This window comes from Diabrotica virgifera, chromosome 9 (genome assembly GCF_917563875.1).
Source record: "Diabrotica virgifera virgifera chromosome 9, PGI_DIABVI_V3a".
In the NCBI taxonomy this organism is placed as follows: Eukaryota; Metazoa; Arthropoda; class Insecta; order Coleoptera; family Chrysomelidae; genus Diabrotica; species Diabrotica virgifera.
The window spans coordinates 213,782,558-214,070,915 of NC_065451.1; the positions used below are offsets into that span (position 1 = coordinate 213,782,558).

Sequence of the window (288,358 nt, forward strand, 5' to 3'; positions counted from 1 at the left end):
GACAGAAAAAAGTGAAATAAAAGAAGGTCAGTACATACTTATCTCGTATCGTATAGGTATCAGACAGTCCAAATAAACATTCAGATTATGTTTATTCTCTTCGCAACATTTTAAGACGCATAAGCCTTATGACCTTTTTATGATATCGAAACACCAGTTCTAAAGTGTAATAAGTCAGAAATCAAAAGTTACGAGAAAACAGTGTAACAACTCGAATTGTTACACTTTGGAGCTAAAATAATTACTCTTTTATGACAAAATATATGTGTGACATCTTCACAGACAGTTATTATAGTTTTTACTCTTTGGAATATTGGTGAAGCCTTATAGACTGGGCAAAAAAATGTTACAAGCCTATTAGTTTCTAATGTGTGGAAATCAACCATTTTTAGAACACTCTTTTAAAAAGGAAGATCTGAACAAATATGGTATCAATATAAATGGAGAGAAGCTCAGTCATTTTAGATTCGTCATGACATTTAGATGACATCGTCCTTATAGCCGATCGTATGGATGATGCAATAATAATGTTTAACAAATTATATCACGCTTCCTTAGAGGTCGAACTAAAGTAACATCAACAAAACGCAAATACATAATGACTAATCTGGTGCTAAATCGTAATATTGTTGTTGATAAAATGAATATTGAGTAGACTGCATCTTATAAGTACTTGGGACATGAAATTCGGTTGGGAAGAGATAACCAGACCTGCTAGCTCCCATGTCGCATACGATTAGCCTGGGCAGCGTTTGGTAAACTGAACTATGTATTTAAATCGGACTTAGCCATATGCCTGAAAAGGAAAATCTTTGACCAGTGTGTATTGCCTGTACTCACTTATGTAGCGGAAACATTAAAACTCACAAAAAAAGTAGTGAACAAGATGTTGGGCGTTGGGTGTCTCCCTGAGAGACCGAATCCATGGGCGTCCACAGGGAGGGGTAGAGGGGGGCAGCTGCCCCCTCTAGAGAGGAAGAGGCGAGTGTAAAATTGGTGAATAAGCAATATAGAAAAATACAAATTTGTAACTTAATCTTGATTTTGAATGCAACCACTCTGTTTCTATATTCTAGCTGGGATGAAAAAACCACATAAACTTAACAAAACTTTAATGAAAATTTGAAATCTGCTATTATTTTATTTACCCAATATTTTTTTAAATCTGCAAGCAACGGCAACCACCCCTGAATTCGTATTTTCTTTCTATTCGAATCTTTTTTTTTCCACTGTGCGTCACACAGCTTAAATTTAGTTGTGAACGATTTAAATAGCTTAAATGAAGTTCGAAATACTATTGCAACTATTAATTATACAACTAATTTCTTCCGTGAATCAGTATTAAGAAGGAATATGATAGCAAATTTTATGGTTTATTATTATGGTGAATAATCTGCGAAACGCGGTGGTTCGAGAAATACAAGGTAATTAGGGGTTTTCGAAAAAATTTCATTGAAATTGTACAGGCCTTGCAATCCCTATCCGTTGAAGGAAATTTGGTCACTAGAAAAACATCTTATCAGTTGCATTCTGTGGCATGCAAGTCAGGATTTATCGTCGCTGTCATTGTGATTGCAAAATATTCTGAATACCTAAAGCCTATAGTCAACCGCGTACAATATGCGCAAAGTAATGTTTTAAAGGTAGCGGAACATATGCGTCAAATCATGGATATTTAAAAAAAACACAGACAGAACGCAGAGAACGTAACAAACACTTTATTGCATGAAGCCAATAAGATAGCCGAAGAATGCGGTTTTGAATTATCTACCCCTAGAACTGTAGGCAAGCAACAGCATAGAAGCAATCAACCAGCTGATACACCTAGTAAATACTGGAGGCGATCCATGATTCTTTCATATCTTCTCTAGAGACACGGTTTTCCGAAGAAAATACGCCAGCCTTCGCTCTGACTCTTCTGCATCCCAAGCATTTATCAAAAATTGATTTAAACGGCCTTAAATTAGAACAACTGAGACAATCCACTATGAAAGAAATGGAATAGATGCAGAGCTAGAAGTACGGGTAGAGCATTGGAATAAAAAACGCAATGAGTTAGACATCTTCAACACCCTTGAAATTTTGGAACTGGTTCGAGCGTCCACTACTTTTTATCCGTTAACAAAAAAATTGCTGGAAATTCTCGTAACATTTCCTTGCACTACGTGTACAGTTGAGAGGTCGTTCAGCAGTCTTCAAAGTATAAAAACATGGCTGCGGAGTACAATGGTCGAAGATCGCCTTTAATGGGTTAGCTCTAATGAGCATTCATCGAAAACAAATATTACCAAAAAAGAAAGAGTTTGTAGAGAAAGTTTTACAAGAATTTACAATTGATCCGCGTAAATTGTTGTTTAAATAATAGTGTTTAGGAACAGACAATTTATCTTGCTTCACAAATCGAAGACTTATCCAGAAGGAAATAAATTTGTTAAATTTGCATCACGTTTTTGTAAAAATCATTAAAAAATTTTTAAATATTTAAATTATATTTAGTTTGCTTCATTTTTGTATGAAGTCATTGAGTTATAATTTTTGCTCCAAAAACGTTATTTTCAAAACTTTTCTTAGGAAACCGCTTCACCCTCTCCCCTCTCTGAAGACTCTCAATTTAGGTCTATATTTATTATTGCTTATCTAACCAATTTTTTTATTTCTCAAATCTGCCCTCCCCTAGTTTTGATCCTGCGGACGCCCATGACCGAATCTCAAACGAATAAATACGTCGTAGAACAAAAACAACAGACGCTGTCGAAAAAATCGCGTCGCTAAAGTATAATTGGACATGACACGTCGCCGGATTGTCAGACAACCTATGGACAAAACGTATTGTCGAGTGGAGGCCACGAGAAGAAACACTACGGAGCAGAGAACGTCCAACCAGATGGACTGACGATCTGAAGCATGTTATCGGTAACTGGATGCAAGCCGCACAAAACAGAAACAGATTGAGAGTGCTGAGGGAGACCTATGTCCAGTAGTGAACGCGTATAGGTTGATGATGATGATGTGGAAATCAAATAAAACGAACATTAAACTTTGTAGGTATTTATTATATCTTTACATCAATCTTAAATATATTTAATATTAGACATATATGTCATCTAAACATCTTAATAGTTTCTCATTCATTATTTACAACAATAAATGCGTTTTTTATTTCGAATGATAAAACCCATTACAATTACCACAGACTTGATTAAACTAGGGACGTCTTTACATTATTAGTAGTAGTTTGCAGTAGTACTTTGTATCCAAAAATGATTTTTCACCATATGAAAAGTAAAACGGGAAACTGGTCTTCTTTAATTTATCATAAAACTTCATAACAATTGTTTCGGCGACAAGGTAGTATGCATAAATGTTATTTTTTCTAAACTGGACATTGGCCACGTAACATGCCTGAACTAAGCCTACTTGAAAATTAATTCAGCCATCGTGAACGAGACATTCGGGTTCATAAAGCTCTAAATATCAATCAAAATCAAGTGAAGGATGCAGTAATTAAAGACTGAGAGAATATTCTTCAGAATATCACTGAAAACTTCCCCAGCTTAAGGATTTTCTTGATTTTATAGGTACCTTACAAATAAGTTAAACAATGCCGTGATGTCACAAAATGAACGTTTGAAATCCTGGATTTTAGTTTTCATTCATTTACTTAGTATTTTTACTAAAACTACTAATTTTTTGTGAAGTGAAGAGTGAAGACGTCCCTTGATATAATAAAAAAACGTTAGTGCCAAATGGTCTACGATATGCCACCTCAAAATCATAAATTTCTTTAACAGTCTCATATATTCAGACAAACTTTCATTTTTTTAATGAAAATATTTAATTTTTGGCGCTTTTGGTTCGAATGAAAAGACCGACAGCAGAAAATAGGATAATTTGGAAACTTCCAAAATTGTCCTATAAAGGATGAACCACTACTTCAGAAATTAAATTTGTTTCAAAAAACTATTTTTTTAACTACTACCTAGTTAACTTTTCGTCTGGCCACGGTACATATACATAATATCAAATTCAAAACTTACAGTAAGAGGTTTGGATCTTTACTAGAGCATCATTAATACCTGAGAGAAGTGTTTTATTGACTATAATAAAGCATTCGATAAAGTGCGATATGAACAATTAATAAATGTACTGAAATTAAAGAAGAGAGACTACAATGACCTTAGAATCATATCGAATTTATACTATAAGCAGTGAGCAAAAGTATGTGTTAACGAAGGGGGTGTGGGGTGAACAGGGATGCTTAATGTCGACAATTCTTTTTAATGTCTACTCGGAAGAGATCTTGAAAAAAGCTCTTCACTGTCAAACAGCTGGAATAAAGGTGAACGGAGTTCCCATTAACAATATTAGATATGCGGATGACACAGTTATCTTAGCCGAAAATATTAAGGATCTTCAGAGACTGGTGACCAGAATAGCGGAGTTTGGACAAGAATACGGTCTAGCAACGAACGTCAAGAATAGAAAATTTATGAGAATATCGAAATCTCAAAAAAATAACGAAAATCTCTTCATAAACGGAACCAATGTCGAACGAGTAGACCAATATGCATATCTTGGAACAATGATTAACTCCACAGGTTATTATTTCCTAGAAATCAAAATCAGGACCCTGATTCTAATTCATTTCGAGGTCGCTATTTAATTTCGACGCCGCCATGATGGTCGCAATTTATAGCGATTCTTATTCATTTTGATATTAGTTACAACTGGGGATATTAACGTTATCATTTTGACACTGCTCAGAATTTGGGTTGGTCCTCCTGTTTATTGGATTTATTGGCTATGCAACCACCGCAACATTTGTTGATAATTTTGGGAAAAGTTATTTACCAGCTATTTTATTGCTAAAATCGAATCTTAAGATTGCATATATTAGTAATATGGGGTATGACAAGTCTGCAGAAAGTGTGTTATTTTATTTATAAACAAATTAGCACTCCTAAATCTTTTTTTTAATTAGTGCTCTGTAACTCCTAAGAATTTTCCTTGAAACCAAAAACACTCAAATAAAAATTCACCGTAATTTAGTTCTGCACAAAGTTTTTTTTTCCGATTTCCTTCAACAAAAATTATACTCGGAAAATCAGAGCTTTCCTAAAAAAATCTACAATTCTCAATTAAAATTTTAGGAAAGCAATTATTTGTCAATAATTAAATAAATTGATGAGATGAAAGATTTTTTATAGTAGATTATATTATATCAGGAGGCCGGCGACAATCTAACCAATAGTTTAGCAATAATTAAAATCTTAATTAAAAAATTTCGGTCGAAATAATAACCAGAAAGATTATTCTACACCAGAATAACTATGATTTTCGTAGAAAAAATCACTATACCTATTCAACGTACTTTACAAAATTGAAATTGGACTATTTGAGCGGTCTCAGGAATGTTACAAAGAAACAATTTTTTGGCTTATAAACAAATAGAACCCCTCAGAAAATATTAGATTAAATTAAATTAAGTTAACGCTGTTTAAAAGGGCACGGCTTCTGTGCCCTTTTCGAAGAAAAAAAAATTGAATTGTGAAGAGTGGTTCCAGGTATAACCGGTCAAATTTGACCGGCATTTGCGACAGAGTTATAAACAACAGGATTTCAATCTTTGGACCATTACCTTTTTATTCCGGTCCTCTTTGTACATACAAATTTTCATATCTTCAAGACACTCATACCAAAAAAGATTTATGTCACCAAGTTATTTAATTATTGATAAATAATTACTTCCCTAAAATTTGAGTTGAAAATTAAAGATTTTGTTTGAAAAAAATATCTATGTGCAGAATTAAATTACAGTGAATTTTTATGTGAGTGTTTTTGGTTTAACGTTAAAATCTTCCGAGTCAGAGCAATAACTGAAAAAAAGATTTCGGAGCGCTAATTTGTTTATAAACCAAATAGCACACTTTCTGAGGACTTTCTAGCTATATTGTATATAGCTGTTTTATGGAATGGAAGCTTGGATCGTGAATGGCCCTTCGCTGAAAAAATTTGAATCATTCAATCTGTGGGTATATAGGTAGAAGTATTCTGAAAATATCGTGAACAGGACAGGTAACCAACAAAGAGTTGTATTCGAGAAATCTCGAATACAATCAAAGAAATTGGATCTCGGGAATCTTACACGTGGAGAGAGATATAACTTGCTACAACTGATTATGCAGGGAGATCCAAGTAAAGAGAAGCATATGGAGACGTAGAATATTTCTGTGCAACCTGAGAGAATGGTACGAATGTACATCAAATGAACTTTTCAAAGCAACCGTCTCTAAATAGCTAAGATGATTGCTGACCCCCGTCGGTTAGATGGCACTTGAAAAAGAAGATAAATGCAAAAATGCATCATCCTAATCGCCCGTCGGGTCAGTAGCCACATATTTTATAATTTCGATTACAAGGCACGTAGCTACTGCTAAAACAGACGTTATGTTATATACTGTATGATGAGTGCACTGATAAAGATCCACGACAAAAACTGTAAACTTTTCTTCCACTACATCGTAGGTCGATTAGCAAACTGACATAAAATATGTCTGTTGACTCACTGTATGACTAGAAGTATCCCATATGGCACTATTACTACCTAGATTATCAGCCACCCTAGGAGTTTTCTCGTGAAAACATCCACCTAAAGTAGAAGCCACAGTTAGAATACAGTGTTGGTCTTACTATGCGCCGCGATGCCGCTCATGTCGGCACAGTGGTAGGTGCGTAGTAGTTTGGCGATAGAATGAGAAATCACCGGTCCTAATGAAAAACCGGCAACGTGGTTGGCCGTTCTCCCGTAAGAAATACATTGCTCTATGCTGCCTACACTGCATTCTAACTGTGGCTTTTAGTATAGTATTTTTAACCAATAGTTACTGATGACTGATAATCTGTGTACAAAATTTACGTGTTAAGACGAGGAATGCGTAACAAAAACTTACCGGTGCTACTACAGTATGCGGTCTACCCGTGCATATCTGTTATAGTGTGCAGAATAAGCCAATCATGTGGCTTATGCCCAACTAAAATAGTAAATTGATATGACAAAGTATTAATGTGTACAATTAAAATATTAATTCTTCAATTTATGCGTTTTGTTCACTTTGTAGAGATTTTTTTGCCGGCACTGTAATATAATACAGAGTTACACTCTCGGTAATCTCGAGAATCACTCGGTAGACCGCAAGCTATAGCAGAAACTTAAGTAGCACCACAAAAACTTACCAAACACTCAAGTATTGCTTCGTAAATGGATATAAAGGTGAAACTTATCAAAAGTCTTACGATATAATTAGTCCATGATAAGCAATTGATTGACAATTTGGAAGACAAAACTCAAAACAAAACAAAACATGTAAAGTAAGTAATAAATAAAGGAAAAAAATATATTTTTTATTTGAAAGAGGTAATTTAAGTAGGAAATTAAATAATACTCCAAATATAAGTATATCACAACGTCGTTACAACAGAGAAACATCTGGAGAATATTTTTTTGTGAATATCTAGTAAAAGTTGTAAGGATAGCGCCTCTGGCTCGCACATCCGAGTCGCCAGTGTTGCGTATATACGCGCTCCCACTAACTACCACTTCCATTCGACGCGCGCTGGTAATAAATTACCGGAACGATATAAAAGGAGCTTCGCCACAACAGAAGGAGAGTTCAGCTAAAGTGGATTGTGGCTAAGCTGTTTTTATATCATTGCCGGTGAACCATCCCTTAACACTTGTCGATGGTAGTGGGAAGTAAGGTGGGAGTGCGTGCGTACGAATCGGTGACACGTAAGATGCGTGATCCAGCAGCACTACTGTTACAACGTTAAGAAGTAAAGACTTGACACTACAAATGTATTGAAATAATACATCGTTTCCAGAAATTTTTAAAGCTTTTCTTCTTTCTTTTTATATTATAATCTACACCATCCTATCCTCTCAATATCATTACACCACTTTTGAGTACCAATTTATTGTTGATTATATTTTTATGGCCCTGTGTAGATGTTACTGTTTGATGCCATTTTATAATTTCAATACGTAGAGAAAAAAATATCCCCAGGTGTTTCTGAATATAATCTAGTATACACCCTATCCCCTCAACCAACTTTAGATTGCACATCCACCTAAAATATACATGGAAGTCTTGAATCCAACCTCAAACGCTTTTTTCAAAACATTGTTAAGACATATAAACAATAATTTGACTGGTCAACCAACACGGAGACTCATATTTATTGCACAATACGAGTATTTGTTATTGTGCAATATAGTGAATATAATACTGCACAATAAAAGTTACTGGGCAACATAGTGATAAAGATTTCGCACACAATAAATTACTATGTTATACAGTGCTTAATTTCATTACTAATATACTAAGAATAATATAGATCAATATATTAATAAGATTAACCATCTATCGACGTTAGGACAATGTATATACCTTTAATGATCCTTTCAAACACAAAAAACATATTAATGTTACATAATAACAACTATTATGTGATATATTGGTGATATACTGCAAAACATCAGTTACTGTATAATATAGTGAAGATAATATTGCACAATGTCCAAAATTGTGCAATAATTTTTTAAGATAAATAGCCTATCATTAATACAATTTATGTGTGATACACTGATGCTAATATTGCAAAATTTCAATTTTTCTGCAATAAAATGATAATTATAACGCCCAGTATCAATTAATAGGTAATTTAGTAATAATAATATTGACAAATGTCAATATTATACATTACAATTGATATCATGCTGCATTATGTGGCACATTGTGCCATATATTGATTAAATTTACAGTCTAAGCGCAGCAGAACATTATCTATGTCCTTTACAGACCTTTCAAACACAGAAATATGTTAAAATTGCATGTTAACAATTTTTTATGTGGTATATTGAGTCCAATATTACAAAACATCCATTGCTCTGCAATGAATGTTAGTTATAATACACAATATGAATTAATATGCAAAGTAGTGATGATAATATTGCAAATTCCAAATATTAAACAATAAATTGAGACAGTATTGCACAAAATCAAAAATTGTGCAAAATATTCATTACATTTACTCTCTAACATCAGAAATTTGTCGTCTATATCCTTTCTGAACATTCCAAACACAAAACTATGTTAAAATTGAACATTAAGGCCATCGGTACATAATTCGCAAATATTTTACGGCTATCCCCACTTTTTCTGTCTTTACCCGGCAAATTACGTGTAGTAAAATTCTCACTGGTATGGATATGTAAACTTTACTTGACAATGTCATCATTAACTTTAAAGATGGCTTTTGAATGTTCTTGGATAACTGTTACTTGTATAATTAATTGCCTTAATTATTAATTCAGTTAATTAATATGATAATTTTTTTCACTAACTATGTATTCAGTGATTGTAATAATTTATCTACTGTGTACAACAAAAACTAATAATCAATCGAGAAAAGAGGAAAAGTGATAAAGTGATTTTTTAATAATATATTGTTACTATGAAACGCTTACAATTTTGATCATCTTTAACAACAAAATACTTGGATCACTGAATATATCCTGGTGTATTCACTGCTTTGGATCTTCCATAAATAATAAACAATAAATAACTTTTTATTAGGTTCACGTCTTAAATCAATTTATCAAACACACTATCAATATTACTTAATCAACAACTCAAAATATTCCCGATGCCATGTCAAATATTTAAAATTGTCACTGATTGTCACTGTCTGACTGACAACATGCTGACAATATTCTATTCGACTGAGTGCGTTGTATGACAAAGATAGATTTGGAAAATATTACCACGGACATTGTGTTCATTTTTTTCGAATCCTGAAAAAAACATTAAATATTTTTGAAAAATTTAAACGCAGAATGAAAGACTAAATTATTATTACCGAGGGCCGAAGAAAGCCCCTTAAAATAAATAAAAAGTTTATATTGAATGAGATATTTGATATTAAAAATCACACTAAAGTTTCTCTTAGTTTTTCATCCCTGTAACTTATTAAAATAAACATTATAGAAGTTCTCAGGGACTTTCAGCCCTCGCTAATAACGTAATCTTTCATTCTGCGTTTAAATTTTTCAAAAATACTTATTAGTTTTCTCAGGATTCGAAAAAAATGAATCCCATTTGAATAGCATTGGAGCAGAAACTACGTGCCCATCCCCTTAACAAAATTATTGTTTGTGTAGTATATTTATTCTAATATTGCAAAATATCGATTAATGTCCAACAAAGTTAGTTATTTTGCACAATATCAATTACTATGCAATATTGTGAGAAGATTATTGCCCAATTTCAGCTCAATCTCGATTATTAGTCAATATTTCATCAATACATTGCATAGTATCAAAAACTATGCAACATCATAATAAAAGTGACCTCCTATGGATAGTAGAACAATGTCTATATCATAATATGCTTTCCAAAAGCAAAAAAAAACATTAATATTGCGTAAATTTAAAGTACCATTCTGCAAATATTTTTTTCGTAAAAAAAGCGTTTCAAGATTGGATCCAAGACTTCAAAATAAAAATAATATCTTATTACCTTTAAACAAATACCGTAAACAGTACTTTCCCGTAAAAAAATGCAAGCAAAGTTACAGAACACACGTTTCTAGTTAACTCTACAGTATAAACAAAACATTTTGACCTAAACTAAAATAATGAGCAACATTAGTGAACATCAACAATGAAGATATACTTAAAATTATAGGCCTGTATCCCGCGTACCAAAAAAAAGTTTGTTAATAGCAAGCTGCTTCCAAAATTTGAAGTCTCCCCAACAATTAAAACTTCCCCTGTTCCAGTGTTCCCATACATCCAAGTTTGTCCGACTAGACATCGTTAAACTATTAACAAATTTTCAGTTTGCTATTAATCAACTTTTTTTTGGTACACGGAATCCGGGCCTATTACTAATCTATAGTCTGTACATTCGAATAGATAGACAGAGGAACTATGTTTTGGAAAATAAAAGCGTAAAATTCAACCTGACAAAATAAAGTACCCTGATTTTTTGTATTCTACGTCTTCTTTTACATTTATTAGAGCATTTTTCTGAAGCTCTTTCTTAATTCCCCCGCAAATATGGGCAGGGAAAGATTCTCAGTCTTTACTGTCCGATAAAGCAAAGTCTTCACCAGATGGCGTAACTCTGTTTTCAGTACGTGTAAGTGTTGAAGAAAATCCATTCGAAATATGGAAGCTAGCATGTTGTAGCATGAACGAATTATTGAATCACATAGGGAACTCTGACTGAGAAAGGTAAAAAATATTTTAGGCGCTGGATCCAATAAATGCCGTAGGTTGCATACAGAGTCACGCTGTAGGTCGCGTCTGTATGCTTAATACAATAAATAATAGTTTCGGTCTGTTATCGTACTGATATCGTACCTCGCTGCAAAAAATAGGAACACATGCAATGTAGATGACAAATGGATGTAGATAGAAAAGGCCCTTATGACAGCTGGTGAAGGCTCCTTAGCTCCAAGCAAAATTAAGAAAAAGGAATGGAGGACAAACGAAATTTTGTACCTCGTGGAGGAAAGGCGAAGAAATAAAACCAACAAGACAAAATACAAAGAAGTGAACCGTGAGATTAAGAGAAAAATTAGAGAAGCCAAAGAGAAGTGGGTTCTGGAAAACTGCAAGGAAATATAAGAATATGAAAGAAAGTACGATAGCTTTAACATGCATAAAAAAATCAAGGAAATAACAGGTAAAAAGTGAAACAAGCATCCATCGTGTAAAAGACAAAAAAGGTAAAATAATTAAAGATTTAAATGAAAAACTGGCAAGATGGATAGAATACATTGGAGAACTTTTTGCAGACGAAAGACCAGAAATAGCAGTGCTATAGCAGATAGAATATGCTATAAGGAACACTAAAGGGGGTAAAGCTGCAGGACCAGATGAAATTCCTGTAGAATTGTTGAAACTTATAGACGACGACACACTTGAAATAGTGGTGAACCTCTTTAACACCATTTATAGGACAGGCATCATACCAAAGAAATGGCTCTCCTCTACTTTTGCCAGAATCCCGAAGACGAATAACGCCAGAGAGTGTTCAGACCACAGAACTATAGCATTGATGAGCCACACACTAAAAATATTTTTAAAAATAATTCACAAAAGACTATTTAATAAATTAGAAGAGGACATAAGCGCCACACAGTTTGGATTCAGAAGTGGACTGGGAACACGGGAAGCTTTATTTGGTCTGAGTGTGTTAATGCAAAGATGTTTGGATGTAAACCAACACCTCTACGTAGGTTTCATAGATTTTGAGAAGGCCTTCGATAAAGTCAGACACCAAAAGCTGTATGAAATCCTAAGAAGCAAAAACATCGACAGTCGCGACATTAACATCATATCCAGGTTGTACTGGGGGCAAACAGCAAAAATCAAGGTTGATAATGAGTTAACCGAAGAAATTGAGATTCGTCGAGGTGTGCGTCAGGGTTGTGTGCTTTCTCCAGTACTATTCAATATATATATATAGCGAAACAATATGTCAGGAAGCGCTCCTAGAGCAAAACATTGGTATAAACATTAACGGAGAGTTAATTAACAATATACGATACGCTGATGACACGCTAATAGTAACAGATAACCTAGCAAATTTACAGTATTTGATGGAAAACATAAACACTGATACCAATAAGTATGGTCTAAAACTGAACATCAAAAAGACTAAATTCATGATTGCAACAAAGAAGCTATACACCAATGTGAATTTAACCATACATACTTAGCCAGTTGAAAGAGTTACGTCCTACAAATATTTAGAGGTTTGCTTCACTGATACTAATGACCAGACAAGAGAAATTAAGAGGCGAATAGAGATAGCGAGACAATCGTTTGTCAAAATGAAAAAGTTCCTATGCAACCGGGAAATAAATATAAACTTAAGAACGAGAATGTTAAGGTGCTATGTTTTCTCCGTTCTGCTGTACGGCATGGAAACTTGGACACTGAAAAATATAAACATCAAAAACATTGAGGCATTCGAGATGTGGTGTTACAGGAGAATGTGGAAAATACCATGGACAGAAAGAGTAACAAATCAAGATGTTTTGCTGAAGATGGGGAAGGAATGCGAAGTCATAAAAACCATACAAACGAAAAAACTGGAATATCTAGGCCACATAATGAGGAGAAAAGTACTCTCTGCTAAGACTCATAATCCAAGGAAAAATCTCGGGAAAGAGAAATGTGGGACGTAGGAGGATTTCCTGGTTGCGAAATTTAAGGGAGTGGTATGGGTGCAGTTCAATACAGTTGTTCAGAGCTGCAGCCAACAAAGTTACGATTGCTGTGATGGTAGCCAACCTCCGATAGGAGACGGTACTGCAAGAAGATCGTACTGCGAACGTAGCATCAAACTGCTGTACACGGCTTCACACGCGGTGATCACCTATAAACGCCGCACGTTGCCTACACTGTCACGCAGTAGATGCGTATGTATGCTTTATACAATAAATAATGGATACGGTCTCTATTGGATATAGAACGCAGTCTCTATCTGCTATGAGGGACTTCAAATGTTGGAAGCAGCGTCTTTAGTTATTTTCGAGCAATGCAACGTACGGCTGGTACAGGTTTATACCTAGCGAAACGAGTAAAACAAGTAGTAAAAAAGAACAAAACGAGTTGCTTATTAACAACTTGAAATATCTCACTTCACTGATAACGAAAACGATCAGAATGTTGTTGTCGGCGATCGACAAACGCTGTACCCAACCTACGGCATTTATTGGTGACCACAGCTGACTCTGGACGCGAACTACGGTGTTTATTAATAATCATGGCCTATGCTTTGTATTGACTACGTGAAGCTGCCGGTGACTGACAAGGGCTGTATACAACGTCTGACTTGACGCTGTACGTAACCTACAGCATTTATTAGAGCCTTAAGAATTTTCATATCCAGTATTTTGAATTCGTCCTTTAACGCCTTAAAAAAAGTAATATTAAACAAGACTTTAGGTATTTCTTCAAGTAAGTGAGTTAAACCTAAACAGAGCTTTCTGCTTCTTTCAAAAATCGCAAGATCACTGGTATTAAGTCTACATATATAAATCGAGACGGGATTTGTACGAAGGTTATTCGTATAAAAAGGTGCCCTATTCCGCCGAGCTAGAAGAAATCTGGTATTGTCCTTTTCATGATCATTTTTCAGTGCGTAACAAATGATAGGAAAAAGGGTAAGTCCGTGATAATACACATTTATGACATTTATTCTAACATGACATTTTAGTTAAATCTGACAGTTGTCACATTTTATTTTTAATTTGGAATAAAAACAAATCAAATGCGTTTCTTGCATTTATAAAATGGTATTTTCTTTGATTTGTATAGTCTTATAAATTATACAGATTATATTTGTAATATTATCATCTAATTTAAAAAAAAATATTTTTTTATTATGGCGCCATCTATCGACAACTAGAATAATCACCGAACTAGAATAATTACCAAAGTAATCAACGACGTGCCTTTTTTTCTGTCATATACAATTTAATACGTTAGAAAGAAATCGAAAAACTGTGACGCACTGAAAGATGATCATGAGAAATAGAATAACACTGCCTTACACATCAACTCTCCCTCTCTCTTACCAACCAGTTTCGCCTCGCCGCCTTGGTCAGTGTCGGCCTAGCAGCCTTGGAAGATGCAGGTGCCGGTCACTGTTAACGCCAATGTGAAATTTCATGCTGTGATACGTTTTTTAAATACAAAATGGATTTCACCTATTGGCATTATTTAATCGAAGTTTATGGGTAAAAGTGCATACCTGTTCAACTTGTTCGCAAATGGTGAAAAAATCAGTGAAGGCCGAACGAAAATTCACAATGATGATAGGCCTTCAGGTCTTCAAATTCATCGTGAATTTCCGTTCGGCCTTTACTTAATTATCCACCCAATTTGCTAACATTTTGATCAGATATGCACTATTAGCTATTAACTGAGATGAATGTCAATAGGTAAAATTTATTTTGTATTTAAAAAACGTACCACAGCATGAATTTCACATTGGCGTTAACAGTGACCGGCACCTCCATCTTCCAAGGCTGCTAGGCCGACACTGAGCAATACAGCGAGGCGAAAGTGGTGGGGTAAGAGAGAGGGAGAGTTGATGTGTAAGGCAGTGTTGCCAGATTTCTCTTTCTCAGCGACATAAGGAACTTTTTTAAGAATGACTCTCGTAATTGTAAGCATTTTTGTAAAGTTGTGAAGGGGAACATGTTTATAACACAGCGAAGTAAAAGGCAACATCTATAAAAACATTAATCTAAGGTCCCTCTGGATTTTGTATCTACAGTTACAGGTGTAGCGATATAATAGTCATATATATCTAACTAATTCGTGTTTTGATCCAGTTCTTTACTTACAAAATGCAACAACTATCTTTAGTGCAGCTGCGGACATCAATTGTTCTTTAAGAAGTTTCTGTATCTACGGTACGGTTACAAAATTCTTTTCGGAGTAAATGTGGCCATCAAAAGGATCAACAGTTTCCAAGATGGAAGATGCCAATGAAATTGAAACGCCGTCCACAAACAAGCACCCTCAGCAAAAGTGGAACAATATTTTACTGTAAAGAGGGTAATTTTAAGACTTACAGTACCTCCAGTATAATAAAATACAATAACTAAGGAGAGAAGAAAACTTGAGTGTAAAGCAAAAATTGGTTAGTTTGAAAGTAAACCGTTGCTCAAGTGTGTTTGAAACCAAAAATGCATTGGATTGACAGTAAACATCCTACAGAATGATCATTCTCTTCGATGAGTACCTCACATATACTGAGATACAAAAGAACAGCTCAGGAGATGAGAAAACTTTGATGTTAAAAGTAAACTTTTGGTCACAGTGTGTCTGGAACCGAAAACACATTGGATTATCTTTGACCATCCTCCCGTTGCGTTGGTCCTAAGTCTTCCATGAGTATTCCCCATATAACTTAATACAAAAGAACAACTAAGGAGAGAAGCAATGAGGAACAACTAGAATGGTAATGTAAAACTCATAAGCTTGGAAGAAACTTTTGGCTACAGTGTCTTTGGATTGTAAAGTCGCTGTTTGCGTCAATTATCGGTTCAAAGGACGGAGTAATCCCCTAAAGAGCTGCCAGCAAACTAAGAGATCTACCTGCTTTATGGAATGATCTTTTGTTTATTTAAATACACATTTCCATCAATAGTACCCCACTGAGCTGAATATTAATGTCTCTCTTAGTTTGTTGGCAGCAATATACAACAAGTGTTGCTACTGCATTACAATATCGACCAATACCGAAAAGACACTGGATTACCGTTGAACATCCTCCATATAGTCCAGACTTTTCACTAGTTGATTATAATATTTTGATGAATTTTAATTTAATTCACATAGAACAGCAATTATTTGTGTGCAGTTTAAGGTGCATATGTTTCTACAAATGCATTGAGCTTTTTAGAATTTTCCGCAACAATAGATTTATTTATATTGTTATTTGGATAATTTAAACAATTTGGCAACACTGCACTACCGCGCCATGAAATTAAACAGCTGATCGATGACATACACTCATTTTTTGTAGTAAAACTCGTATAGCTATCGATATACGGCGAGCTTTTTGTTAAAGTAAAGAACTGAATCTAGATCTTCGAGATCAATAAATAAAATTAGAAATATTCCAACAAAAAATAAATAATGTAGAAATTCATAAACTAATTCATATAAACTAACACATTAAATGGCACAAATAAATAAATACATATTTAAAATTTAATAAAATTACAATCTCTGTCATTTACGTTTCTAAAATCGGTCCAGGCGTTCAATCTAAACCGCTTTTAGTTGACGTCAGAGCACACATCACTAATTCAAAGGTCCTGTACTAATATATTCCGCGATTCTAGACTTTCCTTCAGCATGTGGAAGAGCTGGAGCTGCTGTTCCGGCTTCAGGTACAACACCTGCGTGAGCAACTTCTGCGGACTGTCTCTTTGAATGAAACTGCTGATGTACACGTTGACGAACGTGGCCATTAGGAACTGACAATCGAACCGGTCCATTATACCACCGTGACCAGGTATGACGTCACCGAAGTCCTGAAGAAAAAATCAATTAGGTTTTAATCCACCCTATTTGCCAGATTTAGCTCTATGTGACTTCGTTACCAAATCTTAATATATATCAACAGGGAAGTAAATAAAACCGCTAGCAACGTTCCAGTCAGGTTTAAACTTCTCCGGAGGGCTTTGAAGCACTCTATAAAAGTCCTGAAACGTTACATGATGTTCAAAGGTCGACAAAATCTTCCAAGCCACTGAAAAGTTCTTTAGAATCATTTCAATCATTCCAGAAATGCTTCAGAGTAGCATGTACCCACTCACGCTGAGACACATCTGCATTCGATAGAGCCCAACATCAACTTAACGAAATCGTGAGGTGGTGCAATAAATGGAGAGTTACTCTCAACACTACCAAAACTCAATTCATTTGTTTCAGACGTCCTAACAGCATCCGACATGAAGATGCAAGGAACCAGATAGTACTACTCGGAGAAAGGCTCGAATTCGGATCCTTGGTGTCTTTTCGGGAGTTCATTTTATAGCCCAATAAATGACCGTTTTGGAGTGTAATTTTCAGGGGCAACTCCGAATTGCATGAAAATTTGGATTTAGGTTCTACTTACCCTCCACTTCAAAGTTGAATTTGTCCCATTGGTTGCTTTTACTTGGAAGGTTACAGTCACCCCTTCTCAGGGGATGAAAACGCGTGTTTAAAATAAGCCCGGAAATGGATAAATTGACAGATTATAAGCAACTTTAGTTTTATAAAGTTTTTTACGTAAGTCAATACTTTTCGCGTTATTCGCATTTGAAAATGTTGATTTTTCGACAAAAAAACTACGTTTTCAGACCGTTTTTCGCAAATAACTCAAAAAGTAAATATTTTATCGAAAAAAATATTCTAAGTAAAAGTGTAGCTTATAAAAAAAAAACAAAAAAAATGGTGTATCAGTAAAGTATATAAATTGAGAAAAAGCAAAGTTGTAGCTCATGAAAAATACGTTCTTATTCATCTAATTCCACATCGAATAAGTCAACGCGAAATCACCGAAAAATTAAGCACTTTTTGGGAAAAGCTTATTAACATTTTTAAAGTACCTAAAAAAAGATTTATATTTGTTTTTTACAAAAGTTTCTAGCACCAAAAATAAACGAGTTACACTGAAAAAAAAAGTTGGCCCCTTTTTTTGGTAAAAAAAAGTGTGAAAACCTCCCTCTATTTAGCACCCTAAATAAAATTAATCGTTACCGCTTTACCATTTATTTTAACTGTATGTATATAGGGTGAGGCAGATAACTGGCCTATTAGAAATATCTCGAGAACTAAAGGCAACAGAATCATGAAAATTGGAATAAAGGGGTTTTGAGGGATGATCTACTAAATGAAAATATTTTCATCTCTTTGCAACTTCCGGTTATACCGGAAGTTGCTTATAACTTGGTTTTTTAAATGGGACATCCTGTATATTTTTACATTTTTGGATTCTCCTCAATATCTTCTTTCTTAAAATATGAGATTTTGTAAAATTATACAGGGTATTTTAAAAGATATTTACGTTTTTTTATTAATTTCGTAGCAACATTCACACCCTGTAGAATTGTAATAGTTTGACATTAAAAACTCTGCTTACGTTCATGTGATTTTTAATATAGTCTATTATTGTTAAGAATCATTAGTATAGCTAATTTTGAAATATTAGTATACAGGGTTGGTCGAAACTCGGAATGAATATTTCTTAAATAGTTTTCTTAAATAGAACACCCTGTATTTTAGTATTGTAATGAAATGATATTTCATAGTACTATTTTATTTTATAAGTATTCCCTATACCTAACTGCTTTAATTTGTGAGTTATTGGTGATTCAAGCTAAACATTAATTGCAACAAAAAATACGTAAAATTTTATTAGGTTGGCCATGAAAATATTCAATCACAAACAATTTTTCAGAAATAAATACATATTAATCCAGACCGATCCTTAAAATTACCAATAATGGTTTAGCTATCAAAATAGCTACGTAGTTAAGATTGTTTTTGAGACTAACAATTAAGCACAAATTAAAGCAGTTAGGTATAGGGAATGCTTAAGAAATAAAAAAGTACCATAAAATATCATTTCATTACAATACTAAAATACAGGGTGTTCCATTTAAGAAAACTCAGAAAATACTCATTCCGAGTTTCGACCAACCCTGTATACTAAAATTAAAAATTTAGCTATACTAATGATTCTTAACAATAGTAGACTATATTAAAAATCATTTGAACGTAAGTAGAGTTTTAGTTGTCAAACTACTACAATTCTACAGGGTGTGAATATTGCTACGAAATTAATAAACAAACGTAATTATCTTTTAAAATACCCTGTATAACATTACAAATCCTCATATTTTAAGAAAGAAGACATCGAAGAGAATCCAAAAATGTAAAAATATACAGGGTGTCCCATTTAAAAAACGAAGTTATAAGCAACTTCCGGTATAACCGGAAGTTGCAAAGAGATGAAAATATTTTCATTTAATAGATCATCCTTCAAAACCCCTGTATTCTAATTTTCGTGATTCTGTTGCTTTTAGTTCTCGAGATATTTCTAATAGGTCAGTTATCTGCCTCACCCTGTATTGTTTATATGATCTGTAAGTTTGATTGGCTTGAAGTGCTTATTTTTGAAAAAAATTGATTTTATAATAAAACAAAATTTTCTAAAATTTTTTGAAAAATATCCTTTTTTCAAAATAACCTAAAAAGTGTTAGTGATAAGAAAAATCCTAAAGAGTAAAAAAATATAGGTTTTGTTATTTTATTATAAATATGCTAGTTTCATTTTGTTTTTCCGCAAGACAAAAATTGGTTAAGATATGGCTGTTCAAAATTTGCATACACTCCTGATTAGTGACCCGTTCAAGCATTTTTAACTATAACCCTTTCAAAAATAAGCACTTTAAACCGGTGAGACTGACAGATCATATCAAAAATAGATAAGTAAGTAAATTGTTTGTAAAGCGGTAGCGATTAATTTCATTTGAGGAGCTAAACACGGGGAGACTTGCATGATTTTTTTACAAAAAAAAAGAGGGCTAACTTTATTTTGAGCGTAAGTCGCTTATTTTTAATGCTAGAAACTTTTATGAACAATTCTAATAAAGCTTTTTATAAACACTTTAAAACAGTTTAAATAGGTTTTTCCCGAAAAGTGCTTAATTTTTCGGTGATTTCACCTTGAAATATTCGATTTGGAATTAGACGCACAAGAACGTATTTTTCATGAGCTACAACTTTGTTTTTACCCGATTGATAGACTTTACTGATGCACATTTTTTTTTTCAGTTTTTTATAAGCTACACTTTTGCTAAGGATATTTTTTTTGATCAAGTATTTACTTTTTGAGTTATTTGCGAAAAACCGTCCGAAAACATAGTTTTTTTGTCGAAAAATAAACATTTTCAATCGAAAATAACTCGAAAAGTATTGACTTACATAAAAAACTCTATAGAGCAAAAGTTGCTGAAAATCAGTCACTTTGTCCATTTCCGGTCTTATCTTGAATATATGTTTTTTCACCCCCGAGAAGTGGTGACTGTCACCCCCCAAGTAAAAGCAACCAATGGGACAAATTCAACTTTGAAGTGGAGGGTAAGTAGAACCTATATCCAAATTTTCATGCAATTCGGAGTTGCCCCTGAAAATTACACGGTATCGCCGTATTTCCCGTTCATTTACTGGGCTCTTAGTAGAACCCTCAACTTGTACATCGACATCAAAAACACACCCCTAGACTGGGTAAGAAAACGAGCAAATCTCCTGGGCGTATTATCTGGAAAATTTGAAACACTTCTACTAAAACTATCTTGCACACCTACAAAGCATTCATCAGGTCACTTGTCGAATACAAGGTGTGTCTCTACGCGTCACTAAACGTCAAAATCATTACATCTTCGCCTCTTAAATAGAATCCTGAGGAAATGCATGACATAATTCATTCTCTCGGCAAAAGATACGTCTTACGCACGCTTAGACAGCTCCAAAGAGGACCTGAAAATTCCTTGCCACCATCTAGCACACATACTTACCAGGCTTCATAAAAAAAAGTTCCATTCCCTCCAGCCAAACTTCTACACCTGGCTGGTAATGAACTTCCTGATGAGAATTACGATGTTCTGGAAGAAACTCCACTAAGATATCTCAGATAACGTAACACAAAAGATAACATAACACATAAGCCAAAATGATGATTGGGTATGTCCACACTGGTACGCTTCCACTTTCAACATGCGTTTCAACGTTCCATTAAACATTCAATTCAACATGCGTCAACGCATGCCTTCGCATGTGCGCTTAGAAGCATGCCTTTTCCCTGTCCACGTATAGTGCCTTTCAGTCTATTCAAGATGGATGAAAGCGACGTTATTTTACTAGGAGGACTTAGAATGCATATTTTTTGTTTAAAAACCTTAAGATTGAACCGAAAAACTTGGATAAAGAGTTATTTTAAAACTAGTAATTTTGTATTCTAAAGGATTTGGAAGGCAACGACAATGTGTGGTTTTATAAGGATGTCCAAAAACAACTTTGAGAATCTTCAAAGATTTCCGATAACTTTGCGGTTCCTGGCAACTGGAGAGCTATTCGTCGTTAATGTACAGCTGGTACGCTAATGTACAACAGAAGCAAACAAGACATATTTGCTTTAAACCATTAGCTACAAAATAAAGATTTTTGGGGCATGGCAATATTTACAGATAAAAATTTTCAATCTTCTAAAAAGTGCAAAATTAGGGTGTATAGACCAGATAATAATAGATTTAAACCTCTATATGTTGATAGATATCGAGCAGCTGGTCATTTTAGCGCCAATGTATGGGGATGGATTTCATCTAGAGGAATGGGAGTGGTATGGCGTATTGGTGGCAGGTTTGTTGGGCAGACTTATCTAAATATTCTGGGAAACATAATTTTTTCCAGTGTAGAACAGTTGTATCCAGAAAATAATGTTATCCATCCTCCAACAAGATAATTGTCCTGTTCACACTGCAAGTATAATAAACCACTGGCTCCAGAATAGCAACATCGAAACCTTACCATGGCCCAGCTACAGTCCACATTTAAACCCAATCGAGAATGTGTGGGGGCTCTTATAAAACGGTTGTATCGGCGTAATTTTTTACCTAAAAATTCTGAAGAGCTGTGGCACGGTATACAACAGGTTTGGGAAGAGCTCTTTGAAGAAGACAATTTCACGTTCCTTTCACGCAGATGGACCGAAGACTACAAGCTGTTATCAATGCTGATAGAGATATTACAAAATATTATATGATCATACAAAATATACACTCACCGGCAGAGAAAACGGGCACCCCAAAAAATGGGTCATTTTTAATGTCTTGTATTTCCTAAACCTGATGTCCGATTTAAGTAATTTTTTTAATATGTTATAGTCTTATTCTTTATCAATATCGCTGTAATAATATTGTTGCTAGACAGGTACATTGTCATTGTATACAGGGTGTACGAATCAAACTGTGTTTTTTTCTCAAACTTTGGAACACCCTGTGGAATGTTTTAGCTTTTATAAAATACTAAAATTAAAACCCAACTATAGCCAAAGATTTTCTTAACATTCTGTTTTTTTATTCATTCGCTTATGTTGGATAATAAAAAAGTTAGGCACTTTAACAACTACCCCTGTTTTTCAATAAGTACGGCAAGCTTTAAGGGGTAATTCTGCATGATAAAATAATGACAGTTTGCTTTATAAACTTATGCCCGCAAATACTTCGTTTCTGAGATAGGGGGTGTTGAAATTGTTCTTACAAACTGACGATTTATTTATTGCTCTAAAACGGTTTGTGATATGCAAATGAAATATGGTAGATTTATTTTAAGAGCTAGTTATTGCGCATTTTTTGGCATACAATTGAGAATTTTATATTCACCATTGGCGTGCATACGGGATATATCTAAAATATTTATACCCGTATGCACGCCAATGGTGAATATAAAATTCTTAATTGTATGCCAAAAAATGCGCAATAACTACCTCTTAAAATCTACCAAATTTCATTTCCATATCACAAACCGTTTTAGAGAAATAAATAAATCGTCAGTTTGTAAGAACAATTTCAACACCCCCTATCTCGGAAACGAAGCATTTGCGGGCATACGTTTATAAAGCAAACTGTCATTGTTTTATCATGCAGAATTACCCCTTAAAGTTTGCCGTACTTATTTAAAAACACCCTGTATTAACGAAAAACAGGGGTAGTTGTTAAAGTGCTTAACTATTTTATTATCCAACATAAGCGAATGAATCAAAAAACAGAATGTTAAGAAAATCTGTGGCTATAGTTGGGTTTTAATTTTAGTATTTTATAAAAGCTAGAACATTCCACAGGGTGTTCCAAAGTTTGAGAAAAAAACACAGTTTTATTCGTACACCCTGTATACAATGACAATGTACCTGTCTAGCAACAATATTATTACAGCGATATTGATGAAGAATAAGGCTATAACATATTAAAAAAATTACTTAAATCGGACATTAGGTTTAGGAAATACAAGACATTAAAAATGACCCATTTTTTGGGGTGCCCGTTTTCTCTGCCGGTGAGTGTATATTGTTGAGTTAAGTCGTTTATTTTATTCCTTAATAATAATAAAAATAATAACAACAACCCTATTTTATGTAAAAACTATCATTTATACTCTTTATAAAATGCAGGAATTCAAAATAATATCAAAATTCAGACCTTAATAATTATTACCATTTATGAATTAACATAAATATGTAATCAATTGTTTCAGCCGACCCCGCATAGGGATAAGGCAAAGAGAATGATAATGATGATGATGATGTAATCAATTGCTTGTTGTTTGTTTGTTTATTTTATTATTTGTCTGTCATAATAAATATAATATAATGTCAGACCAATCAAATACACTGCTCAAAATGATCAAATCTTACTAAGAGTCGTATCAGTTTTTCCACTGTGGTGAAACACCGGGCGCTGCGCTGTGCGCTATGAAAAACAGTGGCCAGGACTGTAATCAGGCATGCCTTAGCGCATGCGTTTCGGTGACAAGGTATGCGCTAAGCGCACGCAAAAAGGCACGCAGTGTGTACATAGCTATTAAGAGCCGTTCCAATGGACGACGGTTCTTTCTTCTCGCGGTTTGGTAGGCTTCTAATACTTCTACAAAATCACAACACTCTTAGCTACTGCATACCACCTTCAACTTTCCCGTTGCACTAGCAGTCCTGCCACTCCACTATAGGGCTTTTCATTCACAGTCATTTGTTTCGAGCTTCTGTCATATGTCGTATAATCCGTATATATTAATATTATACACAGATTACACAACATATGACAGAAGCTCGAAACAAATGACAATCGATGAAAAGCCCTATTAGCAAATAACGTCACTTGTCCCCGTTCTAATTTCCCTGTACAAAAAAAGGGAGTAGACCTATCTTGCAGAGGCGAAAAGCTAAGGTTTCAGAGCGTTCCGGATTCGATTCGAGCAGCTTGTAAAATGTATACAGACTGGTTAGTTTTCAATTAGATATACGCCCTCTAAATTACACTGCTTCTCCGCTGCCCACCTAACGCACCTGATTCGCGCTGATTCATTCAGTCATTCGTCATTCTAGTGTCACTGCAACTCATTCTCAACAGTCTGTATCTACTTATCTAATTTTCCTTACCTTAATCTTAAACGCCCTTTTAAATCCAGATGCGAAGAATCCTCCAAATGGCCCTATCACACTACTGAAGACAGATAGCGACAAGGAATGTAGCATAAATGGATACAAAGATACGGTATCCCATAAACCAAACTGTAAAAAGAAAAAATATATTGAAATTTTAAGAAAAAATGAGATTTCAACTAAATGTCTTTAATTTTGACAACAGAATAGGTGAAAAAATGTTTTGTTTCGATATCCGCCCATTGACGTCATTGTCAAGATGACAACTATCCACTGACAGATGACATTTGACGCGTATATATCGATAAATGTTTAAAAAGAACGTTGGGCACTTACCGCTGTCAAAAAGTCAGGCAATTTGTAGTTGGTCGGTCTAAACAAACTGCTGGGTTCACAGTCCATGGTCATTCTTCCCAATGATTCACTGTACTCAATCGGGCAAACGAAATATGGGTACTGGCACATTACCCAGGAAATCTAGAAACGATTATTTATGTTATATTAAACAAAAAAAATTATTGTTTATAACTTACCATCACGCCAAAAGCAACAGTCGATATTCCACCACCAATGAACCCTTCCCAAGTCTTCTTAGGCGACAACTTGATGAGTGGCGTCTTTCCGAAGAAGAATCCGAAGACGTAAGCCATGATGTCGTTGCAGATGATCATAGAGACCGGCACTATGAACCATATCAAACCTTCGAAGATATTCTGGATGATCAAATAGGACTGTGTCACCACGATCAAGAGGGCTACGTGTGTCCAAGCGAAGAGAGAGAATTGTTTCATGTAGTATTTTTTGACGAGGCTCAGAACGAAGAGGACGAATCCACCGCAGTAGAGGCAGAAGGAGATGAAGCGGTGGTAGGTCACTAGTACCCGCAGGAAATCCTGAAAGGAAGCATTAAAATATAGAGGGTAAGTCACTAAAAATGTCCAATCTCTCAAGTTGTAGATTCTAGACCTCAAAATATGCTGATTCTGCCCAACATCTTCTTTTTCATGTACGATGTTCTTTCAGAACGTTGGTTACCATCATAGCTATCTTAATTTTATTCACTGCCACCCTAAATAGCATGCTTGCATCAGTACCATACCTACCTCGCAAGTTCTTCAACCATGAAGGCCTTCTTCGTCTTTTACTGCCTTTGCCTGCTATTTTCCCTTGCATAATATTTGTCCAAGGTACTCCAGCTTTCTCTTTTTGGTGCTTTTTATAATCTCAGTAGTCTTGCTGAGACGTTCTAGTATTATGGAGTTTCAAATCTTATCATCCCAAGAAACTTTTAAAATTCTGCTACAGCACCACATTTCGAAAGCCTCAAGGCGATTTAGATCACTTTGATTCACAGTCCAAGACTCGACACCATAAAGTAAGACAGAACATGTAGCAGCGAAGTAAACGGGTCCGCAATGCCAATTTTAGGTATCTGCTACATAATATGGACCTCCTTCTAAAAGCGGCTCTAGCCAGCTCAATTCTGGATCTACCTGAAGGTTGTTACTATTTACATATATAGATAGTTTTATATTCTGCTGTTTTCCGTAGATTCAGACCTGCTTCCTTTAAAGCTCTCAACGACACTGTCAAGTACTGTCTGCAGATCTTCTTGAGTGGACATGTTGTATAAGACATGTTGGACCAAATCATCATATTTTGAGGTCTAGAATCTACAACTCAGAGATTGAACATCTTATGCCTGGTTGCACCAACAGATCTTAAGCTCCAGCTTAGCCCAGCTCAGCTTATACTTTAAGAATTTACATTTATATTTAAGCTTAAGATCTGTTGGTGTAACCAGGCATTAATAAATTACTCTGTACAGAGCTAAATAAAGCAACCAGGACAGAAGAATATTCTGCTTCTGAGATGTTATAAACTATTCATTTTATACATGAAATTTTGAAATGTGTAAATGTCACGAAAAATCAGTTATTCTAATAATTATAATATTTAACTTATTGGCAAAAATAGCATAATATATTTTCATAAATAAATAAAGGCAGAGTATTTCAGTATATAGTATTTGAGTATTGAGTATATAATTTGTATGTATAAAGTTTGTCAATTTGTATTACGTTAAAATAGTTCATTTTTAAAATATTTATTTTTTTTCATTCACCATGTAAAATAGGTACCGATTGAAATTACCCAGTAATTTTATTATTAGTTATAAGTTTTTCTTTTAATAATGGTAAAATAATTCTATGATCTTTGGACAAATGTTTACAATCTTATCAGTGCGAGTAGATTTGATAGAAAGTACTTCTAAGACAATTAGCAGGCGAAAGCGGATATACGAAAGACACTTTTGTTTTCGGAGTTACGAGAAATATTTGGAAAAAGTCTGGATTTTCGATTTCCGAGAAAGTGGTAAGTACCGACGACTGGAAAATTTGGAAGCGTTGATATATGACGTAGAAGGGATATTTGTTTGGACCAATGGAACTGAGGCACTGAGGGGATGTCATTGATGGAAGGGGAAGTTGAGCGAAGACACTTTTGTGGCAAAGAGATAAAAGGCAGTGTATTCCAGATAGCAGAAAGGAGCAGTTTGTGTTGTGAAAAAAGTAAAAAGTCGTTAATCAAAGCCTTATAGGCACCCGTAAACAAAAAGTAAATGTTTTTAAAGTCAAAATTAAATTCAGTGAAAGTGGAAGCAGTTGTAACAAGGAATTCAGATCTGTATATTTCTCTCTATCAATATTTTCCGTTGCGACGATTTCGGTTTCTTTGGCTTCATCGACGTCTACATAAAGACTAGTGTAATTTGACATAAACTTTTACATAAACTATTTCGTAAAGTTTTTAAATTGACTTTTGTTTACCAGTTATAATTCATTTTTGTATCTATACTGGGTAACTTTCAATTTTAAAATAATTTGCGGCATTTTTCATATTCTTTTACAATTATTTACATTCTCGTTTCAGATTGTTTATTTTACAGTCTATTCTACTATTAAAATTTGTTTTAATATACGGTTATATTTTACTTTTGACTTTTCTATTTCCATGAGTTTCATCTGAGTATTGGTTGTGCGTTTCTGTGATTGGATGACGTAAAACCCTGAGATAATTTATTAATTTGAGCTAGCCCAATAAAAGTTTTGTTACATTAATAACTGAAAATAAATATTACATAAAGAAAATAAGTAGAATCAAAACAATATATACATACCGTTCTGTTAATAACTACTCCAAAATACTCCACCAAGCTCTCTCCGTAGAAGAAGTAATTGGAAGTGACCAGAAAATACCATGACAAGGTTCTGAACCATGGAAGACCGTGGATGCGGTACACCGTGTACCCGATATTGATGATTTCTTGAAAGCATTTCACTTGCACAACCAAAGTCTGAAAAATAGATAAAAACTAATTACCAAAACTTTCTCGAATTTACTGTTTGAATAAAGAAATATATTTTTCTATTCTTGTCACTCGAATATATCCCCAAATATCCCCAAGAAGACTATTAGCGAAACGTAAATATCCCCTTCTTTAGGCCTTATATTCCTAAATAAATGTTTGCCCCTCTTACTTAGAGTTCTTTGATTCTCTTATTGAAGTGAATCACTCAACAAAGTTTGTTGTATGGCTTGGCTTACAATTTTCTTCCACTTATTTCGATCTATGCATAGGTCCCACCAGTTTGTCACTTTCAGAATTTTGATATCTCTCATGATCTGCTCCTCCCACCTCTCTTACCCCAGGCTGTGGGTGAAAAAACGTGATATAATTCAGGAATTTTGGAAACCTATCAGGTGTTGTAAAAGACGATGCCACGAATAACTTCTACTAAAATGAGACCAAAAATATTGTGAGCTTTTTTTTATTGCGATTTTCATTTGTTAAATTTGCAATTTTTAAAGATTTTTAATTTTGCAGCTTAGGATATTGATTCTAGAGAAAACCTTTTTAATAGAAAGTTGTAGCAAATTAAAAAACCTACAATTTGAGCTATGGTAAGTTTAATTTCGTTTATTGGTTATTGCGAAACAGTCTGCAAAAGGTCCAAAATGGCCGTTTTTTACAATTGCGGTATTTATTGTACAAATATTTTTTTTTATTTTTAAAGTTTTAAAATGAAGACCTTTTAATTCAAAACATAAAAAAAAATTGTAAGGCCGGATTAACGAATTTGTTGCTTAGATATTATAAATTGTTTATCCCAAGAGGTCAAATGTCGAAGGCTATAACTTTTTGAAAAAAAATCGTAGAGAATTGGTGAAACATCCAATCTCCTTCTAAAGAGTTATATTTTCATATTCTGATGAATATAAATGCGTAAAACATTTTTAAACCTCTAATTTTTGGGTTTGAAAATAAGGGGGCAAATTTCGTTATAAACATTTAGAGCTGAAGCGGCCCTGTACATCCTATGAGTTTTTAAGTTACAGATTATTGTTGCTGAAGACGAAACGAAGATTTATAAAAAAATTAAAAAATTCTACGACCAACTGAAGCCGAGCTAAATGTTGGGTTTGAAAATAAGGGCGCAAATTTCGTTATAAACATTTAGAGCGGAAGCGGCCCTGTACATCCTATGAGTTTCTAACTTACAGATTATTGTTGCTGAAGACGAAACGAAGATTTATAAAAAATTAAAAATTTTCTACAACCAACTTAAGCCGAGATAATTGTTTTCTTTTTTCTTAAATCGTAGTGCTTTTATTTATAAAAATTAAGAAATTATTTTACAGTCATTGACTAAAGAAAGACTTATATTATCTTAAAATAAAAATTATTATAAAATATAGTTACATTTAATTATTAAAAATTATTTTTAAAATAGGTGCTTTTGCGAGCGGCCGAATTTTGAAAATCGCCCGGCTCGCTTCTAATCCGCGCGCTCGGAAAATTTTTACATAACTTGTATTAAATTTTGACCGAAAACAATTTAATAATATTACCATTATAATATACAGTCTATTTACCACTGTATTTGTTTTTCTTGATAAACTTTTATATGTGAAATCTCATTTCTGAAGAAATAATATTACAAAAATGATACATATATATGAAATATATAGCTATATTTTTAATTTTTTAATTGTTATATAAATATAATAATAATAATGTTACTTCTTATTATACAATATAAAACTTTTTCTTCTTGTAATGACTATCCGTTTTGGATGTTGGCGACCATCATGGCAATTTGGCAAACCCCATTTGGAAACTGAGAACCAGGAAGGCGAAGGATTACCTTGCTAAAAAATTTACGTACGTCGTTCAACACAACAACTACAAATCTTTTTAGAGCAGCAGTACCGATTTAGTGTGCAAGTACAGATTGCCATGATAGTCGCCAACATCCAAAACGGACAGTCACTACAAGAAGAAAAAGTTTTATATTGTATAATAATAAGTAACATTATTATTATTATATTTATATAACAATGAAAAAATTAAAAATATAGTTATACATTTCATATATATAAAAGTTTCACATATAAAAGTTTATCAAGAAAAACAAATACAGTGGTAAATAGACTGTATAACCTATTCCACGAACATACGCCTGTTTTGGATTACTTCGACAACGCATATTTTACTGTGCAAAATAAGAAGAACGAAAGTAAATTGCAAATTACATTGTTGTTTATTGGAATAATTATTAGCGCCATTTACTTTCGTACTTCTTATGTTGCACAGTAAAATATTCGTTATCGAAGTAATCCAAAACAGGCGTATGTTCGTGGAATGGCCCATATATCATAATGGTAATATTATTAAAATTAAGTAAAAATTTTCCGAGCGCGCGGATTTGAAGCGAGCCGGGCGATTTGCAAAATTCGGCCGCTCGCAAAAGCACCGATTTTAAAAATAATTTTTAATAATTAAATGTAACTATATTTTATATTAATTTTTATTTTAAGATAATATAAGTATTTCTTTAGTCAATGACTGTAAAATAATTTCTTAATTTTTATAAATAAAGGCACTACGATTTAAGAAAAAAGAAACAATTATCTCGGCTTCAGTTAGTTGTAGAAAATTTTTATTTTTTTACAAATCTTTGTTTCGTATTCAGCAACAATAATCTGTAAGTTAGAAACTCATAGGATGTACAGGGCCGCTTCAGCTCTAAATGTTTATAACGAAATTTGCCCCCTTATTTTCAAACCCAACATTTAGCTCGGCTTCAGTTGGTCGTAGAATTTTTTTATTTTTTTATAAATCTTCGTTTCATCTTCAGCAACAATAATCTGTAAGTTAAAAACTCATAGGATGTACAGGGCCGCTTCAGCTCTAAACGTTTATAACGAAATTTGCCCCCTTATTTTCAAACCCAAAAATTAGAGGTTTAAAAATGTTTTACGCATTAATTTACATCAGAATATGAAAATATAACTCTTTAGAAGGAGATTGGATGTTTCACCAACTCTCTACGATTTTTTTTTCAAAAAGTTATAGCCTTCGACATTTGACCTCTTGGGATAAACAATTTATAATATCTAAGCAACAAATTCGTTAATCCGGCCTTACAATTTTTTTTATGTTTTGAATTAAAAGGTCTTCATTTTAAAAATTTAAAAAATAAAAAAAAATATTTGTACAATAAATACCGCAATTGTAAAAAACGGCCATTTTGGACCTTTCGCAGACTGTTTCGCAATAACCAATAAACGAAATTAAACTTACCATAGCTCAAATTGTAGGTTTTTTAATTTGCTACAACTTTCTATTAAAAAGGTTTTCTCTAGAATCAATATCCTAAGCTGCAAAATTAAAAATCTTTAAAAATTGCAAATTTAACAAATGAAAATCGCAATAATAAAAAAAGCTCACAATATTTTTGGTCACATTTTAGTATAAGTTATTCCTGGCATCGTCTATTACAACACCTGATAGGTTTCAAAAATTCCTGAATTATATCCTGAAATCGACCTATTTTTCACCCACAGCCTGGAGTATCTCTAGGTCTTCCCCTTGGTCGTTCAGTTTCTGGATTCCACCTAGTGACCTATCAGTGGTTCTTAATCAGTTTGGTTCTTAATCAGTACATGGTTCATTCTTGTTCTCATTTCTCCGTTTCCCATTCTTATGAGGCCTATAGTTCTTTTGATCATTTTCCTTTCGAATGTTTTTAATCTTCCTTTATCTTTATCTGTGATGCACATTCTCTCTTGTCTCAGCTGCGTATGTAACTACTGGTCTGATTGCAACTCTGTGTATTTTCAGTTTTGTAAGTTCTTGTCCTTCATTAGCCTGTGGTATCTCCAGTATGTTTTAAATTAAATTGGCCTTTAAATTGTTGTGTATCTTTTATTTGTGATTTTGCAGAAGTCTGCATTTTTATCCCTTCATTATGTAGTCCCTTCAATGAGTAGTTGATTAAGAATATTGCTGGAAGCTTATACAGGGTGATTGATTAGTAGGGTAAAGCTCAATAGCTCCGCTATAGTAATAGATAGCAATAAAAGTTAATAACAAAAATTTTAGCCACCTTTGAGCTTCACATTACAAAATTAGTTAGAATGTTACAGGGTGTTCGATAACACAGTGGCAGACCTAACTTATGTTTTTTTAAATAGAACACCCTATATTTTATTTTATATTCGAAATCCTGTTAACTTCTCCGTCACAAAAATATAAAGGTTTGTAATGTTATACACGGTATTTACAAAGTTATAACCAATTTTGTATGAAAATCTTAACAAGTTCAACTCCCTGTATAAATAAAAATAAGCACAACAGCAATGATTTATTAATGCCATATTTTTTTATTTATTGTCAAAATTTTTAAGAATTATTGATATTGCTAATTTTCTTCATATCAAATACAGGGTGAGTCAAAACGCAAGTACATTATTTTCTCAGTAATGTTAAATGGAACACCCTGTATTTTATATCATTATTGAAAAGTAACATTAACGTACTTTAATTTTTATATAATATTCCCTATGCCCAAATTTATTAGTTTTCGAGATATTTTCATTTTTCAGAGCCAATTATTTTAGGTGTTTAAATTTATCTAAATTTTAAGTAAGCCATGACTGAATTGACAATTGAAGATTACCAATTATCAATCCGGTAATCAGTGTAACACTGTAGCAAATAAATAAATAAAAATAATTTATTAGTAATACATTTTACAAACAAAAACACAACCACTACATGCAACATTTTTGAAACAATTAATAACTATCTTTTTATGTAAATGCAACAAATAAACAAAGAAAATTAGTAATAAATTTTACAAAAAAACACACTAACACAAAATACAATATTTTGTGAAGACAATTAAACACTACTTTTGTATGTAAATGTAACAATGTAACAAATAAAGAACGAAACAATTTATCAGTAATACATTTTGCAAAAAAACAAGTTTGAAAAAATTAGAAGCTACTTTTAATAAAATATTTTTAATATTTAATTACATAAGGTGTTCAAAATTATCTCCTAACACATTTATGTACGCCTAAAAACAATCATTGAATGAGCTACTTACTCTACGGAGCATTTGTAAATTAACACACCGAAATACACTTTGTATTCTATTTTTCATCTCATCCCTTGTTGTTGGAGGTATTTTATAAACTTCATTATTAACGTAACCCCAAAAAAATCAGTCCAGTTTATTAAATTCTGGTGATTTGGGTGACCACGCTACTGGTCCATTGAAAAATGAAAATACATATCTCGAAAACTAATAAATTTAGATATAGGGAATGTTATCTAAAAATTAAAGTACGGTAATGGTACTTTTCAATAGTGTTATAAAATACAGGGTGTTCCATTTAAAATTACTGAGAAAATAATGTACTTGCGTTTTGACTCACCCTGTATTTGATATAAAGAAAATTAGCAATATCGACCATTCTTGAAAATTTTGACAATACGTTAAAAAATATGGCATTAATAAACCATTGTTGTTTTGCTTATTTTTATTTATACAGGGAGTTGAACTTGTTACGATTTTCATATAAAATTGGTTATAACTTTGTAAATACCCTGTATAACATAACAAACCTTTATATTTTTGTGATGGAGAAGTTAACAGGATTTCGAATTTAAAAAAAATATAGGGTGTTCCATTTAAAAAAAAAGTTAGGTCTGCCACTGTGTTATCGAACACCCTGTAACATTCTAACTAATTTTGTAATGTGAAGCTCAAAGGTGGCTAAAATTTTTGTTATTAACTTTTATTGCTATCTATTACTATAGCGGAGCTATTGAGGCTTTACCCTACTAATCAATCACCCTGTATATTTCTTTACTTTTTGTCAAAATGTTCAGTTTGATATTACCATAAGACAAGGATATTCAAATAAAATCTATACTTTGCATAAAACTTTGTAATGTGTTAAAATTTGAATTGTAAAAATGTCACTTAGAAGTCACGCAATCAACTAACAATTACACAATTATTTGGTCTGCTAGGTCATTAAATAATACCCAGCGGGGAGTCGTCATAAAAATGAGAGTTATGGAAAAAATTGTTTGCAAAGAAACGACAAAATTACATGAGCATTATAAGAAAAATATGTGTATAGAGGGTTCACAAGTTAATATAGTGCCTTCATTATCCTTCTTCCTTCTCTATCTTTTCTCCTTCCTAAGGATATAGTCATACCAGAAGGGGTGTTCGACAGGGATGTGTGCTTTCCCCTCTTTTCTTTAACATTTATTCGGAAGCCATATTTCAGGAGTCTTTGGAAGATGCAGAGATGGGAATCAAAGTGAATGGAGTATTGATCAACAACATACGATATTATGCTGATGATTGTGTCTTAATTTGTGATATGTTACAATTAATGTAACATACAGGGTGGGGCATTAGTGTGACAAAGACCAATTACTTGTTTGTCGTAAGAGATACAAAAGAAAGTTATTTAGGTAAAAGTTGGAGCACAGAGAGGATCATAATCTAATAATATTTTCAGATATACAGGGTCACCCGTATTGACAGGGTGACACAAACTTATGTTTTTTTAAATGGAACACCCTGTATCTTTTTACATTTTTGGATTCTCCTCGATGTCTTCTTTCTCAAAATATAGGGTTTTGTAATATTAAATGAGGTAGATTAAAAGATAATTAAGGTTTATTGTTAATTTCGTAGCAATATTCACACCCTGTAGAATTGTGGTAATCTGACATCAAAGTTTCTGTTTATGTTCAAACGATTTTTAATATAGTCTACTATTGTTAAACATTAATAATATAGCGAAATGTTTAATATTTATATAAAGGGTTGGTCAAAACTCGGAATGAATATTTTCTGAGTTTTCTTAAATGGAACACCCTGTATTTTAATATTCTAATGAAATTATATTTTATGGTACTTTTTTATTTCTTAAGCATTCCCTATACCTAACTGCTTTAATTTTTGAGTTATTCGAGATTCTTTAATCCAAACATTAATTGCAACAAAAATTACGTGAAATTTTATTAGGTGGCTGTGCAAATATTCAATCAAAAATCATTTTTCAATAAAAAAAAAGTAGATATTAATCTAGACTGATCCTTAATTTATTAATATTGGATGAGATATCCAAATACCTACGTAGTTAAAATTGTTGGTGCGTAAAATTTGAATAAAAACATACACGATTCTACCTAGTTGGCTATGACAATAAATCTGCTAAGATATTTGACGTTATACTATTTTTAGAGTTCCAGTTGCTTTGTTACCATCACTAAAATTAATTTTTTTAATAAGTAAGTGATGAGTAATTTATTAAAATGGTTTTTGTGCTAGGAGAGTATAACAAAAATGTGCTACTAGCAATAAGAATTTTTCATCAGCAATTCCCTGATAAACGAAAACCAAGAAGAGAAACTTTTGAAAGTATACTAAAACGGTTTCATTGGACTGGATACTTAAATTACGAGAAACCTGATCGAATAAAACTATTGTAAATGAATAAAATGAATTAAATGAAATCCTTAGTGCAACTGAGGATCTGCATATTAGGAAGAACGTTCTTATAATCTAACTATATAGACCTAAACTGTTGAAATCGTTTTAGTTTCCTTTCAAAAGTTTCTCTTCTTGGTTTTCGTCTAACAGGGAATTGGTGATGAAAAATTCTTATTGCTAGTAGCACATTTTTGTTATACTCTCCTAGCACAAAAACCATTTTGATCAGTTACTCGTTAAAAAAATTAATATTAGTAAGGGTAAAAAAGCAACTGGAACTATAAAAATAGTATAATGTCAAATGTTTTAGCAAATTTATTGTCATAGCCGACTAGGTAGAATCTTGTATGTTTGTATTCATATTTTACGTACCAACAATCTTAACTACGTAGATATTTGGATATATCATCCAAAATTAATAAATTAAGGATCAGTCTAGAATAATATCTACTTTTTTCTCGAAATAAATAAATAAATAAAATTTCACGTAATTTTTGTTGCAATTAATGTTTGGATTAGAAAATCACGAATAACTCAAAAATTAAAGCAGTTAGGTATAGGGAATGCTTAAGAAATAAAAAAGTACCGTAAAATATCATTTCATTACAATACTAAAATACAGGGTGTTCCATTTAAGAAAACTCAGAAAATACTCATTCCGACTTTTGACCAACCCTGTATATTAATATTAAACTTTTCGCTATATTAATAATGTTTAACAATAGTAGACTATATTAGAAATCGTTTGACCATAAATAGAAACTTTGATGTCAAATCACTACAATTCTACAAGGTGTGAATGTTGCTACTACATTAACAATAAAACGTAATGTAATTATCTTTTAAACTATCCCGTATAATATCACAAAACCCTATATTTTGAGAAAGAAGACATCGAGGAGAATCCAAAAATGTAAATATATACAGGGTGTTCTATTTAAAAAAACATAAGTTTGTGTAACCCTGTCAATACGGGTGACCCTGTATATCTGAAAATATTATTAGATTATGGTCCTATCCATGCCCCAACTTTTATTTAAATAACTTTTTTTCGTATCTCTTACGACAAACGAGTAATTGGACTTTGTCACACTAATGCCCCACCCTGTATTTAATTTTTGTTTAAATTTAGTTTTAAATTTCTTAAAAATATTTCCAATACTTCGAATTAATTGCTATCCGTTGTATTTAATCGTAGACAGTACCACTTTCTGTAAAGTCGTTCCGATTATGGCTTTTTAAATGCGTGTCGCTTCTGCAAAGAATTTAGTTGTGTTCTATCAATTCCTGGTGTCTGTAAGTATGCTAAATTTAGATTTGTTTCTTTGCTTTAATGAGTTTTGTTTTTTCCCGTAGAAAAAACACCAATCAGGTTGGGCCTTTATTATAAGGTTTTTAAATTGCCTAATACAATTTTTGGGGATGTTTTGAGGAATGATACATATTACTGGTAATTAAATTATGGATTTAGCGACGAATGCATTTAATTCGCGCATTTGAGTTTTTTGTATGGTTTCCGTTTTCTACCTGGTATCTACCTAACAAGGTACTTGTGTTCACAAGGTACTTGTGTTCTAGTGAGAGGTTAACGACCAACTCTTTAGTTGGTCGTTAATCTCTCACTAGAACACAAGTACCTTGTGCAATTTTCGAGCAAGAATGAAATACATTCACATGTGATCTTTAAAATCTTAAGACATCGATTTAATGTCGACTACTTGTTAATATAGAATGTACCAATAATGCAATTTACGAGGTTTTTACACATGTTGAATGGCTAGTTACAATTACTTGTACACTGGACGTTTACACTGATGATGGTCAGTTTGACCGAAAACGTTTTGCACTTTCACTCCCTTGTGGATAAATTTTAAGAATTTTAATAAATTCATATGCCTACATACAACAGAAGTGTTTACTTCATTACACGTTGAATTATAAATATATACTCACCGTGATCATCAAAGCTAAAGGTCCTCCGTATATGACAACGAAGAAGAAGGAGAGCATCAAGAAACTGAAAACACCTCTGACTACCCAATTACGCCATTTGTCTGGTAAATCTTGTACCAGCATCTCTAACAGAAACGGAGCTTTATCAGTGCCTGTGGGTATGTTTCCTGATAGGTCGATGCTGGCCTTGCGGCCATTTTTGTCGTCCTCGCTGTCAATCTGAAAGGAAAGAGTTAAGAGAAAACGTAAAATAGTTCAAACACAAAATATTCTATTATAAAAAATATCTATTTCTTTTGTTTTGTACTCACTTCACTGTCTCTTAAATTTGCCATAAGATTCTCGGTACTGCTATTTGATTCTGCCCGAACCAGTTTCGATTCAGCCTAGAAAAAAATGATCAAATTAATTCATACTAAAAGTTGTTTCTTGGATTTGGCTTAAATAATTAACAAGATAAACAATTTCACCATTCTATCTGGTGCACTAAAATCGGCATTACCTCCGAAAAAAAAGGACAAGACGGATCTTAATAATTATTTTTGCATTCGATTCGTGAATGCGCCAGGAACTTTGTGAACCAAGCCATAATATAATATTGAAAAATGGCATACAAAAATGCATTCTTAAATTGCATCTCAAACAGACAACAAAAAAATTCAGAACTCGTCAATTATCGGCGGAAATGAGTTCAATTTTGTTTTTGGTGGTCGCTGAAAACGAATATGATGTCAAAAGTGGTCTCCGGAGTACCTGGTGCCCAGGGTACCTACTGTGTACCTCGTCTTGTACAGTTTTCGGCAAATTCATTAAAAATTAGTCAAAAATCATTACTCGGGGGGGTTCTTGGGGTCGCTAACGACGGATATGACATCGGAAGTAATTTCTGGAGTACCTGGTGCACAGGGTACCTACTGTTTAACTCGTCTTGTGGAGTTTTCGGCAAAAAATTTATTAAAAAATTAGTCAAAAATAATTACTCCTGGATTTTGGGGTCGCTAACGACGAATATGACATCGGAAGCGATCTCCGGAATACCTTGTGCCAAGGGTACCTACTTCTTATGGAGTTTTCGGCAAATTCATTAAAAAATTAGAAACAAACTCATTACTCGGGGGTTTTTGGGTCGCTGACGACGAATATGACATCGGAAGTGATCTACGGGGTACCTGGTACCCAGGGTACCTACTGTTTACCTCGTTTTCTGGAGTTTTCGACAAATTCATTTAAAAATTAGTACCGTGGGCACCAGGTACTCCGGAGATCACTCGAATATAATAAACGTCCGCACCATAAGAGGGGCAAATGCGGATTCTGATCACTACCTGGTCGAAAGTAGAGTAAGGGCTAGAATTTCAAACATCAAAAAGGAAAGAGGCTCTAAACATGAACGATACAAGGTAGAAGGACTCAAAGAAACAAACAAAAATAAAGAGTATAAAGAAAAGATAAGCATCAAACTAGAAAACAGACCAAAACATGAAAACCCAAATAAGGAGTGGGAAGAGTGCAGAGAAATCATAAAAGAGACAGCTAAAGAAGTGTTAGGCATAGAAGGTAAAGAAAGAAGAACAAGAACGAATGACTGGTTTGACGAAGAATGTCAGATTATAACAGACAGAAAAAACAGAGCATATTTACTGATGCCACAGGGGCACAGAACCCGACAAGCAGAGGAAGAATATAAACAACTACGCAGAGAAGAAAAGAAAACTCACCGAAGAAAAACGAGAGAATATATGAACAAAGAACTTCAGGAACTGCAAGAACTAAGTAGATCGACAGAGACAAGAAAATTTATCAGAAACTGAACAAAAGCAGAAAAGACTTCAAACCGAGAACGACGATGTGTAGAGATAAGGAAGGTAATATATTGACAGAACAGCAAGAGATACTAAGAAGATGGACAGAACATTTTACGGAAAAGCTTGAAGGAGATGGGAGTGAGACGAACCCTGATATACCATTAGACCAAGCAGACAACAGAGAAAAGAGTCCACCAACAATAGACGAGATTAGAACAGCAGTAGACAAATTAAAGAACAATAAATCACCGGGATCGGATCAAGTAGCATCGGAATTACTGAAGGAAGGAGGAGACGCACTACAAAAAACAATACATGTATTGATAACAAAGATATGGTCAAATAAACAGCTACCAGCGGAGTGGAATAGTGGTATTATTGTACCATTACATAAAAAAGGGAATCAGTTAGAATGTGGAAACTACCGTGGAATCACGCTGCTGAATGCAGCATACAAAATAATGTCCAACGTCATTTATGAAAGACTTAGACCACACGCTGAAAAAATAGTTGGTAGGTACCAAAGTGGCTTCTGTAGACAGAAGTCAACAATAGACCAGATATTTGTTCTGCGACAGATCCTTGAAAAAACAAGTGAACATAACATCAACACACATCATTTCTTCATAGACTTCGAAAGCGCATATGACAATATAAACCGAGAATTCTTAATAAAAGCAATGAAAGAATTTAATATACCAACACAACTAATAGAACTGATAAAAGAATCTCTAAAAGTAGAAAGTAAAATCCGGATACAAAACGAACTAACGGAAACAATAGATGTGAAAAAGGGACTACGCCAGGGAGACGCTCTATCATGCATCTTGTTCAACATTGTACTCGAGAAAATAATGAGGGACACAACAGTCAATACTCGAGGAACAATAATTAATAAAAGCGTGCAAATACTAGCATTTGCAGATGATGTTGACATAATCGCAAGATCAAGAAGAGAAATGATAGAGGCATTCAATCAAATAGAACGAGCTGCACAAAATAGTGGCCTGAAAATCAACCAGAACAAAACAAAATATATGCAGGTAAGTAAAAACACAGAAATAAGGCAGCCACAAAATATAACAATAGGAGAATACAACATTGAGGGGGTAAAAAACTTTACATACTTGGGATCCCTAGTCACATCTGATAATAACGTAGCAGAGGAAGTGAAGAGGCGAATATTTATTGCCAATAAAAGTTATCATGGCTTAATTCGGCAACTAAGATCAGACAACGTCGCAAGGAAAACAAAATGCCAAATATACAAAACCTTAATAAGACCGGTACTCACATACGGCTCAGAAACCTGGACACTCACTAAAAGAGAGGAAACATTGCTAGCCACCTTTGAAAGAAAAATCTTGCGACACATATATAAGGGCACAAAAGAAAATGGAATTTGGCGAAGAAGGTACAACTTTGAACTATACGAAATATACCAGGAGCCAGATATCATAACATTCATTAAAATAGGACGGCTACGTTGGATGGGACATGTAGAAAGAATGGAAGAAGGCGAAATACCAAACAAAATATTCAAACAGATGCCAGTAGGAAAAAGAACAAGAGGAAGACCGAAGTTGAGATATTTAGAACAAATAGAAAATAATATAAAAACCTTAAAAATAAAAAACTGGAGAAAAAAAGCACGAAACAGATCAGAGTGGAGAAGAATCCTGGAACAGACCAAGACCCAGAAAGGGCTGTCGAGCCAATGATGATGATGATGATTCGATTCGTGAATGCGCCAGGAACTTTGTGAACCAAGCCATAATATAATATTGAAAAACTGCCTACAAAAAATGCATTCTAAAAGTGCATCTCAAACAGACAATAAAAAAATTTCAGAACTTCATTCAATTATCGGCGGAAATGAGTTCAATTTTGTTTTTGGTGGTCGCTGAAAACGAATATGATGTCAAAAGTGATCTCCGGAGTACCTGGTGCCCAGGGTACCTACTGTGTACCTCGTCTTGTACAGTTTTCGGCAAATTCATTAAAAATTAGTCAAAAATCATTACTCGGGGGGTTCTTGGGGTCGCTAACGACGGATATGACATCGGAAGTAATTTCTGGAGTACCTGGTGCACAGGGTACCTACTGTTTACCTCGTCTTGTGGAGTTTTCGGCAAAAAATTTATTAAAAAATTAGTCAAAAATAATTACTCCTGGATTTTGGGGTCGCTAACGACGAATATGACATCGGAAGCGATCTCCGGAATACCTTGTGCCAAGGGTACCTACTTCTTATGGAGCTTTCGGCAAATTCATTAAAAAATTAGAAACAAAATCATTACTCGGGGGTTTTTGGGTCGCTGACGACGAATATGACATCGGAAGTGATCTACGGGGTACCTGGTACCCAGGGTACCTACTGTTTACCTCGTTTTCTGGAGTTTTCGATAAATTCATTTAAAAATTAGTACCGTGGGCACCAGGTACTCCGGAGATCACTTTTGACGTCATATTCGTTTTCAGCGACCCCAAAAACCCCCGAGTAACAAAATTGAACTCATTTCCGCCGATAATTGACGAGTTCTGAATTTTTTTTTGTCTGTTTGAGATGCACTTTAAGAATGCATTTTTTGTATGCAGTTTTTCAATATTATATCATGGCTCCGGTTCACAAAGTTTCCTGGCGCATTCACGAATCAAATGCAAAAAGAATTATTAAGATCCGTCTTGTCCTTTTTTTCAGAGGTTCAGTGTTTTATTGCTTCGACTAATGAGAGATAGATGATGAAAAATCCGTGAAGTCGTACATACAGCTGATTTTGTTTTGCTTTTTAACAATCTCTAAGCTAAAAAAAATATTTTTTCCTACATATAATCTTATACATTTTCGAGAAAAATTATTCAAATAAAACTTGTAGATCATAAAAGTTCTGTATATTGAGTCGCAAAATTAAAATCCATAAACAATTGACCGAGATAATTGCAAAAAACCCTTATAGGTCTTTATCCCGCGTATGAAAAAAAAGTTGATTAATAGCAAGCTGAAAATTTGTTAATAGCTTAAGGGTGTCTAATCGGATAAACTTTGATATATGGGAACACTGGAACAGGGGAAGTTTTAATTGTGGAACAGGTTAAAAATTTGGAACGGTCAGACCACGAAAACGGCACATGTATTTTGTCCGACAGAACAGACTTAAACTCTCCGAACAGAGATTAAACTCTCATGCAAAAATCAGACTGCTATTTATCAGACTGCTATTTATCACCAAATGGGCGTTTTAATGAGTGGAACATGTAGAATATGTCAAATGACAGGAATTATGACAGGTGATAAATAGCAGTCTGATTTTTGCATGAGAGTTTAATCTCTGTTCGGAGAGTTTAAGTCTGTTCTGTCGGACAAAATAAATGTGCCGTTTTCGTGGTCTGACCGTTCCAAATTTTTAACCTGTTCCACAATTAAAACTGCCCCTGTTCCAGTGTTCCCATATATCAAAGTTTATCCGACTAGACACCCTTAAGCTATTAACAAATTTTCAGCTTGCTATTAATCAACTTTTTTTTCATACGCGGGATCCAGACCTATTACGTTTGCAGTAATTTATAAATGTCAATAAACTAAAAGTAGAGTTGAGATTCAGATTTAATTACAGAATAGGGGGTCTACTATGTGCTTATATGTATTTCGAATTCAACTTATTCTCATCAGAGCAACTGTGTAGAAGCACTGAACTGGAATCAAATATTTTCATACTTTCGGTGTAATTATTAAAATAATTCCAAAGGATATTTTAGTTCCTGCCTCATTTTGACTTATAAAATGTCAATAACTTTGTTTTTTGCATAATGACATATAATATAACTACTCAAGATTGTAGCAGTTAATGAGTTATTCTTCTTCTTCTTCAGATGCAAATCAACTACTGGATGTGCAATCACATTTTCCATTACCTCTATGTTTCTTGCAATGTGTATCAGAGATTGTATGTCGTTAATCCCTGTCCATTGCCTTATGTTTCGGAGCCAGGACAGTTTCTTGCGTCCTATTCCTCTCTTGCCTTCAATTTTACCCTGGTTATAAGTTGAAGGAACTGGTATTTTTCGTTTCGCATGATGTGATCCAAATACGCCGTTTTCCTTTTCTTGATGTTTTCGAAAAGTTGGCGCTCTTGGTTGATTCTTTTAAGGGCATCTACAAATGTGACTTTCGCCGTCCATGGTATCTTTAAGATACGGCGATAAAGCCACATTTCGAAGGCTTCTAATCTGTTTATATCCCTCGTTTTGAGTGTCCAGCCCTCTATGTCATATAGCAGCACCGACCACACGTAGCATTTAGTAAACCTTAGTCTCAGTGTAAGATCGAACTCTGAACAGGTAAGTACCTTCCTGAATTTTACGAAAGCTTGTCGAGCTTGCTCAATGCGACATTTTACTTCCCTGTCCGATGCCCAGTCTTCAAAAAGCCACGTTCCCAGGTATTTAAATTTGCTCACTCTTTCAATGGACTTAGTATTCAATAGTGGAGTTTTTAAATGCATCCAAGTTTCTGGAGATGATCATGAATTTGGTCTTTTTGGCACTAATTTCTAATACCATTACCGCTTACTGTATTCTCAAATTATAGTGACAAGTTGTTAAAGATCTGCTATGTTGTGACAAATTAAGACAGCATCATCAGCATATCGTATGTTGTTGATCAATACCCCATTCACTTTGATTCCCATCTCTGCATTTTCCAAAGACTCTTGAAATATGGCTTCCGAATAAATGTTAAATAAAAGAGGAGAAAGCACACATCCCTGCCGAACACCCCTTTTTATATGTATGGGTTTGTATATAGAATTGTCTATTTTTAATTGTGCTGTCTGATACCAGTACAAGTTTTCAATGCATCTTATGTCTTTTTGGTCTATATCAAGCTTCTTGAGGATCTGCATTAACTTGTGATGTTGGACACGATCAAACGCTTTCTCGTAATCTAAAAAGTACAGGAATACGTCCTTCCTCTGATCGTAACAATTTTGGACCAACACCTGTGTTGCTACTATTGCTTCTCTTGTTCCTAAACCTTGCCTAAACCCAAACTGAGAATTACTGATGTTCCATTCATATTGTTTGTATAATCTTTGATGTAGTATTTTTAAGAATATTTTTAAATGTGACTCATCAGGCTAATGAGTCTGTGATCCTGACATATTTTTGCATTGACTTTTTTGGGTAGGGGAATAAATGTAGAGCAACCACTGTTGAGGATATCAACCACTTCATAAAATATTTTATGTAGTGCTGAAATTCCCCTTTCATCCAGTAGTTTGAGTATTTCTGAATGGATTTCATCTGGTTCAGGTGCCTTATTGTTTTTTGAATATAATATTGCCTTTTCTATCTCCTCTTTAGTGATTGAAGAGCCAGTCAGCTGGTCGTCTGTATAAACTTCACTCATGGGTCCTTCGTCATGAAAGAGCTCCTGGTTATAATTTTCCCATATATGAATTTTCTCATTTTCACCTAGCAATTTAATGAGTTATTAAAGTGTGCTAAATTTCAAACAGATCAACCACATAGTTTATAAGTTATTCAATGTTTTTTTATTCTGGAGAGAGATTATTTTAAACAACTGTACTAACTAGTACAACTAACTAACTACAACTAGTACTTGTCCAAACAGTCACCCAAGATTTAGCAAATACAATCGATTTTTAAGGCTTCAATTTTAAGATATTAAAAAAATTCAACATTTTATCAAAATTGTTATTAAAAAACCGTTTAAAAAAGGTTGACTGTTTAGCTTATAAATAATATAATAACCTTGACATTATTTATGTTACAAGCTTGTAAGTAAGCTTAATAAAAAGCTGGTAAATAAACACTTTCCAGAAAAAAATACAGAATATTTTGACCTTTTTCATAATTGACCTTTTTATTGAAAGTATTGAAATTGAAAATCACATAATAAAAAGGAAATAACTGAAGAAAGATTACTTTAATCTAAAACCACATTATCCGTACACGCTCAATGTAAAACGTTATCAACATTGGTGGTCTGTATTATTGTAACTCATAGTTCATGTTTATTTATTTTTTAATGATGTTTTTTATATAATATTTTTAAATAGAACTTTTTGCGACGTTATTATCATAAAGAAAGTATTTTTATAGAAACAGTAAACTACGTACTGCTCATAAAAACAACTATTAAGTACTTACATACAAAATATGTTGGATTTCAAAAACAACAAAAATTAAAGAGGTTTTAATAAAACAAGGCATTGCCTTATTCTCTTCTTCTTCTTCTTCTTCTTCTTTTTCTTGTAGGACATGGTCCCGTTGATTCTATCAGTCCAGCTCTTGTGATGTTGATGTCCAGCTGTAATACTACCTCTTCTACAGTTTTCCCAGTGCAGTGGTCTGTTTGTACTGGATTTATGTGTTTTAGCCCATTTCGCAAAACTTCCTGGGTTCATTGTGTTGACATGATCACTACACTTGCGCAGTCTTTATCGTGTCCATCTCACCACATCCTGGAATCCAGTTACTCTTAATGTGTCCGCATTCCTATTCTATCTCTGAAAGAGATTTCTCTTATGGATCCTAATATGTACTTCTTCATCTTTTTGTAAGTGACCGACATTTCAGCTCTTGTTTTTGCTGCGTTTGTTAGTACTGGTCTTATTTTTTTTTACACATGCTTTATATATCTGGATTTTGCTTCCTACGCTCATATATTCGTTCCTCGATATGATATCTCTCAAGTACAAGTACTCGCATCTCGAGTTACTTGTTTCTGCACTTCCTCTGCAAAACATATATCTATCATACGATACATTATATTCCCAGGCAGTTGAAATTCGCCGATTCCTCTGTAGTTCCCACAAATCTTTCTTTCATCTTTTTCGTACATCGGTCTTATATACCTATGGTACGAAATTCCTTTTACTTTTTTTATTTTATCGGATTATTTGTATTCCGTCAATACCTAATTATGATGCTACCAAAAATGATATTAGTCCAGAAAGCCACTGCGGATCCGCTAGGAAAAATATTCTAATTCGGATTTTTTGCACAATCTTACTCAAAAAGGACTCCTTTTAACAAATTTGCATGTTGCCAGGACCACAAGGTGGTCAAAAAATTTTTAAACGTTTTTTTTTTGTTTTTTTCCTAAAATTATTTTTTTTGCATGGAAAATAGTTTTTTTAGGTTTTTTGGATCATTCCAAACAGAAAAGGTCTTTAGTGACTTTTCTCTAAAAATGACAGTTTTTGACATATAAGCGATTAAAAATTGAAAAATTGCGAAATCGGCCATTTTTAACCCTCAAAAACTATGTGAAAAACTGAAAATTTGAATGTTGCCAAGGTAGGTAGGTCTTGAAGTAATACGAAGGATAGGAAGAGACCCAGAAATTTTATTAACGATAAAACGAAGAAAACTCGAGTATTTGGGTCACCTGATGAGAGGTCATAAATATGCATTACTTCAAAATATAATGCAAGGAAAAATAGAAGGAAAACGGAATCCAGGCCGTAGAAGAATGTCGTGGATGCGGAATTTGAGAGAGTGGTTTGGCTGCACCACTAATGAACTTTTTAGGTCAGCTGTAAACAAAGTCAGGGTAGCCTTGATGATTTCCAATCTCCGATAGGAGTGGCACAAGAAGAAGAAGAAGAAGGTAGGTAGATATTCTTTAAACATCGATTGATGAAATCCCGAAGAGGTTTTTGCAATACAATATTCAAATCTCCTTTGTTTTTTAATTGCTAATCAAGCGTGCGCGACACTATTTTCCACCGACAGTATGGTGTAATGAAAGGAATAAATTCGTTATCTCCTAAACCGGCGACTTTAAGGAAAAATCCCGAAACAGGTCGATTTTTATTTTTAAGTTATGATATTGTGGCATATATGGTATACTAGTGACGTCATCCATCTGGACGTGATGACGTAATCGATGATTTTTTTAAATGAGAATAGGGATCATGTGCTAACTCATTTGAAAGGTTCTTTAATTCTCTATTCAGTAATATAAATATTTACATAATTATTTATACAGGGTGTCCAAAAAATGTTTATTAAATTAAATTATTTGACAAAAAAAGAAGTAGAAGGACACGCTGTATAAATAATTATGTAAATGTTTACATTACTGAATAGAGAATTGAAGAACCTTTCAAATGAGCTACCACACGGCCCCTATTCTCATTTAAAAAAATCATCGATTACGTCATCACGCCCAGACGGATGACGTCACTAGTATACCATATATGCCACAATATCATAACTTAAAAATAAAAATCGACCTGTTTCGGGATTTTTCCTTAAAATTGCCGGTTTACGAAATAACGAATTTATTTCTTTCATTTGCACCATACTGTCGGTGGAAAATAGTGTCGCGCACGCTTGATTAGCAATTAAAAAACAAAGGAGTTTTGAATATTGTATTGCAAAAAACTCTTCGGGGTTTCATCAATCGATGTTTAAAGAATATCTACCTAATCAAACAGATGAAATAGAGAATGTGGAAAAATCCCCTTACGAACAATTCACACATCCACCATTTCGGGTTGGGAAAAATTTTTTGAATAGAATCAAAGATCCAAACACCAGTTCTTAGAAATGTGTTTCGTCTATAATATCTACCTACCTTGGTAACATTCAAATTTTTAGTTTTTCACATAGTTTTTGAGGGTTAAAAATGGCCGATTTCGCAATTTTTCAATTTTTTATCGCTTATATGTCAAAAACTATCATTTTTAGAGAAAAGTCACAAAAGACCTTTTCTGTTTGGAATGATCCAAAAAACCTAAAAAAAACTTTTTTCCATGCAAAAAAAAATAATTTTAGGAAAAAAACAAAAAAAAACGTTTAAAAAATTTTTGACCACCTTTTGGTCCTGGCAACATGCAAATTTGTTAAAAGGAGTCCTTTTTGAGTAAGATTGTGCAAAAAATCCGAATTAGAATATTTTTCCTAGCGGATGCGCAGTGGCTTTCTGGGCTATATATGATTACTAAGTGCAGAACATTCTAAATTGCGTCGCTTCGCAATGATTTTTTTTGTGGTTTCGTGTAATATATTTGGTGGCCGCTGTTTTATTATTGTTATGAAAGAGTTTCAAAATGATAAATATTTCGTAAATTCAGTTTGAAGTGAAATAATAATAAAATTAAAACAATAATTAAAAATCAAATCCAGAGATACAAGTTTAAATTTATAAACATCCAGGGATTTTAAGTAAATACTGTTCTTTCTATCTACTTTTATGATATACCACCGACTCGCTCCAACTTTACTTGTACTGATTTTACAGTATTTTAGGGTTTTCTTTGTTAGACAATACGATACCTTCTTCCTTTTTGACTTCTGAGAAACAACTCATCTCATAACGGTGAGTGATACATCACAAGGAAGACAGTTATCTATCAGACAGTTATCGAGACAGTTATTATGTCAGAGTTATCGTAACAACGCAAAAAATTAAAAATAACTTGAGTTAAAAATAAAATCGTATGGCTGATTAAATGTATTTTATATAAATAAATGTAAATAGCAATTGTAATGGAAAATAGACCTTCAAGGACTGTTGAGCTTTATAAATAAATACATAAATGGTATTGACCAGTCACCACTTACATCCGATGACGTATTAATAGATATACACCTTATTTGTTATCTAGTTGCATAAGACGAAGAACTACGTAAATTTAGTATTAACATACAAAATGTGTTAACGAGTAGGTACGTAATATACACATAATATACATAATATTATGTATATTATATACTATATAATAATAAGTGCACATTATGTTAATTTTTATCCAACATGCATGCGATTTTGACGTCAAAATTTAATGATTCAATTAAATATTTGCGGCACATAATATAATCTTAATGTTTTTTATCATCTTCGTTTCTAAATGTATTATTTATTTTATAATTAGCAATTAAACACTTTATTGATTTTTTTTTAACCATTCACATTAATTTTAATAACGAAAATGAGTCACTTTGATTAATTCGTGACTTTGAACCAAACTTACGATAGTAAACTAGAGTATTAGAGATAAGTAAATACAAAATCTTAGTCTGGTCAATTGGCTATGCCAAGGCCATTAAAATATGTAAAAAGACAACAAATATATGAGAAATAAACGTTTGGAAAAAGGACCCGTAGGTATAGATGATTCAATGAACAGAATTAAATTACTCCTCAAGTATCTACCATTAAAAATCTGCAAAAGGACCAGATGATATTCTTATAAGTTTTCTTCAAAATCTTCCTTCAAAACTTTCTAGTCAATTTCTATAACAAAATAACAGAGCAGATAATGACATAGGAAACTATCAATGAGGATTCAGAAGAGGACGCAGCACAGTAGATCTTCAAAGTGGTGTCCAGTTAGTTAAGTGTCCTTTTCAATATATTTCTGTATATGTGTGGGCGTCTCTGTATATATGCCCTATTCATTCTAAGCGAGGAAATGTATCGGACTATATCTGCCCCCTTTAGTTCTTCTTCAATTTCGGCATTTGTTCTTCTCCCTTTCTTGTTACATGTATCGTTGTCCAGTATCGTTCTCATTATTTTTCTTTCAAAGGACATCGCACACATCTTATGGAAAATATAATGTCACTCAAATTCAATAAAATTTATACGATTAAGATTTATACGATTTCGTTTTAATATAACGATCAATTCTTATTATTGCGCCAACTCTTAATTATGATTAATTACGGCGCAAATTGCAATTAAAGTTTATCGAAATCACATTTTTGGAGTCCATAAAATGTTAGTTTACAATCATTATTGCTCTGAGTGCTATTCATAACAGCTTAAATCCCGCTGGGCCTAAGCGGATTAGTGAAACTAATCCGCTGATTTATGGAGTACCGAAAATCTGGGTATTTTAAAATATTTTTTCTCTCTCTAACTTATGTACCTACCCATTCGATTTCAGATTTATTTATATCAATTTCTGCTCTTATTTTTGAAAATAGAGAGTTGGCGCAATGATAAGATTTGATCGTTAATTTAAAACGAATCTATTGGCATAAATTTTATTGAATTTGAGTGACATTATATTTTCCATAAGATGTGTGCGATGTCCTTTCAGAAGACTATCTTTTTCTTGTTAATCGTCATTTTTTCCATCCCATATGTAAGAACAGGTCTTATTAAGGTTTTATATAGCTTCATCTTTGTTCTCTTACTTAGATTCTTGCTTCTCAGCAAATTTCAATACATTCCATATGTTTTTTTGGCTTTCAGAATTATTTCCTCTGTTCTCTCCTTTCGGCTTTCGGTGGATGTTAACGCACATTTATAATGATATCTGACAATACGAACCAGTACGCCAATGCGGCTAATATTAATACATTACGTCGGCCTCATACGAAAAGTGCCTAAGTCCCAAAATAAGCAAAAATGAGATTTTTGCGCCATCTGATTAATATTTATGGTACGCAAGCATAGCAAGACAAAAAAGTTCAAAAAGTCAATAGATGTCGCTAGAACCACAAAAAAGAATTCTACCCAACTCCATGGCGTTGGGTGAATCAAATGAAACTTGCCAAAGTCCATCGTTATCATTGAGGTTAGATGTACTTTTGCTGCGCTGCTGTGTTATATCTTCAAGAAAAGTATTATAAGCTAACATACCTTCATGGAAATAGTGTAAACTTATTGAAGGTAAGTTCAATTTGATCATATTATTATAGTTTTTGTGTTAACTACATTTAAGTAGCATTATTATCCTTAAAACCCCACATTTGTTTTTCTTGTGGGACTTAAGCATTTTTCAGTTTATTTTTGGCGACTTTTTATGGAGTTACTCATATTTCTTCATGATTTTCGTTATTAAATGCGCCTAACTCCAAAATTTTTCCTTGTTTCAAAAATGAAAGTTGCCTAACTCCATTTTTAAAGTAATAATATTTTAAAAATAGATCTATCTTTATGAGAAGGCTGACGGACACTATTCTAAGTAACTGTGTCAAATAAGATAAAGTTTTAAGTCAAAATCATTCTTTAAATCAGTTTTTTTCGTCTCCTGTAAAATTTATTAATTTTGACTTAAGCACTTTTCATATGAGGCCGAAGATTTATGGTTCAGTTTTACTACTTGCGTTCCCGCTCTCAAGCAGACGGGATTGAAGGTCGCAGTCAGGGTTACCAGGTCTACTGATTTTTCAGTAATAGACCTACTGATTTTAACTCCAATTACTGACCTACCGAAAAACTACTGAAATCTATCAACATAATTGGCCATTATTAACAGGTAAATTTCTATGAAATGGGCTTTAAAAATACGAGATTATTTGGCCGCGTCCGTATTATAAAGATGGCCGTAAATACCAGGTCATAAAATTATGACCTGGTTCAGAAACGCGGCAAACAAAATTAAAATTGCTATGATGATATCCAACGTCCGCAACGGACAAGGCACATGAAGAAGAAGATTATTGGATTATTTAAATAAGGAAATCTTCATATAATTGGTTTGGAGAATTTTGAAACTGGCCGTTAGTACAGCTGGCCGATTTTGACAGGTGACCGATAACATAGGTTTTACTGTATTTACATAAAAGAATACTGATTTCTACTGATTTTTGAAAGCAAAACTACTGAAAAAGTAAAAACTGACCTGGCAACCCTGGTCGTAGTTCACCAAAGGCAGATTCCAGATTCCCATTCCCACTCGAGTCAAAACATTGAGAGAAGCAACACGCATATTAACCTTTTTATTTTCTGTTACATATATCTAGTTATACTCAATATATGTTTAAATTCAAAAATATTTAAAAGTGCGAAGTGATTTACTACAGCCCCCAGTCAACCTTATTTCAAACTTCGTATAAACAAACAGTGGATAGACTTTCAAATTTATGGTTCTGTTATTTGATATTTCTGTGTTGTTGTGTCGTCCTTTTGCCCTATTATCTTTGCTTCATAGTCTAATTTTTCAACTGCTTTTATAAGTGTCATTTTCATCTTTGCTATGAGAACTAGATCATCCGAGTATGCTATTACTTGAAGTTGGTCTGTAATCATGTTTTTGTTTACGAAGTTTGTCCTCCTTGCTTCAAATATCAGGTTAAACACTGTAGGGGAGATACAGACGCCTTGTATCACGCCTTTGTTACGTTTATCTAATTAGAAGTTGTTCCGTTGAAACTTTCTTGACTGGTGGTGTTCTTAAGACTCAATGTTATTTCTTAATTTTTCTGTGATTCTCTTCCATCATTTTCGTCTGATTAATTGTATCAAAAACGTTTTGAAATGTATGAATATTACGTGCAATTCTCTGTTTTCAAATACATATAGATATATTATATAAGTACATATGTTAAGATAAATTGCATAGTCATTTACATAATATATGTATGCAACTAGGTGGTTCGAGATAATTGAAAATTGAAACGATAAAACAATAGCTTCACCGAACAAAATAACGGCAATGAATATTATCAATAATATCGGGAAATGGGGAAATGGGAAAACGGCGCTCGATTGGAAAACATGTAAACGTGCATGTTATTTAGTTGCCCTATAAATATATATTTATGAGGCAACAACAGGATTTTGGTACTAATAGGTCTGGATCCCGCGTATGAAAAAAAAGTTGATTAACACATTCACGGACACGCTTCAGATGTAAACATATCTTCTTATGGAGTAAGTGACTTCATATGCAGTCATGTCCGTGAATGTGTTAATAGCAAGCTGAAAATTTGTTAATAACTTAAGGGTGTCTAGTTGGACAAACTTTGATATATGGGAACACTGGAACAGGGGAAGTTTTAATTGTGGAACAGGTTAAAAATTTGGAACGGTCAGACCACGAAAACGGCACATGTATTTTGTCCGACAGAACAGACTTAAACTCTCCGAACAGAGATTAAACTTTCATGCAAAAATCAGACTGCTATTTATCACCAAATGGGCGTTTTAATGAGTGGAACATGTAGAATATGTCAAATGACAGGAATTATGACAGGTGATAAATAGCAGTCTGATTTTTGCATGAGAGTTTAATCTCTGTTCGGAGAGTATAAGTCTATTCTGTCGGACAAAATAAATGTGCCGTTTTCGTGGTCTGACCGTTCCAAATTTTTAACCTGTTCCACAATTAAAACTGCCCCTGTTCCAGTGTTCCCATATATCAAAGTTTATCCGACTAGACACCCTTAAGCTATTAACAAATTTTCAGCTTGCTATTAATCAACTTTTTTTTCATACGCGGGATCCAGACCTATAAAGCCGGTGATATGTCTGCAAATATTTTAACATTTAAGGTCATTTTACATCTATAAAAAATGTATAGTATAATAAAAACCTGATTTTAATATACGCTCACCAGCACAAAATTGCGCCACTAAAAATTTTTGATTAAGTTTAACAACTTATAACTTTATTATTTTTGTACTCCGATTTTCAAGATTCTTGCATTAGTTTGTGGGTACATGTATTGATATTGTTTGCTATTATTCCGGTATTTTTTAATAAAAAACTTTGCTTAGATGGCATTATACGGGGCTGAATGGAAGCGTTGTATTTTCTGCCAACTTTAAAAAAGTCTGTGGAAAAATTGAAGAGCTAATTTTGTTTCATAGTCCTTTCGTATTATCCCAGAGGCATCACTAAGATTTTGTTTTTGGAATTATCCAAATATCTCTTGTCTTAAGAGCTGCGCAATTTTTTGTAAATAAAAACACTGATTGACTCTTAACTCGTTCACTGCCGAGTGTTTTGTATGTTTTTTTATGTTCGGGCCAATTGGTATATTGCAGAAGAGCAGAAAATTGCATTCTTTGGACCCAGTTGCGCAGAAGTAGATTTCCACGGATTATGAAGTCTTATGAAAGAAATTTGTCACCCATATTAAGAAATTCGTGGAAATGCGTCTCTGGCATGGAAATGAAAAAAAATTGCTCGGTTATATTAACCGAGACGGCAGCGAACGAGTTAAACATAAATATCTTAAATAGAGGTTGATTGATAAGATTAGAATGGCCCACATACAGCCCAGATCTAGATCCTATCGAACATTTATGGGATGAATTAAAAATAGCTATCCGCCATCATCCTAGGCCTCCAGAAAACTTGGTACAATTATGGCCCTGGTAGAGAAATATAGGGCTATTCCCCAGGCAAGGATAACACATTATAATTATTTATTATTTTATCGATTATTTATTCGATGTCAAACAGATTGCCAGCAGCCGTTGCTGCGTGAGGTGGACATACCCGCTATTGAATTGTTTTGTTGTTAATTTTGTTTTGTGTTGTGTTGTTAATTTTAGTGCGTTTGATAATTTTAATTTAATAAACCTTCCAATCAGCGTTTTTATTTACAGTTTTACAAGAAAAGAGATATTCGGATAATTCAAAAAACAAAATCTTACAAATGCCTGTGAGCTGGAACAAAATCAGCCCTTCAATCTTGCCACAGAATTTTTTAAAGCTAGGAGAAAATACAATGCTTTCCGTATAAAAAAATCCCTTAATGAAAAAAAAACTAATAAAACTCTAAAATCTTCTAGAAGAGAAAGAAGAGGAAGAGAGAGAGAGAGAGAGAGAGAGAGAGAGAGAGAGAGAGAAGAGGACGAGAATCATAGGTAAAAAAAGACAGAGGAGAAGGAGAAGCGTAGAAGTAAAAAATAGTAAATATTTTATCTCAAATTCATGAAAACAGTTACAAGTAAGTCAAATTACTTGTAGAATAGACAAATTAGAAGAACGGCACAACGATATAAAAGCCAATTTAGAAAATAAAATAGTAAAACAACAAAACGATTTAAAATCTAATTCATAAATGCAAATAGCTGAATTAGAAAAAGAAATTCGTACCGAAGCTTCTTTACCTAATATTGTTTCAGTAACTAACGTCGAATTTGAACAAGTAGCCTTATCATCTACTATACTATAGTTGAAGTGAGCAATTAGAACTGGCAAAAAAAATCACCCATAATCGATGTTCAAACAGCACAGGAAACTTATCGTTTTCAATTCGAAACTGCAGCTAGAGTAAAGGGCTTGACTGAGAAAGGAATAGCAGCTTCCTTGGCAGTGCTGCTTCAAGGATAGGAAGCAAGCGCACAAATTACCCACTCCCGACACAGGGAGATAGTGACGAAACTGGCAAGGCTTAGGATTAGCTCCATGGATCTTATTTACCATATTAGCTTTAGTTGGTCACTGGTAGACAAGTTATTCGAGGCGAATAACAATAAAGAAAGGAGCAGTGTTACGACAATTATGTAATATTTATTTCATATAGAAAAAGTTCCTTGACGAAAAAGAAGTAATAAAAATCAAAAAAGGTTTAGGTGTCATCGAAATATCTAGAAATGCCTCGTAAAGTCTGGAACGTCATAAAATGTTTGTAAACAATAAATTAACAGTTCAGGTAGTAGTAGTAATTGAAATTGCAGATGCACAAGTAAGCAAGCCAATAAAAAGAGACAGAAAAAGAAATAAATGTGTTTTAAAATAGTTCTGCCATTTAGTCAAAGCATTGATTCGTATATTCAATCAACAGTTTTTGAAGTTATACTTCTTTACGATTGAGGGTGAAATTTTATAATTGCCTGGCGCATGCGCAGACAGACAGAATGTAGTTCGTTGCTAATCTTTCAAATTATGTATCAGCGCAAATAAGCCATTAAAATAATATATTAGTGTTTTTTAGTAAATTATTATTATTAGTATTATTTATTATAATTTTTGTGTCTTTGGATTTGTCTTCCTTCTTGGGCGTAAAATAATAAAATATCTATTTTTATATTTCACTTCACCGTGATGTGTAATTATGTATATATCCGAAACGTCAATAACAGGCGCCTTGATAGCCTGGTTGGTAGAGCATTGGACCAGAGATCGAGAGATCGCGAGATTGCGGGTTCAAATCCCGGACGATTCATATTCTTTTTTTTTGTAATTTTTGGCATTGTTAAGTTTTGGTTAATTTTTGGTAATTATTGTTAATTTTTTGTATTGTAACTGTTAAGTACACACACCGGCAAAATTAGCCGAACACCTTAAAAATGGGACATGTTTGATGTCTTGAATTTCCTAAACCACTGGTCCGATTTGAGTGATTCTTTTAGTATGTTATAGCCTTATTATTTAAGAATATCGTTGTAATAATATTGTTGCTAGACAGGTAAATATCATTTTATACCGGGTGTACAAAGCATACTGTGTTTTTTTCTTAAAGTTTGGAACACCCTGTGGAATATTCTTGCATATGTAAAATATTAAAATCAATACTCTATTGTAGACTTAGGTTTTCTTAACATTTTCCTTTTTGATTCAGTTACTTATGTAAGATAATAAAAAAGTTATGTGCGTTAACAACTATCCATGTTTTTAATCGATAAATCCTCATAGTAGGGGAGGAAAGTATACTAAATTTGCAATTACTCGAACGTTATGGGGACCTATTGGACTGTGAAGAGTATGTGCTAAAATCAGAAAAAGGTTAAGTTAAGTTTTCCATAAAGTGGCGGACTTTTCATTTTTTAATTTAATTTTCCATTTGAAACAATCATTTTTCTCCGATTATAGCGCTATCTATCCATAATTCGAAAAAATGTGTCGAATAAAAGTTGCTTATTTTTACGTAAAGAATCCAGATCTGAAATAAAAATTGGGGGCTAATATTTAAGATTTTAAATTAAATCCCCCCACCCCACATCCGTGCGGTATCCTGCGATATTTCACGAAATGACCATCAGATCATAAAACTGCAAAATACACCTATTCAATATTTCTCAAAAATCTGGTGGGGTGGGGGGTTACTTGAAAATCTTAAATAGGAGCCCCCAATTTTTATTACAGATTTGGATCCTTGACGTAAAAATAAGCAACTTTTATTCGCAACATTTTTCCAATTATGGATAGATATAGATTATTTCCTATGATCGGAAAAAACGATTGGTGGAAATGGAAAATTAAATTAAAAAATGGAGAGTCTCCACTTTATGGAAAACTTAACTTACCTTTTTTTGGTATTAGCACCCACTCTTCACAATCCAAGAGGTCCCCATAACGCTCGAGTAACTGCAAATTTAGCATACTTTCCTCCCCTACTATGAGGATTTATTGATAAAAAGCATGGCTAGTTCTTAAAGCACATAACTTTTTTATTTTCCAACATAAGCAAATGAACCAAAAAAAAATATGTTAAGAAAGCCTAAGTCTACAATTAGGTTTTAATTTTAGTATTTTATATGTCCTAGAATATTCCACAGGGTTTTCCAAACTTTAAGAAAAAAACACAGTATGATTGTAACACCCGGTATAAAATGACATTTACATGTTTAGCAACAATATTATTACACCGATATTCTTAACTAATAAGGCTATAAGATACTAAAAGAATCACTCAAATCGGACAACAGGATTAGGAGATTCGAGACATCAAACATGTCCCATTTTTAAGGTGTTCGGCTAATTTTGCCGGTGTGTGTATATTTATTTCGTTGAAATTATATTATAATAGAAGTATAACTTCTTACGTGCGTACAAAGTAGACACACATTCTTTTTTTTTTCGTGGAATTTATGGCTTTGGTGAGAACCAATTAGCCAGACTATGTTAGATTGAATAAGTAATTTGTGTAAAATGTTTCAGAGTATCAAACTTGAGCATGATCTATTCTATTCATTTGTTTTGTTAGTAATATGTAGCATTAGTAAGGTGTTTAATTTTTTTTCACAGCGCTAGGGCATCAACCCCGTTCAAACATAAGAGGTTCATTTAAATAGATATTGACAGGAGATAAAGGAACTCGACAATGTATGACAAGTATAAAATGAAGGAGCGTAGGAGTGATAATATAATTGTTTATGGTTATGTTTTTCACCTTCCACGGGGTGAGTGTATTGCTTCGTTTGTAAATTGTTATCTAGTGTTCGTACACATTTTAGTCACAGAGGATTTTGTGATTGGAAACATGCAGATAGTAGGCTTATGGATCACGAAATGTCTAAAGCACACGAAAGAATTTGGCGTATTGATACTGAAATAGCAAAACAGGCCGAAACAATAAAGAATTATTGGAAAATGGTAACTCAAAGACTAATTTTAGTGTTATAAAGTTTATTTGTGAATGAGATTTATCATTTCGCAGCGAAAATGAGTTGTGGAGTTCATCACAAAATGAAAATTATTTGGGAATACTCCAGTTATTAGCTGAATATGATCAATTTTTGAAGCACCATATTTTAAAAAAATATTCAAATCCTGGAAGCGGGCATGTCAACTATCTTTCATCAACCATATGTGAGGAAATTGTACATCCGATGGATCAAAACGTATTAACTGAAATATAAGCCAAGAACTTCAAATGTACCAATTGCTAAAAGAAAAGAATATGAATGATGCTTTTCCAAATGTTGAGGTGACACTTTGTTTATATTTAATTCCGATGCGAGCTAACTGCAGTGGTTAGAGATCAGTAAGTTAATTAAAAATCGACTTCGGTCTATGATGAGCCAAGAGTGTCTGAATCATTTCTCTACAATGAGCATTGGTCACGATGTCTTAATGCAACTAGATATGTCCCACATAATCAAGAAATTTGCAATTAAAATATATCGAAAAATTCCCTGACTTTAACCATACTTACATCTTACTATTATTTTGAATATATTACTGTAACAAGTTACAGCTCGTGTACTTTTTATGATTTAAAATTATATTTATAAAAGTAGATCAACATTTTTTAATGGTAGGAGGTAGGGCCCCACACCAATTCTGCCCAGAGGCCACCACTGCCTTAAATCCGGCCCTGGGTTTCAGCCCTCTTTGTGTGTGTGTGTGTGTGTGTGTGTGTGTGTGTGTGTGTGTGTGTGTGTGTGTGTGTGTGTGTGTGTGTGTGTGTGTGTGTGTGTGTGTGTGTGTGTGTGTGTGTGTGTGTGTGTGTGTGTGTGTGTGTGTGTGTGTGTGTGTGTGTGTGTGTGTGTGTGTGTGTGTGTGTGTGTGTGTGTGTGTGTGTGTGTGTGTGTGTGTGTGTGTGTGTGTGTGTGTGTTTTTTTATTTCTCTTTTGTATTTATTTCTTTATTATTTTTTTTTTAATTGGTTTATTAATTTTTTTGTTTGTTTTTTTTTTGTAATCACCTTTTTTTCATATAATGCTGTACATTTAGTTTCTTTCACAGAATTGCTTACAAAATTGGTTAGTAATTTTACAATTTTAGTTTACAGTTTATGATGTGTTGATGAAGTACATAAACGATATCATTATTTCCTGAAAATATAATACAATTTAGGTCTATTGGAAGGTTTATCTTGTAGTGAATTAAGTATTTATATAGTTTATTAATGTTTACATTATTTATTGGACATTCAATTCAAACATGTACCAATGTACCCATTTTACCACATCTAACAATAAAACACTGAAAACGTTTGTTTTCTATACTTCCACAAAATTTATTACAACTAAGTGATGATCACTTGAGAAAGGCACTCTGCCGAAACAGCTGTAGTCACTTAGTTGTAATAAATTTTGTGGAAGTATAGAAATCAAACGTTTTCAGTGTTTTATTGTTAGATAAAATGAACTTCCATCAAGTAACGGTCGAATCCATCAATCATTTTACCACAAATACAAAATGGAAATCAACAGTTAAAGTTATTAACAAGTATTGTAATTAATATGGTTTGATGTTTTCAATAAAAGTGATTTTAAAGAAGTATAACAATATTCTGGCTAATTTTTCAGGTTTGCAATTAAAAATAAATTGTTCTCATTCTTTCTGAGAAGCAGCAACAGCTGTAAAATATCTAAATTATAGCAATCTTAATTTGGATAATGTTTATTTTTATAAATATTTGAAGTTAATAATTCTCTTTCAATAATGCAAGAAAGACCATGTTAAATTGACCTCAAGAAGTTCTTAATCAATTTAATGTATGTGGTGGCCTAATAAAGGGAATATCCCTAATGGATTAGCATCAGCACAATATCATTTATGAAATATTACTATATCAATAAAGCAAGGATCTATTTAATAAAAAAAAAATGATAAAATGACGAAATGGTTACTCAAAAAGAATATCACTGTAAAAATGCAATGTGTTCTCATTTTTTCTGTTAAAGGTGTAATAATTATATAAAGTATGCTCCAGAAAAAAGAATGTATGCATCATAGAGTTATCTATGTTTATAGGCCTTAGACTGGAATTATTTGTTAATGGAGTTTCGTATAGAGCAATAACAGACATACAATTGTGATAATTGCTACAGTGTTCTACAAACTGAACTTCTTCACCTCTTCTTCATCTTAAAGTGTCATCTCCGTTAAGATGGTTAGCAATCATCATGATTACTCTAACTTTACTGAATCTACTCTAAAGAGTAGTGTTGGACTGAGTCCATGAGGTTTTTCATCCAAGCTTAATGATATTCCTCTCATAACCCTTTTGCCTCTATTTTGCCATGGAATTTTTAATGTTAAGGGAGAGTTCATACCTTTCACATCAGGAAGAAATGATACAAGATAACATAATATAAGCCAGGAAAACTGTGTATCATTACATAAACATCCAATGTGAAAATGTTGTTATATTCTTTAAATTATATGTTACATTATTCATAAAACTAGGAAAAACTATCGAGGACGTATTTAACACCTTAAGAGCTTTGTGTATAAAATATATACACAGCAGTTGGTTCCAGGAGTCCGTGTGTGTATAGATATTATTCACGGGCATAGCTGTAATACTTACTGTTTTTTTACCGCACCACAGGCTGTTTTTTTGGCGCTTAATGTGTTAAAAATGTTGTATGGTTTATTCTAATATTCTTCGTTTAAAAGATTGTCTTATCTAAGAAAATCTGACTCCAGACAGATATAAAAAGAAACAGATGACAGGGGAAATTTTAGATTTAATGGAAGAAGTTAACATAAAAACGAAGATGTACAAAAAAGTGGATAAATAAATAAAATACAAAAAGCAAATAATCAAGAGAAACAAGAATGGATAACAGAACAATGAGCAGAAATAGAAGAATGCCAGAAAAGACATACAAACCCTTTCTGTCCCAACGCCACATATTGTATATGTTTTTTAAAAAGTGGGTATGTAACCCCAGACACCGTATATACACGTTTAAGGTGTTATGGTCTCAATTTACCAAAGCCGAAAATATGCGTTGCTTATAAAATTTTAGACCGCTTGGTGTCCCAATGTCATAGAAATATGTCCGAAAATGTTAGATTATTGTTCCCAAAGTCGCAAAATGTTGGCACCTAAGACAGGTCATGCAGACCCATTGCCATATATATTTGTTTACATATGAAGGGTACAGGATAAGAAGGTGCTACGTCAAAATAATAGTTTTCGAAAAAAATGGTTTTAAAGGTTAAGGATCTCTGGTGTTTGTTTATTATTTATGCACTGCCAAAAACTCGTGTATTTACTAAATTTGCTGGAATTACAGCTATCACCTCTGCATTTTTTGGTCATTTACTTGTTTATTTATATGCGACGTATATATAAGGCAATGGGACTCTAAGCATGAACAAACCTTTGGGATTAAGGAACCAACATGCAAATTAAGGCCCGGGATAGAAAGGGTTAAGAAGTCAAAAAAAAGATACAACTCTATTTTTATGGCAGTATTTGTACACTGAAGTCTATATTTAAATGTATTTTAAGTAAACAAGTATCATATGCAGTTTCCACCTTATATTCTACTCAAAATTACTATTTTTAACTTATAAATTGGTAGGGTCCTCATATTTATCATCCCTGGTCAAGTTTTAGCAAGTGAAACTGTTATTTTTGTGTGAGAAGACACCACTAATCAAATAATTAGCTGTTTTCAACATAAATAATCACCATAACGTTGTAATTTAATTAATAGGTACAAACTCTAATCACTTAACTATTTTATGAATTAATAAAATAATACTTACAGAATCTTCACCTCCAATGTTCCGTTTTCTTAGTTCTTCCGCCATGGTTTTGGTAAATTAATGAGTTACCTTTGCAAATAAAATGCTTATTTCATTCAGGTAATAATATTTACGGACAAACAATGGTCAATTTGTAAATCTAATTTAGTAAATTGTGTTTATATACAAAATCAATAACAGTTCAGGCTGGAATCTTTACGCCATCTATGAAGTTTCACAATCACAGAGTTTATAGTTTTTAAACTGGAATTTTAAATTAGTTATTGATCGGTATTTAGACGGAGCTTTGTAAATTCTGGTAAATATATTCACTGAAAGTATAACTTTACAAGAGAAAAACTTTTGCAAGTTATTTTTTAAAACGACCGGACTGACACTGACACTGCCTTCTGTCATAATGACATTGACGTCTGGGTTGGGGTTTCTTCTTTCTTCAATCAAGGGAGGATATATTTTGTATTTACTGTTATATAATATAAATCAACTGCTTAAATTTAGTATTAATAATAAAATAAAATGTCTTACATGAAAGTAAAACTTGTACAATTACAAAACTAGAATAAATTAACACACTTTTTCCTAGTGTTAGGCAACCAGTATTGCCTTTCTTTGACTTACAATATCTTCATGCTTCTTATAACACATCAAAAAGGATAATATCCTTTAGATTAACGTACAAAAATGGAAGAAGATATGAAAATTTCTCTATTTTTATAGTTATATATTTCTTTAATAGCTACCGAAATAAAAGGTACAATTATAACATCGACGTCGCAACTTGTGGCGTACGGTGATGACATAGCATGGATTAACAGAAACCTAAATAGTTTAAACCTAAATAGGTTATAGTTCGAAGTTGTATAAGGAAGAATCCAATAGGTGTTTGGCAATAAATGAAACACAATACCTAATATGGTCAAGAATCATCATCATTCTCTTTGCCTTATCCCTATTTGGCAATAAATGAAACACAATACCTAATATGGTCAAGAATCATCATCATTCTCTTTGCCTTATCCCTATTTGGGGTCGGCTTCCCTATTTGCATTTCTCCACACAATTCTATCCTGGGTCATATCAATATTAATCCCCTTTACCAATTTAATATGGTCAAGAATAAATATAGTTAATGTGACAAGTTTCAATACTGGCGAATAAGAGTTTGAAAAAACAGAACACTTTTAATATCTTAGTATCTCAGTTAATGGAAGTAATATAGGAACCAGGAACTAATATAATAAGGATAGTAATCAATGAAAGAATCCTGGCAGGAAACAAAACCTACTGGGAATACAACAAACTTCCTCAAAGACAAGAAGCCTAGGTACTCAGAATAGTAAACTGAAAATTTACAAAGCAGTAATTAGATCAGTAATCACATATATATGGTGTTAAAGTAATGTGCTGACTGCTGACACAGAAAGATGAATGAAGACTGATGATCGTAGAGAGAAATTTCATTCTGCTCACTAAACGTAGGTAACAATGAATTTAGAAAACTGATGAACTATGAAGTAAGAGAACTCTTGAAAGGGGAAGACATCGTCCGATTTATTAAAGTACAGACTCAGAAGGATGTGACATATAGAAAGAAGTAAACCAGAACGAGCTACGAGCTACCAAGAAAATCACCAAATGGGGACCAGCATCAGGCCATGCAGAGTACAAGGAAGACCGAAAACAAGATGGAACTGATATGGGAGAACCAGATGATTGGGCACCTTAAGAAGATGGGAGTTGGAGGATGGATAAGCATAAACGAAAACAGGAACAAATGTAGAAATATTTTAAAAGACACCAAGTCACACAATCAATTTTATTGTAAAATCAAAATGTTAATGCGGACTTATTCTCTGCGACAAATGAATCGGAAGAGCCCAAAGAGGGCGGCAATCACTCCGTTATAGGAGTGTATATGTTACAGTTAAAGTTGATTCTTAGTTAGAGTTGACTATTCCTAGTTCGAGTCAACTCAAACTAAAACGAGCAGTAAGAGTTGATTTGAAAAATTTAACTCAACTTTTACTAGTTGAAGTAGACTCTTCCTAACTCTTGTTAGTAAAAGTAGATCGCGGAAAAGAGAGAATCCACTCTTACTAGTTTGAATTGACTATTCCTGGATCTATTGAGTAAATGTAGAATCTCACGTGCTTTTTCGATGAGTTCGCATCTCTTTGTATTGACTGTTTATCACGATTTCATTCCAACTACTTATCACGATTTGAACATAGCCAATAACATGTTATTTCTAGAATCGGTTGTTTGTGTTTATGTTGTGAAAGAATCAATTCTTACTAAATGGCATTGGGAAGAGTATACACGTTTTCTAGTTGGAGTCTACTTTTACTAGGAAATGTTGAATAAAAATCTTCATTTTATATTTATAATCAACTTTTACTGAAACCATCCGTTTGAGATGACTCGAACTAGGAATAGTCAACTTAAACTGTAACATATTATACTATTATACAGTGTTAGTCAAAAGTCCGTACCCCCCCTCGTATCTTTCGAACGGTTATACCTATAATAGGGAAATTTGGAGGGAGGAAATAAACGGACGTGAGCTTCTTAACTAGTCATGACAGGTGACGTAATAGTGACAGATGACGTTACAGAGCCACTGTGACCGATAATTTTAAATGGGACCTTATGGCAAGTGATACCTCGTTTGAAAGGTATTCAAAATACCTATTCAGTCATACTAATTTTTTTGGATTTTAGTTGATTTTGATTTTGGTGAATATATTAAATTAATATAATATTTTAGTTTCGCATTTAATTAATAAAAATTCAAATGTCCGCCTATGGTTTTTTGTCAAAAAGGTTGACGTTTTCCAATTCTCTAGTGGTTTTTACGTTAACGTCAAGCTTTTTGACAAGTAATTATATGCGGAATTTTGAATTTTTGTTAATTAAATGCGAAGCTAGAATTTTATATTTATTTTATTTATTCATCAAAATTAGCTTAAACTCAATCAAAATTAGTATGACTGAATAGATATTTTGAATACCTTTCAAACGAGGTATCACTTGCCATAAGGTCCCATTTAAAATTATCGGTCACAGTGGCTCTGTAACGTCATCTGTCACTATTACGTCACCTGTCATAACTGGTTAAGAAGCTTACGTCCGTTTATTTCCTCCCTCCAAATTTCACTATTATAGGTATAATCGTTCAAAAGATACGAGGGGGGGTACGGACTTTTGACTAGCACTGTATATAATAAATATGTATTATAATATTATTATATATCCCTTTAATCATTATAATTTGCTCTATTTTTATGGTTTTTTATGGCTTTCCATTTTTATGGCTCAGCATCAAACTCTGTACTTCAAAAAATTGAGAGGGTCAAAAATAAAGCACTTAGGTTATGCACTGGTTATCTTCGCAGCACACCTATATTGGTCATGGAATGTGAGCTTAATGAACCTCCACTTTCATTACGCAGGGAATACCTTTGTGAGAAATTTATAGTTAAAGTAGCGGTTAACGATACACTGCTATTAAATAAAATTGTTCATCTAACCACCTCATACCTAACTCATTATTACTGGGAAAAAAAGAAACTGCTTTTAGTTGTGGAAAGCTTTCTCAACGTTTCCAATTCCATTGGCGACATACACCAAATAGAACAAAGCTCGTCTCTAAAACTAAATTATGAAGATTCTTTATTTCCAGTTAACTGTCATTTAAGTAGTATTCGTGCGACAGACTTCCTTACTAAAATAGACCACCTTCAGTGTGTACAAAATAACTGGAGGATTTATCAGAAATTATATACGGATGGTTCAAAAATGGAAGGAAAAGTTGGATATGCTGTATATTACGCACAAAAAAGTATAAAAATAAACAACAGACTACCTGATAAAATGACAATTTTCACAGCTGAACTCATTGTAATCAAAGAAGCATACAAAATATGTATTAATCAAGAAGAACTCAATTATGTTATATTTACAGACTGCCAAAGCATTGTAAAGAAATTGAAATATAATGTACATAATTTTGCAGAAAATTATATCATCAGTGACATCATAGCAATGAACAGTGAAGCTTTGAAATCGGGCAAAAATATAATATTGTGCTGGATAAAAGCACACATTGGTATAAAAAAACAACGAAATAGTAGATGATCTGGCTAAAAAAGCAACAACGAAGGAATCCGCTTTGCAAAATTATCAACTTCCTATGGGAGACATAATCTCTATTATCAGATCTATCAAACGGGCGAAATGGCAGGAACAATACAATAATTCAGACAAAAGAAATTATTACAAAATAATCCAGCCTACACTTCCCATCAAGACATGGTTTAATCAAGTTTACAACAGAGGCTTTATCAAAACTATTTGTCGAATAAGAAGTAATCACTGTCTGACCCCAGTCTACAAAAGAGAAATAGGACTTGTAGATAATGATGAATGTTTATGTGGAGAGCTAACTGATCTACAACATATGCTGTTAGAATGTCCTTTACCTTTTATTGAAATATCAAATTTCTATACCAATCTAATTCAAGTTAATGTACAATTTCCTTTTAATCTTATATACCTTTTACAATCAAACAATCTAAATGTTTATAAAATATTATACAACATTTGTTAATTGTTTAAAATTAAAGCTCTGAAAAAAAAAACAATAAAAAAAATTATAAAAAAAAATAATAATTAAAAAAATAAAAAGTTACTAGGAAGATCTAAACCTCCGCGAGGTTGAATCGGGTTTAGGTCTTAGCGTAGTAAAAAAAATATACACAAAATACAAAAAAAAAATAAAAGAAAAAAAAAACTAAATAAAAAAAATAAAAAACTAAGAAAAATAAAAAATATAATAAAAAATACAATAAAAAAAATTGTTAAAAAATATACTAAAAAAAATTTAAAAAAAAACAGTAAAAAATCTTAGTAGTACTAATAGTTTTAAATTTAGATACTAAGCATATATTTTGTAAAAGAGAGAATTCAAAACACATTGACTGGCCAGTTGGTTGCTTAAACCAGTGCCAATAAAACATAAACACACACAATTTTTAAATACTTTTAAATAGTATTATTATCAGGTTAAAAATAAATTTAAAAAAAGTAGGCAAAACAAAATTTGAATTTTTACCAGACGTGTTATATTGGTTGCATAACGTAAGGAGAAAATAGCAGAAATTACAATAGTTTGATTTGTTCATGTGTTTTTAAATAAACAAACATTTTCTCCATAATAAAAAAAATCGGGTGAATGAAATGTCTTGAATTATGTATGTAGCATGTAGAATTGATTAACAATAAATTAAATTGATTTTAAATTCGCTGTCCAACCAAATTCCAGTTTAACCGTTGTCACCTGTCAATCTTAATGTCAACAAATGTGGGGGTATTTGTCAGACTCGAGTCTAGATCCCGAGCCGAGGATTAGCGGCGTGTAATTTGTGTTGCCTATATAAACTTGAATCGCGAATGTTTATTATTCAAAAAATTACAACTGTACAAATCAATGACATTTGTGTGCATTTTTTTGGCATGAAAGTTTAAACTTGGCTTATGTCTAAATTTATAGACGTTGCCTTTAAGCACTTTTAAAGGGGCAATTGCATCCAATTTGTCGGGATGCGAACTTTTTACATGTCTTTTTAAATCATGTTTACGTTTATACACGTTTCCGCATTCCAAGCACTTATTAATTATTTCCACACCGAACATTTTCGTTGTCAAGAAAATGAAATACCTACTCAAAAGCAAACACAAACACAGAACTGTGAACAGTAGAAATGATTGAATCGGAAAATTGATCTAACAGCTTCACTGTTCAATTGATAATTTGGTCCAAGAGCTGTGAGACATTTTTGAGTAGGTATTTTAGGCAACCTGAAAATTTTTCAGGTGACTCTTCCATGATAGCCTAATACAAAAATGCTGGTCTGGCTGGAGGGTAGCGGTTATTTTCCCCAAAAATCCCCCCCAAAGTTAAAAAAGGGTAAAAATTGTTATTACAAAAAATGTTAGTGACGTGACTTTAAAGTAAATTTAAATATTCAAATATAAAGAAAATAAACAAGCCAGGCGATTTGAGGGCGATTCTAACTGTGCAAGATACTTGCACGGGCGTCCCAGGATTATTTTCAGGGGATGCATCTGAACTTCAGAAGATTTCATCTGAATCTGTACATACTATTAACGAATATAAAATATACAACTGTACATACATAGCTATATATATGTATATTTCTTCCGGACAGGGAGGTGCAATTGTTATTTTGACAGGGTATTTTTTAGTATTAAAAATAAATATTCTAAAAAGACAGGTTTTTTTGGTGAAATTTTCCAACTGCCATGTCGTCAAACAAATTACGCGTGCATATAAATGAAAAGCGCTATAGGTAAGCAGCACTGTGAGAAAGGACGTATACCGATAGCTGTTTGCGTCCTCTGTTCTAGCGAAGCGAGTCCGTTTGCTCGAGAAAAATCACGTGACCTGGCGATACCCATGTTGTGCCTTGAAACGTTAGAGTAATTATTATATATTATAGTTTTTTAAGTAACTTTTCCTTAATTAAAGGAAAATAATACGTACTATACAATAGATTTTGCAAATATGATAGAAAAAGACAAATTTATTATTATAAATATATAGGTAGAAAAGTATAAAACTATAAGCTAAATAAATTCGGTGTCCGAATCTTGTACTTCTTCTTCAAACTCCTCATCAGAGCTTAAATATTCATTCTCTTCTTCTTCCTCAGACTCGTCAGTCGAAGCCTGCACAATCACGGGCGCATCTGAAGAAAGACTTGCCATTGTTGAGATGTGGTGTTATCGAATAATGTAAAAAATATCATGGACACAACACGTAGCAAACACGGAAACATTAAGAAAGATGAAAAAGGAAAAAGAAATACTCAACGCTATGAAGGAAAAAAATGAGCTACTTTGGTCATATCATCATCATCATCATCAACCCGTACGCGTCCACTGCTGGACATAGGTCTCCCTCAGCTCTTTCCATTCATCTCTATTTTGTGCGGCTTGCATCCAGTTACCGACAACATGTTTCAAATCATCGGCCCATCTGGTTAGTGGGCGTCCTCTGCTCCGTAGTGCTTCTTCTCGCGGCCTCCACTCGACAATACGTTTTGTCCATATACTAAGAAATAAAAAACCTGATGTGATTGGTTATATAAGGAAAGGTATAAAGTATTGGTTATATAAGTAATAATACGTAGCAACTCAATTAATTAATCACTAATTAATTTTTAATTAACTCTAAATACATATTACAACTATTTACAGATCAGGTAGAAGAGGAATCTGAGTCTCGAGGGGAGTCTGACGAAGAAAAAGGGAATGAATATTTAAGCTCAGATGAGGAGTTTGAAGAAGTACAAGATTCGAACACAGAATTAATTTAGTTTATAGTTTTATACTTTTTTACCTATATATTTATAATTAATTTAAAAAAAGTTACTTACAACAACATAGGTATCGCCAGGTCACGTGATTTTTCTCGAGCGAACGGACTCGCTCAGTTACAACAGAGGACGCAAACAGCTATCGGTATACGCTCCTTCTCACACTGGTGCTTACCTATAGCGCTTTTCATTTATAATGCACGCGTAATTTGTTTAATCACATGGTAGTTGGAAAATTTCACCAAAAAAACCTGTCTTTTTTAGAATATTTATTTTTAATATTAAAAAATACCCTGTCAAAATAACAATTGCACCTCTCTGTCCGGAAGGAATGTACATAGCTATGTATGTATAGTTGTATATTTTATATTCGTTAATAGTATGTACAGATTCAGATGAAATCTTCTGAAGTTCAGATGCATCCCCTGAAAATAATCCTGGGACGCCCGTGCAAGTATCTTGCACAGTTAAAATCTCCCTCAAATCGCCTGGCCTGTTTATTTTTTTATATTTGAATATTTAAATTTACTTTAAAGTCACGTCAATGATATTTTTTGTAATAACAATTTTTACCCTTTTTTTAACTTTGGGGGGGATTTTTGGGGAAAATAACCGCTACCCTCCAGCCAGACCGGCATTTTTGTATTAGGCTATCATGGAAAAGTCACCTGAAAAATTTTCAGGTTGCCTAAAATACCTACTCAAAAATGTCTCACAGCTCTTATACTAATTATACAAAGAGTCTACATTCTACCACATCCAATACTATTTTAATATTAAATATCATGCAACCGCAGTAAATATCGGTTTTTGCCTGAAAGGAGGAAGACCTAACCCTTCGGTCCAAACCTAACTTACGGGTATTAGAGTGAGAGAACCGCAGGGCAGGAGGTATTTGACCGCTGCGCGCAATCACAACCCACCCTTTTTATTATCACTAAACGGTCTTTTCAGCGTTTTAAATAACACTCAAGGCCCATTTCGTTGATTCAAGTTTACATAGGCAACCCAAATTACACGCCGCTAATCCTCGGCTCGGGATTTAGACAGAATAATTTGTCAGATTGTCACAAAAGACAAAAGACAGTACTCAAAAACAAATGTTGTAGTCGCGAATTGCTTCATTACTTTAATTGTTTAGTACTTATCGTGATATAAAAATGTATTTTGTACTTAAAATAGCCGCGTACCGGGTGACACTTTGAAATTATTTCCTTCATCTGTATCAAAAGTGAATAACTGGCCGTACAAAATTTGATCATTTTTATCTTAACGAAAATGCCTCAGCAGTTCATCAAAGTGAAGGAAAACCCTGGAACGATACCAAAAGCGGAGTTTAACAATCCTGTAAAGAGTCAAGACTGGGATTCGAACTCGAATCTGTCCAATTCTGTAGGGGATATCTGCAGAATATGCCATTGTGAGGCTGATGGGGACAATCCTCTGTTGTCCCCCTGTTACTGTTCTGGAAGTTTGAAATACGTGCATCAAACCTGTCTCAGACAATGGTTGGCTGCTTCGGATACACGGTCTTGTGAGTTGTGCAAGTTTAACTTTATTCTACATACCAAAATCAAACCTTTTTCTGAGGTAAGTTTCATTTTTGCAACATTTGTTTTCTCCTCTTTGTTTGGTTTTTATTCAGCGTATTCCTTAATGTATAAAGTTGTTTGATTGTTATATCAGTACAATCATAAGGAACAATATACACTAAGCACCTACTTGTTGATTCTTAATCTTGTCATTGTTTTCTTAATGGCTTTGATACATGTTTCTTATCTAGAACTAGAAATACTTTTTAATGTTGTTAAACACCTGTTAAAAACTACATTGGTGTTGTGCTATATACATACCTACAGCTAATTTTAGTCGAGCCCAGTTTTTATCCTCTTTTGAACATGAAATTTGCCATAGGAGTCTATTTTTTGCTTGAATCACTTCAGGATGCATCCTATAGGTATCAATAAGTACTATATGTGCCAGTCGCAAATGTTGTACTTAATTTTTTTATAAGGTGAGTCGGGGTAAGATCGAATCTGGGGGAAGACCGTCCACAGTCGCTGTAACTCGGATTACTTTGTAAAATCACGTCACCGGTAGTGCTTTCGCTTGCTTTACGAATTAGTTGGATGGTACCAAAGTTGGAGCGTGCTTACTTACACTTATTTTAGGAAGTGAATATTCTTAGATTTAGTGTGTTTTTTTAACTAAATTTAGCTATTCGGTCTTGCCCCACAGAAAATAAATCCTTATTCGAGGTGAACACATTGAATGATGAATACCTGGTAAAATGCTTAAAACATAAGCATAACAGTGCCCAGTTTTTTTGGCCCGAGCAACCTGACGATGATACTGTAACGAAAGATACAATTGTAACGATTTTACCAGAACCTGAGAAAGATCGTCGAGGCTCATATATGACTTTCAATATTGAATTTTCTGGCATGAACTTGTGCTAAAATTATTAATGTTGTATTTTTTAAGTTTCACCAGAAATTACTTTTTATTTTGTAGTTACTTAAGCACACATTTAGTTATAATGGGACTTTCCTTTATGTCCAGTTTTGTTCATAAGCATTACATTATTTCTTGTTATATACTGACTTAAATAAAATACTAAATTACTGCCATCGTTTGCACAGACAATTTATTTTCTCATTGGGGAAGACAGGAATTCGAACTTCCACCTTATTAGGACAAATGAATGTTCTGTACAATTTGGACCTCTTGTTCGGTCTTGCCCCATAAGTAGGTATAAGATCGGACACTGACTATATATTATTATTTTTAATATTTCAGTAATACGGTTTTGTTAACTATAAATCTAATCTTGTGTGTGTGTGTGTTTATGTTTTATTGGCACTGGTTTAAGCAACCAACTGGCCAGTCAATGTGTTTTGAATTCTCTCTTTTACAAAATATATGCTTAGTATCTAAATTTAAAACTATTAGTACTACTGTTTTTTTTTACTCTGTTTTTTTTTATTATTTTTTTTATTATATTTTTTAACATTTTTTTTATTACATTTTTTATTTTAGTTTTTTTTTTTTTTTTTTTTTTTTTTTTTTATATTTTTTTTGTCGCGCTAAGACCTAAACCCGATTCAACCTCGCGGAGGTTTAGATCTTAGTAACTTTTTATTTTATTTAATTATTTTTTTTTTTTTATTTTTTTTTATTTTTTTTTCTTTTTTTCTCAGAGCTTTAATTTTAAACAATTAACATGGTTGTACAAAATTTTATAAACATCTAGATTGTTTGATTGTAAAAGGTATATAAGATTAAAAGGAAATTGTACATTAACTTGAACTAGATTGGCAAAAAAGTTTGATATTTCAATAAAATGTAAAGGACATTCTAATAGCATATGTTGTAGATCAGCTAGCTCTCCACATAAACATTCATCATTATCTACAAGTCCTATTTCTCTTTTGTAGGCTGGAGTCAGACAGTGATTACTTCTTATTCGACAAATAGTTTTGATAAAGCCTTTGTTGGAAACTTGATTAAACCATGTCTTGATGGGAAGTGTAGGCTGGATTTTTTTGTAATAATTTCCTTTGTCTGAATTATTGTATTGTTCCTGCCATTTCGTCCGTTTGATAGATCTCATAATAGAAATTATGTCTCCCATAGGAAGTTGATAAGTATGCAGAGTGGATTCCTTCGTTGTTGCTTTTTTAGCCAGATCATCTACTATTTCGTTGTTTTTTATACCAATGTGTGCTTTTATCCAACACAATATTATATTTTTGCCCGATTTCAAAGCTTCACTGTTCATTGCTATGATGTCACTGATGATATAATTTTCTGCAAAATTATGTACATTATATTTCAATGTCTTTACAATGCTTTGGCAGTCTGTAAATATAACATAATTGAGTTCTTTTTGATTAATACATATTTTGTATGCTTCTTTGATTGCAACCTGACGAAGATACTGTAACGAAAGATACAATTGTAACGATTTTACCATTTTTTGATTGCACCACGATTTTGATTGCAATGAGTTCAGCTGTGAAAATTGTCATTTTATCAGGTAATCTGTTGTTTATTTTTATACTTTTTTGTGGGTAATATATAGCATATCCAACTTTTCCTTCCATTTTTGAACCATCCGTATATAATTTCTGATAACTCCCCCAGTTTTTTTGTACACACTGAAGGTGGTCTATTTTAGTAAGGAAGTCTGTCGCACGAATATTACTTAAATGACAGTTAACTGGAGATAAATAATCTTCATAATTTAGCTTTCGAGACGAGCTTTGTTCAATTTGGTGTATGTCGCCAATGGAATTAGAAACGTTGAGGAAGCTTTCCACAACTAAAAGCAGTTTCTTTTTTTCCCAGTAATAATGAGTTAGGTATGAGGTGGTTAAATGAACAATTTTATTTAATAGCAGTTTATCGTTAACCGCTGTTTTAGCTATAAATTTCTCACTTAGGTATTCCCTGCGTAATGAAAGTGGAGGTTCATTAAGCTCACATTCCATGACCAATATAGGTGTGCTACGAAGATAACCAGTGCATAACCTAAGTGCCTTATTTTTGATCCTCTCGATTTTTTGGAGTACAGAGTTTGATGCTGAGCCATAAAAAATAGATCCATAGTCTAAGATTGATCTTATCAAATTTCTGTATAGTAATATTGATATGTTTGGATCAGCTCTCCAGTTACTGACACTTACAGTCTTCATGATATTCATTGCATTTTCCATTCTTCGTAATATGTAATTTGTGTGTTCTTTCCAATTTAATTTGGAGTCTAAAAATACGCCAAGAAATTTTATTGAAGTTTTATAAGGAATACTAGTATTATCAAATTGTAGATGGCTTTGAGGATATTATATATTATCAAATACTAGTATTATCAAATCTAATCTTGTAGATGAATAGAGTATGTCTTGAAAGTAGAGTATGCATAGTATTATAATTCTATGCCTAATTTTCATTTTACAATTGTCAGACAAATTTCATGTTTACATTTTTTGGTGCGATCTTACCCCGACTCACCTTAACAAAATCTGAACATAATTGAACATTTTTTCTTTTGCATCCATATTTCTGATTATAACTCGAGAAATAGTGCTCACAAACAAAAAAAAAGAACATATAAGTTTTGTTTTTCAATTTTACATAATATTTAACTGCAGTAGAACCTCGATTATCCATCAGGGCACAGGACACAGGTATGAAGGATAATTAAAAAGACTAACAACCCTTAACTTTTATTTGTTTGCTATGTTTGACAATACAGTGAAACTTGGATATTACAGCCTCGGTAGTTACGTCATCTCGGTTGTAACATCAATTTTTAATAGGTCCGGCCAAACACTATTCGATAACATTATTAAAAATCCAGTTTTATCTGCTAAAAATGAAGTAACCCTCGTCTATAGCGTCATAAAATTGTACAGTAGGTTGTCCTTTTTTTATTTTATGAAGAATAAAGTGCAATGCGTTTCTGACTTTGCGGCATTGTTCCTTCTAAGAATGTGCGAAAGGCCAATAAAATGATCCCTTCTGTGTACAGTTACGCAACCTTTACAACTGTGTACAGTTCTTTGATTTCTCATTTTACCAGTGCCATCCTAACAGTCAAATTTTCTGTTTCAGAACAGATTGTTTAAGAAATTTTTGCTACCGTAAAATTGTGTTTGGCTCGTTTTTTTTTTAGATTTTAATTTAGTAATTAGCTTTTTATTTTTTAATGTCGCAAGTTGTAGTTGTAGTACTAAAAGGAAGTACAGTAGAACCCCGCAAATCCGAACCCCACAAATCCGAACTTTCGGCAAATCCGAACCAACGGAAAGTGAAAAAAAATTTTAAAAATTCAAAATAAAAATTTAAAAACATGTTTATTATGTGAGAAAATAATTACGTAAGATGCTAGCTACAGTATTAAACACTGGAACACTAATGGGTGAATAAAAGCGTTGAGTTAGACTAAACACAATCAATAAAGGAATGTGCATAATATACATTTTCCATGGTATACTATGAACGAAAACATTGAAAAAGATAAGAAACATGAGAAACATAGTGTAATCAATATCCAGATTACAAATTAAATGAATCATTGTAATCTTATTGGGCAGTGTCCCGTTGAAAATAAATAAATAAATAAATAAATTTACATGGCCGAATTCCCATGTCCCGTGACGAAACAAAACTACTGGCGTCAGCGATTTAATATTTGAGTGATCTAAATATTTTTCAGCTTTAGAATATTGGAGGCGTAAACGTGCGGATAGAGTTTAAAAATCATCTTCGTTAGCTTCTTAGGCTAACTTTCGGATAATCCGAACTTTTCGGAATCCGAACAGGCTGTCCCCCCAATTAGTTCGGATTTGCGGGGTTCTACTGTACTACATACTTTCATTTTTCTCTACCTCCTTTATAACGTCACTCTGATATAGCGTCATTTTTTTACTGAACCCTTCAATGATGCTATAAGCAAGTTCCACTGTATAAGAGGGATTTGTGCTCCTTTTTTTCCTTAAGGCCCATTTATACATACCCGGGCCGTGTCCATTCCGGGTCAGTGCCGAGTCCGGGTATTTTTAATGCAATATTTACATACAACCGGGTTGTGGTAGTGTGCGTACCGGGCCGAATAAGAAAGGAAAACGTTATTACATATCTCTGTGTAAAAGATAGTTGAAAATATTTCGGCTTGGATAGAAGATCTCACCTCACAATATCTATTGTTTGTCTGTTTTCCAGCAGTCACGTTCACAAAACAATAAAATGGTGTTTATACAAGTCCCTGCGATGCATGTCATTTTCGTGCATCGCCAGTGCCGACAGCAAAAATATCTGCTGGGATTAATTTCAGACTGGGCCCTTACGGGCCCTGTACGGGAAACGCCAATGTATAAATATGCTCATAAGAGTACATAATTGTTTTTTTTTTGGACCGGGCCCTGCCTTAACACTGAACGGACACGGCCCTGATATGTATAAATGGGCCTTTATCCTTTTCATCGCCACCATCAAATTCCAAGTCTTGTCAGATTCTGAATCAGTTTCGTCCGCCTCTATTGCCCTCTGAATAAAAACAAAAATTGTTTACATAAACAAATGCGAAATTCCCTGTACATTTCGCGGTTTTTTTTTGGCTTATTGCAATACTCGAACAAAATGAATTGGTGACTCAATTTCTGCGTATGTAGTCAATACAACTTACGTATGGACCCTGATGATTAACAGAGGTAACGGTTAATGGAGAGATGGATAATTGAGGTTCCACTGTAATTAGAAATTGAAAATTTAATGTTTATTGTTCAAAAAATAGCAATAATTGGTAAAGAAGTGCAAAAAATGGAGTTCTCCTTCAAATTTTTTTAACCCCTTAGACATAAGCTACAGCCTTCATACTCTGCTTAGAAAAATCTTGTAATACGTCTGAAACGTCTGCGAAATCTCGTTAGGATGAGTTTAATGTTTTGTGCCTAATAATATTGCAATTCAACAACAAAAAAATCGTTTTTCTATAAAAAGTTGCTTGAAGTTCATGGCAAGTATAGTGGGGGAAGCACCTCGGAGCCCTGAACAAAAAGTGAATCAGCAAATTCAAAATGACAAAACTCTCAAAAAATTGCATTTTGTTGGCTTCCTACCATCCAGCTTTGATCTGTTTTGTTCTTCATGAATGTCTTGGGCAACAAGGATCTCAAATATGATATTTTCAAACTCCTATTTTAGTTGCAAAACAGGAAATTTGTAGTAAAGTAAATGTAGGTACTAGTAGTTAACATAAAATTAAAATAATATTCTTTAGCTTCAAACCAACAGTCTTGAACTTTACATAAAAAATATATGTATATTCATGTAACCTAATCGTTTCTGAATATTCATCAAACAAAAATTATCAGAAAATTGCATTTTAAAATATTATTTTTTATTAAATTTATTTATTCATTTATTTATTTATTCATGGAATCCATTTACAAAAGTTTTAACAACAATACTTAAATGTTTAAAATATCGAACATATTAGAATACTAAAACAAACTTTAATAGAGCTACCATGGATATACTTATAGACTAGGATTGAATTTTGGAGTCAAAAATATTTATTTGTTTTGCCAGGCTATTAGCACTCCAGATATGGCACTGAAATTTACAAAAAGTAGGTACCTATCGCAAAAGCGTCAGTAGTTAACACAGCAAAGAGTGCCAACAGAAAAAAGATAGTAGTTGACACATCCAGGGGTTAGTAATCAGCATTCAAATAGGTACTGAGAACTTTATTAATACAGTGGAACCCGGATAAGTCGGCCTCCGATAACCTACTGTACATAATTTAGATCTACTGTGCATATGTATTTCATGTTTTTGCAATTATAATGGAGTTTATCTGTAAAGATAACGTATTTTATTAATTTTTACTATATTCTCCGGATCAGCTATGGTCTCAATTAATCAGATTTATCGAGGTTCCACTGTAATATGTAATGATAGTATAATGAAATGTTAAATTTAACCATCTGCATCCACTGAGTATGTAAACTGATATTTTATTCCACAATTTAAGGTTGTGGCATCCTTTTTATAATCCTTTTATGGACACATAAGCTGTTATGTGGAAACAATATTACTTTCAGTCTGAAAATTAGATTAGTGAGATGCTATGTGTTTTCCATTCTTTTGTATGGTGTCGAAGGATGGACACACTTCTCAAGAATCTGGAAGCCTGTACTTCAGTATGGCTTAATATTTTGGGGTTGCTCATCTCATTTTGAATGGGCATTTATAGCTCAAAAGAAAGTTTTAAGAAGTATGTATGGCGTTCCATTTTCGGATAGTTGCAAGCCACTATTTAAGAAGTCTAATATTTTAACACTACCTAGCCTTCTAATTTTCCAATTAATTTACACATTGAGGAAAACAAGCTTAAGTTTGACAGAAATGAGGACATTCACTCACATGATACTAGAGGTAAATCAAATTTTCGACAACCTTTCTCTAGATTAGGTGTATCCCAACATGCACCAGAATATATTGGAATAAAATGTTACAATAAAATAGTCAATATATTAACTCTCAGTAATTCTTCACATAAAGGTTTTCGCCAAACTGCGTATTCATTTTTAATGGACAACACATTCTACAATATTGATAGATTTTTAAATTTTTAACATATTTGCAACAACAGTTCTAAATTTTTATTTGTAACTTTTATTTCTTATTTATTTTATTGTAATCACTGTTTTATTTTAATAATATATGTACTTTTACTATATATTATACTCTGTTGTACTAAAACTTTGACTAGTCCGATAAGATTGATACATTTTTTTTGTAAGAATTGTGTAAACTTTGTGGATGAATAAATTCTATATAGCCTTTGAAAGCTAGGTGTATCAGAGAATTCTACTAATAAGTTGGGTGGATAGAGTTTGTAACGGAGTTGTTTTGCATCAGGTGGGAAAAGTTACAGAGAAATATAATATACTCCATTCAATGATATAAAGCAAAGTAGATGTAGGAAGAGGGCCTGGTCCAAGACAAATGTCATGGCTTACAAACCTGTGAGAATGGTTTAACAGATCCTCTGCATCCCTTTTCTGAGTTACTGTCAACAAAATTGACTCGATAACTCGGATTAATCAGGACCGTGGCCGATCCGGGTTATCGAAAATCCGGGTTAGCCGGAGAATATGGTAAAAATTAATAAAATACGGTATACTTACAGATAAACTCCGTTATAATTGAAATGCACAATACCTACACATCTAAATTATTAGAAACACGCAAACACAAACCTAAGCAAACGGAAGCAAACAATACAAGACTGTACTACACACAATACAGTCACAATCGGAACGATGTTATGAACAGTTAAAACTAAGACCATTGTTTAAAAAATAATTTTTTAAATAGTCTTTTAGTCTTTTTTAAACAATGCTAAGACAGTTTGAAATAAATAAAGGAATAACAGGTGTCTGTTGTTTCCGATAAATCCGAGACAATGACCGTCGCTCTGCCGCCGCCGCCGTGTGCCATGAGTCATTTTTACTATCGTATACATAGTTCAAATTACACAAATACACATTATCAGTAGTAATTTCACAAGAGCTCTGAAATTATTGAATTTTTCCCGAGTGACACTTTGACAGTTTTAATTTCACGAGCCGAAGGCGAGTGAAATTATGTCAAAGTGTCACGAGAGCAAAAATTCTATATTAATTGCAGAGGTCGAGTGCAATTTGTTGCGATTATTTCATGAATAAAACTGTTCAAAACCAAAATTGTATTGTAATTTATTTATGTAAGTACCATTAAACACACAGTTTTTATAAATATTTGACGATTGAAAGTCATCACTTTTATAATTTTTAAAACATTAATTGTCATTAATGTCACTGAATGTATTTTTTCGTAGCAACGAAGGGCATCTGACGTAAAAGACGGGAGATTATCAAAAATTATCGATTTAATTCAGATTTCTGTAGCTTTCTATTGGTCAGAATCTCCTATGAATGAAATAATCTCTCAAATATTATATTACATACTATCCCTTGCAAGATAATTCGGATAGAATTCCCCAGATTAAGAGACTGGGCCGATATCAAGCACAAAATAATCTGGGGAAAAATTACTATAGCCAATTTGATAGCCAACACCCGATAATCAAGCATGACACATGAAGAAGAGTCATTTTATTGTATGTAATAGGTATAACCAGAAAAAAAGTTATAGGAACAAAAAGAAACTTTGTTCATAAGTTTATAACTTTTATATACCTTGTAAACTAGTTTACCAGGTATAGCAAGAAAACCCTGTGCACCCTTTTTCTAAGATGACAGCCGGGGAACAAGGGTGGGGCACCCACAAACTTGAACTTAAGCTTATATTAACCCTCCTTCATTTATATCAAAAGAATAAAATTCCTCGAGAATTCGAGAAAAATTACAAATGTAGAAAATTATTCAAATTGTAATTAAGTACTAAAATTTAAAATGTGTCTGGCATTCATGACACTCATAACATAATTATCTTTATAGGCAATTCCCTGATTATTTATTTAACATTTATTGCAGTTATACGACTTGTTGACTGGTTTTATTGTCTAATTCCGAATAACATTTGTTTTTGTTTATGACCATGGACTATGTTTATTTTCGTTGTGTTTGTTTTGATAATTTTGGTTGACAAAGGTTACTCTCTTCTATTAATCATTGTCTACTAATGTACCTATGACTTTCTATTTCTTTCCTAGTTTATAAGAAAGAGTGTTTAAATGATTTTAATTACTAAACCTATATCATTTATTATATTTAATGGAAATAACCACATTAGCTAAATTTGTGGTTTATTTCTCATTAAAGATAATAAATAGCATTAAAATACCACAAGAAAATAGCTTCCCAACAATATTAAAGGTATATCTACATATAAATATTTATTAACACTGCTTAACAGCAATTTCAAAACATCCACAAAAACTATACTGGAAGAAATCGCCAAAACTATAACCATACGGGAAGAACAACAAGGTTTGCGGAAAAATAGATCTAATGTTGGTTCGCTAAACTCAGACACAACTGGCTAGTGATTTTAGTTGGTAATTTTTTTGTTTTTGGCAAATTGTCAACATTACTAACTATTTAGTAATTATTAACTATTTAGTAAGTATTTTTTTGCCAATTTTATCAAATTGGCAAAATTACTTACTATAATCACTAGCTAGTTGTGTCTGAGTTTAGCGAACCGACATTACCATTGATGCAATATTTGTTATCAGACAGATAGCTGAAAAATCCATAGAATTTAATAAACGTGTATATAATAATAAATTTGTACAAATGTTTTTGACCGTACTGTGTTATAGTGGTTTGAAGTTTCAGCAATTCGGTCATGTGAAATAAGTCTATTTGTTATTTCTCAATATTTAGTCACACTTTTGTGACTTCTTCAGGAGAAAACTGTAAATTTATTAAGATTAGAAATGAACAAAAGCCAAATATTTAATTACTTACATACAACTATAAGAGTATTAATTTAGATTTTTTGAACATATCGTAAGGGACATTGACTTAATTTTTATTTCGGAGTTATGGTAACTGCAATAAATTTTATTTTCATAGAATGTTGTCTGATATTTAAAATTTCTAGTGAATAGGTCAAAGTAAACCAAAGAAAGTATTAACGGAATTTTAAGGGGGAAAGGTATGATTAACAGTAGAAAAATTTAGAAAGGGACTAGAGTATATATATATTAAATTGATCTATAAAATGTAAGTGATTGTACATAGTGAGTTAGTGTAAGACTGATATTTTTAGAAATTAAATAAAAATTAAGATGGATTAATTATTAGATGAATAATTGAGTAATTTGTTTGAATTATTACACTTTTTGAAAATATTTTAAATGTTATTTATTATTTAGAAGGCAATAGTATTATTTTATACAGTAGATATTACTCAAATGGTTAGTATCAGTCTTATAATTAATAGATTCTGGAGTTTTGTTTATGTCTACCATCTCAAGGAAGAGTCGTTTTTTATAATTGTCAACTTGTTCCAAGATTTTTACATTGTTAAAGTCAAATTTATGTTCCGTCTTTAAATGGTGTTCTACTAAGGCACAACAGTTTTTTCTGATATTACAGTCACTTTTATGTTGAGTGACACGTTGCTTAAGTTACTGTTTACTTTGACCTATATAACAACCTTGACATTCAATGCAATTTATTTTGTAAATTATGTTGCTCATTAATCCATTTGGAGTATTAGCTTTAGTTTTCGAGAACAACTTTGAATTTAGAAGTGGATTTATGTATTTGACTATTTTGACTTTGATTTTAGTTTACTTTGACCTATTCACTAGAAATTTTAAATATCAGACAACATTCTATGAAAATAAAATTTATTGCAGTTACCATAACTCCGAAATAATAAATGTCAAAATAAAAATTAAGTCAATGCCCCTTACGATATGTTAAAAAAATTTAAATTAATACTCTTACAGTTGTAAGTAATTAAATATTTAGCTTTTGTTAATTTCTAATCTTAACAAATTTACAGTTTTCTCCGGAAGAAGTCACAAAAGTGTGACGAAATATTGAGAAATAACAAATATACTTTTATTTCACATGACCGAATTGCTGAAACTTCAAACCACTATAATAATAAACTTGTATTTCATAGATATGACCAAGGCTTTTGACAGAGTGCGATTAAAGGATGTGGTAGAAATAATGGGGGGAAAGGGCTAAACCACATGCTAATTAACCTAGTACACGATATTAACAAACAATGTAGGTAAAACAAAAGTAAGAGTAGGACATTTGACAACAGAAGACATAGGTATAAACACAGTCAAGGATTTTTCATGCCGTATATTAATTTTTTACGAGCTTTCCATGAACAAAACAATTTAATTCACCCTAACATTTAATAACAACTAGTTACTATTTTTGGCAATGGACTAAATATAACAAACAAAACCCAGATAAGCTTATTTTAGTATTTGATAAGAGGTGGCTTTATATTGTTTAGAAACAATATACTTGGTATAAACTTGGTATATTTTGGCCCGTGTGATAAACAAACTCTTAATAGGTTTCCTGTTAATTATCTTGCGCAATTTAGTTTTGTTTTAATCGAGTTTTAATGATGAATACCACATTTTCCTGTCACGTTTAATTATTTTCAAAACATTCAGACAGTCACGTATCCTGGACAATTATTGCACAGTAATTTTGTTATTTTATCACAATCTAAAGATCTAAAACTATAAATAATGATATCTTCGCTTTATAGAATACGGACAAGCCTTTGAACAAGTAAACTGCAACTCACATCTATTTATCTAATCAGCCCTAAACATCCATCCTTGGACATTGGCCTCCTCTTTCTTCTTCAATGCCTCTCTATCTAGGACATTTTGTATATATTTTAACCATATGTGTTTTTTCAGGTCATCTGACCATCGCATTTGTGACATCTCACTTTTTCGTTTGGTTGCTCGGTCTGCAATGTAGGTATAATCATCGTAGTCTATCTTTCATCCTTCTGCCTTATAGCATGTCCGGCGAACTCCTATTTAAACTTTGCTAAGTACTTGGTTTGTGTTCGTTTCTTTTCCTGTCTGTTGGTTTAATGTTCAATATTTGTCTTTCCATGGATCTTTCTGTCTTTGCTAATTTTTCCATATTTTCCCTTGTAAACGTCCAGGTTTGAGAGCCATGTATCAGGACAGGGAGTATAACTTGATTGAATACTCTTGTTTTTAGCTATTGGGGGTATTTTCTGTTCTTTAGAATATAAGACAGTTTTCCGAATGATGCCCACGCCTATACCTTATGCTTCTCTTTATTTCTTTGGTCTGATTTTCTTTATTTAATTTAGTAATTTGTCCTAGGTATACATACTCTTTTACTTGTTCTATTCTTGTTTGTTGTTGTTGATTGGTTGTTGTGGTTGATTGTTTGTTGGCTTGTTCTATTCTTGTTGAGTGGTCATGATTTTTGTTTTACTCTAATTCATCTTCAGTCCCATCTTTGTCCATTCTCTATCTAGTTCTTTCTTAATTTTTTGTAATTCTTCACTTATTTCTATAATACAATTTCATCAGCAAGTGATTCAGATATTGCTCGTTTTTGTTAATACTCCAGTTATCCCAGTGTAGTTGTTTGAACACATCTTCTATCGCTTGGTTGAATAGCTTGGGTGAGATGGTATCTCCCTGCCTTACTGCTCGGTTTCTTTTAATAGTTTAATAGTTATTGTTGCCTTGTTATATAATATTTGTGATTAAGTCGGTATATCTGTAGTCGTAGTCTATTCTGTTGTTAGGTAGGTCTTTTACCGGACTATTTCGAATAGCAACAAGCAAACTTAGGATAGCCATGCCGATCACCAACATTCCGAACGGATAGGCATCGTAAGAAGAAGAACACTGTTTGAATCAAAACTTTATTGATTTTCATCATTTTATTTTATGCTTGCAATAACAATACAACTGATAAACCCACAAAATCAAGTAATAAAAAATAAAACCTTGTCAACGTTTTAAAATAAATATATAACTATGACTTACAGCGTGGGTGTTATTATATTATATTATTCTACTGATAACGTGAATAAATAAATAACATGAAAGGCAACAAGTGAAATAATTCAAGATCCCGAGGTTATTGTTCTTGCGAAAACATTAAGCTCGTTCGTAAAAAGTAAAAAATATGTGAATAATATACCAGGACTGTTCTGTAAATTGATTTTTTCTATTCTCATACTATAATACAGTGTGTCCACGAATGGGGTGCCCAAGAGGAAAAATTTTTTTATTTTCAATTTTAGCGAAAAACGTCATTCATGATAAAAAGTTTTGCTTGTTCTAGAACCTCATAAAACGAAATAAAATTCAAGTTTTTCAAAACCTGCTTAATTTTGTAGCCAATTTTTTGTAAATCCATATAAATTTTTGCACTAAATTCGAAATCAATACAATACAATACAATAATTTATTGTTGCTAAACTACAATGTAGCTTAGCTTATATCTTTTTCCCAAACTTTTCTTATATTCTACATACCCTTTTTTTTAGTGGAATGCTTAAGGGGGCTAAAAGTTGAGCTTACATTAATTTCACAATTAGTTTTGAGTTTTTGAGTTTGACACATACTGTAGTTGTTTGTATGTTCTGTTTCATATTTTAGCTCCTCTTAATGTTGAATGTTATCTTTTATTATTATTGCGCTGCCTTCTTTTGCACTATTGCCAGGATGTATAGTTTGGTAAAGCCATTAGTCCGATTGTTTTAGTGAAATGTGTCCGTTAACCTGATGTGTATTATACTCAGGATGAAAGGATTCATTCTCAGTTCCCCTAGGGGAGTCGTGCTTTCTATATTTGGTTGTATTCTGTGACTGCTACCGCCAGTTATCTAAATTCCTTTGAAATCGTGATTAAATGATTTTTGATCACACCTCGTATGTTAAAAAATTGTTGTTAATAAAATAAATTGTAAATTCGCGAAGATCGCGGTGCGCTTGACAGTTTAATGACCCACAATAACAGTTTTATCGCTCGGTGTTTATAGTCCAATAAGAAAAAATACTCGCAAATTGCGAATTTATCTGATAAAATATGGTATCTGATGTGAATACGACTACGAATGCAATAGAAACTATAAATTTACCAAATTAGAGGTAGAACAGATAACAGTTGTATACAATACAACTATCTACGGGGTGATTTATATTGAAACCATAGAGAAACAAATAAGTTAAAGATATTTTGAGAGATATACGAAAGATCCTGGATATATTACTCACGAATAAGAATGTTGCCCCATTTGAAGCTGGCAATTGGATAACACTAAGATTGGATTATCTGAGTCCTCTATTGTTCATTGTTCAACCTAATCATGGATGAAGTAATAAAAAAAGTGAGAACTAAAAAAAGAGTGTGTGTACTTTGTCCGCAAGTAAGAAGTTATACTTCTATTATGTGATTTCAACGAAATCAATATACTTTAAACAGTTTATTTATAAAAAATGTATAAACATTCTCAATTTCTTTGCAAAACGAAAATGCAGCAGCTGCATAATACTCTGGTTAAAGCGGAGAGTGCAGGAAGAGTCCATACCGGTTTCGGAGATCTTTTTCCCCTCATCAGTAAACCCATATCCTCTTCTCTCCGCTTTAACCATTTACCATAGCTTGGGCCTTCCCGAATTACAAAGAAAGAAATGTCACGGATGAACTAGGGCCATCTACCGAAAAACAAACTAAGTTATCAATCGAAGTAGCGCAGAAAACGATAATAAATATCGCCTCCGTACCACCAGATTGACAACAGGTGGAATACTTTCTTTGGTTACACCTCCTGAGATTTTCAAAATTTATAAATCATACAGGGTGCCGAGGAAATTAAGATGAGAGAATTTTAAATAATTCACAACTCATCTACTCAGCGTGGTAAAGCTCCAACAAGAAAGATTCCTTAATACTCAAACAAAAGAGTAAACGAATTAAAAATGTATAAACATTCTCAATTTCTTTGCAAAACGAAAATGCAGCAGCTGCATAATACTCTGGTTAAAACGGAGAGTGCAGGAAGAGTCCATACCGGTTTCGGAGATCTTTTTCCCCTCATCAGTAAACCCATATCCTCTTCTCTCCGCTTTAACCATTTACCATAGCTTGGCCCTTCCCGAATTTGTACGGAGGCGATACGGAGATGTACGGAGGCGATATTTATTATCGTTTTCTGCGCTACTTCGATTGATAACTTAGTTTGTTTTTCGGTAGATGGCCCTAGTTCATCCGTGACATTTCTTTCTTTGCAATTCGGGAAGGCCCAAGCTATGGTAAATGGTTAAAGCGGAGAGAAGAGGATATGGGTTTACTGATGAGGGGAAAAAGATCTCCGAAACCGGTATGGACTCTTCCTGCACTCTCCGCTTTAACCAGATTATTATGCAGCTGCTGCATTTTCGTTTTGCAAAGAAATTGAGAATGTTTATACATTTTTAATTCGTTTACTCTTTTGTTTGAGTATTAAGGAATCTTTCTTGTTGGAGCTTTACCACGCTGAGTAGATGAGTTGTGAATTATTTAAAATTCTCTCATCTTAATTTCCTCGGCACCCTGTATGATTTATAAATTTTGAAAATCTCAGGAGGTGTAACCAAAGAAAGTATTCCACCTGTTGTCAATCTGGTGGTACGGAGGCGATATTTATTATCGTTTTCTGCGCTACTTCGATTGATAACTTAGTTTGTTAGTTAGTTAGTTTATTTATATTTTATTTAAATATTAAACCAATTTCAATACTTACTACTTTTCAAAAATTTTTATTAAAACAATACCGAAAATTAAAAAAAGAAAAGAATAAAACACACAAACATATTGAAAAATGAAACAAAGAAATTATTTCTAAACAATAATTGTTCACAAAATTTTGAACTTAATACGTATTTTCTGAAAAAAAATATAATAATAAATATACTTACAATCATAAAATGTATAAAAAAATAAAAATTGGCATTGGAGATTGAACTTGCGTCTATCAGGTTGTTAGATTTTGAACTCACCGCACGCAGAATTTAGCTACCGAGACATATGAATGATGTGGGAAGATATAGCAACTAAACGTTTTAAACATTTTTGACAGTTGCCTATTCTCTTAGTTTAATCAAATAAGTTTGATTCTTGTGGAATTAAAATATTAAAATACAACAAAATATAGACTAAAAAAGCAATATATTAGATGAAGATTGGTAGAAATTTTGTTGATAATCAAATTATGTAAATCAAAGCATTACCTACTACCTAGGTAGGTACATTTTCCAAATAGGTATCTAATTGTTTATTGCAATACTGAAACATTTACAATACGTACAATACATTTGAATCACGTACCTGTTGTTTTTAAAAACTATTTTAAAGGTCACTAAAATTATAAACTTGCTTTTTGTCTCTGTCCTCACAACAATAAAAACTAATATACACACAATTTGTTTATCCATAACCATTGACGTATTAATAAAATAACCGACATATTGAACAATTGTTGACAGCTCATTGTAAAGACCTAAAGAAGTATAACTCTAAAAAGGATACTAAATGGTAGAAATACAACTTAATATACTCGGCTATGCAGACGATGCACTACTAATCTCGCAAAGTGAAGATATTTACAACGTATGCGACACCAATTTAATATAACCCCCAGAAAATTTAACATCTTAATTTTCCCAAAAAAGATAAAATGCATGGTTATAACAGCAAATCTAATAAGATGTAAATTCGAGCTGGAGGGTCAGATAATAGAACAAGTCATGGAGTTTAAATATCTAGGCATCACACTATGCAGCTACGGAAAGCTCGAAACAGAAGTGGAAGATCAAGTGATTTAGGCAAACAGAGTCGAAGGTTGCCGAATGAAACAATAGTATGGTATAGTTAGACCCAAACCCAGACATCCAAAGTGAAAGTTATCCTCCAACACCAAATTGTTCTATATGGTCCACATAATGTTCAGAAAAAAGTGACACCATTTTGAGCGTCGGGTTTGGGAGGGAGAGGGGGGAGAACACTGCAAATTCGTAGTTTTTTACGTTTTTCGTCAATATTTCTAAAACTAAGCGGTTTAGCATGAACAACCCTTTACACAAAATTGTTCTACATTAAATTTGAAATAAAAAAGGCCCTATACATAACCCTTCTAAAATGAACGGTTCCAAAGTTACGGAGGTAGTATAGGATAATTGGTCCAAAAAAAAAAGGCCTAACCCAGACATCCAAAGTAAAAGTTTTCCTTCAACACCAAATTGTTCTATATGGTCCACATATTGTTCAGTAAAAAGCTACACCATTTTGATCGTCCGGTTTGGGGGGGGGGGAGATGGGAGAGAAGTCGGTAAATTAGTAGTTTTTTTACGTTTTTCGTCAATATTTCTAAAACTATGCTTTAGCGTAAGGAATGTTCTATAGAAAAATTTTCTACATAAAATTTAAAACAAAAAAGGTTCTATACATAATTGTTATAAAATCAACTGTTCCAGAGTCACGGAGGGTGAAAAGTGGAGGTTTTCGATACTTTTTATATTTACCGATTTCTCCCTCCCTGTCCCCCCTAAACCCGACGCTCAAAATGGTGTGACTTTTTTCTGAACATTATGTGGACCATATAGAACAATTTGGTGTTGGAGGATAACTTTCACTTTGGATGTCTGGGTTTTTGGTACAGTTATATCATAAATATTGCCCGAAAAATATAAAAAGTATCGAAAACCTTGACTTTTCACCCTCCGTAACTCTGGAACCGTTGATTTTATAACAATTATGTATAGAACATTTTTTGTTTTAAATTTCATGTAGAATAATCTTGTATATAACGTTGTTTACGCTAAGGCATAGTTTTAGAAATATTGACGAAAAACTTAAAAAAACTACTAATTTACCGGTTTCTCTCCGATCTCCCTCCCAAACTGGACGCTCAAAATGGTGTAACTTTTTACTGAACAATATGTGGACCATATAGAACATTTTTGTGTTGGAGGAAAACTTTTATTTTGGATGTTTGGGTTAGGCCTTTTTTTGGACCAGTTATACTATACTACCTCCGTAACTTTTGAACCATTCATTTTAGAAAGATTATGCATAGGACCTTTTTTATTTCAAATTTAATGTAGAACAATTTTGTATAGAGGGTTGTTCATGCTAAACCGCATAGTTTTAGAAATATTGGCGAAAAACTTAAAAAACTACGAATTTACCAATTTCTCCCCCCTCTCCCCCCCCAAACCCGACGCTCAAAATGGTGTGACTTTTTTCTGTACATTGAGTGGACCATATAGAACAATTTGGTTTTGAAGGATAACTTTCACTTTGGATGTCTGGGTTATGCCATCTTTTGGATCAACTATACTATACTACAAGGAATGAAATATGGAGAAATAAAAATATCGGAAAAGAAATGAAAGACAAAATTTACAAAACAGACATCAGACCAATAATGACATATGCGGCAGAAACACGACCCGACACAGAGAGGACAAAAATAATGCTACAAACAGCAGATACGAAAAGTCGGTGATGAGAGACTATGGGACAGAGCTAAAAATGTAGATTTACGACGGAGATGCAAGGTGTACAATATTAATAACTTGGTAAAAAACAGAAGAGTGGAATGTAACTACCACAGAAGCCGAATGACAACAAATAGAGTAGTAAGGACGGCGAGAGACGGTTCTCCAATAGGAATAATATCAGTGGGAAGACCACGAAAACGATGGAATGACAGCTTACCGGAGACACAATGAAAAAAAACATGAGTCATATCTACACAAAAAGAAGAAGTAGAATTAGAATATAAATCAGAGATGATTGAAAAAGAGGGACATCCTTATTTTAGTCTTATTCAAAACTACAAGGAATAAGATCTGCAGTTGGGTTGGGTTGAAGAGGTAATTTATAAATGCTGAAATGGCAAGAAAGCTCATCCTAAGATGGCGGCAATATTCTGTTATGTTAGATCCAAAAGGATATGTCTGGAGGACTTTACGGGAACCTTGAATCTCTTTGAACAGTATAGAAACCTATAGTTTTTCAAGAATGTCGAGTAATAAGTTGAAAGGTCTTTCTGAAGATTTTAACACGTTTGCAGACGTGTCCTTGATTTTTTGATGTTACTCTGGAAGGCAATAATGCGGACTTATATATTTCGGGGCTACCATACAATGTTTTAAATGCCTAGAAAGTACTTCAGGCCATCCTGAAATTCAGTAGGACTATCGCGGAATATTATCAACTTTCGAGGAACTCAGAGAAATCATGAAGGCGCTCTCAGAGGCTTTTAGTGTCCTCCTAATGATTTTAGGAGAAATTGGAATGTTACACGGCTAATTTAGGATGTACCAAAGCCTTCTGGATGACGTTAGAACAGTCTGGAGTACCTCAGAACTATGTTTAAATATTTTATGTTAATCTGGAAGGCAATAGGACGCATCAAAATGTTTTACAACTTACTTACTTAAGTGTTTCATAGGCTCAGAAAGTACTTTAGAGGATGCTGGAATGTTTCAAGACTAGTAGTCTGGGCTGATTATCGGAGAATAGGCGATTTTTGGGAAAAGTTATTTACCAGCAATTTTATTGCTGGAATCGAATTATAAGATCCTATATTTATATTAATAATATAGGTATGCACAGTCCTCAGATAGTGTGCTACTTTTTTATAAACAAAATGGCGCACGAAAATCGTGTTTTTTTCAATTATTGCTCTATAACTCCGAAAATTTTAACTTTACAACAAAAACACCCAAATAAAAATTCACCGTGATTAAATTCTGCATAGAGACGTGTTTTTACCGATCTGCTCCGACGAAAATGCGGAAAATGCGGGTTTTCCCAACAAAATTTTTAATTTTCAAATAAAGTTTTAGATAAGTAATTATCTACCAATAATTAAATAATTTGGTGACTTAAAAGCCTTCTTGGTTTAGATTATAGTTCCAGAAGCTGGTGAAAATTGAACGAATATTTTAGCAACAAATCAATTGTTAATTAATAATTTACGGTCGCAATAATAACCAAAATAATTATGATACACTGATCAAACTTTGAAATCTTATAAAGATGAGATGCCTATTTAACATTTTCTCAACAAAATATAAATTTTTAATTTTTTTGCATAATCTTTAAATGTTTTAAAAAAATAGTTATAAACAAATTAACGTTTCTCAGAAAGTTTTTATTATATTATAATTTTAAAAAATAGCTAAAATGCGCATTTCAAATATCTTGAAAATGAATGCTTTAAAACTTTTTTGCAACCATTTGCAAAAAAGTTATGAAACAGAAAAGTAAACATACGATTACTACGGTGTTTATAATTTTTTTAAATTCTTTCAAAGCGTAGAAGTGAGTTTAAAGTACAAGCTAATTATTTACAAAAAATATCGATTATAAGTTTAATCATCATCATCATCATCATCCAACCAATTCACGTCCACTGCTGGACATAGGTCTCCCTCAATTGTTTCCACACTTCACGGTTTTGTGCTGATTTTTGCCAGTTTTTACTAATCCGCCTGATATCATCTGCCCATCGTGTAGGCGGTCTTCCTCTACTTCGTTTATCTTCTCTTGGTCTCCACTCCATCAGCTTTCGTGCCCATCTTGAATCTTTCAGCCTGGCGACGTGTCCTGCCCAGTTCCATTTGAGCCTGGTGATACGTTCTACAACATCTGCGATACCGGTTGTTTGTCTGAGATCTTCATTTCTTATTTTATCCCGTAGAGTTACGCCCAGCATGGATCTTTCCATGCGCCTTTGAGCAACCCGCATTTTCGACGCTGTTGCCTTGGTTAGAGTCAGTGTCTCTGCTCCATATGTCATTACCGGTAGCACACATTGGTCAAACACTTGTCTTTTTAAACCGATCGGTATACTGCTCCTAAATATGTCTCTCAGAGCTCCGTAGGCTGCCCAAGCAAGAGTTAATCTTCTTTTTATTTCGCATGTTTGGTTATCTCTGCCAATTCTAATTTCATGACCCAAGTAAATGTACTTTTCCACTAGTTCTACTTCTTGTTCGCGTATAATCAGCTGCCCGCTAGGAATCAGATTAGTCATCTAGTCATAAGTTTAATGGTTATATTTTAATTAAAGATTATAAATATATTTTTTTGTAATTTACACGCGCGAAAGTAGAATAATACAGTACTGTAGCTAAAGTTTTCACTCGGAGCGACGACCGGCGGCCGCGCGACGTGCACTTTTAATAAATGTATGCTGCGTGTCAGTCGCTTCGAGTGAACATTTTAGCTCCGACTCTGTATCAGGCCTACTTTTGCGCTAAAAATTACAAAAAAAGTATTTTTAATCTTTGATTAAAATATAACCATTGCACTAATTTTTAACATTCTTTGTGAGTAATTAGATTGTACCATAGACTCACTTCTAAGCTTTGAAACAGTTAAAACAAATTATAAACAACGGAGTTATCGTATATGTACTTTGCTGTTTCATAACTTTTTTGCAAATGGTTGGAAAATTTTTTTAAAGCATTCATTTTCAAGACCTATGAAATACGCATTTTAAGTATTTTTTAAAATTAGAATATAATAAACAATTTGTGAGAAATGTTAATTTGTTTATAACAATTTTTTTTAAACATTTAAAGATTATGCAAAAAAAATAAAAATTTATATTTTGTCGACAAAATATTAAATAGGCTTTCTAAGTTTGATCAATGTCTCATGATTATTTTGGTTGTTATTGCGACTGTAAATTGTTAATTAACAATTGAATTGTTGCTAAAATATTCGTTTCATTTTCACCGGCTTCTGAATTTATAATCTATACCAAGAAAGCTTTTATTTCACTAAGCTATATAATTATTAATAAATAATTACTGGCCCAAAAAAATTATTTGAAAATTCGAGATTTTGTTGGGAAAACCCACATTTTTCGAGGAAAATTTTCGTCGGAGCAAATCGGGAAAAACATGCCCCTATGCAGAATTAAATTGGAGTGAATTTTTATTTGAGTGTTTTTGGTGTAAAGTTAAAATCTTCGGAGTTATAGAGCAATAATTGAAAAAAATACGATTTGTCTGCGCCATTTTGTTTATAAAAAAAGTAGCACACTATCTGCGGACTTTGCATACCTATATTAATAATATATAGGATCTTATAATTCGATTCCAGCAATAAAATTGCTGGTAAATAACCTTTCTTTGTACTTTACTAATTAGACAAGCATATTATAACATTTTTTTTTCAAAATTTAAAGATTATGCAAAAAAAAAAGAAAAATTTATATTTCTTCGATAAAATATTAAATAAGCATCTCATCTTTATAATCTTTATAAGTTTGATCAATGTATCATGATTATTTTGGTTTTTATTGCGATCATAAATTGTTAATTAACAATTGAATTGTTGCTAAAATATTCGTTTAATTTTCACCGGCTTCTGGAATTACAATCTATACCAAGAAAGCTTTGATGTCACTAAGTTATTTAATTATTGATTAATAATTACTTACCTAAAACTTTATTTGAAAATTAGAGTTTTTGTTAGGAAAACCCGGATTTTCCGAGGAAAATTTTCGTCGGAGCAAATCGTGAAAAACATATCTCTATGCAGAATTTAATTGCGGTGAATTTTTATTTGGGTGTTTTTGTTGTAAAGTTAAAATCTTCGGAGTTATAGAGCAATAATTGAAAACAAGAATGTGTGTGTACTTTGTACGCACGTAAGAAGTTATACTTCTACTACATATTATGTGATTTTTAAGACTATACCAAAAATTTAAAAAAATAAAAGAATAAAACGCACACAAACACATTGAAAAATGCCACAAAGAAAAAATGATTTCTGGACGATAATAATTGTTGGCAAAAATTTTAAATACGCATTTGCTGAAAAAAAAAATATATAAAAAATATACTTACAACCATAATATGCATAAAAAAATAAAAAAAATAAAACTTGCATCGGGAATTGAACCCTTGAATTTCGTGCCGCTTTGACTCATAATCGAAGAGTAGACTCACTCGTCCAATCGCACATTATTTATCACGTGGAAAAATACGGTAACTGAACGTTTTACTGTTTGACAATTGTTTTGAAAATTATGTAGTTTAAATTTTGTGGAAGAAAATATAAAAATATAACAAAACAGTAAGAAAACAATATATTAGATGAAGATTGGTAGAACTTTTGTTGGTAATCAAATTAAGTATGTAAATCAAAGCATTACATACCTACTAGATAAATAAATCTACGCCAAAAAATCATAATTTAAAAATAAAAATCGAACCTAATTTGGGATTTCTCTCTAAAATCCGCATTCTTGAGAAAATAAATGTATGTATTTCAACCTAATCCAAATGTATAATTACAATATGATTATAATAAAAACTAGGTACTTACCAAATTAGAATGAGTTTTCCTTGTCCAAAATAGTCCAAAAATATAGGTATATGAAAACTATTTAAAAAGGCAGTATAACTATTAACTAACTTTTGTTTGTTGTTTCTTTTCACACAAATTTTAAAACGCAACAACCATAAATAATCTAACTACAGCTGTGCCACAGCCACCATATTGAATAATTTTTGACATGTCATTTGAACATCCAATCAGAACAAAGTTATAATGCGCATGCGCCCGGTCGCTAGGTTTTCCCATATAAAAATTTACCCTCTATCGCCGGTAAAGAAGTATAACTTCAAAAATACGATTTGTCGGCGCCATTTTGTTTATAAAAAAAGTAGCACACTATCTGCGGACTTTGCATACCTATATTATTAATATGGAGGATCTTATAATTCGATTCCAGCAATAAAATTGCTGGTAAATAACTTTTCCGTGAATTTTGCTAATTAGCCCAGAGTATAGTGGATTGATTAATGGGTCTTTTGAAGACTTCAGAAAATTTTTATAAAGCTCTAGACGGCTGTTGAACAAATTGGATATTGCAGTAGCACCCAGAAAACTTAAAGAACCATGGAAGGCTTCAGGACTATTGCGGAATATTTCAACGACGTCTGAAAGATTTCAGCACAGTCTGGAGTGCTTTAAAACCATCCTGATATATTTTAAGTTACTCTGGAAGTCAATATAAGACAGATAAATGTTTCAGAACTAACCTCTAATGTTTAGAAGACACCGAAAATTCTTAAAAGGAGCCTAAAATGTTCAAAAGCCCCCTTGGATTGCTTAATAAGTCTTAAGGGGACAGCGGAAAAATCTAAAAACTGTCTATGGTCTCAGAGAAAACTTGCTGAAGCTCTATATGGTTTTAGTGCAATCTAGAATATCTCAGTGTCCCTCGAATGGCTTTAGGTAAACTTGTAATGTTACACAACTATTTTAGAATGTGCCAAGGTCTTTCTGCACACCGTTAGGACTGTCTGGAGTATTTCAGAGCTATCTTGAAATGTTTTATGTTCATATGGAAGACAGTAGGACAGATGGAAATATTTTAGAACTTCGTTAAATGTTTCATAAGCTTAGGAAGTACTTCAGGGAGTTGGAATGTTCCAGGTTTATTGTGGATTGTTTAATGGATCTTTTGAACTTGACGAAGTTCTAGACGACTTTTGTACAACTCGGATATTTCAGGAGCAATAAAAGAATCTTACAGAAACCAGATTGTTGTGGAATGTTTAAAGCTCTTCGATAACACTGAATCAACGAGAAAAAACAAAATCATTTATATTAATGAGCAGAACACAAGCCTTTTTGTGTGTGCTATCATAAAATGATATTCATTCTTCTTGAATAACCCTATATGTATTTATATAGCATAGTTAAAAAAGTCTAGGCCACGGGGCCTTTGGCCTTGTATACTAAAATGGTACCGTTATGCGATCCTCACGTATTTATTTTTGGTGAATTCCTTTTTTTATTATGTCAAGCGGTGGTTCTAAAGATGGTCTAATGGTCTCTCTATACACTTATACCAAATTTGCAAATATGAGATTAATATGGATATAATAATTTATAGGTATCAAGGTGATTAGTAAAAACATTACGCAGGACACAAAAGATATATTATTTGTTTTTAATTATACATACAGTGGAACCTCGATAAGTCGGCCCCCGATAACCCGGAAGTCCGGCTAACCCGGACCGATTTTCATCAGATAAACATTTCAACAATAAATATGTATGTATTATGTTAAAACATTTTATCTGTAGCCGCTTCTGGAATGTCTTAAAAATATCGAGTTTCATTGATAAAACTTGGCTTTGACCATAATATAATGTAAAAATGACTCATGGCACACGGCGGCAGAACGTTCATTATCCATTATCGGGCTATCGCAAACAACAGGCACCTTTTATTCCTTTATTTATTTTCAACTGTCTTTTAAAAAATTATTTTTAGAACAATGGTCTTTTAAACTTTAAACAATGAAAGAGCCACTGTTCTTAAATAACATAACATCGCATGGCAGACGAAATTGACACAACCGAAACTGACTGAGTTTTTTTACCTAGAAATGAACAATACTCTATCTATACTGTCTATACTACAACTATAATAGGTAAGTTAGATGTGTAATATGCATATATATTTCATGTTGTTTTAATTATAACGGACTTTATCTATAAGTATACCGTATTTTATTAATTTTTACAATGCTCTCCGGCTAACCCGGATTTTCGATAACCCGGATCGGCCGCGGTCCCGATTAATCCGAGTTATCGAGGTTCCACTGTACTATTATTTATATCGAATATTACATAGTTTTTGTTATTTTTTATACAAATTGTTTTCTACAATCGATGAAAGAATTGTAATGTGGTAATGTTAGAGAGTGTCGAATTTTGGATAAACGCGAGAAGTTCAATACATATTATGAAGGGAAGAAAAAAACATTATACAGTCATAACTTTGCTGAAAAGTATTTTTTTGCTGAAAATGACTTTAAGGTCTTCTAGGTTGTCCGCAATACTATGGTATCATCTGCATATCTTATGTTATTTAGCTGGCACCCGTTTAGTAGAATGCCTATTTCAGTTTCGTGCAAAGCTTCGATAAATATTCTTTCAGAGTAGAGATTGAAGGTTAGAACAGTCACAATACAGTCTTATAGCTTATAAATTCTATTATGAATTATCTTTAGGGGATCACCAGGAACACCAGGACACGACACATGCCCCAGTGTGTTTTCGGACTGTTTGCTTTTGCGGCCACTTTTTCGTTGTTCAACTCAATACATTCACTACAAACCCTGAAGAGGACAAAATCCTAAACGGGGACTCTCATTGCTAGCATTTCCACATAGCATTCAATCTATACACGCAAATCAAACAATGAGATGATGATCTTTAGGGGCAGTTTTAGGAGATGATTCATGAGGCTTACGTACGGCAGTCAGTGGGCAGTCTTCGCATTTTTTGGGTTCTGTTTTTTTGTAAGTATTGCACCCTCGGAGATCGCTGGGAAAATTTACACTCAAAATAACAAAATTCACTTTGGCAACACTGTGTGATTTTTGATAGTAACATATCCCTTTTAAGATAAACAGAACTGTAATTCAGTGCAGACAAATTAATATATTTTTTCTACGAGCGTGCAAAAATGTCTACTTTCGCGCACGCATTTTAGTTTAGAAAGTTTTATTTTTCCGCACGCGTGTTACTTTTCCGCACGCGTGTTACTTTTCCGCACGCGTGTTACTTTTCCGCACGCGTGTTACTTTTCCGCACGCGGTATTTACTTTCCCGCACGCGTGTTAATTTAGATATGTTAATATGGCCTTAAAGTAATTATAATACATGCAATAAACTAATATTTAGATATTATTTACTAATTTATTTCAAATATATCTTATTCTGTTCCTGTTTTAATGAAATTAACGCGACAATTCGATGAAATAAAATTATTTTGACATAATATTCGAAAGTCAAATCGGTAGACAATAACAATCGTTTTGAATCATCGTCATGGAAACCAAGATCGTCGTCATGCTAACTAATTATATTGAAAGTTTGGTTTTGACAACCTTGTCTAAGAATTAATTTGTGTATGTATTTTCATATTAATTAAATTAATTGATTAAGATTTGGTAATTTTTTAAAGACTCTTAGAAAAAATATTGTTCCTAACTCTTGCAGAAAGTCTCTTTTCCGCACTCGACTGCTTGCCGAACTCCCGCCTCGCGTCCTTCGGCAAACTGCAGTCGCGTGCGGAAAAGAATGACTTTCTGCACTTGTTAGGAAAATAACTATTTTGCCAACAAAAATGAGATTTTTCAACCAATGTTTTAAATATGATGTGCAAATAGACCGGGCAGTATTGTCGCCCCCGCTAGCGAAATTATTCCGATTCGATTTTTTTGCACAAACTTACTCAAAAAGAGGTCCTTATAACATATCCACAGTGTGCCGGGCGGTGCCGTGGTCGAAAAATTGTTTAAACAATTTTTTTTAAACAAATTCAGAAAAATAATTTTTTCATTGCGAACGATTTTTTTTAGATAATTTGGGTCATTCTGAGCAAAAAAGTCTCTTGTCATTTTTCTCTAAAATTGATTGTTGTCGAGTTATATGCGATTAAAAATTTGAAAAATGCGAAAATGGCATTTTAAAGGCTTAATAACTCGATTAAAAATTATTATTTTACAATTCAAAATGTGACTCAAACCCGTTCTTCAAGGTCCTGAAGAGATTTTTGTCATTATTTTATTACAAAGCTGTTATTTTTAATTATTAACAATTAGCGCTATAGTCCAGGATGTATCGTCGTCCCCGTTAGTGAAATTATTCCTATTCGATTTTTTTGCACAAACTTACTCAAAAAGAGGTACTTATAACATATCCACAGAGTGCTGGGCGGTGCCGTGGTCGAAAAATTGTTTAAACAATTTTTTTTAAAACAAATTCACACAAATAAATTTTTCGTTGCGAACGATTTTTTTAGATAATTTGGGTTATTCTTAGCAAAAAAGGTCTCTTGGGATTTTTCTCTAAAATTGATTGTTGTCGAGTTATATGGCCATTTTCGCATTTTTCAAATTTTAAATCGCGTATAACTCGACAGCAATCAATTTTAGAGAAAAATGACAAGATACCTTTATTGCTCAAAATGTCCCAAACTATCTAAAAAATATTTCTCGAAGTGAAAAAATTATTTTTGTGAATTTGTTTTAAAAAAAATTGTTTAAACAATTTTTCGACCACGGCACCGCCCAGCACTCTGTGGATATGTTATAAGTACCTCTTTTTGAGTAAGTTTGTGCAAAAAAATCGAATAGGAATAATTTCACTAACGGGGACGACGATACATCCTGGACTATAGCGCTAATTGTTAATAATTAAAAATAACAGCTTTGTAATAAAATAATGACAAAAATCTCTTCAGGACCTTGAAGAAGGGATTTGAAAATTGATTTGGTGACTTTTTGAATTTCATAATAATAATTTTTAATCGAGTTATTAAGCCTTGAAAATGGCTATTTTCGCATTTTTCAAATTTTTAATTGCATATAACTCGACAACAGTCAGTTTTAGAGAAAAATGACAAGAGACGCATTTTGCTTAGAATGACCCAAATTATCTAAAAAAATGATTGTTCGAGATGAAAAATTATTTTTGTGAATTTGTTTAAAAAAAAAATTGTTTAGACAATTTTTCGACCACGGCACCGACCGGCACCCTGTGGATATGTTATAAGGACCTCTTTTTGAGTAAGTTTGTGCAAAAAAAATCGAATCGGAATAATTTCGCTAGCGGGGGCGACGATACTGCCCGGTCTAAAAATAATTTTTAATTGGGTTCTGTTAATTAGCTTGCTTTTTTTGTCATTAAAGTAGAAAAAACTTTAAATTTCACTCATTAAATCATTATCGTCTTATTATTTTAACTGTAGGTACTAATATCCGTTGACTAATTCTGAATGAATTAATTAATATCCCACCGATCTTCGCTTCGATCATACAATAAACTCAGACTTTAAATAGCCATTTTGTTTTGTATTTCTCCAGAGTTGTATATGTTCGACGTCTCGGATTTTTATAATTTCTTCAATGAATACTGATCAGTATCAAAGATATAATATAAACAGAAAATAGAAATAAAGTAAAAATAAATTTTACATGAATTTTGATATCGAAAAGAATTCTAAAGAAGTTTACTCATCAAAGAAAATGTGCTGGCTATGTTTAATGAAGTGAGTCGGTGCAAAACAAATTCTTTATAATTACCTACCAACCAAATCCAGCCAGTTTTTGTACAAACAGTATCGTCAATAGTTCTAAAAAAAATCAACTACGCTTTATTATTGAACAACTTTGTTGAAAAATTAGAATTATGGTAATATAACATTTGCAAGGAATATATTATACCAAAATGATAACACCGTTTATCTTAATTAACATGCTTACTAGACATATTATGTTGTATTCGCTTAGTTATTTTTGTCATGGTATAGAAATAAAATTAGTATAAAACTATAATAAACTGTAAAATATAAAAATAAAGAAAGAAAATTTTTATAATCGACATACTTTTAAGGGGATGGGTATGTATTTTCGGCTGCAATGCTATTCAAATGGGGATTCATTTTTTTCGAATCCTGAGAAAACTAATAAGTATTCTTGAAAAATTTAAACGCAGAATGAAAGATTACGTTCTTACCGAGGGCCGAAAGTCACTGAAAACTTCTATAATGTTTATTTTAATAAGTTACGGGGGTGAAAAACTAAGAGAAAATGTAGTGTGATTTTTAATTTTAAATTTCTCATTCAAAAGAAACTTTTTATTTATTCTAAGGGACTTTCGGCCCTCGATAATAATTTAGTCTTTCATTCTGCGTTTAAATTTTTTTAAAATATTTATTAGTTTTTTCAGGATTTGAAAAAATGGACACCATGTCCATGGTGATATTTTCCAAATCGAACATTCGCTATTAGTCCAGAAAGCCACTGCGCATCCGCTAGGAAAAATATTCTAATTCGGATTTTTTGCACAATCTTACTCAAAAAGGACTCCTTTTAACAAATTTGCATGTTGCCAGGACCAAAAGGTGGTCAAAAATTTTTTAAACGTTTTTTTTGTTTTTTCCTAAAATTATTTTTTTTTTGCTTGGAACAAAGTTTTTTTAGGTTTTTTGGATCATTCCAAACAGAAAAGGTCTTTAGTGGTTTTTCTCTAAAAATGATAGTTTTTGACATATAAGCGATTAAAAATTGAAAAATTGCGAAATCGGCCATTTTTAACGCTCAAAAACTATGTGAAAAACTGAAAATTTGAATGTTGCCAAGGTAGGTAGATATTCTTTAAACATCGATTGATGAAATCCCGAAGAGTTTTTTGCAATATATTATTCAAAACTCCTTTGTTTTTAATTTCTAATCACGCGTGCGCGACACTATTTTCCACCGTTGCATGTGTATACAGTATGGTGCAAATGAAAGGAATAAATTCGTTATTTCGTAAACCGGCTACTTTAAGAAAAAAACCCGAAACAGGTCGATTTTTATTTTTAAGTTATGATATTGTGTCATGTATGGTATACTAGTGACGTCATGCGTCTGGGCGTGATGACGTAATCGATTATTTTTTTAAATCAGAATAGGGGTCGTGTGGTAGCTCATTTGAAAGGTTCTTCAATTCTCTATTCAGTAATGTAAACATTTACATAATTATTTATACAGGGTGTCCAAAATTTTTTTATTAAATTAAATTATTTGACAAAAAAGAATTATAAGGACACCCTGTATAAATAATTATATAAATGTTTATATTACTAAATAGAGAATTGAAGAATCGTTCAAATGAGCTAGCACACGACCCCTATTCTCATTTAAAAAAATCATCGATTACGTCATCACGGCCAGATGGATGACGTCACTAGTATATCATATATGCCATAATATCGTAACTTAAAAATACAAATCGACCTGTTTCGGGATTTTTCCTTAAAGTCGCCGGTTTACGAAATAACGAATTTATTCCTTTTATTTGTACCATACTGTCGGTGGAAAATAGTGTCGCGCACGCTTGATTATCAATTAAAAAACAAAGGAGTTTTGAATATTGTATTGCAAAAAACTCTTTTGGATTTCATGAATCGATGTTTAAAGAATATCTACTTACTTTGGCAACATTCAAATTTTAACTTTTTCACATAGTTTTTGAGGGTTAAAAATGGCCAATTTCGCAATTTTTCAATTTTTAATCACTTATATGTCAAAAACTATCATTTTTAGAGAAAAGTCACTAAAGACCTTTTCTGTTTGGAATGATCCAAAAAATCTAAAAAAACTTTGTTCCATGCAAAAAAAAAATAATTTTAGGAAAAAAACAAAAAAAAACGTTTAAAAAATTTTTGACCACCTTTTGGCCCTGGCAACATGCAAATTTGTTAAAAGGAGTCCTTTTTGAGTAAGATTGTGCAAAAAATCCGAATTAGAATATTTTTCCTAGCGGATGCGCAGTGGCTTTCTGGACTATATCTTTCTCATATAAGGCACTGAGTCAAATAGAATATGATGACAAGACAGTGACAGTTTTAAATATTTGACATGGCATGGGGAATATTTTGAGTTGTTGATTAAATAATATTGATAATGTATTTGATAAGTAATTGATTTAAGACGTGAACTTAATAAAAAGTTATTTATTATTTATGGAAGATCCAAGCAGAGAATACATCAGGATATATTCTGTGAAGCAAGTATTTTTTGTTAAAGATGTTCCAAATTGTAAGCGTTCCATAGTAACAATATATTATTAAGAAATCACTATAACACTTTTCCTCTTTTCTCGATTGAGTATTAGTTTTTGTTGTACATATAAATTATTACAATCACTGAATACATAGTTAGTGAAAAAATTATCGGTAGTAATTGCACAAGAGCTCTAAAATTATCGAATTTTTCCCGAGTGACACTTTGACCGCTTTAATTTCACGACCCGATGGGGAGTGAAATTATGTCGGAAAGTGTCACGAGGGCAAAAATTCGATAATAATTTTAGAGATCGAGTGCAATTTTTTGCGATTATTTCATGAATAAAACCAAAATTTTATTGTAAATTTATTTATGTAAGTACACATTAGTACAATTAAACACACGGTTGTTATAAATATTTGACGGTTGAAAGTAATCACTTTTATAATTTTTAAAACATTAATTGTCATTAATGTCACTGAATGTATTTTTTCGTAGTGATCGTATGATCCACTTTGTGGATCCGACAGTGCAAAGTGTCTTGCCAGATCCGCAAAGTTCATGCTTAGAAGATGGAACTTGAAGTAGAGGAACCGCAAGAGATGTACTGACATTCTTCCATAGAGGCAACAGCCCTTTATATAAGCAACATTGTCTATATTAAGGGAGAAGGAGAATATTAATTTAGAGAAAACAATTTTTACAATTTTACTTAATATTTCCTTCAATCTTGAGTGATAAGCGGTTTTGTCCATAACCACATTGTCAAACTGAGTCTATGGATAAAAACAAACATTTTCGCTGTTTGCGATAACCTACACACTATAAATAAAAAATCGTCACGTACGATAATTTGTTCGAATTGCGGTGTAGCAGGACAACAATGACTTCGCTGTGTCTCTATTATACATAATTAGTCATGCACATGAATAAATTTAATTAATCATTATCAAACGGCAATTACTGCGGACTTGCGTGAAATTTTATTGATCGACAGGTACAATGTTCCAAGTAAATCCAAGCTATATTTACTTTATGTATCAGGTTCGTGATTTTCGATCGTAATAGAGGATAATGGCAATGGACAGTTGGACATACATTTATGTATATGTAATCATACCATTGGAGAGTACACTCGTAGACCAAAATATTTAACACACGAAAGGACATCGCACACATCTTATGGAAAATATAATGTCACTCAAATTCAATAAAATTTATACGAATAGATTCGTTTTAAATTAACGGTCAAATCTTATCATTGCGCCAACTCCATATTTTCAATAATAATAGCAGAAATTGATATAAATAAATCTGAAATCAAATGGATACGTACATAAGTTAGAGAGAGAAAAAATATTTTATAATACCCAAATTGTCGGTACTCCATAAATCAGCGGATTAGTTTTGCTAATCCGCTTAGGCCCAGCGGGGTTTAAGCTCTTTTGAATAGCACCCAGAGCAATAGTGATTGTAACTGACACTTTTACTGACTAAAAAATTTGATTTCGATAAACTTTAATTGCAATTTGCGCCGTAATTAATCATAATTAAGAGTTGGCGCAATGATAAGATTTGACCGTTAATTTAAAACGAATATATTCGTATAAATTTTATTGAATTTGAGTGACATTATATTTTCCATAAGATGTGTGCGATGTCCTTTAAAGAAAGAAAGGACCCCGCAGAAACCTTATGAAAATGGCTCTCTATCAAATGCTCTCTGAAACTTTTTGTTCTGGTAGTCCTTGATGTGTAGAACAAAGGACTCAATGGGCGCGTAGCTCCAAAAAATCATGGTTTTAAGATATAGGCCTCTGAAGTTATAGGTACAGTGAGGACGTTTGAGTTGGAATAAATTCATTTTCTCGAGAATGGGCGACTCTGGAGATAAATTACGAATCAGGTCGATTTTTATTTTTAAATTATAATTTTTTCGCATATATATCATTGTAGTGACGTCATCCATCTGGGCGTGATGACGCAATCGATGATTTTTTTAAATAAGAATAGGGGTCGTGGGATAGCTCATTTGAAAGGTTATTCAATTCTTTATTTACTAATATGAACATTAACATAATTATATATACAGGGTGCACAAAAATTTTTTTGAATTAAATTAATTGAAACAAAAAGAAGAATGTATATATGTAATTCATTTAATTCGAAATACATTTTACTGCTGTCAGAAAACAGAAAAAATGTTACTTTGAAAAATATACATAGCTTTTCGCCTAAATTAATTGTTCAAACTGCTAAGAGGCAGGTGGGTGGCAGCTTTAATATTGAATTTAAGCGAAAAACTATTTATTTAACAAATAAACATTTTTTCCTGTTTTCGGACAACAGTAAAATGTATTTTGAATTAAATAAATTATATACATTCTTCTTTTTGTCTGACTTAATTTAATTAAAAAAATTTTTTTGGTCACCCTGTATAAATAATTATGTTAATGTTTATATTATTGAATAGAAAATTTTTTTCAACCTTACAACCTTTCAAATGAGCTATCACACGACCCCTATTCTTATTTAAAAAAAATCATCCGTTGTTACCTTCAGTTTTTGTTATTTTGTTATTTGGTAGTAAGATACTTAAATTCTGTTTGCAAATTAAAAGAGTTTTTAATTTGAAACAACTTTTAGTAATAACAATTTTTGATATTGTGAAATATAAAGGTACTTTACTCTTGAGCGGAATTAATATTTTTTGACATACCTCGTATAAAATTGATAAAATTTGATACCTGATGGTTTCATCTTAGGCTCTAGACCTTGCATAGCTTTTTATGAAGAATCACTTTTTTTGTAAAATTATTAAGTTTTGCATATGGTTCCAACTTACGCAGACACACTGTATAAAGAAACAGAAACATTTGTGAGGGGAATGCAAAGAAATCGCATCCTTCACTTCTATAACTCTACTTTAAATGAAGAAATAATACTCAAGGTTAAAATATAAAGATTGACGTACTTCTAAAGGATCAAGTGGTAGTAAGTGTGCCAAACTGTTAGAAAACTTTAGTGTAATATGTAAAAACTACTTAAAATAGCTTATCTTTGTTAAATTTTGGCACTATGTAAATTTATACGTTATTTTCGGACCAACCTCTGCCAATTTAAATAACACACTCAGATAACCGTTTTCAGATTTTCGGATGGCATTGAGAAAAAATATATAATCGCTTGACATTTTTGTAAGTACAATAAAATATGTAATTATAATTACAATGTATCTACAGTACCTGGCCAAATTATTAGGCCAAGCAAGGAAAAATTTACTATATGAAGTTATTTCTCTCATGATTATGAATATATTTGAAAAAATATTGTTTTATTCCTTTTTTGTGGATATTAACTCTTGAGGTGCGTATCCATTAGGTTCGCTGCTCCGCGCTCCCTGTAACTTTAAGGTGCGTTGTTCCTTTTTTGTGCATATTAACTTTAAGGTGCGTATCCATTAGGTTTGCTGCTCCGCGCTTCCTGCAACTGCTCCAATCGATACGACATGCGTTCCTTTACAGATAAAGGTGCGCATCCATTAGGTTCGCGCTCCGCTCGGCGCTCCAATCGGTGGCAATTTATATGTAGAGGAGCGCATGCCGTATCGATTGGAGTATGTAGTTGCAAGAAGCGCGGAGCAGCAAACCTAATGGATACGCACCTTAAAGTTAATATCCACAAAAAAAGGAACACAACAGTATTTTTTTCAAATATGTTCATAATCATGAGAAAAATAACTTCATAATATAGTAAATTTTTCCTTACTTGGCCTAATAATTTGGCCAGGTCCAGGTACTGTAAATATACGACTATTTCTTTATAGCCTAATAAAATAAAAAAAAGTCAAAATGTAAATTCGTACAGGTTAAAACAAATTTTATATCAAAGTTTAGGTGGGTACAAAAGATATTTTCAAGAAAGTATCCAAATCATACAAGGGGATCATTGTTTAAATAATTAAAAAGGGGTCATTTTTGCAAAAAAAAAACTTTTTTAACTGCTGAGGTAATTCACTTATCAATGAAGGTCTATGGGATTTTTTTCTACAAAGCTGAAGGGTAAATCTTTCAGATAAGACTTACTAAATTAAATTTGACCCCCTATTTATTTAAATAATTGTATATAAAACTTAAAAAAACAAATTCGCAAATAATTATTTTTAGCGTTTTAAATAAGCACTATAAAATATCTTATTTTCCAGACTAAGTTGCGCTATGTTACCAGTATTAAGCAAAAAAAATTGGTCAAAAAATATTTAATATTTTTTGAGATATTGAAGTTGTTTAGTAAATGTTACTATATTTTCAATTGCAAAAACGCGGTTGTTGCCAAAGAAATATTCACCTGCTTAAGATCTCATTATTTTGATTTTTATGTATATTGTCGATAATTTTATGGATACATTCAAATTTCAATTAAACTCCCCCCTAAAATGGCATTTGAAAATCATACAAATTTGTTTATAATTTGTTTTTTTAATAACGTCGCGGGGATTAAGTATTTTAAAATGCCGTTTCGATAATTGGGTTCCTGGGAATTTTTTACTAATTAACACAATTGTTTTGTCGTTTTTTCTTCTTCTTTTTTTCCTTGGAGTTATATTACTACGGGCCCTTTTAGGGTTAAATTTTATTAAGAATGTCGAGTCTATGAGATCTAGATTGAAGACCTAAAAATATTAAGATTTAACTAAAATCTCTTAAATAAAATGTGGCTACTTACTGAGTTACGGGGTGTTTTATTTAAAAATTTAAAAATTAATGTTACCAAGTACTTTAAAACTATTTAACGTATCCTTATCATACTTGGCAGAAAGTGTGGCTATTATACACCCTACTAAATTGTGATTACTAAACGTTTCTAGCTAGTGCCAGAGGCGTACGACAGGGGATAGTGAATGATTGATCCTTCCCAAATTCTACGCCACTGAGTGAATTACTATTTTAACGAAATTTTTCGATTATCCAATACTTTGTATGTAGAAAGGTGAAAACAGGTGAAAAAACAATACTAAGAGGGCGAAACACATTTCTAAGAACAGGTGTTTGGATCTTTGATTCTATTCAAGAAATTTTTCCCAACCTGAAATGGTGGATATGTGAATTGTTCGTAAGGGGATTTTTCCACATTCTCTATTTCATTTGTTTGACTTTGTATGTAAATAACTTTATTGGTATCGATAAAGTCATCAGTTTGAGAGATATTGGAAGTTTAAAATGAATGAATGAATGAATCAAAATAACTATGCCGTTTCATTTTTAACGTCCAATATCTCGAAAACTAATGACTTAATCGTTACCAGTAAAGAGTATATTATTTACATATAAAGTATTGGAGAATCGAAAAATTTCGCTAAAATAGTAATTCCCTCAGTGGCGTAGAATTTGGAAATGGTTAACCATTAACTATCCCCTGTCGTACGCCTCTGGTAGTAGCTAGAAACTTTTATTTGTCACAATTTAGTAGACTGTATAGTATCCACACTTTCTGACAAGTGTGATAAGGATGCGTCAAATAGTTTGAAAGTACATACTTGGTAAAAATAATTTTTAATTTTTAAATTAAACACCCTGTAACTCAGTAACCAGCCACATTTTATTTTAGTGATTTTAGACCAATCTTAATATTTTTAGGTCTAGAATCTATAACTTAGAGATTCGACATTCTTAATGAAACTTAACCCTAAAAGGGCCCGTAGTAATATAACTCAAAGAAAAAAAAAGAAGAGGAAAAAAAGACAAAAAAATTTGTTAATTAGTGAAAAATTCCCAGAAACCCAATTATCGAAACGGCATTTCAAAATATTTAATCCCCGCGACGTTATTAAAAAAACAAATTATAAACAAATTTGAATAATTTTCAAATGTCATTTTAGGGGGAAGTTTAATTGAAATTTGAATTTATCAATACATTTATCGAAAATATACATAAAAATAAAACTAATAAGATTTAATACAGGTCAATATTTCTTTGGCAACAACCGCGTTTTTGCAATTGAAAATAGAGTAACATTTAATAAACAAATTCAATATCTCAAAAAATATTAAATATTTTCGGACTAATTTTTTTTTATTAATAGTGATAACATAGTGCAACTTCTTCTGTAAAATAAGATATTTTATAGTGCTTATTTAAAACGCTAAAAATAATTTTTTTGCAAATTTGTTTTTAAAGTTTCATGTATAATTATTTAAATAAATAGGGGGTCAAATTTAATTTAGTAAGTTATATGTGAAAGATTAACCCTTCAACTTTGCAGAAAATAATCCTATAGACCTTCATTAGTAATTGAATGACCTCAGCAGTTAAAAAAGTAAATTTTTTGCAAAAATGACCCCTTTTTAATTATTTAAAGAATGATCCCCTTGTGTGATTTGGATACTTTCTTGAAAATATCTTTTGTACCCACCTAAACTTTGATATAAAATTTGTTTCAACCTGTACGAATTTACATTTTGTTTTACATGTAGTGAAATTTTATTTTACTAGACTATTAGGAATATACATAGTTGTGGACTCTCTTCCTTTCGGTTTGTGAAAAAATTCTGGATACTTTGTTGTCATTCAAAGGTATACGAAACAAATCAGAAACGTTCTGAACCATTCGAGAGTATTCTGAAGTCTTCTAAATAATCTTGAGGCACTCCGTGAGTTTAAAACATTAGGAATTTCACTGAAGTTCTGTAGACTCTAGAGTTTTCTGAAAGTACGTACCCATCCGCGGGTGCTCCGTGCTCTGTGTAGCAGCTCCACATAGTGGATACGTTGGTACTAGAGTTGCACAAATTTGACTTGAATGTTTGAACTTGACTTGAGTTTGACTTAATTTCAAGTCAAACTCAAGTCAATCCTTCTGAAAAATATTTCAAGTCAAGTCAAACTGGTCAATCGTACAGGTTTGAAAATTCAAACTGTTTGTCAAACTAGTTTGAAAGAGTTTGAAAAGAATGTGTGTGTACTTTGTACGCACGTAAGAAGTTATACTTCTATTATATGATTATATGATTATAAACGAAATTAATATACTTTTTATTTATATTTTATTTAAATATAAAACTAATTTATACATACTACTTCTCAAACATTTTTATTAAAACAGTGCCAAAAATTAAAATAATAAAAGAATAAAACACACACAAACACATTAAAAATGCCACAAATGATTTCTGAACATTAATTGTCGGAAATTTTTTTAACTAAATACGTATTTTCTGAAAATAAAATTATATAATAAATATACTTACAATCATAAAATGTATAAAAAAAAAATAAAAAAAAGAATGTGTGTGTACTTTGTACGCACGTAAGAAGTTATACTTCTACTACATATTATGTGATTTTTAAGACTATACCAAAAATTTAAAAAAATAAAAGAATAAAACGCACACAAACACATTGAAAAATGCCACAAAGAAAAAATGATTTCTGGACGATAATAATTGTTGGCAAAAATTTTAAATACGCATTTGCTAAAAAAAAATTATATAACAAATATACTTACAATCATAATATGCATAAAAAAATAAAACTTGCATCGAGAATTGAACCCTTGAATTTCGTGCCGCTTTGACTCGTAATCGAAGCGTAGACTCACTCGTCCAATCGCACATTATTTATCATGTGGAAAAATACGGTAACTGAACGTTTTACTGTTTGACAATTGTTTTGAAAATTATGTAGTTTAAATTTTGTGGAAGAAAATATAAAAATATAACAAAACAGTAAGAAAACAATATATTAGATGAAGATTGGTAGAACTTTTGTTGGTAATCAAATTAAGTATGTAAATCAAAGCATTACATACCTACTAGATAAATAAATCTACGCCAAAAAATCATAATTTAAAAATAAAAATCGAACCTAATTTGGGATTTCTCTCTAAAATCCGCATTCTTGAGAAAATAAATGTATGTATTTCAACCTAATCCAAATGTATAATTACAATATGATTATAATAAAAACTAGGTACTTACCAAATTAGAATGAGTTTTCCTTGTCCAAAATAGTCCAAAAGTCCAAAAATATAGGTATATGAAAACTATTTAAAAAGGCAGTATAACTATTAACTAACTTTTGTTTGTTGTTTCTTTTCACACAAATTTTAAAACGCAACAACCATAAATAATCTAACTACAGCTGTGCCACAGCCACCATATTGAATAATTTTTGACATGTCATTTGAACATCCAATCAGAACAAAGTTATAATGCGCATGCGCCCGGTCGCTAGGTTTTCCCATATAAAAATTTACTCTCTATCGCCGGTAAAGAAGTATAACTTCAAAAATAAAAGTTTCTATTGGGATTCGAACCAACTTACCAGCGCGGCTGGTATTGGCGTTGTATTGGGGTTCACTCGCATTAAACGCTTCGCCAAGGAGACAGTGTGTCATTATGTGCGAAGATCGACTAACTAAACGGATTAAACTTTTGACATTTTTGAATTATGTAAATCAAATTATTTTGATTTTTAATTGAAATGATTTAGAATTGAAAAAATACAACAAAACATAGAGTAAGAAAACAATATATTAGGTGAATATTGATAGAAATTTTGATGGTAATCAAATTATGTAAATAAAAGTATTACATACTATGTATTTTGGTAGGTTCAAATAGGTAGATACCTATGATACATTTACAATTATTACGTACCTGTTGCTTTAAAAACTATTTAAAAATCACTACAATTATAAACTTTTGTTTCTGTCCTCACAACAATAAAACTAATATATTATACATTTGTTTACCTTCATATTGAACAATTATTTATTATTGACAGATCATTTCAACACCCAATCAGAGCCCTTATAACGACTAATAAATTTCGCAGTGCAAAGTGGCTATGTTCAAATATCATAACAAAATTTGATCAACTATTTTTAAAACACTTACCAGTGTAAGATTCTTTAGCTTTGAATAAGCGAGATCGTAGATCGTCCCGGTTGATTGTTGTTATCCACAATTCTCTACGCCTTCGAGCTAATAGGTTTTTTATTAGTAATTTTGCGGCACTCATACTAGTCACAGTTTGATGGGCTTTCACATTGGCATGCAACAATCATCTCTTCTATGTAAATAAGTCCAAAAATATAATATGAAAACTATTTAAAAAGGCAGTATAACCATTAACTAACTTTTTGTTTGTTGTTTCTCTTCCTACAAATTTTAAAACGCAACAACCATACATAACCAAACCACAGTCCCACAGCTGTGCCACAGCTGCCATATTGGATAATTTTTGTCATGTCATTTGAACATCCAATCAGAACAAAGTTGTAATGCGACTGCGCCGGGATCAATGGTTTTAATCCTATTAAAATTCACCCTCATATCGCGCGTAAAGAAGTATAACTTCAAAAATAATTTATTTAGTAGATATACTTTTTTGTCGAGATAGACATGTTAGTTGCCAATTAAGATAAGAAAATTAATAATACAATGAGTGCCACATAAAAGTCAAAATTTTCAATGTGTTTTAATTTAAAACTTTTAAATGTAGATATTTATTTTTTTCGAATCCTAAGAAAACTAATAAGTCTTTTTGAAAAATTTAAACGCAGAATGAAAGATTACTTTATTACCGAGGGCCGAATGAAAAGTCTCTTATAATAAATAAAAAGTTTCTCTTGAATGAAATATTTGCAATTAATAATAACACTAAATTTTCCTTTTTATGTTCACCCCTGTAACTTATTAAAATAAACATTATAGAAGTTTTCAGGGATGTTCGTCCCTCAGAAATAATGTAATCTTTCATGCTGCGTTTATTTTTTTTAAATTCTTATTAGTTTTCTCAGGATTTGAAAAAAATTAATACATTTAAAACACATTGCACATTTTGATAAGCGACATGTTACACCTATGTCCTTAAGGGTTACAATAAAATAACACTATTTGGTTTTTCAATGGACAGCTCAAAATAAAATGATTCGGAATTTTTATGACTTTCTTTTATTAAAAAAGGCATTTATTTATCTTAGGGCCAGTTCGAAAAACATCTGGTACCAAGCTGCTAGTTCACTCGAAAAATATGTACCACAATACAAAAGTTAGTATTGTTGTATATTCGTTGGTATTTCTTTAAAATTCAAAACTAACCATAGGGTATTAGACCTGGATCCCGCGTACCAAAAAAAGTTGATTAATAGCAAGCTGAAAATTTGTTAATAGCTTAACGGTGTCTAGTCGGACAAATTTTGATTGATGTACGGGAACACTGGAACAGGGGAAGTTTTAATTGTGGAACGGTTTAAAAATTTGGAACGTCAGATTACGAAAACGTCCCATGTATTTTGTCGGTCAGAACATCCAATTGATTTGTTACCCTTTCATTAAACTCTCATGCAAAAATCAGACTGCTATTACTAACCAACATGATTCCTGTCATTTGACATGTTCTTCGTGTTCCAATCATTAAAATGTCCAGTTGGTGATAAACACCAGTCTGATTTTTGCATAAGAGTTTAATGAAATGGTAACAAATCAATTGGAAGTTCTGTCCGGCAAAATACATGGAACTTTTACGTAGTCTGACGTTCCCAATTTTTAAACTTTTCCACAATTAAAACTTCTTCTGTTCCAGTGTTCCCATACATCAAAGTTTGTCTGACTAGACACCGTTAAGCTATTAACTTTTCAGTTTGCTATTAATCAACTTTTTTTTTCGGGATTCAGGTCTATATGGTTTTATATCTACAATTTAAATTTTTTTCGGATACAGGCTACAAATGTTGGGTTTAAATTTTAAAAAAATTAATGTATAAAAAATATGCATTAAACTTTCTTAATAATTATTATCCTAACTGGCGCGTTTATTGGGTTTTATTTGTCTGTCTGCGGTTTAAATATCGTATCAGCCAATACATTTCTATGTTTATTGAAATTTTTCAAAAAATTTTTGGAACTTGTGGGGGGGGGGGAATTTCCCCTGCCCCTCCCCCACCCCCTGTTGATCCGCCACTGAACAAATAAAGGCGTAGGCGGTCTCATTTAAAATTGAAAATAAATACGTTGCGTAATATTCAAATGTTTGAAGATGTTTGAATTCAAGTCAAACCTAAAGATATCGAAATCAAGTCAAGTCAAACTTTTTTATACAAAAAGTTTGATTTTCAAGTCAAGTTTGTTGAGTACAATCAAACTAGTTTGACTTGATGCATCTCTAGTTGGTACTCGCCGCTCAGCGCTCACCCTCTTCGATTCAACCGGTTTGCGGTTTATATGCAGGTAGGTCATATGTAGGTCTTCCAGAATATTACAGGTCACCTAAAACATTACATTTTGGCGATTATATTTCTCTGTATCTCACGGGTTCAACGACAAATCTCTATGTTTTAAACAAACCTATTATTTTACTTTGTAGTACCTTAATGTGGACCTTGTACAATTTTTTTTTATAAATTAAAACGTCTACGAGGATGGCGTATTTCGTGACCTCGTCAGTTCAATATCAATCAATTTTGTAGTAACATTAATGCGTTTAGATAGTTGTCATAATACACATCTTTTTTAATTGTATAGAGTATATTAGTATATTCAGTAAGTGGCGAATCATTTAGCTGTAAGAGTTATCCATTTTCCATTAAAATGACCTCTGCGTTACATAATCTTTCAATTTATATAAAAGATGACTTTGTAGATCACAAAATGTTGGTCAATGTAACTGTAAAAGATATGGTTTAATGCTTTTGCGTTTACAAGTGCAGAAAAAAATTTAAATCAATTTCTTAGCGATTGAGGATGATTTTCTATAATAGTTTTCGCACCAATCTACTGTAATTAATTATAATTTAAGACGAAAGGTGCAAAATTGAAGGTTAAACTATATAAAGTTCAATTTTTGCCAATCCCATTGAAGTAGTCCGTAGTCAGTCCGTGTATGGAGAAGAGGTAGTATTATGACCGATCATATTACCCGTATGCACGCCAATGGTGAATATAAAATTCTTAATTGTATGTCAAAAAATGTGCATAACTACGTCTTAAAACAGTTAAAACCCACCAAATTTGATTTACATATCTTAACTGGTTTTAAAGCAATAAATAAATCGTCAGTTTGTAAAAAAAAAATTGAACATCCCGTATCTCAAAAACGAAGCGTTTGTGGACATATGATTATAAAGCAAACTGTCATTATTTTCTCATGTAAAATTACCCCTTAAAGTTTGTCGTACTTATTTAGAAACACCCTGTACTGATGAAGAACATGGCTAGTTGTTAAAGTACCTAACTTTTTTATTATCCAACATAAGCGAATGAATCTAAAAACAGAATGTTAAGAAAACCTGAGGCTACAGTTGATTTTTAATTTCAGTATTTTATAAACGCTAGAATAGTCCACAGGGTGATGCGAACTTTGAGAAAAAAACACAGTTTGATTCCCCGGTATACAATGACAGTTTACCTGTCTAGCAACAATATTATTACAGCGATATTGTTAATGAATCAGGCTATAACATGGTAAAAAATCACTTAAATCGGACAACAGGTTTAGGAAATTCGAGACATCAAAAATGACCAAATTTTCAGTGGATCGATTTTTTTGCACCCGAGTGGATAATAGAATATTTCAAGAAGCCCTGTAAGAGTTTCTAACCATTTTGAATGTAACTGTTCTGACATGTTGTAAAAGGAAGCGTAGCAGAGTCAAAGTTGAATGATTCAAGCAGGGCCCCCGCAAGGCTGATTGGCGCCCGCGTGCGGGACATATTTTAGTGCCCTTTAAATCTACTACATATTGTATAAAACTAATAAATATTTTTGAAAAATAACCCCGGAATGAAAGACTACATTATTACTGAGGCCGAAAGTCCCTGAAAACTTCTAAAATATTTAATTTTAATAAGTTACAGGGGTGAAAAAAAGAGTAAATTTAGTCTGATTTTTAATTTCAAATATATGATTCAAAAGAAACTTTGTATTTATTTTAAGGGACTGTCGCCCTTCGACAATAACGTTATCTTTCATTCTGCGTTTAAATGTTTTAAAAATACTTATGTACATTTTACAAAAAAATTAATATGTACATTTAAAACACATTGAAAATTTTGACAGGCGACATTTTGCGTCTTTCCCCTTAAATTTTTTGCAACATTAATGAAGCACAAAAAAGATTGTCCAATATTTTTTACACGAAAACAAAAGTTTAAAATCAGGGCAGAACAAACCCAACGGATATTGCAATAATAGTCGTAGGTAATTATTAACACCAATATGAAATAAAATTTTAAACCTTTCACTGCAGGAAACCACCCGTTCACCAGTAAATACTGTTTGTGCCTAATGAACGCATAGACGAGAAGGGAAAAGATATGCAAGTCAAATACATAATCATAATTCATAGAGTATTTGTTCACTTAAGGGAAATTATCATAAATTCGGGTAAGATTCACTTTGTACGAGTGAAACTGCTTGATCCACTGATCCAGCAAGTTGTGTTTTTGTTGGAGTAAAACTACTAAGTTACGTTTTATAGGTGTTAATTTATGTTTCTGCTGGTCAAGGAGTGTGATTTGTTGTTTATTTCACTATTTTGAGTGTGGCTTTAGTTTACAACATAAAATCGATTGGATGGTATGCCAAGCGTAATTTAATATACTTCAAAGAAAAAAATTAGGAAGGAACAACAAAGTGTAATATATTTTTGACGGAGTAAGTTCAACATTTCGGGACGGGAATAATTATTTTTTCAGTAATAACACAATATTTGATTTTTGAGATTTCTTAGCTGTTCATGAAATAATTAAAATTGTATATAAAAAATTATTATCTCATTTAAAAAAAATATTTCTTATTTACCAAACCTTCGGTTTGGCGCCCCTGTGGGGTTACGCCAGTGTGCGCCGCACGCGTTGCACGCCCGGTTACGGGGGCCCTGGATTCAGGGGTGTGAAATGTTTTAAAATTGTTGTAAAATGTTTCATAGGACTCTGACCGACTCTGAGGTCAGTAGATGGTGTGATCGACTATGACTTTAGGTCAGTCTGGGATATTTCAGGAATTTCTGGAGGACACTGGATTATGTCAAGACTATTCTTACATGTTTCAGGTCTTTAAACGACCTAAGGAGGGTCTAGCTAAACGACCTAGCATTGAAGGACTACCGCAGGTTGTTTGCTGGACCTATGGATATCACATGTTCATTCATACGAACTTTCTGATGCTTTGGATGCCATTAGGCTAACATGGGATGTTTCAGCTACCTGGATGATTTCATGAAATCAAACATATCTGTCGTAGAGTCCAGTAAGAATGTATAACCATTTTGAATATAAGTGTTCTAAAATGTTGTAAAAGGCAGTGAATCAGAGTGAAAATGAATGATTCAGTATTGTGGAATTCATAGTATGTAATCTGAAAGACAATTGGACTATTTATAGAGTAGTTTTGCATCTGACTAATGTTGGTGTTGGCGCCAAAGTAAGAAATAAGATAACAATGGAACTATGACGTGCATCCTCTTTTCATTTGCATTTTGTTTACATTAACACGTCATAATTATCAACACTCGACAATTATCAACATTAATCTTCTATCAGAAAAGAGCCTTGTCATTCTATCCTTATCGTTGTTTTTATTAGTTTTTATTTTGATGCGTGCATTGCATTTTTTAACACCTAATGGTAATAATTTGTCTCTTCGTTGTAGTATCTATATAAGGTTGATATTATTTATTCTATTTTGTTAACATTAACCTTGATTTAAAAGGTGAAGGGACGCCCAGTGTTATTTATACATCCATTTAAATTTTAAATGAAGTTTCTTCCGTGCTTGCGTAAATATTTTGCGACGTCAAGATCATATTTTTTATGTCACCGATTTTGATGCAATATGAGCTCATTGATTGCTTTCAATTTTTATTAAAATAAGTAACAACTATGAAAATAAATTGAGAAAGAAGAAGAGTAACACAATACCTTCGTTTTATTTTTTTTATTCCTTTTCTTTCCTTTTAGAAAAAGGGGAAAAGAAGGAAAAGAGGAAGGCCGGCAAGAAGCTGGATGGAGGGAATTGAAAAAGAACTAGAGGAAGGAGAAATCCCTCCAGGTCTATGGCTAAACAGAGAATAATGGTGATTACGAGTCGGAACGCGTCGAAGAACGCTGTAAATCGATAGTAGTAGTAGTTCTTACTTTTCTTTTTGAATATTTCTTTAAACACTTTGTCGACATTTTTAACTATTGGACCCTGGTATAGAAAAAAGTTACGGGTTGTCACTTTGTGGTGACGGCCTGTCTTTGATGTGTGTTGAATCTGCTGATCGGATGGATTATTGGACTATGATTAATACTGCTGCTGAGGAAGTTTTGTCGGGGATGGACAAAACTTTGTGTACTGTTTCTGAGGATTTTTGACTTCTGTCAGGGATATCTTCTTCTGTGGTTAAACATCTTTTTCTTTTTTGATTTTTCGTAGCTTGAGAAAACCAAAAATAAAAAGGGTTACGACCACGATATATGTATATCTGTGATGCTCATATATGATCTGTGATGTGGTCAGTTGTTGTTGGGAGAATAGACTGGAATCTTTGTTCTTCTTGTGTTTGAATATTAGGTGTTTCTTTGGAAGAATAGTAATCTTGACTTTTCGTAATGCTAGTAATTTTTCTGTAAGTAATTGTTTTCTTGAAATTGGTGAAAACTTCATTATTTGTTCGTAGTTCACGCCCTGGCGGTAATACTTTTGTAGCTTTTGAGAAAACGGCTATTACTCTGTGCTAATTAGCAAAATCCAAGGGAAAGTTATTTACCAGCAATTTTATTGCTGGAATCGAATTATAAGATCCTCCATATTAATAATATAGGTATGCAAAGTCCGCAGATAGTGTGCTACTTTTTTTATAAACAAAATGGCGCCCGAAAATCATGTTTTTTTCAATTTTTGCTCTATAACTCCAAAGATTTTAACTTTACACCAAAAACACCCGAATAAAAACTCACTGTAATTAAATTCTGCATAGAGACGTGTTTTTGCCGATTTACTTCGACGAAAATTTTCCCCGGAAAATGCGGGTTTTTCCAACAAAATCTTTAATTTTGAACTAAAATTTTAAATAAGTAATTGTTTATCAATAATTAAATAACTTGGTAATATAAAAGCTCTTTTCGTATAGATTATAATTATTCCAGAAGCCGATGGAAATTGAATGAACAGTTTAGCATCAATTGAATTGTTAAATAAAAATTTACGGTCGCTATAATAACCACAATAATTATACAGGGTGGCCCGAAAAGATTGGTCATAAATTATACCACACATTCTGGGGTCAAAAATAGTTCGATTGAACCTAACTTACCTTAGTACAAATGTGTTCATAAAAAAGTTACAGCCCTTTGAAGTTACAAAATAAAAATCGATTTTTTCCAATATATCGAAAACTATTAGAGATTTTTATTGAAAATGGACACATATCATTCTTATGACAGGAACATCTTAAAACAATTATAGTGAAATTTGTCCACCCCATAAAAATTCTATGGGGATTTTGTTCCCTTAAACCCCCCTAAACTTTTGTGTACGTTCCAAGTAATTTATTATTGTAGTACCGTCAGTTAAACACAACGTTTTTAAAACTTTTTTGCCCCTCAGTATATTTTCGATAAGCCAGTTTTTATCGAGATGCAGCTAATTTTTTAATATATTGACATAAAAATTTTATGGGGGTTTTGTTCCTTTAAACCCCCCAAATGTTTGTGTACGTTCCAATTAAACTATTATTGTGGTAAAACCATTAGTTAAACACAGTGTTTATAAAGCTTTTTTGCCTCATGCCTCGTTAGTCTTTTTTTGATAAGTCACCTTTTATGGAGATGTGGCTTCTTTTTTAAAATATACCTGAAAATGTAAATTACAAATAAATTTTCAGATTATTAACAGGTCTCTATAATCGTACTTAACCATATACAAATATGTGGTGAATTCGACAAATATTCAAAATATCTCGATAAAAACTGGCTTATCGAAAAAGTACTAAGAGGCAAAAAAGTTTTAAAAGCAGTGTATTTAACTAATGGTGCCACAATAATTTAATTGGAACGTACACAAAAGTTTGGGGGGGTTTAAGTGAACAAAACCCCCATAAAATTTTTATGGGGTGCACAAATTTCACTTTAATTTTTTTTTAAGATGCTGTTGCCATGAGAATGCCACGTGTCCATTTTCAATAAAAAATCTCTAAGAGTTCTCGATATATGAAAAAAAATCGATTTTCGTTTTGTAACTTCAAAGGGCTGGAACTTTTTTTGTGTGCATTATTGTATATAGGTAAGTGAGGTTCAATCAACCTATTTTTTGCCACAGAATCTGTGGTATAATTTATGACCATTCTTTTCGGGACACCCTGTATAAGAATAACTATGATTTTTGTATAAAAAGACACTGTACCTATCTAATGTACTTTACAGAATTGAAATTGGACTATTTAAGCGGCCTTAGGAATATTTTTAAATTATAAACAATTTTTTGGCTTATAAACAAATAGAATATCTCAGGGAATATTAAATTAAATTAAATCATGAAAACGGTATTGGAAAAAAAGCGGCAGGTCGCTTCTTTTAAAAGAAAAAACGTTGAATTGTGATGAGTGGTTCCTGAGATACAACCGGTCAAAGTTGACCGGCATTTACGGCAAAGATATAAACAGTAGGATCATAATTTTCGAACCATCACCTTTTTATTTTTGTCCTCTTTCTCCACACCAATTTTCATATCTTTAAAATACTCATAACATATTATATTATTATAATAAAAACTATCGACATTACGAGTGAAAATTGCCAAAAATAGCAAAATTCCAATCAAAAATTAGGTTGCTATCAAAATATGGTTGACTGAGTCTATTTTCTATTGCTTTGTTGATGGTATTGTACTGAGATTCCATGGATTTAATTTCTTCTGCGATGAGGTCTAGATGGAAATAGTGGACAAAGTCGTGAGTGCTGGTCTGTATTCTCGCTTGTCTAAATTTATCTGGGAGGATTCCTGTATCAGGTTTTGGATTTGAACTTGTTGTGCTGCTGCTAAAGCACATAGGTAAAGGATGAAGCATTCCTTTTTGGTACGGGTTTATTTTCTTCTTTAAGTTTCTTTGTTGCTTTCTTCACAAATATGTTTCTGCCCCAACTTCTATGGAATCCCTGGATTAAACAGCTGTAGTCTTCCCTGAATCTTGGTTCGGTAGCTGGTAAACGTGTGAAAACGACAATGATCTTCAGAAGACTCTCTAATCCTAGTGACTGCGCCGCTTGATGGTGCAATCAGTAGGACGTTTTAAGTATTTTAAAGTCATTTTAAGGGGGGGGGGTATGGTTTGAAATATTTAATTTTTTTTATTATTTCTAATAAAAGTGCATACTTTCAAGAATACTCTCTGAAAATTTCAAAATAATCGGAGTAAAATTACCAGAGATACAGCGTGTTGAATATCCCTACCTTCGACTCGCTTTGCCGCGACTTCGCGCCAGCACGCTTGAGCGTAGTGAGAAACGTTAAACAACTGTTCGCCTTCTCTTTTGTAGATTACTCCTCGATTCAAAAAACATATTCCAATGTGCACCACTTTACGATTTGGCAGACAAATAAGAAGATGAAGATGCAGTTGTCAAAACTTTAAACTCATTTTTCTCAAAACTGCTTTTTCAAATGCGGTGGACATTGTAACTGAAAAACTACTCTGCCGATCTACCTGATATTTTGCACAGATTTTCTTGAGACATTTCGTGAGGTAACAACGTCGAGATATTTTTCTTTTTTTGCTTATTTTTTGTTCAACAATAATAAATCTGTTGATTTTCACAAAATTTTTACTAAAAATTTCATTTTTTTGATTTCTGAGTGATACCAAAAATTCAAAAATCATTAAAAATAAAAAAAACTCGACGTTGTGACCTCGTGAAACTCATAAGCTAATTAAATCTTTTTGAATTTTTTGTTTCGTATGATCTAGTGACGAGTTCTGATGTCCACCCCAAAATCCATTTTTTTGTGAACTGCCTGTCAAAATTTGTCACCAATGGCTTACTTTTCAATATTTTGGATTAAATTTTTTTCTAAATATTCCTTGAATTGTACTTAATATGTTTATTTAATTTAAAAATAAAATAATTGTACCATAGCTTCGAAAAAAATTCACAAAAATGTACTTGATATGTTGATTTCAAACCATACCCCCCCTTAAAGACACAATTAACAGAATGACATCAAAGAATAGAAAAGCAACACAAAAATTTTTACGCCTTTCTAACTTTTCAAATAAGACATGCCCAGAAGCTCAGTTCGTACTGGCAATGAAAGTGATAATGTGCATGTGTCACGGATCCGTGTCATACGCACTGTCTGAAGACTCGTCCTGACACGTATCCGTGCCATACGCAGCGAAAGGGTTAACACAGTTTTTAGATATCATTTTCTTAATAACTGAATGGTGCAAAATTATAAAAGATATTCAATTTTTCTCTTTTGTTGCAGTGGCGAATATTAGAAATGACAAGCGTCGAGAGACGAAGACTTCTGTGTGCCATTCTCTTCCACTTCGTAGCGGCTGTCTGTGTTATTTGGTCCTTATTTGTTTTAATAGATAGAGCGGCTGAAGAAGTAAGGAAAGGACTGATTGGTAAGTCGTTGTAATTGAACTCTCAATTTTATACAAAAAACTATAATTTTCATTACGTTTTTTGACCGTGAAAGGACCGCACTCCTTATGGAAAAGTGGTCCCGGTCAAATTTGATGAAAGTTTGGTCAATGATACTTCTTTATGTGTAGATTAAAAAAGTCCAGGGCACCTGGGTATGAATAACTACTATTCTCGAGTTACAGCCTTCTGAAATTATTGGATTCGAGTGCTCGGTTTACGTTAAGTGCACTAATTTACGGTCAACTGAACGAAAATATTTATTATTAGAAGAAGAGAAACTCATGTTCTTTATACATACTTGCGTGTTGTATATGAATTCGTGGTCAAAAATAGCTGGATCGTATTTTAGTCTTCAGAAAACCTCCGAAAAGTCTTCAGAAAACTAAAGAAGTGCGGTATAAAACGTGCTTCTAGATCGAAATAAGCATTATCATGTTTTCATAAATGCTTCTCAATTATGAAATACCAGCAAAACTACAGTTCCGCCTTATCTTTAGAAAACTACTAAACAGTGGAGGATCTAGGGGGGATGGCGGTAATTCCACTCGTAACATGTTCCAGAATAATTAAAGAAAAAATTGTTGAAACATAAAAAAATACATTAGTTGACATGAAACTTGTGCCGCATATCAGATATAAGACAGGTAGAGAACATGAACTTGATTTCAATACAAAAAAAAATAAAGTAAATGGTAGTTTGTAAATGCTAAATATTAATTACAATTGTCTATGGAAAATCGGGTTTAAATCATCTTCGACTATTCGTATGTTAACATTTTGCTGATTTCGGTTAGATGCATCATATGTCGTGTTAACTAACAACCCATCAGGATACTTAACATTGGGTTGATGTCTTGCGAAGCCTAAAAACCATAACACACTGGTGATATGAGCACAAGTACCTACAGTTCTCGCACCAGATTGACAGGTACAGTAGTACCCGTTAATCGGTTCTTCTACAGGCTCGTCTTCATCATTATCTTCATCAACCGTATAGGAAATGAATACTTGGTGTTTTGTAGCTTGAAGAAAACCTTGAAAATATTCGAACTCTTATGAATCCCGGTTCATCCATATTCTCATCAATTTGAAACTCTTCGTCATTTTCTCTTATTATTTTATCTTGTATGTAAGATGGTGCCAGTTTAATTTGATATATGCCAATCGTAAGGTCTTTTAGGTAGTCTAAGTCGAAAACAGGAAAGTTAGCAAAATCATGATTATGAAGCCTTCTCCATTGACCATTTCTTCTATATGATTATACCTAATTATGAATACTATAGTTGTTATAAAAATAACCGTACAAAATTATTCTCCATAATATTTTGTATTAAAAAGCTCATTATCATTGGCTGTAGAACCCCTGGTGGACCTCGGTCTGTTCGAGAATAAGCTTCCATTCCATTCTATCCTCCGCCTTGGTTTTCCAATTTCGTACTCTTAACACCCGTAACTCATCTTCTCTGGTCCTTAAATCGTACTCTGGGCCATGGGCGCCCATACCCATGGGCAGGGGGGACCGTGACCCCCTGGCTTTTCGGGTGCTTTGAATTATATATGGTTATTCAAAGTACACAAAATATAATGTGCAACATCTTCACGTTTGTCACCCCCCTAAAAATGTTTATATGGGCGCCCGTGCTCTGGGCTTACGTCTTTTCGTCACACTATCCGCTCTTTGGTTATAAATGTGTTGTGATGGCTCCATCTCGTTCATTTTCGTTAAATAAAGTTATTTCATTAATTCTGGAACATGTTACCGGTGGAATTACCCATATCCCCCCCTAGATCCGCCACTGTTCAGTAGTTTTCTAAAGATAAAGCCGAACTGCAGTTTTGCTGGTATTGCATAACTGAGAAGCATTCATGAAAACATGATAATGCTTATATCGATCTAGCAGCAAATTTTATACCGCACTTCCTTAGTTTTCTGAAGACTTTTCGGAGGTTTTCTGAAGACTAAAATACGATCTAACTATTTTTGACCACAAATTCATATACAACACGGAAGTATGTATGAAGAACATGAGTTTCTCTTCTTCTAATAATAAATAGTTTCGTTCACTTGACCGTAAATTAGTGCACTTAACGTAAACCGAGCACCCGAATCCAATAATTTCAGAAGGCTGTAACTCGAGAATACTAGTTATTCAGACCCAGGTGCCATGGGCTTTTTTAATCTACACATCAAGAAGTATCATTGACCAAACTTTCATCAAATTTGACCGGGACCATTTTTCCATAAGGAGTGTTGCCTGGTCCTTTACTAGGTATGTCCGATCAGTACTTGTCTACAAAAGAATAACGAAGATTCTGGAAAACCGGTGATTTATTTTTAAACATAGTCTCCTTTTAGTTCGATTCACTTGACCCAGCGATGTTCCAACTTCTTTAAACGTTTGAAAAATATGTTTTCTCGAAGTCTGCAGAGGCGAGTGACTTTTCAAGTTTGTAAACAAAAAGCGTATAAACTATGTTTATAAGTCGTATAGGGCCAAACCAGTAGAATGTGGTGGATAGGACAGCAATTCGTAGCCTGATTCAACCAATTTGGCCATGGCGACGGCGGAAGTGTTAGCTGGTGCGTTGTCATGGTGAAATGGTACTCTTTTCTTCACTAAGTGTCATTTTGACTTCTTATGGTGTTATTTCTGGCATTATTTCTGATTTCTGGGAATATTCAGTGGCATCCTGGTGGATATCCTAAGAGGAATATTCGGTGGCATCTTGTGAAAATGGTGTTTGGAGGAGGAGGTACAAGGGTACAGGGTTTTGGGACCGCCGGAGACTGAGGGCCGTTTAGTAGTTTCGTCTTTTAGTTCAGGGTAATAAGGTTTTTTCCATGACACTCGAGCAGCCAGGGTACTGAAGCGTTTTTTCGACAGGTAATACCTATAAGAGCAAATTGTAACTATTTCCTGCGTAGGATCTGGCGGCCATTTTTATTTATAAACATTTAAGTGTCAAAAAATGGCATTTTCCCTTTTTTTTTCAAATCAATGGAAAACAGTGAAACATGGTGTTTTTAGTACAAATATCTTTGAGATTATAGAAAAAGCTTTAAAATGACGTATTACAAAGTTTTATATGCTCATTTATTGTTAATATAATTGCGAAAAAAGGTCGGAAATGCAAAAAAAATTAATTTCGCAATATCTATTGTAAAAAATAGTGTACAGCTTTGAAATTTTTGTCATATAAGAGTTCTTTGGTGCTTAATATGTGATAAAAATTTCAAAGCGATTTATTCAATTGTTTACATTTTATTCAAATTGTTTATCCCAGAGAGCATTTCTTTTGCAATAACATAAGTCAGAAAAAAATGACGTTAGAACCATTCCACAGGTGTCAAATGAACGAGCATGAGCTATATTTTCAACTTGGTTTAAAAAAAGCGAATAAAAAATGAATTTATTAGTAATAAATAATTATGCAAAAGTATCGTAAATCTTTCCTTATAAACTTTTTATTTTGTTATATAAGAAATTATATATATTTATTACAATTTTTTATCAATTATGATATAAATAACATTACTTGGTAGTTGTGCACTTAAAACAGGGTAAAAAAGTTAATTTTTTTGGAAAAAGTTATTCAAAAACTTTATAAGGAAAGATTTACGATACTTTTGCATAATTATTTATTACTAATAAATGCACTTTTTATTTGCTTTCTTTAAACCAAGTTGAAAATATAGCTCATGCTCTTTCATTTGACACCTGTGGAATGGTTCTAACGTCATTTTTTTCTGACTTATGTTATTGCAAAAAAAAAATGCTCTCTGGGATAAACAATTTGAATAAAATTTAAACAATTGAATGAATCGCTTTGAAATTTTTATCACATATTAAGCACCAAAGAACCCTCCCTCATTTGACAAAAATTTCAAACCTGTACACTAATTTTTACAGCAGTTATTGCGAAAATATTTTTTCCACCTACCTCTACCGAAAGTATACTTTTCCGGACCTGATTGTAGGGAGCAAAGTTGTACTTTTCCTCCCTAGGGAGGAAAAGTAAAAGTGACGTCATAATATTTCATTCATGAAATATAACTTACTGACGCCCTGTATAATATCTATTTTCTATTACGGAGTATCTATACATTTTAACGTTTATTTATAAAACATCCTATATTTTGCAGAATGGTAAAAAACAGTAAATTGTTATTTTGATTTAACAATGTTTACATTAATAATTTGACTTATATTTGACAGCTGACAGTTATATTGTACCTACTTGTTGTTTTAGTTCTAATAAATTTTGTTGGTTAGTTACATAAATAAATTAAGTAAAAATGACAAAATTACTTGTTATTTGAGGAAGGTGGAAAAACCATATGTATAACATGGGAGTAAAGTGCCTTTTCCTCCCTTGAATGATTACTGCCCTCCGCTACGCGTCGGGCAGTAAACTTCATTCTCGGGAGGAAAAGTTACACTTTCCTCCCTTGTTATACAAATAGCTATTTTTTGCAATTCCGACCTTTTTTCGCAATTATATTAACAATAAATAAGTATATCAATCTTTGTAATATGTCATATTAAAGCTTTTTCCATAATCTCAAAGATATTTGTACTAAAAAAGTCATAAGTTTCACTGTTTTCCATTGATTTGAAAAAAAGGGAAAAATGCCATTTTTTGACAGTTAATTGTTTATATATAAAAATGGTCGCCAGATCCTACGCAGGAAATAGTTACAATTTGCTCTTATAGGTATTACCTGTCGAAAAAACGCTTCAGTACCCTGGCTGCTCGAGTGTCACGAACAGGGTATATTTTTGTCTTATTACCCTGGCCTATTTCATGGAAATTTGCCTTTGAGATTTTAAGCCATTAAAAAGCCACGGCTAGTGCGTGTTGTCTAGTTGGTTTGGATGGGGGGGAAAGAAAAGTTGGAGATGGGATTGCTTTGGGTTTGGACTTGGTTTTCTCCGGATTGGGAGGATTTAATACTTTACTGTTACATTTATGTTTTAGTTAATGTTACTGTTAATAATACTAATAATATTGTTACAGCTTGGCCTTTTTGGACTAAACTTGTGGTAGTATCTGTAGGATCGACTGGAGGTGTTGTATTTATGTATATACAATGTAGGCAGTATTTACATCTGTTTTCTAGATGGAAAGCGCACAATCGGTAAGTCATTTAAATTTATTAAACGTTTTATATTAAAATGCCCTTTTTTTTCTTTTTCTGTTTTTTTAAATTATAAATTGTCTTTTTTTATTGAGCTCTCAATAGGGATAGAGGATAGACATTTAAGTGGTTTTTTAACATGTTATAGCCTTATTCTTTAACAATATCGCACAAATAATATTGTTGCTAAACAGGTAAATCAAACTCTGATTTTTTTCTCAAAGTTCGCGTCGCCCTATGGAATATGTATGTATGGACCCATGTTTTCTTAACATTCTGTTTTTTTATTCATTCGCTTATGTTGGATAATAAAGAATTAGGTACTTTAACAACTAGCCTTGTTTTTCATCAATACAGGGTGTTTTTAAATAAGTATGGTAAACTTTAAGGCGGTTTTCTGCATTAAACATAATGACAGTTTGCTTTATAAATGTATATCCGCAAATGCTTCGTTCCGAGATAGGGGATGTTGAAATGGTTCTTACAACCTGACGATTTATGTATTGCTCTAAAACCGGTTGAGTTGCGCAAATTAAATTTGGTGGGTTTTAAGTGGTAGTTATTGTTCATTTTTTGCCATACAATTAAGAATTTTATGTTCACCATTAGCGCACCTAAGGATCATATTACCCGTATGCGCGCCAATGATGAATATTAAATTCCTAATTGTATATCAAAAAATGCGCAATAACTACCTCCTAAAACCCACCAAATTTCATTTGCATATCTTAACCGGTTTTGGAGCAATAAATAAATCGTTAGTTTGTCAGAAAAAATTCAACACCCCCTATGTCGGAAACGAAGCATTTGCGGACATACGTTTATAAAGCAAACGGTAATTATTTTTTTATTAACCCGACACCTGCCACGTGGCTTTGCAAGGCGCCAACTGCCACGTGGGGTGCTCACAGCACCCCTTAAAAATTTTCTGTGATCTAATTGTTTAAAAAACAAAATAATGCGTTGAGTAACACAAGAATATAAAAAAACATGTTTTATTAAACCATACAGAAGTAAAAACTTCTTTTGTATATTGGTATAAAAAGTTTTATTAAAAAACATAAAAGTCCTCCAAAAGGATTTGCAAAACGTTTTCAATCTGAATCAGATCATCCTCAGTGCGTTCTGCTTCGTAAAAGAAACTAGCAACTTTTTTAAAAAGGTTACATCGATATTAATGGTTTACATAACGTCGTCGTGGATGTCAAGAGAGCTAACCCACATTTGCATACAAATAAGCTAACTGCAGTATCGCAATCAGAAAGAAATATTTCATATTGTAGTGAAGAGATTTAAGTGAATATCATATTCTCTTAGAGCTCTTCACTACAATATGAAATATTTCTTTCTGATTGAGATACTGCAGTTAGCTTATTTGTATGTAAATGTGGGTTAGCTCTCTTGACATCCACGACGACGATAATAATTAAGTGATATTTGTAGCGACTCCAAGTCGATGTTACAAGATGAAATGAGCAGGGAACCATGTTGCCCTTTGAGCACTCCTAGCACATTTCATCTTGTAACATCGACTTGGAGTCGCTACAAATATCACTTAATTATTATGTAAACCATTAATATCGATGTAACCTTTTTCAAAAAGTTGCTAGTTTCTTTTACGAAGCAGAACGTAAGTATTATCCACATTTGTTCTTTAACTAGTCATAATTTTAACCTTTTGCATTCATTTTAACGTGGAAATACTTCGTTCTAGGCACTGAGGATGATCTGATTCAGATTGAAAACGTTTTGCAAATCCTTTTGGAGGACTTTTATGTTTTTTAATAAAACTTTTTATACCAATATACAAAAGAAGTTTTTACTTCTGTATGGTTTTTTAACTAGGGTATACAGCCAGCTACGGGGACTTTCCCATTGATTATGTTTTATTAACTTATTAGCCACTTATATGTTATAAAAGTTAAAAAATAAAATGAAAAAGATATAAGCAAATTAGCAAGTACCAAGCCTCCAAGCCATAATAAATGACCTCAAGTAAAATATCTAAAAAATTAAGATTTGGTGAGTATAGAGTCTATATTAATAACTCAAATCATTTATTTCAATAAAAAATGTAAATTTGACCTGTTTATCAAAAATAAAAAAACAATTTAATACTTAAAGTGCCAGATGATGACACCCAATTCGACTTTAGAGCTATAAGTTCAAAATGACACTAAATAACCACTTCAAACACTAACACATCTATGCTATATCTAGAAAGCTACTATGACGCACAGCTCGGTTACCAAACTTGAAATACCAACTATTTGATAAAAATGTGTTATGGGGTGCTGGTAGCACCCCACGTGGCAGGTGCCTGGTTAAGAATTACCCCTAAAAGTTTGCCATACTTATATAAAAACACCCTGTATTGACGAAAAACAAGGCTAGTTGTTAAAGCACCTAACTTTTTATTATCCAACATAAGCGAATGAATAAAGAAACAGAATGTTAACAAAACATGAGGCTATAGTTGGGTTTTAATTTCAGTATTTTTTAAATGCTAGAATATTCCACAGGGTCACGCGAATTTTGAGGAACAATCACAGTTTGATTGGTTTACCCGGTATACAATGACAATTTACCTGTGTAGCAACAATATTATTACAGCGATATTATTAAAGAATAAGGCTATAACATATTAAAAAAATCACTTAAATCGAACAACAGGCTTAGGAAATTCGAGAACATCAAAAATGGCCCATTTGTAAGGTGGTGCTTTAATTCCTTGGAGAAGGGTATAATAGTGAAAAGAAAAGAAAACACGGAAGGCACTGTGAAATTAATAAATATTTAGTTTGTAATAAAATCGGTTGGACCATCCTGTCCCCTAACCCTAGAGTATTAAGGTGCACCACCAGTGTTGGCGGTAGAAATTTTAGTAGGTTTATTAATTCACACAATGATAAAAATTCCAACACAACATCGTTAGACCATAAAATTACCCCGTCACTGACCGTACCGAGTTGGAAGAGTCTGTTTCAGCTTCTGATTTTCTTTGAGCTGTGCTCATTTACCGACAAACGACCGGAGAGTTCACGCCACTCCTAAATAGGCGGTTTGGCCTTTGTCCAAGGATCGTAAATCACAAATTCTGAGCGAAATATCGCTATTTAACATTTAGGTCTGGATCCCGCGTATGAAAAAAAAGTTGATTAATAGCAAGCTGAAAATTTGTTAATAGCTTAAGGGTGTCTAGTCGGACAAACTTTGATATATGGAAACACTGGAACAGGGGAAGTTTTAATTGTGGAACAGGTTAAAAGTTTGGAACGGTCAGACCACGAAAACGGCACATGTATTTTGTCCGACAGAACAGACTTAAACTCTCCGAACAGAGATTAAACTCTCATGCAAAAATCAGACTGCTATTTTTCACCAAATGGGCGTTTTAATGAGTGGAACATTTAGAATATGTCGAATGACAGGAATTATGATAGGTGATAAATAGCAGTCTAATTTTTTGCATGTGAGTTTAATCTCTGTTCGGAGAGTTTAAGTCTATTCTGTCGGACAAAATAAATTGCCGTTTTCGTGGTCTGACCGTTCCAAATTTTTAACCTGTTCCACAATTAAAACTGCCCCTGTTCCAGTGTTCCCATATATCAAAGTTTATCCGACTAGACACCCTTAAGCTATTAACAAATTTTCAGCTTGCTATTAATCAACTTTTTTTTCATACGCGGGATCCAGACCTAATCGCGTTGATTCCCGTATTCAGTTTTAATCTTTTTCTATTACATATTTTGTCAGCTTTATCTCGACGTTTTTGTACCAGATAAAATCTGCGCAATACGGATATGGCGAAACAAAGAACAGGAAACAAAAAGTGAGCTCGTGACATTGTTCCATGAAAATAAATTAATATATCACATTTTAATGTTGAATGAAATATGAATATTAACGTCACATATAAACAATAAAATGGCTATTACCATACTGCATACTGTTATCTATATATTAAATTAAAATAAATAAATATTAAAATCCACGCCAAACACGGTTTGCTCTCTATTTCCTCTTGCGTCACAATAAATTGTTAACAATAATTAATCCACTCGAGTAGAAATTTAGACATTCTATAAAAATTTATTGTCGCCATTGGAACACGATTTAGGAAATTAGTTGACAAGTCGTTGATTTTTATTAGTATTTGTTATTAGAAAAACGTCAACCTCTGGACAAAATAATCACCATAATGCTTAATGACGGAAAAGCATTTTTAAGTTTAACTTGACTATCTGTTGGACGGCTTTTTGCAGAAAGGAACCATTCCACAAAAATGAAATTTTCTATTATACCATTCGTTTTTTAATGTTGTTCTGAAGCTATTTCCTTGTGGACTTTTTATAATCAACTATTTTTCAATGGGAAATAAGCCACAATTAAAAAAAATGATTTTATTAACGTTTCGACGCCCAAGTCGGTTGTCGTTGTCAAAATACAAACCATTCGTTTTGTAGTACGGGTCATATACTTTACTCAAGAATACGATTTTGGGGTTGGTTCTTTTATACAAAAAGCCGTCCTATTGATCTTCAATATTTGCAATCCTTAATGTTTCAGTTAGCTGGTTCATAAAGAAATTAAATATATAATATATTGTAAACTTATTAATATATTTTTATTTATATGGCTATTTATTTTTCGGCCATTTATTAATTTTACTGATCATCGGTCTTATTTAATACTCGAGTATATTAGGTTCTTCCATTTCTTCAGGCGTTTGGTGAACAAATTCCTGGCGTTGATGTTGGTCATGAACGGTCCAAATTCTGGCTTTAAAGTCTCTTGTTATCAGAGGCGGATTTGAAGATTTGCCACCCCTGGGCTTTCCACAATTTGCCGCCCTTCCTCCCTTCGCCATTTTTTTCTTTTTTACCAAAATTTGCCGCCCCCTGAATTCTGCCGCCCTGGGCTGTAGCCCATTCAGCCCATATGTAAATCCAGCCCTGTTTGTTATGTAGCGTATTTTTTCTAAATAGATTTCTTGGCTGATTGTTTTGATCAAGGCTTATAAATTTCTTCGTCTTATTTCTTTTTTGAAGCTTCCCAAACTATCTTTTTCCCGTTCACTATGTCCACAACTTTGACAAAGATTTCTTCTATTCTGAATTATTTTAATTATTTCATCTCTTATCCAGTGCTTCTATTTCTAAAACTACAAAAATTCCACATTTGAAAGGTAAGTTACAAATACTCCGCGCCATACCTTGAGTATCTAATAGTGATAGTGCATACCATAAAACTAATCTTTTAGTGATTAAAATAAACGACCTGGCAATAAAACAGTGAGTAATAGTGTAAAAACAAAACAATAGTTCTTATCAACGTCTAAATATAGTCGTACGATAAAGAACAATAATTTCTAAAGAAAAACTAGATTGCCATGATGTCAGATTGTGCCAAAAGTCTTAAAAGAACAAAAAAAAGTTGCCAGTATAGAAAAATTCATAAAAATCACAATATGGTATTTTAGGAATGTATTTAGGGAATTAGAGATTTAGGTTTATTTTCAATTAATATATCTGTCACCGTGATTGTAATTATGTCCGAGAAATGATCGTCTGCATACAGAACGGTGGTAGCTCATCGGTAGCGCATTCGCCTACGGATCGAGAGGTCCCCTGTTCAACTACGGGCAAAATCATATTCTTCTTTTTTTAATTTTTGGTATTCTTTTAGTTCTTTCTAAAATTAGTTTAATATTTAAATACAATACAAAAATCTGTTTAAAGTAGATATCTCACAATAAAACACTGAAAACTTTTGTTTTCATGGTCGAATCCGTCAATTATTTAAAGTAGATATATTGATTTCGTTGAAATCATAATATGAAGTTAGATTATATTATAATAGAAGTATAACTTCTTACGTGCGTACAAATAGGGCAGTCAATGAGGGTATTTGGCTCCGAATTCCATCCTACATCGATTTACTTGATATTTTCACAGTAAGTAGGGAATAGCTCAAGAAACAAAGTCTACCCTATGCCAATGTGCGCTTTTATCTTGGGGGTGGTTGCCACCCCTTCTCGGGGGTAAAAAATGTTTTGGTTAAAATGGCCACGGAAGAGACTAGAGAACCTAATTTTAAGCAAAAACTGTTTTATAATTATTATTTGAAAACTCAATACTTTTTGAGTTATTCGTGGTTGAAAATTGGCCATTTTCATTGAAAAAATGACACCTTTTCGGGCGGATTTTTGCGAATACCGTAAAAACTATGCATCTAACAAAAAAAAACTATATAAAATATTTCTGTAGGTTATAAAAAAATAAAGAGATTCGTTCCTTCATAAATCTTCTAGTTAAAATACAAAGAGGGATATGGTAGGTAAGAAGAGTTTTTTTGCGGCACTCAAATCGGTGTACTCAACTTGAAATAACAAAGAAACTGTCGATTTTAGGTGTATAATGATACTAATACCTTTTGTAGTGCTTTAAAAGACCTTTAAAATGAGCAATACTAAATGTCGATGACATTCAAACTAAGCGAGTTATTCTGTAAAAAAGTTGATGACTAATGTATTTTAAGAAGAAATGAGAAGTATATTTAACCCCTCATCCATCATAATTTAAATACATCGTTTTCCTTCTACAATACTTTTTGTTATTTCTATGTTCAAAAAGTTGGACTGGATTAAAATGAAAGGTTTTTGAAAAAATAAGATCAAATTATAGAGCGCATTTTTAAATTTTCTTAAAAATCTTCCTTTTCCTCCATGTTACTCGAAAAAGATAAGAGATACGAAAAAAAGATACCACACAAAAATGTAGGGCTTTTTCAGATAAACATTTTCTTTTTATTTTTGAAGTTATACTTCTTTACGCGCGATATGAGGGTGAATTTTAATAGGATTAAAACCTTTGATCCCGGCGCAGTCGCATTACAACTTTGTTCTGATTGGATGTTCAAATGACATGACAAAAATTATCCAATATGGCAGCTGTGGGACTGTGGTTTGGTTATGTATGGTTGTTGCGTTTTAAAATTTGTAGGAAGAGAAACAACAAACAAAAAGTTAGTTAATGGTTATACTGCCTTTTTAAATAGTTTTCATATTATATTTTTGGACTTATTAACATAGAAGAGATGATTGTTGCATGCCAATGTGAAAGCCCATCAAACTGTGACTAGTATGAGTGCCGCAAAATTACTGATAAAAAACCTATTAGCTCGAAGGCGTAGACAACTGTGGATAAAGAATCTTACACTGGTAAGTGTTTTAAAAATAGTTAATCAAATTTTGTTATGATATTTGAACATAGCCACTTTGCACGATGCAAGTGATTGCGAAATTTATTAGTCGTTATACGGGCTCTGATTGGGTGTTGAAATGATCTGTCAATAATAAATAATTGTTCAATATGAAGGTAAACAAATGTATAATATATTAGTTTTATTGTTGTGAGGACAGAAGTGTAATATATTAGTTTTTAAAGCAACAGGTACGTAATAATTGTAAATGTATCATAGGTACAGCTGGTTCCAAAAAAAACTGATACGACTCTTAAAGCGTATTTTGTAGAAAATTGAGCAGTGTACTTTCTTCTTCTTCTTCTTTTTGGTTTTGGTCTCGCTGCAAGGCAATTACCAGCACGATTTATAGGCGATCTTGATGTAGTCTGGCTCTATGCCATATCAAAATCTCTGACTATGTTCTTGTAAAAAGCTTTTGATGAGGTGTGATATAATGAATATGACTTTAATTATATTTAATTTATTATATGTTGAAGGATAAATACTTATTATTTACATACTGTTACTGTCACTGCCAAATCTTAAAATTTGTCAGATAACTTCAACCTCAAAAAAATGGCTGTTTGTTTGTTTATTTTATTATTTGTCTGTCATAATAAATATAACAATCATACACTGCTCAAAATGATCAAATCTTACTAAGAAACGTATCAGTTTTTTTAGGAACCAGCTGTACCTATTTGAACCTACCAAAATACATAGTATGTAATACTTTTATTTACATAATTTGATTACCATCAAAATTTCGATCAATATTCACCTAATATATTGTTTTCTTACTCTATGTTTTGTTGTATTTTTTCAATTCTAAATCATTTCAATTCAAAATCAAAATACTTTGATTTACATAATTCAAAAATGTCAAAAGTTTAATCCGTTTAGTTAGTCGATCTTCGCACATAATGACACACCTTCTCCGTGGCGAAGCGTTTAATGCGAGTGAACCCCAATACAACGCCAATACCAGCCGCGCTGGTAAGTTGGTTCGAATCCCAATAGAAACTTTTATTTTTTTATACATTTTATGATTGTAAGTATATTTATTATATCATTTTATTTTCAGAAAATACGTATTTAGTTAAAAAAAATTCCGACAATTAATGTTCAAAAATCATTTGTGGCAATTTTAATGTGTTTGTGTGTGTTTTATTCTTTTATTATTTTAATTTTTGGCACTGTTTTAATAAAAATGTTTGAGAAGTAGTAAGTATAAATTAGTTTAATATTTAAATAAAATATAAATAAAAAGTATATTAATTTCGTTTATAATCATATAATAGAAGTATAACTTCTTACGTGCGTACAAAGTACACACACATTCTTTTTTATTACTGTATCTCTTATCATTTTCAAGTTACATGGAAAAAAAGGAAGATTTTTAAGTGAATTTAAAAATGCACTCTATAATTTGATTTTTTTTCTCAAAAACCATTCATTTTAAACCCGTCCAACTTTTTGAACATAGAAATAACACTATAATAAAAGGTATTGTGAAAGGAAAACGAAGCATTTACATTTTGGTGGATGGGGGTTAAAATTACTTCTCATTTTTTCTTAAAATACATTAGTTATCAATTTTGTTTGCAGCATATCTCGCTTAGTTTTAATGTAATGGACCTTTAATTTAGCTCATTTTAAAGGTCTTTTTAAGCACTACATAAGGTATTAGTAGCATTATACACCTAAAATCTACCGTTTCTCGGTTATTTGAAGTTGAATACACCAATTTGAGAATGTACAAAAAAACAAACTATTTTCACCTACCATATCTCGTTTTGTATTATAACTAGAAGATTTATGAAGGCAAGTGTCTCTTTGTTTTTTATAACCTACAAAAATGTTTAATATAGCTTTTTTAGTTAGATGCATAGTTTTTAAGGTATTCGCAAAAAGCCGTTCGAAAATGGCCAATGTTTCAATGAAAATGGCCAATTTTCAACCACGAATATCTCAAAGAGTATTGAGTTTTAAAAAAAAAATTATAGAACAGTTTTTGCTTAGAATTAGGTTCTCTAGCGAATTCCGTGGTAATTTTAAACAAAAATTTTTCCACCCCTAAGAAGGAGTGGGAACCACCCCCAAGATAAAAGCACACATCGGCATAGGGTAGACTTTGAATTAGGAGATAAGTAGAGGCTAGGCCCAAAATTTAATTAAAATCCATGCAGTAGGATAGAATTCGGAGGTAATGTCCTATTCTTGCTCCCATTGACTGGCGTAAAAGTACACACACATTATTTTTTTGAAAGTGCAATAAACTCAGACTTCAGCCAATTTGTTGGTATTTCTCATGGCAATACACCCAAGTCTATGCCATAAAACAAAAAAAAAGTCATGGCAATGCTCAATAAATAGTAGGTACATACGCGTCGCTAATAAACATTACATAGGTTCATGTGACCTTATTTTTAAATAAAAAAAGTCCTGTGTTGTGTTTTTTAATCTATTGTTTATTTTGATTATATTTAAAATGCTATCTTAACCCTAGGAATACAACATCGTTGAAAGCTACTAAGAATCTTATCATTGTTTTATAATAATTATTACACCTCATTTATACTTAAGGGCATTTAACTAAGGTTTTTAATGAGGCTAATATCATATTTTTTCTGTTACAAGAAAATTACTTTATTTTTTCAATTTCAGTAAATACAATAATATGGACTTTGATCCCGTTGTATAAAAACGGAAATTTTGTCACGACAATAATTTCTAATTACTTGTTTGTTTTGAGACAATTAGGAAATGTTTTTATCAACAAATGCGATGAAAATAGGAAAAATGCCGGTAGAATAAAATTCCGATGGTCTGTTTTATCTTTGTGGAAATGTTTATATGGATAAGAAAATAATTCGAGAATAGAAAACGATAACATAGAGGAAGGCTGGGAAAACTCAAAAATAGGATAATTAACGCAGCAAAAGGACCACTTGAAGAAAAAAAGAAACATAGCTTAGAGAGCAAGTGAAGACAAAATGTGCAGAAAAGAAAAAAGCCATTTTACAACACAGAACATAACAGACATACAACCTCTATAAACGAATCACAATTTTTTTTTTGTAAATGTTTTTTTACAATCTGTCCTTAACTGAGAAAAATAGGTAAATTATTTGACAAAAATAAAAAATTTGTCCTGTAGAGGGAGATCCAGTGATCACCCTCTTTACATATTATACTATAATTAAAACAAGTTAAAATAAGTTTAATTATCACAGATTATTCGAATCTTCTTGCTAGGTCCACTACTTTGAATCTCTTCAGGCGTCGTACATCATTATGGTCATCAGTGAGGTTGCTGGCTAACTCGTTTGGATGAGATTCTAGTCTCTTGGTATATTTTTTGTAATATTCTGTTATTACTGTTTTTATGGATGGTACATTGAGGTGTTGCTCTATCACATAGTTTGGCACGTTCCAAGGGGCATTCAGCATTGTTCTAAGAACTTTGTTCCGGAATCTCTGCAGTATTTCTATGTTTGTTTGACTTGCTGTCCCCCAAAGTTTGATACCATAGATCCATCCTTGTTTTTAATTTAGCTTTATATATCAGCAGTTTGTTTTCAAGTGATAGTTGAGCTTTACGACCGATGATCCAGTACATTTCTCGTATTTTATTTCTAGTTGTTTTCTTTTTGTGGAAATGTGCTTTTGCCAAGTTAATCTCCTATCAAAGTGGATTCCTAGGTACTCGACAGTAACGGTTTGTGGGAGTTGTGTTTCATTCAGAGTTACAGATGGGCATGGGCATGTTTGTTTTTTCATGGTAAATGTTACATGGGTGGATTTACTCTCATTCGCCTTTATCTTCCATTTTTTAAGCCATTCTGGGATGTTATTAAGGTCTTTTTGAAGGGTTCTGGATGCTCTGATTGTATCATGGTGAGAGGCTAGTACAGCAAAAGTTGCACACGTTGTTCTGTTACTTGTTGGTAGGTCAGCAGTGTATAGCAAGTACAATATTGGTCCCAAAACACTTCCTTGTGGTACACTGGCTTTTATTGGTCTTAGGCTTGTTTTTCTTTAGTTTAAAGAACATACCAGCATGCCATACCTTGTCGAAGGCCTGACCAATGTCCAGGAATCCAGCAGAACAATATCTTTTATATTCTAGATCGTTTCTGATGTGTTTTACCAGTCTATGTACCTTTTCTGTCGTTCCGTGTTGTGTTCTGAACCTAGATTGGTGATGGGGAATTAGTTTCTTTTCTTCTATAATTGGGGATAATTGTTTAAGGAAAAGTTTTTCTAAGATTTTTGATAGAACAAGTAGCGGGCTTATTGGTCTGTATGAAGGAAACTAATCACAAATGCAAAGAATACTTTAGTCAGACAAATAAAAAGGAAACATTGACAGGGCTTCTCAAAACAGATGGAACATTACTTCTACGGAACACAAAGAAATATGGAGAATGATCAGAGAACAAAGTAAAGAGATGACTGAACCAATAGAAACGAAACACATACAGAAGGAAACATGGACAGGCTAGTTTCGATTACTATTTGCTGAAGGTGACGACAATGAAACACCAACACCTGAAGTGACGACAGACGAAGAAACAAAAATTGAGGAGAGAGAGGTAAAATAGAAAAATTACCAGGATAGGACAGAATACTAAAGCAACTCTTAAAGTCAGAGGATCAGATAAGATCAAACAATTAATTAAGCTAATCCACAAAATAATAAAACGAAACATAATACCACAAGAATGGAGATCAAGCATCTTAATAATGCCCTTCAAAAACCAGCATATTTATGTTTCGTGGAACTTAAGAAGGCATTTGACAGTGTAAAATTAAAGGACGTTATACACTTATTGTACGCAAGAGAGATATTTCTAAAAATAATCTAAAATATCTATCAGAACAACACAATAAAAATAAATCTTTTCGCAAATTGTTTGAAGATAGTTAAAAGTAAGAACAAGGGTAGTATACCAAAGTCGATAAAACGCTTATTCTGAATTTGATTCCTTATTTTAAAAAATATACAGAATGCTGTTATGATTATGTGATCTTTACTATAAAAAATAAGTATTTAAGGCAATCGTTACATAATTCGCAAATATTTTACGGCTATCCCTACTTTTTCTGTTTTTACACGGCAAATTACGTGTAGTAAAATTCTCATTGGTATGGATATGTAAACTTTACTTGACAATGTTACCATTAACTTTAAAGATGGCTTTTGAATGTTCTTGGATAACTGTTACTTGTATAATTAATTGCCTTAATTATTAATTCAGTTAATTAATATGATTATTTCATTCATAGGAGATTCTGACCAATAGAAAGCTACAGAAATAAAAATTTAACTGATTATTTTTTGATGATTTTAACTTCCAATCGTATAGTAAGATATTTGATCAGGTGTTTAATTCTGTCCAATCAGATTAAAATTATACTGATAATTATCTACTGTAGAAAATTACCGATATAATTTTTTTAAGTAGATTGTTTCTGTTTAATGGCAACTAGTTTCCTAGTTTTGACAACTGTCACATTTAAGAAAATATCCATAATATACGTATTAATCTTACGAATATCACACGACAGTAAGAATAAATAAGAAAATAATGCTTCATTTTTACTCAAATTTGTTGTCATTGGGCAAATTACCACGAGAGCCCTGCGGGCTCTCGTGTCTATTGCCAGACAACAAATTTTCGAAAAACTGTCACATTATTTTCAATTTATTCTCACTCTCTTGTGATATTATACCCGATAATTTTTGATAATATCCCGTCGTCAAGTATTTTACGTCAGATGCCCTTCGTTGCTACGAAAAAATACATTCAGTGACATTAATGACTATTAATGTTTTAAAAATTATAAAAGTGATGACTTTCAACCGTCAAATATTTATAACAACTGTTTGTTTAATTGTACTAATTTGTACTTACATAAATAAATTACAATAAAATTTTGGTTTTGAACAGTTTTATTCATGAAATAATCGCAACAAATTGCACTCGATCTCTAAAATTATTATCGAATTTTTGCCCTCGTGACACTTTGACATAATTTCACTCCCCTTCGGGTCGTGAAATTAAAACTGTCAAAGTGTCACTCGGGAAAAATTCGATAATTTTTGAGCTCTTGTGCGATTACTACTGATTATTTCATTCATAGGAGATTCTGACCAATAGAAAGCTACAGAAATCTAAATTAAATCGATAATTTTTGATAATTTCCCGTCGTCAAGTATATTACGTCAGATGCCCTTCGTTGCTACGAAAAAATACATTCAGTGACATTATTGACAATTAATGTTTTAAAAATTATAAAAGTGATGACTTTCAACCGTCAAATTAATATTTATAACACCTTTTTGTTTAATTGTATTAATTTGTACTTACATAAATAAATTACAATAAAATTTTGGTTTTGAACAGTTTTATTCATGAAATAATCGCAACAAATTGCACTCGATCTCTAAAATTAATATAGAATTTTAGAGCTCTTGTGCAATTACTACTGATAATTTTTTCACTACGTATTCAGTGATTGTAATAATAATTTATCTATTGTACAATAAAAACTAATAATCAATCGAGAAAAGAGGAAAAGTGATAAAGTGATTTTTAAATAATATATTGTTACTATGAAACGTTGACAATTTTGAACATCTTTAAAAACAAAATACTTGGATCACTGAATATATCCTGGTGTATTCTCTGCTTTGGATCTTCCATAAATAATAAACAATAAATAACTTTTTATTAAGTTCACGTCTTAAATCAATTATTTATCAAATACACTATCAATACTAATACTTATTATTTAATCAACAACTCAAAATATTCCCGATGCCATGTCAAATATTTAAAATTGTCACTGATTGTCACTGTCTGACTGACAATATGCTGACAATACCTATTCTATTCGACTGAGTGCATTGTAAGACAAAGATAGATTTGGGAAATATTACCACGGACATTGTGTTCATTTTTTTCGAATCCTGAAAAAACCAATAAATATTTTTAAAAAAATTTAAACGCAGAATGAAAGACTAAATTATTATCGAGAGCCGAAAGTCCCTTTACTACTATAACTTGATAACTCGAAATTAGTAGTTCTGAGATAAACGGGTTTAAAGATTTTAAAGATATTTGTGTTGCTACCATGATGTTGGTAAATACGGAATTCACTGTGCAGCTCTAAAATACTGTTCTTTAACTTTTTGGCTACTGATCTATTTAGTAATACGATGCAAATTTGTTTTCCAATATGGAAAATGACATGAAAAAGTATAGTTATCAACTTTTAGCACTACCATAATGTTAACATTTGGTAATGTCGCATGTCGTGCCAAGTTGCATCTAAGTGAATTTTTTAACAAAACTAATATTTTAAGCATTATTTTGGTGAAAATTAGCCCTCCGCCATTGAGGTTGCCAGAATTGCTAACAATTCTCGAATTTTTGCATTATTTCGATTAAGCAATACCTTGATAACTCATCTTGTCAAGTTTAGCACTATTAGGGGCATTTGGGTTTTATCAACTTTCGTCAATCATAAATAAATACGTAACCCGTTTGGAGCCAGTTATCAAGTTTTTACACAATATGGAGGCAAATGAAATACATCTTGTGAACTAGTTATCTCAAAAACGTCAATTTTGGAGTTATCAAGTTATAGTACTAAGGCGACGAAATAAAAAGTTTATTTTGAATGAAATATTTGAAATTAAAAATCACACTAAATTTTCTCTTTTATTTTCACCCCTGTAACTTATTAAAATAAATATTATAGAAGTTCTCAGGGACTTTCGGCCCTCGCTAATAACGTAATCTTCCATTCTGCGTTTAAATTTTTCAAAAATACTTATTAGTTTTCTCAGGATTCGAAAAAAATGAATCACATTTAAATAGCATTAGAGCAGGAACTAAGTACCCATCCCCTTAAGAGCTCATTAACAGCACTGCTAGAGAAACCCTTGATTTGAAAAATACTGGAGCTTTTAGACATTTTCGATAATAAAATTTCCTGATTCTACTGTACCATAAATACCTGCTGGAGTGTAGTAGTTTTCTAAATAAATAAACAAAATAAAATATTACTGATTTTGCGGTGAATTAAAATAAAAACGTAATTGTGCAGGAAAACCTGTTATTCACATCAAATCGTTTTCTGCACGTACACTGTACTAAAATTGTGGTTTTTCCTCCACTAATTTTTGTGCGCATATCTGTTATTTTCCGTATACAATCCAGTTTCCCAAAGGTGATATTTAAACGATTAGGTATTTCCGGATAATCAGTCTCGCTGGTTATTTTCTGGAATGTTCTGAGAATGTCTATTAAAAAAGGAATATTTCTTTCTAAATATGTTTTAAATGTTGCATAAATATACTAATTTAATGTGAACGTTATCACGTACCACTCTTTCTATGACACTGTGACTGTAGAATGGGAAATTTTATTTTAGAAAGTGTCTAAAAGCTCCATAATTTTTTAAATCAAAGGTGTCTATAGTACTGCTGTTAATGAGCTTTTCGATAATAATTTTTTTGTCACTGACTTCTTCTTTTAGTACACTGTGTCACTATCGAACTTTGGCACACATTGGCAATAATAACTTAGTGACAGCTCGAAACAGATGGAGCCAAAGATATACAGATGGATCCAAAGTACAGAATAAAGTAGGATGTGCAATAATCAATATTCAAGGTGGATTTAAAAAATTATTCAAATTGCCTTGTGAATTATCGATATGCACCACTGAAATGATAGCGATACTTTTTGCTTTAAGACACATATTATATAGCAACGAACCCTATATGTCGTTGCATAATATTTACAGACAGTAAGAGTGTCGTTGATAGACTAACTAACGTACATAATAGACTACAGGCCCATATCCAAAAATGGATGGGTCATATATGAACCACCAGGTGACGTATATAGGACGATATAAGAGCATAAAATAATAAGATTCATCACTATGCCGTCACTTGTAAGCAGTCCAACTGGGTGCTGGTGAGAATTCAAAAGTGCAGGTAGAGTGGGTACATTTTGATCATATATTTTTGTACGGCATTTTTACCATCGATAGATCCATGAATAATAATAAGAAAGCGCGCAGTGGCGTAAGAAAATGGTGAGCTACAAAGTTGGTAACTTTTTTTGATTTTCTGACAATTTCCAGGGTAAATTTGGTCATTTGATTCTGTATGGCATCAGTTCCATACTGTTTCAATACAACTTCTAATCCATTATTCCGCAACGCCGTACAAAAATCATGTGACAAGTGGAAAAAATCGAGTGTTGCAATCCCCTCTCTTTCCGTGGTCCGGGGGGTGATTTGAAACAACATCAAATTAATTTATTTTGAAAGTATTTTATGCATAGATAACATTATTTTACATGCCGTACATTTTCGTTGATCCAAAGGTGTGTAGGGAAAAAAAGCTCAAGGAAAAATCCACAGAATAAAATGTAAGAAAAATCCATATAACGAAATGTAAGGTGAAATTTATGACGATATTTTTTTATACGGCATTTAGATAGTTCATTTGTACTTAATAGGATGGGTACGTATTTTCGGCTGCAATGCTATTCAAACGGGGATTCATTTTTTTCGAAGCCTGAGAAAACTAATGAGTATTTTTGAAAAATTTAAACGCAGAATGAAAGATTACGTTATTAGTGAGGGCCGAAAGTCGTTGAGAACTTCTATAATTTTTTTTTAATAAGTTACAGAAATGAAAAACTAAGAGAAAATTTAGTGTGATTTTTAATTTCAAATATATCATTCAAAATAAACTTTTTATTTATTCTAAGGGACTTTCGGCCCTCGGTAATAATTTAGTCTTTCATTCTGCGTTTAAATTTTTTAAAAGTATATATTAGTTTTTTCAGGATTGAAAAAAATTGACACCATGTCCGTGGTAATATTTTCCAAATCTATCTTTGTCTTACAACGCACTCAGTCGAATAGAATATTGTCAGTCAGACATTAACAATCAGTGACAATTTTAAATATTTGACATGGCATCGGGAATATTTTGAGTTGTTGATTAAATAATATTGATATATAGTGTATTTGATAAATAATATTGATTTAAGACGTGAACTTAATAGAAAGTTATTTATTGTGTATTATTTGTGGAAGATCCAAGCAGAAAATACATCAGGATAATATATTCTGTGATCCAAGTATTTTGTTGTTAAAGATGTTCAAAATTGTAAGCGTTCCATAGTAACAATATATTATTAAAAATCTCTTTAACACTTTTCCTCTTTTCTCGATTGAGTATTAGTTTTTGTTGTACATATAAATTATTACAATCACTGAATACATAGTTAGTGAAAAATTTATCACATTTATTAACTGAATTAATAATTTGCAATTATACAAATAACAGTTATCCAAGAACATTCAAAAGCCATCCTTTAAGTTAATGATGACATTTTCAAGTAGTTAATGATGACATTCTAGTAATGTTTACATATCCATACCAGTGTAAATTTTACTACACGTAATTTGCCGTGTAAAGACAGAAAAAGTAGGGATAGCCGTAAAATATTTGCGAATTATGTACCCATGGCCTTAACGCAATAATTTATAAGAAGTTAACGCCGTACTAATTTGAAAGCTCATATTGATAAAAAAGTAATAAAAATATTAAATAAATATAATTTACATATATTATATCGCTTAAGGAGCAACGTTCTATTACGACGTTTAGCATTTGTAGGCATATATCTACACCTGCCTATAATACTGTACTGTGTGCTAAGTAGTCGTTTTCTAGTAGTAATTTTTCTAAAAAATAGTTGTTTTATTTATTCGCATCATTACAATGAAACAAATCAATAATGTTTGAAGTATATATTAAACCAAAAAGTATACAAAACTGATACTGTGATTTACAGTTTCAATTCTTGGATATTATATACCTACACACCTTTTCACTTCAGTTAGACGTCATATGATTTTATCATATTATCAATAATTGTTCTCTTCAAAAATATGTTAATACCGTACAGTATCAAATGACCATAAAGTACTACACCTTTAAGATGGCAGCGTCATTTTCATCAACCTAAAAGATATTATGGTCTGCATTAAAATGTACGGCATCATTTTTTCCTAATTTGTTTATCTTAATACTATTTAAAACAAAGGATAAATGTAGAAAATTGCTATATTTTATTAATCTATGAATATTTAAACTTTTGCAATAATTTAAAAAATTTCTGTTTTTGTATTTCTCTATAATTTTTTTTGGAACAGTTTCTTTTGGACGGCAATACTATATAACAATTTTATTTTACAATATCATGTTAAAAAAAATTGCCAAATGATTTTTTTAGCTTTATAAATCAAGTATACCATGAAATTAACATAATTATTAATATACATTCAAATGAACAATAATTTTTTGACGGCATTATTTTTAATAGTACTTTTGAGTGCTAGATAATGTTTTGGAACCGAAGCCGTACTTTTTCAAATCACCCCCGGGACCACGGAAAGAGAGGGGATTGCAACCCTCGATTTTTCCCCTTGTCGCATGATTTTTGTACCGCGTTGCGGAATAATGGATTAGAAGTTGTATTGAAACAGTATGAAACTGATGCCTTACAGAATGAAATGACCAAATTTACCCTGGAAATTGTCAGAAAATCAAAAAAATTCACCAACTTTGTGGCTCACCATTTTTGTACGGCACTGGGCGCTTTCTTATTATTTTTCATGGATTTATCGATGGTAAAAATGCCGTACAAAAATATATGACCAAAATGTACCCACTTTACGTGCACTTTTGAATTCTCACCAACACCCAGATGGACTGCTTATAAGTGACGGCATAGTGCTGAATCTTATTATTTTATGCTCTTATATCGTCCTATATACGTCACCTGGTGGTTCATATGACCCATCCATTTTTGGACATCGGCCTGTAGTCTATAAGTCCCAACAACTCAATCATATAGAACTGGAAATTATGACTCTTTATAATAAAATTGAAAATTTAGGAAAAAACAGCATTGTATCATGGATAAAGGGACACGCAGGCATTAGGGGTAACGAAATAGTAGACAGGCTAGCCAAATCCGCCCTAGAAATAGGCGAAGAACTTCCCATGAACTTACTACCCATTTCGGATATTGATATTATTAATAGACGACACCAAAAAGAAAATTGGCAAAGGTATTATCGAAACACTAGAACTGGTAGTAATTACAAACAAAAGTGCAGCCTGAAATTCCCATTAAAAGATGGTTTCATTCTGTATCAAATCGCCATTTCATAAGAGTTATAAATAGATTGAGATGTAATCATGCTCTTACCCTCCTTCATATGTACAGTTTGGGTCTCACAGAGTCACCTAACTGTGAGTGTAGAATAGAAGGCGATCTACTACATATTCTCCTCGAATGTTCACATCAATCAGTAAATATAAACAAATTTTATGATAATCTTAATACACATATTAAAAATTCCACTTCCCGTTTATCTGAACAATTTGATATTTTCTGAAGATATTAATATATTACAAACAATTTACGAACATATTAAAACCTGTAAATATAGATTGTAGCAATAAAATTTATCCCGTATTTAAGTAATTTTGTTAAAACAAAGCAGGCATGTTTGTTAAAACAAAACAAACTTGTTTGTTTTGTTGTTATTTTTGAAGTTATACTTCTTTAGACGCGATTGGGAGTAAATTTTTATTATTCTGCGCGCATGCGCACACAGACAGTATGACGTTAGTTGCTAAATCTTTCAAGTTATGTATATATCAGTGCAAAAAAAGGTGTGAAAAGAATATATTAGTGTTTTTAGTAAATATATTTATTATAATTTTTGTGTCTTTGGATTTGTCCTCCTCGGGAGTAAGATAAGGGTATTAAAAACATTTTTATATTTATTATACTTCACTTCGTCTGTTTGTTACCGTGAATTGTCATTATGTCCGAGAAACTATATAAACAGAGAGCTCGTGGAGTTATTGGTATAGCATTCGGCTACAGATCGAGAGGTCTTGGGTTCAAATCCGGACCATTCCCATTCTTTTTTTTTTTGGAAAGTGGTAAATATTAAAATTACTTTAATATTTCAATAAAATAAAAATAAACTGTTTAAAGTATATTTATTTCGTCGAAATCATATAATAGAAGTATAACTTCTTACGTGCGTACAAAGTACACACACATTCTTTTTTTAAACTCTGTAGATTTAAGTAATTATTGTATATTATAATTGAAAAAAGAAAAGAACAAGAAAAAAAAGAGAAAATAAAAAGCAAAAAAAGAGAAAAAAAAAACAAAAAAAAAGCAAAAAAAAAACTAAGAAGATGTAAACCTCCGAGATGTTGAATCGGGTTTATGTCTTAGCGTAGTAAAAAAACAATTAATAAAAAATAATAATAAAAAATAATAAAAAAAAACAAATTAAAGATAAAAAAATACAAAAAAAAAATAAATACATATGTACAAAAAAAAGAATGTGTGTGTACTTTGTACGCACGTAAGAAGTTATACTTCTATTATAATATAATTTCAACGAAATAAATATACCCACTTAACAGTTACAATACAAGAAATTAACAATAATTACCAAAAATGAACCAAAACTTAACAGTGCCAAATATTAAAAAAAAAAGAAAAAAATATGAATCGTCCGGGATTTGAACCCGCAATCTCGCGATTTTTTGATCTCTGGTCCAATGCTCTACCAACAAGGCCATCAGCCGCATGCTACTTACCTTTCAGATATACATAATTATACATCACGGTGACAAGTGAAATATAAAAATAGATGTTTTATTATTTTACGCCCAAGGAAGACAAATCCAAAGACACAAAATTATAATAAAAAACCTTTTAAACCACCTTTTTCAAATTGCGCAAGTTGTATTATTAATATTAATGTTAATAAATGAAATATAAATATTTTGACGTTTCACAATTTGACAATTCACTTTTAACTGCAGTGCCTTAAAAATTTTAAAGCACTAGTGTCTTAAAGTAGCATTTTTAACGCTCCTATGGAGTCCTAAAAATTGCATTTTTAACACGTTTGTAGAAAAATATATTTAAAAACATTAATATATTCTTTCCACACCTTTTCTGGACTGATACATACATAAATTAAAACATTTTGAAGTATAACTTCAAAAATATAATATGAAAACTATTTAAAAAGGCAGTATAACTAGGTATTAGCTAACCTTTGTTGTTTCTCTTCCCACAAATTTTAAAACGCAACAACCATACATAACCAAACCGTCAACCGTCCAAACCACAGCTGCGCTACAGCTGCCATATTGGATAATTTTTGACATGTCATTTGAACATCCAATCAGAACAAAGTTATAATGCGCATGCGCCGGGATCGTAGGTTTTAACATATAAAAATTCACCCTCATATCGCGCGTAAAGAAGTATAACTTCAAAAATATTTACAACCAAAACAGTGTATTATTTAGATAATAATTGTAATATGTTAGTTTGTTAATGTACTTAGAGTTAGAAATACAGAAAAATTCCTCTGATTGAAAAAACAAATTTGTTTGTTTTTAAAATAACAAATGTCTGGCTAATTGGCCATCAAATTCACAAAAAAAAAGTTAACGTCACTACTACGTCCAATGCATAAACAATAATAATGCTATTTATTGTCTGTTGGTAGTTCATATTTCTTGCCTAGGCAGCGCTAGGAGTTATCGTCCCGGACAAACAGCGGTTCTGCTTGATGTGCCATCCTAGGCTTTTATAGTTAAATAACAAAAAACATTAAAATCCTTTATAAAAGGTATATATTTAAAATCCCTAAAAAGGGCTACATCACAGAACTAGTTTTCGATTGGTTAACCAATCATCATCAGTGCTTACGTGATCTAACATGCTAACCACCAAGATATAGTTTTACAAAAATATGTGGGTCAAAGCCCTTTACAAGTAATCCGTCAAGGAAACATCGGTTAAAAATGCTATCTTAAGCACGGATGTTTAAAATATTTATTAATACGCCCCAGGTAACATCTTAGCTATGGTTTTTCTTGTTCACAATAGTATGGGGCGTATTAATAAATATTTTAAACATCCATGCTTAAGATAGCATTTTTAGCCGATGTTTCCTTGACGGATTACTTGTAAAGGGCTTTGACCCACATATTTTTGTAAAACTATATCTTGGTGATTAGCATGTAAACTTCACGTAAGCACTGATGGTGATTGGTAAACCAATCGAAAACTAGTTCTGTGATGTAGCCCTTTTTAGGGATTTTAAATATATACCTTTCATAAAAGATTTTACTGTTTTTTGTATTACATGGTATAGAGCCAACCACAGGAAAACTTTTTCCTTGTGGGTCTTTAAATAACAAACATGTGACCTTTATAACGTTACAAATTCAACGACAAATGATTGATGTGAAATTTCTTTGATTTCCAGTATAATTCTCGTACAAAACGCCCCGGAAAAGCCGGCTGCACCCCCCGCTTCGCCGTATTTTCAGAAGAATCTTAGCCACCACGTTCCTACGCAAGTAGTCACCGTTGCGGAATATAATCAGCCATCCTCAATCACGAATTCCAACTCACAGAACGAGATGCAGATGTGCTACGTGTTCGAAAACGAAAAGGTAAGTGTTATGTAGGTACTATTTCTATCTCTTGCCTTTTAAGGAAGGAAATTGTTTGAAATGTTTGATCTTCAAGAATACTCTCTGAAAATTTCAGATTGATCAGAGCAAAATTATGGGATGTAGAGCATGATGAATATCTCTACCTTCGACTCGTTTTGTAACAGCTTTGCGCCAGCGAGCTTGAGCGTAGTGAGAAACGTTCAGCAGATGTTCCCCTTCTCTTTCGTAAATTACTCCGCGATTCAAAAACATATTCCGGTGTGCATCACTTTACGATTTGACAGACAAACAAGAAATTGAAAATAAAAGTTGTCAAAACTTTAACGCGTTTTCCTCAAAACTGATTTTTCTCAAAGGCTGTGGACATTGCAACTCAAAAATTACTTGACCGATTCACCTGAAATTTTGCATAGATATTCTTTAGACATTCCTTGAGGTAACGCCGTCGAGATATTTTTTGTTGTATGCTTATTTTTTGTTTAACAATAATAAAAATATATTGATTTTCACCCTTTTTTACAAAAAAAAATCGTCTTTTTGACTTCTGTGTAATACTAAAAACTGAAAAATTGGTAAAAAATAAAAATCTCAACAGCAGATGAGGGAATTTTACAATTTATAATTCACGTCCCATCTGCTCAGCGCGGTAAAGTTCCAACGAGAGGTACTAAGGGAACCATTCTCGTTGGAATTTTACCGCGCTGAGCAGATGGGACATGAATTATAAATTTTAAAATTCCCTCATCTTCTTTAGTCTCAGCATCCGTTATGGCTTGCAAATTTGAGAAGTCTCGGAGGTGTAACCAGAAAAGGTTCCCATTGTTTTCAATCTGGTGGCATGTAGAGTAATATTTTTAATGTTATTTTATGTGCTATTAGATTGAAAACTTAGTCTTGTGCTAGCAGTTGCCGCTAGGGCATTCCTGTCATTTCGTTCGTTGCAATGCGTAACTGCACGCCGGGGTCTCTCCTGGTTGCATATTTACAGATTAGCCTTTGAAATACACAATTACGCTACAAACCCTCATTGATTTAGGCACCTATTAAATTATAAGACATTTATTAAATTATGGTGCCTAAGTTTTTATTGGAATTAATATTATTGTAAGTATTGTATATTTCAATTTAATTAGCTAAATAAACAACATTATTAGAAATAACCGAAACAGGTCGATTTTTGATTGTAATTTATGATTTTTTGGCATATATATCATACTAGTGACGTCATCCGTCTGGACGTGATGACGTAATAGATGATTTTTTCGATAAGAATAGGGGTAGAGTGATAGCTCATTTGAAAGACAATTCAATTTTCTAATTCAGTAATATAAACATTAACATAATTATTTATACAGGGTGTCCAAAAACAATTTTTTAATTGAAATAATTGACACAAAAAGAAGACTTTGCGTAGTTTATTTAATTGAAAATACATTTTACTGCTGTTAAAAAACAGAAATAAAATGTTTATTTGAAATATAAACATTACTGTTTGCTTAAATTCAATGTTTAAGCTGCCACCCAGCTGCCTCTTGACGGTTTGAACATTTAATTTAAGGGAAAAGCAATGTTTGATTCTTCATGTTTATGTGGTGAACTGGGAGACTTAACTCATATTATACTCGGGTGTTCATTAAATAGTGCAAGCAATGATAAATTCTATAATGAAATAATTAATAACAACATTTTTTTACCCATAAATTTAAATTGTATAATTTTCAATACGAATAATAATATATTGTATTCCTTATATCATCACACCAAGAGGTGCAAAATAAAATTGTAAATTACTAACCACATCTTTGTTAGCAATTCTGCAACTAATTGTATTTTGTACGTGTGCACCGAAAAAATATAAAAAAAAAATAAAAAAAATATACAGTATGTCCCTGTAAGTTGTATCCATAGAAAAACTTTTTTATTATTAATTTTACGAAAAAAAGTTATTCTTTATAAAAAGCTCTGCATGGTCCAAAACCTAAGATTTAACCATCAAATATCAAATTTTTTGAACATTATACGAGGTATGTCAAAAAGTTTGAATTTCACTCAAGAGTAAAGTAGCTTTATTTTTCACAATATTGAAAATTGCTATTATGAAAAGTTGTTTGGAATTAAAAACTGTATTCTAGCATGCAATTACATCCGTCTAATTGAAATTTTTTTCTTTTGAAAAATTATGGATAACTAACATTATTTTCAGTTATTTTAATTCAGATAACTCTTTTATTATTAATTTTACGAAAAAAAGTGCTTCTTAATAAAAAATTCTGCATGGTCTAAAATCTAAAATACAACCATGTTATGTCAAATTTTATCAATTTTATACGAGGTTTAAAAATGAAATAAACAATTTATTTTAGAGAAAACTAAGAAAGATAACAAAAATGTAATACAAAAACCGAAAATTACCAGCTGAAAAAATGTATATACAGAGTGATCAAAACTGTTTTCTGTAAAACTTACCTAAAATACATTTAATAATAAGCTTCAACAATAATAAATGTTCAACAAAAAAATTTTTTTTTTAACTCATACAGTATGTCTGCGTAACTTGGAACCTATTGATAACTTTTTTAATATCAGTTTTATGAAAAAAAGTTATTTTTTATAAAATACTCTGCATCATGTATAACATAAGATGCAACCATCAAATTTTGTTAATTTTGTACGAGGTATGTCAAAAAATATTAATTTAACTCAAGAGTAAAGTACCTTTATATTTCACAATATCGAAAATTTTTATAAAGAAAAGTTGTTTGGAATTAAAAACTATGTTCCAATATGTAATTATATCTTTCTAATCGAAAATTTGTTTTTTTTTTAAATATTTTTTCTAATACATTTTAATTTTTAATATTATTGTGAAAATTATTTGTTTATCTTTTTTTTAAGAATGAAATTCCATATTTGTTTGATTGGATTCTACTTGTTTTTCATTTAAATATCCGCCATTTTGGATCCGCCATTTTGAAATTTAAATTTTTAATCTTTAATTCAGATTCAACAACCTGTTAAAAATAAAGACAATAAATGTTTTAGAAGAATGTTCTTTTTTATGTTCTTTTTAGAAAATCCGCATTTTGGATCCGCCATTTTATACTTTATAATGTTAACATTTAAGTTAGGTTTATCAAAGCACTCAGAAATAAATACATTTTGTAAAGAAATTATGATTTTACAACTATTTTTTAAGTTATCCGCCATTTTGGATCTGCCATTTTATAATTTAAATTATCAAAATTTGATTTAGGTTCAACAACCTCTTAAAAATGTCCACATATATGCAAACAAACACGTTTAATAAAAAAGATTCGGATTTTACAACTACTTTTTAAGGATTTTTAGAAAAGATCCGCCATTTTGAATCCGCCATTTTGAATTTGCAAATTGTAATGTCAGATTCGGTTCAGCATAATAAAAACTAAAATAAAAACATTTTTATCAAAATAAAATGTTGAATTCACCCATATTCTTAACATTATTTATACAAAAAAAATTGTTATTGTTTAAACAATTAATAAACAATTAGCGGCGAAATTTGTGAGTAGAACTTTTTACTTTAACATATTTATAAACTAACAAAAAAAGTTTAAAAAAAATATAGCCTTGTTTGATTTTTTCCGAAACATTGTATCTTTTCGTTCTAATTGCACTCCCCTATCTGCCAAAGACATTTTTCAGAAAAGAAAAGACATTTTTACTTCTGTTTTTCAAGCAATAAATTGAAATGTAAATATACAATACTTACAATAATGTTAATTGCAATAAAAACTTGGACACCAAAATTTAATAGATGTCTTTTAATTTAATAGCTGCCGAAATCAATGAGGGTTTGTAGCGTAATAGTGTATATCAAATGCTAACCGATTTCAGCACTCTGGGGCCGTAGTATACGAGCATTTGTAAAAATATGCCTCCTGGTTGGGTCAGAGAGAGCAGCATATGTGCCTCCTGATGAGAGACTAATAAGTTTCGAAACCGGTAGAGGTGCTTGCTGCACTCTCTGATTGAACTAGAATAGGATGCGTCTGCAGTTTCGTGTTGCAACGAAATTGAAAATGGTTATTTATTTTTGAAAAATAATAACGTTTAAAAATGTATAAAGTTTTTAGATAGGCATTATTTTTATTATTAACAATTGTCCATCATTGAAGAAACCTGGGAAAGCTTGGCCGAAGATGAAAATTAATCATTTTTTAGCTGATGAATAATAATTATGCTTTTAGCTGGTTCCATAAAATATTTTCGTTGACCTGGCAACGTTGCCCTAGAAATTAGAATGACAGATGTGACAAGATCAACTTACACAACTTGAAAAACGCGATTTTCGGTTATAAGAGTTGTATTGTCCTTTTCAGTTTTCATAGGCATTTTTCAGTGTGTCACAAATGATAGAAAAAAAGGTAAGTCCGTGATAATACACATCTATAACATTTATTCTAACATGACATTTTAGTTAAATTTGACAGTTGTCACATTTTATTTACAATTTGGCATAAAAACAAATCAATTGTGTTTATTGCATTTATAAAATTTTATTTTCTTTGATTTGTATAGTCTTATTAATTGTACAGAGTATATTCGTAGATAATATATATTATATAGGGTGGTTCATCTTATTCGCCTCGGTCTCTGTACGGAAAACCACTTGATATTTAAAAAAAAATTTCTTCACAGAAATATACAGGGCCTTTAATACTACAACCTAAAAATAATGTGAATTATACAGGGTGTTCCAAAAAAGAGTGGTATATCAAAGTTATATTTTTGAAGTTATACTTCTTTACCGGCGATAGAGGGTGAATTTTTATATGTTAAAACCTATCAGCCCGGCGCATGCGCATTATAACTTTGTTCTGATTGGATGTTCAAATGACGTGTCAAAAATTATCCGATATGGCAGCTGTAGGACAGCTGTGGTTTGGAGGTAAAGGTAAAGGTAAACAAATGTATAATATATTAGTTTTATTGTTGTGAGGACAGAAACAAAAAAGTTTATAATATTGTAGTGACTTTTAAATAGTTTTTAAAAGCAACAGGTACGTAATAATTGTTAATGTATCATGAGTATAAAGCTACCTATTCGATCTGCCAAAATACATAGTATGTAATACTTTTATTTATATAATTTGATTACCATCAAAATTTCTATCAATATTCACCTAATATATTGTTTTCTTACTCTATGTTTTATTGTATTTTTTTCAATTCTAAATAATTTCAATTCAAAATTAAAATAATTTGATCAATTTTCAAAATATCAAAATATCACAAGTTTAATCCGTTTAGTTAGTCGATCTTCGTAAATAATGACACATAGTGTCCGTGGCTAAGCGTTGAAGGCGAAAGAATACCAATACCAACCGCGCTTATCAGCGCTGGTTCGAGTCCCAATAGAAACTTTCTTTTTTGTTTTTTTTAATACATTTTATGATTGTAAGTATATTTATTATATAATTGTATTTTCAGAAAATACGTATTTAGTTAAAAAAATTTTCGACAATTAATGTTCAGACATCATTTGTGGCTTGTTTAATGTGTTTGTGTGTTTTATTCTTTTATTATTTTAATTTTTGGCACTGTTCTAATAAAAATGTTTGAGAAATAGTAAGTATAAATTAGTTTAATATTTAAACAAAATATAAATAAAAAGTATATTAATTTCGTTTAAATCATATAATAGAAGTATAACTTCTTACGTGCGTACAAAGTACGCACACATTCTTTTTTTCTTATGGAATGCCCTATATCTGATGACATTTTTGAATTGACCTTAAAAAATAAGCTATACTTTCATAAGGGTTCCCTATACCTAAATACAGGGTGTTTTGATTTATTTCGATTTTTATAAAAATGTAAGGTTTTAGAAAAAATAAATATCTACGAATCTAAGAAGCAGTAACAAATTCTTTCTTGGATCTTAATAATAGACTATTTAGCATACTTAAAGAGATGCTTATTGCAACAAAATTTCTTACAGGGTGGTTAAAATATGAGATTGTTCTATTAACAAATTCAAGCTGTAATAACTTACTTATTTTAAATGGAACACCCTGTATCTTACTAGTCTATCGCGTAGAAAATTTGCTTAGCTTTCAATTTGTATTAGGGTTTCCTATACCTATCTTTTTACAGGGTGGTCAAAATATTAGATTGTTCTATTAACAAATTCAAACTGTAATAACTTACTTATTTTAAATGGAACACCCTGTAGCTTACTAGTCTATCGAGTAGAAAATTTACTTAGCTTTAAATTCTTATTAGGGTTTCCTATACCTATCTCCCTTAATTTTTTAAATATTTAACGATTACCTAATTTGTAAGCTTTAAAAATTAGAATTACATAAGTACCTATGTCGTGTTTATGTACAACACATCACCAACACCGGCAATATACTTAGACAAGATACTCTCATTAATAATAAAATTTTCATTGTTATCATGCACTCACACAGAGTGTTGTATTATTTTAGTTGATTTTGGCCTACATGTGAAATTGAATAATATGTTTATTTTAAACTGCATACCCTATATTAGATGCCGTATTCTGGAAGATATTTAAATTATATTTCATTCCGTATAAGTATTTTCCATATCTTAACCCAACGGTTATTAAGTAAATTTAAGAACGCCACTTTTTGTTTGAATCTTTAAATCGCAATTACAAACAATTAAATGCAATGGCTACTTTGACGAAAACGAGCCTATTGTACAAAAATATGTAAAAATGGGTATATACAGAATAACATGGGAATTTATATTTACAGAATAACATGTGTATTGAGAATGTTAACATGGAATTGAAGAGATTTTAAATATCTTCCATTATAAAGAATATAATATCGAGTATGTCATTTAAAATAAGAACACTCTGTGTGATTAAATGATAAAAATGTGAATTTTATTAATGAAACTATCTTGACTAAGATATTTAAGTATATTGCCGGTGTTGATGATGTGTTGTACATAACCACGACATAGGTACTTAATTCTAATTTTTAAAGCTTACAAATTAGAAAATCTTTAAATATTTAACAAATGAAGCTAGATAGGTATAGGAAACCCTAATAAGAATTGAAAGCTAAGTAAATTTTCTACTCGATAGACTAGTAAGATACAGGGTGTTCCATTTAAAATAAGTAAGTTATTACAGCTTGAATTTGTTAATAGAACAATCTAATATTTTGACCACCCTGTAAAAAGATAGGTATAGGAAACCCTAATACAAATTGAAAGCTAAGTAAATTTTCTACGCGATAGACTAGTAAGATACAGGGTGTTCCATTTAAAATAAGTAAGTTATTACAGCTTGAATTTGTTAATAGAACAATCTCATATTTTAACCACCCTGTAAAAAATTTTGTTGCAATAAGCATCTGTTTAAGTATGCTAAATAGTCTATTATTAAGATCCAAGAAAGAATTTGTTACTGCTTCTTAGATTCGTAGATATTTATTTTTTTCTAAAACCTTACATTTTTATAAAAATCGAAATAAATCAAAACACCCTGTATTTAGGTATAGGGAACCCTTATGAAAGTGTAGCTTATTTTTTAGGGTCAATTCAATAATGTCATCAGATATAGGGCATTCCATAAGAAAAAATATAACTTTGATATACCACTCTTTTTTGGAACACCCTGTATAATTTACATTATTTTAGGTTGTAGTATTAAAGACCCTGTATATTTCTGTGAAGAAATTTTTTTAAAATATCAAGTGGTTTTCCGTACAGAGACCGAGGCGAATAAGATGAATCACCCTGTATAATTCGTAAATAATTTTTTTTTCGATTATAGCGCCATCTATTGACAACTAGAATAAATGTTATAAATGTCTGTAATCACGGACATGCCTTTTTCTGTCACATACAATTTAATGCGTTAGAAAGAAATCGAAAAACTGTGACGCACTGAAAGATGCCTATGAGAAAAAGATTACCAGCTTTTTTGACGCGAAGTGTACCTAACAAATTACTCATTTTTAGGTAAAATGTTGCAGTCGAAATAGCGCGTCGTCCATCCAAAAAGCCGACGTCCACGTCGAAGATCTGTGTGAGACGCCTCGAAACGAAGAAAGCTCAAACAACTCACCTGACTTATCTAGGAGTAACATACTAGCGTTAGACATTGAGTGCCCTTCTAGTAGCAAGAAGAAATATTCTTTACAGAATTCTTTAAAGACTGATATAGTTAAGAATAGGAGCTGTGTTTTCAAATCTTTGCCTAATTTGAGTACCAGTAGTGAAAATTTACTGTTGTAAATAATTATATATTTTAATATTGTAAAGTGATATACAATAAATTATTTATTATCTAATCGTATTTTCGATTGTTAGTCCAGGCGGTGAGTGAAAAAACGTGTTATAATTCAGGAATTTTTTAAACCTATCAGGCGTTGTTAAGGACGATCATCATCATTCTCTTTGCCTTATCCCTATGCGAGGTCGGCTTCCCTAATTGCATTTCTCCTCACAATTCCATCTTGGATCATTGCAATTGTTCAATTTTCACATGTCAAATATATTATATTTTTTACTGTGTTTAATCTCTTATTAACCCTGGAAACTCACACTTGGGTGTGATATACCCATCGCGACACTTAACTGCATGTAGCTTGCGCAGCTGCATTTTAATGGTAATGCTGCTTTATGTAAATTCAGTCTCTAGTCTGCCAAGGACGGTGCGTAGTTGCGGTCTCATTTGAGCAATATTTCCAATCACGAGAATTTATTGAATACATGCTAGGGTATGTAGCACCCATGTGTAAGGTTTGCGATCAAGTGTGCGTTCAAGTTAATGACCTAACAACACAACATCCCACAAATTTAGTAAAGCAAACTAGGTGTTATTTCTGCAAAGGCAAAGATGGAAAAGCAAAGCGAGCATGCTCTGCTTGCTATAAAACATAATGCATGGAGCATAGAGCCACACTGTCATGAATGTAGTCACTAAAATGAGTGAAACTGAAATACCTGCCTAAGAATGAATATGAGTTCTATAATCAAAAGGTGTTATATTTTAGTTAGAAAGACCATTTTGTTGTTAAATTAAATTAAAATATTTTGAATTATGTTTCCGGTTTTTTAGAGAATGTTTTTTAATTATTTTTAGGTATTTTTAATATTTTTTTCTTTGTGTTACTACAATTAAGAGAGAGAAAATAAAATTATTGATTTAATTATTCTTATGTATTCAATAGTGATTAGAGAGTCTCTGGAAATCATAAAATATTTACTTTTTTTAATTCTTCACAAAAAATCATTGGTTATCTGACACCCATGTGTGAGGTTTATTTAAAAAAAAATAGATGTGATCTTCCAGGGTTAAAACCCTTAACTTTAAATAAATCTCAAGCCAGCCCTGTTCAATAGTACCATTTCATTCCTATTTCTTACCCTCTTTCCTCACCCTTACAGACAGACAATATTTGGACAATTTGGGATTCCCTCTCTTCTCGTACACCCGCCAGAGGGTGAACCACTCTTTCTCATCAGCCGTTCGACGGTCAACAAGCACCACTCACACGTGAGGGTGCAATCTCTTCGCCACGATCTTTCGACGTATAAAGTCGGTACCGCTCATCTCTTGTTGCCGGTCCAGCCTTTCTTTTGGGCTGTTTCGTTTCGAACAATAGCAATACGTGCACGAACAGTAATTCGGGAGTGACGCCATACACGATTTCGCAACAGTCAAAACGCGAGGCACGTGGTACGGAAACAGTCATCTCGTATGTGACCGGCTTCAGTCTTCCGGACAAGATTTCACAACATGGTAAGACTTTATGATACATATGAATATTGTCTGTATAAAACCTTTAAACCTTTATATCCCCTAACTACAGTCCACACCCTCTGAAAGTATATTCATACTCTCACATATGTACATATTTCGTACAGCAATATTAATCCCCTTTACCAACACATGTCCTGCCTAATCGTCTCCCCCCCCCCCAGGTCTTCTTTGGTCTTCCTCTCCTACTCCTTCCAGGGATCTGCACTTCAGCTATTCTTCGTATTGGGTGATTAACGTCTCGACGTTGAACATGACCAAACCATCTTAACCTATGCTCTCGTCATTTTGGCATCAATTGGTGCCACACCTAGATGTCCCCTAATATACTCATTTTTAATTTTATCCTTTTTTGTCACTCCACTCATCCATCTAAGCATTCTCATTTCCGCCACATGCATTCGTTGTTCCTCTTTCTTTTTCACTGCCCAACATTCAGTTCCGTACATCATAGCCGGTCTTATGGCTGTTTTATGGAATTTTCCCTTCAGCTTCATTGGATTTTTTCTGTCACACAACACACCACTCGATTCCTTCCACTTCATCCATCCAGCCCAAATTCTACTGCATGCATCTCCATCTATTTCTCCATTACTCTGTAATACCGATCCTAGGTAGGTATTTAAAACTATTGCCTTTCACAATCATTTCACAATCCAAAGGTACCATTTTATTTGTAGTAACTCAAAAGGGACATACCGAACTTATGGAGGCGATTGAGCGAATAACAGTACATGTACATTGAAAAAATTTTAGAAGATCATGTTCTGCCATTTTCCAGCCGTATTTGATGACAGATTCGTGTTAATGAACACACAAAATGAACATGTTAATAGGGACACATGTCCTCATGGCACTAAAATAGTGAATACTTACCTTGAAGAGATTCAATTTAAAACATTATATTGACCGATTGGCCAATATAATGGAATGGACCATTTTGGAAAAAAATCCCGGAACAGGTCAATTTTTATTTTTAAACTACGACTTTTTGGCATATATATACTAGTGACTTCACCCATCTGGGCGTGATGACGTCATCGATTATTGTTTAAATGAGAATAGGGGTCGTGTGATAGCTCATTTGAAAGGTAATTCAATTTTCCATTCAGTAGTATAAACATTAACATAATTATTTATACAGGGCGTCCAAAAAACATTTTTTTGAATTAATTTTATTGACATAAAAAGAAGAATGTATGTAATTTATTTAATTCAAAATACATTTTACTGCTCTCAGAAAACAGAAAAAAATGTTTATTTGAAAAATAATCATCGCTTTTCGGTTAAATTAAATATTCAAACTGTCAAGAGGCAGGTGGGCGGCTGCATTAATATTGAATTTAAGCAAAAAAAATGTATTTGTTAAATAAACATTTTTTTCTGTTTTCTGAGAGCAGTAAAATGTATTTTGAATTAAGTAAATTACATATTCTTCTTTTTATGTTAATAAATTTAATTCAAAAAATTTTTTTGGACACCCTGTATAAATAATTATGTTAACGTTTATACTACTGAATAGAGAATTTAATTACCTTTCAAATGAGCTATCACACGACCCCTATTCTCATTTAAAAAAATCATCAATGACATCATCACGCCCAGATGGGTGACGGTACTAGTATGATATATATGCCAAAAAGTCGTAATTTAAAAATAAAAATTGGCATGTTTCGGGATTTTTTCCAAAATCGTCCATTCTCGAGAAAATGAATTTATTCCAACCTTTACGTGCTCACTGTATAGCCCATATTAGTATATATATGACACTTTAAAACGTCGAATTTGGAAAAGATATCCTATTCCTAAGACAATTCGATATTTTTGTCCATGAGTGTAATATTTTCTCTTATTTTCTCTTTCCAAGTTGCAATCTTAAAGTAATCAAAAAGATTTTGTATATATTTACACAAATAAACTGTTTTAAAAATCATTTGTTTTGTTTTCCATTACAATTAAAACTTCTCAAAAGAAAAGAAAGTACAAAATGACAAGATTCGATCAAAAACGCCTAAATTTAAACAATACTTTATACGTTGGATGCTCATATATTAAGAAAACCAAAGATATCTCGAACAAACGGGTAGTTGGGCTATCGGCTAAAAGATGGCGCCACTTCTCTACTGCTAACATGATCGTATAACATATCACTTAGGGTCAAGTATCCGACTGAGAGCTTCAGTAACGAACTGACTATGAGGGGGTAGGTCAGTCTTTTTCGTCTCGCCAACACAATAGATCTCACCAAGAGACTATCTGCTCAAACAGAAACTAGCAAAATAAATCTTCTCAGGGATTAAAAGACAGTATGGCTAGATTTGTGTTTCTGCCCTCCCTCCCTTTGTTTTCCCACCTTTTTGATATTTTACTTAAGTACCAAAAGTTCGCGATTGCTGTATGTGTATGTAAGTGTCCCCATCTTTTGGGGGGCCCCCGAACTACATATTTTAGAGGAACTTTGAATTATTTATATATTAATTTTTGGCAAAGTATCTTTAGTAACAACTACATACTTGCAAGATTTATTTTTCTTCTACTGTGTGAAATGTTGAAGGCTTTTTTTTTTAACAATGGCTTTGGCAGAGCTAATTAGCCAGACTTGTTTGTAATTGATTGCGGATTCATTTGAGGGGTATTTTTGGGAAAATAATACCATGGATTTCGTTTAACAATTTATTTAGAAACTACGAATATTAGACACTGTAATAAGTCAGAACAATTATATGTTACAGTATAGATTTTTAACATGGTTTTGGTAAAATATATTTTATATAGAATTCTATTCAGCCAAGACGTTATGCTGCCTCTGTACCTGCAAATAAAATAAAGAAATTAGAAGTGGACATTATAAAATAGATAGTTTTGTATTTTAGGATGTAATCTAGGAGCTATGGGTTGAACATTTTGTTTTAAAAAGAAAACTTAAGCCGACCGTTTGGTTGTATAGGCACTCCCAATTTTAGTTCGTTGAGTTGCCGTTAAATAATAATCGCTTTAGTGCGCTGACTGTCGTGTCCGTGTATAACCGATTCTAGCCGACAGTCACAGGCGGAAAAATTAAAATAATATTAACCGATGAGCAGTTTATGCAACCAGTATTGCGCGCATGTGTCATTTGGATTGACTAAATTTGGTATTACAATAAAAATTTTTATAAATTTAATGAATGATTAAAAATTGAATTGAAGTAAATCAAGTTTTAGAACCAATTATATATTTATAAAATTATCAATTTATGTAGGAAAAGGACAGAAAAAGTACAATTCCTAATAAAAAGCCACTTCACATCATATTTTACTCAATATTCTATCTTCTTCATTTTATAGAAACAACAAAAGAGACAGTTTGAACAATTCACTGTTCAAAGACAGCTCAGGAAGAACATCAAACTAATTTTATGAAATTTAAAGAAATTTGAATACCATTAACGACGACAATATTGTAATGAATTTATGGAAAAAATGTAAATACCTATATGAATTTGTATTTATATTGAAGATATAAATGCACTGGAAATAAGTTGTTCTTAAAGGAATATTCTGAAGACAATTAAACATTCAAGGATCAGTTCTTAACTACTGTAATTGGTCACAATCATGCTTCTTTATATTTTCTGTTGGGCAAGATTAAAAAAAGCCAATACTCTTGGCATCAACTCAGAACATCAACAGGAGCACAGGAAACATATGCAGAGTTAAAAACACAAACAAAAATGCTAGGTCTGGAAATTAACACAGAAAAAACAAAAATAATGACTCAGACGAGAAGAAATATAGTCCCAGAAAACATTATACATGAAGATGACATTGAAACGGTTGAAAAGTTTACATACCTGGGAGTAGAAATATATGTCGACGGATCAGAAGATGGAGAAATAAGGAAGAGAATAACGCAGGCAAACAGAGCTTATTTTGCCCTCTCCCATATATTTCGGTCAAAAAGTGTCCACCGAAATACAAAGATGAGAATCTATAAAACCTTAATTCGACCAATAACATGCTATGGCAGTGAAGTCTGGGTGCTGAAAGAAACATCCAAAAACAAACTCGACACATTCGAAAGGAAAGTACTTAGGAGAATACTAGGACCTGTGAGGGAAAACGGAATCTTCAGAAGTCGATACAACAACGAGCTTGATTGCACAAAGATTGCAATGGGCCGGACATGTGATAAGAATGGGAGAGGATAGGCTACCAAAACGAGCACTGAATGCTAGAATGCAAGGAAAGAGACCGGTTGGGAAGCCACGAAAGCGCTGGGAAGACACAGTAAACAGCGACGCACAAGCCCTTTTAGGAGTCCGTGTATGGAGAAGAGCAGCCACAGACAGGCAAGGGTGGAGGCAAAAAATAAAGGAGGCCAAGGCTCAATTTGGGCTGTAGTGCCGTAGAAGAAGAAGAAGAAGAAATACTCTTGGCTAATTAGAAAAATACAAGGAAAAGTTATTTACCAGCAATTTTATTGCTGGAATCGAATCTTATGAGTGTATGTATATATTAATAATATAGGTATGCAAAGTCCACAGATAGTGTGCTACTTTTTTTATAAACAAAATGGCGCACGAAAATCGTGTTTTTTTCAATGTTTGCTCTATAACTCCAAAGATTTTAACTTTACACAAAAAACACCCAAATAAAAATTCACCGTAATTAAATTCTGCATAGAAACGTGTTTTTCCCGATTTAGTTCGATGAAAATTTTCCCCGGAAAATGCGGGTTTTTCCAACAAAATCTTTAATTTTCAACAAATATTTTAGATAAGTAATTATTTATCAATAATTAAATAATTTGGTAATATAAAAGCTCTTTCCGTATAGATTATAAGATTATAATTCCGAAAATGTAAAAAACGGTATTTTAACGTTTTCTACACTATAAAATTTGATCAAAAGCTTGTTTTGAATCAAAGTAACTTGTTATAATGCCATATAATGACATTTTTGAGTCCCTTCTATTAAAATATTATGTTTTCCATTGATACTTTACGATAGAAAATGCAAATTTGTATAAATAAACACCAAATCACTGTAAAATCGCATAAAATAACATTTTGAGAAAAAAAGAAGAAGATTTTTTGACCTTAAATATCTTATTTGTACGTCCCGCAGAAGCTATATACCAATTTTCAAACAAATCGGAGATCCAAAATTGTTTTTGCTCCAAAATTGAGTGATTTGAAATGGAATGACCCAAAAACAACAAAGAAAATCATAAAATCCTTTATAAAAGGTATATTTGTTAAAATCCCTATACAGGGCTACATCAAAGACAGAACTAGTTTTCGATCGGTTGACCGATCATCATCAGTGCAATCCTAAAATGTGTACAACCAGATAAAATGATACAAAGTATTTAAAATGTTGACTAAGGTTATAAAAAATTATAGGTTATACTCACTTAGAATCTACATGCAAGCCACCAAAGTAAAATAACAGGGTAAAAACCCTTTACAATTGATCCGTCATCGGGACATATGACAAAGATGTGAATTATAACATGAATGATTAAGATATCCAATGTTTTTCGCCCGAGGTACCAATGAGCTCTATCTGACAAGTTCACATCATGACTGTATAGGGCTTTTCATTCACAGTCATTTGTTTCGAGCTTCTGTCATGTGTCACATATTATTAATATATCTACGTCATACGTTATTGGTAATAACAATGATAGAAACCAAAGACGTATGGCTGAGATATATTAATATTATGTGACACATGACAGAAGCTCGAAACAAATGACAATCGATGAAAAGCCCTATGGAAGCAAGTGATTTTGATAACGGAAATTCTGAATGGTGACATGACAAGAATGACAGTTCCACAGGAAGTTATAATTTCCCTGTTGTTTTGTGGTATTTATTGTAAAATTTGTTAAATTAATAACAATAAAAGCAGTCGTTCCCACTGTGGTAGATAGTCTGTAAAAATGGAAATAGACTTGATGTAAATGTTAAAATATTGTAATGGAGGAAGTAGGCAAACCACATTACACATAATACAGAAAACTTAATAAACGTTATCAAACCCTTTATATGTGATATCTAGGGCTTACAAAAGCAGTTGTGTGTTTATTTAAAAGTTATCAATTATATTAGAATAATTGGAAGTTGTTATAGTATGTGGAAGTACCATAAAAATCACTGTGTGGGTGACAAAGGTGTAGAACTGTTTTCTGATCTGGGAGGGATATATAATACAAGCTAAGATACATGCCACCATTTCTCAAGATCCCTGCATATCGCCTGGAACTCTAAGGGTTCGACAAAACAGACCAATATATGAGATAGCTAACATAGGGGAGAGGGGTGGTGTTATAAATTTATGAGAATATAATTAAAATGTAACATGAACGGGACCCAGAAAGAGTAGTGAGACTATTAAATTTAGTTGCAGTATGATTATATGGGGTGGATATAATTAAATTATTGATGAAAATTTAGAGATGAAACGGTATGTATGTGGGTGATGATAGCAGCTATTGGTTTGTGTGTGTATAATTGGATAGTGATAGTGGTTGATGGATAGAGATGAATAAGGAAAGAAAATCATTATGAATTGTGTCAAATCAACTGTAAATGTTGCTATGTGAAAGCGATAGAGTAATAAAGAGGTGAAAAGTACTATTGTAATTAAAAAGAAGTTAAGAAAAAAGTTGTCGATGAAGTGGATGGAAGTCCCGGTTAAACGAAACATGGCGGTTGACACAATTTGGGCTTTTTTGTTTTTCTCTGACTATTTCCAGGTCCTCGTACAAGTCCAACTTCAGAAAGTCTCTTTGGGGGATATTGTGTAGAAGAGAAACATCATCTGGTATGTTCAGAGTATGATTTTTCTCTTTGAGATGTTGTGAGAAGGTAGATGTATAGGGATTTTAACAAATATACCTTTTATAAAGGATTTTAAGTTTTTGTAATGGTATACAGCCAACTACAGGAAATTTTTCCTCGTGGATTTTTAACAAAGAAAATATTACAATGGAAGCTGATAGGAAGACGAAAAAAAAAGGAAGACCCAGGAAGAGATGGTTGGATGAGACGGAAGACGACCTGAAAACTATGAATGTAAGATAATGGAGGAGAAGGACACAAGAGAGGCCTGAATGAAAGGACATATAGCCAGTCAGGCAAAGACCTATCCAGGGTTATGATGCCAAAATAAGAAGACAAATTGTTCAATTTGTACTAACTCAAATAAAAAAAGAATGTGTGTGTGTACTTTGTACGCACGTAAGAAGTTATACTTTTATTATATGATTATAAACGAAATTAATATAGTCTCAGCATCCGTATGGCTTGCAAATTGTAGAAGCCTCGGAGGTGTAACCCGAGAAGGTTTCCATTGTTTTCATTCTGGTGGGATGTAGGATAGCATTATGTTGTTTTATATGCCATTAGAGTGAAAACTTAGTCTTTTTGAAATTAATATACTTTTTATTTATATTTTATTTAAATATTAAACTAATTTATACTTACTACTTCTCAAACATTTTTATTGAAACAGTGCCAGAAATTAAAATAATAAAAGAATAAAACACACACAAACACATTAAAAATGCCACAAATGATTTCTGAACATTAATTGTCGGAAATTTTTTTAACTAAATACGTATTTTCTGAAAATAAAATTATATAATAAATATACTTACAATCATAAAATGTATAAAAAAAAATAAAAAAATAAAAGTTTCTATTGGGATTCGAACCAACTTATCAGCGCGGTTGGTATTGGCGTTGTATTGGGGTTCATTCGCATTAAACGCTTCGCCACGGAGACAACGTGTCATTATGTGCGAAGATCGACTAACTAAACGGATTAAACTTTTGACATTTTTGAATTACATAAATCAAATTATTTTGATTTTGAATTGAAATTATTTAGAATTGAAAAAATACAACAAAACATAGAGTAAGAAAACAATATATTAGGTGAATATTGATAGAAATGTTGATGGTAATCAAATTATGTAAATAAAAGTATTACATACTATGTATTTTGGTAGGTTCAAATAGGTAGGTACCTATGATACATTTAGAATTATTACGTACCTGTTGCTTTAAAAACTATTTAAAAGTCACTACAATTATAAACTTTTTGAAGTTATACTTCTTTACGGGCGTAATGACGGTGAAATTTTATATGGTAAAACCTAGCGACCGAGCGCATGCGCGTTTCTAGCGAGTTAATTTAAGGATTTCTAAAATATCTAAATAATGAGATAAATCCCATTATACGCATTATAACTTTGTTCTGATTGGATGTTCAAATGACATGACAAAAATTATCCAATATGGCAGCTGTGGCACAGCTGTGGGACTGTGGTTTGGTTATAATGTATGCTTGTTGCGTTTTAAAATTTGTAGGAAGAGAAACAACAAACAAAAAGTTAGTTAATGGTTATACTGCCTTTTTAAATAGTTTTCATATTATATTTTTTGACTTATTTACATAGAAGAGATGATTGTTGCATGCCAATGTGAAAGCTCATCAAACTGTGACTAGTATGAGTGCCGCAGATCTCGCTTATTCAAAGCTAAAGAATCTTTCACTGGTAAGTGTTTTATAAATAGTTGATCAAATTTTGTTATGATATTTGAACATAGCCACTTTGCACGACGCAAGTGATTGCGAAATTTATTAGTCGTTATACGGGCTCCGATACCTACCTTGAACCTACCAAAATACATAAGTAGTATGTAATACTTTTATTTACATAATTTGATTACCATCAAAATGTCTATCAATATTCACCTAATATATTGTTTTCTTACTCTATGTTTTGTTGTATTTTTTCAATTCTAAATCATTTCAATTCAAAATCAAAATAATTTGATTTACATAAGTTAAAAATGTCAAAAGGTTAATCTGTTTAGTTAGACGATCTTCGCACATAATGACAAGCTGTCTCTGTGGCGAAGTTTTAATGCGAGTGAATCCCAATACAACGCAAATACCAGCCGCGTGGTAAGTTGGTTCGAATCCCAATAGAAACTTTTATTTTTTTAATTTTTCTTATACATTTTATGATTGTAAGTATATTTATTATATAATTTTATTTTCAGAAAATACGTATTTAGTTAAAAATTTTTCCGACAATTCATGTTCAGAAATCATTTGTGGCATTTTTAATGTGTTTGTGTGTGTTTTATTTTTTTATTATTTTAATTTTTGGCACTGTTTTAATAAAAATGTTTGAGAAGTAGTAAGTATAAATTAATTTAATATTTAAATAAAATATAAATAAAAAGTATATTAATTTCGTTTATAATCATATAATAGAAGTATAACTTCTTACGTGCGTACAAAGTACACACACATTCTTTTTTTTGTTTCTGTCCTCACAACAATAAAACTAATATATTATACATTTGTTTACCTTCATATTGAACAATTATTTATTATTGACAGATCATTTCAACACCCAATCAGAGCCCGTATAACGACTAATACCATACTGTCGGTGTGCGCATGCGCGCAGATCAATATAAATTCACCCTCAATCTCAATCGCGCCTAAAGAAGTATAACTTCAAAAAGTAAAATTGGCAAAACTGTTATCATATTAATTTATTTATTTACCATTATCCACTATCCTACGAAGCATAATATTCCTTCAGCTCTTCTTCCGCAGGTTTAAGTATAGTCTTATCCGTCAAATTGACCACCCATCCGGGATGTAGACCATAGAATATCTGCCTAGGATCTTTCCTTTCCATTAACATCTCGTATGCAGGATCTTTTTCTATTTTTGGTAACGTGTAACCATATTTCTGGGCTAGGACTAGACGCTCTTGGGATATCTTCTCGGGATCTGCCAAATATCCCCTCTGTGCAGGATCTGAGTAGTGTTCTATAGCGTCTGGGGGAGGCATCATTCTGCGGGGTATTGGAATACCTAAAATAACAGAAAAATATTAAGTAAAGACAACTAGAACCAACTCACTTATAGATATTTTTTAGGTGTATAATTTAACAATGATGGTATCAACCATAGTTGCAAAGAACATAGAAGAATAATGAGAAGCGTATGTAGACGAAAGAAAAGAGAATACAACGAAAACATAATACAAGAAGTAGAGAATATATTTCAGAAAAAAGAAATACAGTTGTTGTACCAAAAAGCTAAAAAGTTGAAAGGGGGTACGAGAATTACAATACATTCATGAAAAAAGAAGATCGAATACTCACATGTGAAAAGAATCAGTGATGAGTATACAGGAGAAACATTTTAGTGAACTACTAAATGGGTACCATACAGATGAGAATGAAAATTTCCTTATAGAGTAAGATGGCATAAATAATAGAACCGTCTAGTGAATGAGAGATTAAAAATACAAATAATCAATGCTCTCAAAAATAACAAAACACTGGGAGAAAACGATATAGCTGCAAAAATGCTAAAGAATGGATGGGAAGAACTATTAAAAAGGATGCTTAGCCTTATCAAGAGGATATGGGAACATGAAAATATGTCCAAATAATTGGACCAAAACTTCATTATGCCCTATATACAAAAATAATGTGTGTGTACTTTGTACGCACGTAAGAAGTTATACTTCTATATATGATTTTAACAAAATCAGTTTAATTAAATTACTTTAAACAGTTTTTTTGTATTATATTTAAATATTAAATTAATTTTAAAAAATTTAAAAACTCTTTTTTTAAAAGAACTAAAAGAATACCAAAAAAAAGAATATGCATTGTCCGGGATTCGAACGTGGGACCTTTCGATCTCTAGGCGAATGCTCTATCGACGAGCAATCGAGGTTACCCTTATGAACGATTATTTCTCGGTCATAATAATGACAATCGAGGTGATAAATAGATAATTGAATAAACATTTTCAATAACATTTATTACCTTACTGCCAAAGACACAATACAGTAGACCGTCGATTATCCGAACTAACTGGGGGACATAGGTGTTCGGAAAATCGATTTTTTCGGATAATCGAACTGTATTGATATAGCAATATTATACATCCATATTCGAATAAAAGCCTTATTTACATATCTTTAGTGACAAATAGAATAGAAATTAAACAAAAAAGTGCTGTATTTGCAACAAAATGAAAATTTTTAAGCATTAAAAAATTTCATAGAAAGGACAATACGCTTTCGTTTAGGCATTTTCAATCGAGTTTTTACACAAATTGAGAGTTCGGATAAGCGGTCGTTCGGTTGATCGACGTTCAGATAATCGACGTTCTACTGCAATTATAACAAATATATTTACTAAAAACACTAATATATTCTTTTCACGCACACCTTAGTTGCGCTACATAATTTAAAAGATTTATCGACTAACACCATACTGTCGTTGTGCGCATGCGCCGGGAATGTTAAAATTTCACCCTCAATCGCGCCTAAAGAAGTATAACTTCAAAAAGTGCGATATATTGGCATGTGAACATTAGAGGTGTTCTGTTGGATACTTATTACGAGGTATTAGCCAGGATGCTAAGAGAGAGCCTCAATCAGGCCCGCCGGCAAGGGGGGGTCAGGGAGGATCCGCCGACCCCCCCTGGATAATTACAGCTTAAGATATTATTGATAAATTTGGTCAAGATCGAAGGAGATTAGAGTTTTTATTTATCGATTAATCTTTTTTTTGTATTATATATATTTATTAAAATATAAATTTTTCTTGTTTTTGAAGTTATACTTCTTTAGGCGCGATTTCACTGAGGATGAAATTTTATTAATCTGCGCGCATGCGCACACAGGCAGTATGGAGTTCGTTACTAAATGTTTTAATTTATATATTTATCAGTCCAGAAAAGGTGTGGAAAGAATATATTAGTGTTTTTAAATATATTTTTCTAAAAACGTGTTAAAAATGCAATTTATAGCACTCCATAGAAGCGTTAAAAATGATACTTTAAAGCACCGGTGCTTTAAAAATTTTAAGGCACTGCAGTTAAAAGTGAATTGTCAAATTGTGAAACGTCAAAATATTTATATTTCATTTATTAACATTAATAGATATATATTAATAATACAACTTGCGCAATTTGAAAAAGGTGGTTTAAAAGGTTTTTTAAAAGTTTTAATTTAAACTGTATTGCATTTTTAACACGTTTGTAGAAAAAAACTATTAAAATTTGTTAGAATATACAAAAATAAAAGTAGATGTTATTCTGATTTACCTACGTATTGACAGTATAGGCAGTTTTGATGTAATGTCAAGAAAAATATAAAAATGGAATGTCAGTCAAGTTCAAGTAAAAGTTTTTGTAGGTATTGTCCTGTAATTGAGAATGAATAAATTATAATTGTTGATATATAAGACGTTTGTAGAAAAAATATTGTATGATATAGGTACATTTAAAAAGTACATTTTTAAGGCACTCATGTGAATTGCAGAATGAGCGAAGCGAATCTTTCACACGAAACTTTCACATACGTGTGTATTTGTAATTTTTGTGTATTTGGACTTGTCTACCTCGGGAATAAGATAATAAGTAATATTTAAAGTACATATTTTATAATTCACTTCGTCTGTTTGTCACTATGTCTGAGAAATCTTGTAGCCCGGATAATCAAAAGGGTATAGCTCTGTGGTAGAGCGTTGGGCTGGAGATCAAGAGGACCCCGGTTCAAATCCTAGTGTTTTCTAATCTTCTTTTAATTTTTGGTATTGTTTTAATAAAAATGTTTGGAAAGTATTAAGTAAAAATTAATTTAATCTTTAAATAAAATACAAATAAACTGTCCGAAAGTATATTTATTTCATTGAAATCATATTTAGAAGTATAACTTCTTACGTGCGTACAAAGTACACACACATTCTTTTTTTTTTTCATTCATTTCTAGAACAGAAAAGATTTTGACGCTCCCTAAATTTTTTTCTGGCGGCGGCCCTGATTTCAACAGATTTGCTGAAGATAAACTAGGTGAGTATCAGGCCAATTTTAGAGTTAATAGATCAGATTTTTAGACTACAAGAAATCCAGATCACTTGCTGTGAACATAAGGTAACCCTTCGTGCGATGTTCGCAGATTTTAAACAAGCATACGATGGGATGAGAAGGAATAACATTTATGAAGCAGTGAGCTCCTTAGGCATACCCGCAAAACTGGTTAGGTTAGTAAGAATGACTGAACAGTGTGCACAAAACCATGTAGTATGGAGAGGATTCTCATCAGATGAATTTGAAGTGAACAGAGATCTTAGACAAGAAGATCCCTTATCCACCTTGCTTTTTAATTTTTGTGTTGGAAACAATAATCAGAAATATCCAAGTTAAAATCCATTTTACGTATCTGTGGTTTATTATAGAAGAGAAAGGTCAGGGTATATTTATGTATGTATGAAATATATACAAATCACACTTACATAACCATTTTTACTTTAAAATTGTTAATTACCTCTTTCAAAAAACTTCTTGCTGTTAACCATAGCCTGCAGACTGTGAGGATCGTAGTAAGCGGAAGTGATAACACCACCTTTTCTCTCGATTGCTGCTATAATATGTTCCGTACACCACTGGACTTCGAGGTTGATTTTGGCATCGAATATATCTGCACCTTCATCTGTCAATTGTACTCCAAAATGATGTTGATCTGGGTAGATTTTAAACAAGCCGGTATTTAAGATTGCTACTAGGTCGATAGGTTTTGAGCTGTCTATACGGTTGGTGTCTATTAGTTTTTGGAGATCCAACATTGATAAAGGTGGATACTGGCGTTTTAAACTAAAATCATTAATTCCAGTTAGCAATAGAATACGTAGCATAATGCAAAATGGTTAAAAAATAGTAAAACATAAGAAACTATACATATTTTTACATAAATCAATCATATAAAGCAGAAAGTCTCTAAGTTTTTAAAAAAATATCATTGGAGTCAAATTTTAATGTTCAAATCAAATCAGCAAAATATTATGAGTTGATGAATAAGTTAAAAAAAAGTAGTGACCCAAATTAGGTTCAAAATAGCAATAACAATGACATGTATTTTCTGTTCTTTTGTATGGTGTGGAGACATGAACTCTTAATAAACAATGTCTCAATAGATTGGAAGCATTTGAAATGTGGACATATCGAAGAATGGGTGGAATGCATAAAACGTAGGTCGAGTATGCTTCAAGTATGTACTACATTTTTGAAGATTTTACTACACCTATAAAGCACTAAATGCTTTGTAAATGTAGTAAAACACTCACAAAGCATTTGTAAGAGTAGTAATGCGTTGTAAGTGTAGTAAAATCTTCAAAAATGTAGTACATATTTGAAGCATTAGCAGGTACTACTTTTATGCATTCCACCCAATGTTGAGAATCTCCTGGACAGACAGAATATCCAATGAAGAAGTACTAAGAAGAATAGAGAACACCAGAGAGATACTGGATTCCATCAAAATAAGAACACTGCAATATTTGGGTCATATAACACATGGTGACAGATATGAACTCCTAAAATTAATAATCCAGGGAAAGATTCAAGGAAGACGCAGCATAGGTAGAAGAAAAAAGTCCTGGCTGAGAAATCTCAAAGAATGGTCTGGATGCAGCTCAACTGAACTCTTTCGGGCTGTAGTGTCAAAAGTTAGAATAGCAATGATGATTGCCAACCTTCATCACAGAGATGGCACGTAAAGAAGAAGAAGAAGGCAATAATAAAATGAAGAAAAACAGATGCACAAATTGATACAAGTAAATTAAGGAACAGCACCTTTACAGTGAGCGTAGTATTGGGATATCTATCAAAATAAACAGGATGCAGTGGCTAGGCCACTTACATAGAGACAATTAATATCGCTCACTGAGTTCTATAGTGGCACATTTTCAGAAAATCGTGTTTTGTGATAACCACTACCTAAAAATCACGAAATTTCACTTTATAATTGAAAGAAACCGGCATAAAGGTAGCTTGCATAGAATCCCCTAGAGAGAGTTGTACCACGTGCATATTTCCCTCCATTTCGCTCGAGCGGCAGCACTATACCGTCACTTATTTAATGTGACATTGACTTTAGGTGTGTTTGTGCTGCTTCTACGTGGAATACCGGCACATTTTCATAAAACTAATGTTATGCCACTTTTTAATTTTTATAACCTTCAATAAAAATATCTTATTTTTTAGTCTATACCGGCACATTAAAAGTTGTGCTAGTATGGAATGAATTTTTTGGCAAAAACATACTCTTTGTGTTACCAAAACATAAGGTTGTGTAGGTATAGAATTTACTTTAACTTAAATACTTTACTTTATGCCATGAAAGAACAAAGTTGTGTCAGTATAGGTTTACTTTTTCTTATATTTCACTCAGAATGTAACAAGAAAAAGAATGTAAGAAGTGGATACAAAACAGAATTAAAGGATTGATGGATTCGACCGTTACTTGATGGAAGTTCATTTTATCTAACAATAAAACACTGAAAACGTTTGTTTTCTATACTTCCACAAAATTTATTATATCTAAGTGACTACAGCTGTTTCGGCGGAGTGCCTTTCTCAAGTAATATAGTTTACAATGTGTTTGCCTTTTTAATCTTCAACTGAAGAGGTTGAGGAGTGGGGAGCTGTTTGTCTCGAGTTGGTCATTCAGAATTATATCTGTATTTTTCAGTTTATTAATTTCCATAGATTCTAAAAAAGATAGCTTAAGGCCTTTATTTTGAATATGTAGAATTTGAAACTCTTCATTGAAAGAATGATTATGATCTAGAAGGTGAAGTGCGTATGTAGAAGTGTCTGTTTTTCTATTGTTGAATGCCCTTTTGTGTTCTGCTATCCGTTTGTCAAAAGTTCTGCCAGTTTGACCGATGTACGTTTTCGGACAGTCACCACAAGTTAGTTTGTACACACCACTCTGTAGTTGCTTTCTCTTTCGGCTTTTATTGTTCTTAATATATTTGCTTAAGTTGTTGTTAGTTCTGAAAGCTGGTGTTATTCCTTTCTTTTTTATGTATCTGGCTATTGTTGTTGTTATCTTGCCAGTATATGTGAGAGAGCAGAAGGTACTGGGTTCTTTCTGTGGTGGTGGATACACTAATTTCAGGGCTTTCTTATGGAGTTTTTGGCCAAAAACTCCATAAGAAAGCCCTGAAATTAGTGTATCCACCACCACAGAAAGAACCCAGTACCTTCTGCTCTCTCACATATACTGGCAAGATAACAACAACAATAGCCAGATACATAAAAAAGAAAGGAATAACACCAGCTTTCAGAACTAACAACAACTTAAGCAAATATATTAAGAACAATAAAAGCCGAAAGAGAAAGCAACTACAGAGTGGTGTGTACAAACTAACTTGTGGTGACTGTCCGAAAACGTACATCGGTCAAACTGGCAGAACTTTTGACAAACGGATAGCAGAACACAAAAGGGCATTCAACAATAGAAAAACAGACACTTCTACATACGCACTTCACCTTCTAGATCATAATCATTCTTTCAATGAAGAGTTTCAAATTCTACATATTTAAAATAAAGGCCTTAAGCTATCTTTTTTAGAATCTATGGAAATTAATAAACTGAAAAATACAGATATAATTCTGAATGACCAACTCGAGACAAACAGCTCCCCACTCCTCAACCTCTTCAGTTGAAGATTAAAAAGGCAAACACATTGTAAACTATATTACTTGAGAAAGGCACTCCGCCGAAACAGCTGTAGTCACTTAGATATAATAAATTTTGTGGAAGTATAGAAAACAAACGTTTTCAGTGTTTTATTGTTAGAATTAAAGGACTCTGAAACTCTGGACAATCTTATCAAATGTAGAATGTACAACAGGAAGATAGACGTTCCAGCCAGACCAGTTAAAGATCCGTGTGACATCACAAAATGTAGGCAAACATGTACCAGATATGCACAGAAGAAGAGATATGAGCGTTTTTAAGATATACTGGGATTTGGGAGACAATTCCAATCAGCTAAACATTATAATTGCATTGATGGAACAGGTTAATGTAGCAAAGAGTGGTTGAAGAACCAATAACAATGCTTTTTATTTTGTTAAACAAGGTACGAAACTAAGGGTGTGCAAAGTGTTTTTCATTTCGACTTTATATATTAGATACTTTAGGTCTTTAGGGAGAAGTCTTTGTTAAGTGATGTTTTAATACTGGAAATCGAAAAGGATAATCATAGAATTTTTCTGTATAAAACTTTATTTAATGAATTTTATTTTAAAATGGTCAACTTATTCAAAGAAATACGAACCATAAATCCTAATAAAATATTCTCTTTTAAAGACATTGAAATTAATAGGGTCTATCAAAATAAAATTCCAATTTCCAGAAAAAATTATGAAGATCTAATGTATCTTATTTGATATAATGCAATAATTGGACGGCGTTATGCATAACTCGACCAAGCGCCATTTCTTCAATATCGAGATAACAGCGGATTCTGGTGACACATAGCTAAAACTATCTTGGAAAAAATCCCTGTTATTGTCACGTTAACGGTTACTAAATAAAACAAAATTAAACCAAGCGACATTAATCCACTTACCATTAAGCGACCATTAAGCAACCAAGAAACGAAAAACTTTGAAGCCATTTATCTCAAAACTATGTTTTGGCGCTTGGTTGAGTTATCCATAACGCCGTCCAATTAATAAAAGTCAAAGTACATCAACTTATATTCCGCGTTTTTATTCTGGTTTCCATAAACAAAGTTTTTCTATAACTGCTAATCATTTTAAAATTCTTTTTTAGTTATTAGTAAGAAAAATATTGTTGTGTTCATATAGTATATCTTTATTTCGAATAAAAATATGATCAACAAATTCAAAAATAAAAATGTTTATTTTATGAACTTTTTATGCCACTACTTACGACCGACCATCTTTGCCAAAAAACTATAAAACTTGAATTCAATACTGGCATATGTATATCAAAGTTCTCGAAATTCATACAATGGAAAAAAAAGTAATATGTAACCATTCATTGACAAGTATTTGGTTTCTTCTGTCGACCTCTTATCCATAAATTGTAATTTTGAATGGTATTTTAGGATGTCACGAAACTTCATGCTCAATTATCTCAGAACTTCATTTTTGCGATTGTGCCACTATAGAAATCAGTGAGCAATATGTCTATGAAAAATAGTGATGATCAGATTTTCTCCGATTGAGAAAAGCCACCTTTAGAAGAAGAATAAGTTTTAAATTATTTTACTTACTGGTGTCCTCTGTAATATGGTTCCCATGGAAAACGCAGATAAAATGGATTATTTCCTGTCTCATAACCAAGTCGTGTATAGTTTTGCCTCGCCTTCGATCCTTTGTTACCATGCCCGTGGTAATCTCCACCGTGTTGAGCCCTACCCCTTCTCGTACACTAAAAGAATCATATTGGTTTGATTATTCAATTGTGACTGATGGATGTCTTTTATTTTAACTAAGTTGTACATACCTTGCGAGCTCCAGGATTATCTCTAATATTCGCAATGCATACTCTAGGTAAAAATCTAAGAAGATTGAGAGCTCTTTCAGTTGTATTATTACTCATATCTGAAGAAAAAAAAATTAATAATTCTGTATTTCTGTTTTAAGTGAGGTTAGAATTAGAATATTTGACACTTCTGGTCTTTTACTGTAGTAGCTATGGAGCCACAAGATTTGACATTTCTGGCCTTTTACTGTAGTGGCATAGCCACCTTTACTTTACAAGCCATGAAGTTGAAACTTGGCAACATCTAAGCGTAGACCGGTTAATTCTGACAGTTCTCATTTATTTTTAAATGTTTTTAAATAATATTCACTGTATTTACAGAAAAACTCAAACATTTTACAATATTTCGTGCTCCAAATTATAAAGAGTATTAAAAGGTATGTATTAAGATGATTTTAGTTCAATATAATATATTTTATAGTATAATATATTTTTATATAAACTTACGTGCATATAGAAATGCGTCCACTTAAAATTTTTGTCATTTTTGATGTCTTATATTTACTAAACCTGTTGGCCGATTCAAGTGATTTTTTTAATATGTTATAGCCTGATTCTTTAACAATACCGCTGTAATAATATTTTTGCTAACCAGTTAATTTTTTATTGTATAACGGGCATTTATAAAATAGTGAAATTAAAACTCAACTATAGCCTCAGGTTTTCTTAACATTCTGTTTTTTATTCATTCGCTTATGTTGGATAATAAAAAAAAGTTAGCTACTTTAACAACTAGATAATATGTCTTTTATCAATACAGGGTGTTTCTAAATAAGTGCGACAAACTTTAAAGGGAAAGTAACAAAATGCAAAATTTTGACCCCTGTCAAAATTTTCAATGTATTTTAAATGTAATCATTTTTTTCGAATCTTGAAAAATCTAATAAGTATTTTAATCTTAATAAGTATTTTTATTTGAAAAATTTAAACGCAGAATGAAAGATTACTTTATCACCGAGGGCCGAAAGTCCTTAGAATGAATATTCCATAGGGTGATGCGAACTTTGAGAAAAAAAAGACAGTTTAATTCGTACACCCGGTATATATACAATGAAAATTTACTTATTTAGCAACAATATTATTACAGGGGTATTGTTAAAGAATCAGGCTATAACATATTAAAAAATCAATTTAAATCGACCAACAGGTTCGGGAAATACGAGACATCAAAAATGACCAAATTTTTGAGTGGGCTGATTTCTATGCACGCAAGTTTATATAAATTTCTTTAAGTTTGGTATTTTACATACGGCATACCTACTTATAATTTTTGTTTTTGTAGATGCCAAGCCGTTGCTGTGTGCCAGAGTGCAAAAGCAATTACGATAGCAGTCTTAAAAAGAATGAACAACCAGAAAGCACTTTTTTATTTCCAAAGGATCCAAAGCTGCGAGAACTTTGGTTACAGTGTATCCACAGGAAAAATTTTGTTATTGGAACATCAGCGGTAGTATGTGCCAAACATTTTTATTCTGATGACATCGAGAGAGTTAGAGAATGGGTAGATAAGGAAGGCAACAAACATGTAGAGAAATTAACGAATCCTAAAGGCTGTATGACACTATGCATTTTCTTGTATCATTTCTAATATCGTTTCTGATATCGTTTCTTGTATACATTTTCTTGTATCATTTCTTGTACGTACATTTGTGCCCTGTATGACACTATGCAAGTTCTTGTATCGAAAATTGTATGAAATTCGGCACGTGATTGGTCGAAATTTTGTTTGTCACCCTGTGTCACGTTATGGTAGTACTGCATCTACAGACACAGCTGATTTTAAATATTTTATAAACTTTTATATAATTAACATTTTAATGTTAACCAGAATTTTACGTTGACTGAGGTTGATTATTTGTGTTTTTATTTTGTTTTGATATTTGTGCTAAAATATTTGCATTAGAATTATCTTCAGTTTGATCCAAATTAGGAACTATTGTATTTTCGTCTATTAAAAAATTATGCACCGCATGAAACCTAAATTTATAGTTTGAACTTTACTAGGAGCTAAATATATGGTTATTAGTAGAACAGTATAGTCCATACCAAACGGTATATTAAGTATCAATAAAAGATTTATAAATAATACCTACAAAAACACAAATAAATTCATCAATACATTATCCCATTTTCATTTCAGCCGCCATTATGAGTAAGTAATTTTGACATTTAAGACCCGTTTGCCATTATACTAATTTCAGTACTGATTTCAGTACTAAAAATATTGGTTAGTTGCGCGAGTCGATTTAGTATGAAAAAGTCAGTTTGTGCCAAGTTTGTGTTTGCAACTATCCGAATTGTAATCAGCAAATAGGCATGCGCTCTACCTACTAAATTTACATGAGCTTTACTCAAGGTTCATAGATAGGAGCTTTACTTTTACTAATTGAGATTGCAAGTTGCAAGCCATTAACTTATTAACAATAAAAGATGGGAAGAAGTATTTTTGCAAAACTGGCAAACTTGGCTTTTATTTCTGCTATTAGAGATATATCCACACCTAGTTTGGCTAATTCTGCCTTTATTTCTTCCAAAACTTTAATTCGTGCGTTCCTATTCTATAGAGAGGGTGCTTTGGCACATACAAACATTGATCATTGATTCGATTTGTAAAACTCTATTAATGTTTCAATCTGCCTTTTTCTCCACATGTTGAAATCACTATTATTATGTACCTATAAACAAAACAAAAGTACCTAATATACAATACAACCTCACTTTTTAATATTGTGTCAATTTCAGTACAAGAAATTAGAACATGTTTTAATTTTTAGTACTAAATCGGCGCGCGCATCTAATTTGTAGATACAATATTTTTAGTACTAATTTCAGTACTAAATTTAGCATAGTGGCAAGCGGACCTTAGATGTTTTACCAGCAGGTTTTACGTTTTTGCTCTTTGCGCAGAAATTGGCGCAGTTCTTGTACAATAATTTGTGCCTGACACAAATTCTTGTATCGTTTCTTGTATCTGTGTATGACACTATGCATTTTTTTTACATATCAGAAACGATATTAGAAATGATACAAGAAAATGTATAGTGTCATACAGTCATAAGTTAAAACCTTCTGCAGTTCCTCGCATTTTTCCAATTCAGGATGTTTCTAAATAAGTGCGAAAAACTTTAAAGGGAAAGGAACAAAATGCAAAATTTTGACGCCTGTCAAAATTTTCAGTGTATTTTAAATGCAATCATTTTTTTCGAATTCTGAGAAAACTAATAAGTATTTTTGAAAAATTTAAACGCTGAATGAAAGATTACTTTATTACCGAGGGCCGAAAGTCCCTTAGAATGAATGAAAGGTTGTTTTTGAATAACATATTTGAAACTAAAAATCACACTAAATTTTCTTAATTTTTCGCCCCTGTAACTTATTAAAATAAATATAGAAGTTTTCAGGGACTTTCGGCCCTCGGTCCTAACGTAATCTTTCATTCTGCGTTTAAATTTTTGAAAAATACTCATTAGTTTTCTTAGGATTCGAAAAAAATTAATCCCATGTATATTCTTATTGGTTTTTTTTTGTATAATAAACGTTACTTACAAGGAAGTACTTTTAATTTTATTTTGTACAAACTTCTAATTAATAATATTTTCTTGTTCGACTCAAAAAATACTATAAATTTTACCAGAATTTCTACTTTAAAATTGTGTTTTCAAAAGCGGTAGTCCGAAAGTCGGACTACGCACGTCATCAATTGCGATGTTGCCTTTTTCTCTTCATGGCTTGTAAAGTAAAGGTGGCTATGGTAGTGGCTATATAGCAAAGAAGGGTCATACCAACTCCTATACACCCAAAACGCAAACGCACCAACTCGTATAGGACCCTTTTCATATACATACCTAACTCGCATATATATCCAAAACGCATACGACCCTATTCATATACAGACCCAACTCGTTTACTTATCCAAGTCATCGAATCCCAACTCATATGCACCCAAAACGCATACACACCAAATCTTATACGACCCTATTCATATACACACCCAACTCACAGACTAAGGAAAATATAATTTATTTTACTACAAGGAAGAATATATCTAGGAATGGACTTAATAATGTCATGATATTTACTATTTACTACTATTTACTATATGAAGCCATGAGAGCCAGAGTGGCCTAACTTTACATAATCAAAGAAAATGATCAGAAGCTATCAATATCCGATTGTTTTAGTAACTGTATGTTGACTGTTAACCAATAATGATTATTGGTCAACATAAAACTACTAAAACAATCGAACATTGTTAGCTTCTGATCATTTTCTCATCATTGTAATCATTTCTGATCATTGTAAAGTAATGTTAAAATCAGTTAGGCCACTCTGGTTCTCTGGCCTCATTTCTATAAAGTATAAAACATGTATTTATACCGTTTATACATGTTAAAATTTACTAGATACTTTTAAGAGTATTTAAACTCAATTCTTTGAGATGGCTTGAGAAATCACGTTAAATAAATGAAGTAAAAGACCTAATTTAGAAAAACCGATAAAATTATTTTAAATTGAAAGAATTTGACCGAAAATTAGTTAACGGAGACAGTAACGGCAATGATCACCAAAAATAGCAAACGAGGAAGATGTTTAAGTATATACTTCAAAAAATAAAGAAAGGAAAAGCAGTTCGACCAGATGATATTCCTGGGGAAATGTGGAGAGCATTAGGAGAGCCAGGAGCAAGTTGGCTAACAGGATTATTTAACAGAATAATGGAAAGTTGGACAAATGCCAGATGAATGGAGAAGTAGTGTATTAGTATCGGTTTACAAAAACATGCGAGATGTACAATGCACAAACTACAGGGCCATAAAACTACTTTTAATTGATAGAGGGATACTTGAAGAAACCGAAATATCAAAAAATCAATTTGGCTTTATGCAGGACAGAACAACAGATGGAATTTTCATTATAAGGCAGTTGATGGAAAAATACAGGCTTGAAAAAACAAACACTCATATGGTATTCATTGATCTGGAGAAAGCTTATGATAGAGTTCCTCGAGAGATTCTGTGGTGGGCACTCAATAAGAAAGGAGTCCCTGGTGAATATATAAAGATTGTGAGAGATATGTATGGTGGTTGGGGTTGTTTACCCCCGACGAGGGGGTTGATTTGTAAAACACTATTCATTAAACATGTATTTATTTGCTAACACTAAATATACCAGTAACGAGTTGGTGGGCAAAGTCTATATTCTAACTACTTGATGTCTAAATAATAAATGATGAATAAAGAATGATCCCTGCAATACTTTGTCCGTATCTATAAATAAACTCGTAATTGTTTTGTTATGATTTTGACGACACGATTGTGACCGTGAAATACTCATAATATCAAAATCGCTGACTGAGGTGTTCTCGAACCGATTGGCATACATTGTGAAATAAATGTCACCCAGTTATTTTACTATAAACAATGTTTGCTTAAGACCTTTAAAAATTAAATCGATATGAATTGCTCTTATTTTTGAATGCTAATATAAATCCTGTACATATGTATGATGGAGTAACAACTAGGGTTAGGGCAGGTGTGGGAGAGACTGATAAGTTTAATGCGACTTAGAACAAAAACTGGAACAGTGGAGATAAGCTATCGAGGAAAAAAGTTTAAAACTTAGTAGGACAAGGACAGAGTATTTGGAATATTCGTTTAAATATAGAGTTACTACAAATAACATGATATCTTTGGGTGGTGAAATGATTCGGTATTACAGAGTAATGGGGAAACAGATGGAGATACATGTAATATAATTAGGGTTGAATAGATGATATGGAAGGAAGCGAGTGGTGTGTTGTATGACAGAAAAATTCCAATGAAGCTGAAGATAAAATCCTATAAAACAGCCATAAGACCGGCTATGATGTACGGAACTGAATGTTGGGCAGTTAAAAAGAAAGAGGAACAACGAATGCACGTGACGGAAACAATAATGCTTAGATGGATGAGTGTAGTAACAAAAAAGGACAAAAATTATATTAGGGGAAGTCTAGGGGTGACACCAATTGATGCCAAAATGATAAATCTCTTACGTAGATAATGACATGCAACGATATTTATACTGTATTAACCATAGATGCTTCAAAAGAGTTCCATTAAATTGCATTTAAAAAATAAAAGGAAAAAAGAAAACTTCAGAGTAAATAATATATTAATACAAACAACTATTAATAACATTTGTATCATTTGGGAATATACTAATAATAAAAATTACATATGAAACAAATACTTTAAAAATAATTTCATAGATAACATATGAACAACTAGAAATATTATATGATCACTTTTTTTAACATAGTACAACGAAAATTGGTTAACAATGCTAAAGATCGAGTTGGACAATAGTATTTGATCAAGTGACTGAAGGTATGAGTTTGAATTTCGCATAAAAATGTGAAATGTTGTAGACTGTACATACGGAACAAAAGAAAAGCTGTAAAGAACACAGGAAACGTGAAAAACTAAAAAAGATGGATGAAATCTGATGGTTGCCTTCAACATTGAAATAATGTAATCTTGGGATTGTACGAATACTGTACACCACATCTCAAAGAAATCAGAACAGGAACTGTAAACGAGATTCGATAACGTATATCGAAAACCAGTCACTTGACTTGTCAAATATTTCAGAGCAAACGAGAAAATATTCGCGAAATGGAAATACTCTAATAAAACCATATTTTTTATCTTTCTAGCTAAGTTAACAACAGTTTTACTCAATAAAGCAGTATCCTTTTCTCTACGGCTTTTCTGCAGATTGGACATTCAGTCATTTGGTCGCCGCACATCTGGCAGAGTCCATGTCCGCACAAGAAGATCATGTTCTTGAGTCTGTCGAGGCAAACTGGGCACATGGTCTGGAAATAAACATGCAATGTTTAGTGATAGCATGAGAGCTGTGAGACATTTTTGAGTAGGTATTTTAGGCAACCTGAAAATTTTTCAGGTGACTCTTCCATGATAGCCTAATACAAAAATGCCGGTCTGGCTGGAGGATAGCGGTTATTTCCCCAAAAATCCCCCCCAAAGTTAAAAAAAAAGGGTAAAAATTGTTATTACAAAAAATATCATTGACGTGACTTTAAAGTAAATTTAAATATTCAAATATAATAAAAATAAACAGGCCAGGCGATTTTAACTCTGCAAGATACTTGCATGGGCGCCCCAGGATTATTTTCAGGGGGGCATCTGAACTTCAGAAGATTTCATCTGAATCTGTACATGCTATTAACCAGTATAAAATATACAACTATACATATGCATAGCTATGTACATTCCTTCCGGACAGGGAGGTGCAATTGTTATTTTGACAGGTTATTTTTTAATATTAAAAATAAATATTCTAAAAAAGATAGTTTTTTTGGCGAAATTTTCCAACTGCCATGTGATCAAACAAATTACGCGTGCATATAAATGAAAAGCGCTATTTAACTTTGCGTCCTCTGTTGTAGCTGAACGAATCCGTTCGCTCGAGAAAAATCACGTGACCTGGCGACACCCATGTTGTTGTGCCTCGAAACGTTAGAGCAATGATTATATATTACAGTTTTTTAAGTAACTTTTTCTTAATTAAAGGAAATTAATACGTACTATACAATAGATTTTGCCAATATGATAGAAAAAGACTAAATATAAACTAAATTAATTCTGTGTCCGAATCTTGTACTTCTTATTCATTCTCTTCTCAGATTCCTCTTCTACATGATCTGTAAATAGTTGTAATATGTATTTAGAATTAATTAAAAATTAATTATTGATTAATTAATTGAGTTGCTACGTATTCTCTGTCCTTTTATACGGAGTCGAAGCCTGGACAATCACGGGCGCATCTGAAGAAAGACTTGCCACTGTTGAGATGTGGTGTTATCGAATGATGTAAAAAATATCATGGACAAACACGGAAACATTAAGGAAGATGAAAAAAGCAAAAGAAATACTCAACACTATGAAGGAAAGAAAAATGAGCTACTTTGGTCATATACTAAGAAATAAAAAACGTGATGTGATTGGTTATATAGGGAAAAGTATTAAGTATTGGTTATATAAGTAAGAATACGTAGCATCTCAATTAATTAATCACTAATTAATTTTTAATTAATTCTAAATACAAATTACAACTATTTACAGATCAGGTAGAAGAGGAATCTGAGTCTCGAGGGGAGTCTGACGAACAAGAAGAGAATGAATATTTATTTTAGTTCATTTTTCTTTTCATAGTGTTGAGTATTTCTTTTGCCTTTTTCATATTTCTTAATGTTTCCGTGTTTGTTACGTGTTGTGTCTATGATATTTTTTACATTATTCGATAACACCACATCTCAACAATGGTAAGTCTTTCTTCAGATTGCCCCGTGATTGTCCAGGCTTCGACTCCATATAAAAGGACAGAGAATAGCAACTCCAGAATAGCAACTCAATTAATTAATCACTAATTAATTTTTAATTAATTCTAAATACATATTACAACTATTTACAGATCATGTAGAGGAATCTGACAAGAGAATGAATATTTAAGCTCAGATGAGGAGTTTGAAGAAGAAGTACAAGATTCGGACACAGAATTAATTTAGTTTATAGTTTTATACTTTTCTACCTATATATTTATAATAATAAATTTGTTTTTTTTTCTATCATATTTGCAACATCTATTGTATAGTACGTATTATTTTCCCTTAATTAAGAAAAAGTTACTTAAAAAACTATAATATATAAATAATAATTACTCTGACGTTTCGAGGCACAACATGAGTATTGCCAGGTCACGTGATTTTTCTCGAGCGAACGGACTCACTCAGCTACAACAGAGGACGCAAACAGCTATCGGTATACGCTCTTTCTCACACTGCTGCTTACATAGCGCTTTTCATTTATATGCACGCGTAATTTGTTTGATCACCTGGCAGTTGGAAAATTTCACAAAAAAAAACCTGTCTTTTTTAGAATATTTATTTTTAATATTAAAAAATACCCTGTCAAAATAACAATTGCACCTCCCTGTCCGGAAGGAATGTACATAACTATGCATATGTATAGTTATATATTATATACTCGTTAATAGTATGTCTAGATTCAAATGAAATGTTCTGAAGTTCAGATCCTGAAAATAATCCTGGGGGGGGGGGGCATGCAAGTATCTTTCAGAGAGTTAAAATAGCCCTCAAATCGCCTGGCCTGTTTATTTTCTTTATATTTGAATATTTAAATTTACTTTGAAGTCACGTCAATGATATTTTTTGTAATAACATATTTTTACCCTTTTTTAACTTTGGGGGGATTTTTGGGGAAAATAACCGCTACCCTCCAGCCAGACCGGAAAAATTCACCTGAAAAAATTTCAGGTTGCCCAAAATACCTACTCAAAAATATCTCACAGCTCTTGGATCATGACTATGATAAAACTACCTTGATCTTATAAGTTCTTTTCTAACTAAAAACATACAGGGTGGGCCAATGAAAACAGTCCACCTCGATATTTTGCAGTATTTATTAGATTTTAAGGAAATGAGGAAACAGGTTGACTTTTGTTCTAAGGGGGATATATTTTTACGATACGTACATCTCTCATTTGTCAACCCCCTCCCATCCACTTCTCCAACCCCTTGTTGAAGTTGAATTCATCAAAAGTCTTCGTCTTGGGCGCAGCTGAAACGTTAAACGTGCTCTGATTGGGTAATTTACAATGAACTGTCAATAATTGTTCAATATGTCGATTATGAGTAAACAAATGATGTGTATATTAGTTTTTATTGTTGTGAGGGCAGAGAAAAAAGCAAGATTATAATTGTAGTGACTTTTTAAATAGTTTTTAAAAGCAACAGGTACGTAATTCACGTAATTGTAAATAATGTTTCAGTATCGTAATAAAAAATTACATAGGTACTTACCTATTTGGAAAATGTAAAATAAACCTACCTAGTATGTAATGCTTTGATTTATATAATTTGATTACCAACAAAATTTCTACCAATATTCTCTAATACCTTTCTCTTACTCTATGTTTTGTTGTATTTTAATATTTCAATTCCACAAAAATCCAACTAATTTGGTTAAATTCAGAAGCGTCAAAAGTTTAAAACGTTCAGTTGGTCTATCTTCCAAGATGTTGCATATGTCTCCGTAGCCAAAATCAAAAGATGCTTGAATTTCAAAACTAACCGCGCCAATGTACGCGGGTTCAATCCCCAATACAAACTTTTTTTATATACATTTTATGATTGTAAGTATATTATTATATAATTTTTTTTTCAGAAAATACGTATTTAGTTAAAATTTTTCCAACAATTATATTTCAGAAATTATTTGTGGCATTTTCAATGTGTTTGTGTGTGTTTTATTCTTTTATTTTTTTAATTTTTGGTATTGTTTTAATAAACATTTTTGAAAAGTAGTAAGTATTAAAATTAGTTTAATATTTAAATAAAATATAAATAAACTGTTTAAAGTACATATATTAATTTCGTTGAAATCATAATAATAGAAGTATAACTTCTTACGTGTGTACAAAGTACACACACTTTTTTGAAGATATTCTTCTTTAGGCGCGATTCGATCGAGGGTAAACTTATACATAAATCTGCGCGCCTGCGCACACAGACAGTATGTAGTTCCTTGCTAATCTTTCAAGATAGGTATTTATGTATCTGTATCTGTGCAAATAAGTCATTAAAAGAATATATTAGTGTTTTTAGTAAATGTATTATTTATTATAATTCTTGTGTTTTTGGATTGGTGTTTCTCTGTAGTAAAATAATAACATATTATGTAGGCATAACATTTTATGTGTTGTGTAATTATATCCGAAACTTACATGTCAATTATAAGGACTTCGCTGGTGTAGTTGGAAGAGCGTTAGCTCCGTGATTGGAATGACGCGGGTTCGAATCCTAGGCGATTCACACTTTTTTTTTATTTTTGGTTGTTTTAATAAAAATTTTTTGAAAGTGGTAGATAAGAAAGTTACTTTAATTTTTAAATAAAATACAAATAACCTGTTAAGTATATTTACTTCGTTGAAATTACCTATTCGCTCTGAGCGTTAACAAAGTGTCAAAGCAAAATCGACCGACCTGCTCATGGTGGCGGTTTTTTGAAATTTTATCAGGACGCTTTGTGTATGTTTAAATAAGACATTAAAAAAAATGCCGTGTCACGCTAGTGATATTATGTATTGTAACGAAAGAGTTTCGAATCGGCGCAATAAACAGTCCCCGGCTTGGGAGAATTCCAACCGTCGGAATAACAGTAGCCGTGACGTCACAGAAGCGACGGCGCTGTGAGTGAAGATCTCCAGAATATTCATTAGGCCGAGGGATATGTAGACATTTCGAGAACAGGACCTATTGGCTATTTAAGCGGAGCGCGCTGTTATTAGAGTTTAGTCTTAGCTAAAGTGTATAAAATAAATTCGTCTGTAACTTATATAAATAAAGTCGTATATAAATTACGAACCGCTAGTTTTATTGTAATTAGAAGTAATTACACTAATCACGCTACAGTTGGTGTCGGTGTTCGGTAAACTTAGTGCGATATAAATAAGTGAATTACAGAGAGACTTTAAAAGACTTTTGAACTTTATTCGTCGGGAATAACCGGAGTGCGTTAATTGTTCGTATTCGGAAAGACTTTAAAAGACTTTTGGACTTTATTCGTCGGGAATAGTTAAAGTGCGTTGATTGTTCGGTATTCGGAAAGACTTTTAAAAGACATTTTGGAAAGTACGTGTGTGCCGACCAAAGATGTTGCTACAAGAACTTACAGTAAAACAGCTCCGTGAACAGCTAGAGGAACGGGATCTGGACAGCAGTGGGCTCAAGATGGTCCTACAAGCACGACTCGAGGAATTCCTAACGAAGAACGGAGAAGACCCAAAGACGTTCCACTTCCAGTCAGCAGAACAAGCAATCTTATCGAAATTAAAAACTGTTTCTGAAACGATCGATGATACTTCTAAGATAAATAATGAGAAATTCGAAACCATTTCTCAAAAGATCGATGAAACTTCTATAAAGAACAACGAGAAACTTGAAGAAGTTAGTAGAAAAAGCGACGAGAAATTCGAGAACGTTGCTAAAAAATTTGACGAGACTTCTCAAGTAATTAAAGAAGTTTGTAGACAGAGCAACGAGAAATTTGAAAGTGTTTCTCAAGTAATTAAAGACGTTTGTAGACAGAACGACGAGAAATTTGAAGAGGTTTCTAGAACATTCGATAAGATACAGAAAAGCGTAGACGACAGTAAAGAAATGTTAGAAGATAAGATCAAACAACTAGAGACTATGGTAACCAATACGAAAGTGCTACCTTCAGTTAATGCAGTAGTTTTGGCCGTAGAAGAGAAGATCAAAGAATTAGAGAGCATGATAACCGATACAAAAGTGCAACCGTCAGTTCATGCAGTAGCTTTAGATCCTGTAGTGAAAGATGAACTACCGAGAGAAGAAATGTCGCATAATATGAGATTCAAATTACCACCATTTGATGGAAAGTCCTCTTGGTCCATATACCTTAAACAATTTGAAGCTATTGCGACCGCCAATCATTGGACCGAACAAGAAAAGGCTGTTTCCTTGACTGCTGCTTTACGAGGTGATGCTGCAGATATCTTAAGGTCAATTCCTAAGGGTCAAGAAAAATGTTACCAGACCTTGTTCACTCGTCTAGAAAAACGCTATGGAGATGCTCATCTACAACAAGTATACAAAGCACAACTGCGAAGTAGAAGTCAACGAGCCAGTGAGAATCTGCAAGAATTTGAAGCAGATGTTGCTCGTGTGGTGCGGTTGGCTTATCCGGAGGCGCCAGACAGTATTTTAGAAGAAATTGCCGTAGATACCTTCATCAATGGGTTGAAAGAGAGCGAACTACAGAAAGCTTTACGACTAGCAAGACCGAAAGTTTTAGATGAAGCACTTGCTATTGCATTGGAACACGAAACGGCTAGTCAAACTTCACGAGGCCATAGAGTAAGAACCATTGAAGAAAGTGACGAACACAACGATGAACGTCTGGAGGAAATGATACGGAGAGTATTAAGTAATCAGATGCCAAAGAGACGCGAGCCTAGATGTTGGAATTGTGGAGACGTAGGCCACATTCGTCGTAATTGTAAGAAGATCGTACAGCCGTCGGAAAACTAGAGCGGGTCGACACCAAGGGGCAACTGCCGACCTCGAGAACTAAAGCCCCCATAGTAACTGTCAACCTTACGTCCTCCGGTGCAATCCACAACTTATGCATCGAAGGTCGTATCAATAATAGATGTAAATCGTTTTTGGTGGATACAGGTGCAACTAGAACTATCGCACGTCCAGACGTAGTACGAGGCCACCATAAGTTATCACCTACAACACTAAAGCTTAGAACAGCGACTGGTGAGCTAATTAATACATATGGCGAGGCTAATATGTCGATATCCATTGGCCAGACCACAGTTGAACATCAAGTATTAATTGCCGAGATCTCCGACGAGTTCATATTGGGGATGGACGTACTAAGAAAAGTGGGGGCAATATTGGATGTTCAAAATGGAGTTCTCAGGATCAATGGTGAAGAGTTGCCCTTTCACGACGACAAAGAAGATGCCATTCGCCTACTAACTAGATCCGACGTAACCATACCCGGTAATAGTGAGAAAATTCTGATGACCATGCTTGATGGACACTGCCGAGAGGGAAGTTTAAGGATGGTCGAAGATGTGGAAAATGTCGAGTTCCTAACGGCGAAAACTTTGATAAGAGTTCGAGATGTCATCCCTGTAAGAGTTATGAACTTAAGAGAAACGGCTATTAAGTTGAGTAGAGGAGCTTTGATCGGACAGTGTGTCCCCGTGGCTTCAATTTGCTCTATGAATACCAATGAGAAATCATCGAAGTCAAAGTATCCAAAAGACCTTGTCGAGATGATCATTGAAAGATGCCAAGATCTTGATCATGAACGAACGAAAAAAGTGAGGTCTATGCTGATAGAGTATCAAGATGTTTTTGCTATTGATAAGAAGGATAAGGGCAAAACAAGCATAGTAACGCATAAAATAAATACCGGAGACGCTCAGCCAATCAGACAACGGCCTAGACGACTTCCATTTGCGAAAAGAGATGAAGCCGAAGAGATTATCAAGGATATGGACAAACAAGGGGTAATTGAACCATCGAACAGTCCATGGACATCACCAGTAGTTCTGGTAAAGAAGAAAGATGGTTCGACGCGTTTTTGTATCGACTACCGCCAGCTCAATGCGGTAACAAAAAAAGATAGTTATCCTTTGCCCCGAATAGACGATACATTGGATACTCTCTCCGGTTCTCGATGGTTTTCCACACTCGATTTAAAAAGTGGATATTGGCAAGTAGACATGGAGCCAGTGGATCGGGAGAAAACCGCATTTTCGATAGGATCAGGGCTTTGGCAGTTTACGGCTATGCCGTTTGGTTTATGTAATGCCCCTGCCACATTTGAAAGATTAATGGAGGCAGTTTTAAGAGGTCTAACATGGAAAACATGCCTGGTTTACTTGGATGATGTAATTGTGGTTGGAAGGTCATTTGATGAACACGCCAAGAATTTAATAGAAGTCTTTCAACGATTGAGGGCAGCAAACTTGAAGTTAAGTCCGAAGAAATGTCACATGTTTCGACGAGAAGTTAAGTACTTGGGACATATTGTATCGAGTAACGGTGTAACAGCTGATCCTGAAAAGATTGAAGCAATTAAAGATTGGCCAGTACCAAAAGATAAACATGAAATTAGAAGTTTCCTTGGCCTATGTACATATTACCGACGATTTGTCAAAGGATTTGCGAATATCTCCAAGCCCCTAACAAAGTTGACGGAGGAGGGCAAAGAATATATATGGAGTGAAGAGTGCCAAAAAGCTTTCGAACAACTACAAATGGCTCTGATCAGTGCACCGATATTAAGCTACCCGGGACAGGCAGGAAAATTTGTTTTGGATACCGATGCTAGCAACAGTGCCATAGGAGCTGTTCTCTCCCAAATCCAGGATGGACAGGAAAAAGTCATTGCTTATTTCAGCTAAGTCCTGTCGAAACCAGAAAGAAACTATTGCGTTACAAGAAGAGAACTGCTGGGTGTAGTGAAGGCTTGCGAACATTTCCATAAATACGTGTATGGCAGAAAGTTCCTTCTTCGAACAGATCACGCTGCTCTAAAATGGCTCATACAATTCCGTAATCCCGAGGGCCAGATGGCAAGATGGTTGGAACGATTACAAGAATATGACTACGAGATAGAACATAGGGCCGGAAGAGTTCATTCAAATGCTGATGCCCTTTCGAGACGACCATGCAGTGCAAATTGTAATCACTGTGCCAAATTAGAGGAACGATTTTGCCCCGTGAGACGAACCACCGTAGTTAATGAACAATGGCAGCCCCAACAGTTACAACACGCCCAAGAAGATGATCCATGTATAAAAAGAGTATTGGATTGGATGCGTCGAGGTGAGAGACCTAGTTGGCAAAACATTAGTGCATGTGGTCCGGAAGTCAAGGCCTACTGGAGCCAATGGAATTGCCTGATACTAAAAGATGATCTCCTGTACAGAACCTTTGAGAACGATGATGGTACAGAATCTAAGCTTCAGTTGATTGTACCTAAAAGTAAAGTGTCAGAAGTATTGCGTCAGTTGCATGACGGTACATCAGGTGGACACTTTGGTATTACGAAGACTCTGCAAAAGGTTCGAGAACGGTTCTATTGGGTGAACTGTAAAGATGATGTAAGAAGATGGTGCCGGAAATGTGAACTGTGTGCATCCGGTAATGGTCCAGTTGGTAAAAAGAGAGCACCCATGAGACAGTATAATGTTGGCAGTCCTATGGAAAGAGTAGCAATCGACATTGCAGGTCCATTTCCAGAAACTGATGCTGGAAATAAATACATCCTGGTAGCCATGGATTATTTTACGAAATGGACCGAGGCCTATGCATTACCAAATCAAGAAGCTGTTACCGTTGCAGAGGTACTTGTTAAAGAATTCTTCAGCCGATTTGGTGTTCCCTTGGAGATCCACTCCGACCAAGGGCGAAACTTTGAGTCAGCTCTTTTCCAAAACGTTTGTAAATTGATTGGTGCCAATAAGACCAGAACAACACCCCTGCATCCTCAATCAGATGGGATGGTTGAGAGGATGAACCGAACGATGGGTAAACACTTGTCCAAAGTTGTATCTGAACATCAGCGAGATTGGGACCAACACATTCATTTATTCCTGATGGCCTACCGCTCGGCCGTAAATGAAACTACAGGTCAAACACCAACCTGCCTGATGTTGGGTCGTGAAGTTCGTTTGCCCTGCGACCTAGAGTTTGGCCGCAGACCTTCTGAGGAACATGTTGCAGGCGAAGAATACGTCGACCGCCTGAAGTTACGAATGAACAACATTCATGAACTTGCCCGACAACACATCCAGATAGCCAGTGACAGAATGAAAGATCAATATGATTCTCGATGCAAGAATGAAAGCTTCAAAGTAGGTGATCTTGTCTGGCTTTATAATCCACAACGTCGTCGCGGCTTGTGTCCTAAACTGCAAAGACAATGGGAAGGTCCGTATGAAGTTAAGAAGAAAATAAATGACGTAATATACAGAATTAAGAAGTTGCCAAACGGTAAACCAAAAGTTATTCACATAAATCGTCTTGCACCATATGCTGGCTCAAATGAAACAGAAGAAGCCCGAGTCCTCCAACAGGAGATGAAAGACGCCGCACAGCCAAGTTTTAATCAATTTATGTCAAATTACGCAGCGAGAAAGAGTGCTAGATTCGGCGTGACCACAGAAGTTCAGCAAGATCTGTTTGGTGTTCCAGAAAACGTCTCTCTAGCCCACTGTGTTGCCCAAGACCTCGAGATGACCAAAGGAATCTCGTCCGTATTCAATAGAAAGTTCGGCCGCCTGGACGAGTTAAGAAATCAACAACCTAAAATTGGAAGAGTACTGCGATTGGAAGATGGTCCTCGATCTTTGCTGTATATGGTGACCAGGAAGTCTTATACGGACACGCCAAGCTACGAGAACATATGGCGTGCTCTAACTAATTTGAAGAAAATCGTGTGTAATTATGACATCAAAGATTTGGCTTTACCAAAAATAGGCCATGCAGTAGAAAATCTGGATTGGAAGATTGTGAGAAGCATGCTTGAGGTGGTCTTCAGAGAAACTGGCGTACGAATTACTGTGTGTTGCATGAACCCGAAGATGTCGGATCCTTCAAAGACAGTAGACTGTTATTTCTTCTTGAAGGGTGTATGCAAAGCTGGAGAGTCGTGTAGATTCCGCCATCCTGAGCCTTCATCTAGAGTTGCTGATCGGGACGCTCAGATCTTAAGAGGGGAGCAGTGTAACGAAAGAGTTTCGAATCGGCGCAATAAACAGTCCCCGGCTTGGGAGAATTCCAACCGTCGGAATAACAGTAGCCGTGACGTCACAGAAGCGACGGCGCTGTGAGTGAAGATCTCCAGAATATTCATTAGGCCGAGGGATATGTAGACATTTCGAGAACAGGACCTATTGGCTATTTAAGCGGAGCGCGCTGTTATTATAGTTTAGTCTTAAGCTAAAGTGTATAAAATAAATTCGTCTGTAACTTATATAAATAAAGTCGTATATAAATTACGAACCGCTAGTTTTATTGTAATTAGAAGTAATTACACTAATCACGCTACAGTATTAATATAAACAGAAAATAAAAACGCACTTAATCTGATATAAATTCTTCTATTTCCAATCTTGATTATCAGTTTGATTTTGTATACATAACCTCACTATCGCAGTTTATGTCAATAAATCTTTATTAACGAAAAAGAAAATATTTTTGTTGCACTATAGATTACAGTATAAATTAATAACTAATGAATTCTAACAATTGTATTCGGTTATTATCACTACAAAATAAAATATTCAAGTTTAACAAAATAATCCCATAAGACTCAATGTTAAAACGTCCTGACAAAATCTGACAGCGTGTCACGTGACTGTAAGTAGAGGGGAGACGCACGGAGCCAATATAATAGAAGAATATCTTCTTACGTGCGTACAAAGTACACACATTCTTTTTTTTTAATAGGGAATATACCATGTGCGGCACATCATTAGAAGGGTATTTACATGGAGTATTCAGACATAACGATTGACAACGATTTTTTTTTCGATATTTGCACCGTCTTTGCAAAAAAAAACTTTAATTCATTTGAAGTACAACACCCCTTAAAAATGAAACCTAACGCCAATGGTTTGCTAATATTGAACAATTATGTTTATATTTTTGTACAATTTAGAATTTAACTTAAGTGTTAAATGTGGCAACAATGCTTTCCATATTATTGACAGCGCTAGTGCGGGGTGGCAACTCTGTCTCTCGCGAACTGACAACGACAGGCAGTGCAACAAGAAAGAAGATTCTCTCTGATTTAACCTGAAAAACGAGAAGCCATGTGCATTGTTAACTACATTCGCTCTCGAGAGATTTTTTTTGACACATTCGGAATAGGAAACATACAATACAAAAATTCCTACCTCACACTATTAACTGCTAAAATCAACTCAAATCAACTTAATCTTTCATTAAAAAAAGAAGAATTATTAGAAATAGTGGGAGTGTCTACTAATCTCATACAATTTTGTGAAGTTTATTTCTACAAAATATTTTTATTTTGTACAATAAATAATTTTCTCATTTGTTATCAATACCATTATAATGGTGTAAATAAATAATTATTGATTGGCGTAAGGTTTATGTTATTTTTATGTCTGTTTACTATTAATAATATTGGATATTAGCAGGTGCGTTGGTTTTGTAGTAATTTCCAGTCACTTCTGACAACTGAACTTTTCAAAAAAGAAATTACTAACGTCAGTGTCAAAGTGAATGTCGATAGAGCGAATTTAGAATAAAAGCTAAATGTTTGATTCTATGTATTTAAGTAAATTTGATTTAATGAAGTATTATTTTTGCGATTACTACAGTCCATTAAATCGAATTAACCAAATATGTCATTTTTTTTCATGGACACCATTTTGAATATGTAATTAATTAATTCGATATTAATTTAAGTAAATTTTTAATGCATAATAACTTCTAATTTATTTAATTTTCGTTACGTGACAATTAATTTATTGGTTTTGCAGTATTTGTTTTAATTCACTTTTGATGTGACAGAAAAAATGACATATTAGCAAACCATAGACGTTACGTTTCATTTTTAAGAGGTGTTGTATGTTAAATGAATTAAGCTTTTTATGCAAAGACAGTGCATATATTGAAAAAAAATCGTGGAAAATCATTATGTCTGAATACTCCCTGCAAATGCCTTTCTAATGATGTGCTGCACATGATATATTCCCTATTTAAAAACAAGGAGTTCTGGAAGTGGAAGGGAGGGGGTTGAGAAATAGATATATTGTAACGTTTCAATCAGCCGATTGAACGCTACACCAAGCTCCGCTTGGTATTTGTCCCTCGTAATATATATTTCTACAAGCGACCCTACTATCGTCAAATTAATTTGTCGAATTCTTCTAAGGTATTTAAACCGATACAAATTTGTACCTGAGCTTTTTCCATTACCACGTAAAGGAGTGACAATATCGCATAAATTATTGTGTTCGTGCTTAGGCCGTTAAACATACGGGTAAGTTTGATTATAATCTAGTTTTAAGTCTCCAGCAGATACCTACTTTCCTCCTTGAAATAAAGCATAAAAACTTTCCTAATATTATTTCTTTTGATTGGTATATATTACTTTATTTCTTGTACACATAGTTATAATATTTTATTTCTTTCTGTTTCTATTTTTTTTTTTATATAATGCCTCGCTGTAATCAGAGATTTTGTTGAGATCGTATTTCTTTGGATACTCAGCTTTATTTCTGATCGGCCTGTTCTTTTGGGAGAAAACTAATCTTTGTATGAATTTTTCTAGCCCCTACCTTGGGAATAAAGCTGCAGGCGAACATTACATACACAGTATCCTGGATCCAACTACTGATGCATCAGAAGAATGGCTTCAACAAGATACCCCTAGAATTCCCACAACTACTGACAGCAACAGAAAGTTCTGCAGAGATTGGAGACCTCCCAAGGGAACTGTGTGACTTCGACAAGATTAAAGCTGAGTACCTTTTTTTACCTTTATAACTTTTATACCAATGACCAGCAGGGTCTCGGTCACAATTTCAGAAAATTAATTTGATTGCCTGTACATAATAGACTGATTTTTGTTAATTTTTTTTATCTGAATCAATAGTGTATATAAAATGATTTGGTAAACTTTTTATTTCTTGTACCTTTCTGGGATGGGTGTGAGGGAAGAATGAACAGGGAACGAACCTAGGGCTGATCAGTCGGGCAGAGCACCATTCTGATGGATGAAATGGTGGACGTTTTCCTTTTGAATATCCTAAGGGATGTTCGATGAATTCCTCCCCTCGTTTCTCCCAGCAGTGTGGTGTTGCTTAATGCCCTAGTCTTGCTATGATCAAGACGTTACAATATGTATCGTAAAAATGTGTCCCCCTTAGACCAAAAATCGGCCTGTTTCCTCATTTTCTTAAAATCTAATAAATACTGCTTTCATTGGTCCACCCTGTATGTATCGCTTACCTGTTCCTTAATATCTTGTAACTGCTGCTGCAATTTCTGTATATCGTTAGTACCAATAGTATCTCGTCCTCCGTTGTTCATTATAGGCCCTTGTATCACTGGAATTTCACTCGTTGATGGTTTGCTTTCTTCTTCCACATCAGCTTCTACTTCGGAAATAGTACCCAGACCTCCTGCACATACAGCTATCGGTACCATTTGTTCGATTTGTGCTCTGCATGTCACACACTTCTTCATTATCTGCGAGCAGCTTTCACACGCACACATGTGGTTGCAAGGTTTGAAGAGGACTGAGGACTTTTTGTCAGAACAGACTAGGCATTCTTCGATCTGAAAATGAACATTATAGTTGTTTGAATTTGTGGTGTTTTGTATACATTTTCATTTTTTTAGGTTCTTTAATTTAGACCTTTCAAATAAACTTACAGAATTCCTCAACGAATTTAAAAATATGTTTGCACTTGCACAATTAATAAACCAAAACAGCATGATACTAAGCATGCTTACAACAGTGATAAATAGAACGTCATAATGGTTAACTCACTTAGAATAGCCGAGTGGAACGCAAATGGTCTAACAAACCATGTGCAAGAAATTATACTATTTCTAAAATTAAACAACATAGACATCCTGCTTATATCCGAGAGTCACACAACTGAGAGGTATTTTATAAAAATTCCACACTAGTCTTTCTATTACGCAAACCATCCAGATGGAACATCCCATGCTGGTTCAGTTGTAATAATTCGTAAAGCTATAAAACACTACGAACTTGCTCCATATATCACCAACAAAATTCAGAGTACTATCATAAAAGTGCATGCGCTCACCTTTCCATTAACAATAGCTTCTATCTACAGCCCACCACGCCACACCATCAATCTGGAGGAATACAGAGAGTTTTTTTAACAACTTGGCTCACATTTCCTAGTGGCAGGGGACTCGAATACAAAACGTACAACCTGGGGAGGAAGACTGATATCTCCAAAAGGCAGAAATCTATTAACGATCATACAAGATAATAACCTGAAATACCTAACAACTGGTACCCCCACATACTGGCCCACTGATAACAACAAAATTCCTGATCTGTTAGACTTTGCTATAACTAAGGGAATACCTGAAATACTCATCGACATCACCCCCAGTTTTGATCTACATTCGGACCACAGTCCCATCTTGATTACCTTAAGTACCAATATAATTTGGAAAACTCTTGCACCAAGGCTATGTTCCAGTAACACGAATTGGGTTCAATTCAAAGAAGAAATCAATGAAAAAATATCTCTTGACATTCGACTCAAGCACAAAAACGATATTGAAGAAGCTGTAAAATATTTAACGGAACAAATACAACAGGCCGCTTGGAAAGCTACTCCTGTAAAGGAAAAACCATTGATGAAAGGTGTAGTATACCCCTCCACATTAGAACACTAGTAGAAGAGAGAAGAAGAGCCCGCCGCAAATGGCAAAGAACAAGAAACGCGATAGATAAAACAAATCTAAACAGGCTCACACACATGACTTCATTCCGCTATCCAAACAGCCAAAAACGAATCCTTTGAAAGATATGTCACAAACCTTTCTCTTGACGACAACTCTCTTTGGAAAGCCACAAAGAAATTCAAAAAGCCGGTAGTCATGAAATCACCAATTAGGAAAAATGATGGAACCTGGGCTCGATCAGATATAGAAAAATCCAACAGATTTGCAGAACATCTATCAACCGTCTTCTCCACCCCCCAGGCCAACGATATTAACGACGAGAAAATTAGAGACTTCCTCAATGCATCCTGTCAGCTATCATTACCACTAAAATTCTTCTCACCAAACGAAGTCCGTACCGAAATCAACCTGCTTAACCCTCATAAAGCTCCAGGATTTGACCTTATAACTGGCGAAATCTTAAAAAAAGTCACAAGAAAAGGTGTCGTCTTAATAACCATTATTTTTAATGCCTCCTGAGACTATGCTATTTTCCAGTGCAATGGAAGTATGCACAAATTATAATGATACCTAAACCGGGTAAACCTCTAACTGAAGCCAGTTCGTACAGACCAATAAGTCTCCTTCCGACTTTATCAAAAGTCTTCGAAAGGTTAATCCTTAACAGAATAGAAACAATAATACCTATAGAAAACCTTATCCCAGATCATCAGTTTGGTTTTCATTCAAATCACTCAACCATACAACAGTGCCATAGATTAGTCAACAAAATAAAAGAGAGCCTAAAAGGGAAACAAATATGTCTATCAGCATTCCTCGATATATGTACAGCAAGCATTTGATAGAGTGTGGCACGAGGGTCTTCTCTTTAAAATAAAAACTCAGCTAACTGACCAAATCTACCTCCTCCTTAAATCATACTTGTCTGACAGATACTTCCAAGTTAAATACGAAGGTACTCTATCCAACTACCACCAAATAAAATCCGGAGTACCTCAAGGCAGTGCACTTGGCCCATTCCTTTAACAAATCTTCACTGCTGATATTCCTATTAGCGAAAATACACTAATGGCAACATTTGCGGATGACACTGGTATACTAGCATCAGACATCAACGAAATATTAGCATTTATCAAATTGCAAAATCATCTCAATGAACTAGAAGACTGGCTTAAATGCTGGAAAATAAACGTCAACACAAAGTCTTGTCAAGTAAATTTCACAAATCGAAGAATTAGATGTCCTACTACACCTAAATAATTCACCTATACCAATAAAAACAGAAGAGAAGTACCTGGGCCTTCATCTAGACGAAAAACTTACTTGGAAATCACATATTGCAGCCAAACGACGACACCTCGACCTAAACGTTAAAAATATGAGCTGACTAATCAACAGAAGATCGCAACTTTCATTAGAAAACAAACTGACAATCTATAAAACAATCCTCAAACCAGTGTGGACATACTTAATCGAGCTGTGGGGCTGTAGCAAACCATCCAACACCAAAATACTACAGACATTCCAGTCAAAAACTATTCGTATGTTAGCTAAAGCCCCATGGTATGTGTCAAACCAAACCCTTCATGCAGACCTCAACATCCCCTTCATCAATGATGTGATTGCTGACCACTCCAGAAGATACATGAATCGCAGCGCAGACCACCCAAAATATCTCATAGACGAATTATTCAACCCCCGCACTGGTTGACAGACGTCTGAAAAGACTTTGGCCAGAAGACCTAGCTGCTAGGTAAATTCCAGAGAGTCGTCAATGGATGAGACCTGCCACAAGCCAAGAACATACATCCTATTTACTTATTACTGTATTGAAGAAGATTGTAAATTAACAATAAATAAATAAATAAAAAAAAATTTTTTTGAGGTTATGACAAGTGGCAGGATGCCCCTTACTAAGTATAATACATTTAAAGGGAATCTGCATTTAGAAAAGATTTTTGAACAGACGATTCTCTTACCTTACTTCTAGTGACGACAGATTCTCTGCAAATCAGGCATTTCTTAACTCTTGGTGCACACGCTGAACAGCAAGTAACATGACTACAAGGCTGGAAGAGAATGTCCCTCTTGGCATCCGAACAGACCAAACACTCTTCTAATGTCGAGTTACTGTTGGAGTTTTGAGTGTTCTGGTGGGAGCCCATGTCCATTTCGCCGCTCTGTTTCTCTTTGTGGCATTTGGTCAGAGTCTTGCAGAGGTTAGGGTCTGGACATAAGTCCAAGGGTGTTTGTCCTTTCTTGTTCTTGATGGTTAGGTCAGCTCCATTACCTTTTGAAAATATGTGATAGTAAGTATTGAAAATGGTAGGTTTTTTTTTAACCAACTAAGAGGCGAAAAAGAAGAAGAAAAGAAAAAGAAAGAGAGCAAACAAACATATACATCGAGGACAATCTTATAGAGTACAGGAAATACTATAGAGTACAGGAAACCTATTCCAGGCTTTAAGAAGAGGATTCCTCAACAACAAAGAAATATAAAGGAAAACGAAGATGACAATATATGCAACAATATATAGTCCAATGTTGACATATGGAGCAGAAAAGTGGATCTTAAACAGAAGACTCCAGAGTAGGATACAACCAGTAGAGATGAAATACCTCAGAAGGACGATAGAGGTAAGAAGGACAGATAGACTCAACAATGACGAAATAAGAAACAGACTTCAAATCAAATCTTTAATTGACACAATAAAAGACACAATTAGTATGGCTCAGTCATATGGCACGAATGGACAGTAAAAGGCAACTGAAAAGAGTGTGGGACGCTAAATCAATAAGGAAAACAGAAGAGGCCCACTGATATAGGAGTGGAACAGCCACATAATAGAGATATTACAAAATAATGGGAAATGTTGAGAAGAACCAACACGAAGAACAGCAAAGAGTGGAGAAAATTAATCAAGCATCTTCCTGAACACCTAACGGTAGAAGACGAACAACTATGTATGTATGTAAAAAAAGAACTTTATCTACTCTATGTCATATTATGTATAAGTTTTTAGTTTGTGAAAACTGTCATTATAGATAGCAGTGCGTGAAGTGTTTAAAGTGTGCGTGAAGTAACAATGAATTTTAAATGGGACTTACTTTTTCGCACTGTTTTTGACACACTTTCATATAATCAAATATCCTTAACTTTCGCGTTGTCATGGTGATGACATAATGAGCAATAAATTACGACAAAATTTTGACAGTTTTGTGGTTTGAAAGAAGTTACGATTTGTAAATGTCAAAGTTCTAAAAATTGTAGAATAGAAATACATTCCAGTGACGAAGAGTTACAGTTTTTTTATTCGTTCATCATAGATAAAATACTGTATGAAACTGTGCATGAAGTACTTTTTGCGAACTTACGCCATGTATAGCACTCGCTCCGTTCATGAAGTATGCAAAAAGCATACTTCATGAACTGTTTCATAAATAACTATTGGATTATTAGGCGAGCATCAAAAACCATTCATCCACTTATTTATATATACAAATTTGATCTAGATGAGCCCCAATATATTGAAATAAATTATAAGACTATAAAGACTGAAAAATCAGTCCAAAGGAACAAAAAGTCCCAAAAATGAATAAAACAACCAAACAAGGGATTTTTAACGAATTTGAATGAAAATATACACTATCAGCAATAATTTGTTTAATACTTGAAGCAAAAGTATCTAAAACTGCAGACTAAAGATGAATCAGTATCAGATCATTTATAGAAAGATTTTATTGTCAATTAAACCAGACTATAAGTATAAATTAAACTTTCAGAACAACACAATCCAACAGAACAACCAAAACCCAGTTATCTTACCTGCCAAAAAGCAAGCTATGCTCGCTGATGACTTTTTGTCTGATCCTTGTGTTCCCAGTCCCATAAGCAGTTTCCCCACGTCCTGGACATCTTGTAGTTGACGTAGTTGCGAAAGAGTGTGGTGACGTAAGGCTTCATGTAGTGGAGTGTCCCCGTCTTTGTCTGCTACATTCAAATTAGCTCCCTCCCTCACCAACAGCTAGAAAAGTTAATGAAGCTAAGCGAAAACAACCACTGTAAGAGTTCCAATGATAATTTTTATTTACTGTCATCTAAAAAATACACAGCGAATACAGAACTCTGAAAACAATGTTATCTATAACATTGGAGGAAAGTAAGGAAACAGAAAATCAATAAAAATGAAAGACAATCTGGTGAAAAATACAAAAAAACTAAATGGGCAGGAATTATGAAGTAAAGATTGGAAAGAAGGTAATGTAAGGAATTAGTCCAGGGACCAGGGTTGTTTTGTGGCAGATCGAAGTTTACAGAGTTTCAGAATTAGCAAAATTATGGCATTTCAGCAATTTTTCACTTGTCAGTTGGCTGTATTTTAACTAAAATAACTTTATAATAGGTCAAATTAAAGGAAAAAGGTCAAATTAAAGGAAAAACTACCAACTTTAAAACTAAACCTTAAGAAAAAGCTGGAGTATTCTGAACATGTAATGTAAAATAGCAGGCAAACACAGTTCGGGACAAAGAACAACTTCATGGTTGAAGAATCTCATGGTGAGATTGGTATGGCATTGATACAGGCATGCTATTAAAACAGCCCTGCTCCTTAGATAACTTACCCTGACAATTTGAGTGTGTTGTCTTTCCACAGCAAGATGAAGCGCAGTCTGCAAGTTAACATTCTGTAGGTCCATATTGGCTTTTCCGTTTAACACCAACTGTTCAGCTACTTCAACATGGTTGTTTAAGGCAGCTAAGTGGAGAGCAGTGTACCCATCATCCTTCTTCTCGTCTACTATCCACGGCCTTGGTAGTTTCGCTAGCAAAATTTTCATTGCGCTATATGACAGACAGAAATAAGCAATTAAACAAAGTAGGAAATAGGTTGGTTTGGACGATAATTACCTTTACCTTTGGAGATGTGGAATTGTCAAATATATCTAGAACATACAAATGCGGCTATGCTTGAAAGAAAGGTGAACTGAAAAACCTCATTTTTATTAATTTAATTCGTTCGAAAAGATTTAATTCAATAATAATTGAAGACAATCATTATGATTATGAATTAATGAATCACTTTGTCATGTTAAAGGACAAACATAGAAAAGAATGTTAAAAAAAGAAAAAACGCCAAAAGTTAAGTTCGCCCTTTTTGCACGCATAGCCTCAAATATTCTGAAAAGAAAAACATTAGAAACCTGAAAATCATGTTTGTGTGTGGACCTTATATTTTTTAAAAATCAAGTTATATGTTTAAATAAAGTGTTTTGAACAAAAAAATGTACTCTTTTCCACACCACCCAAGAGGTAGAGTACCAGGCGCACTTTTTTTAATGTGGTGTCCCCAGGAGGCATAATCCACATTTAGCTATACTTATTGACATCACCAGAAACAGCAATGTCGAGGACAGATTATGATAACAAATTGTGAAGATATTTGGAGAATATAACAGCCTTATATTATTAACTGATCAGCAGAAAAAAAGCAAATAAGGAGGAAAGGTCAGTATACTTACAAAAGAAATGTTGAATATTTGTAGTGCTACTTACTTTTAGTATGTAAATATCAATGTAAGATAACTGTGTACAATATAAATTCAACAATTTGTAGTTCCTATTCGATTTTATAGGCAAGCAAATTGTAATCTGGTAATTTAAAAAAGTATGACACTTTTACCCACAAGTTAAGATGAAATATGAAGCATTTTTTTAACATTATCATAATTACAAACAGAAAACATTTTTCCACAATATTTATTTCATTTAAAAACGTAATAAACCAGATGTTTTGTACAATTTCAATGAAAATTGAAAAGAAAAAAATATATAATGGAATTTTTATTAAATGTCATCACACACGGAACAAAACATGGCTACTGTCACCTCTCACTGTCAGCGTCAGTCAATAAAAATGTCACTGTCAATCAATTATATTGACTTGACTGTGACTCTAGACCTTTTCTTGTAAGATTATTCAGTTACTGCGTAGATGATTTAAATGCGAAAAATGTCTCGATTTCTCAGTGATGGAAGCACTAGAACACAACATTTGGGAGGACGTCTGCAAAATAGTTGCAAAACAATAAAGACGGAAATGCCTTATAGTTTGGAGGAAAATAGAAGATAGAAGGTGACAATAAACCTATTTCCCGTTCAGAACAATGAAGAAATTAAGAGGTATGAAAAGATTTACGCTCGGTTTCATAATCAACTTAAAGTGAACATTAACTAAAGTTCACTTTAATGTGTATTACAATTCCATTGATAAAGGTTATTTATAGTATCATGAAGGTACCAACTTAATAAAGTCCACTTTAACTTTATTATGTAAACGAGCGTTAAATCTTAAAAAGGCACCGGGTTCAAACGGGGGCAAACATATACCACATGATATACTAGGACCAGAAGTGTTATTGCCTATCTGTAACAATTTGCTAAGCAGACAAACATTTCCAGATGAACTAAAATTAGCCAACCTGCTACTATTGTTAAAGCTGGGAAGTGGAAAGGTAAATGGAGGAGGTAAATTCGATTAAATGTGTTTGATAGATACCCTTGGAAAACATACGATATACACACAAAAACAGGTTACAAAAGGCATTGGATGAAGTAAACACATATCGAAGCAACAAAATTTGGATTCCAAAAATGAAAATCAGCAGTTGGTGTAATAAAATGGCAGCAGAATAACTTCAAAATAGAAAATGGGTAGCTATAGCGATGCTATAGCACAGTATAAAGAGTGACAGTAAACCTCTTCCATGTCGGCACTTTGATCTCAAGAAGTAATACCGGCAGTACGGAATTGGTAATTCCCCAGTGGTGGATGCGGGTTTTCCCTGTTAAAACCCGTACGTTTCTGCGACTAGCAATGCGAGAATGGGGCAAAAGCGACTGGGAACAGTGTGCGGTCGCCATGCGCGACTAAAGATTTTACTTCCAATTTTTCGGAGAGTGGTTCTACTGTCCCTCTTTATACTGTGGCTATAGTAAAAGCCAGAGTTAGAATGCAGTGTTAAGTCTTACGGCGCGCATGGATGCCGCTCATATCGGCACAGTGGTAGGTGCGTGTATACAACCGTAAGCAATTTTTGTGTGCGCGTATATTCCAGTGCTATGATTCTTAAATGCGGTCCTATAATGCACCGCTTGGGGTAAACCGGCAACGTGGTCGGCCGTGCTCCAGTAAGAAATACATTGCCCTATGCTACCTGCACTGAATTGTTACTGGGGCTTCTACTTTAGATATTAAAAATGCTTTTAATACGGCAAATTAAGCCATGATAATAGAAAGAATGCAAGACATGAATATACCCCATATTATGGGATTTACAATGTATACAGGGTCTCCAGAAACTCTACCGACAAACGAAAATAGGAGATTCCTCCGATAATTTTAAGATCATTTAACCCAATTCACTTAGTCCGAAAATGCTTCCAAAGGGAGCTAGAGCTCTTTAAAGATGGCGTCTAGTAATTAGTTTTTCTTAAATACCCCCAGTACCTACACCCGAGAGGGTAGAAGGTCTAAAGATTATATATATAAATACCCCCAGAACGCTTCTATTTAGAAAAACGAAAATTGGTACGCATATTTATCATCCAGAGATAAATCGATTCCATTCATTGTGAATTTCTAGTACCGGTCATAGGCGCCCGTTTTGGGTAGGGCAACGGTTATTTTATCCTATAACTTTTTTGATTTAATTTTTAAGCATTTTTGACTATGGATTATTAAATTGTGATGTATTCTCGTACTAAAAGGCACTCTTGCTTTAAGTCCATAGGATACACCGTTTTCTAGAAAAATCGATTTGAAAATTGTTCGTTTCTTGAATTTAAAAAAAAATTCAAAAAACAACTATTTAGAAAAAATGAGAATTGGTACGTTTATTTATATTCCAGAGATGAATCGATTTCATTAATTGCAAATTTCTAATACCGGTGATTTGCGTTCGTTTTGGGTAGGTCAACGGTTATTTTATCGCATAACTTATTTGTCTTTAATTTTTAAGCATTTTTTACACCGGATTAATAAATTATGAGGTATTCTGGTACTAAAAGAAACTCTTGCTTTAAGTTGGTAAAATACACCTTTTTTTTGAAGATTTTTTACGCTTTTTTTTCAAATTCAAAAAACTAAAAATTTTTAAATCGATTTTTCTAGAAAACGGTGTGCCCTACCGACTTAAAGCAAGAGTACGTTTTAGTTCTAGAATACCTCAAAATTTAATATTCCAGAGTCAAGAATGTTTAAACGTTAACGACAAAAAAGTTATGTGATAAAATAACCGTTGTCCTACCCAAAACGGACGCCTATGCCCGGTACTAGAAATTGCAATAGATGGAATCGATTTATCCCTGAAAGATAAATAATCTTACCAAATTTCGTTTTTCTAAATAGAAGCGTTCTGGAGGTATTTAAGAAAAACTAATTACCAGACGTCATTTTCAAAGAGCTCTAGCTTCTTTAAGCATTTTCGGACTAGGTGAATTGGGTTAAATTGTCTTTAAATTAACTGAGGAATCTCCTGTCTTCGTTTGTCGGTAGAGTTTTTGGACACCCTGTATACATTGCAAATTATGATTCGGCAGTGCTCCTAGTAGCATTTAACGTGTCTTGGTTTGCTTATTTCTACTGCATCTTGATATTAATTTTAATATAGATTTATAACTGTTTTATTGACAGAGCATTTTACTTTTTTGTTAACAAATTTCCAACGGCACTCATAAACTGCTTAGCATTTCATTTTTCATACAATCCATCCAATAGATACCTCGTTTTTATGTTCGGGGCCACTACTAAAATTTCCATAGCCATCCTTCTTCCTTGTATATATTATATACGTGTATTTCCTTGGCTACTTAAGATCAATCTATACGGATATCGCATAAAACAGGCGGGCCCTTCGGTCGTTGCTCTCTTTTGGCAAAGACTTCGGCTGTTCTAAGATGTTCCTAATGGGGCCCATCATTTTGTTGCGTTGTCGGCTGTAGGTAACGCTAGAATTTTATAAGAGGATGAATATTTTTTTCTCTAAAAATATTTTTAATTTATTTTGAGTGTTTTTTAATTTACTTCCGCACTCTAAGAGAACAGTGTGCGGAAATATAGAATATAGCTATTGTAACATAAACACGATTCATTCAATATGCACAAAAAAGTTTAAGAAGCTGCAGTCTTATACAAGCCTAGAAGAGTTGGGTGTTTGGTAGATAACCAAGGAAAACCACTATTAAGTGTGGTAGAAAAAATAGACACTTGGAAGAAATATGTGGAAGTAACTTTTTTAGATGAAAGGCTGAAAGGACCTCCAATTAGGTACCATTGAAGAAGTCACGTCAGCTATTAAAACAACTAAACATGGTAAATCTGTAGAGCCTGGCAAGTTTTGTGCAGAATTCCTATAACTTATGGATGAACTGAGAATAAAACGGATAACAACTGTATTTAACAAAATTATGTAACCCCCTGGAAAAATACCCCAAGGCTGGTTAAAGTCGAGCTTCGTAACTAGGTACACCAAAAAAATTAAATGAAAAAACGTGCGAAGACTACAGAACAATATTAGATTAATTAGCCACTTACTTAAAACATTTTTAAAAGTGATACACAGCAGAATATAAAAAATGCGAACACCAAGTATCATGGCCAGAGTTTGCATTCCCCGATGCCTTAGGCACTCGAGAGGCTCTATTCGATGTCCAAGTGCTTACGCAGAGGTATAGGGATGTCAACTGCGACGTATATATTTGTATTATCGACTACAAAAAGGCATTTGATACAGTAAAACATGATAAGCTCATAATCATAATGAAAGTGGGCGACCAATTGACAGATGCAGTCTCCATATACAGAGGAGTGAGACAAGGATGCATTATGTTATAATGTTAAATCTTATATAATGTAGGTAAGAAACATCAGCCTTATGTAAGGCCCTTGCTGGTTTGGAATTCCTTGGATAGACTGTTTCCAATTTTCACCCTTGCCAGAATTACCATAGATTTGTTTCGCTGTTTCGTATTAAACTCATGTTTATATTTATGTTCTCCAATGCTTCCCACTGTTTATTTTATGGTATGTATAGTGTCATATTGTGGTTTCTCAAGTCTATATACAGTAAATGTAATTCCTGGTTAACGGCAACTTACTTTTCAATAATCTGGGTAAGGTGTAAGGCAGAATAAATGGTCAATAGTTTATCTACTTGTCCTGATTCCCGCTTTTTTGGCTTTTACATCTTAATATTCAATTTCTATTCTACCTTTAATCACTTTTCTATATGTTCATGTTCTACATATTGAGTTTGTCACAGCAATGCCTCTATAGTTGTCACTGTCATCTCTTCTGCCTTTCTTGTGCATGGCAGATAGTAGGTAGATGTAGATATGAATGATGCCTTCCATTCTTGTGGAATTTCCGCTCCGTTATTGGGAAAAAAAGGCTAGGAAAACGGCCGCTCCGTTATTGGAAAAAAATGTTATTCGTATAGGTGAGACTAGCAAAGGACCCCGCAGAAACCTTATGGGAAATGGCTCTTTGTTAAATTCTCTGAAACTTTGGGTTCTGGTAGTCCTTGATGTGTAGAACAAAAGACTCAATGGGCGCGTAGCTCCAAAAAATCATGGTTTTAAGATATAAGCCTCTGAAGTTAGAGGTACAGTGAAGACGTTTGAGTTGGAATAAATTAATTTTCTCGAAAATGGGCGACTCTGGAGATAAATTACGAATAAGGTCGATTTTTATTTTTAAATTATAATTTTTTGGCATATATATCATACTAGTGACGTCATCCATCTGGGCGTGATGACGCAATCGATGATTTTTTTTAAATGAGAATAGGGGTCGTGTGATAGCTCATTTGAAAAGTTATTCAATTCACTATTCACTAATATAAACATTAACATAATTATTTATACAGGGTACCCAAATTTTTTTTTGAATTAAATTAATTGAGACAAAAAGAAGAATGTATATAATTTATTTAATTCGAAATACATTTTACTGCTGTCAGAAAACAGAAAAAAATGTTAATGTGAAAAATAATCATTGCTTTTTGCTTAAATTAAATGTACCAACTGCTAAGAGATAGGTGGGTGGCAGCTTTAATATTGAATTTAAGCGAAAACAATATTTATGTACAAATAAACATTTTTTCTGTTTTCGGACAACAGTAAAATGTATTTCGAATTAAATAATGTATATACATTCTTGTTTTTGTCTCAAATTAATTTAATTCAAAAAAATTTTTTGGGCAACCTGTATAAATAATTATGTTATTGCTTGAATATTGTTGAATAGAGAATTGAATAACCTTTCAAATGAGCTATCACACGACCCCAATTCTTATTTAAAAGAAATCATTGATTACGTCATTACGCCCAGATGTATGACCTCATTATTATGGTATATAGGTATGCCAAAAAATTATAATTTAAAAATAAAAATCCACCTGATTCGTAATTTATCTCCAGAGTCGCCCATTCTCGAGAAAATGAATTTATTCCAACTCAAACGTCCTCATTGTACCTATAATTTCAGAGGCTTATATCTTAAAACCATGATTTTTTGGAGCTACGCGCCCATTGAGTCTTTTGTTCTACACATCAAGGACTACCAGAGCCCAAAGTTTCAGAGCATTTGACAGAGAGCCATTTCCCATAAGATTTCTGCGGGGTCCTTTATATTATGGGTTTCGTTGTTATCTTTGAAGTCCGGTCTGCCTTTATTTAAAAGTCTTTCTAATTACTCATCTCATTTATCAGGTGTATCTAATTGGCGATATTATATCTCTTTTCTTTTCTTTTTCTCTTTTCCTGTCGTAGTGATTTTAATACTCTCCAATTGTCTTGTATACTTATAGACTTTCCTTCTTCTTGTTTATAGTGTTTCTTATAGCTTTCCATGTTCCGTGTGTTCCAAACCGTATTCAGTACTTAATACCTACCGAAGTACAGTATTATCTACTTAAACACGCGAAACACTAATAATACCCTAATGAAACGTGTTTCCATAAAACAATCCTAGTAAAAAAACAATTATTTCAAAGATGCTTCCTACGTACCCTCTCGGTGACGTAAAAGCCCGTATTAAGAATCCATAAAGCTATCTGCTTCGGCCATAAACCGCCATTTTCTCGACTTTATCGCGCCGACATTTGCCCATCTAATAAATCTTGACCTAGCACGCACCGCTCTAAAAAATATAGCTTTTATTATTTTTAAAATGGCCCAATAAATGTGTTTGCTCTATGTGGATGTGGAATCCACTATTTCCGGATCCGTGCTCTTTATTCACATCGTTACCGTTGACGGAAAAGTCACTGTAGCGTGAATAACATTAGATACAGAGTTTTCGAATATCGAACAAATCCATCCAAACATTTAAAACTATTTATAAATATTTTTAATTTAGTAATAAATATGTCTCACTCACTCAGTAGAGATAAAAACACGTCTGGAAAAGACACGTACAGTGTTTTACAAAATTCAACAGGTTCTATGCAACCGCCATCTAGGTATCTCATTGAGAACTAGAATACTTAGGTGCTATGTTTTCTCCACCTTGCTCTATGGTGTTGAAGCCTGGACAATGACAGAGGCAACCCAAAAAAGAATCCAAGCATTCGAACTCTGGTGCTACAGTAAAATGCTCAGTAGGTATATCCTACATCTACATGAACCATACGACAAATGCGCAAGTATTGCGGAGGATGAACAAGGAAAGAGAGCTTACTTATGCTTATAATAAAAGAAGGGAAAACACAAAATTTTGGTCACATCGTAAGATATCAAAAGTAAAAAACTACTCCAACTTATAATCGAAGACAAAATCAATAGCAAAAGAGGACCAGGAAGAAGATGCAACTCTTGGCTTAGAAACCTACGACAATGGACGAATAAGACCTCCGTAGAACTATTCAGGGCTGCTGTAAATAAGATTAAATGGGCAAATATAATGGCCAACGTCCTTAAGGCTAAGGAACCGTACTAGAAGAATAAATATGTAACTCCACTTTTGACAAAATTTGCCAACATGGAAAATTTCATAAATCAGACAGAATAGATTAGTTCGTTACTTATTATTTTCTCCTTGTTATTTTACCTTCCTTCTGTGGCCTAAGTCTAGTATGTGTTAAATTACCTGGTATTCTCCTGGACAATAAGTGTGTAAAGCCGTTTTTCTTCACTTGGATCAGAGTGGCGAATTAAGACAATAGCTGTGATGAGACTGGTGTAACCAATAGTCTAACCTAAAAAGAAAAATAAATAATGAATGAAGAATTTACTCAAGCACTTCAAAATATAAAAAAATGTAGGTAAAGCAGTTGGAGCAGATGGTATTACTGGAGAAGTATAGACAATATTTTAGGGAACTATACAAACTGGTATATTTAGACATTTATACATATTTATACAGAACGACGTAGAACGAATACCAGTGATCATCTTCATCATGCTTTTAGCCTTCTGCGTTCAAAGTTGAACATAGGCCTCCCCCAATTTCTTCCAGTTCTGTTTGGTTACTTTGGCCTGGATGGAAAGTGTTTCGGTACCATAAGTCATGACTGGAAGCAAACATTGGTAGAACGTCTTCTTTTTCAAAAATGTGGCATATTGGTCTTGAAGCTATCTCATAGAGTTCTATATACAGTCCATGATAATCAAGGGATTATCAATCATCAGTCAATCAAAGAGAGAGAGTGAAAATATATAGAGAGAGAGTCACTTCATAAAAATATGGGATATACCCTATTCCACGAACATACGACTGTTGTGGATTATCTCGACAACGAATATTTTACTGTGCAAATTATGAAGAACGAAAGTAAATTGCAAAATACATTGTTGTTTATTGGAGCAATTATTAGAGCCATTTACTTTCGCACTTCTAATGTTGCACACTAAAATATTCGTTGTCGCGATAATCCAAGACAGTCGTATATTCGTGGAATAGCCCATAGACTATTATTTGATAGAAGTAGGTACACGTGAAGAAACAACAATGAAAAATTGGTGTGAATTTATGCAAAGCAGATCTAGAAATGAAGAAATTTTGAATAAAACAAAAAGATTGTAATTAATCACGCATTACACTCACTTTTTTAAATTTCTGGGTTTTATAGATGAATCATGTACATGTATAAGTAAGATTCAATTGGAATTGAGTAAGCTATTCAACTATTCACTGTTCATAAAGTACTGTCCTGTTTGCGTACGATACTAAATAATTAGCAGTGATTATGCAGTAGGCTGTGAGCAGACAAGAATTTTTAAGTCATCAATGTGTGCTTTGGTTTTGGTTTTAAGTGGGGTGGGAGGGTCATTGATGCAACTAGATTCTGGTTCATATATTCGATCTTCTTTAAATTCCAGTGCAGTGCGTAGAGATAATGACACGTACTCAAGAAAGATCAAAGTCCCAGAGTCATTGGTTAGCCTTCCGATGACCAACCTTTTTTTGTTACACGGATGACCAACGGGAGTCAAAAATGACCCCAAGTCAAAAATGACAATTGACAAAAAAATTAAGTTGTTTTAAGAAATAAAATAATGTATTCGTAATTTTAAGGGGCTATCCTAGTGTAAAAGTACGAAATTCATATACTTTTTTGGCAATTTCTGAAATAAAAACTACTGTACCAATTGTTTTGAAAATTTGCATGAGCGTTTATTATAAAAATAAGTACATATAAAACAATGTTCATAAAAAAATATTGAAAATTAAATGATTTATCGCACGACATTTTTAAAAATGAGGTCATTCTTCTGTAATGATACCTTGCAACTTCAACTTCGAAAGCGCATGATTAAATGCTACATTTGGTCAGTCCTCTTGTATGCAGAGGCGGCTCTAGCCCATGTAGCGCCCGTGTGCAGTCGATGCCCTGGCGCCCTTTGGTTGACGCGCAGTCAAAATGGAATAGTCGAATAGGTACCTATAATACCTAGTACCTGTACTAATAGCATATAGAGTATTAGAGGGTATTAGGTACGCTTATAATGTAAACAAAAATCCAGATGCAAATAGTGCAATATTAAAAAATTATGTCGGGAGCCAATAGGTATTCACGGCGTCAGAACAGCCTACCCAAATCTGTTAAAACTATTTATTTAACAATGAACTTTTTTATCTATGAGGTATAAAGGGCAATTATTGGTTCAGGAAATTTGACAGGTTTGAGTACACGAGTAAATAGTACTTTTAGGAAGAAATTGGTTAGATGACTAAAAAGAACAACTTTGTGATTGTTTAAAAAAATAATAATCTATTAACGAATTATTAAAGGACACACATAGACACTTACTACAAGATATAATTATAAAAAAGATACTTTTCGTGCTTTCACATTAGCAAAATCTTGAAATAATATCACTTACTTCAATTTTTATTTCATGTTCAATACTTACTAGTGATACATTTGTCAATCGACTTTGCGAAAATGTAATTTTAAATACCATCAAAACAAAAAAATTGGAATATCTCGGACATACTACACGTGGAGATATACTACACGTGGCTGCGCAACCTGAGGGAATGGTACGGATGTACATCAAATGAACTTTTCAGAGCAGCCGTCTCTAAAATCCGAATAGCTATGATGGTTGCCGACCTCCGTCGCGGAGAGGGCACTTAAAGAAGAAGAATTTAAAATATCCAAAGGTGTAGTATGTAGTAGAATCATCGATAAATATTGGTAATAATTCTATTTCATTAAAGAGCTCAAACCTATCTACGTCTGAAGAGTCAAGATGGCACAATTTATTTTCTAAATTAGAACAATATGCTCTTTTTGCATCTAACTCTAAATCTTTCCAGTGTTTTAATTTTTGAAGGAACGAAAAAGTGTCATAATTTTGCTTTAAAAGTTCGAAGCGTTCGTCAAACTTAGTAATTGCTGTATCTAATAGGTATAAGTAAAAGTTTACTTTGAAATTTTTCGCGTCAGTTACTGATTCATCTTTCGGCTCATATTTTATTCAATTTCATATTTTATGTTGAAACAAAGTAAAGGACCCTCTCTTTGGCGCTTGGCGCCCCCAACATCCCGGCGCCCGTGTGCACCGCACACCCTGCACAATAGGTAAAGCCGCCTCTGCTTGTATGGTGTCGAAGCATGGACATTAAAAATATCCACCATTAACCGTTTGGAGGCCTTTGAAATGTGGTTGCACAGACGTATTCTAAAAATACCATGGACGGCTATGCTGACAAATGTGGCAGTCCTTAAGAGAGCAAATGCTACCCGCGAGCTGCTTGATAACATCAAATATAGAAAGATGGCCTATTTTGGACACGTAGTAAGGGGAGACCGGTATAATATTCTTCAACTTATTATGATGGGTAAAATCGAAGGACGCAGAGGAATTGGTAGAAAGCAGGCCTCTTGGTTGAAGAATATCCGGGAGTGGACAGGAATAAAGAAAGCAGAACACCTATTTAGAATAGCTCGAGACAGAGACAGTTTCGCCATGTTAATCGCCAACGTCAAGGGGACTTGATAGGGCACGTTAAGAAGAAGATGCGCCATCTACTGGCAACGTGAAAATAAAAACACGGCCCCACTGCTGCAGTGATTGGGACTAATAGAGATCCTGAAACATAAAATTTCAAAGTGATTATTGAAATTTAAGTTATTTCCTATACCATCAACTAGAATTTCTGAAAAATATTAAAATTTGGAAAAATGAAGTGTTGCAATTTTTTTTAAATTTAGCTAAAACATTTTGAGTTTCAAAAACCGCCAAATTGACATTTTTTATCCGATCAAAAACCCATAGTTGATGCTATAGATAAAAGCTTATATTTTAATAATAACGTTGAAATTTTATATTTAAGGATCTTTATTAGTCTCAATCACTGCAGCAGTGGAGCTATGTTTTTAATTTCACGGTGCCAGTAGATGGCGCATAAATCGTTCAATTTTCAATATTTTTTTATGAAAATTGTTTTACGTGTACCTACTTCTTTTTATAATAAATACTCATGCAAATTTTCAAAATAATTGGTACAGTACTTTTTATTTTAGAAATTCCCAAAAAAAAGTATATGAATTTCGTACTTTTACACTAGGATAGCCCCTTAATGTTACTATTGTATCAATAAATGATAAATAAACATTAGTCAAACATATTTTTAATTACAACTGAACAAAAACAGGAATCATTATTCTGAACTTAGAACTAAAGAAATTTTAAAATACCGGGTGTCCACTTATATTTTCCCCCATTTTAACTGCCTATAACTTCTAAACGGTTAAAGATAGAAATATGCGGTTTTCGCTGAAATGTTTTATTTTAGTTAAAGTTTTGTCTGAATGGATTGAATTTTTTATATCGCTTTCAAATACGAAATAAAAAATGGCGGATTTTTGAAAAAACCTTTGTTGACTTTTTTTTAATGGAACACCCAGTATATTTTTTTGTAAATTGAAAGAAAGGTAATTCAGCTATCCAGCGATATAAAGTTTTTCAAAATCGGTTGTTAAATCACTGAGTAATTAATTTCTAAAATGAGGGGTGCAACGTGGATATCACATACCTAAATAACATAACTGAGCAAAATGATATTGTGTTATGTGATTTCCACATTGCATCTCTCATTTTAAAAATTAATTGCTCAGTCATTTGACAACCGATTTTAAAAAATTTTATATCACTGAATAGGTAAATGACCGCTTTTTCAAGACACAAAAAATATACTGGGTGTTTTAATAAAAAACGTCAAAAACGTTTTTTTTTTTCAAAAATCCGCCATTTTTTATTTAAAAGCGATATAAAAAATGGTCATTTACCTAAAAACTTACAAAAACGGTCATTTATCTATCCAGCGATATAAAATGTTTTAAAATCGGTTGTCAAATGACTGAGTCATTAATTTTTCAAATGAGAGATGCAATGTGGAAATCACATAATTTGCTTAGTTATGTTATTTAGGTATGTGATATCCACGTTGCACCTCTCATTTTAAAAATTAATTACTCAGTGATTTGACAACCGATTTTGAAAAACTTTATATCGCTGGATAGGTGAATGACCTTTCTTTCAATTTGCAAAAGAATATACAGGGTGTTCCATTAAAAAAAAGTCAACAAAGTTCTTTTCAAAAATCCGCCATTTTTTATTTCGTATTTGAAAGCGATATAAAAAATTCCATCTATTCAGACAAAACTTTTACTAAAATAAAACATTTCAGTGAGAACCGCATACTTCTATCTTGAGCCGTTTAGAAATTATTGGCAGTTAAAATGGGGGAAAATATAAGTGGACACCCGCTATATACTAATTAACGTCGCCACAGGTTTAACAATCATTTTTTTTTCAATATTGGAATGTTCCTTACAAACAATTCCAAATAATAGACGGTATTTACTTAATATATAATTGGAATATGGAAGACCAAGAGAGTTCGTCTTTGACCCCAAATCCAGAAAATATTTTTTTTGGAAAAATATAGGGATTTTTTTTAACACAAAATATAAGGGTATCTCGAATGATATTAAAGTTGTTCTGAAGCTATTTTCTTGTGGCATTTTTATAATAATTACTTTTAATGGCAAATAAGCCACAATTTCCCATTAAAAGTAATTAATGATATGTAAGTCAAATAAAAAAATAATGAGTTTAACATTGAAAATATTTCTGAGTTTATTACATGCATCGGGGTCAAAAGTTACCCCCTTGGTCATCCGAAGGTTAAAAGACAAGTTTAGTATCGTGAAAATTGGTGTGGTATTTGTTTAATAAACCAAACAAAAACGCGATATATGGAAATGAGAGGAGACGTAACAAATAATAGCAAATATCAAGATGAAAGCAGTAAAGGCTATTCTTAGTTTTGAAAAACAATCAGAATTTGAATACTTCTCTTCTTCTTCTTCTTTTTGTATAGACATGACTCGGTCTGTTTTTTCAATGTGCCTCTAGTAAGTTGTCGTTCCATCGTTTTCGTGGTCTTCCCACTGATTGTCTTCCTATTGGGGAACTGTCTCTCGCTGTCCTGACTACCCTAATTGTTGTCATTCGGCTTATGTGGTCATTCCCTTCTATTCTTCTGTTTCTTACCCAGTTATTAATGTTATCTACCTTGCATCTCCGTCGTATATCTGTACTTCTAGCTCTGTCTCATAGAGTCCTTACCATCGATTTTTCAAAGGGTTTTCATCTCCGCTGTTTCGAGCAATCTTTTTGTCCTCTCTGTGTCGGGTCGTGTTTCTGTCACGTATGTCATTATTGGTCTGATGACTGTTTTGTAAATTCTGCCTTTCATTTCTTTTCCGACATTTTTATTTCTCCATATTGTGCCATTCAGGAAACTCTCGACTCTATTCACTTGATCTTCCACTTCTGTTTCGAGCCTTCCGTAGCTAGATAGTGTGATGCCTAGATATTTAAACTCCATCACTTGTTCTATTATCTGACCTTCCAGCTCCAATTTACATCTTATTGGATCTGCTGTTATAACCATGCATTTTGTCTTTTTTGAGGAAATTAACATGTTTAATTTTCTGGCGAAATATCTTTGAGCAAATTTTTGATTTTTCCAAAAGAGATAAATATAGTATATTAATTTCCATTACTAGTATTCTGAAATCATCATCATCTGTGATCACTGACAGCCCATGGAGGGCCATGGTCGCCCGTTGGAATTTGTAGGCTCCAAAGTTTTACATGGTGTGGAGGCCAGCCATACGCATAACCCCTCAAAAGTTCAAAACTTTATAAATATCTAAAATATTACTTTCTTGTTTGTCTTTTTGAGGATCTTTTTTCGGCGGTATGTGTGTTTTGCTTGCTTGGCTGTAGTTGACCACGTTTTCCTTTTCTTTGCTTGTTTTTCCCATTCTCATATTCCTAGGTCTTTCAAATCCTGGTTAATACCATCAATCCATCTCTTTCTAGGCCTACCTCTCGGTCTCTTCCTGTTTAATTCTTTTCTAAGTACTTTTTTTGTATTTCCCTTATCATCCATCCTTTCTACGTGTCACAACCAACTCAGTCGTTTACTTCGTATTTCTTTTATGATTGTCGGCCTATTAAGCATTCTATTTATTTCCTGGTTCATTCTTATACGCCTGTAGTAGTAGTATTCTGACAAAGAGGTACAAAATATAGAGCCAAATTTAGTAACTCGCCCTCTCTTTTAGAGCAAACTTCAAAACTAACGAGAACATTTTAAATTAAAGCGCAAAGCTTAAAATTGAAATAATAAAACGTTATAAAAACGTTATAGCTAATATCGTCATGCCAGAAGATAATATGAATACTAAACCCTCGTGTGGAGTTTTTTAGCACGTTATTTAACCGCATTTTTATGCTGTAGCGGTTTTTTATTTCGACGAAGTTTCGAGTACTAATATTGACAGAGCCTGTAAAAGCTGCATTTCGCATTATATTACGTTTAATCCAAAGAGAATGTTAAATAATTAATTAGCTGTGGAACAATTTCATGGTTAACTGTTATATTACACTACTAAAACTTCTATATATACAGGGTGTAACACAAAGGCAGATCATAAATTAAATCACATATTTTGGGACCAAAATTAGTTCGATTGAACTTAATTTATGTTAGTACAAATATGCACATCAAAAAAGTTTTTTCTTAAAGATGTTCCTGCCATAAGAATGCCACATGCCACATGTCCATGTTTTCGATATATTGGAAAAAAATCGAATTTCCTTTTGTAACTTCAAAGGGCTGTAACTTTTTTGATGTGAACGTTTGTACTAAGGTAAGTTAGGTTCAATCGAACTATTTCGAATACAGGTCATAAATTTAATCACTTATTCTGGGACCAAAAATAGTTCGATTGAACATAACTTACCTTAGTACAAATGTGCATATAAAAAAAGTTACAACCCTTTGAAGTTACAAAATGAAAATCGATTTTTTCCAATATATCGAAAACTATTAGATATTTTTTATTGAAAATGGATATGTGGTATTCTTATGGCAGTAGCATCTTAAGAAAAAATTATAGTGAAATTTGGACAACCCATAAAAATTTTATGGGGGTTTTGTTCCTTTAAACCCCCCTAAACTTTTGTGTACGTTCCAATTAAATTATTATTGTAGTACCATTAGTTAAACACAATGTTTTTAAAACTTTTTTGGCTCCTAGTACTTTTTAGAAAAATCAGTTTTTATCAAGATATTTTGATTATTTGTCAAATCCACCACATATTTGTAGGTTAAGTATTAAGTACGATTATGAAGACTTGGTAATAATATGAAAATTTATGTATGATTTACATTTTTAGGTATATTTTGCACCATATTAAAAAAGAAGCCACATCTCGATAAAAGGTGCCTTCTCGAAAAAATCCAAAGAGGCAAAAAAGTTTTAAAAACACTGTGTTTAACTAATGGCACCGCAGTAATATTTTAATTGGAACGTACACAAACATTTGGGGGGGTTTAAAAGAACAAAACTCCCATAAAATTTTTATGTAAACATATTAAAAAATAAGTCTCAACTCGATAACAACTGCCTTATCGAAAAAATACAAAGAGGCAAAACAGTTTTAAGAATATTGAATTTAACTAATGGTACCACAATAATAATTTAATTGAGACGTACACAAAAGTTTGGGGAGGTTTAAGGGAATAAAACCCCCATAAATTTTTATGGGGTGCACAAATTTCAGTATAATTTTTCTTTAATATGTTCCTGCCATAAGAATGCCACATGTCCATTTTCAATAAAAAATCTCTAATAGTTTTCGATATATTCGAAAAAATCGATTTTCATTTTGTAACTTCAAAGGGCTGTAACTTTTTTTATGTGCATATTTATACTAAGGTAAGTTAGGTTGATTCGAACTATTTTTGGTCCCAGAATATGTGATTTAATTTATGACCTGTATTTTTGTTACACCCTGTATATTCTACTTGTTAATATAGAACAAACCAAACAAAAAAGGAAATTTAACTTCAGTTCTGATTTAGCCACATCAGCCATCGTAAAGGTCATTTAGGATATTGCAAATTAATCTCCATTTTTATTGGACACCGCACACAGCTTATGGAAAATGTAATGTCACTCAAATGCAATAAAATTTACATGAATTGATTCGTCTCGAATTAACGGTAATTTCATATCATTGCGCAAACTCTGGATTTTGATTAATAACGTTGTAAATTGATATAAAAAATCTAAAATCAAATGGAAATGTACGTAAGTTAAAGAGAGAAAAGAAATTTTATGAATAATTGTTTTGTGGATGAGTTCATAAATCTTTCTGTTTCTGTACAGGTCTAAGGACTATAGATAATCGTAGATTGCAATGAAATAGATTAAAGATTGCAATGGGCCGGACATGTTATAAAAAGGGAGAGGATACGCTATCAAAAAGAGCACTGAACGCCAGGATGCAGGGAAAGAGACCAGTTGGAAAGTGAAGAAAGCGCTGGGAAGACACAGTAAGCAGCGATGCATAAGCACTTTTAGAAGTCCGTGTATGGTGAAGAGTAGCCATAGATAAACAAGGCTGGAGGCAAAATATAAAGCAGACCATGGCTCAATTTGAGCTGTAGTGCTGTAGTAGAAGAATTTCAGTAGCTGTGATATATTTTAAACTAATAGTATGATTATAAATGTGACAGTTTTATGGAAAAATGTGATTTCCATAAACTTTAATTCAAATTTACGCTGTTATTATTCAAAATTCAGAGTTGGCGCAATGATATGAAATGATTGTAATTTCGAGAAGAATGTATTCATGTAAATTTTATTGTATTTGATTGACATTTCATTTTCCATAAGATGTATACCGTGTCCGTAGACCTAACAAAAAAATTCCCGGTACGCTCATGTCCTCCATTTAAATGCTTTTAATTGAGGCTGTATGATATTCACAGACATTCAGTATTCGCTTATTTGGCCGTCTTAAAATACATCCTTCATTAGCAAATGCTACAAAATAAAATATCTAGTGTTTTTTGTATAATTTCCTCAAACCGTTTATCCAGTGTATTGTGTTTTGTTGCCAACTTTTCGAGTGTACTCTAGAGTTTGCAATTACTGAGACGAGGGGATCCCCTCGTTGTTAATGGAAAGAAAATAAGAAGAGAAAAAATAATAATTTCAGCTTTAATGGAGAATCTCTCGTTTATTATTTATTGATGAATAAATTAGTGGCGCATTAATGATGTCTACCAGGTGGTTAAGCTTAAGCAGGGGATGGAAAAAATGTTATTAAGGAGAGCTCAAAAGAAATTACTGATGATTTTTCCAAGTAAGTGAAAACAATTTATTAATCCTTAACTGGTATCGTCATTTTAATACTTGTATGTATTGGTATCGTGCGTCGGCGTCGTCGGTTCAATTCTGACCCGAATTTTTTGATACTTTGTATCTATTTTTTTTTATAATTGTACCTTGATGATTCTTGAAATCTTCCACTTTCTTCATCATTACTAGTTTCCTTAAATTGACTTAACGTTTCTCCTCCATTCATTCCTGTTTTTTGTTGCCTAGGGGCCTCGACCCCAAAGGGTGCCTCGCAGCCCTCGCAGGGCCCAAAAAGAAAACTATAAAATTGTTAAAATATAAAAATTTGCCAAATTTTTACCTTTACCCAACTAACAATATATTCTAAACAATATGTTTCTACGAGTTGTATCTGTTTTGAGTAATGGAGCTACTAAAATATTTTTATACCTAAACTGTTGAAAAGCATTTCAGGTAACCTAGTAAATACAAGATTTTAGCAATATAAGTACCTACAATGGGGTAAGGTTATATCAACCATAATAAATTTATTTGAACTTGGACATTTGTCACGTACATTCTATGAAGTTTTATAATTCTATTGTATATTAAAACTTAATATTATTGGCATTGGGTGGTTTTATTTAAACATCGATGGTTCTTTTAATCTAATATTTATATCGAAGTCATCTTTTCTTAATTTGGTTTTGTTTGTTCTTTGGAAGAGAATAATTGTTATCGTGTAGTTAGGTGCAATAGTTGATTTTATAAATTTGCACATCAGACATCAGATTGATTAATATTTTATTCTAATAACTCTTCATTTTAAAGCAGTGCCAGGGCACTTTTAAGTGATCGCCAGACACCTTAATTTTTGACTTATGGTATTTATCTATTGTGCTTGGTATAATATTGGAATTTAAGCATTTGTTTTGATCTCTACAATATTTACCAGGTAAGTTATTTTCAATAAAATGTATATAGTCCAGGGTAATACCAAGGTTTTTTCCATGACACTTCAAGAGCAAGGACACTGAAGCGTTTTGTCGACAAGTAATGCCTATAAGAGCAAATTGTAACTATTTCCTGCTTAGGATCTGTCGGCCATTTTTATTTATAAACAATTTAGTGTCAAAAACGGCATTTTTCGAAACAGCGGGTTTTTAGTACAAACATCTTCGAGAGTATGGAAAAAGCTTTAAAATGGATTATTACAAAGTTTGATACACTCAATTATTGATACTCAAAGTTTGATATACTAATGGATTATTACAAGGGTTAATATAATTGCGAAAAAGGTCAAAATTGCAAAAAAATTAATTTCGCATAACTATTGTAAAAATGAATGTACAGCTTTGAAATTATTGTCAAATGAGGGTTCTTTGGTGCTTAATATGTGACAAAAATTTCAAAGCGGTTCATTCAATTGTTTAAATTTTATACAATCGACAATGAAAGAGCATGAGCTATATTTTCATCTTAGTAATAAATAATTATGCAAAAGTATCATCAATCTTTTCTTATAAACTTTTTATTTTTTTATAGAATAAATTATATATATTTATTACAATTTTTTATCACTACGTATATCTAAACTGTTTAAATTTTATACAATCGACAATGAAAGAGCATGAGCTATATTTTCAACTTAGTAATAAATAATTATGCAAAAGTATCATCAATCTTTTCTTATAAACTTTTTATTTTTTTATAGAATAAATTATATATATTTATATTTATTACAATTTTTTATCACTACGTATATCTAGCATTTTTGAAGTTATTATCAAAAGAAAATGAAATTTATATACTTAAATTGAAAAAAATTTTTAAATCATATTTTTTTCAAAAATATTCATTCTAAACCGGTCAAAATATTTGAGGTTCTTACTAATGCTAAAGTAAAAAAAGTCTTATAGGAATTACTATAAATTTTAATTTTTGTGGAAATACCGATGTTTTATTTTTCACTTTTTTTTTTTAATTTGAAAGTGTCCTCTTATTTTCACCATAACTTGCTTAATTTTGATGTTATTATTAAATCTATTAACTCATTCATTTCATAGGTATACTTGATTACTTTGACAAGTGTTTAATAAGTATATTTTTCTACGACCGTTTAATAATATACTCATTATTCGCTATTTTTGAATAGATAATAACACCCATTATTTTACCCGTGAGTAATAATTCATTACTCACGGGCTGAAGTTACTCGCGGGTCATTACTCACGGGTTGAAGTTAGATTCAAGTGTTGCATGGCACTTTTAATATACCTATTAGCAAATAAAATTACTTAAACTTGTTTATTTAGTAAAATATTCATTTTATTTTATATGAACAATTAAATTTGAAAAATGTTTAAAGGATTTTTAACTTTAACAATGGGTTAGTATATTTTTTACGTCTAAATTTCAAAATTTGATACTTTAAGATTGACGTTATTAAAAGGTAAACAATAAACAATCGGTATTAATTTCGTAAAAGGACTTACGGATATGAAATTCATATCAATGAATTCTGTTTTACTTACTGTTCATTGTACAATAGATTTTAATTGAGAGCACACGTTCTTTTTCATGTAATTGCCTTAAAATATGTCTTATTTTTAAAAGCCACCGCCATTCCATGACATAATGACAACTGTTTGATTGTTTCATAAGCTCAACGAGTGTAATTCTAACAGTGTTGCTATAGTTATATAAAATATATTTTCTTATGAAAAATAAAATATTTCGTTTTAAATAATGTTAGGAGTTGATAATTATATTTTTCTACTAATCCAAATAAAAAAGGTCGTAGAAAAAGTATAGTATCCTACTTGCATGTAATGGCTATTACTCACTCTGATGAATTACGACACTCGCCAACGGCTCGTGTCCCAAACTTCATCATCGTGAGTAATAGCCATCATTACATGCTCGTTGAATAATATACTATTTTTTTATAAAATACATCGTGTTCCCGATATTTAAGCTTGAATATGTACCTATAATCATTGATTATACTCAATGCTATAATCCGTTTGAAAATTGATTGTACAGTTTTTACGTCGCAAGTCATTTGTACCTATTTACGGACAATAGATTTAAGTACTTGCAGGAAAAAATATACTTTCAATTAACTATAACTTACTTTGAATTAATATTATTATTAAAAGGTTTTTAATTAAGGAATTTATTGTATTTTTTATTAGCTTCAATTTTGGTATTAATAACTTTAAAACCGATTTAAAACATGTATTTTTTTCAAAAAAAATTAAAATCTTTGATCTTTAGTAACTCAAAAAGAATTGATTTATTTTGATGACTTGATATAACATATTTTTGGCTAAAAATGTATCCCTCTGTCTATTTATGAGGTTATTTTTAATAAAATAATTTTCACCCCTTGAAAAAGGGTGGCAACCGCCTCTGTTTAATATGATCAGATCTGTAAGTTTCATAGATTTAAAGTGTTTATTTTTTAAACAAATTGGTTATATGTAGTAGAATTTTTAATTTTGAAAAAAATGCTTTTTTTTCAAAATAACTTAAAAATTATTAGAGATACCAAAAATCTCAAACCACAAAAAAGTAACTTTTTCTTAAGGGGCCTCATAACTTTGGTTGCCTAGGGGCCTCAAGATTCTTAATCCGGCACTGCGCGTACGCTATGAAACAAGCTTTGCCTGGATTGTCTTTTTCTTCTTTTCGTGATTGGTCCCCGTTTTAGGATCATCTTTGGCATCCTCTTCCTTTCCACTCTCATCACGCGCCCCATTCATCTGACTTCATCCTACTTTGTCTTTTCCTGGTTTATTTCTAAGTCAAAATATTTTGCCTTCTTTTCTAATCTTTTCATAACGTTCTTTATTTTTTTTTTTTTTCGTAAAACAGTAAGATCATCAGCTAAGGCCAGACATTGACGTTCATTGTTAAAGATGGATCCGGTCGTTTTAATTCTGCTATTTCTGATGAATATTGTTTCCCATAGCAACTTAAAATGCACCATGGATAACGGTTCTATATCGTCAATAGAAACAAAGTTGCCAATAAAATTTTGTTTTTAAGATAAGTCTGAAATCTTATTATGCAGTTACTTAACGTTGCCAAAAGTTCAAAACCATATTATAAGAATTGCCAATAACAAAAGAAGTTTCTTTGTATTTTATTTTGTATTCTAACAAATCTAATCAATATAATATAGAACTACTTTTTAACCTCAACTTGAGTTAAAGATATAAACATTCAAAAAAATTGTCCAGTGGCCAAAACCTGTCCAAAATATTTTAAGTTGAACAAAACAACAATTTTTTTATAAAAATAGAAACAATTTATTTTTATTTTATCCATATGTATCTACTTTTTGGTATAATATACAATTAATCTTAGGATTAAAAGGACTTATTATGAAGCATCAGTTGCATCATATTTTATTTGATAACCTGTTTAAAAATCTTAACTTTAAAGTTGTCTTTTTAAAACTACTTAACCGCGCCCTTTAGAATTTATTAAAATTTTAAAATTCAAATTCAGCATCAACTTAATCCTTAACGAATGGTGTATACAAAGAGACTAAAAATACATGAATAGCAGTGACTAGTAGGGCATACTAGGTAGGAATAAATATTTTTTATTATAGAAATATGGGACAAATTATAATTTTAGAATATTTAAAAACAGCCGTATATAATAATATATACAGAAAAAAGTAAAAATGGTAACTTCGAATGTAAAAACGCTTTCAAAAAGTAGAGGGATCTAAGTACCTAACTGTAACAAAACTAGTTCAGAGAAATAAGGAAAAAAGAATATCCTGTTGGTGACACAACCCCCTCTAGGCCGAAACCAAATTTTTTGAGTAGTACGGACATCTATAATAATAACCTACAGTGAAACCTCGATTATCCGTCAGGGCACCGGACCAAGGGTATGACGGATAATCGAAAGACGGTTAACAGAACATTAAAAAAATGAAAATTGATAGTACAATTCTCAAATTTTATTTACATGTTTTGTTTTACAAGATAAGAGGAATTTTTGTTCGTACAATCGAATCAATTTGGTTTAAAATATTCTGAAATCTTTGTTTATTTTACTGATGCTTCACATTTTTCTAAATCCTCGTAAGATCATGCAATCTGCTTTATTGGCTTCTTCTTGTCAAGAATACTACTCGATGAATTGTTGAATGTGCGATGCAGCTTCTCTAGCTTCTTTACGCAAATCTTTGTCAGTTGCAATAACATCATCGACATCTTCAGCTTCTGAAACTGTTTCATCCGCCTCTTTTGCCATTTCAATGATTTAATCATCTGTCAGCAATCGATAGCCGTTTGCGTTCTTATCACAAATTAACAATTCGTTTATATCATCTTTAGCCAATAAAAACAAAACAGCCATAACTTCATTTGTTACCACATTGTACATTTCAGCGAATTTCGTTTGGCTTATCGCAATGCTCAAACAAAATGAACTGATGACCCAATTTTTGCTTATGTAGTCAGTACAACTTTACAATGTACGGACCCTGACGGTTAACACAGGTGACGGTTAATGGAGAGACGGATAATCGACGTTCCACTGTATATGTTTCCTGCAGCCGATTTTGATGATATACAAATGAAGATAAAAAACGGTAAATTTTCGCTTTTTTCGTCTATTAACAAAAAGTTAAACATTTTAAACAAAGGACATCGCACACATCTTATGGAAAATATAATGTCACTCAAATTCAATAAAATTTATACGAATAGATTCGTTTTAAATTAACGGTCAAATCTTATCATTGCGCCAACTCTTAATTATGATTAAGTACGGCGCAAATTGCAATTAAAGTTTATCGAAATCAAATTTTTTAGTCAGTAAAAGTGTCAGTTACAATTACTATTGCTCTGGGTGCTATTCAAAAGAGCTTAAACCCCGCTGGGCCTAAGTGGATTAGTAAAACTAATCCACTGATTTATGGAGTACCGACAATTTGGGTATTATAAAATATTTTTTCTCTCTCTAACTTATGTACGTATCCATTTGATTTCAGATTTATTTATATCAATTTCTGCTCTTATTATTGAAAATATGGAGTTGGCGCAATGATAAGATTTGACCGTTAATTTAAAACGAATCTATTCGTATAAATTTTATTGAATTTGAGTGACATTATATTTTCCATAAGATGTGTGCGATGTCCTTTGAGAGTAAGAAACTCATAAATCGAATAAAAAAATTCAATATGGCGTTCGCGGAATATGTCTGTTACAGTTCAAGTTGATTATCCAGTTGGAGTTGACTCCAACTAGTTGGAGTCAACTCTAACGGCTGGTTTCAGTAAAAGTTGATTTTAAATATAAAATGAAGATTTATATTCAACATTTACTAGTAAAAGTAGACTCCAACTAGGAAAAGTATACTCTTCCCAATGCCATTTAGTAAAAGTTGATTCTGATTCACACAAACAGCCGATTCTAGAAATTAAATGTTACTGAATATATTCAAACTAGTCTAGGCTGTATCGTCGCCCCCGTTAGGTAAATTACTCCGATTCGAATTTTTTGCACGAACTTACTCAAAAAGAGGTCCTTATAACAAATCTACTGGGTGCCAGGCAGTACCTTGATCGATAAATTGTTAACAATTTTTTTAGACAAATTCACAAAAATAATTTTTTCACTTCGAACAATTTTTTTTTAGATCATAAAAAAGGTATTTTGTGATTTTTCTCTAACATTGATTGTTGTCGAGTTATACGCGATTTAAAATTTGAAAAATGCGAAAATAGCCATTTTCAAGGCTTAACTCCATTAAAATCCATTATTATGAAAGTCAGAAAGTGACCAAATCAAAGTTTATAGCCCCTCTACAAGATCCAGCAGAAATGTTTGTCACTATTTTATTACTAAGCTTTATCTTTAATTATTAACAATGAGCACTAAGTGCGTATCAGGCGGCCGTCAATGGGGAGTGCTAAAGAGATGCACCATTCCGGCCGTCCAATGGTGAATCTCACTCGCACTCACATTGACGGCCGCCTCAATACAAGGTTAGCGCTCATTGTTGATAATTAAAAATATTATCTTATTAATGAAATAATGACAAAAATTTTTTCAGGATCTTATAGAGGTAGTTTTAATCTTTGATTTTTTTTAGTTTCTGACTTTCATAATATATAATATCGTATGGCATTTTTGCCTTTCGGACAGTTACGGCGCCAATTACATCTTTAACCCTGTTTCAAGTAACTAGTGTCGATGTACACTAGCCCAGGGGGACCGACTGCTTAACGTGCTCTCCGAGGCACGGTGAGACGGCTCGTGTCATTATTGAAAATGAAAATGGTGTGTCTTTAGCAGGGCTCGAACAGACGTGCACTGGCGTATGAGGCCAGCGATTATGCCGTTACTCCACGGCCGCTCGCTCGACTTTCACACAATAATTATCTTTAACCGAGTTATTAAACCTTTAAAATGGTTATTTTGGCGTTTTTCAAATTTTAAGTCGCTAATAACTCGACAACAGTCAATTTTAGAGAAAAAAAAGGCCCAACGGATCTAAAAAAAAATTTGTACGAACTGAAAAAATTATGTATTTTTGCGAATTTGTTTAAAATCATTGTTTATCGCCAAACTTCACTAAAATCAGTCAGTATTGTACTCATTTGTCCTCATTTTCGGCAGTAAAGTAACACTTTGTTGTATTGAAAGAAGAATGTTACTTTACCTGCCGCGATAATTAATCAAATTAACCGAGATTGAATGTAAGTGGTCAATGTCAGCAATCGATTATTTATTTGAGTGAAATTAAAATTTATTTACTTTAATTATTAAAAATATTGTACGAAATTTATCTATTATTAAAAAAATTTATGTCAAAAGGTAAAATTCTATAGTGTTTCGCAATTATATTCATACAAAATAAATCAAAACTTTACAGATTTAGTAATTAGGTAGGTATACAATATTGATAACTATCGATTACACATCAAAACCGACCATCATGCAAAAGTCATCTGTCATTACTGTCATACGAATTTTTTATTTCGTCTAAAATTAAAAAAAAATCCTCAAAGTTTAAGTAAGTGTTAATGTTTTTTATGATTGACGATACAATTTTACCACCTCAATACTCTTTATCGAACGCGTCTGTTCCTCTGCTCGTAATATCGGACTCTTTCGATAAAGAGTCACTTTACTGACTGACTTTACTGAAATTGGTTAAACAATTTTTCGACCGCGGTACCGCGTGACACCCTGTGTATTTGTTATAAGGATTGTTATACGGATGTATTTCTTTGAGTAAGTTTGTGCAAAAAATCGAATCAGAATAATTTACCTAAAGGGGGCGACGTTACAGACTATACTAATAAGTAGTTGAAACGGTCAAAACAAAGAAACGCACACTCATCAAAAATGCACTTGAGATTCTCGTATAATCAACATTTACTGAATCGATCCAGGAAGAGTCAACTCCAACTAGTAAAAGTTGATTTAAATTTTTAAAATCAACTTTTACTGCTCGTTTCAGTTGGAGTTGACTCCAACTAGTTGAAGTCAACTCTGACTGAGAATCAACTTGAACTGTAACATGTCTATCCTTATTGGTTGCTTAGAAAATTTCAAAATAAATCATAAATTTTGAGTTTTTATAAATATTCAAAGCTTATGTAAAAATTAACTTAGAACCTTCTTATTACACGGAATGGTGAGACTTCTGGTGCTTAAATCATACCCTAAATTTCAAAGCAATTTTTTGCAAGTTTATCCCAAATTCATTTTTTTGCAACACTATAAGTCAGAAAATGATGAAGTTACAGGAACATACTTTGGATAGTTTATGAAAGAAGAAGATTTACACTATTAATTTAATTTAAAAAAAAATGACAAAAAATAATTCTAAATATTGCAAAATTATTTTGCAAGAACATGTGAATTAAAAAAAGGGGGGCTAACTTAGTCCCTAATTGTCCTACGACATTTATTTTTCTTTCTAAATGTGTATAAAAATTCAGTCTTTCTAAATATGAAAAAATAAATTTTCTACGGGTAACGGTTAAGAAGTTATTCTAATTGTTTATAAGTAAGCAAAAAATCGACATGTTTTGCAAAAGAATTTTACACTGTTTAATATTACTTTTTGTCATTTTTTTAAATTAAGTTAATAGTATAAATGTTTTCTTTCATAAACTGTAACCTCATAATTTTCTGACTTATAGTGTTGCAAAAAAATGAATTTGGGATAAACAAATTAAATAACTTTTAAACTATTTCACCAATTACTTTGAAATTTAAAATATAGTTTAAGTACAAGAAGTTTCAGCATTCCGTGTAATAAGAAGGTTCTTACTTAATTTTTACATAAGTTGTGAACGTTTATAAAATCTCAAAATGTATGACTTACTTTGCAATTTTCTAAGCAACAAATAAGGATAGACATATTCAGCGAACGCCATATTGAAGTTTTTTATACGATTTATGAGTTTCTTACTCTCAAATTTGTTTAAAATTCTTAATTTTTTAGTAATAGACGAAAAAAGCAAAAATTTACTGTTTTTTGATCTTCATTTGTTTATAACTATGTATATCATCAAAATCGGCTGCAGGAAACATATAGGTTATTAATATATTATACACTGTGTCCGTAAAGTATGGAACAAATTCTTTTTTAGCTAAACAGACCATTTTAAGAAATAATCCTAAAACACGTCGATTTTTGATTTTAATTTACCGTATTTTAAAATAATGTTCTAATATACAGGGTGAATTACTTTCGAGTAATGACGTCACCGTCATTTTTTTTAAATGGAACACCCCCATTTTGTCTCAATTTTCGGATTGCTCTAGCTGAGCTGATTCCAAAAATGTATCACATGTTGATTGAAATTGGTACAGGGTGGACAAAAATACAATAGTTTTGTGTGTGCTCATAAAGTAACGCGTTAGTTAAATTAACAATATGAAAAATACTTATTGTCTAGCGGACAGAATATGAAAGAAATTATTTCTTATCAATTTAAAAGAAACATAGTAGGCTATGTTTTTGTTAAATGTCATTATTTGTTTAGTAATTTATTGATGTTCAGTGACAGTTTAATACTACAATATTTTTGGTATTTGTGAATGTTTTAATTATTGCTTAGATTTAATTTGAATTAGAAATGGAGTTAAGTGTAAAGCAAAGAATTGAAATAATTATGATGATTGGGTATGAAGACAGATCGCGAACTCAGATGGAAGTGTGCAATTTGTTTAATGATAAATATCCAGAAAGACCTATAACGCGTTCAACAGTCAGTAAGATTGAAAAGAAATTTCGAGAAACTGGTACGGTTGAAAATGCACGGAAATCAGGTCGTCCCTCTGCAAATTATGATACAGCATTAGATGTTTTACTTAGTTTTGAAGAAGATGCACACACCTCTGTGCGTAAAGTTAGTCGCGATATCGGTGTTAGCAAAACAACGGTACACAAACTATTAAAGCTTGAAAAATGCATCCTTATAAAATCCAACTTGTGCAAGAATTAAACGAAGATGATCCCGATAGAAGAATTCAATTTTGCGAAGCAATGATGGATAACTGCCACCGAGACCCTCTCTTGGTACAAAACATTATTTTTTCTGATGAGGCCACTTTCACGTTAAATGGCGAGGTTAACCGTCAGAATTGTAGATACTGGGCAAAAGAAAACCCCCACTGGATGCGTGAGCATCATACACAATACTCGCAAAAGGTAAATGTATGGGCTGGAATTGTAAGAAATCGAATCATCGGACCCTACTTTATCGAAGGTAATTTAAACGGGACAACGTACCTTGAGTTTTTAAAGGGGTATCTCGTACCTACTTTACGTAATTTGTTTCCCAGCAGACCTAATCCTGGAGGTTTTGAGGAAAGTTTATGGTTTCAACAGGATGGTGCACCTCCGCATTATGCTGCAGATGTTAGAAGGTACCTAGATGAAATTTTTCCGAACATGTGGATTGGTAGACGTGGACCTATTGAATGGCCAGCGAGGTCACCAGATTTCAATCCTTTGGATTATTTTATGTGAGGCCATCTGAAGAATGTTGTGTATCAAACGAAACCAGCAAATATTCAAGAATTAAAAAAGAGAATTCGGACAGCAATAAACAATATTTCTCAAGACACAATAAACAAGGTTCAACAAGAATTTGTACAACGTTTGGGTTACTGTCAAATACAGCAAGGGCTGCAGTTCGAACATTTATAAAGTCATGCATTTCATCATATTCTGTCCGCTAGACAATAAGTATTTTTGATAATATTGTTAATTTAACTAACGCGTTACTTTATGAACACACACAAAACTATTGTATTTTTGTCCACCCTGTACCAATTTCAATCAACATGTGATACATTTTTGGAATCAGCTCAGCTAGAGTAATTCGAAAATTGAGACAAAATGGGGGTGTTCCATTAAAAAAAAATGACGGTGACGTCATTATTCGAAAGTAATTCACCCTGTATATTAGAATATTATTTTAAAATACGGTAAATTAACATCAAAAATCGACGTGTTTCAGGATTATTTCTTAAAATGCTCTGTTTGGCTAAAAAAGAATTTGTTCCATACTTTACGGACACAGTGTATGTCCATACTACTAAAAAAATTTGGTTTCGGCCTGGAGGGAGATGTGTCACGAGAAAAATCTTATTTCTCTGGACTATTAAGAGTTTCTTTGATTTGACCTGTATTATTATTACGACAAAATAAATTTCTCTTCATTCATATAAATGAAAAAAATACCAGCAATCTAAAAATTCTTAAAACATCAATCATAGTCTATTTTAAATTGCTTTTGATATTTTAAGAACTCAGCAAATCATTTTAAGAGCAGTAGTCACTTCCCGTCTGTAATATAATTGCTCAACGTCGGGCTGAATACTAATAAAAAGGCTCATTACTGAAAATTGATTTGATGTTCATTCAGTGACGATATTTGCAAAGTGCCTGGCTCTCCAAAGGAGCCTAAGTCTCGTCCTTTTCAGTTAGACCTCCAGGGAGGGATGGAGGCGTTAAAAAATTTACCGATCGTATTTATAACAAAATTTAGGAGACATATTTTTTCATCTACTTATATTATTGAAAACATGAAGAACAGCGTAATAATGGTAGAAGATTATTGAGTTTCGGTCACAACTGAATATGGTTTCCTTTCTTTCTTTCTCCCCTTCTTTATACCCTTTCAGGTGTCGGATTTGGGTTTAGTTTAGCTACATGTTCACCCATCTCTTCCATTCTTTTCTGTCTTGTGCTATCAGTTTCATTTCTTCTAGAGTTTTGTGTTTAATTTTTCCTGCTTCTACTATTTGCTGCATCCATTTTTTCCTCGGTCTGCCTTTTTTCTTTTTTGTAATATTCCTTGTTTTCTGAATTTTTCTTGTTAGTCTACTAGGTTTCATTCTCATCAGATGCCCATACCAGTTTAATTGTCTCTTTATTATTTTATTCATTATTGGTTCCTGTTTAGTTATCCCTCTTATTGCCTCATTTCTTATTCTATCCCATTTGGTCTTTCCGGCTATAGCTCATAGATGTCTCATCTCAATTGCATTTATCCTACTATTATGCTTTTTCTGTAAAGCCCAATTTTTGCTCGTATATAGTATCGTCGGTATCACAATCGTATTATATATTTTAATTTTTGTTTCGTGGGACAATTCTTTTTTCCTCTGAACTGGCGCTAGTGCGTAATACAGTTTGTTTGATTTTTTAGTTTTGTTTGTTTTCCAGGTCTATTTTCCCATCATTGGTAATAATACTACCAAGATAATCATATGCGGTAACTATTTCCAGTTGAGTATTTTTGCATTTTATATTTACTTCATTTTCTTCCTTTTCGCCGATGACCATTATTTTACTTTTCTCGATGTTTATTTCCAATTTTAATTTCTCTATTTCTTCTGTCCATATGTTTATAAGTTTTTGCATTTTTGTCACGGAATCTGCTATAAGGACTATGTCATCCGCATACAATAAGGCTTCTATTTTTATTGGCTGTAATCTTGGTATCTTATTGTTGTCTGTATTTGGTTCGTTCTTTCTCCAGTATTTTTAGTCAATTCATTCATGACTATTATGAATAGTAGCGAACTAAGACTGTCTTCTTGTCTGATACCTCTTTCCCAATTAAATTCTTCAGATCTTTCCCCTGCTATCTGTACACGTCCTTTTACTACTCTGTATATAATTTCAATCATTTTTATCAGTGTAATTGATACTTTCATGTACTGCAAGCATTTCCATATAATTTTTCTTTCTATAGAGTCGAATGCTGCCCTTAGATTTATGAATGCTAGAATGAGCTTTCCCCCCGAGTCAATACTTCTTTCTATTATATTTCTAATGATGTAGATGTTATCGTTTGTCTGTGTGTCTGGTCTAAACGCTGCTTGTTCTTCTCCCAGTTCTTTTTCTACCTCTTGTCTTAGCCTCTTCTCTACTATTTTCATGTATATTTTAAATCATACCTATGATAAACATATTGATCTATAATTTTCGCAGTTGACGTGTTCTCCCTTTTTGTATATTGGCACTATAAGGTTATTTTGCCAGTCTTTTGGGATTTGCTGCTTTTTCCATGCCTATTTGTATATTTTCAACAACCAGTTTATCCCTTCTTCTCCCATGTACTTGACCATTTCCGAAATATGGTTTTATAAAGTTATATACGGGTTTCTGCTCCTAATCGCTACTCCTTTCTCTTGTGGCAGTGTTCATCTCTTAAATTTCTTTCCGACAGCCTTGGAGATGCCCTTCATCCATGTGGTTGCTGGTCTACATAGTTTTTGTTTTTTTGCGGGGATCTATTCTAACACTGTTTTGAGGATTTTTCTTTTCTCCATTCGTCTTACGTGCCCGTACCATACTAGCTGTTATATCAACAGATATATAAAAAAAACGAGGAAAAGGGTTACCAAAGAAAAACTGTACACTACGAGAACCAAAATGGAAAGAATTTAGATAGTGACAAGCAAATACTCAACACATGGGGAGAATACTTTGAAGAGCTTGTAAATGAAATACCCACAACAGAATATGAAGAAGACAACTGAAAGAAAATACCGATCAAGAACGAATAGAGGGAAGACCGCCTAATGAAAAAGAAGTAAAATTAGTAATAGAGAAACTAGAGAAAAATAAGAGTCTAGAAAAGGATAAAGTATCAGCTGAAATGTTCAAATATTGAGAACCGGTACTAAGTAAGCATTTGGAGTAAAGTAAGCATTTGGAATAAGGTGGAAAGAAATATTGGAACAACACTACCAAAACACCTATACTTTGGACACCTACCAAAAGAATAGACTGAAAATACGAATATGGGAAATATACAGTGCTCCTATTCATCCTCATCGTCCAACTTATCCAAAGGATGCCAAATATGAGACTACCCAAAATAATACTAAAGGGTGGAATAGAAGGAAATAAGAAAGATAAGTTGAAGACCAGGTGGAAGAAGGATATTGAAAGACATAAAAGAACTTAAAATCTCTAATTGGAAAAATAAAGCGACAAACAGAAAAAATCGAAACCAATGTAAACCAATCTTTGGGCCTTCTATGCATTCATTGCTATGCATTTCATTTGAAATGGTATTATAAAACTTATTTTCACCAAAAAAACAAAACGAATTATCTTTGAATAACATATGAACCAAATTTGCACTCAGTAAAATAAAATTGCCGGACAAAAAAGCCTTCTAATTCAAATTTCCCGTCATAAAATTATTTCTCCTTTAACATACTTTGTTTTTGTTTCCATTACTCTAGATTAGCATTTTAGCTACAACGGGTAATATGTTTTTATATTCGTCAAACAAACGAGTAGCATTATTTATAATTTTCGAAACCATCAGACTGAAAAAACTAATTATACTCCAGTCAATGAAAGCTAAAATGGGATATTACCTCCGATTTCTATCCTACTGCATGGATTGTAATGAAATTTTGGGAATGCCACTATTTACCTACCAATTCAAAAATGTCTACCCTATGCCGATATATGCTTATTATTTTTAAGACTGAATACTGCCCCTTATTGAAAAATTGAGTAAAACTATTTGTAACGTAAATCAACGTACTTTTTAGGCTTGAATCAGTGCGGATATACGGGGAGGAAAAAAGGGGAATTTTCCCTCCCTAACAATGTCCAAAATTAAAGAAAAAAATTGTTGAATACAGAAATTAGCTGACATGAAACTTAAACCACAGACAGACAAAGTCAACCCAATAAACACTCAATAAATTTTTATACTTCAAGACGTTATTGTTGGCTGGCTGTAAAATTTGACCCTTATAAACCACCCCTTTGATAATAAAATGGGTAAAAAAGTAATTTATTAATATTTTTAATTAATTTCATAATTAATTTAAATTAATTTTATATCAGTATTTTGCGCCAACACCTATCTTTATAAAATAAAAAAAATACATTTGAACATGTCATTTATTTATTGACCTCTTTATTTACATGACATTGTTGTCATTTAGAATAAAAAAAATATTAAAACAAAACAGCCCGAAAAGGTCTTATTTTTTAATAAAAATGACCAATTTTCTATCACGAATAACTCAAAAAGTATTGAATTTACAAAACAAATATAGAATATTTCTATAATAAGATTCGGTCCTCTAATGATCCCCGGGATTGTTTTGACCACGAAAATCTCTACCCCCGAGAACGGGTGGGAAGTAGAAACCACCTCTAATAAGATAAAAACATACTTTGGCATAGGGTAGACTTTATTTCTTGAGCTATTCCCTGCTTACTGTGAAAATATCAAGTCAATTGATGCATTAGGACGGAATTTGGCAGGTAATATTCCAAAAGGTGGGCTAGTTTCAGAATTTATTACCTTACCAAAGAAACAGGGTGCGAAAGAGTGCGCAGAATATAGGCTAATAGCTAATAATCTGAATTAGTGAACTTTAGACAATAAATTTAAATTAGAATATTTTTCAAGTTGCAACAACGATCACAACTACAATAATAGACAACCAACAATACTCTTTCTATTTTTACATCATTACTCTGTTATTTTTACAACATTACTATGTACCTTACCTTTATAGGTCTTGAAGTTGTTCACATTGAATCAATTTTCTTTCACTTTTTACTTCAAATTAAATTAAATATTCGTCTTCTTTCACAACTGTCACCAGTGACGTCACTGACTCTACTATGAGTAACATTTATCAATTTAACAGTAACAACAGTTTTTTCTGTAACAGAGAGTAGCCTTTTCGATTTTTCATTATATTCCTAATTTATTATAATTTAAATTTCACTTAATACAGTTATTAATCTACATTCAGTTTAACTAATAATCTAAATTCTAAAAACACTATTTTATATTCATAACCAAAAATTGACTTCCTGTCTTGTCATGTCACTTCTGTCTAATTATTGGATTGTCATCTCCTTCACCTTTGTTGGTCTGTGTCCATTGAACTGGCAAGAACCACGATTTTTTATCGAGCAGGGAATATTATAGATTTAAAATGTAAACCATATTTCTCGATGTCACCATTTTCATAAGGTTGCTAGTTACATGTACTAGGCAGAACGTGAGTATTACCACATTTTTTCTTTAACTAGTCACAATTTTAACCTTTTGCATTCATTCTAACGTGGAAATACTTCTGTTTTAGGCACTGAAGATGATTTGATCTAGATCGAAAACGTTTTGCAGATCCTTTTGGATGACTTTTAATAGTTTTTAATAAACTTTTTATACCATTGTACAAATGAAGTTTTTTACTTCTGTATGATTTTTTAATTATGGTATACAGCCAGCTACTGGGTATTTTCCCATTGATCTATTTAAAGCATCAGTTAATAAAATAAATATTATAATCAGAATGATCGCCAATATTCGAAACGAATATGCACCAAAAGAAGAAGAAGGAGGGAATTCGGAGCCAGCCAAACAACCTCATTGACTGAACTATTAGACTCTCTGGTGGTATATCCTCGTACAAGGAAATTACAGAAAAATTCAAAGTAACTTTCCCAGAAGCCTATTCGGCCCTGCCCTGTACTGTACCTACACGGCCCCAAATGATTTAATTTTTAAATCGCAATGCGACTCTGGCGTGCCGAAAGCTTCGCTAGTTATTAAAATATCTCGCGTGAGAGAGAAGAAGAAAAAGTATGAATACATAATATGCAAATCTGGTGGAATAATAAACGACAGTCTGTGCCGAGCCCGTTAAGACGATAGAAGACGGATTTTACGAAAAAATGACACTATGAAACTCTAAAAACGTCCTCTGTTAGAAAAACTAATTCTGAATTAAAATAAGTTAAATCTTAAAGTAGGATCTTTGAATAGTATAATGAACATACGTATAACTGAATACGTATAATTTAATATTTATGCCTTTTAAGTATAAAACCTTTTCGAGGAGAGAGACGAAATACAGACATGGCTGTTGAATGTCATACAGCAAGACAACCCAGCATTATGGTGTGGGGCACTATATGTTTGGGAAAGAGATCACCTCTAGTTCTTATTAACGGCACTTTGACAGCTCGACTATTTATTGGTGAAGTACTGCAACCGGTTTTATATCCCTACCAACAAACCCTTCCAAATTCGATCTTTCAATAGGATAATGCAAGACCTCACATTGTCCGTGAAACTATGGAGTCATGGAGTTCATACAAGAATCTGGTATAGACACTTTGGAGTGTCCATCATGATCAGCTGATTTGTCACCCATCGAAAATGTGTGGGATACGGTAGATCGAAGCCTAAATCAATTGCCACGTCCTCCAGCAAACTTAGAAGACCTGCGATATGCCATAACAAGAATCTGACTTAAAACCATAAGAAGGTTTAATACGATCAATGCCCCATAGTGTAACTGAGTGTATAGAAAATCACTCATTAATTTTTTGACGAAAATGATGTTGGCAATTTCTTTATCATGTTATCAAATAATATTATCAAATATGTATACAGCGTGTCTACTTAAGTTGGAAACATATGGGAAACTTTTTTGTTATTCATTTTACGAAAAAAAGTTATTTTTTATAAAAAGTTCTGCAAGCTCTAAAACCTAAGATTCAATCATCAGATATCAAATTTTGTCAATATTATACGAGGTATGTCAAAAAATATGAACTTCGTTCAAGAGTAAAGTACCTTTATTTCTCTCAATATCGAATATTCTTATTATGAAAAGTTGTTTGGAAATAAAAACTAAGATGAAATATGCAATTACATGCTTCTAATTGGAAAAAAATATTTTCCAAATTTTTCTCAAAATTGATACTAACTTTGTTTTTATTTATTACACATACGATAACTCTTTTATTATTACTTTTACGAAAAAAAGGTATTTTTTATAAAAAGCTCTGTATGTCCTAACCCCGAAGATGCAACCATCAGATATCACATTTTATTAATTTTAGACGAGGTATGTTAAATATGAAATTCACTCAACAGTAAAGTACCTTTATTTTTCACAATATTGAAAACGGTTATTAAAAAAGTTGTTTAGAATTAAAAACTATGTTTCAATATGCAATTACATCCTTCTAATTGAAATATTCTGAAATATAAAGGTACTATAATCTTGAGCGAATTTCATACTTTTTGACACACATCGTATAAAATTAATAAAAGTTGATATATCACGGTTGTGTCTTAGATTTTAGACCATGCAAAGCTTTTTATGGAGAATAACTTTTTTTCGTAAAATGAATAATAAACGAGTTATCATATTTGTAAAAATTAAAAACGATGCGATGTTGTGTATCCATAAATTTGAGAAAAAATTTTTTTTCAATTAGAAGCATCTAATTGCCTATTTGATCTTAGTTTTTAATTCCAAACAACTTTTTATCATAAGAATTTTCGATATTGGGAGAAATAAAGGTACTTTACCCTTGACCGAAATTCATATTTTTTGACATACCTCGTATACTATTGAGAAAATTTGATATCTGATGATTGAATCTTAGGTTTTGGGGCATGCAGAACTTTTTATAAAGAATAACTTTTTTCGTAAAATTAATAATAAAAAAGTTTCCCATATGTTTCCAACTTAAGTAGACACGCTGTATATCAAATAATATAATAATATTATCAAAGAATATTATAATGTATACTTACATAAATAAACATTTAAATAGTATATTATGCAACGAGCATTTAATGATGGCCATTATAAAGCTAGTATGAGGATTACGAAACGAGCCGTATGCGGCGAGTTTCGTATAGAGTACGAGCTTCATAATGATAATTAAATGCAAGTTGTATACACCATTTTTTCTATAATCATTCAAATCAAAAAATATATTCAAATTTATTAATTTTGTAACTTAAATAAATTCAGTAGTTTGTCAGTTTGACGGTTTGTTTACATATTTAGAACTGTCAAAGCGTATGTATTTGACTCGCCATTGGTCACTGCGCGTGTACCACCTTTATCGCGAATGCCACCTTTATCGCGATTCTATTGGTTAAAAATCTGTATCTTAATGAAAATCTGTATCATAATGAAGTTCATTATGATACAGGTAGTGACATCATAATTGATATATTATAGTATGAGAATAGAAAAAAAAATAATGTGTGTGTAGTTTGTACGCACGTAAGAAGTTATACTTCTATTACATATTATATGATTTTAACGAAATTGATATAATGTACTTTAACCCAGATATTACTGAAACTTTTATTGTTAACATTTTGAATTAATTTCGAATTTTCATGGAAATTATAGCATATGGAACCAAAAAACACAATCATATATTTTTTTATGACGATACCTGTCAAGTTTTGACATGTTCTTTTAAAAGGACGGTAGTAATATACGGTACCAGATATCATATATATTTTATTAGTATCAATTTACAAAGAATGAAAGGATTTAAAACAAAATTTTGGATGTAAAGGTATTTTGCACTTTTCACACAAAAACTGGACTTTTTTTTGACAATATCCACATCGCGATTGCTTTTCTTGATAAAGAACCAAGTGGTTAATACCGTCATATCTTGAATTGGCTACCGAATTCGAATTCCGCTTAGAAGGTCCGCGTTTTGTTTCTTTTTTAAAAGTTTCCAAAATATTAGTTGCAATAGATCTTCTAAATTCAAGTTGATCCAGTTTACCGTCTTGAGTTTTGTGAATCTGCCACGCATTTTGAATAGCCATATCAACGCAATGAGCAAAAAGGGGAAAATACCATTTCTTTCCTCTTATGGACACTCGATATAAACTGATGTTCTGGTCACTGCGATCAACGCCGCCCATGAAGTTGTTGTATATTCTAACAATATTTGGTTGAGGAACTTGAATATGTTTTTTCTCTGCTTGTGAAAATCTCTTTACAGAGAAGCAAGGCATTACTGGTACAAAATTGGAAGCAATAGAAACGATATTATTATCATGCCAGCGGCAAACCACTATTCCTGTATTTTTATCAAGACGATACTCGTATTTACCACGTTCAGTTTTTTTCATAATAGATGAACAGGGTAAAGGGCATTTCATGGTGCGATTTTCCCTTACAGTGCCTGTACCAAATATGCCTCTTTGTTTTAGCTCATGCAGTAAATGAATAGAAGTAAAATAATTATCAAAAATAAGATGGAATCGCCTTTGAGGCCATACTTCATTCAATCTGTCTGCATAGGATAGAACTACTGATGCACCCAATCCAAGGACTTTATATTGTTCAGGTATTGTAGTGGAATTACCTTGGTAAGGAGAAAACCAAACTATGTATCCCAGACGAAGGGCTCCTACCCACATTTTGTACCCCCAACGGATTGGTTTTCCCCTGATGAATTGTTTTGTGGGATGGCGACCAAAATACGGAACCATTGCCTCATCTATGCTGTGATGTTGTTCTAAAGGGGAAAATTGTATAAATTTTTTGTTTATTACGTCGAACAGGGGTCGCATCTTGGCAAATCTATCAAATTTATCTAATGACAAGTTATTGCAAACATGCAAAACTTTCATTATGTGGGAAAATCTATCCCTAGATATTGGGACCGTGCAAGTTCTGCAAAGCGACCCCTATTTCTACGCTCTGTACTAAAATTCGCACTTTTAATTATATTGGCCAATTATATTAGTCCTGGTTACTGGATAATTGTCAAGGCCATAGTCCAAAAAAATAATAAGAAGAAAAAATAAGATTCAGGTTATGTTATGAAAATGTCAACAATTGTATGTAGTAAATAAAATTAGTTATTAAAATGCAGTACTGCAAGCAAAATAAAATTAATTAAATTTACCTTTATATAATAATTGAATATCATATCAATATTGTGGAGCAATATTTAATTTTTCTGCTTCATTGACAGAAGGTATGAAATATACGTCAATTTGACAATTTCAGTTGACAATATGAATTATTTAAGATAGTTGCAATATTTCTCCGCGACTCGCGCAGGGTCGTTTCTCGTTTCCCCTTCCAAGTACTTGCACACCGCCAATAGCAGCTACCACCATTGCGTTGTGCGAATCGTCACGATTTTCCCAGTACATGTACCTTTTCGGCACAACCACATAACCACTCAATACAAGAACGCCTATAAAACATCGAATCTCATTTTGAGTAATGTCGTTCAAAAGATTTCTTTGTCCTGCGTAGATGTTAGTGTATTCGGTAACCAAATTGATGACTTCATCATCAAAAAACAAATTGAAAATTTCCATCGGCGACTGAGTCATTTTCGGTCCAAATTGAGTTTTCCAGTAAGTACAATCAGGGTGTTGATACAAGTCTCCTTGAATCCAGTGTGCAGATATTCTCTTCTCTAATTGATGGGGCAGCTTTTCCTTGGAAAGAAACAAAGCCAATGGTATATTGTCATCATCCGAATCTTCTTCTGGTAGGCTGGAATTCACAGAATCTTGTGGTAATTTAGTCGCGTTGTCAAAAACAAGTTCTACATCGTTTCTCAACTGACTACCCGGTAAATTATTTATTGTAGTTAGTTCTTCATCGCCGGAGTCGCAATAGGTGACATCATCATTGGCATTTTCTGGGGGAAATATGATCAAACCATCTGGAGGGACTGGGATTTCATCAGAATCAAGCTCTTCTAATAGCTCATGCAATTTGAGAGGCCTCCTGAAACAATACGCACGTTGGTAGTACTAATTACTACCGTCCTTTTAAAAGAACAAAATGAAATCCCAAGCGGCGAGCCTTTGAAACAACGTGACAACTATTCGAGCCAAGAATATACGTACATAAGTCCCTATTATACAATAATCCACATGCCAATGCCGTGAAATAAAGTTTTTTAATTCTAGACTTACCTCCAATTATAAGCATCCATTTTGTAGTCCAAAACCTGGCAATTTACACAGATAACCTCACAATTACAGCATGTGCGCGCACTAAAATCGTTAAAACTTGTCGAATGCTGGCTCTTGAAAACACTCCATCTAGAGCCATCTATCAGTTGGTAGCTGTACTAACCTAAATGACGCATACTTTACACTGCCTTTTAAAAGGACGGTAGTAATATTTGGGTTAAACAGTTTATTTATATTTTATTTAGATATTAAACTAATTTTAATACTTCTACTTTCCAAAAATTTTTATTAAGGCAATACCAAAAATTTAAAAAAATAAAAGAATAAAACGCACACAAACACATTGAAAAATGCCACAAAGAAAAAATGATTTCTGAACGATAATAATTGTTGGCAAAAATTTTAAATACGCATTTTCTGAAAAAAAAAATTATATAACAAATATACTTACAATCATAAAATGCATAAAAAAAATAAAAACTTGTATCGGGATTCGAACCCGCGAATTTGGGGGCGCTTTGATTCGTAATCGAAGCCTAGACTCACTCATTCAATTACACATTACTTGTCATGTAGAAAAATAGGGCAACTGAACGTTTTACTGTTTGACAGTTGATCTGAATTTAATCAAATTATGTAGTTTGATTTTTGTGGAAGAAAATATTAAAATATAACAAAAGAGTAAGAAAACAATATATTAGATGAAGATTGGTAGAACTTTTGTTGGTAATCAAATTAAGTATGTAAATCAAAGCATTACATACCTACTAGTTACTAGATAAATATATCTACGCCAAAAAATCATAATTTAAAAATAAAAATCGGACCTAATTTCGGATTTCTGTCTAAAATCCCCATTATTGAGAAAATAAATTTATTCCAACCTAATCCAAATGTATAATTACAATATGATTATAATAAAAACTACTTACCAAATTAGAATGAGTTTTCCTTGTCCAAAATAGTTAAAAAGTCCAAAAATATAGGTATATGAAAACTATTTAAAAAGGCAGTATAACTATTAACTAACTTTTGTTTGTTGTTTCTTTTCACACAAATTTCAAAACGCAACAACCATAAATAATCAAACCACAGCTGTGCCACAGCCACCATATTGAATAATTTTTGACGTGTCATTTGAACATCCAATCAGAACAAAGTTATAATGCGACTGCGCCCAGATTGAAGGTTTTAATCATATTAAAATTCACCCTCATATCGCGCCTAAAGAAGTATAACTTCAAAAAAAATAATATGTGTACTTTGTACGCATGTAAGAAGTTATACGTCTATTATATGATTTCAATGAAATTAATATATGTACTTTAAACAGTTTATTTATATTGTATTTAAATATTAAACTAATTTTAATACCTACTACTTTCCAAAAACTTTTAAATACCAAAAATTAAAAAAATAAAAGAATAAAACACACACAAACACATCGAAAAATACCATAAAGAAATCATTTCTGAACAATAATTGTTGGCAAAAATTTTATCTAAGCACGCATTTTCTGAAAAAAAATTATATAAAAATATACCTACTTAAAATCATAAAATTTATAAAAGAAATAAAAAAATAAAAACTTTTGAAGCATTGGGGATCGAACCCGCTTATATTAGGGTACTTATTGGTGATTTAAAATCGAAGCCTCTACTCTTTTATTCACTTACACATACCCGTCATGTGGGAAGATAGGCCGACTGAACGTTTTACTGTTTGACAGTTCTGAATTTCATCAAATTACAAAAAATACAGGATCCTTTGTAAAAGGTATATTAAAAAGACCCTAATAAGGGTTATATCACAAAACAAAACGTTTTCGGATTAACAAGTAATCCATCATCAGTGTTAAGCCCTTAAATGATAAGTATAACCTAATTAATAAGTAAAGAGCGGAATATATGCAAAGTGAATATAGATGCATATATTGCATATTTTCAGACAACAAACACAACATTGCATATTTAAGCTAAACACGATTTATTTTGCATATTTTAAAAATAAATTATATAAAAGTTTAAAATTTTCCTCTCTTAGTTGGAATTTTATAACTTCGATATGAACGAGCTCGTTATTTATCTATCTATCGCTCATCTGGACTTTCCCATTACTACCTGAATTTAACAATTATGGGTGTTCCCAGAAAAATATTATTTTATTAGCGTAGCAAGTCGTAGGTACCTACCTGCTTTTAAGGGTCTAATAATTATTTTGTCAGTTTCCGGCCAACATTTGTTTAAAGTAAACGTTGTATCGTATTGAGTGTTTTTGAAGTGATTGGTATATATTAAATTTAAATATGTCTACCATTCAAAAAAGTGCTTGGATAAAGTGTTTTCCCGAGTTAAAGCTAAGTGGAGACAAAGTATTTTGCTAGGCCTGTTCCAAAATCGTAAGTTACATTCATTTTCACATTTCATTTTTTAAATGAGGAACTGACAAACAAAAGCATCATGTCCCACAAAAGAAATTTTTCTGGAAAGAGTGTTTTTATTCGACAAATTCGCTTTTACTTCTATAAAGACGGACATAGAGAGAAGCATCAAAATACAAAAATCCATCAAATTGTAGACAATTCCGCTTTTGTTCTTCAGCTTAAGTAACGTACTTTGTTCTTTAAGTAACGTACAAATTGCTAAAGAACTTATGTTCATAAAAGTTAATTTTAGTTTTTTACCAGATCTAATAAAGTCATTAGAACAAAGGAATTTACAATTAAGTGATTCGGTTAATCTTGTTAACACTTTTTCTGCTCATTGTCAAAAAATTCCCGGAAATACAGGGATTACAATTAGAAATATATTAAAAAATGTTTTAGAAAAAAATGAGGGCTTCGATTGTTTGAGGAAAGTTGTACGTGTTTTTGAAGGCAACTTTTCTGAAGATCTTACGACTTAATATATTGTTTTATTTTTGAGTATTTTTAATATGCATTTGCATATTTAGACAAATTTAGAAAAAATACCTGCATATTTGTAGTAAAAGTAATGAATATATATGCGCATATTTTGGTAATGTTGTGTTGCATATATTCCGCTCTCTATTAATAAGAGACAATGTTGTAAAAGTTGACTAAGGTTAAAAATTGACTAAGGTCTTACTTACAATAGCATGCACGCGTGAGCCATCATAAAGTTATGGGTAAAAACCCTTTAAAAGTTATAAGGTCTTATATTATATTACATATTATGTTTAAAATAGTTGGATGTTGCAAATATTCCTGGATATTACCCAGGGCAACACAAAATGGAATGTTTTGTGGAATTAAAATATTAAAATACAACAAAACATAGTGTAATAAAATTTTGTCGGTAATCAAATTATGTAAATCAAAGCATTACCGACTAGGTAGGTACATTTTACATTTTCCAAATAGGTAAGTACCTATGTAATTTTTAATTACAATACTGAAACATTTACAATTACGTACTTGTACTTGTTGCTTTTGAAAAGTATTTAAAAAGTCACTATAATTATAAACTTTTTTGTCTGTGTCCTCACAACAATAAAAACTAATATACACAACATTTGTTTACCCATAACCATTGACGTATTAATAAAATAACCGACATATTGAACAATTGTTGACAGGTCATTGTAATTACCCAATCAAAGCACGTATAATGTTTAAAATAACCTACATATTGAACAATTGTTGACAGGTCATTGTAATTACCCAATCAAAGCACGTATAATGTTTAAAATAACCGACATATTGAACAATTGTTGACAGGTCATTGTAATTACCCAATCAAAGCACGTATAAAGTTTAAAATAACCGACATATTGAACAATTGTTGACAGGTCATTGTAATTACCCAATCAAAGCACGTATAAAGTTTAAAATAACCGACATATTGAACAATTGTTGACAGGTCATTGTAATTACCCAATCAAAGCACGTATAAAGTTTAAAATAACCGACATATTGAACAATTGTTGACAGGTCATTGTAATTACCCAATCAAAGCACGTATAAAGTTTAAAATAACCGACATATTGAACAATTGTTGACAGGTCATTGTAATTACCCAATCAAAGCACGTTTAACGTTTGAGCTGCGCCCAGGACCAAGACTTTTGATGAATTCGCGCACATATATCTAAAGGGTACCCCCCGTTAAGATAGACAAAATGCCCTCACTCTCAGAATTCAATCTTTTTAATTTTTTTACGTTCTGTGCAATTAAAAAATGAGATAACGCGGATTTGTAGCTCGCCACCCCCCTTACCTCTCCCCCCACAGCCTAAAACGTAGATTTTTAGATTTAATTTTTTTTTAGTTGGGTTGCAATTGATTTAAAAATTTCAAAAAATTCACACGTGTAACTGAGGCTTTTACAAAACATGTCCATTTTTTATGGACCCTTAGGTCGAGTGTACATAACCTCAAATTTTTTTTAACTGTTTTAAAAACTATAACTTTTTTTTGGAGGGTGCTGCAGGTCCAATTTTTTTGATTTTTGTGTATTTTATCAAAAGCTATCTCTCTGATTTTTTTCAGATTTTTCCGTCAGGTGCGCCATCTTTAAAAATTCGGAAAACTGTTTTTTAGGGGGTTTTTAGGGATTTTCTCCATTTTATAGACTGCAACATAGATCAACTCAAGGTTTTTTTAATAGATTATGTATAATTTGAAATAAATGAGTATTTTAGGATTATCAAAAATTGGGCAAAGTACCTTTAAACCCCCCAAAAACCATGTTTTTTTAAGTTATGTAAGGGTTTTTGCTGGCTTAATGATATTTTTTGAGGTCGATACAGCCTGAATATATTTTTTATTTTTTTACGTTCTATATGATTTTAAAAAATTAGGACTCACCGCAATTTTAGCCCACTTCCCCTATTCCCCCTCCCCCACAGCCAAAAATGTCAATTTTTCGATTTTATTTTTTTTAAAGTTGGTTTTTAATTAGATTAAAAATGTTGTTCTGAAGCTATTTCTTTGTGGCATTTTTGTAATTAACTATTCTAAATGGGAAATAAGCCACAATTTAACTAAAAAATGATTTTATTTTCCATCTGTAATGCGATAGAGAGAATTCGATAATCTGTGACGCACTGAAAAAATGGTTTGGGACGATCTATATAAATAAGTCAGATTAAATTAAATTATTAGAAGATTTTTTTACCAAGCAACCTTTTTGTTTAATTTATTAATATTTTGTATTTTGACGACGACGTCCGTGGTGGACGTCGAAACGTTAATAAAATCATTTTTTAGTTAAATTGTGGCTTATCTCGCATTTAGAATAGTTAGTACCTAATTATTAAATTATAAATTACAAAAAAATCACACGCAGAGCTGAGGCTGTTACAGAACGTCTATTTTTATGGACCCGAACGTCGAGTGTACATATTATAACCTCATTTTTTTTTTGTTTTTTAATAGGTACGTATAACTTTTTTTGGCGATGGCTGCTAATTTTTTTGTTTTTTGTGTATTTTACAAACCATCTACGTTTGGCTCCTAATGCAAATAGTCCACGCTGTATGCTTGTCCCGTTAGGTAAATTATTCCGATTAATTTTTTTGCACAAACTTACTCAAAAACAGGTCCTTATAACAAATCCACAAGGTGCCAGGCAGTACCGCGATGGGAAAATTGTTTAAACATTTTTTTAAACGAATTCAAAAAATCAATTTTTTCACTTCGGACAAATTTGTTTTAGATACTCTGGATCAAGCTGAGCAAAAAAGTATCTTTTGATTTTTCTATAAAATTGACTGTTGTCGAGTTACATGCAATTTCAAATTTGAAAATCGCGAAAATGGCCATTTTTAAGGCTTAATAACTCGATTAAAAATTATTATTATGAAAGTCATAAAGTGACCAACTCAAAGTTTAAAGCCCCCCTGCAATAACCTAAAGAAATTTTTGTCATTATTTTATTGCTAACTATTATTTTTAATAATTAAAAATGAGCGCTAAGCATGTATTGAAGCGGCCGTCCGCGAGAGAGAGATGTACAATATTCATTGGACGTTTTAAAAAAATATCGATTGGAAGTCAAAAATACGTTTTAAAAAAATAAAAAAGGAATTTTGAGGTTATATGTATTGTACACTCGACCTACACGGGTCTATAAAAAATAGATATGTTTTGTAGACGCCTCATAAAATTTTTAAATTAATTGCAACTTTAAACAAAAAAAAATAGAAAAATTGACGTTTTTGTGGGGGCAGGGGGGGGGTGGTGTGCTAAAAATGCGATTAGTCTTATTTTTTATTCACATATAACGTAAAAAAAATGAAAAAAATATTCAGGCTGTATCGATCTCAAAAAATAATATCATTAAGCCCGCAAAAACCCTTACATAACTTAAAAAAATCATGGTTTTTGGGGGGTTTAAAGCCCAATTTTTGATAATCTTAAAATACTCATTTATTTCAAATTATACATAATCTATTAACAAAACCTTGAGTTGATCTATGTTGCAGTCTATAAAATGGAGAAAATCCCTAAAAACCCCCTAAAAAAACAGTTTTCCGGATTTTTTAAGATGGCGCACCTGACGGAAAAATCTGAAAAAAATCAGAGAGATACCTTTTGATAAAATACACAAAATGCAAAAAAGTTGGACCTGCAGCCCCCTCCAAAAAAAAGTTATAGGTTTTAAAAAAGTTAAAAAAAAATTTGAGGTTATGTACACTCGACCTAAGGGTCCATAAAAAATGGACATGTTTTGTAAAAGCCTCAGCTATACGTGTCAATTTTTTGAAGTTTTTAAATCAATTGAAACCCAACTAAAAAAAATCAAACCTAAAAATCTACGTTTTTGGCTGTGGGGGAGGGGTACGGGGGGTGGCGAGCTAAAAATCCGCGTTATCTCATTTTTAATTGCACAGAACATAAAAAAATTTAAAAAATTGAATTCTGAGAGTGAGGGCATTTTGCCTATCTTAACGGGGGGTATCCATTTACTCCCAACGCGCTAAAGAAGTATAACTTCAAAAAACATTTTTGTCCTTCTAGGAGTTGCATGCTTTTTGGCTATCAGTATATTATAATGCTGGTTTATCCTCAATGCTACACTTTTCTTTAAGTAATTGCCAATTTCTCATATCGCTTAAAAGCCTTCCAGCTATACGTTATTCTAACTCCTCTATGTGTCGCTATATTTTTATTCATATTATTGGTAATAGCGGGTATTTACAGCTAAGTTGGGATGCAAAGTGCGCTTCTGCCTGTCTCCCGGAGCGCCGTAAGTTGGGCCTCGCGACGCCCTAAGTTGCATCGCGAGCGTCGAGTCTGCAACTTTACGGGCTTGTCATTACAACCGGAGGAATAGTTCTGCCGCTGTATTTATATTCCGAGAATTGTTGGCATTCGCGGCATGTTCTCGCTTGCACAAAAATTCAGTCGACTCGAATTCTTCGTGGGACTGTAAACTACGTCCTTTTAGAATGATAGAAAAAAGACTACCGCAGTTATAAAATGCGAGTGAGGAATATATGTATGGCCAATAGATACAAAGTACAAAATATACTGATGGCCAAAATGCAACACGTTGTATAGGGTTATTTATTAGATCAAAAGTATTTGATAGTGTGTTTTTTCCTCAAAGTTTGGAACACCCTGTGGAATATTCTAGCGTATGTAAAATATTGAAATTAAAACTCAACTGTAGCCTTAGGCTTTCTTAACATTTTGCTTGCTTTTTGACCCATTCGCTTATGTGAGATAATAAAAAAGTTAGGTATTTTAACAACTACCCATGTTATTCATCAATACAGGATGTTTCTAAATAAGTGCGACAAACTTTAAGGGGTAATTCTGCATAAAAAATAATGACCGTTTGAAAAAAGACTAAGTTTTCACTCTAATGGCATATAAAACAACATAATGTTGCTCTATATCCCACCAGACTGAAAACAATGGGAACCTTCTCTGGTTACACCTCCGAGGCTTCTGCAATTTGCAAGCCATACTGATGCTGAGACTAAGGAAGATGAGGGAATTTTACAATTTATAATACACGTCCCATTTTTTTTCTTCTTTAAAGAGGGGGGTCTGGAATCTTCAAAAGACATCTCAGTCCAGAACGCCGCCTGACTGACCTTAGTACAGGATTCATTCTTAGTAGCCCCAGCGATAGTTCCTAAGGTACTTTAAAAACGCTCTCTCGTCGCCGAGGCTACGCCGAATGCCTACCTGCTAAACCAGACCCTCCTCTGTCATCCAGCGCTCCGAAACCGGAATGGCCGCTGCAAGCTAAATAGTACCTAGAAACATTGATTGAACACTATTCAGCTAATGCTAGAAATAAACGGACAGACCCTGCATAATTACATCTTAATGGTTTTCGGGTTTTCCATTGCAGAGTAAAGTGACGAAAATATGTAAATATGTATGTACAGTTGAGTCCGCGAGTCTTTACCCGTGCGTCATCATTTAAAGCATACGAAATAAGTCGGAAATCTATTTCACGCAACAACAACTGACAGAAAGTGGCTACTGTTCCGATTACGGGTTTTATTATAAAATTTGACGTTATCAAATAATATATAGAATGTCAAATGTAAGTTTTGCTTCAAAATTTTTGTGCAGAATTACAGCTACATTTGAAGTAGCTTAATAAATTCTTATATTATTATTGATTTATAAATAAATAAACAATTTATAAAAAAATTCAGTAACATTTCATTTTTGTTATTTTATTCACTTTGACGGAAATCTAAACACAATCATTTCTTTACTGTGTGAATGACGTTAGCTTTGTATGTTTTAAATATTAATTGCCAAAATATAATTATTTACCTTAAAATTTCAAAGCCCAATATAAAATTAGTTGTGAAAACAACTGTTTGTGTAATATAAAGAAACTTCAAAACGCAAAAATTCGACAAAAACCGCAAAAAATTCAACTGATTGACAGCCACAAAAGTAAACAAAGCAGAAACGTCAAACAAATTGTGCTTAAAATATAAAATCATACCGAATCGTCTTTTTGTGTTCCTATCTCTTTTCAATGCACTGAGTCTAGATGGTTCATAAAAATAACATGTGTTGTTACTTAATAACAAACGGCAGCTGGTTTGTCATGAGTTTCATGCGTGGAAGAGAATGATGCTAGATAAAAAGTATGTGTTTTATCTCTTCAGGTATTAATGACGCACGGGTAAAGACTCGCGGACTCAACTGTATTTATCACGTAAATATGCAATTTTTTCAAAAAATCTATAAATATGTATTTTATGTAAAAATATGTAACTTACATATTTATAATCCACGGTCTAGTTATTTAATTTCCAAGAACTTGGTTTGAAAAAATTTTTTCTATGGCAAAATTGAGTGAATCGTAAATGGGTACATATTATCGAAAAACATTGATTATTTCGATATAAAACTAACACTTTCGATAGCGAATAAATCGAAAGCTATTAATTTTATCAAAAAAATGCATAGAACATTTTTTGCTTAGAATGAATGATTTTATCAACTTTGGCGGTCAAAATATAATAAAAAATTTCCACCCCCGAGATAGGGTGGCAACCACCCCCATGGTAAAATCGCCTGTCGGCATCATATAGATTTTGATCCTTGGACTATCCACTACTTATTCACAAATTTTCAAGCAAATCGATCCATTCTGTAAAAATTGCGAGGTGAAAATCTTTGGTTCCTGGACTAAAATAGATATTTAAAAAAAAATTTGTCTTAGGTGTTGTATTATTTTTGGACCATCAATATATTTGCCTAAGTCTGATAGTAACTGAGCTAAGCCATTTTTCTTACATCATAATTACTAATAATTATTATTCTACGCATCTATTCACTAAATTACAAATTTCCATAAATAAAAAAAATGTCTAAAATCTCATCCAAAACGTTTTTGCCAGACATTCGAACATTAAGCAGACTGTCCGAATGATATCATCGCTGATGATGATGCTTTGAAATAACTCTATTATGCGCATTTATCAAAACAAAACAAGCAATGAAGACGGACCTGGTAATGGTAATGTTTTCTATAGGTCAGGTCAATAGCACGATTGATGCCAACAGAGTAATGTCATTGGCGTTCATTTTTGAACCAATTTAGGGCATACCATAGATACAAATTTTGATTTGATTAATATCAGAAATAATAATCAGATGAAATATCAGAAATCGACAAAATAATTAAGAAAATGCCTAAAGAAGACAGAAGGAAATACAAAATAACACAGCTAAATGAAATACTACAAGAAAAGAAAGGCATACGAGACTGGAAGAAGAAAACAAGCGAAGGTAAAAATCTAATTACAAAACCAATTAATGATGAAAACGAGGAAAATACAAAAATTCCAAAAATGATCCCCATGATAGAAAACTACTACCAAACATTATACGAAACAAAAGCAACTCCAGATAAAAACGAAAAACACCGACACATAGTAAAAAATGTTGGATCTGAAGATATACCAGATATAACAGAGAGATATAAACAATTCAATAGAATTCAACAAAAATATATTACATAATTTGACAATTGAACACTGAATACAGCACTTTTATAAGAGCAAACAAATTAAACAATAAGTTGTCCAACTAATGGCGGCTCGTGGCTTTAGGAACAGGGTCAGCAAGGCTTTGTCTCCTCAGATAGGTATGTCATCTAATTAAAAGGCATCAATTTCATAGGAGATTTTTGGTTTTTGTATATTTTTATTTTTTTATTATTTTTTTTTATTTCTTTTTGTTATTTTTTTGTTTTTTCCTATAAATGTAGAACCTAAACTTGTTTATAAATTAACTCTAGTCTGTTGTTTCGAAGTAGCAAAATGGGTTATATAACGTCATTGTAAAATTATGATTGTTTTGGAGAGATTTTAAAAGTTTTTTTCTATTGACATTTGAGACAAGCTTGACATTCTCTCTTGTTTCATGGTGTTTCGACAATACGTTTTTATTCTTTTGAGACAAGAGAAATCCCGTTCATTTGAGGCAGAATTTGCCCACATTTGAGAACAATAATTTATTAATTTCGGGAACAGTTTGTTGTACCTAATGAATTGCAGTATATAAAATTATACATATTTTGTAACTTATCCCTCCTTCCGAAAATATTTGAATCAGCATATAAAATTTCATTTTCTTATTTAATTTGATTAAAGAATGATGGATAATTTTTAATAAACTTGTGTAATAGGTATTTTGAAAATTCTTTGGCGTAACTTTTAAATTTTGAATCGTCAAAGAGTTAAATGACAGTGAGTAAATAAAGCGTGGGTGTAATAGTTTTAACTTTTGCCTGAAGACCATACAATTCACCGGACATCAAGGCCGCGCCGTCATAAGTTTGCCTTACCAGTTTATTTTTGATATCAAAAAATTTTAATCTGTCCTTTAAAACACCAAAAATATATTCTGTCTTATGGCTTCTACTCACGCCTGAAAACCTAAAAACCTCTCATAAATATTACACGTAACGCGTATCGAAGAACAATTGATAATTGTGAATGATGCCACAACGGCATCCAGGGCGGAGAAGAAGGTCTTCACAACGGCCTGGAGGACGGAGGTGGCAACCCCCTGGTTTTAGGGCTTGTATAAAATCGAACCTGGAAATCGGCAGCTGGTTTTTCAGTATCTGTATTGAGCGGAAGTCATTTAGGCCAGAACGGTCAATACAGAATAGTACTCGGTGCGGTGGCAACCACTTAAACAGCGTGTACACAGCGGTGTAGAAAGCCAAGGGAATGACTACTACACTATTTTTCCCAGGTTAATCAATATGGCTGAGGAAATAAACGATGGCCCCGAGTACGGGCGCTTCTTAAATGGGGCAGGGGTGCGAAGAATCTCCCGCTTGGCCAAATTTGATATACAGAGAAGTTGTAGAATAGGCACATGGAATGTGCGGAGTTTATATGAACTAGGAAAAACACACAATGCCATAAATGAGATGAAAAGGCTGCAAATATCAATTCTGGGTATCAGTGAAATGCGATGGCCCGGATCTGGCCAATGCCATGTGGATGATCATGAAGTATACTATGCAGGAGGAGAGAGTAATTACCATCGTCATGGTGTAGGATTCATAGTCTCAAACGAGGTTAGCAAATGTGTTAGAGCGGTATGCCAGGTATCTGAACGAGTCATAATGATTCAGTTGAACGCGAAACCCAGAAACATAAATTTAATACAAGTGTATGCACCGACAGCGGAAAGTGAACTGGAAAAACTTGACAAGTTCTACGCCGATGTAAAAACTGTTACCGACCAACTCAAGACTAGAGATCTCACCATTCTGATGGGTGACCTTAATGCTAAGATAGGAAAAGGCAGACAAAGTAATATTATTGGCTGTTATGGACTGGGCGATAGAAATGAAAGGGGAGACTATTTCGCAGATTTTTGCAAAGAACATAATCTATGTATAATGAATACCTTTTTCAAATTACCTAAAAGGAGATTATATACGTGGAAATCTCCAGCAGATACCCCCAATAATATCGTAAGAAACCAAATTGACTACATAACCATCAGTGAGCGTTACAGAAATGCAGTAAAGTCTGTAAAAACCTATCCTGGCGCCGATGTGCCATCTGATCACAATATATTGTTAGCCGAAATAAAATTAAAACTTAAACGAATAAAACAACCACGATCCTATAGCAAACTGGATACCGATTTTATTAGAAACAACAGTCAGGGGATTTCAAACAATTTAGAGAGCAATTTTGAGAATAGCGAACAACAAGAATCCATCGAGGATCATTGGAACCAAATCAAAACGATTATAAGCAACTCAACTCCAAACTTCAAAGAGAAAAATCAAAAGAAGCAACAGTGGATGAACGATGAGATTTTGAATTTGATGGAAAAAAGACGCAAATTTAAGAATAAAAACATCGAAATGTATAAACGCATTAATAAAGAGATAAGGACTAAAATACGAGCGGCAAAAGAAACATACTTTGAAAAAAAAATGTTTAGAAATTGAAGAGTTGCAGAGAAAACATGATTCATTTAATATGTATAAAAAAATAAAAGAACTCACTGGTCAGAACAAAAAACATGCAAATAACATCGTTGATAGAGACGGAAAACTGATTATCACTGATTTGGATAAAATAGACAGATGGAAAGAATACATTGAGGAACTGTTCAATGATGACAGGCCCGAGCTTGAAATTAACGAAGTAGTTACAGGACCTGACATAACTATGGACGAAATTGAACAAGCAATAAGATTAGCAAAGACCAGAAAAGCGACGGGACCAGACGAAATACCGAATGAAATAATAAAGCTCTTCGAAAATTCAGGTAAAAGATCTCTCCTTCATCTTTTTAATAAAGTTTATCAAACTGGCTATATACCAACGGATTGGCTGCGTCGACTTTTGTGACGATACCTAAAAAATCAAACGCGAAAAGATGTAGTGACTACCGAACCATTAGCTTGATGAGTCATGTTTTAACGATATTTCTACGAATTTTGCACTCTAGGATGTACCAAAAAATAGAAGAACAGCTTGGTAATACACAGTTTGGATTCCGCAATAACCTTGGGACCAGAGAAGCACTGTTTAGTATTCAGGTTATGGTACAGAGATGCAGAGATGTCCGACATCCGGTTTATATGTGTTTCATTGACTTTGAGAAGGCCTTTGTTCGGGTAAAACATACGGAAATGATTGCTATTCTTCAGAAAGTGGGTATTGATGATAAAGACCTACGCATTATCAAAAATCTTTACTGGCATCAACGTGCAAACATCAGGATTGGCTGGGACACGTCTGAAGAACTTCAAATACGAAGAGGAGTAAGGCAGGGCTGCATTTTGTCCCCACTAATATTTAACATCTATTCTGAGTTTGTTTTCAATAAAGCAGTGGATAATGCTCAATGTGGTATCAAAATGAATGGCGTCAATATTAATAATTTGAGATATGCGGATGACACGGTGTTAATTGCGAGCAATTATGAAGAACTTCAACATCTGATTAATATGATTACCACAACGTGTGATGAATATGGACTCAAGCTAAACACCGCAAAGACCAAGGTGATGGTTGTCAGTAAGACGCCAATACAACCGGAAGTAGTAACAGATTATGGTGAACAATTAGAAAGAACTAACAGTATCACCTACCTTGGTTGTAATCTAAATGAGAACTGGGACATGAGCAAAGAAATTAGAATACGTATAGAGAAGGCCAGAGCTGCATTCTTTAAGATAAAGAAACTTTTATGTGGAAACAACATTACTTTGAATCTTAAAATTAGATTAGTGAGATGTTATGTGTTCTCTACTCTTTTGTACGGTGTCGAAGGTTGGACTTTAACAGATACTCTTCTCAAGAAATTGGAAGCCTTTGAAATTTGGGTATACCGAAGAATCCTACGAATAAGTTGGGTGGATAGAGTTCGTAACGAAGTTGTTTTGCACCGGATGGGAAAAGTCACAGAAGTCGTCAGAACAGTTAAAAATCGAAAACTTGAATATTTTGGCCATGTTATGCGACACCCAGAGAGATATAATATACTCCATTTAATAATACAAGGCAAGGTAGACGGAAGAAGAGGGCCAGGTCGAAGAAGAGCGTCATGGCTTAAAAACCTGAGAGAATGGTATAACAGATCCTCTGCATCCCTTTTCCGAGCTGCCGTTAACAAAATTACTATAGCCAATTTGATAGCCAACGTTTGATAATCGAGCACGGCACATGAAGAAGAAGAATGACATGTTACCTCTATCAGTAATTTCGTCTACTTCTACCGAAAAGGATCAAAATGTAATTACTAATTGATTCTTTCATTCCGTGCTGTTTTGGGTACGCCGCTAAATCTCTTCGAGTCAGAAAGTAAATTAGAAAATTCCAGGTCGTATTTGTTAAACAATTTTATTTGTTCTCTATAATTAACTTCCTGTATATGTACTATATAATAAAATTCCTGGCAACTTAAAAAAACTACAAGATCAATAATTAAACGACGTAAAACTACTTATTTTGTAGTTTCATCCCGGGCGCGCTAGCAAGGTACGTGGCTAGGTACGTGCCTTTCTGCCGTTTGCAGATCACCGATCGATAGATTGGTATGGATGCCATTCAAATGAATACGGGGAATGTATAATTGGCTGCCTATCGGCTAATATTCCATAGCTTCTTAGTACAAGCAAATGGTCAATCTGGGGACGGCTTGCCGAAGCGGGCCTTGAATTCACATAATCGCAATCGGGTGTATGGCTAGGATCATTAATTTGAAAAGTCTCTTACGCACAGCGCACAGGGATCACTTAACTAACGTATCGGGATCAAATTCTTTTAAAAACAATGAATAAAATTTAGTCTGTATTATCTCACAGATATTTTTTTATTTCACAGAAACGAATATCGTCAACTCTGATTAAATTAAATATTTAAAAAAATCTATAATGTGTCCATAAATATGTGGGTCGGCACTGCCGACCCTGCCGATCCTGACCAGCCGCCACTGTAGTCCAACAAGATAATAATCTAATTAGGCGAGAGAATAGTCTCAGCCCAGTCCTCTTTAACTTCCATGGCAAAGAAGTGAAAACCTTGGGAAGTGGGTAAAGGATGTGCAATACAGAATTTAAGATAATTTTTTATGTTGATGATGCTGTGATACAGATATAGGTTTGAAATGTTATAGTAGGGGAGGAAAGTAGGTTGTGAAGAGTAGGTTCTAAAACCAAAAAAAATTAAGTAAAATTGTCCATTTTTTTTCCATTTTGTCAATTTTTTTTTTTAATTTACCCCCCACCCCTCTCCGTGGGCAGTCGTGTTTGGTATCATTCGATAGATTTTTGTCAAATATTGAGCACGTATTTTTTAGTTTTTAGATTTAGCGTTCATTTCGCGAAATATTCGCTTTTTTCTTGTGAAACTTTATGACTCACCCATTTCCTCACCCCACCCAAATCGTCAGATTTTTGAAATATGCTTCTTTTCACGAGCATTTTTCAGTGCGTCACAAATGATAGAAAAAAAGGTAAGTCCGTGATAATATACATTTTAGTGACATGACATTTTAATTAAATCTGACAGTTGTCACATTTTATTTGCAATTTGGCAAAAAAAACAAATCAATTGTGTTTATTGCATTTATAAAATGGTATTTTCTTTGATTTGTATAGTCTTATAAATTGTTCAGATTATATTCGTAGATATATTATATAATTCGCAAATTATTTTATTTTCGATTATGGCGCCATCTATTGACAAATAGAATAAATGTTATAAATGTCACCGACGAAATGTAATCACCGACGTGCGTTTTTTTCTGTCACATACAATTTAATGCGTTAGAAAGAAATCGAAAAACTGTGACGCACTGAAAGATCCTCATGAGAAAAAGCATATACATTGTTTTGCATGTAGGTACTTAACTTACCTTATCTTAATCTGACGATTTCGAGTTTTTCTAAGGATAGATTTTTTTCGCCCCCCCCCCCCCCTTAACGAACTCCCCTGTGCTTAGAGCCAATATATGGTAGAGGTACATCTACAGGGTACCAGGGTTCTCCCCATATGATAATCTGAAGAGCTCGAGTTATTACAAAAATCTCCGCTTGGGCACCCCTACCATTAGCAATAGACTTACATATTATGATTATTCTCTGTCCAGAAAACGCAGTTTTTGCAAACACTACTAAGCAACTACTGTGAACGACACTCATAATGACTCTAAGATTAATTACTGGCAAAACACTTAGAGACAGGGTACGAAGCAGCAGTATTTGGACACTGTATAACAACCAAGGAAGAACAACTTAGCAGACTACCCGGTAGACCTCCCAAACAAGACATTGTCTTAAAATAAGAAGAAAAGAGAAGATGAAAAATAAAACCTTTGTACCTATTAATTATAGATATCATTTAATTCAGTTATTTAGACAACACTAAGGGCCGGTTGTTTGAACGATAATCAAGAAGTTGATTTTAATCAAGTCCCCTTAACAAGCATCAAATAACAAAATCCGTTGTTTGCCAATCAGTTGATTGCAATCAATTATGTTAATTATCATTATGATAATTAACATAATTGATTGATTAATTAATTACTAATTATTAATTAATATAACAATTATTAACATAATTGATTAACTAATCAATTAATCTCATAATTGCAATCAATTATGTTTTCAGCAACCCAAACAAATTTGACATTGACAGTTGGTGACAGTAATTAAATATTTGATAATGATCAGTTGATTCCATTTTTGATTAGCGTTCGAACAACAGGCCCTTAAGTTCATTAAGGGCCGGTTGTTCGAACGCTAATCAACATTGATCACTATAAAATATTTAATTACTGTCACAACTGTCAATGTCAACTTTGGTTGGGTTGCTGAAAACATAGTTAATTATAATTATGAGATTAGTTAGTCAATTAACATAACAATTATTAACATAATTCATTAACTAATTTCATAATTGTCATCAATAATTATGTTTTCGGCAACACAACCAAAGTTGACATTGACAGTTGTGACAGTAATTAAGTATTTGATAGTGATCAATGTTGATTAGCGTTCGAACAACCGGCCCTAAATGATTTATATATTTATTTTTAAATGAGTGAGTTTAGTGTAGGCGTTTACATAGTTTTAGAAATTATATTGGTCCTTTACTGGACCAATATAATTTCTAAAACTATTTAAATCATTTTCTATTCGTCATTGTCAACTAAAACACCAAAGTATGTGATTCATCAGAACTTTATCGTTCAATGAATGTATGGGAGGTTGGATACCGAAATTACTGCTTTTCTGTGACCCCTGATTGGTCAGTACTAAATCTGTCTCCGATATGTATATTAAAAAGTTAAAAACAAAGCATTGGATATTTTGAAAGGAGTAATTTTAATTTGTTCATAAAATTATAAATAGGAATAGAAATTATTTACATTCCTTACCTATATTCCTAGATTTTATAGACCTTGTTTTAATATAATTTTAGATTGGTTTCCTTAGTTTTCGCTATTTAAGATTTGTGGATATTTATTGTTTCTACGATTTCAAGGAATCTGGAAACGTTTATACGAATCAAGGAAAAGAACTAAAAAAAATAATTAGACCACATTTTTGATCTTAATGAATAGCCAGCCACTGAAAAATGTTTAATTGTTTAAAAGTAATGTTCTACTATGATGTTGGCAGTAAAAATCATAAGATCGACCTATTAGACCAAGGCATAGCACAAAATTTATCGATTTTTAAATACAGCACCTAGAGACTTACAACTTTTGCCTTGAGATGACGCCAGGAAAAAAGTATATACAGTAAGGTCTCGTTTTATGCGGTGGATAGGTTCTTCAGAAACCGCATATAAAAAAATCGCATAAAAAAAGACTTTACTTGCATCAAAAAAGTAGGGATACGTTCCGTGATTTTTCAAAATCGCATAAAATGGTGGACGTATGTCCACCAAAAATTGTGTCATTGATATTTTTTTCTCCATTGGGCCAAATAAAATCTTAAAGAAGAAATTAAAAACGCAGACTAACGATATTTAGATTGCAAAAACCTCTTCTAATGGAACATAAAACATTACGACACTTAGGGCCGGTTGTTCGAACGCTAATCAACAATGATCATTATCAAATAATTAATTACTGTCAATGTCAATTGTTAAAACATAATTAATTACAATTCTGAGACTATAATCAATTAATATAACAATAATTATTAACATAATCTATATATATAAAAGAAAGTCGAGGTTGTGTTAGTTACACCATTTATAACTCGAGAACGACTGAACAGATTTTTATGAAATTTTACATGTATATTCTAGCGGTCTGGGAATAGGATAATATGGAGTTTCATACCCGTACGTCATAAGGGGTGTTGCCCCCCCTGATATATTTTTTTAATTTTTGGAAAAACCGTTTTTTACTATTTTTATGAGATGTAGAAGCAAAAGATACATACAATCCTAAATTTTCAATTTTTTATCTCAGACCGTTATTTTTTAATAGCCATTTAAATATTTTACATCTATATATATAAAAGAAAGTCGAGGTTGTGTTAGTTACACCATTTATAACTCGAGAACGACTGAACAGATTTTTATGAAATTTTACATGTATATTCTAGTGGTCTGGGAATAGGATAATATGGAGTTTCATACCCGTACGTCATAAGGGGTGTTGCCCCCCCTGATATATTTTTTTAATTTTTGGAAAAACCGTTTTTTACTATTTTTATGAGATGTAGAAGCAAAAGATACATACAATCCTAAATTTTCAATTTTTTATCTCAGACCGTTATTTTTTAATAGCCATTTAAATATTTTACATCTATATATATAAAAGAAAGTCGAGGTTGTGTTAGTTACACCATTTATAACTCGAGAACGACTGAACAGATTTTTATGAAATTTTACATGTATATTCTAGCGGTCTGGGAATAGGATAATATGGAGTTTCATACCCGTACGTCATAAGGGGTGTTGCCCCCCCTGATATATTTTTTTAATTTTTGGAAAAACCGTTTTTTACTATTTTTATGAGATGTAGAAGCAAAAGATACATACAATCCTAAATTTTCAATTTTTTATCTCAGACCGTTATTTTTTAATAGCCATTTAAATATTTTACATCTATATATATAAAAGAAAGTCGAGGTTGTGTTAGTTACACCATTTATAACTCGAGAACGACTGAACAGATTTTTATGAAATTTTACATGTATATTCTAGCGGTCTGGGAATAGGATAATATGGAGTTTCATACCCGTACGTCATAAGGGGTGTTGCCCCCCCTGATATATTTTTTTAATTTTTGGAAAAACCGTTTTTTACTATTTTTATGAGATGTAGAAGCAAAAGATACATACAATCCTAAATTTTCAATTTTTTATCTCAGACCGTTATTTTTTAATAGCCATTTAAATATTTTACATCTATATATATAAAAGAAAGTCGAGGTTGTGTTAGTTACACCATTTATAACTCGAGAACGACTGAACAGATTTTTATGAAATTTTACATGTATATTCTAGCGGTCTGGGAATAGGATAATATGGAGTTTCATACCCGTACGTCATAAGGGGTGTTGCCCCCCCTGATATATTTTTTTAATTTTTGGAAAAACCGTTTTTTACTATTTTTATGAGATGTAGAAGCAAAAGATACATACAATCCTAAATTTTCAATTTTTTATCTCAGACCGTTATTTTTTAATAGCCATTTAAATATTTTACATCTATATATATAAAAGAAAGTCGAGGTTGTGTTAGTTACACCATTTATAACTCGAGAACGACTGAACAGATTTTTATGAAATTTTACATGTATATTCTAGCGGTCTGGGAATAGGATAATATGGAGTTTCATACCCGTACGTCATAAGGGGTGTTGCCCCCCCTGATATATTTTTTTAATTTTTGGAAAAACCGTTTTTTACTATTTTTATGAGATGTAGAAGCAAAAGATACATACAATCCTAAATTTTCAATTTTTTATCTCAGACCGTTATTTTTTAATAGCCATTTAAATATTTTACATCTATATATATAAAAGAAAGTCGAGGTTGTGTTAGTTACACCATTTATAACTCGAGAACGACTGAACAGATTTTTATGAAATTTTACATGTATATTCTAGCGGTCTGGGAATAGGATAATATGGAGTTTCATACCCGTACGTCATAAGGGGTGTTGCCCCCCCTGATATATTTTTTTAATTTTTGGAAAAACCGTTTTTTACTATTTTTATGAGATGTAGAAGCAAAAGATACATACAATCCTAAATTTTCAATTTTTTATCTCAGACCGTTATTTTTTAATAGCCATTTAAATATTTTACATCTATATATATAAAAGAAAGTCGAGGTTGTGTTAGTTACACCATTTATAACTCGAGAACGACTGAACAGATTTTTATGAAATTTTACATGTATATTCTAGCGGTCTGGGAATAGGATAATATGGAGTTTCATACCCGTACGTCATAAGGGGTGTTGCCCCCCCTGATATATTTTTTTAATTTTTGGAAAAACCGTTTTTTACTATTTTTATGAGATGTAGAAGCAAAAGATACATACAATCCTAAATTTTCAATTTTTTATCTCAGACCGTTATTTTTTAATAGCCATTTAAATATTTTACATCTATATATATAAAAGAAAGTCGAGGTTGTGTTAGTTACACCATTTATAACTCGAGAACGACTGAACAGATTTTTATGAAATTTTACATGTATATTCTAGCGGTCTGGGAATAGGATAATATGGAGTTTCATACCCGTACGTCATAAGGGGTGTTGCCCCCCCTGATATATTTTTTTAATTTTTGGAAAAACCGTTTTTTACTATTTTTATGAGATGTAGAAGCAAAAGATACATACAATCCTAAATTTTCAATTTTTTATCTCAGACCGTTATTTTTTAATAGCCATTTAAATATTTTACATCTATATAAAAATTCGCCGGTCGCAGTGTTTGTTACCATACTCCTCCGAAACGACTTAACCGATTTTTATGAAATTTTGCAGGTATATTGGACTGTACTGGGAGTAGGTTGCTGTCTATATTTCATACCCGTATGTCATTAGGGGGTTGCCCATGACGCCGTAACTCTCACAATAATGACGTGAAAAATATGAAATTAAGTAGGTAGACTCCTTGCTGAATTCCGAGCAGAACCGTACTAAAATTTTTTGTCTAGCACAATCGGTGTCCGAAATACAATATCTCAAGCCGTAGGAATATTCTGAGGACAGAAGAGGAACGAGCGACAAATTTCATAGAAGAGAAGTGGCACAGTTTAACTTTGGGACTCAAATTGGGCAAAATATGAATTTTTTAATTTTGCGAAATTTTCAAAAAATATCTCTAAACGGAACCGTAAGCAGGAGAAAAATTCTGAGCACACGAAAAGAACAAGCAGCAAATTATAAAATTTTATTTAATTTTAATTCATTTTGTTTAATTTTATTTAGTTTAAGTATTTTATTTATTTTTGTTTATTTTATAAAATTTTATTTAATTTTAATTCATTTTGTTTAATTTTATTTAGTTTAAGTATTTTATTTATTTTTGTTTATTTTATTTTATTTCATTTTATTAAATTTTATTTATTTTTATTAGACTATATTTTCTTTTATTTAATTTATTTATTATTTTTATTTAATTCTTTTTTAACTTTATTTAATTGTATTTAAGTTAATATGATTTTATTTATTTGTATTTAATTTTATTCAGTTTTTTTTATTTTTATTTACGTTTATTCAATTTCATTTAATTTTAATTTACTTCATTTACTTTTTATTTAATTTTAATTGAATTTAATTTTATTTAATCAACACCTATAGACTTGGAATCTCCCCGAACCTAATAATAAATAGATGGTTGTTTTGAATGTAGATATAATAAAGCTGTTATATTCATTATAAGATAAACAAATTTAAGATTGTAACTGTTGCACTACAAACTTTATTTTGTTACTTCTAACTAAACTTTATTATTTCAAACATCATGTGTAATTAATTAAAAATAATAATAAAACCTCATTCACATCGAGCATTTTTGTTCATTAATTACGAATTCCTTTTGTTAATTTTAAGTTTATTGTATACAACAGTTTGTTTTTATCTATTGAGGCAGTACGAAGTCTGCCGGGTCAGCTAGTTAATAATAAATCTCATAATTGTAATTAATTATGTTTTCAGCAACCCAAACAAAGTTGACATTGACAGTTTTGGTGACAGTAATTAAATATTTAATAATAATCATTGTTGATTAGCGTTCGAACAACCGGCCCTTAATTAACTGCTTCAATCCAAAAATCAAAATGTGCTGTTAATTATATTGCAACTTTAAATCAGCAACATTTAAACTCTTAAATACCTACTTAAACATTTAAATTTAGTTTCAAAACAAATACACCTGTATACCTTTCAATGCGAAATTCAAATTGATATGATAGCTATATGCTACATCATGTAACAGGGGGAATACCCGAATTGCAAACCCTGAGATTACTGGATGTGGGAGTGCAATTAGAACGAAAACATGCATTGTTTCGGAATAATTCAAACAAGCTTATATTTTTCTAAAACTTTTTGAAGTTATACTTCTTTACCGGCGATATGAGGGTGAATTTTTATATGTTAAAACCTATGATCCCGGCGCATGCGCATTATAACTTTGTTCTGATTGGATGTTCAAATGACATGTCAAAAATTATTTAATATGGCGGCTGTGGCACAGCTTAAGAAACAGCAAAAGAAACAAAGTTAGTTAATAGTTATACTGCCTTTTTAAATAGTTTTCATATACCTATATTTTTGGACTTTTGGACTATTTTGGACAAGGAAAACTCATTCTAATTTGGTAAGTAGTTTTTATTATAATCATATTGTAATTATACATTTGGATTAGGTTGGAACACATACATTTATTTTCTCAAGAATGGGGATTTTAGAGAAAAATCCCAAATTAGGTCCGAGTTTTATTTTTAAATTATGATTTTTGGCGTAGATTTATTTATCTAGTAGGTATGTAATGCTTTGATTTACATACTTAATTTGATTACCAACAAAAGTTCTACCAATCTTCATCTAATATATTGTTTTCTTACTGTTTTGTTATATTTTAATATTTTCTTCCACAAAATTTAAACTACATAATTTAATTATATTCAAAACAACTGTCAAACAGTAAAACGTTCAGTTACCCTATTTTTCCACATGACAAATAATGTAGAATTGGACGAGTGAGTCTAGGCTTCGATTACGAATCAAAGCGCCCCGAAATTCACGGGTTCGCTTCCCGATGCAAGTTTTTATTTTTTTTATACATTTTATGATTGTAAGTATATTTGTTATATAATTCTCTTCTTCAGAAAATGCGTATTTAAAATTTTTGCCAACAATTATTATCGTTCAGAAATAATTTTTTCTTTGTGGCATTTTTCAATGTGTTTGTGTGCGTTTTATTCTTTTATTTTTTTAAATTTTTGGTATTGTCTTAAAAATGACATAATATGTAGTAGAAGTATAACTTCTTACGTGCGTACAAAGTACACACACATTCTTTTTTTTGTTAGTTTATATACATGTTAAAGCAAAAAGTTCTACTCACAGATTTTGCCGCTAATTGTTTAAAAAATAACAATTGTTTTGTATAAATAATTTTAAAAATTTAGTTCAATTCATCATTTAACTTTGATCAAATATGTTTCTATTTTGTTTTTGATTATGCTGAATCCGAATATGGCATTACAATTTGAAAATTCTTATACAGAAGCTCTTATACAGTATGTCTGCGTAGCTAGGAACCACATGGAAAACTTTTTTTATTATCAATTATACGAAAAAAAAGTTATTCTTCATAAAATGCTCTGGATAGTCAAAAATCTAAAATTCAACCATTAGATATCAAATTTCATCAATTTTATACGAGTTATGTCAAAAGTATGAATTCCGTTACAGAGTAAAGTACCTCTATATTCCAGAATATCAAAAAATTCCATTAGGAAAAGTTGTTTGAAATTAAACACTATATTTTAATATACAATTACATCATTCTAATCGAAAAAAAAAAAATTCAATTTTTTCTCAAATTACGGATACCCGGGATACCCATCATCATTTTATTACAATTAGGTATGATAACTATTTTATTTTCAATTTTACGAAAAAAAGTTATTCTTGGTATGTAAAAAATATGAATTTTTCGTAAGGGATAAGTGCCTTTAATATTCACAATATTTTAATTAGAAGGATGTAATTGAACACTGAAACATATTTTTTAATTAGAAACAACTTTTCTTTTTAACAATTTTCAATATTGTGAAATATAAACGTACTTTACTCTCGAGTGAAATTCATATTTTTTGACATACCTCGTATAAAATTAATAAAATTTTATATTTGATGGTTGCATCTTAGATTATATACGATACAGGGTATTTTATTAATAATACTTTTTTTTCGTAAAACTGATAATAAAAAGTTATCAATAGGTTCCAAGTTACGCAGACATACTGTATAAGAGCTAAAAAAATTATTTTTTGTTGAACCTTTATTATTGTTGAAGCTTATTATTAAATGTATTTTAGGTAAGTTTTACAGAAAAACGTTTTAATCACTTTGTATAAACATTTTTTTATCTGGTAATTTTCGGTTTTTGTATTGAATTTTTGTTATCTTTCTTAATTTTCTCAAAAAGAAATAGTTTATTTCATTTCTAAAGTAAAATCATTTGATGCATTTTAAAGACTACATCCTAAGCTTTAAAAGAGTACTTATAAAATTGTGGAACAAACAACCTGGAACAACTAGAAGATATAACTATTCGAGAACTAGAACAAACGTTAAGAGAAATGAAAAACAATAAAGCTCCTGGTCCCGGAGGTATTCCAATTGAACTCATTAAGCACAGCACGACACAGGCAAAAGAAATTTTAGTTGAAATATTCAACGGATGCCTTTCAGGCAATAGTGGCGTGCCCTCTGAGTGGAAAAACTCCATAACTACCCCTATATACAAAAAGGGTGGTAGAAAAAATTGTAATAATTACAGAGGCATTAGTGTGACCAGCTCAGTTGGAAGACTGTACGGACGAATAATAAAGAAAAGGATAGAAAAGGAGTGGCAAGATTCCGAAGAACAAAGTGGATTTAGGGCAGGTAGATCATGCACAGATAACATTTTCTGCATAAGGCAATTACTAGAAAAACGTTCTGCTAGAAATCTAGAAACTCACATGGTATTTGTAGACTTAAAAAAAGCATACGATACCGTTCCCAGAGAAAAAATGTTTGAGGTATTACAACAAACCACTTTAAATAGAAAATACATCCAAACAATAAAAGATCTCTATGCTAATGCAACAACAGCAATTAAAATTGGAACGAAACTTTCAAATACCTTTGAAACTTCGAAAGGCCTTTTGCAGGGATGCTGTCTGTCGCCCACTTTATTTAAAATTTACCTTACACATGTGTTAAAATATTGGACTAGGAAATGCCAAACAATGGGGATACCAGTAGAAGATTCTTATTTGTATACGTTGCTGTTTGCTGACGACCAAGTTGTGATTGCTGCTGATAAAGATGACGCCAGTTACATGATTAGAAAATTGAAAGAGGAGTACCAAAAATGGGGTTTGGAAATGAGCATGGAGAAAACTGAATACCTTGTAGTCGGAGGTGATACTGAAGACTTAGAATTAGAAGGGGAATACATAAAAGGATGTGATGAATTTAAATATCTAGGTTCAATTTTTGACAAAAACTCCACATGCGATCAAGATATAGAATATCGAATAAGCCAAGGAAGAAAAGCTATAAAACAGCTAAATGGCATTTGGTGGAGTACAGGACTGCAGAATCAGACAAAGAAAAAAATCTACCAAACTATCGTGGAAGGAATTGTCCTGTACAACTCGGAAGTGTGGGAAGTAAAAGACCGACAAAATAAAAGACTTCAAGCTTTAGAAATGGACGCGCTTAGAAGAAGCTGCAGAATATCTAAACTGCAGCATATCCCAAACGAAGAAATAAAAGAAAGAATGGAAGTAGAAAAGGATATTATAGACAGAATAGAACAAAAAAGATTAATATGGTACGGGCATGTCCAGAGAATGGGACCAACAAGATGGCCCAAGAAAATGATCCAGTATGTACCACCCGAGAGAAGAAAAAGAGGCAGACCGAAGAGAACATGGATACAAGATGTAGAGAAAGCAATGAACAGTAGACAACTCAACGAGGAAGATATTCGTGACCGAAAAGCATGGCGAATAGGATGCGGGAAACGGCGAATGCTGTAGAACACCCGATATATATATATACTTATAAAATTGTAATAAGTCTGTTTAAACTTGAGTAATACCGTCTTAAAGTGATGGTAATTCTGTAAATCTACGAAGTTTTCAAAAATTACATTTTTTGAGACGTTGTATCACTTACATTAAATTTTTGAGAGTTTTTTTGAATGAAACATCATTTAGTGCAGCGTTTCTCAACCTTTTACCCTTTGCGACCCAATCTTCCATAATTATTTTGGCCGCGCCCCCCCTCGTTCAATAATTTTGACAAAAAACAGTAAAATCTTACTTTTTAGTATTGAGTGCTCTTTATGATTACAACTCCTATTCAGTGTTCATGTGTATTTTATTTTTTATTTTGTCAGAGTTTTGTTTTGCTTCCATTTTAGTAAATTAGTTAATGATGTTGTGTATTTTTTTATATGCTCACGCCCCCCCATTAATAAAAGCGCGCCCCCCTAGGGGGGCGCGCCCCACAGGTTGAGAAACGCTGATTTAGTGAGATATTTGCAAGGTAAGTTGCGCAAAATTGAGAGTTTCATAAGAAAACTTGTATTAGTTACACATTTTTAAATCATTGTTAAGCAAAATTCATGTAAGTCTCACTTTCCGCCCACACCGTACTTATGCCCATATATTTTATTTTTTTTTACTTATAACCATAAGATAACTTAATTATTCTGCTTTCATGTCCAATTTGTAAAATTTCATTTGATCAATTAATTAAAGAATTACATTAAAATAACTCAACCGTGCACTTCTCCGATCGCTAGTTTACAGTGCGCCAATGTTTGTAAGAAGGGTTGTACAAGAATTCATCTGTACTCAGTAGATATATCTTAAAAACACCCTGTAATTATCTACGATAATTACTTTCAGTTATTTATGTCATCATAACAATATTACAACCATCATTCGATTATACAAATATTGTTATCCTAGATCACGATTCACTAATAATTGCAGAGTCAATTATAAACACTTTTCATGGTCGATGCTGAATAGGCATTTCTAAATATATAAACAGCAAAACTATAACAAGGGAATTCTTTATTATTATATGAGACATTCGTCATTCTATTTTGGGTGATCAGACGTAATATTTCCACATTAAAGATAGTGTCTCTTTCTACACGAGACGTTCTTTGGGTGAGGTGCTACCAGCTTATGCTCATGCGAGTGTAAATAAAACAACTCAACAAGTAAAAGCGTATCAATTATTCCACCCCTCGGATAAGGGATAACCACCCTCACCGGGAGAAGATAGCCTTAATGCCAGGGCTGTCATATGGGGATCCAAGACCAGGCGAGAACTCAGGACTGGTAAACAGGACAGGTATGGAGAAACACGTCAATGTTCAGGCACCTAGACCACCTTAGACAACAGTGTGGTATGTAAAATGGATGGAGACATCAGGCCGACGCGGAGCTGAAAATGGAATAGTATGGAGATGGAACATCGTGGGACAATGGAAAATGGACAATGCTATGGAACGTCCAGCGAGGACTTGTGATACGAACAAAGACGTGTAAAAGTGGTAAGTCCATATTAGCTATTTTTATGGTATTTCCTGATTAATATAAAGTATAAAGTATAAACATTATGTGCTACCTTAATTACATTAATATATGTTTCAAGTTTACCTATTTTTACTTAATTATTCTATTCTATTACCAATATTTATCAATATACAAAGATTTTTTTTTACCCTCATATTAAGTTATTATAGGACGCAATATACAATTTTATATGATTTTTTTCTACACATTTATCAACGTATACTTTATCCTTGCTGACTTTTATTCATTTATTATTTGACTACTGATTTTTAATACATTTTTGCAATTTTTTATGATTTTAATATTTGCTATCGTAAATATACCTATCAAAATAAATATACGATATATAACAAATATACGCTAGATGCATAATACATTTAAATTATTATTCTAACTACTTATTTACAAGTAGTGTTGCCCAAAATCGGTCTTGGTCTTGCAGTCTTGGTCTTGTTCTTGCGTTTTCGCAAGACCAAGACCAAGACCAAGACCGCCTAATTTTAGCAAGACCAAGACCAAGACTTACCGTGCAAGACTTACGCAAGAACAAGACTAAGCCTGCGAGACTCTTGCGTCTTGCGGTTAGAACTGAAGGTCGTTTTAGGGAATATATAGGAGAATAAAATATTTTGCACAGCCTTTCCCAGCATACGATTTCTTCGCTCTGAACTTAATTGTCCAGGTTTTTGGTACGAGTGTACCAATCAAACTGTGTTTTTAAATACATATTTTCTTAACATTCTGTTTTTTAATTCATTCGTTTATGTTGGATAATAAAAAACTTAGGTACTTTTTTAACTAGCCATGTTTTTCATCAATGCAGGGTGTTTTAAATAAGTATGGTAACCTTACAAAGTAATTCAGCGCAAAAAATAATGAAGTTTGATTTATAAACATAGTATGTCCTATTAGAGGTAAAATTCAATGGCTACACTTCGTAGTTGATGAGTTTTTCCATGAACACAATTATTGGATATTGAGAAGTTAATGAATTTATCTCCATAATTTATCATATTATCATGACGTTGGGATTCAAAATGAAGCAGGTAATGAATACAATGTTAATAAATAATTAAGTAAATAAGTTTATACAAAACAGTTGCCTCTATACAAAATCACATGTGATAGAAACAGAAGTAATGTTATTGTTAAAATATCAACATCCACTTTATACATAATACAAAGGTACCTATATGTACAAAATTTTGCTGACTTACAACTACTAACAATCTATCAAAAATAACAGTCTATTCTTTAAAAAATGAACAATAAGTTTCGTTGTTTGAAAATAAATGCCATTATTCCGGCGTTTATGACAGCCACAAAAAGTCGCCCGCCCAAAATAGATAATGTTCCCATTATGTAAGGCGTGGCTATCTGTTACAAAGAAATTTAAAACCATATTTTTTTAATCAATTGCCGAACAGAGAATGCACACGAATAATATACAGTTTCAACAATACAATATACATAACACACAAGTCGCAAAATAGATTACCTATGTAAGATATATATTTGCTACAAAGAAATAATTTAAACTCATTTCTTTAATCAATTGCAGAATAGATAATGAACACAAAAATAATAAACAGTTATGTTTAATAATGTATTGTTTGAAAGATCACTAAATATGTATTACCGATTAGGCACTTCAGATTGTAAGGAAAAATTCACTAAGGGCAATAATACGTTTTAATGAGTTTTACCCTGAAACCGAAATTCACAATCATGCACTTAGTGAAGTATACCATAAATAATTATCTCAGCAAATAGAATACAGCCCCAGGTGATTTCTCCAGGGCTGGACAGTAGGTATTGAGTTCAAATTGATGAAAATGTCAAAATCTCAAAAAAGTGCACTTATTAAGTTTTACCTCTAATAGGAGGGTATGTCCGCAAATGCTTCGTTTCCGGAATAGGGGTATTAAAATTTTTCTTACAAACTGAGGATTTATTTATTACTCTAAAACCTGTTGAGATATGCAAATGAAATTTAGTGAGTTTTATGAGGTAGTTATTGCGCATTTTTGACATTCAATTAAGAATTTAATATTACCCCTTAAAGTTTGCCATACTTATTTAAAAACACCCTGTATTAATGAAAAACATGGCTAGTTACCTAACTTTTTAGTTATACAACATAAGCGAATGAATCAAAAACAGCATGTTAAGAAAACATTAGACTACAGTTGGGTTTTAATTTCAGTATTTTACATGCTAGAATATTCCACAAAATGATGCGAACTTTGAGAAAAAAACACAGTTTGATTGGTATACCCGGTGTCCGGTATACAATGACACTTTACCTCTCTAGCAACAATATTTTTCCAGCGATATTGTTAAAGAATACGGCTCTATAGCCTTATACATAAGGCTAACAAGTGAGATATTGAAGTGTAAGTTTCACTCTGCTTGTGAAGCAGCTGACGTGCCATCAAATCTGAATCCCATACTGGTCTGTCCAACCCATCGTAGTGGATAAAAATTAGAACTGACATTAACATATTGTGCAGATCTGTCACCGAATTGAATGCTTTTCAAATCACAGATAGTGAATAGCAAATACACTAAAAAATGCATGTTTCTAATAAACTTTAGTTAGTTAGAATATGGGCACGGATCGCTTGCACCGTGAGTTCAAACCCCACCCGGTGTCAGAGATTTATTAATTTGGTTGGTTTTTACTACGGCTATGATATTCAATCTTAAAATGTACCTACTCTGTTACGTTGTTCTAAGATATGAAATATGCTAATGGGCAACTGCGAGACTTGCAAGACTCTTGCTGCAAGACCAAGACCAAGACCAAGACCGGGAGCGCAATACCAAGACCAAGACCAAGACCAGGTGTACTGGCGCAAGACCAAGACCAAGACTATCTAAGTCTCGTCTTGGTCTTGCATTTGGGCAACACTATTTACAAGGGTTAATATAACGTTATTTATTTTTGAATTTTTATTACCACTGAAATTTTTACATATTTTTACCATATATTGACGTATTATTTTATCTCTATATTTTTTACTATATATCTATATACTACATATCTATATACACCGTAAGACTATCGAATTTATATTTTCGCTAAGAAGTGCAGAAGCTGGAAAAAAGAAAAAAAAATTATGTATAAATGAGTAGCAACAAAGTTACTTGGGAAGATTTTGTCTAAATAGTCGAGGAAATTGCACAAGAAATAGACAGGCAAAGCAGAAGAGTCTTAAAGAAAAAAGTTCCGAAATCTAAGGACATAAAGGAAGAAGTAACGACACAGCTAATTAAAGCTTATAACAAGTTCACACAATTGACTAGGAAAAACTGGGAAGCACTTTCGGACAAACAAAGGGAATCGTGCAACAAATATTTTGGAAAAATCAGAGACAAAGTTATACGATCATTTCAAGCAGTAAATGTGAGAACAGTGGTTCCAAGTTCAATACATCAACCAATCGACAAGGAAGTTGAAGAGGAACAAAGCGATGAGGAAATAGAAGAAGGAAAAAGCGACGAGGAAGGAGAAGAAGAAATAATTAACGACGGAATAAAAGAGGAAAAAGGTGACATAAAACAAGATATAACAATATTAAACATGGCTTTGACAATCAATGAATTTTTGAATATCGCAAGCAAGATATTGCCCAACGAGTTCGATGGAAGCGCAGGGAAATTACAACCATTTTTAGACGCATTAGAACTACTTGGAAAATTGGCAGAAGGTCATGAAGACACAGCTGTAACGCTAATAAAAACGCGACTCACCAATAAGGCTAGGAACCTAATAACCACAGAAGATACGATTCCACGGATAGCTGAAGCACTAAAGAAAGAATTAAAAGGTGATAATCCGAAGAATTTAATAGCCAAATTAGCCAAAAAAAGGCAAGGGCATAGAGATGCAGCAGTGTACGCATCTGAAGTGGAAGAGTTAGCAGAACAATTAAAAGTAGCATACATAGCGGAAGGAGTGCCACTTGACTTAGCAAAGAAATATACGACGGAAGCAGTAGTAACAACAATGAAACGAAACGCTAATGCAGAGAAAGCTAAGCTAATACTGGAAGCAGGTAACTTTACATCACCGCAGGAAGTAGTATCTAAATTTTTGTCGATCGATACGACTGAAGAAAATGCACAAGGAAGAGTCTTAAATTATAGGACAAACTACGAGAATAGGAGAGGACAGCAGCAATACAGAAGAGGATACCATAACAAATATGACAGAGGAAGAAGAAATAACTTCGGACAACGGAACGAAGGAGAAGCAACGGACAATCAACGAAATTATTCGAACAGAGGATACAGACAATTTAACAATCAAACATACAGAGGAAACCAGAGAGGCGGACGTAACAGGAACGTAAGGTTACTAGAAATAGAGGACAGTCAAGAAGAGCAAGAAAACCAGCAGTTGGGGTTTTGAATGAACAAGAAGTTGGAAGCACATAGGCAGAAATAAAATATAACATTTACAACTTCGACCTAAACCTAACGAACTTTGTACGAATGAAAACAGGAATTCTTGAAAACACAAGCACTTTTATCATAGACACAGGAGCTGACATTTCAATACTAAAATGTTCACAAGATTTTATGAAGGAACAGGTGAAACCAAACACAAAGGCGAAAATAAAAGGAGTCACTAAAGGAGAGTTGCAAACAATGGGAGAAGTTGAGACAACACTCGAAGTAAAAGGAACTCAATTCGAACATATCTTTCAATTGGTAGAACCTAACTTTCCAATTCCAACAGACGGAATCATTGGGAGAGACTTTATTTCTAACTTTCAATGTATACTAGATTACGCAAACCTTAAAATGCACATTAAAGAGGACAACGATTGTTACATTAGTACGAAAATTCTGGATAATATAGACAATGTCACCATAATAATACCGCCTAGATGTGAAATTTACAGAATCGTAAAAATTTTTCAAACGTTAAAGAAAGACAGGATAGTGGAACAGCAAGAAATACAACCAGGAATATTCATAGCAAGAGCAATTATTTCAAGTAATAATCCATACATCAAAATTTTGAACACAACGTACGAAACAGTAAATGTAGACGCAAGCACAATCAGGACGTTGGATATTAAACTATTCAATATATATAGGCTAGTCAACGACAGCAAGGACAGAAAAAAAGAATTACGAGAATCACTGAAATTAGACATACCAGAATACATACGAGACAACTTAGTATCGTTATGCGAGGAATATTCGGACATATTCGCCCTAAGGCATGATATGTTAACCTGTAACAATTTCTACGAACAAAAACTAAGAGTTAAAGACCAAACTCCGGTAGATATCAAGAATTATAGGACACCTCATGCGCAAACAGAGGAATTAAATCGACAAGTACAAAACCTAAGAGACCAAGGAATCATAGAACCATCTACATCCGAGTACAACAGCCCAGTAGTACTGGTACCGAAAAAAGCTATAGATGGAGGAAAAGCATGGAGATTATGCATAGATTTTAGACAACTGAACAAGAAGATAGTTACAGACAAATTTCCATTACCAAGAATAGATTCGATATTAGATCAACTAGGAAGAGCAAAATGGTTTTCAGTTATAGACTTAATGTCAGGCTTTCACCAGATACCATTAGAAAAATCATCGAGAAAATACACATCGTTCAGCACAGAAAATGGAGCATTTCAATTTACCAGATTACCTTTTGGATTAAATGTAAGCCCAAATAGCTTTTCAAGAATGATGTCAATAGCATTTTCAGGATTAACACCAGACAAAGCATTTCTTTACATGGACGATATCGTAGTAATTGGAATATCCGAAAAACATCACTTAGACAACCTGAAAAAGACATTCGAGACATGTCGGAAATTCAATTTGAAACTTAACCCAGGAAAATGTCAATTCTTTAGAAGGGAAGTAACATATTTAGGACATGATCTTTCTCAAGAGGGAGTATCACCAGACAAAGCGAAGTATGCAGTAATTGAACAATATCCGACACCTAAGACAGCGGAAGAAACAAAGAGATTTGTAGCATTTTGCAACTATTACAGACGTTTTATTAAAAATTTTGCGGAAATATGCAGACCACTCAACAAATTATCGAGGAAAGGAGTAGAATTTTCGTGGACCGAGGAGTGTGAAAAAGCATTCAAAAAGCTTAAAGCATCTCTGACGAAACCACCAATTTTAAAATATCCTGATTTCAACAAACAGTTTATCTTAACAACAGACGCATCTAATGAGAGTTGTTCAGCAATCCTAAGTCAAGATTATAACGGAATTGACCTACCTATAGCATATGCATCAAGAAGTTTTAGTAAAGGAGAATGTAATAAACCTATAATCGTTAAGGAATTACTAGCGATTCATTGGGGAATTAATTATTTTAAATGTTATCTATATGGAGCACCAACATTCAAAGTAAAAACAGACCATAAACCTTTGACACACCTATTTGCAATGAAAGAACCAACCTCAAAACTCACGAAGATCAGATTAGACCTAGAAGAATATGACTTCGAAATAGAGTATATAACAGGGAAAAGTAACTACGCAGACAGCCTTTCAAGAATAACATTGCATCAACTAAAAAACCTATACATGGACAACGCCCATATACTAGCTATAACAAGAGCTCAAGCAAAAGAAAAGGAGAAAGAAGCAAGACAAACAAAGGCTGAAAGTGAACTCCCACTACAGCCAGAAGCCACCAAACAGACAGTAAGGAAGGTACTAAATAATTTAGAGGCGCATAGACTACCAATTTTGTCCTTTGGAGCAGAACTAATCTCACCAAGACTGAGCATTAGGGCCAAAAACAAAATAAAATGCAGCAAAAGCATAGCCACAGGATTGAATCATTTCGATTTAAACCAAGCGTTGGTACAGCTTGATAAGCTGGCGGTAGAGAATGCAGTACGTAAAGTAAAAATATACGTAAATGATATTATTTTTAAAATGTGCACAATTGAGGAATTTATTAAACAAGGAAACGAAAAATTGAAGAATATAGAAATATACATATGTGAAGTACCAGAAACAATAAAAGATGACAAAGAAAAACACAGATTAATAGGAGAATACCATAATCACCCGATGTTCGGAGGACACGTAGGGAATAACAGACTAATTAAGAAGCTAAAGGCAAGATTCCGATGGAAAAATTTGGAAAAAGACGTAAGAAAATACGTAAAACAATGCCGCAAATGTCAAATTAACAAACCGAAAAGAACACATGTCGAAGAGTTCGTGATATCGGACACATCTTCCAAACCATGGGACATAGTATACATAGATACAATAGGTCCATTCACGAGAAGTAATGAAGGTAATAAATACTGTATCACAATGTTGTGTGAACTGACAAAATACGCGGTCAGCATACCAGTGTGCAATAAAGAAGCAGAGACAATAGCAAGAGGAATCTTTGATCATTTCATACCAACATACGGACTCATGAAGCAAATAAGAACAGACCAAGGCACAGAGTATAAGAACGAAGTAATGCAGGAATTAACAAAGCTATTAAAAATAGAACACAACTTTTCAACGGCATACCACCCACAGTCCATTGGAAGTTGCGAAAAACTACACAGAACGTTGAACGAGTACGTAAGAGCATTCATAGACGAAGACAGAGAAAATTGGGATGTGTGTTGCAGAATGTTCACATACTGCTACAATACAACCCCTAACGCGTATCATGGATACACACCGTTCGAACTGTTATATGGCAGGAAGGTTAACCTACCGGAAGACTTTACACATGAGATTCAACCATGTTACAATATAGATGCCTACTACAATGAGTTACGATACAAACTACAAAGCGCACACGAGAGAGCCAGAACCTTCTTATTAAAACACAAAAAAGAGCGGCAAGAAAAGAATAAGCTCAAAGCAACACCACAACACTTTAAAAGAGGAGACCTAGTCCTTGTAAAAAGGGAAGAGAATGGTAAGTTTGATAGTCTTTATGTAGGTCCTTTCACGATAACAGAAGTAAATAACGTTAATTGTAAAATCAGAATAGAAAACAATAAAATCAAGGAAATACATAAGAATAGATTATATGCTTACAATCCGAAAACACAGTGAGTGACAAGTGTTACGAAACAATGTTGTTAAACGAACATTTTATATTATTTATGTATTTGCGTAGGCTTAGGAAGTTTGTATATAAAATAAATTTTTTGTATTGATTACAACACAGTATGGGTTGGTAGCACGACTTGCAAATTTCCCTCCCCGTAGTCGGAAAATTCCTAAAAAGGGAAGGTGTACAAGAATTCATCTGTACTCAGTAGATATATCTTAAAAACACCCTGTAATTATCTACGATAATTACTTTCAGTTATTTATGTCATCATAACAATATTACAACCTTCATTCGATTATACAAATATTGTTATCCTAGATCACGATTCACTAATAATTGCAGAGTCAATTATAAACACTTTTCATGGTCGATGCTGAATAGGCATTTCTAAATATATAAACAGCAAAACTATAACAAGGGAATTCTTTATTACTATATGAGACATTCGTCATTCTATTTTGGGTGATCAGACGTAATATTTCCACATTAAAGATAGTGTCTCTTTCTACACGAGACGTTCTTTGGGTGAGGTGCTACCAGCTTATGCTCATGCGAGTGTAAATAAAACAACTCAACAAGTAAAAGCGTATCAATTATTCCACCCCTCGGATAAGGGATAACCACCCTCACCGGGAGAAGATAGCCTTAATGCCAGGGCTGTCATAGGATGACTTTAGCGTTATAAATAAAATTTTATAGAAGCTACAGATTTAATTTTAGAAAAATCTTTGTATAAGGTTTTTTTTGTAAAATTTTCTGAATTTTTTAATGGTCAAGTCAATTTTTTTCTAAAATTTATATTTTCGGAGCGATTTAAAAAATCAGCTAATTTCGCAGTTCATTTGTTTAATAAAAAATGAAGCACCCACTTCTCGAGTAGAACTTTTTGATATGTTGTTTATTAAACATTTCTTAATGGAATTTAAAAAAGTTCTATCTTGTTTGATTTTTTCCGAAGCGAAAATCTATGTATATGCACTCCCCTAATGGGAATAGTTAATATTAATTACACTAATAATTGTTAAAAATAGAAATTTTTTGATAAACTACAAACTGCACAACTTCAAAATCGCATTAAAATAATCCGCATAAAAAGAGACCTTACTATAGAAAAATGGGTGGAACTATATAGGGGAGAGTTGGACAAAACGGGATACCATTCTTGTTTATTTTTATTACGGAAAAAATGTTAAAGAAATTATCATAATTTTATTTTTAATAGTTATAACATTTATTGAAGCACACAAAAAACATATTTTTAGTTATTTTTAATGACTTAAAAATAGTAAAAAATATTTATTAAAGTCCTGCACATCCCGTTTTAGCATACCACGGTTGAATAAAACGGGATAGGTTCACAATATTTAATTTTTTGCATAAAATTATCTAAAAAGTAGGTATATTTAAGTAGATATAAGACTGCAAAGCAAAATTTACCTTTGAAAAAACAATATCTTCAGTAGTCAGAAACTAAAAAACTTTTTTATGTTTTATTGCAAAATGGGAAATAAGACCTTTTATTTAGAACTTGGTACGTATATCAGAACAAAAGTCACATAAAAATATGTTGTTCTTTTCTGCAGTATGAGAACACGCTTTATCGCTATTTAAAAAATTAATAGGCCAACAAATAAATAGGTGGATAAAACCCATAGGCGCATGAATGGCATCTCTTTCGCACTCATCATGGACGGCCGCCTAAAACGTGCATGGCGCTCATTATTTCGCTCAAATATTGACCAAAAATTTCTTTAGGATCTTGTAGGGGGGCTTTAAACTTTGATTTAGTGACTTTCTGACTTTCATAGTAATAACTTTTAACCGAGTTATTAAGCCTTGAAAATCGCCATTTTTCGTTTTTTTCAATTATAAAATGCTTTTACCTCGAAAACGATCAATTTTAGAGAAAAATTATGAGACCTTTTTTATCCAAAATGGTCTAAAAAACATAAAAAAAATTGTCCGGGCCGAAAATATTGATTTTTGCAACTTGATTAAAAAAAATCTTAAAAAAAATTTGGACTAGTTTTCGCGTGGGCGACTTCTTGAATCTTACTCTGGAATGTCTCACGAATGTGATTATGCAAAAAAATCTCATGGGAATATTTTCTCCAACGAACCCGCCGTTTTCGCCTTGTCTAATGGCCATAAACAAAAAACCAAAAATAAATGTAATTATATGTTAAAAAGGAACTTATCAAACCTGTCGGTATTCTGGCGTGTCGGTATTTTGGCTGTCGGGATTTTGGCTGTCGGGATTTTGGGGTAGACCCATTGAGTTTATGTTGTTGTCTGTAATATCTGATTTTGTTCGTATAAGAATTTGTCTTCTTAATACTATAAGAACTATAAGAACTTGTAAGTAGGTTTTCTAGGTTGTCCGCAAATACTGTGGTGCTATCTGCATACCTGATGTTGTTTAGCCGATACCCGTTTAGTAGAATAGACATCTTGTTGGCGGACGACCTCTACTTCGATATGCTTCTTGTCTTGGTCTCCAGTTTATTATTCGCTGTGTCCATCTGTTATCCGACATTCTTGCTATATGCCCTGGCCAGTTTCACTTTAGGGTTATAATTCTTTCTATGGCATCTATCACTCCTGTTCTTCGTCTTATTTCCTTCTGAAAAGATTATTAGAGATAAATTGATTGATACATTGATATTATTCATAAAATACACCTTTTTCACATTGGATATATAAATATAGCAATATCTGTACGGTATAGTGTATTTTAATGTTCTTTATGTGCCTAAACGGTGTGTAAGGCACGTTTTTAATGAGATCTCCCATAACCATAAACCTTAAATAATGAATGGAACGCGTACCGAAATAGACGTTGTTAACGGGTGCCGATTCAAAATTAAAAGTCACGGGGGACTGCATCTGTTCATTGTTTTGCTTTTCAACGTTTACGATACTAAAAATAAAGGAAAGCATCACATCTGAGCGCTGAGCGGTCTGGCAGTGTTTTTAGAGCCGAGAGTTTTTCCGAGGTGTGGAATTATTGTGTTCAAATATTATATAAAAATGCCATTAGCATGCTTGAAACTAACAACATTTTTAGAAAATATATTTGTGCTAACGAGAATTTATTCGCTTTCAGTTGAAAAAATTGGCTGGATGCGCAAAAAATAATTTTCATATTCATAATTTTTTATAGTGTCGTAGAATTTTTCATTTTACTATACATTAAATTTCAGTTAAAAAATGAAACATACCGAACATAATATTATAGTGTCGTACAAGTGAGTTTATATTGGGGTTGTAAAAAGTGCTGAAACATGTCTTTTATGAAGGTGGACTCTTTCATGTCAGGACTCTTTCATGTCAGGACTCTTTTCAGTCCTGGTGAGAGTGAAGTGGTCATCGTGATATCGCGTATTATCCGTCTCCATTGATAATAGGTCTTTACATGTTTTCTGTGTCTGTTCTCATAAAAAGTCCAAAGTATTTTAATTGTTGAAGATGGACTATGCTGGAGAGCCTTTTGCTGACGTTTAGCTCATTTAAATTTTAATTATTTGTGCACAGCATTCCAGTGGTGTCTATCTTTCTTGCTTTCCTTCTTTCGTTTTTTCTTTATTCCTTTCGGTCTTCCTTTCTTTCTCCCCCTCTCCCTTTCTTTCTTTGACGATAATAAGAGAAACAAAGACTAGAAGCAAAATCAAAATAGGTACTTCAAAAGCACAAGAGACGATGTAAACAGAATAATAGAAATAAAAATAGGTGAAAATAAATTCCAGGGGTCAGTTCCTATAAATACTTGGGAGTGTTAGTGGCGGATCCAAGGGGGTGTCATGTGGGTCATCACACCCTCCCCGGACGAAAGTAAATATCAATTCAATAATCCTAAAAAAAAAGAAAAATCGAGAGCCGTCAAAGGAAAAGAAATTTAGGCCCATCCAAAAAATAATTGAAAACCCACTTATCTTAGGGATCATAATAGACTAAGTGACCTTGCACCGGAGAAAAGTAATTAAATCACCCTCAAAAAGATCTGTGACCTCCAACTCCCCCAAAATTACTGGATCCGCCACTGGTATTAGTGAACAACAAAATGAAAGGGAACGGAGTGCAAAAATAGGCGAATGAATTAAAACAGGGAAAGAGGTACAAATGTTTTAAGTATCATCGATTACTTAAATACAGAAAGCTTAACAAAAAAGAATGTGTATGTACTTTGTACGCACGTAAATAAGTTATACTTCTATTATATGATTTCTTAAAAATAAATATACTTTAAACAATTTGTTTTAATTTTTTTAAACACCAAACTAATTTTGTGCTTACCGCTTTCAAAAAAATAAAAAAAAAAGTATAGGATTGCTCCGGATTCGAACTCAAGACCTCTCGATCTCTGGCCGAATGCTATACCAAATACGCTACGAGGGCTGTGTCTGTATCGGTTCGGACGTACTTAATGACAATTCACGGTAACAAACAGACAAGGTGAAGTATAATAAATATACAATAAAATGTTTTAATAATACTCATCTTACTCCTGAGGAAGACAAATCCAAAGACACAAAAATTATAATAAATATATTTACTAAAAACACTAATATATTCTTTTCACAACTTTTCTTGCACTGATATATTTTTACATAACTTGAAAGATTTAAACTGTATTCATTTTACAGATTTCCAACTGTAAACAAACGTACACGGAAGCTAAACAAGGTCGTACTGAACTGAGGTGTCTCATACATTGTGTCAATTTTAAAACTTACAATGGCTATATCTCACGAACAAAAGCTGATATCGAAAAATGCTTGAAACTGTTTCTAAGATAGTAAGGGGGAACTAAAATGACATGAAAGAGAACTCACCCCCATCAACCCCCTAGGCCCCACCCATCACAACCAAAAAAGTTTAAATTGCAAACCCCTACTTGTGATACATCATTGAAAAGGGTATAAAAAATGCTATTCAATGGTATAAATAATAATTATACAGGGTGAAGCAATAATTCTGAAACTTTGGCTTAAATGAAAAATTTAATAAGGTTTTGATGAATTACAAATTTATTAAAAATGTCAATTAAGTAAATATTTAATGTGAATTCCGTTGTTTGGTAAACAATAATACAGCCTATTTTCAAATTCTGCACGAAATTTAGCAAATGTTCTAGTAATAGGTCGAC

At 32.7% G+C, this 288,358-nt stretch overlaps 4 protein-coding genes across 4 annotated transcripts; 1 reads left to right on the forward strand and 3 right to left on the reverse strand.

The window, feature by feature from the left end:
* Positions 1-3,032: 3,032 nt before the first annotated feature.
* Positions 3,033-62,723, reverse strand: LOC114337361 (phosphatidate cytidylyltransferase, photoreceptor-specific). The gene is made up of 8 exons (XM_028287775.2): positions 62,336-62,723; positions 37,942-38,016; positions 37,631-37,849; positions 27,982-28,158; positions 25,334-25,693; positions 25,137-25,277; positions 24,798-24,929; positions 3,033-17,130 (listed from the first exon to the last, which is right to left on the reverse strand). Exons 1-8 carry the CDS (start codon positions 62,378-62,380, stop codon positions 16,903-16,905), a joined length of 1,377 nt encoding a protein of 458 aa, XP_028143576.2. The 5' UTR covers positions 62,381-62,723; the 3' UTR covers positions 3,033-16,902.
* An 8,075-nt stretch (positions 62,724-70,798) lies between these two features.
* Positions 70,799-159,363, forward strand: LOC114337360 (E3 ubiquitin-protein ligase MARCHF8). The gene is made up of 5 exons (XM_050662323.1): positions 70,799-71,325; positions 122,866-123,010; positions 128,052-128,172; positions 150,850-151,039; positions 159,032-159,363. The coding sequence occupies exons 1-5, from the start codon at positions 71,014-71,016 to the stop codon at positions 159,305-159,307; spliced, it is 1,044 nt and encodes a 347-aa protein (XP_050518280.1). The 5' UTR covers positions 70,799-71,013; the 3' UTR covers positions 159,308-159,363.
* Positions 159,364-163,494: 4,131 nt separating this feature from the next.
* Positions 163,495-179,376, reverse strand: LOC114337359 (39S ribosomal protein L15, mitochondrial). The gene is made up of 5 exons (XM_028287773.2): positions 179,208-179,376; positions 178,975-179,132; positions 174,207-174,532; positions 170,413-170,728; positions 163,495-163,647 (listed from the first exon to the last, which is right to left on the reverse strand). The coding sequence occupies exons 1-4, from the start codon at positions 179,301-179,303 to the stop codon at positions 170,427-170,429; spliced, it is 882 nt and encodes a 293-aa protein (XP_028143574.2). The 5' UTR covers positions 179,304-179,376; the 3' UTR covers positions 163,495-163,647; positions 170,413-170,426.
* Positions 179,377-185,381: 6,005 nt separating this feature from the next.
* On the reverse strand, positions 185,382-206,643 carry LOC114337358 (E3 ubiquitin-protein ligase MIB1). Its single transcript, XM_028287771.2, has 5 exons — positions 205,939-206,643; positions 205,142-205,340; positions 203,295-203,605; positions 199,870-200,199; positions 185,382-186,105 (listed from the first exon to the last, which is right to left on the reverse strand). Exons 1-5 carry the CDS (start codon positions 206,152-206,154, stop codon positions 185,965-185,967), a joined length of 1,197 nt encoding a protein of 398 aa, XP_028143572.1. The 5' UTR covers positions 206,155-206,643; the 3' UTR covers positions 185,382-185,964.
* Between the last annotated feature and the right edge of the window lie 81,715 nt (positions 206,644-288,358).

Bases quoted from the DNA above. Each gene is read 5' to 3' on its own strand.
- LOC114337361 (XM_028287775.2), bottom strand. From the start codon at position 62,380: ATGGCGGAAGAACTAAGAAAACGGAACATTGGAGGTGAAGATTCT. The intron at 37,850-37,941 runs GTGAGTACAAAA...CTTTCCTTTCAG, and splicing joins CAAATTTAAGAGACAGTGAA to ATTGACAGCGAGGACGACAA. The intron at 24,930-25,136 runs GTAAGTGCCCAA...TTCTTTTTACAG, and splicing joins TGCCTGACTTTTTGACAGCG to TTTGGTTTATGGGATACCGT.
- LOC114337360 (XM_050662323.1), top strand. From the start codon at position 71,014: ATGCCTCAGCAGTTCATCAAAGTGAAGGAAAACCCTGGAACGATACCA. The intron at 71,326-122,865 runs GTAAGTTTCATT...CTTTTGTTGCAG, and splicing joins AAATCAAACCTTTTTCTGAG to TGGCGAATATTAGAAATGAC. The intron at 151,040-159,031 runs GTAAGTGTTATG...ACTCATTTTTAG, and splicing joins ACGTGTTCGAAAACGAAAAG to GTAAAATGTTGCAGTCGAAA.
- LOC114337359 (XM_028287773.2), bottom strand. From the start codon at position 179,303: ATGAGTAATAATACAACTGAAAGAGCTCTCAATCTTCTTAGATTTTTA. The intron at 179,133-179,207 runs GTATGTACAACT...TGATTCTTTTAG, and splicing joins ATAATCCTGGAGCTCGCAAG to TGTACGAGAAGGGGTAGGGC. The intron at 174,533-178,974 runs GTAAGTAAAATA...TAATGATTTTAG, and splicing joins CCATATTACAGAGGACACCA to TTTAAAACGCCAGTATCCAC.
- LOC114337358 (XM_028287771.2), bottom strand. From the start codon at position 206,154: ATGAAAATTTTGCTAGCGAAACTACCAAGGCCGTGGATAGTAGACGAG. The intron at 205,341-205,938 runs GTAAGTTATCTA...TAACTTTTCTAG, and splicing joins AACACACTCAAATTGTCAGG to CTGTTGGTGAGGGAGGGAGC. The intron at 203,606-205,141 runs GTAAGATAACTG...TATTTTCAAAAG, and splicing joins CATAGCTTGCTTTTTGGCAG to GTAATGGAGCTGACCTAACC.